Source organism: Callospermophilus lateralis, chromosome 6, assembly GCF_048772815.1.
Source record: "Callospermophilus lateralis isolate mCalLat2 chromosome 6, mCalLat2.hap1, whole genome shotgun sequence".
NCBI classification, from domain to species: domain Eukaryota; kingdom Metazoa; phylum Chordata; class Mammalia; order Rodentia; family Sciuridae; genus Callospermophilus; species Callospermophilus lateralis.
The window spans coordinates 7,843,884-8,071,500 of record NC_135310.1 but is presented as its reverse complement, the minus strand read 5'-3'; the positions used below and the strand labels follow the sequence as shown (position 1 = coordinate 8,071,500).

Sequence of the window (227,617 nt, the reverse complement as noted above, 5' to 3'; positions counted from 1 at the left end):
CGGGGGACTCTGCTGTCTTCAGGAGGGTCCCTCGCCCCTTACCCGGCACTTCCTGTACCCCTCGTCTAGTCCTTCACCTCCCTTCCCTTACAGAACACAAGACCATGAGGACAGACGGGCCAGCTTGGTCTGTGCCCTCATGTGACAGCCCTGCAGAGGGGTCTGTCCTACGTGTCCAACATTCAGCTGACAGGTAAACGTGGGCCTCTTCCCACGCCTGTCACCCTCAGGGGAATCTGTGAGCTTGGACCTCAGGCTCAGTGGCCGCAGAGGCCGATGTGGCAGGGCTCATGCGGGGGAGTCTCTTAAGTGCTCAGAAGTAGAGACTCCAGGGGTCGGAGGCCAATCCACATGGGAGTGTCCCTTGGCCATGGCCCCGTCCTGTTGTTCATGATGCCGACTGACACACAGCTCAGAGCCTCCAGGCTGCTCTGTCCCCTCCAGGTCTTCATCCAGGAACTGTGCACACGGCCTCCCGTGCCACCCTGGGCTGGGAACAAGGACAGCAGGGAGGGGAAGGCTGGTGGCAGCCCGGCCTCTCTCTGGGCCTCCACCGCCCACCTCACCACATGCTGAGCTAGGTGGATGCCCAGGAGGACTCTGGCACTTTCTGCAGGACTTCAGCGTGACTCCAGGGGGCTCTCCCACCATGACCTGGACCTGGACCAGAAGGGCCGGAGCTGGGCGTGGATCTCCCCCCATTCCCAGGAGGGAACCACAGTTGGCAAGGACCCGTAGTTGGAGGAGGTCAGGCCCTGGCCAGCTGCTCTCCACTTCTGGAATCTGGCACTGGACATACATCATGCCCGTCCTGTCCAGGCTGGACACAGAATTCGTGGGGGAGCCCCAGTGTTAGAGAGTGATGGGTGTGGATACGTGAGAGGGAGAGGCGGGTAAAGGGCTGTCCTGCCAGGGCCACAGCCGCTTCCCAGGGCACAGGTGCTCAGAGGGCAGGCGAGGGCTCCTGCCCAGGCCTGGGAAGTGGGGGAAGGGTCGTGACAAGAAGCCAGCTCAGGGAGGGGCTGGGTGGTGCCCACAGGTGGCTGGCATTCTGGTGGGTACAGGCCTCGTCCCCTGTCAGCAGGAGCTTCAGAGTGGCCTGCTTCCCTGACCCTCACAAGCCTCAGCTGCAGGGCAGCCATCAGGGCACCACAGCCCCAAGGTGGGGAGGAGGCCGGGGGTGCGGTGCCCAGAGGGCCTGCCAGGTGCTAGGGGCTGTGGCCGACCTTCCTCCTGACCCGGAGCTCTTTCATGGTGTCTCTGTTAAGTGTCTCCTCGTTACTGTGATGAGTCTGTTTAAAGTGCATCTTACGTCTACAAGTTTTGTGCGCTCAGGGAAGACAGTCCGTGTCCTTCCTCCCGCGTCCACTCCTGACTCTGGCGGGGCATGGATCCGCCTTCAGAGTGCCCTTGTCCACCCTTGCTTTCAACAGGCTGCTTCGCAATCCTTGTTTCCATGGATGGGCAGCTGATCACCGTTGCCATCCCGTCGGTGGCCAGCGCAGCTCTGTTCTGACGTTGAAAGCTCCCGGGAAAGTCAGGAAGCACCAGGACACCGTGGAAATGCAGCTGAGATGCCCTTTCTCGCCGGATTCTGAGCACAGGGATGCTCTTCGGGAGGTTGCTCCACACCACCAGGAGCCACGGCTCATTTCAGGGCATGTTCTCTGGCTGGTGGGTTGGGTTTGGGTGCTGTTGACCCTTCCCTTCCAGGTAGGACCACAGCAAAGAACACCCAGAAATGCTCTGAGAGGGAAGGGATCCTGTCAGCCGGCTTCACGTCACCAAGTAATGAGCACCCCCGGGGGGCGTGTCCGGTTGGCCTGACACTGCAGACACCCCTCTCCGCGTCTGTGCGAGTCCAACCCAGGCTCACGCGTTGCTCATTACTGGTGAAAAGAAGAAGAGAGAAAACATGAGTCTGGGAGTGGACGAAGGCTGCTGCTACTGGAGAAACCGGGAACTCTGGCGCTTACCTTCCGGGTGTTCTCTGGGCACCATGAGAGTTGGTGGAAGGTCCGCTCCCAGCAGCCACCTCCAGGTGCACAGCCGAGTTGCGGCACCCCACCAGGCAGGTGGGGCTCTTGGGGGCTCTGGAGTTTTTAATCTATTGTCCACAGAGACCAGCAGCACACCCCTGGGAAAGGGCTGGGGTGGAGCGTCCCTGAATGTCCCAAATGGGGGCGACTTACCCAGACCCCGGCTACACTTGAACCACCACTGAGCTGTGGGGTTAGGACCTGGAGGGCCCAGGCCCGGGAGCCACGGTTTGTGGTTTGTGTACCTGGTCTTCCCACAAAGAAAAAAATGCCCCCTTTCTCTGGCGATGAGGCGTGGTCAGCAGGGAGAAACCAAACTCGGGAAAGCAATTTCCACGTCTTCATCTTGTAAAACGTCTTCTGAGACAGCTTAAAAAAGAAGTGAGCTTCAGAGTTGCTGCACACAACCCCCCTGAGGGTTGAGGAATTTCACCAAATGCAACCGAGGGACCTGGACTCTGTGCTGGAGGACGTCTCCGCTGGGCGGCCCTGGACTGTGCTGCCCCAGTGAGGCACAATCTGGCAAAGAGCACTGAGCTCCTGGGACCCCAGACAGCCACGCCGTCCCCACCCAATCCCACACCCTGCCCCAGGCCCCCGAACGCTTTGCCGTTGCCTGAGGCTGCTGGCCTCAGAGACCCGAAGGCTTTATTTGGATGGGGTTTTGGTTGGCGACCTCAGGAATCCTCATCTCACCTGTAGCTTGAAGGACCATGTACGCAGGGATGTGTGCAGGAGCTGATGCCTGGTGCCCAGGGAGCCACACGCACAGGCACCCTGTGACTCACTGTGTGTCCCGAGGGCAGGTAAAGGCCCCTGCACTGAGGCTGCAGACCCTTCTGCTTGCTGGTCAGCTCGCGCACCTGCACAGGACGAGTGGTCAGCATCTGCAGCAGGCCAGTCCCTGCTCAGGGCACCCTGCACACTTACTGCTTCAGTGTGAGCTACGGTGCCCAGCCCCTGCACGGGGACAGAGAACCCCCAGGACAGAAAACATGGAGTGTTCCAGGTGGGGCCTTTGGAAACCAGCAAATGTCCTGCTTCCCGAACCCGGGCACCATCGTGTGAGTGCAAAGGAGGGTGCTCAGGGGCAGGTGGACGGCTCCAGTGCTCCTTCTACAGGGAAGGAAGGGCCTCAGGATGGGCCCTGCCCTCATGACCTCACCTGCCCCACGTTACCTCCCAAAGGCCCAGGGCCATGATGCTGGGGGTCAGGGCTTTGACAGAAATTGGAACCCAGCTTTTTCACTTCACCCCAAGGGCAGCAAGCCCCCAGCTGCCCGCCAGAGCAGCCCATTCAGGGTGGAAGGGCTTCGTGGGGCATGCCGCTTATACCATTTTTATGAAAGAGAACACAAAACCATAAATGCAGACTTAGGTACATAGATGGATATTTATTTAGAATAAGAAAAAATTATAATAAACATGTAAGCATCATGTAATTATAATAAACACTAATAGCATCTTCTCATCAGTTCATGTGCCTCTGAGATGCCTTTCCCTTTAATTCTCGTCTGCACGTCCCTTGGTCGGCTGGCCCCGTGGAAGACCTGTAGAAAGGCTAGGAAGGGAATCTTGTTTCGCCTGAGGTATGCGATCAAAGTTGATTTTTGTTATACAGATTAGAAAAATCTTACATGCACAACCTTATGCACATTTTTATGGCTGTTCTTTTTTTTTAATATTTATTTTTAGTTGTAGGTGGACACAACACCTTTATTTTATTCATTTATTTTTATGTGGTGCTGAGGATCAACCTACTTCCTCACACCGGCTAGGTGAGCACTCCACCGCTGAGCCCCAGCCCCAGCCCTGCAGCTGCTCTTTAATCAGGGAAAAGCCCTGTGAAGTCGCTCTCATATACAGCGGTATTTCAGGGTGTTGGGAGCTCCCCTGGCTCTGACCACACAGACCCTTTGAGTAGACCGCTCTCGTCAGCCGGGGCCCTCCTCGTCCTCATCTTGACGAGGTGTTGAATTCGATGTCAACGTGCTGATTGAATCAGTAAGAAATGTACTGTCCGGCCTGTCCTGTGAGCAGATGACCCGAGAGCCCAAGTGTCCATGTGCTGCTTCTGCAGGACGCTTCTCGTCCCCCTGCAAGTCTGTGGCGCAGGATCTGTGTGTGGTCACAGGCCTTCCTGGTGTGGACCAGCTGCTGCTGCGCTCCTGAGACGCCATCTGATTTACCTGGGCCCAAAACACAAGTGTCACTCTCACATGTTCTGTGTGTGACAGTTGTGACTCTGCTCTGTTCAACTCCCCGTGGCGTGGCTCACGTCACGGGGGGAGAGTGTGCTGGCTTGTTGATGAGTGCTCCTGGAAGGCCGTCCTGCCGTGGGAGGCTCAGCCTCAGGGACCCCGGGAGCACGAGGCAGGCAGTTACATTGCAACGACAGAACTTGGTGAGGGGGCGGTGGCAGATTCTGGGGGTACTGAAAAGGGGAGAGAAGGGACTTAGCCACAGGAGCCATGGAAATTCGTAGGTTGGGGTCTAGGTTCCGATGCTAATAACCAGAATCCATACACAGAGGGGAGTGTTTTTCCAAGGCATGCAACAGCTTGCAGGTGCAGTGGAGGTGGGAGAAACAGCTCCCCAAGCCACAGTCCAGAATTACGCCTCCTGGGCTGCCACCTCCTCTCCCCGTGGGACCCTAGTGGGCAGGAGGCTGTCAGCGCTTCCAAATCCATGTCACACAGCTCCCTCCACTGGCACCAACACAGGGCTCTTGGCCCCTCCCACCCCGGGTTCTGTAGCCCCCAGAGATTTCCACAGCCTGGCCCACCCCACCTCAGCTCCTGTGGAGGTGCGTCTGGCAGGAAGGACCCAGGGGACAGTGGAGCCTTAGCCTGGCCCACCTTACCTCACAGCTCCTGTGGAGGTGCGTCCTGTGGGAAGAAGCCGAGTCCTATCTGTACTCTCAGCTGCAGAGACAGATGGGAAAGGCAGTTTTTAACTCTCAGTCTCTGCTGAAGAGGAAGTAACTCTAAAAATGGGAATGTCTAGGTACGACCATTGTGGGGGACGATCAGGGATGGGGGGCTGGTAAGAGGAGCAGAAATAGCCGGGAGGCTGGCAGAACAGTCCTCTGGAGAGAGAATTTTGTACCTTTGTTCTGACTCGGTGTGATGAGTCCTGCAACCTGAATCAAAGTTCTCCCATAAATAGCACCTTCTGCAAGTGACGACTGAGAACATTGGGGAACTTTCCCCACCGCGGAGACTCAATTTAGATTAGTTCAAGTGAAGCACAAATCCCCTGGATCACAGAACTCAATTCCGGGAGAGTCTGACTTCAGGCATGGTTCGACAAAGGTGCTCCGCCAGGACTTAGGCCACCTTTGCCTCTCGGTTTGGCTCTGCAGACTGGCTTAGTTCTCTGCAGGCTTTTGCTGTGTCCCACCCCAGCTCCAGGGTCATGGCTGTGTGACTGATCAGCTCAGAATCAGAGGGACACTATTTGTTCTAGTGTTTGTGTCAGTTGCAGCGAAAAGAAATCCTGCTGCTCGGGATGTGCACTCAGGCGCATGGGCACTCTGAATGGCCAGTCTGGTGAGGAGCTCAGAGTCAGTGGGTTTGAGTGGCAGTGCCCTAGAATCACATGGAGTGGAGTGGTCCTTTTCAAAAAGGCTCTGATTCTGGAAAACAGACACACCTAGGTGGTGCCCTTGGGGTGTAGAGAATATCTGAGAACAAAGGTGGAACAGGGTGTGTGGACAGCAGCTCAGCACAAGGCGATGTCTCTGGCTCGATGTGGCTCTCTTCTCCCCAGGAACTTGCAGAGGTCTGGGCAGGATACTGCATCAGTCAGGAACAATGGTCTGATTCAACTGGCTTGGAGTGCCCAGTGGACAGCAAGGTCACTCAGCACAGGGCAGGCATGGCCTCCACCTCACCTGTCACTCCACATCCCCGGCCGTCCCTCTCACGTGTACCACACCAACCTCCTGCCCAGCCTCACGGTCCTGGGTCCTAGCAAGGGACATTTGGAGTTACATTTCCAGCATCCTGTTCTTGTTTGAAAATAGATCCATCCCCTTCAGCTGGTTCACGAGAACACCTTCGTAGATGCTGTCTTCATCAAGAATATGATTTAAAGAGGGTGAAGCGGTCATGTTTGAATTGGCCTAAGCTGGACAGTGAGCATGGCTGTCCAGCCCTGCAGCTCCTGAGTGTGGAAGACCAGGCTGGCTCCGGGGTGACCGCAGGACCACTTCCCCTGCACGGGGGCCCTGGGATTTTGAGCTGATAACTGAGAGGGACCAACACTCCTCTGGTCTGCCTTCCCAGGCCCACTGCCCGGGAGGGACAGGGTGTGCGGTGTGAACCCCGATGCTGCTGTGTGTGGCCACGCACCTGTGTGTGCCTTGGTGCTTGTGAGTGCTTGAACTCAGCGTCCAGGAGCAGCCGGAGGGCAGCGTGAAGAAGAGGTACAGATCTACTCCTTATATACTTTATGAATAAAAAGACACATGCCCCAAATTTTATTTTATAAAACAATTCCTTACATCAGTGTTATCAATCATTAGTAAATCACTCAAAATCTACAGGTGCACAGCCTTTAAAAGGGAAGTTTATGGCTTGGGAAATATTTGCCTGTAAAGGAAAGAAAAAGACATAACGTTTGCATCAGCTCCTAAGCCTCGCAGTGACGGCTGTGACCCCCAGAGGGTGTGGATCATGACGGAAGAGTCACTGCTTCTCACAATTTGCAAAAGAGAAATCTTTCTGTGCCCTCCTTTTTGAAACGAGGGATGTGTTCATCATTACCATAGCAACGCACAACCCTGCAGTAAACATCCCACGGAGCTTCTCCTGCAGAGGGTGCCGGTCACTCACGCTGGCTGGAGAGCCAGGCCTGCCCTCCCGCTGCCGCATTGTCTGCTGGCGGGTGGCTCTGCCCCAGACCCCTGGGCACCTCCTGCAAAGTGGCCAGGAACAGTGGCACGCTGTCCGTGCTGCTGCCCAGCCGCCCCCTTCGGCCCTCCCGGCAGCCCTGCACAACCTGTCCCCTCCACCTCCTCCCTCTCTTCTCACTCCGCCTCTCCTTTTTCTTCTTCTCCTCCTTCTTTTTCAAAATAGTTTTGGCCCAATGTGTTTTTTCCATCATGTTTTGACATATATTTGAATTACAAATTCAAAAGTTTTCAACTCCTTCAGATACAGCGATAAAACAAAGTGCTCTTCTGTTACTCTCAAGTCCATCACATAGGACCCCACACACACCCACACACACTCAGACACACACACACTCACACTCACACACACTCACACTCTCACACACTCACACTCACACTCACACACTCTCACAAACTCACACTCACACACACTCAGACACACACTCACACTCTCACACACTCACACTCACACCCACACACTCAGACACACATTCACACTCACACACACACTCACACACTCACACACACTCTCACACACACAGGCAACAGGGCCTCAGGTCGCCTGAGCCCACGCTGACCTGGGCAGGAACTAGCCAATGCCCCAGGGTTCCCATCCCCTGGCTCTTGCTGTGGTGGGACAGGGATTTCAATCTCGCAGGACAATGACCTCAAAGCCTTTCTTCCTCCTCCACACCCCAGTGGTGAAAGCTAGTCACAGACAGCGACACAAGAAATGGGGGGCGTCTGGAGGAGAAGGGAGATGGAGGGGTGCAGGATGCGCCTCGGGGAAGTCCCTCCCGCCTACACAGCTGGGTCCAGCCCTGGTGAGGTGCAGGCCACAGTCACGTCCTGCTTGGCTGTGCTGTGTCCCAGCGCGACACTGGCCAGAGGAGAGTGACACATGGCCCCATGCACTGTGGTGGGAGGGAAGAGCACCGGGGAGACCTGAGCCAAGACGGCTCCTCCAGGTTTAGACCAAACCCAGCTCAGGACGTCCTGACACCCTGCTTCCAGAAGATGAGTTCCTGGTTACCTGACCCACTTGCTGCGCGTCTGCCTGCCAAACCCTCTGCTATGCACGGGGTCCTATCTCCTGGGTTCAGACAGACAATTTAACAGATTTTAGTAGACAAGATACCAGACAGATAATTTAATAGGCTTTAGTAGACCAGATACCATAAGTAACTCAGGGTTCACCCAGCATCTTTGAAAGAAATGCAAGACAGAGCCTCAGGATTCCACACCTCAGTACACATCCTCTGGGAAGAGATTGAGAGAGTCAGCCTCCCTCCCAGCAGGACACTGCCCCCTGCCCCCTGCAGTGTGTCTCCTGCTGGGCTTTTGTCCCAAAGACACTGACTGCAAACACTTAGTTTTTAAAGAGCTCCATATGACCCCCCAGTTCCCAAAGCCCTTCTGTTTTTCTGCATTTATTTCTATATTTGCATTTTTATTAATTTATTCATGGGAAAACTTCAAGCCTACAAATGTTTAAACTGCAGCTGAAGCCTCGCAGGCTTGCACCGAAACACCAAGAGCCAGAGAGCACACTTCTGGGTACCATGCCAAGTCAGTTCAGCCAGGTGCCAGGAGTCACAGGGAGTCAGAAGTGACCAAGGGACGTAGATCCAGGAGGGACACCAAGGCTGCTCACCAGGCTCCACTGCTTCCATGGTGCTCTTGACCTGTTGATCGATGCCTAGAAAAGTACGGAGAGCCATGTTCCCTGTGAGAGCTGCACTGTTCACTGTCCCTGCAGACCTCACTGTGCCTCCAGGGCAGCAGCCTTGCATCCCAGCTCAAGCCGGTGCCACAGCCCTGAGCTGGGCAGGCCCCTCAGGGCTCACCTGGTACCCCCCATGCGTGCAGAAGGCATCTGGCCCCCAGGGTGGGAAGCCCTGACCCAGGTGAAACAAGATGACTGGCTAAGACAGAGCACAGAATTGCACTAGCAGCGACCTCAAAGTAGGTTTCAGTGCCCCTTGATAGGCCGAGACATTACTGCAGACACCAAAGAACATTTGCTCATGTGAATCATATCAGTAATAATTGCTCTACTAGAAACTGGAGCAGAGAGGATCTAAAAACATTTTTTAAATCCATTTAAAGATAGCAATAATAAATCCACCATTTGTTAAACCAAATGACATATTTTTATTGCAAGGAAGAGTATTTTCCAAAAACATAAGGAAATTGGTGTAGCGTGTTATCAACATTTTCCTAAATTCCTTAACATTTGACTCAGTGGCAGACAGCCGATTCTCCTCTGGCTCCTGTCAGTGAGCAGCCACGCTCTTTCATGTGGAAGACAGGAGGAAAATCCAGTCATTCTCACACATGCATTCAGGCACACACATTAGAACACACTTTTATACACACCCACAACATGCATATGCATGCACATAAATGCACACACATATGCAGACACATGCAGACATAACATTCACAAACATGTACACACGCACGCACATATTTATATGCAAGTGCACATGAATGCACATGCACTCACATAAACACACATGTACACATGTACATATTCACACAAGCATGTGTACACATGTGCATAAAAGCATGAACACACAAGCACACACACATGCTCCCATGCACACAAATATACATACACCTATAGTGACAAGCATACACATGTACACACATGTAAACACACTCAAATATTCACACATACATCAGACAGACCAGCACACACACGCACAAAGGCACATAATCACACACATACACAAGTGCTCCTTTGCGCTTATGTACATACATGCACAACAGTGCACACTCTGGCACACACATATGCACACAGATACCTACATGCACACACAAATACAAGCATACACACAAACTTATGCACACAAAGGCACACACACATATATCCGGACACATACTCAAGCACACATGGGCACATGCCTGCACTTGTGTGCACACACCACACATACACAGACATGTGCCCCCACCTACATACACTCACAATTACACACATGCTAACATATAAAATGCACACACACATGCATACGCTAACATAATGCACACACATACACACATGCACACACATGCACACAGACACACGCTTGTGTTGTAGAAAGGTGAAATGCTTTAAGAACCTCCTGTCTTTATCATGGACATTCTTTCTTGATCTATTCAAAAGCTTGACGGGGCTCCTTTCATGAAAATCAATGTGCCCTGTGCCCTGAGACCCCGTCCCTGCTCGTCCTCTTACTGAAGTTCCTTGCCTGCCTTGTGAGTCTGATTTGAACCTGTGTACTGGCCACTGGGGACCGCTCCAGGGTCCCCCGTCAGATGGAGGGGGCTGGACTCTGACCCTGCCAAGCCCCAGCAGCCAGCCTGCCACCCGCTAGTCAGCGTGGTAGGAGCTCCACTGCTGGACCGTCACCCCGGGACTACTGCAGGCAGTCAAGTGACAATGGCAATCCCTGGATCAACCAACTCCAAATGGCCCAGGCTAACTGATGCTTCTTCAGTGTTGTTCCTGTTTCCTCTTCAGGACCAACAAGAGAAAGCCGAACACGCCCCCACCCACCCCCAGGAGGCCCTGCACCTCTCTGCCTCCAGCCGCCCCACCGAAGCTCCCATCGGGCTCACCCAGAGCTTCCCTTCTTCTTGTCAGGCTCCTCTGTCTCCGAGCGTGTCAGCCAGGCACAGTGGCAGCGTCTGAGCCCTTCACAGGAGCTCTGCTGGTCCTCATGGTGTTGGCCTCCATTTACTCCCACATCTTATCGGACCCCTAAACCCACGACTGTTAATACTGCATGCATCTCCCCAGAAAAGTCTGTAGATCATGTAAAACATGAAGCTGGAAGTGGGTGAAAGTGTCTCCAAGTCCATCAGTTCTTTCCATCCAGGTAGGAGGCTGCCTGCTACCCAAGTTTGAAGACCGTAGTTTCTTACCAGTTTTCCTTACAAGTTATCATTGCATCTGCCTGAAGAAAGCCAAAAGAAAGGGCTAGCCAGGGCAGAGCCTGTGGCAGGTGCTTCTCCGACAGGACCCTGCCCCAGACCAGCACTGCTCACAGACCACCCACCTCATCCCCTGGAAGATGGGCCGCCAGGCTCCCTGGAGTGGAGGTGGAGTAAGGACATATGGGCGGCTCGGCGCTGGGTGTCCTCAAGTGGACGGTTTCCACTTCCCTGCGAGTGGGAGCTGGGGGACCCGGTGCCGGTGTGGTGCACTTCCTGGGCTTGGGCCGAGGGGCCCAGAGTCCGAGTTTTCTCCCTGCATTGCACTCACTGTTCACACCACGGAAAGCGCTTCCGCGTCAGAACAAAGACATTGTGGCCCTTGTGGACCCCTTGAGGGGGTCTCGGGACCCTGGCAGCCTGCAGAACAGACTGGAGGGTTGGCAGGCACGTGTGTGTCTGGACCCTCCGTTGTCGCCTGTGTTCCATGACCATGTCCCAAAGGCCCTAGTGCAGCCTCAGGCTTTAAAGACTTCAATTTTTAGTTTGCCTTCAATTTTTGGTTTCTGATATGTAAGAAAAAATGACTGAAATACATAAGAGACACCTGAGCACTGTGACAAGCGCCGAGAAGGGGAGAGAGGGGCGTCAGTTGAGGACAGCAGGTGACTATGGCCCGGCACAAGCCCCCAGGAACAGCCCCTGGCCACACAGCAGGTCCTGGGGCTGCCCCGCCCTGCCCACCATCACCGCCCCAGGCCCCTCCACCTGCTCAGGAGGAGTTCCTATGTCTGAGAAGCCACACCCGAGCTGACTCCTCACAGGTACCCCAGATTTCGCAGAGGGCAGGAGTTGTCTCTTAGCTGACTGAGTTAGAAGAGGGACTCTGAGCACTCTGGTGGACGAGACCTCGGAATAGTAGATCAGGCCTTGCTACCGAAGTAGGTTTTAGCCTGGAGCTCAAAACCCTGCCCCAAAAGCACCCAGGGAGAGCCCTGAGCGGGTGCAGTGAGGAGACCGTCTCCACCCCTGGGGACATCAGATCTGGCTCTGGCTCGCTCTTCTGTGGACAGCCCCCCCCAGCCCAGAACCAGCCCATCAAAGGCAAGCCAGGGTCTCCTGCCCACCCGCCCTCCTTTAATCGTTCAATTTTAAAAGGCGGTGGGCAGTGAAGGCTTGCCCAGGTGGCCTGCCAGCCAGAGATGGGGCAGGAACCCGCAGGTCGGACCGCTGCACCTGAGCCGGTCTCTCTCCATCCTGTCCACTCTCAGAACACCTCAGTGTGGTGGTCTTCAGCTGGACTTTGAGATGGCCACTGCACACTTCAGAAGGCGATCGCGGCCACCCACACACAAATGCGATCTCCACTACCCCTCTGAATTCCTCACAGCGTAATTGCCTGCAGCAAGCGCGACCTCTTCACTGGAAACGCACATTTTTAAAGGCTCTGTTCTGTGAGACACTGAGGTAAGCTGATAAGCAACTGCTCTTCCAGATGTGGAGTCCAGCCGGAAGCCCTTTGAAAAACACACCCTACTTCTGGTACCCATGGGTGTGAGCTCCCAGGCCCTCGACCAACAACACCTGCTACTCAGAGGAAAGCAACTGCCCATCGGCACAGGCGCAGCCCAAGCCAGGGGAGCGACCAACTCACTCGGTTCCCACTGGAGGACCTTTCTCAGCCAGCCGTCTCCCGCGGAGGCAGCCACCTCAGAGCAATTGCTTTCTGGATGGGGCCAGACCTAGGGCCCAGGGGGCTGCCTGGTGGGACAGAGAGCAGGACGTCTCAGGTCAGCTGCCTTCGGCCTCCTGGAAGGAAGGGAGCCCCTGCTGTGAACCACAGGGCTGGCCCCTGCAGGGCCTAGGCCCAGCACGACCTTCCAGGGTGGTGACAGGGAGGAGAGGGCAACGACCCAGAAACCAGAGACTTTACAAACAGCATCTGGCGAATCCCTTGATCTTTCCAAATTCCCACTTCCTTGCTCTCAGATCCACATGGTTTTCTAGTATCAGGAGAGTCAAGAACTAAGTGAGTTTAAATAGCAAATTATCGTCCTAGGAGAAGCTAAATCTCATTTTCTGTTTTAGTTTTCCTCTTCTCTTGACCTGAGGGTCAGACCTATGTTGTCATCTCTGCAAGAACCATCAATTCTATAGGAACGTAATTTGACTAAAATCCATCAAAGTTGAATCTTTGAAATGCTGAGCATATTAACCAGAGCAAATCAAAGCCCCACCTCCCGGGACTCAGATAGACACATCTGACCTGCTCAGATTGGCCACCTCCACGCAGCAGCTCCGCCTGCCGCTGGGTGGGCCTTTCCAGGGTGCAGGAAATTCTTCCAATGCAGAGCTAGGGTGTGCTTGAGAAGAGGAGTCACACGGACAGCACTGTCTTCATGAAGTCCTTAGGCTGAGTTAGACGTTAAAACCTCCACAGCGAAGACGGACTCTGCACTGCCAGTATGCGAATGGTGTTTAGAGGAAATTGCGTCTTATTTCAAAGCTAATAACGGATTTCAATTTGCTAGTTTGCCTTCCTGCCCGCACCATTTTTTTTTTTTTTTGGTCAGCAAGTGAGAGCTGTCTGTACACAACTTCCCTCCCCCCGCCCATTGGCCTATAAGTCACTAAATTTGCAACCTGGGTTTTAAACCTCATCTCTTCGTGTTTTAAAATTCGGCATAGGCCTTAAATGTACATACTATTAGTTGAATTTCTCATATGTGCAAAGCACAGGAGAATGTAACAATAGTAACAGAAAACCTTCTTGAAGTTTTGATACGGAGCCCTCAGATGTCAGATTCATGGAGATAAACAGCTTGATATGTCTGTCACCGTAAGAGATGACATCATGCAGAAGCAGGTGTTCTTAATCTGCTCCAAGGTCCAGGTGCATCCAGATGTGTCGGGGCCAGGCCTCTCAAAGCCGTAGAGGCTGCTGCTCTATGCATCCTATGGTGGAATTGTTCTTCAGGAAAACAGGGATCATAAACCACTCCCCAGTTTACTGACTTGGCACCTGGGGTCTGGAGAATTCCTAACCTACGCACCCCACTTAAAATGCACAGGAGGAAACTGGGAGCATTCTCATGGGATTTGGAGACTAGGGCTTAGAATTTTAACACCTTTTCCACGGAGACTCCTTTTCTTAGTTCAATGCTGAAAGGCCTTCTGAAGACACAGCGTACTCCTGGGCCACCTACCTGGAAAGGGTGCCAGGTCAGGAGAGAAGCCCTTGAGAAGTGACTTGTCACCACCCTGCACAGATTGCATGGAGGGAGTGTCCATCAGAGGGTGTGAGAAGACGGTCAAGGGAAGCATCTGGCAATGGCCCCACGGCCATCCTGTGATTTCCTGCAGGCTCTTCTCTCTGCCCACCTTTTCCCCTCACATTCCAACTCTGTTCCCCTACAGCCCAGTGCAGGACGCATTGGGTGCCCCTCCCCACTCCCCTGACCTCCCAGCACACACTGAAAGTCTCACTGACCTCAGTAGCATAAGCAGAGGGAAGAAAGAACCCTCCAGTCTCAGGAGAGTGGGAAATAAGGAGCCAGGAAAGACCACCTGCAATACAACCTGAAGGAACCTTCTCCAAGTTCTGTTCCTGATTCTTTTGTAGGACATTTAATAAGATTTGGAGAAAATTAGAATCCTGGAGCATGATGTCCAGTGTGCTCTTGCATTGTACCCAAGCTCTGCTACATAGACTGTTGTCCCCAAAGCTACGACCGGCAGCCCCTGCCGTCCCCACAGCCCAGTGGCCCCAGCAGATGCTTGTGACCCTCCGCAGGTTGTGCCTGCGGTCTCCGGTCCTGACTTCTCTGTTCCTTTCCTCTCCTGGTTCATCTCTCTGTGTACCCCTCTCTCTCTGCACTCTGGTTTCCCCCAAGGATGTTACCCACTTTCCAGAAACTCTGAAATGTCAGCGTAGTTCCTAGAGCAGAACAGCACTCTACAGCTTGCAGTTAACTCAAGCAGGCCTTTGGGTACATTTGGGTTGTGCTTTTCTCTGGGGCATTGATGTTGTGTCTAATTGTGATAAAACTCTCTTCCATATAAAGAAAGTTTGGCTGCTGTGTCAAAATAAGAGGGAGACAAGTCAGGGTGAGGGTCCCTTCTGAGGCTCAGTGACCACCTTCTCTGCCTATTTCAAGAGTGGGCTTCTGGGTCCCCAGTGGGTAATGCACAGATGTCTTCCTTTGTCCTGGTCACAGGGTCCTCTTTGTCTCCACCTTGTGTGAGGAGGCTAATATTTTTTGAGAAATATTAATAAGCATTTTGTATTCTGACCTTCTACTTCATAACAAGAGCCTGAGGGGATAAAGACCATCATCAATGAGCACAAAGGGAAAGAATGAGGCTGTGACATGCAGAGGACCCTGAGCCAGGAGTCCCGAGCAGCAGGCTCAGAACTTCCTGACTCTGGTAGCCGTGCTGGGCTGGATTGGCAAGCTGGAGTCCATGTTACTTGGGGTGCTGCAGCAAGATGGGCCTGGCCAAGCAGCCACCTCCTGGGCTCAGGGGCAGAGACGGCAGAGGGAGCGGGTGGCACCATGGGTGGGTTGGGGCAGCCCTTCTCAGCTTGGGGAGGAGCTGAGGTCAGGACCTCTGGTGCATACGGATGGGGAGAGCAAGATGTTCTACCCTGGCCTCGTGGCAGGTGGCAGAAGGCCCTGGCTGGGGTGCCTGAGGCAGGTGCTGACGAGCTGGGGGCAGGGCTTCAGAGGGTCGGTGGTTAACAGAGGGACCTGTGACCACAGGTGCCAAGAGAGCAGCCAAGAACCCAGACTACAGGTGACACCAGGGAAATGAAACTTGGCACAGGCCAATCCGGCCATGTGGTGAGACAGGCCGCGCCATCGCGCGGGTGGGCCCAGCAGGATTTAGAGGGCAGGGCAGGGCCTGGCAGCTTCCAACTCCCTGAGGTCCCAGGAAGCCCTGTTCCTCTGCCCCGACCAAGTCAGGGGAACGATGCACAAGGAGGCCACACCAGGGAGGTGGATCCCCACAGACCCACACTTGGCTCCACTCAGAGCTCAGAAAGCCAGCTCTTCCGGAGCTGGTGAGTAAGAGTGTCACTTCTAAGTTTCCCAAGTCCAGAAGGGAGTGCAGAGCTGGGTGCTGGTGTACTGGGTGTGCTGGTGAACTGGGTGTGCTGGTATACTGGGTGTGCTGGTGTACTGGGGGTGCTGGTGTACTGGGGGTGCTGGGGTACTGGGGGTGCTGGGGTACTGGGGGTGCTGGTGTACTGGGTGTGCTGGTGAACTGGGTGTGCTGGTGTACTGGGTGTGCTGGTGTACTGGGGGTGCTGGTGTACTGGGGGTGCTGGTGAACTGGGTGTGCTGGTGACTGGGTGTGCTGGCGTACCTGGGGTGCTGGCGTACTGGGTGTGCTGGTGAACTGGGCAGAGGGCGGCAGCTGTCTGGCTGTCCTCCTACCAGGAGGTGGTCTCTCCAGGAGCCTCACACCCCCCTGGGACCTTTTGAGCATGTCCCCCAATCCATTGCCACTAGTGGAAAAGAAAGAACACTATTGACCCCTAACCAGGTCTTTGGGGTGCATGTGTGGAAATACACAATGTGATTGCTTTAATTCAAAATGTGGATAACATGGCAGCCACCCGTGTGTCGGGCTGGTGACCCAGGGCAAGCTCAGCCTCAGGTGTGCACTCGAGTGGCCGCCAGCTGGGGGCTGCCTCCACAGGCACCTGTGGACAAGGCCTTTCCTTCCATCCAGAGGACATGGGCATCTCAGCTCCACCTGTTTGGAAGCTTTCTAAGCTCTGTCAGCTGCTCGGCCAAAGGGCAACCCGGCAGTGGTCCTAAGGAAGCTCAGCAAGCCACAGAGGAATGGGACAGGAGCCACGGAGTCAGGAGGAGCGCGCTGTATGGGGGGACATCAAGTACAGAGGTCCTTAAAGACACCGCGGCAGCAAAGCCCCAGAACCCGGGGCCTCGAGCTGCCGTAAGGAAAGGAGGCATGGACCACAGACCAGATCCAGGAGAAGCCCTTCCTCAGCCGGGAGATGGGTCTTTGGAGGTAACTCAGGGGGAAAGGGAAACGACTGAAAAGAGTGAAGAAATCCTCGGGATCTACGCAACACCCTTGGGTGAGCATTCGCCCAGGGGAAGTTCCAGGTGCAGATGGGGACGGGCAGAGCAAGGCCTCCCCTCCCGGCTCCTGGCCTCCTGGCCTGGGCAGCTTTCCTCCGCCACGCCCTTCTGCCACCATGTTGGCCCCGTGCAATGGAGTCGGCCAGCCGGGCACTGAGCCTCAGAAGCTGTGAGCCTCCAGTTGTTCCTGTCAGGTATCTTGGTCACAGCTATGAAAAGCTGAGCTAGGCAGACTGGGTCCCCACGGGGCTTGTCATATGAGCAGATCTGACGATGAGACTTGTTCCAGCAGGGGGCAGCGGGGGTGGGTGCGTCGTGGAGCTTCGTGCCCCCCACAGTGCTGCACCCTTTCCAGCGCCCCCTGCCTAAGGAGGCTTCATGGTGCCTTAGTCCAGGGTCTACACTGAGAGAAGCGGTTGGCTCTGAAGGCCCAACCAGGCTGCGGGTCAGTGGCTGTTGTCACGCTCCTCAGAGCAGAGGATCCTGTCACGAAAGAACTGATCTCAGAGCAGAGGCTTCCTCTCTCCTTCATAAAAGAACTGAGGACGTGTCCACCAAAGGGTCATCTGCTGTGTGAAAGGTAGCCCCAGGCCCAGCGTGACATCCAGCAGGACTTCCCTATGTCCCGCAGGGACATATCCAAGCGTAGCTCAAGTGCAAACACAGGGATGCCTGCCACCACGTCATCGCCTGCCTGTCCGCAAGGCTCACCTGCGGGCACTTGGGGGTCCTGTGCCAAGCACTGAGCGGGACTGGGATGAGTACGTCTGGGACCCCCAGGGCACAGGCAGAGGACCGGCCTCTCCAGGGGCCTGCTTGTTGGGGAGGCACAGGCAGAGGACCCGCCTCTCCAGCTGGGCTGGGGGTGGGGAGTGCAGACCCCACAGGCATGCCTCTGGCCAGTCGGGGGGCCTGGGGAGGAAATGGCATTTCAGCTGACGGCCCAGGGGAGGAGCCGGCTGAGTAAAGAGGGCAACACAGGAGAACTGGGAGGTGTGAGTGGGTGAGGCCAGCCCAGGTCACAGTGGTCACCGGAGCTGATGGTGAACTTGGCCAGTCGGAGCACCAGATCAAGGACACCTGTGAGACCAGGATCTGGACCTTATCGCGGACCGTGAGAAGGGTAGATGAGTTTCAAGTAGGGGTGGCCGTCACTTCCACACAGGCTGGCTCAGAACCTGCAGGGCTGATGGTCTGCGGTAAGTGGGAAGAGGGAGGAGAGGGGGAGGGGGCAGGGAGCGGAAGGTGAGGTCACCAGGCATGGAGGGGTCGGCCTCTGATTCAGAGAGTGCGGCAGGCAGGCTTGTCTTAAGCTGGAAGTGGGGACAGAACTTGGGGCAACGCCAGTCAATGATCAAGTCCTCCTTGGGGCCCATGGGCCGCTGCTGTGGGTGGCCTAGGTGTCTGTTTCCAAATATGGTGTAGCCATGCCCATCTGTGTCTCCCTCTCAGGACACGGTGTGGTGGTGGAGAGTCTTGAAGGCGTGCATGCTGACACCCCTGCTCTCACTTCTAAGAACTTCCAAGGACCCCCCGCCAAATGTCCACCCTCAGGCCCCTGCTAGGAGCGGGTGCACACCAGCAGGCGTGTGGGCCTGGACTGCCTCACCAGGGAGAGGCTGGCATGGAGCTGGCAGGAATGCCCAGACCTGGGAGCTGCAGCTTGGTCTGGAGGAGGGTAGGACCTGGGTGGTCAGTCCCCAGGCCTCAGATGCCCAGGCCCGGGAGGGAGAGTAGCGCAAGTGAGGACGCGGCCCATCCCCAGTCCTCCAGGTGATGGAGTGACCCCAGTAGTCACGGAGGTTCCTGGTCCCTAACTTGTCACCCACTCAGTCTGTAGCTCACCTGAGCACGGGTGGTGTCTTCACTCGGCCAGGGCCACCACGGAGCCTCCTTGAGCGTGGGCCTCGTGTTCAAAGCCTGACTCCGTGACGATCGGTGCTTGCTTTTGAGGCAGCTCTGAAGGCCTCTCAGGCTTTGTGGAGACAGAGATCATCAAACACCTGCGGCTGTGGTCGTCTGTGGGGCAGTCCTCCATCTCTGATTCCATGCTATTAAATAAGCAGGTCCCCAAGTTGTCCCCCTGCCTGGCGGAGCTCCGCAGACCGCTCTGGGTTCTCAGGCGGGGTCAGGTTCTGCGTGGATCTCCGTCTCCACTCCCCCTTTCTCTCCCAGACCAGTCTTTCCCCTTTGGCTGTCATTTCATGTAGCTCATGCAAGGGCCTCTCTGTGCCCTGAGACCCCTGTGGACCCTGGAGCAACCGTGGGGCAGGACCCAGGCCTGGGGCAGCTGCTGGCTGTGTGAGGAAGAGGGAGGACTCGAGGTTGTCCTACTCAGTGCTCACTCAGCCAGCAGGGCAGGACACCCAGGGAGCTGGGGACTCCGGTGACATCCCCTGATGAGACCTGTAAGAGCACATCCCCGGCTTCCCTGAGTGGCCTTCCTGGGCTGCCTCCGCTGGGTGGAGAGAGAGAGGCACAGCATTGAACCCACTGACCTATGGCCTGCAGTGCAGAGGCAGGTGACCTGAAGCCCAGAGAGGCTGGGGTTCTGGACTCAGCAGAGGGAGAAGCTGGCCTTGGGGCCTGACCTGGGACCACCAGCCCTGCACTTGGGGTCCGGCACACAGGTGCCTCGGAGTGCTTGCAGCAGGAATCTGTCTTCCCCTTCTCCTCTGCAGACTCTCTCCCTCTGCAACCCACCTTACCCTCCCTCCAAACTGAACAATGAAGCCAAACAGAAAACCCAGCTACACTAACACAAAGAGTGAAAGTTGACAATTTCCAGATAGAACGCAGACTCTCTCCCTGCCAGCCCGGCACACGGTGGACTCCAGGTGAGACATGCTCCAGCTGCAGAGCTCAGCCGTCCATGGCTGAGCTGCAAGTCCAACTGCCTTGTCTCCAAGACAGAGTCACTTTCTGCAGCAGCCCCCACTGACCAGGGACATCTCCTCTCTCACCCTGTGAGTGTGGCCCATGGCCAGGCTCATGCCTTCTCAAGCAGGTCTTCCATTGGGCTGTTTCTGCCTACAGTGACCTTCACTGGGCCAGAAACTCACCTCTTTGGCTCCTGAGGCCGAGGACTCTGTTGACCCCCAGGTTGGGAGACTCTGGTGGGAAAGGAGGTGGGTGGTGGTCTCCCAGGCTCCCTGAGCTTTGGCACTGTCGAAGGTGGCCTGGTGGTTTTCTGCTTTTGCAGAGAGGATCCATTCTCAAAGAAAGAGCCTGCGTCTGTGCCCTGGGCCAGGACCCGGATGCCGTTGCCACACACACCACCCTCAGCGAGGTGACAGGCTGCTCCGCGCCTCCAGTGCCGGCCTCCACGCTGGCTGCTCACAGGCCTGGGAAGCCTGCCTTGGAGGCCCAGCACAGGCCTGGAGACCTGCAGTGCCAGCCTTGCCCTCGTCCAGGAAGGAGGGTAGTGCTAAGCGCCAGGGCCAGGCAGCCCTCGAGGATGGTCATCATTCCCATAGTCCCAGTTGGAAGAACCAAGGGTGCAGTTTCGTCCCCATTGTGCCGTTGTTCCTCGGGCCTCCTCCTGGACAGTTCACAGTTTGCTGAATTCTCGTGTGCTTGGGCCCAAGGACACAGGACCTTCCTCTGGGCCTCTGTGGTGTGACAGCTCACGGACTAAGCTGGTTACACTACTTAAAACATGCAGTCAAGCTTGAAAACAAGAGGCCCATTAGCCCAGGCACGCATGCTCCGGCGGAGGGGCCTCGTGTAGGCCAAACACTGCACCCTCAGAGCCACAGGCTTTGAGCAAAGTGCAGGGCTCAGAAGAGGAAAGAGAGATCTGGTTCACACAGAAGAGCTAAAACCAAAAAGCACCTGGCCTCAGCCCGGCCTGCATCAGAAATTTCTTGACAGAGCAGCTTTCTGTGGATGTTCAACTATACTTTCAGGAACTGTCAATCATCAGAAATAACCCCCAGAGCAGCAGGTGTATCACAATTCAAGAAAAACCCACAGCTGGGAGTAAACTGAGTTTTTACTAGGGCTGAATCTAATCGACACATTGTTCTTCTATTTAAAGCACAAGTGGTATATTTGAGAGGTGGGAGAAGCAGTCAGATGTCATCCAATCATTTGGGCAGCTCGGCATAATTTGCTGCCTTGACCGACTGCTGAGGACTTGCCTGCCACTAGGGCAGGGCAGGACCATTGGGCAGGAAGGTGGGTTTGTTTTGAATTCAAGAAGCTGTGAGCATTGAGGATGTGACCTACAGCCCCCAGATGCACAGGTCCATGGAAACACACCAGGGTATTCATCTTGCACCATGATTGCTTAAAAGCAAACCCACACCAGCCCCGCAGCAGGTCAATGGTTCAGTTATTACCCAAGAGCCCTGCACACCACAGGACCAGTGTGCTGTCTCCCCTGGGCCAGCTTCTACCTAACTCTCCCCCGAAAGCCTAGAGGGGCAGAGAAGGGGCCTACGTCACAGAGAAGACAGAGGCTCCCAGAGTGACAGGAAACCAATTCCACAACTGATGTCTCCAAGTTTTTAATAGACCAAGTCGTTTCTCTGATGCAATGACCTCGGGAGGTGCCAGTGCTCATGTGTGAACACCATCACTCTCCCTGCCACAGCCACCGTATTCATACACGTGTGGGATGCTGAGTGCTGCTCATGTGTGAGCAGGTGGGAGCCCGCGCGCACCAGGTAAGTGGAAAGGCAGTCAGCTCGGATGCCTGCAGTGGTCCCAGGAGCCTGAGCAGAACGCACCTGGTCTTATAAAGATATTTTTGAGTGTCGGTTTCTAGAGAAACATGCCATGCAAAAAGGCCTGTTGGTATATATTAAGCACGTGCTATTCATTGGCATGAAAGAAATGCCACCCGAGAGCCAAGCACTCCATTGATTTTGAAGATCTAGAAATATCACCAGGTTGTAGAACACGGTAGGGGTCGGAGGAGCAAAGCCTGCACTGTATCCCAAATCACATCTATGCTTTTGCTTGTTGAGCAGGTGAAGATAACTGAAACAAGAATGGTCTTTATCACAGTGGTCTGTGTTCTCACTGATTAGAAGCAAAGCCCCCAGGGCCAGAAGCTCTGGGCTGTGTTCTCCCTAGCACCAGGTCATGAGCTGCAGCTCGGGTTTCCTCTGCTCAGGAGTACTCCCTGCACTGCCTACCCGGTGAGTCCTGGGCTCCAGGGCAGGTGTGGGGTGGGGGCAAGGGAGACTAAGTGGTCTGGCAGGTCATTTCTTGGCAAGCTCAGGAAATTAATGCTGAGCCTGCAGATGTTCATAGTTAGGAGAATAAGCGTAACAAAGTTCTTGAGTATCTTTTGCATTAAAAATATAAATTTTGGAAAATGTTACTTGAGAAACAAATCAATAAATTAGCAAATAGAAGTAAAAATAACAATGTATAAACTAGGAATTTCTAATAGTTGTTTGCTAATTAGAACAAGCAAACTCACATACATTGTGGGTTTAGGATGGAAATGACCATTTTATTTTACAAAACAGTCACAAACACAATTAGAAGTACAGCCAGCCCAGTGCTCAAAATGTCCTGAGCCGGACGTGGGCTGACTGGCTGGGGGACATGGGCGTGGGGCCAGGCCCTTGCTACACTGACACTGCCTGTGGGCACCTGTGTTCTTAACAATGTGTGATAATTGGAAGCCCAGGACCCACACTGCAGCACCCTCCAATGGACTTGACCTGGAAACGGCATCTCTTGTAACGGGCAACTCTGCCTGTGGCAACTTTCACAAGGATAGTTATTGACTGTCCGGAGGGTTTCAAGATAATTTTTTTTTCTTTAGACCAAAGTTTCATGCAGAAGAGAACACACAAATACTCGCTAAAGAAAATGAAGCTGATTCATTACCTGCAGGATCTGAACTGCTGGCCGAACTCGTTGCTGAGCTAGTATAAGTGTTTCCACGTTATTTCATCACTGTACCAGCTCTCCTGTCCTGGGGCAGTGGCCACACCTGCTCCACACTGTCCTTTCTAAGAAAGCCCCGGTGCACAAGTCATAGCCCCCGCCCCACCCTGAGGGCTCCTGGGCGGAAGGTCTCCAGGTTGGAGGGTCAGGCCCTGCAGTGAATTACTGAAGGACGGCGTGGGGCGTGGGTGAAGGAGTGTCTGCTGTCCAGGCATACTTGCTGTGGACGGAAGAAACACCCACAAGTAACGAGTCTTGTGCCCCCAGTTGGGGGTCAGGAAGTTGCTCCTGTGAAGGTCCAGGGGAGCTGCTGCTGGGTTGGTGATGGGGACGGTCAGCATGTCTGTGGTGTGGCTTCCTAAAGGTTCACCCCACCTGCCACGTCAGGCAGAGAGGGACAGCTACCGTCTGTCCTCATCTCTCTGTCTCCTGCCCAGGGAGGCCATGGGAAAGTGGGAGTGGACTGCAGGAGCAGGGCCAGTGGGAAGTAAGGGCTGGGGCCACGGCTCCCTGCGTTATCCACAGGTCATCTGAACCTCCCAGGTCATCTGAACCTCCCAGGTCCGTTTCCTCCAGAACCTGCTCCCCAGAAAAGGAGACTGACTGGGCTCCACAGCCCAGGGCTTCCCAGGCAAGCACAAGGCTCCTGGGAGACAGAAAGGGGTAGACAGCAGGGAGGACTGGGGGCTCGGGGTCTGTGGCCGAGGGAGGGAACTAAAAGCAGCGCCAGAGCTGACCGCCCTCGAGGCCTTTCCTAGACTTCAGCTGCATCCTGCAGACCCTTGGTGGCCATGGGCTAGTGCCCAGCAGTGTGCAGGGCCAAGAAGCTGCCCACCAGGCCTGCCCCCAGACTCACCATGGAGGGATGGTCTGTGCAGGACTTGGGGTCTCTGTTGGCGAAGGAATGTAGGAAGGCACAGACCCCTAATCAGAGGGAGTCACACGAGGCTGGAGCCAAGCACCTGGAGCTTCAGGGCCAGAACAGAGGACAGGCCTCTGGGGTCTATGAAGTTACGACAGAAGACAGAGAACAGTCGGTGCTCTCACTGGGCAGCAGGGATGCCTGCAGCCTGGTCGCAGACAGAGCTGACACAGTGGACGACCCCACCGCCTGCTCCCCTGACCCTTGCTGCAGAGTCCAGTCAGTCCTCCTGCCTCTCCATCCTGACGGCCAGCTCCGGCAGGGACACAGGGTCCAGCCTCACCCAGAGAGGAGGCTGCAGGGCTGCACGAGTCTTCTTAGAAAGGCGTTTTAGGTTTCTTTTAGGTTCCCTGGACACCGATTGCTCTCAATCACCATGAAAAAGTTTAATGGCCACCAATGAATACTTTTGCACATGGCTTCCCAGGACGCCGTCCGCTTTTCTGACCTGAAGCCTTCCTCCGCTCTCCCGGCCTCTCTAATTATTACAGCAACATTACTGGGGCATCGGCCATTCTGTGTAAGTCGTCAGATCAAAAGTGAATGCTCTTTGGGAAGAAGTTCTTAATTGCTTTATTAAGTGGAAAACGCACTTCCCAGCCCTTCCTGACGTCCTCTCCTGGGATGTGCAAGCTTCAGGCCCTGAGCCCCTGAGGCCGTACCCCCTGGTTACAGCTTTCTCTCTTGTCTTCCTCCTTTGCTGACCGGTCCCTTCTACACGTTCTTCAATGATCACACGTTATTTTGTAATGATAAAAAAGTGAAGCAGAGAATGCTCACTGCAGTCCAGGGGTAAAAGTGGGTCAAATACCCGGGCCTCTGGGCATGCGTACTTGCTGTCATGGCCCCTGTTGACCATCTTGACGGGGGGTGGTAATAACTGCGGGTTCTTCCATCTCTCCCAGCTTACGAAGCTGGGTCGCACTCCTGGCCTGGAGCATGAGCTGGCCCTCGAGTCCTCTCCTGGTTTCAAGAACAGAACTGAGAGCGTGGGGCTGTGGAGTGTAGGTCAGTGGACGGCCACTCGCTGGCTCTGCCTTCCAATAAGCCCTCACCACCTGCAGTCTGCAGCGCTCCACGTCACCTCCGCCTGTGCTCTGTGACCCCAGGGCACAGTACTTCCAGAGCAGTGAGGTGCGCCTGACTCACAGGGGCTGGTCAGACTGCAGGCTGACCGCAGGCCTGGGTGGGTGGGCACTCTGCCTTGGCTCATGATCCCAGGTCCACCACCCCAGGAGTAGGAGGTGTCCCTTTCTCACTGGGCAGGACCACTGCCCACCTGTGGGTGCCTTTGGCATGGGTGTGGGGGCCAGTTCTGGGATGGGCCATGCCTGGGTCACGGGCCCATTGCTTGCCCACTGCATTTCAGTGGGCTTCCGTGGGACCCAGGGCCTGACTTCACCACCCCCCACACACATGGCATTTGATGGCCAGGCCTCTATTTCTAACAAGTTGGAGAACTGCTCACAAAAGGGACGCCAGATCCTGCCTCAGCCCACCTCTTGGGGCCAGCGTGGCGCCTGTCCACTACCAGGTAGACTGCGGCGTCTCTGGACCACCAGCACTGACCTCCTCCATCTGGAGATGCCACCAGTGGAGTGGGGTGACGGTCCTGCCTGCCTCGTGGTGTGCAGGGCATGACGGCAGGCACGGGCTCCGGCAGTGGCCAGAAGCTCTCCCGGTGCCCTCTCATGGTCCTCCCCGCCTCCTGCTATCGTGGGGAGGGGTGTGGTGTGTGGATGGGCTGCTGGTCCCTCTCGCCGGGAGCACGGAAGTGGACTGCTTGCTGTGTGTCCATCTGCTCCCTTCTTCCTGGATTTAGCCACACTCGGCTTTTGTTCCAGTGCCCATGGCCAACGTCGGTGGCTTCTGCAGGCAGGGTGGCACTGCATCTCCCGGGACCCTTGTGTGCTGTGTGACGTGAGCCGTGTCCTTCATCAGGAGCCATCTTGTGGCTTCTACCGAGTAGAACCACCCGCCCTCCCGCCCCAGATCACTCTGTCAGAAGACTGTTTTATTCCAGTGGGTTTTGAGCCGCACTGGAAAGGAAGGGCCGGTGGTTCTCACCACCAACTCCCCGAGGCTCTGGGGGACAGCAGTTACCAGGGGCTCCTTCAGTCCTGCAGGTCTGGTGTGCCCAGTGGGGAGCATGGACATCTTTTTCCACCCGGTTCTCCTGACGCTTCCCTTGTGGGGACAAGTTCCTGCATGTGGGGACGGCCACCGTTGCCAGTTCAGCAGCTGAGAGCCCACTGGCACAGGTGACAGACGTGGGGATCACGTCCTCATGGGAGGACACCAGGGCACTTGAAGGCCACTGGGGAGGCGGGGTGCCAGGAAGGCCACCATGCTCAAGTTGCTCTGGGTCTGTAGAGGGCATGGGAGCAGATTCACCTGGCACTGGGCATCAAGAATGAGAGGCAGGACAAGTTCATGGAGCCAAGAGCCAGAGTGTCCCTGGGAAGGAGGAGCAGACAGGTGAGGCAAGGCAGTGAGCTCTGAAAACCTCCCGAGACGCTGGTGGTTCTGAAACACAAAGTGCATCAGACAGAAGCTGATTTATTTAATTTAAAAAGGTCAGGCAGACGTTAAGTGAATTTCCCTACGACGAGGGACAGGTCTTGGTCTCAAAGACATGTCAACTTAAAAGAAATCCAGGCCTTCCTTTTAGAACTCTTTCCTGTGTTCCTCTGGAAGTGGCTCGGGAATGCACTCCACTCGGCCCCTGGACTTCGAGCCGTGGATTGCGAGCCTGCACTCACCGCTGCTCTCCAACTGGGGACTTCTGAAAAGGCCCAGGCCCTGGTGAATAAACTGCAGATGAAAAGAACTAATTGGCCCCAAATGGAGGCATGTGGCTTCTTTCAGGATCTTGACTTTTAAAATATTTATTTAAAACAAACATTAGCTGTGCCCCATGAAAATCCTCCCGTCCCTTTTGACCTCCAGTGGCCTCCTCCTGGGGACGGTTAAAGCTGGAAAGCCTTTTGTTTATCCTCCAGGAATCCCAGAGTTCACAGAAGTTTTAAAAATTAACCCGGACTCCAGCAGCCGTGGGGCCCTGCTGGGTCCCAGCGTCCCCACTCACCCCGTTAGAGCCCTGCTCCCGGCTCCCACCTCAGGAAGTGGCTGACCCCATGGCTGACCCCGCGTCTCCACGCCCTGAGCTCTGGAAGCACAAGCTCTCTTCCTGTGAGGAGCTCAGCAAACAGGGTGCCAGGCCTGAGTCTCCTGCCGGACTCGGACTGGTCCTGTTCCACTGAATGGCGGTTGTCACGTGGGCCGGGGTGTGGGGTGTGCCTGGCCAGGTGTGCCACAGCACGTGCTGGCTTCCTCCCTCTGGAGGCTTCCAGTCGGCTCCTGCCTCACGGGAGGAGCATCCGGCACAGGCCCCAGCCCTACAGCCGCCACCAGGGTGGGACTTAGATCCACCCTGGGCTGAGCAGGTGGGGCCTGGCCTCTAGTCCCTGCCTGGTGCTCACTGCCTCGCTGTCTTCCGAAGCCTCCGTGGTGCAGGAGCTACCAGGGAAGTGAGGCCTCAGCAGGCCCAGGTGGGGCAGCCTCCTGGATGAGCCGGGGGCGTCATCAGAGCAGAGACAGTGCTGGGGGGCCATGGCGACTGCCAGAGCTGCCTGGGGTGCAGGTGCCCTGGGGTACAGCTGGTCCACAGGTAGAGTGAGCCCCGGGAACCTACAGATGAGGCTCCGAGTCAGCCAAGCTTTGCGCCATCCTGAGGGATTCGAGGCCCTGGACCCAAGTGAGCAGCGGCCACAGCACCAAGGAAGCCTAATAGATGCTCCTCTGTCTGCCTCTCTCCTCCCAAACCCGAGCTCCTGCTCCCCTGCTCCTCTCCTGGTAGGAGCAGCGTTTCCCAGGGACAGTCTCAGAGAGGAGATTCTCAGCCCTGAGGCAGCAGGTGGCTGCCGGCAGGAGGAGAGCAGTGGTGTGAATGCATGAGCACCTAGATGGCCTCAGGGACTGGCCCGGGTTTCCCCTGCTGCTCCTCACTAAACACACTTGCAGGACCTGTCTCCTCTAGTGCACCTCTGCAGCAGGGACCCCAGCCAACACCCAGGCTCTGCCCCTCCTCCCTGAGCCCTGCCCCTCCTCCCTGAGCCCTGCCCCATCCTCCTCCTCCTCCTCCTCCTCCTCCTCCTCCTCCTCCTCCTCCCTGGGTCCTGCTCCTCCTCCCCAGGAGCTGCTTTGTGCGTGACTCTGCACTCTGATTCATTCTCATAGACTGTGAAGTGCTCCACTGTGTCATCAACTACACCTCTTGTCTGTTTATCTGATACTGCACTTTGAGTATTAGAATAGAAAAGCTGATCTTTCTTGAAAGAAGGGGCAGGTTCCCTCACAAGGCCAACCACAGACAATGAGAAAATCTTAGTAAACATGTGTCCCCAGAAGATCTTAACTTTGATTGGTCACTGAACCCTGGAGGTGTTGTAGGGACAGAGGAGGCAAGGCCCCGAAGACAGCAGGAAACAGTGTCATTTGGCTGCAGCCAGGTTCAGAGGGCACAGCTTTTGCTGTAATCAGTCAATCCCCTGAACCCCGAGTTCAGGGAGTTTCAGAGTTTTATACCCAGCATGTAAGCGGAGGGGCTCAGAAGTTCACAGTCTGCAGAAGTTCACATAAATGCAGCTTTTTCTCTCACTGTTCTGGGCAAGTTAACCCTCCAAGGACAACACCTGAGAAGGGGGAGCTTCTTCTCCCCTCTCTTTCCTCCCCTGCCAGCTGTTACCATGGAGCCCAGTTGTAACTTAAAAATGTAGACATCTCTGTGAAGCCCAGCTCAAGGCAGAGGCCTTGTTTGCACATTTCTTCAAACTACTATACTGGATACGTTTGTGATAACTAGTAAGGGGGTGTCCAGCCAACATTGGTTGGAGTTCTGGTATCTTCTTGGCCAAGGGCCAAGTAAACAGGGTGACATGAAAATAGGAAGTTTATCTACATTATTTGGACTCTTTTGCAGAGACTCTTTTGCTGACAGTCCTAAAATCAGTCTGGGTGAGGATTTCTGGAGAAGCCCAGTTAAGTCTTTCTGTGGAGAAAGGGGGTGCCACTTCAGAGGCTGCAGCTGTTTGGGATTCCCTAAAGCCCTGGCCACCGGTGGGTCCCCAGCTCCTCTTCCTCTCCAGCCTCCAATCTTCTAAGTGAAGACCTTCTATTGCAAGTGACTTGTGCACTCAGAGCTGGGAGAGAAGCAAAGGTCCTTGGGGACCACAGTGAAGGAGGGAGAGGGTCTGTGGACACTGGGTGGGCCTGGTAAGTCCGGAAGCCACACTGGCATCAGCACACACAGGGGCAGGGGCTGCATGAGGCCTGTCCAGCAGGTGCTATGAGTGGGGCACACCCAGGGAGGCCAGGAGAGGAGCCGACCTGCTGGGACTTCTAGGAAGTCCCACTCAAGCAAGTTGGAAGCCACCCTTGAAGAAGTAAGGAGTCAGGTCTGTCTCCGTCCTCCAGCGGCCAGTCCTGGATGCCGGGTCTGCTCATCTGCTCTCAGACGACCCGGCTGGCGTCCAGTGCACTGGAGGCCTTGTCCCTCCGCAGAGCCGGGCATGAGAAGCGGGGTCTTGAGGAGAGTGAATACCAGGACTCACTCTTCCTCTGGACCCGTCGGTGGACACCCAAACCCTTCCTGCAGCTGTGCACCCGGGGTTGTCTGCAGCCTTCCATCTCCTCCTGGGGCGGAGCACCCTGTTCATGGAGACACTGAAGACCCTCCTTCCCCGGGTGCTGCACCCCACCCGCTGCAACAGACACGGGATGAAAACCTCAAGTGGGCCTCACAGGAGGTGGCGCTTCTGTGGCTGTCTCCCACAACCAGGGTGGGTGCTGACCACACGCACTGATCACAGGAGAGATGCCAGGCAATGGCCAGGCCCAGTGCTCTCGGCCTTCCTGGGGCCTTCCCACCTCGCATCGCCCCGGGACCCCTGCATGTGAGGATGGTGCCGAGTGCCTGCTAACCTGCCTGCTGTGTAGCATGGAAGGAGACAAACAGAAGAGCAAGTTGTCTCCAACCCCAAACCCCAAGGACAGAGCCCACGAGGCTGGTGTCCCTGGGTGAGAGTGCTGAGAGCCATTGCCAAGCAGGAATGACGCATGGCAATTTCTTTGTCAGCCGACCCAATGTTGCTTAGAGGGAGGACTCTCCATTGTGGAAATGGGCTTGCCTTGGACCCAGGTCATTTGCAGTGACATTGCATGAATGTTTGAGAAAGGTGACCCTGCTCAAGGACCAGGGTGGATCCGGGTTTAGGGAGGATCCTGCTGGATTAGGGTGGGTCCAGGTTTAGGGTGTATCCTGCTGGGAATAGGGAGTATCCTGCTGTTTCAACTCCTTGAGTTCCCGTTGAGTTCTCCCGGGATTCAGAGAGATTTTTTGGGGGATGCAGAGCCTGGTGGAGGTGTGGATTTTCCCCAGAACGTGCGTGTAGAGTGCCGGTGAGAGGTCGGGAATTAAGACTTGCTGCTTGAATCTACAAGGCTGTGAGTGGCTCGTGATTTTGTGCCCAGCCAGACTGCGGCATGAGAGAGTCCACCACAGAGATGGCCTCCACGCTCTTCCCCTCCTCCATGCCACCTCACCTCCTGGAACAGACTGGTCCTGAGCCTGTCCCCACCCAGGGCTGCCTGTCCCCAGCTGTGGGGAGCAGAAGTCACGTGGTTTTCCTCCTCGGAGGTGGGACTTCTCCCTCCCAGGCCATCTTGCCTTCCAGGTCTCTGCAGACAGAGTAGCCGATTTCAGGAGGAAACAACGGGCTCAAGAGCCGATTCTTGGAGGAGGGTTTTGCTTGTCTGTTTATCAAGGGAATGATGAGCTCGGGGCAGGAACGTAGACGTCTGGGAGAGTAGGGAAGGACAGGGACCAGAGGGACTGGGACCCGACTATGGCCCAGAGGAAGGCCCCTGGAGAAGGGTGTGGGTCCACACCTGCTGTCCGCCTCACCCACAGAGGCAATGGGTGGCAGGTGGGGGTTCTGCAGCATGCCCCTCCCCGTGGGGGGCTAGGCAGCTTGGAGAATCTGGGGTGGTGAGGGATGGTCACCTTGCCCTTTAGTCCTTCCCTAGGAACAAGAGCAAGTGAAAACTGGCCCCAGTGGCCCTGCCAGGCTGACCAGGTCTCCTCGTTTTCTAAGAGCTCAGGGGTGCACTCCTCGCCATCTGTTCTGTGTTTTGGGGGTGAGGGTGGCATATTCGGGGCACAGCAGAGCCGTCCAGACCCTCCTTGGTGGACACTGGCCTGTGGGCCAACAGGAAGGCTGCAGGCGCCCCACGGGGCCAACGCTGGGGAGGCTGGGTGGAGGGGGCAACAGGACTTGGGGGCGGTGGTCACGCTGACTAGGACATGCAGGCTGGCAGGCTCCAAGGGGCCCTGGGGCCCCGGGGCCCCCCGCACTCTGGCCAAGCGTCGTGGCCGGAAGCTTGCAGGACCCGCTCTGGATCCAGCTCCTCAGCACCTCTTCAGGAGCCCAACAATGCCACCGCTCCTCACCAACCTCTCCCGGGCCACACAGGGACTGGGAAGCCCTGCTCTGAAAGGCCCCCTCGGTCCCCGGGACGCGCCCGTTTCCAGTGGGCAGTGCCCTGCCCCGGACTCCCACTTGAGTCCTTGGAATCAAAGATGCAGAACATGGCGGTTTTCATTTCTGAAAGAAGCATGTGGCCATGTGGAACACAGGACCTGGCTCAAGGTCATGCAGGTCATGCAGGTCACACAGGTCACGCAGGTCACACAGGTCATGCAGGTCACACAGGTGCAATTTTGGCAAAGGACACCACAGGTAGGACCCACGATCCCCACTGTGGCCCGTGTTCTGGGGTCTACTGCTGTGCCCGGCCAATCGTAGGAACACGTCCACACTGTGGACACACACACCACATGCACACACACCTGCACACTTACCACTCACCCACACACACTCACGCCTGCACACTTACCACTCACACACCCACACACACTCACGCCTGCACACTTACCACTCACACACCCACAAACACTCACGCCTGCACACTTACCACTCCACACACCCACACTCACGCCTGCACACTTACCACTCCACACCCCCCCACACACTCACACCTGCACACTTACCACTCACACACCCCCACACACTCACACCTGCACACTTACCACTCACACACCCACACACACTCATACCTGCACACTCACCACTCACACACCCACACACACTCACGCCTGCACACTTACCACTCCACACACCCACACTCACACCTGCACACTTACCACTCACACACACTCATGACACACAGGCAGTCCCACAGCCCTGCTGCCGGGGTGACAAGGGGCCTCCTGAGGGTGCTGGACGGGGAGGTGCCCCCCCGAGGCGCTGGCAGTGCCCTGTTGGCTGAACAGAGCCCAGGAGGCTGGTGTCCCTGGGTGAGAGAGTCCACCATGGAGACGGCGCTGCCTGCTCCTCGCTGCCCAGCAGGCCGCCCCCGAGACCAGGCCCTTTGTGGAGCATCACAGGGACACACAGCTCCTGCAGATGGTGGTGACAGTGACCACCCAGGGGTGGGCGCTAGCGGGGGCCTTCTCATCTCAGGGCCCTTGGAACAACTCATGTGTGCCGCTGGTGCAACTGCCAGGGTGCCGAGCCCTGGACCTGCCCGCCCGGGGACGGGGTCTCCTGTTCCCCTGTTCCCCACGCGGGGCATCCCTCACACAGAGAGGCCTCTCTTCTCCCCGGGAGGTGGGCCCGCCTGCTTCTTGGCACAGCCCACCCGGCCCTTGGGCTTCTCCCCAGCAGGCTGAGTGGACCTGGGTCTGGTCCTTTCTGCCAATCAGCTGGACAGGTGTGTGTGATTGTGTCAAGGAGGCAGGCTATGAAAACAGCACTGGGTACAGGCTGCTGGTCCTTGCTGCCCCAGCCACCCCGGCAGCAGCACCCTGTGCAGGCAACTGAGGGGCCAGAGGGGCCCTGGGGACGGGGTTTGCTTACCCAGGGTCTTGGCCCCAACACCAACCCCAGGACTCGAGAGTTCAAGGCAGTCACCCCAAGACGTGGTGGACCACAGTCCAGGTTCACAGTCACGCCACCCACCCACAGGGCCAGTGCAAACCAGAACCTCAGGCCCCACTGCATCTGGACAGGGACAGCACCTCAGCCCCTGTGGGCAGGCACCCTGGTCCACGGCTGGAGACGAAGCCTGGGGAAGACAGTCTTGCCTTTGGGTGGGCGGGGCACAGAGGCTGTGCAGGCCTGGACAGAGGCTCTGGAGGCAAGCAGGCCCCACCTCTCCCCAGGCCCAGGAGGGGAACACTGGCCCCCGCAGTGTGGATTTCCTGGTTTTTAACACACCCTTCTGGGCACTCCTCTCCCCAAGGACCTCAAAACATGCACAGGCAGGCCTGTTGCCAAGACGAAGCCTGGCCACAGGTAAAGCCCAGGGGAGCTCAGTGTGTGACAGAGCCGGGTGCCCGCCACCTGGCTCTTGCCCAGCGGGACCCAACACCTTGCTCTCGATGTTGATTGATATGATTGAGGGACTCTGTGGGGAGCATCTGGGGTTTGTGCCCTGAGCAGCCTACAAAGGCACATTCTGAAAGCCGAGACCGATCCCCTGCCCCCTTTCAGAGGCGGCAAACCCTGTTTCCCGAAGGCATGGCCAGCTGTCTCAGCAGAGGTTCCTCGGCACCCTGGGGAATGTTCAGGTCGTCTCAGTTTAAAAGCCACTGAAACCAGAGTGTCCATGTCCACCTCTCCATTCCCCCTGGCCAGAGCTGATAAGGCCCCACTACAAAGAGCCGCTGGGGGAGAACCAGTCTCTTTCTCATGGAGCAGGTTTCTGAGCGGAGCCACTCCGCGGTCTGGGAGTGGACGGAGCACGGTGAATCCCACTCCCACGTCTCACACTGAAGGTACATGCGTTTTCAAAACGGACGAGGATGTGTGCAGCCCTCCCTTTGCACAAAGCCTGAGGGAAGTTTATCTTAAAATAGGACCATGTGGGAGATTCCAGTGTGGTGAGGAGAAGTCACACGTTGAATCTCCGTCAAGGCTGGGATCCACCGAAGCTCCCGTCAGCCTCTGCGCCCTTCTGTGACCAGCAAGTCTGTGCAGAGCGGGAGAGGGAGGGTGTGTCTGCTGAATCCCTTATTTATATAGCAACAGCCCAGGCATTCCGGAGCCAGCCCTCTCCTCCTGGGACGGACTGCTGCAGGGCTGGCCGGGGCAGTCTGCCACTGTGCTCCCCAGCTCTGTTTCCACCCCACGTCCAGCCGGCACCCTCTCTTCTGGGTCAGCGGAGTCCGTCAGGAACAGCTCCTCCGAGGTCCCTGTGGCCTACCCAGGCCTGGTCTGGGCTGCTGTGGCTGCCTCCAGAGCTCTGGGGCGAACCTGGGCTTCTGGAAGTCCCCACTGCCCCTCCTGGGCTGTGGTCACAGGCCTGCTCAGCCCTCAGGGGGGGATGGAGATGGCTTTGGCTCCTCCCATTCAAGGACCTCAAAGGAGCGTTTTCTCCTCTGATGCGCCTGAGCTCATGTGCCGGGTCCCGCTTGGGCTGGTGACCCTGACCGTGGCCTGGCCTCTGCGGGCCACAGCACTGGGGGCTGACCGGCACTGCTGGGAAGGCCCTGGAGGTCTGGCCCAGCTGCCCTGTCCTGGCCAGCCAAGGCCTCAGGACAGGAGGCTGCCCTGGGAGCTGTGCCACACTGACGGCCTGGGCTCCACCCTGGGTTCTCTGGTCTCCGTCTGTGCTCTTGGGAGATGGTGGCTGCTGGGTTCCCCTTCGCCCCACAGAGAACTTCAACCCCACTCCTGAGCTGCCCTGTCTTCTACAGCTGGGGCCTGGATCTCCTCCAGGACACTCCTGACCGCAGCTTCCCACACCATCGACCGGTCCCACTGCGCGCCAGGAGCCTCCCCTCACGGCTTGTCCAGTGTCACCAGGCCAAGGGAACAATGAAAGCCTTGGGCCACGCTTGCTGGCCCTGGCTCTCCCCAGAGCACCTGGTCGCCCTCCCTAAGCCAGTGTGAGGCACAGCCATCCCTGTCCCTCCTGGAAGGGGCAGCCACCAGGGGCTGGCGTCTCACTGGAAACCCACACCTAGCGGAGCTGCTGGGACAGGTCGCAGCTGGGATCGCGCCTCCACTGCAGGCTGCCCCCCCCCCCCCCCCCCCCCCCGTGGGGTTTAACGTTTAACTTATGTGGAGGGCTAGGCTCTGTCTGGGTAACTGATGTGTAACTTGAGAAGTCTCAATCTCCAGGGGTCTAAACTGCACAGGGCTGCAGGCCGGCAGGCGGGGGCAGGAAGCTGCCTTGGGCTCTACCCTGATGTCCTTTGCCCATGTCACCTGTGTGGTAAGCAGGTTCTGCCTGTGCTCTGTGACGGTCTCTGAAAGACCACTCAAGCCTGGACCTGGGGTGGGCAGGAGAAACAGGTAAAATGCAAGCACATGCCACTTGTCAAAGCCCCAGCTTCCCGGGCCAGGCAGGGGCAAGGGGGTGGGAGCATTGGAGGGGCTGGGGTCCGGAGGACGGGCTCGTGTCCCCCCTGAGGCACACAGGTCAGGGTGCTGCAGGGGACTGGTTCCTCTGTGCATGCAGCCACTCAGACTAAGAGGGTGGCCAAGACCAGGCACAGAGCCAGGTGCTGGTGCTGGGTCCCCAGGCTGCGGCAGCACAAGCTCCTGGATGTCTTTTATTCTCACAGGACCCTGGAGGGGGCCAGAATCCTGAGGAGAGAGAGGCGCTGTCTGCCTGAGACCAGCGGGTGCTGGGCTTAAGCTTGACTCAGACTCCAGCTCAGAGCAGGAGCCTGACCCCATCTTCCTGTCCCTGGTCTGACCCCCTTGGGAGGACCTCCCGGTCTCCCACAGGGGAGGACACGTGTTCACGAGGCTATCACCTTCTCCAGGGAACAGGGTGAGGGCAGGAGTGCTTCAGGCTGGCCGGCAGTCTCCCTCCTGCACCCTGCAAGTCCTGACAGGGACCTGGAAACATGCCTCTGGCCCAATGCACCATCATCCCCACTGTCCTGGGGTCCCCTTCCCAGGTCTCCTAAGGTCCCTGATCCCCCTCCAGCCTGGTCTTTAGAGCCTTGGGGTCCTGTGCACATCGGGGTCCCTCAGGTCCCCATGTTCTTCCCATTCTGGGCTCTGTCTTGCTCACCGGGAGCTGGCCTGAGAGACACGCTGGGAGGGACACTTGACTGGAGAGGCTCCAGGCAGGGGCTAGGCGAGGCCTGAGCACTGGGCCCTGGACAAGGTAGGAGGGCCCAGGCCGCACTGGCTCCCGGGTCCCGCATGCCCGGAGGTGTTTCAAAGCCTTCTTTGCTCACGGAGAGAAGTCCGGACCAGGCTTGTCCACACCTGAGCGACAGCAGTCAGCGGGCAGGTCACTGAGCTGCGTGTGGGACCTGCAGCGGGCTTCCCGCCTGTCCTGCCGTTCCACACAAGAGGCGAACCTCTCCGCTTGTCTCCTTGCTCGGGAGACCCTTTGCCTTCCCCCGAGTTGGCTCCGTCATTTCTAACTGAGTCTGACACCCGAGGCTTGCAGGCTGGGCCTTCCTGGCCCCACTCCCTGTCCCAGTGCTGGAGGGCAAGAGGCTCTAAAGCAAGATCCCCTGTGGGTGCAACTGAAGGCCAGGGACCCCACGTTCCGCTCGGCAGGGTCCCTCAGGAGGCGGGGCAGGGCTGGCCTCTCACAGGCCTGTGGAGGGCAGCTGCTGGAGGGAGGCAGCCCTCCCTGTGCTGGATGATTGCCCAGGCCATGGTGAAGATGGGTGTGCCACTGGGACCCTCCCCACTCAAAAAAAGATATCACTGATGCACAAATAACTAATAAAACTATTTAGAAAAATCCCTAAATTACTCAATGCATTATTTTCTGAATATGTATTTAATGGCTTTTATCATTCCCCCCATATTTCCCTACTAGAAGGGATAATTAGTGGTAAGATGATTTCATAGATGAAATTCCTCAGAATTGTCATTGGATGCAACTTTGAGTTGATTTCCAATAATAGATATTAGTTCCAACCTTCAATTTTGAATAAGTATGTAAGGAATAGCTAACCAGAGATTTGAAGGAAGCCTGTGCCAAGGAACAGTGTGTGCTTCTGTGTGACACTAACTGGCACCTACAGAGAACTAGTCATGTTGACCTCATAGAAATCAATCTATCATCAACGAAAGTGTCTGGCTCAGATAATCTATGAGCTCCTGACACCCCTCCAAAACCCCACACGTTAGCTATATGTATTAGTTCCCAACGGTCATATATTCAGTTACCAAAAACCTCAGTTGACAAACATGAAAATGTTGAGAAAAATCTTCAAAATTCACTTTCAATTCAGAACCTCCTTCTGCTTTGTAAGAAAATGAAAATATTGTTTGCTCTTTTATAATACTGAAAAAGCAGACATTCACATAATATTCAATGATCAGAAACCTCTCAAAGTGAGAAACTACTCCTTTAAAACCTGAACTTTGCTTTACTTGAGAAAAGAGTGTTTGGCATTAAGTTCATCTTCCTCAAAGCCACATTACTGCTGAGTGAAATAACAAAACTAGATTATTTAGCATGACAACCTGCTGGGCACACTTTTCTGAGTGGTTATCACAAACCCTACCTCAGGTGACTATTGCAAGGCCCCCGACCAAAAGCAAAGTGATTTCCAAGTACTGTATAAATCAACCAGAAATCATTTTGCTTGGCTCTCATATTGCTATTATGAAATAGAACGAATAAAAACTAAAAAAAGAAAAATCTGCTACAGGCTGAACACTCCCTTTGCCTTTTCTTCATGTTCATGATAGACTTTGGTTTGTAAAGTACCATGGGATTAAAGACATGTATAAAGTTCTCCAGCTTTATAAGGACATTCTGCAGCTTATATCTGGTTTCTGGTTACTGGCATATACCTGCTTTGGTAGCTCAAAGGACAGACTAATGGGTAGCATACAACTGTATCAAATGTGGAAGTAACTTTTGCTCAACTGGAGTATAGTATATTTCCAAAACATATCGAAAATTAGTTATGTACCAAAAATAATTTGTTGGTAACTTCATGAGCATATATTATGTTCTAGAAACTTGGCAATCATTACTTCATTTTCAGTAGGCCTATTTTAACACAGCTCCATTTTTGAGTTGAGGAAACAGGAGAGATCAATTAATATATTCTTTCACTTAAATATTATCAATATGAACATAGTTTAATTTATTTATGAGTTGCTAAAAAAATCAAGCATACAGTAGATGTTTAAAATATAATTGTTGTTGAATTTATCAATTCCAAAATTGAAGGTACTTTTCTTTGTACTATGCTAATTCTCTAAATAAGAAGGAAAAAAAATGAGAGAAAGTGGGAGGGAAGGAGAGAGAGAGAAAGTATCATCTCTTTAGTAAAAAAAAAAAAAGAGAGAGAGAGGAAAAAAAGAAACTTCCATACTTTTAATTGTTCAGAACATTCAGGCAATTATTTTTCTATCCTTTCCCTGTCCAGCTAATGTAGTTGTAATTACAACGTAGTTACTGAGTACTGTCAAAATCCTTTTTATATATTTTTGGAACTTAAAAAAAAAGTGCTTCAAATTTGTTAATGAAGTACTAGTTGAGGCAAAGTTACATGACTTGCTCAAGATCATCATATAAATAGCAAAGCTGGGGTCATCTAATCGTTCATTTTTTATATGACTATGTACTACACAATGTTCTAAGTGTTGGAGATTTATATGTAAGTGCAGTACAATGCCTGCCTCAAGAAGTTTACAGGTCTGTGAGTAATACTCTAAAGTAACTAAGCAATGAATATAAAATAATTAAAACTCCAAAGAATCAAAAACATAAAAGAATATCTTCATGACCTTGAGATGGGCAAGAAAACTTTAATCCAGACACAAAATCTACTAGTGATGAAGAAATAATCATAAATTAGACTATAACACAGTTAAGAATTTCTGTTCATTAAAGAATAATTAAAAGAGTGATGGTTACTTTTATGTGTCAACTTGACTGAGTTAGCAAAGCATTATTTATGGATGTGTCTGTGAAGGTTTTTCCAAAGGAGATTAGCATTTAGAATCAAAACACTGAATAAAAAAGGAGATTCTTACAAATGTGGGCAGTTATCATTCAATCCACTGAGGCTCTGTACAGGATAAAAAGGCAGCCAGGGGAAAGAGAAGAGTAAATTCACTTTCTCTGTTTGAACTGAAGCATTTGTCTTCTCCTACCTCTGACATTGGTGCTCCTGTTCTCTGACCTTCAGGCTTGGACCAGAACCTAACACCATTAACTCTCCTGGTTCTTAGTCCTTCACACAGGCTTTGGAATTTTGATTGAATTATGGTATCACTTTCCTGGTTCTTCAGCTTACAGCCTACAGCTAGGATTTTGCAGCCTCTATAATGCAAATAACCAGAGTTACAGGAGATATTCACAAGACATTACAAAATGATAGTATTTGGAACATACAAAGAACATAGAAATTAATGTAAAAATTAAGATATTTCAATAGAAAACACTTCACAAAAGAGGATAGCCAAATGCCCAATACACATATGAAAGATGAGACACTACATTGTGTACGACCAGAGAAATGAAAAATTGTGCTACAACTGTGTACAATGAGTCAAAATGCTTCTACTGTCATATATACCTAATTAGAATAAATAAATAAATTAATTTTTGAAAAAATACAAATTGCTGAATCACTTCTTTAAAAACCCCCTGTTCCTGATAATGGGGAGAATCCTATCCTTTAGGACAGGAGTCCTCTGTGTTTCTCCTTTTCTAGCAAAACAATAAACCTCTTTTTTCCTTTTTCTCAAAAAGAAAGAAAGAAAATTGTCTGGGTGATGGTACATGCCATAATCCTAGCAACTTAGGAGCCTGAGACAAGAGGATCACTAGTACAAGGTCAGCCTCAGCAACTACGCAAGGCCCTAAGCAACTTAGTGAGACCCTGTCTCAAAATAAAAGGGCTGGGGATGTGACTCAGTGATAAAGTGCCCTTGGGCTTAATTCCTAGTACCAAAAAAAAAAAGGAAGAAAAAATGAAAACTACAATAAAATATGACTGCATATACACTAGCCTTGATAAAATTAAATAGATAAAATTTAATATGTACAAAATGTACGACAATGATGTAAAACAAAAAATTCATACATTGCTGGTAAGAGTCAAAATTGGTATAAAACCTTATGAAAACCAAACAGCACTGTAATATATAGATATATATATATCTTTATATACTCTGTTATCCAATAATCCAATTACTATTTATATTCCCAAGAGAAATACATTTAAGGAGTGCATGGTGGTATACACCTGTAATCCCAGTGGTTCAGGAGGCTGAGGAAGGGGGATCGCTCAAAACCAGCCTCAACAACTTAGAGAGGCCCTAAGCAACTCAGGGAGATCCCATCTCTTAATAACATCTATAGAAAAAGCTAGGGATGTGGTTCAGTGGTTAAGCATCCCATGTGTTCAAAATCCATGGTACCAAAAAGAGAGAGAGAGAGAGAGAGAAATGAAGAAAGAGAAAAGAAAAGAAAATGTTCACCAGTACACATGTACCTCCTCAGTATTTATCCAAAAAAGTTTAAAAAGTCAGTATACTATAGCAATACATAAATATCCATATTTATAGCGACACAAAAAAGTACTTTCCACATAATTGCAAAATTAAAAAGGAGAAGAACCATAGAAAGAAATGAATCTATGCTAATACTTCCACATTCAACCAAGATATAGTAACAAGGAATTGATTTAAAGTTCTACCTGAAACAACTAAATCATCAGATAAAATATAGGATATAATGATGGATTTTGTAACACTAAGCATGAAGCAATGAAGGAAAGTGATCCTGAGAGATGAAAAACAAATGAGATCAGCTGTACCATTGCCCAACTCTAGCCTGGAGAGAGATTTCTGGCCATGGCCCATGGAAGAAAAATAGAGCCATATTGCAGAAAGACAGATGAATTTCCCAGGAGCCAATGGTGGCTGGAGTTTGCAAAGCAGAGTAGTAGAGAGAATGGAACTTCACACAGAGAGTTCTCCAGAGCTCTGCAGAGTTTTCCTCCACTCTCCAAACAAGTATTCATTACCATATGATATCTAAAGTGCTACCTATGGCTAGAGAAAGAACCATCAGAAAGAAACAGAGGGAACATTATTGGAGTTTACAAAGAAACTGAGACCCTTACCGTTCCCCTACCCAGAGTGTGAAACCTCATGGTTCATGGGTTACTGAGGAGACTACTCAGAAGAGTTCTGCCCAAGTAGTGGGGCAAAATAAGACCTAGGAAAGGCTGTTCTGGTTCTATCTAACAAATTTTACATAGAAGATATAAAGGTATTAATATGTTTCCAAGTAACTTAACAGTTGTCCAGAAGAAAAGTTCAAGAATATTTATAAGAAAAAAAAATGTTCAAAAACCTACAAGGGGGCTGGGGATGTGGCTCAAGCAGTAGTGCACTCGCCTGGCATGCATGCGGCCCGGGTTCGATCCTCAGCACCACATACAAACAAAGATGTTGTGTCCGCCGATAACTAAAAAATAAATATTAAAAAATTCTTTAAAAAAAAAACCTACAAGGTTAAATTCCTGATGTCTGACAATCAACAACAACAAAAAAAAAATCACAAAGCATGCAAAGGAACAATACAAATCAATAGTAAAGAAAATATCAATTTAAACTGTTAGACAGTCATTAGACATGAGCAGTGGATCAGGAGTTTATGAAAATTATACAGAGCAAATCAATTGATCAACAGCTCTGCTTCAATGGCATTGCAAGGTCTAAAAATATAGCTATTTGGGATCTTTGCCTGACCTCAGCCATATAAACTATTCTTCTTACGTCAGGAGGAAAATAGATAAATTCAGGGGAAGACAACGATGTTTGCTCAGGAGAACCTAATTATTAAGACATCTTAAGAAAAGCCCTACACAAACAACACAGACTAGAGATTCTCAGACGTATTAATAAGGGTTCTCTAGAGGAACAGAACCAACGGGGGGATATTTGTGTATATATATACATATATACGTATATAAAATATATATATATATAACATAAGGTGGTTTATTTATTAGATTGGCTTACACAACCAGAAGCTACATAGTTCCATAATGGCCATCTGCAGGCTGGACAGCAGGAAGAACCAGTAGCTGCTCAGGATAAGAAACTGAGCCTCAGAACAAGAGGCATCAATGATGCAGCCCCAGTCCAGAACTGAAGGCCTGGAAACTCCCTGGAGAGTCACTGGTCAAGAGTCTACTTTGGAAGCAAGAAGGATCTGGAGATTGATGATCTCAGGTGATCACAACAGCAATCAAAGAACTCACTCAAGAATTGAATTTTTACTTGCTGCTGCTTCCTTGTTCTTCCAGCTTTCGTTCCATATATGCCCCCAACTTATTGGACTATGCAGCCCACACTCAGTGTGGTCTCTGTGTCAGTTTGCTGCCCCATACGGCAATCTTTCTAGAAACACCCACATTAACACACCCAGAAGCCTCTAAATCTTAGACATCTCTTAATCCAATGAAGTTGACAAATCAGATTGACCATCATGCCTAAGAAAGCATGATGATTAAGACTGGAGATCACTGACCATAAATTCTGAAAAACCAGTTTCAATTAGGACCTGTCAGCAATGAGCCAGAATGCAGCACCATCCACTGCCTTCACTAGAGGCCAAACCAATGGAGGCTAGAAAATCTTGGATTCTAAACATCTAAAATTCTAAGATAACCTTTTTCTCTTTATAAATTAGCAGCTTCTGGCATTTCATTATAGTGATAAAACACTAAATAACACAGTAGATTGCTAAGCAAAGAATATTACCAACAATTCAAAGATTCATTTCACAATGATAAAGGGATAAATTCATTAAGATAATATAATTGTAAGTTTTTTATGTATCTCATACATGAGTATATGAAATTACATAGAGCAAAAACTGAAAGAACTATAAAAGAAATAGAAAAATTCAAAATTATGTTTAGAGATTTCAGCATTGAAATATGTCTTGATAGAATGAGCATACAGAAAATCAGTAAAGAGCCAAGAATGTAATCACCTGTCAATCAGTAGAGTGCCTATAATCCCAGCTCCTCAGAAAACTGCTCCAAGAGAATCACAATTTCAAGGACAGCCTGATAACTTAGTAACACCCTCTATCAAAACAAAAACTTTAAAAAGGGATGAGGATGTAGCAAGGTAGTAGAGTGGCAGGGGGCTTGCCTAGCATTTGTGAGGCCCTGAGTTCAATCCTTAGCACCATATAAAATAAACAAAATAAAGTCATTCTGTCCATCTACAACTATAAAAAAAACTTTAAAAAAAAAGGAATCAATAAACAGGATGGAATAAAACTAAAAAGCTTCTTCACAGCAAAAGAAACAAGCAAGAATGTGAAGAGAGAGTCTACAGAATTGGGAGAAAATCTTTGTCACCTGCACCTCAGATACAGCTTCAATATAAAGAATTCACAAAAACTTAACACCAAAAAAAAAAAATCAATAAATGGGCTAAGATACTTCATAGAAGAAGAAATATGATTGGTCAACAAATATATGAAAAAATGTTCAACATCTCTAGTAATAAGAAAAATGCAAATTAAAACTACACTAAGATTTCATCTCACTCCAGTCAAAATAGCAATTATCAAGAATACAAGCAACAATAAATGTTAGCCAGGATGCGGGGGGGAAAGAGGTGGCTTTTTAATGAAGAGTTTTTGCAAATATAGAACTTATTGCAAAAGTAATTGGGGAACAACTCCTTAGGGTTATTATAGATACATTAAGTTGCTAAAGAAAATAAAAATCTGCATAGCTTGAAGGGCATATAGTGTGCATCATCAAAAGGAATAATTCCAAGAATTATTAGGTGAGTTTCAGAGTGCCCTGGAAGCACACACCAAAGGTGGGGCATATGAAAACAGAGCCAGGAAAAAGCACAAATCTGTGTTAGATGTTGGTCTGATGGAGAATACCTCCTGGGTGGGATTATCAACGAGTTTAACTTGAACAATATTTATATAAGAAGTAGCTATTTTGATGAGTCTAGATGATATCATTATCAGCATCTTCAAAAATCTGAAGGAAAAATCTGGATTATTCAACAAAAATAATCTTGAGGGAAAATTCGATTACATGAAACAGTGTCAGAAATGAAATCAAACAATTTATGATGGAGTTTTAAATTCCACAGGGCCTCTCTGAAGGTGGAATACAAGAAAGGGAAATGAAATTAGAGACAAACACCCTACAGGTGCAGAACAAGATGTGGGAGAAAATATTGTTACTCAAGACCTGGAACATTTGAAAACTGAGCATAGAAATAATTAAAAAAAAAAAAAAAGTATAACGTTTCAATGTGCAGGCCCCTAAGGGGCAGAACTTTCAGAATAATCAAAAGTAATTTCAGTTTTGAAATCTATTAAGAGTCATTCTTAAATAGGTACCAGTAGAAAACTTCCCTCTCAGCAGGTGTCTGGACTCATGCAATTTATATCACATAGAAATGAAAAGATACAAAATGAGAAAATGACTGTTCACAAGATATTGGAACTCTGTATCTGTAGGTACAGTCATCCTCACTAAGGCCTAGGATGCTGGACACACAAGACTCAAAGGGGAAAACAGAAATTTAAAAGGTTTAAATATGCAAAAGGAGAATAAAGCACCTGAAATGAGATCCATGGGCCAAAGTTACCACCATTATAATTTCTGAGCTTGGAAAAATGTACAAAGGACCTGGATCCCTAAATCTGATCATGAGATAATGCCAAAATGAATTCCTTCTAGAAGATATTGCAGTCTTTCAAGTTCATTGTTTAAATTAGTCAGCTTTCTGTTACCATAACAAAATACCTAAGATAACGAACTTAGGAAAGGTTTATTTTGGCTCACAGTTTTGGAGTTTTCAGTTCATACTTAGTTGGCCTTTGTTTTGGGGCCTGGGGTGAGGTAGCACATCATGGTGGAAGCATGTGGTAAAAGAAACTGCCTACCTCACAGCAGTCAGAAAGCAGAGAGACGGGCAGGGGCTGGAATTTCAGTATGAGTACACATATCTAGTGATCTAAGTTCCTCCCACTAGGCCTATTTCTTAAAGATCCTACCATCTCCCACAGGCTGGAAACCAAATCTTTAATACATGGACCTTCAAGAGACATCTCAGATCCAAAGTATAACACTAGTCATGGATTTGAAAGAACTAAAATTATGTATGGGAATCATTTGAGGTGTGAACCTCCCCCCAAAAAAGCTACATCTAACTTTCTTCTCTAAAATTACTATTAAGACCTTAGGAAAGTTAAATTTAAGGATCTGGGAATGCACTTCTTAAGACAACTACTCTAGGAGATAGGAATCGACCCGTTTTTCAAATTGCATGAATGTAGGATTGACGCTCAGATAATATTTTGTTCTACTAACTCGTTCATAAGTGTTTTCATTTAACGCAAGATTTAAGACTTAACTAAAACAACTGAAAGAATCATACATACTATAGTGAAAAACTCTGATCACAGATGTTAGCAGAAAAAAATCAACGATAGACTGGGGTTTTGGCTCCGTGGTACAGCACTTGCCTAGCACATGCGAGGCACTGGATTCAATCCTCAGCACTACATAAAAACAAATAAATAAAAGTATTGTGTCTCTTTACAATTAAGTAAATAATCTGACTCTACCTGAATACCAGAGAGACAATAAAAAATTGGGGAATAATTGGAAATTTTTATCTTAATTTTACTTAAGTGGTATAATTTGACTTGGGACTTAAAATCTGAGGCATCTCCCCCAAATTCAATAATTAGAAAGCACTTATATTCAAATTTGGGACATCTCTGTGTGATAGTTTTCTACCAAAAAGTCTTAATGTATCATTGAATCTCATTGCAAAACTTGGACAAGGAATTTTGGACTATCATCATCCTTAGATGCAAAATGTTAATTTAGACAGTAAACTGATCTGACTTATTTCAGGGCCTTCTGAATACATCTGCATTGTCAACTGATAGTTCCAAAATGTTTAAAAATTGGTAAGAGGAGACTGGCCTCACAAAGAGAGAAACTGTCTCAAAAAGCTCATTTTTCTCCCAAAAGGAAAAGCCACACTTCCCAGTGAGCATAAGCCAAATGATTAAACCCAAAGGGTTAAAAACAATCAAACCATTCTATATACTAAGACTATGGTAGAGTGTTTTGGCCCCTTCAGTCTGCCATAGTACAATGTCATAAACTGGGGAACCAGTAAGCAACAGAAACATGTTTCTTACATTTCTGGAGCCCAGGAAGTCCAAGATCGAGGCACCAGGAGGCTCAGAGTAAGATGGGGGCTTCTTCCTTAACCTTAACCTTAACCCTTAACCTCACATGGCAGAAAGGCAAGAGGCCCTCTGAGGCCTGTTTTAAAAGGACACTGAGCTCACTCATGAGTTTGCTGCTTGTGAGGCAGTCCGCTCCCAACACCCTACCTCCTAACACCATCACCTGGGAGCTGAGGATTTCACATGAATTTGGGGGGAATATAAATATTCAGGCCATGAGACAGAAGTAGAGGGAAACTCAGCACATTATTATATTGATAAATTTGGGAGCAAGCACTGGACAAGCTGAGTTGAGATTCCTCCCGTTCCCTTCTTCCTTTCTTGGGAACAATCCACCTAAGGAGCACACATTATTCTCTATTCTTAACACAACTAAAATTTTACAACTCTGCCTTTTGGGAAGTGGCCTGCTATAGTACAGGCATGTGGGTGGGAAAACTGGCCTGTTTATGGGTTCAAAATTTATAGGGTTTGATATCTTTACCACGCACCCATACAAGTGTCCCAATAGCTCCAGCAGTTAAAAAAAAAAAAAAAAAAACACCTAACATTCAGATCCTCCCCAGCTGGACTTCCTTGTCCATTTCAATTTAATCAGAATTAAGACAAGGAATTCTGAGAGATGTTATGTACTGCTCCTCTTTAAACCCCAGCTCTTAAAGGTTCTTAAAGGTCGACCACATGCTGTTGCCCCACAGCAGATAGCCCTGCTAACCTGCCTAATGGAAGATAACTTCTGAAAGTTGCCCTTGTACCGGAGTAATCACAGTGGGAGTGAAGAAAGGTTTACTAAATAAGCATGGATAGGATTTGGTGATAGATTATTACAGTATTACTGGGTAGTAGATGATGTCAAATGTTTCATTTGGGAGCACAGCAGAGGAATCAGAAAAATGATGGTGCTTCCAATAAGAGAACTAAAAAGAAGAGAAAACAGAGCTCAGCCTGGTATCACTCTTCTTTCAAAAAATTGAATATCTACTTGGTACATGCTGTGTGCTGGCACTGGGTTGTTAGTTAATAGTATACAGACAAAAGGGGATCCAGGGGTGCCTTGCCAATTACCCATTGCTCCTGCTGGGCTGCACCAGCAGCAAGAACAGTGGCAAACAACATACAGTAAAATACAAGCTCTATACAAATTCTTTACTTAACATTCATTCAGTATCATGAAATACCAGGCACAGTGGCACATGCCTGTAATCCCAGCATCTTGGGAGGCTGAGGCAAGAGGATTGCTGGTTCAAAGCCATCCTCCACAACTTAGCAAGGCCCTAAGCAACTCAGCAAGATTCTGTTTCCAAATAAAATATAAAAAAGAACTGTGGATGTTAAGTTCTTTTTTATATTTTATGGTTAAGCTCCCCCTGGGTTCATTTCCCAGTACAAAAAAAAAAAAAAAAACATACAAAGGAGAACCAAATGCATAGCCCACAACATAGCAGAATTCCTTTATATATGATTCTCTTCCTCCCTTCATGTCTCTAAAAACTCTTATTCCCTAAGATCCAATTTCTCAACCCAGAGTTTGTTGTAATTTATTTTAAACACTTCCTCTTCCTCCTGGTTCTTCCTTACTCTTCATTTCTGTCTGTATATGATGCTTCGGAGCTTTCCCATAAATCATAGCTTCCCGAGAGATGCCCCCTTAGCATGCATAGATTTCCCCCTGAGAACCAGCCCACTGGCCTGGTTCTTTCCATATCTGCACTTGTTCTCCTGACTTAAAATGCTTAAAATGCTCTCTGGAAATGTCAGAACCCTTTGTAAGGTGGTAGAGGAATGAAGCCAAGTGAGCAGACCCAGAATCCTTTTCAGGGGAAACTAGAGGGGAGAACTGAAAATGTTTAATCAGTTTTTCCCAATCACAAGTCACTAATAAAAACAATAATTAAGCTGGACCGGTGGAGCATGCCTGTAATCCCAGCGGCTGGGGAGGCTGAGGTGGGACAGGATCGCAAGTTCAAAACCAGTCTCAGCAAAAGTGAGAGGCTAAGCAACTCAATAAGACCCTGTCTCTAAATAAAATGCAAAATAGGGCTGGGGATGTGGCTCAGTGGTCAAATGCCCCTGAATTAAATCCCCTGTACCAAATCATTATCATCATCATTATCATCATCATCATCATCATCATCATCATCTTGAATGCAAGGACTTATGCTCAACATTCTTCCATGGAATTTTCCATTTATTGCCACAATTCTTTGGGATAATTAGTGCTATTTTCACATTGTAGATAGAAAGGAACTGAGATTTATGGGTCAAACATTACCCAAGTCCACAAAACTAAGTGGAAATGAAATTAGAACTAGAACTTGGGTGTACCTGACATAAGAATCCTTAAAATCTTAATGTTGTACATGACAACATATTTACTAAGCACTGTGCTATTACAAATACTATCCAGTTCAGTTCTATGGCAAGAAGGATGACTATAAATAACAATAATGTACTGTGTATTTCTAAAAAGTTAAAAGAAATCATTTGAGTGTTTTCACTAGAAATGATAAATGAAGGAATCTATGTGTCTACTGCAAATATATCAAAACATTTTATTTTAACCAATAAATATTAATGATTCCTATGTGTCAATTAAACAACTACTACCTAAGAAATAATAATATGCCAAGTAAAAAATAAGAAAGGTTGGGAATGTAGCTCAGTGGTAAAGTGCTTGCCTATCATGCACAACATAGCTCCAGATCCCAGATTCAATACTCAGTACTACAAAAAAAAAATAGAAATAAGTAACCAGTGAAACAATTTATGGTGTATACTTCACTTTTGCTTAAAAAGGAGATATGTATAAAATATATACATATATATATGTGTGTATATATATACATATATTAACATACACATATATATAATTGGTCTTCATGTGCTAATATGGAAAGATATTTATGATATAATACTAAGGGCAAAGAACAAATTTCTTCAGCAAAATCAATGAGTTTGCAGGAAAATTATAACAAGATAGAAGAAAAGACAATCTCAAAAAAAATTTCATACTGTATAATTCCACTGATAGAACATTCATAAAATAACAAAATTATAGAAATTAAGAACAAATTTGTGACTGCCAGGGGTGAGGGATTGGGGCTAAAAGGGGTAGCATAAAGGAGCCTTGTGGTCATGATGGCATTCCCTATATTGATTGTGGTAGTAATTACAGGATGCTACATATAAGATAAAGTTCCACTGAAGTATATACATAGACATTAAAAAATGGGTGCATATAAGGGTTGGGGATATAGCTCAGTCAGTAGAGTGCTTCCCTAGTATGCACAAGGCCATGGGTTCAAACCCCAGCACCACCAAAAAAAAAAAAAAAAAAAAAAAGGTACATATAGTTGGTAAAATCTGAATAAACTCAAACTTTGTGAATTTTATCAATGTCAATTTTCTGTACCATATATGGGAGAGAATGGATCAAGGGTGCATGGGACCTCTCTGTACATATCTTTGCCATTTCCTATAAAGATATGATTATTTCAAAATAAAAACACTTTAGAAAAGCCTAGGGAACTCCTCTGTGTTTACAACAAATGCAGTATTAGAGTGAAGTATCTTACTAGAATAGAAGCTGAATATTGATAATACTTGAAGATGGTAGGGGTATTATATAAAGGTTAGAAGTATTAATACATGTTAGCATAATCTTAATAATTCTTCTTGTAAATATGTAAGAATAAAAAGAACAGTTGTAGAATAGATGTATGATTATAACTCATTTTCAATATTTAAACATTTATGTAATGAAAATAGCAGGAATATATGTACCTAATTATTAATAATGTTTTCTTCTAGGAAATATGACAGGGAGAATTGGGAATAAGGAGTAGAAAATTTTATTTTTTATTAATTTAATAAAAAATTTTATGTTTTCTGTAACATTTAACTTTACTTTGTATAGGTGTATATTTATTTAGTAATTTAATATTGGTCAGGAAAATAAGGAGGAAGAAACCAAAAAGGGAAAATAAATGAAAGGAAAAGGAATTCCTCCTCTGAGCCTTTGCCCATCATAATTTTTCAAGACCTGTTTGACAATTTCCTGTGTGAGAGGTCAACAGAACTCTGAACACTAGAGGTATTAGACTTACTGTTCAACACTATATATTTGGGATTTAGGAAAGTGTCCTGCGATTTTATACCTTCAAGTAGTAGGTTCCTAAGAAATGTTCATAATTATAATACTAACACAACATAGCTATGAAAAAGCAGGATAAATTTTTTAAAATGTTAAAATTATCATACTGATACTTAAAAATGAACTCTGTCCAAACATCTAGTCGAATGCTCATTAATCCACTGCTGTATCATTTCCTACAAGAAGCTGCCCTGCACTCTTGTGGTGATTTCTCTCCTTTGCAGCAAACATCCTCAATAGTGTTTATAGTAAAGGGAAGATAACCCTAAATGCATATGCTGATCATTCAGACTTCCTGTACTTATGATCAGGGTTGGGGAAAAGATAAGGATTGTTTAATGTATATGGAAGTAGTAGACCTTTGAAGAACTCAACCGAAGTACTTGCACTCATACACATCTTCCATTTTGCACTGATAGCTGTTTTGTTATGGTGGTCTTGATATTTAGATATTCATCATTCATTTGAAATAACTGAAAGAATGGATCTTATGCATATCAAATTTTTCCTTTTTAAAAATGAAGAATTAGTTTTATAATACCAAGAAAAAGAGTATACTAGCAATTTTCAAAAAAATATAGTATACATTTCAATATCTCAAACATATGATGTAATATCATCTCAATTATTAAATTATAGTAGATAGAAAGGATTTGGTTTTATTCAGATACAGAATAAAATATAGAAAGGTCTTAAGAATGTTCTACTGATTTTCTAGCATAACTATGCCTTGTGCACCACCTACAGGAAATATGTAAGATTTGCACTGAACATAACTGCTTGTGTGGGTTATAGAAACAACTCTAATCTTCATTATGAGATTTGTGAAATACAAACAATTTCATCTACCTAAGATGATTTTCATGTAGTACTGATGGAATATGACTTCCAATATTATATATATGAAGTCAGATATCAATTAGAATCTAGCACAAATATTTGAAATTACTTAAACTTATCACTCAAATATATTTTAAACTCTACTTTCCTTTAATAAATTGGAGACAGCACAACTAGATTTTCCTCTAACATTCAAATCTATTGTTATTAATTAAATATATCATTTGTGCTGTCAATAAATAGTTTACACAAGGGAAAAAAAACCTGTCTTTCCTTTTTTTTTCCTATCTAAACAAGGAAACTGAAACATAGATTAAAAAAACTTCCAAACCTGAACATTTTATTACCAAAAAAATAAAAAATAAAAATCAGAAGATCTGAATTTTTCACCAAATATTTTTAGAAATTATCTTTCTAGGCCTCATAGCATCCCTGTAACAAAGTGAGTTGCTTTAATGGTTAAATCACCTCCTATGAGTAAACATTTTTAATATGAAACTCTGTACTTGTGGTGTTATTATTTTCTAACAATATTTATTATGAACACATTTTTAATGAGGAAGTACCATGTTATGCTATATCAAAAACACCTAATCAGGACTAAATCTATGCCTTCATTTGTTCTCAGTATTTGCCCTCTCCCTAATAAATCTCATTTAAAATTTCAGTTATATTCCAATGACTCCGAATTAATATCTGTAACAAAGATCTCACCTCTGAATATCCAAAGGAAAACTTATAATTTATATGTGTATGTCTGAAAGGCATTTCAACTCAACATGCTCAAAGGTATTATGTTGTGTCTCCCAAACTTCAAGTGCACCTCTTTATTCTGTGGCATTATTGAAGTCATCCTTGGAAAACTCTCTACTTCCTTATTTAATGCATCATCCAGATCGCCAATTTCACTGTAAAGTCACCCCCAATCTGTTCACTCCAGTCCATCTCCACTTCTGCAATTCTAGTGCAAATTATTAACACTCCACACGCGAGCAATTGCCTTAACTACCAAATTCATCTCCCTTCCAGTTCACCACACAGCAGCCATGAACAAGAATGGTAATTTTGTTCTTCATTCTAACGGGAGGAAAAAGATAAAGGACCAAGTTATCTTCTCTCTTTGCCACAAACCAACAAAACTGGTAGTAAAGGTATACACACAATCATACACACACACACACACACACACGCACACACACACAAAATAGGTTAGGCCAGTAATGAGAAAAAGAGGGAGAAAGAGGGCATTTGAGAAATAATTTCAAAAAATACTGGGAAGAATGAAAAACGATAAACCAGTGCCCGATAAATAAGGCAATGGAAAGTGCTATCGAGTGCTCACATAGAAAAGGCAGAAGTAGCAAGATGTTCTGCCCCCACAGAATCCAGGGAACTCTGAGAACTTTGAAGGGTTGATCAACTTGAAGAACAGAACTAAGGCATAGGCTAAAAATGGAGAGATTAATTGAAAGATTTCAAACAAAGCATGTCACCTTCCCCAAAACCCATCTCTTTCACCCATATGCTTTCTTAGATGGTTCAGCTGCTGCCTAAGATTTACCCCATCACAACTAGAGAGAGAGATAGAGAAGAGAAAAGAAGGAAGAGGGAAGGAAGGAGTAAAACCTGCCATTCTTCTCTATAAAATCTAACATGGTTCTTTGGAAGAAGCAGGGCAGCTTGTGTGGGAGTTGGAACTTTGACATTCAGGAGTCTAAAATTATAATATTTAGCTCCCACCCACATATCTTAGAACAAAGCTTACTAGTGCAATAACAGCACCTGACAGAAACTCACCTGGTTTTTCTGTTACTGCTTTCATAGTGCAAACGGACAGCAAGAACCACCAAAAATGTGGAGGGAAAAAGTGCAATATGAGAAAGCTCAAAATAAGCAAAAGTGACTCCAGAAAAAAGAGATAATTCATCAACACAGAAAAAAAGAAGAAAAGGAAGAAGGAAGGAAGGACAGATAGAGAGGTACCTTTCTGATGGTACCATCAAAGATATTTGGGAAGATATCTTTCTTATCTACAAAACAAACAAAAAGTACAAGTACAAGATGTTATTAGAAATAAGAAGGCCAGGCTTAGTGGCACAGGCCTGTCATCACAGTGACTCAGAGGGTTGAGGCAGGAAGATCACAGGTTGAAGGTCAGCCTCACTCAGCAACTTAGCAAGCCTTGTCTCAAAATAAAAAGGGCTCAGGATGTAGCTCAGATGTGAAGCATCCCCGAGTTTAAGCCCCAGTACCCCCACAAAAAAAATCAGTATGTTCTTGCAAATTAAAATATTAATATTAAAAAATCTTCATAATAATAAAATTAAATATGCAATAGAAAATATAAGAGAAAATGAGACATGGTTTACTTGCAGATGTCCAACATTAGAGAGCACAGAATAAACAGGAAAAGGTGATAATAATAAATAAAAATAGAAGAAATCTCCTACTGCTAAAATGCTTCTTACATGGAAATCAGCAAATTGAAAACATCCATGCCGACACAGTGGCACGTCTCTGTAATCCCAGCAGCTCAGGAGGCTGAGACAGGAGGATCACAAGTTCAAAGCCAGCCTCAGCAAAAGCAAGGTGCCAAGCAAATCAGTGAAACACTGTCTCTAAATAAAATACAAAATAGGCCTGATGATGTGGCTCAGTGGTCAAATGCCCATGAGTTCAATCCACGGCACAACAACAACAACAAATTTAAAGCATCCATGATGTATCTGATTCAATAACTAAAAGAAAGACATAGGCTGAGATATATCATTATAAAACTTCAAAACTATAAACATGAAACATATAAATATAATTTATAAATAAGTTGTCCAGTGTGGAGATAAAAACAAATTCCCTAAAAAAAAAAAAAAAAAACAGACTATCATCAGAATTACCAGCAGTACTAGATCAGGGAAAATCATGAAAGGATGTTTTCAAAATTTTGAGGGAAAATAATTTTTCACCCAGAAATCTCTAGTCAGCAAAGTCATTCACCAAATATGAGAGCTGAAAAAAATCAATATCTTCTGACATGTATCTATTATCTTTTCTCATAGGTATCCATTACCTCAGAAAGTTGTCATTTATTGAACATCTATTAAATTCTTTCCAGTTGCAGTAACTATAACAAGGTTCTGTTCCACATAATAGGAAGTGGAGAGTTGGACAATAAATAACACATATATTGCCTGTGTTATATATATATATTGCCTGGGCTAGTGATAGATAATTTAGTGAAAAATTCAGCATAGTAAGGAGGCTAGGTCAGGAAGGGGGTTGATGGTTATTCTTACATAAAATAGAGAAAGCTGTATTAAGAAGGTGATATTTAGCCAGGCATGGTAGCAAATGCCTGTAATCCAGAGGCTCAGGAGGCTGAGGCAACAGGATCGCATACTTTCTTTTAAAAAAAAATTTTTTTCTACTTGTAGATGGACCCAATATCTTTATTTATTTATTTTTATGTGGTTCTGAGGATAGAACCCAGTGCCTCACATGTGCGAGGCCGGCGCTCTACCACTGAGCTGCTGCCCCAGCCCCCTGATTTGCATTTTCCTGATGGCTGATTTTGAATATCTTTCACCTAAGTGTTCACCATTTTTACTTTTTTTTTTTTTTTTTTTTTTTTGAGAAATGTCATTCAGTTCATTTACCCATTTATTAAATGGGATACTTTTGCTGTTGCGGTTTTTTTTAGTTCTTTGTTTTGGATGTTAATGCTCTGTCAAAAGAGTAACTGGCAAAGATTGGCTCCCATTCTGTGGGCTGTTTCCTCACACTGTTAAGTATTTTATTTGTGGTACAGAAGCTTTCACATTTGATGCCATCCCATTTATTAATTCTTGCTATTATCTCCTGAGCTAGAGGAGTCCTATTCAGAAGTCATTGCGCGTACCTGGTACGTTGAAGTCTTCCCCTGATGACCTCTTCTAGCAGTTGCAAAGTTTCTGTCTACTGCCTGATCTTTGATCCTTTTTTGGTTGACTTTTGTACAGGATAAAAGGGAGTCATCTGACTCCATTCTTCTACACGTGGGTATCAGTTTCCCCAGCACCATTTGTTAAAGAGACCGTCTTTTCTCCAACATATCTTTTTGGAACCTTTGTCAAAAACAAGATGACTCTAGTTTTGTGGGTTTGTCTCTGTGTCCTTTATCCTATTTCATTGGTCTGAGTATCTGTTTTTATGCCAGAACCATGATGTTTTTGTTCCTATGGCTTTGTTTTTATAATTTGAAATCAAGTACTATGATGCTTTCAGTTTTGCTGCTTTTACTCAGGATGGTTTTGGATATTTTGAGACTTTTGTTCTTTTCCGTATGAATTTGAGAATTGCTTTTTCTAGTTCTGTGAAGGATATCATTGGTGTTTTGATGGGGATTGCATTGAATTTATAGATTGCGTATGGCCATTTTAACAATATTAATTCTGCCTATCTAGGAACATAGGAGGTCTTTCCATCTTCTAGTATACTCTCCAATTTTTTGAAGAGTTCCATAATTTTCCTTGTAGAGGTCTTTCACTTCTTTGATTAGATGTTTTACATATTTTTTAAACTATTGTGAATGGCTTTTTTAAAAAAAAAAGATGTCATTTTCCTAATTTCTTTCTCAGCAGATTTATTATTAATATATAAACAAGCTATTGATTTCTGTATCCCGCTGCTTTGCTGAATTTGTTTATCAGCTCTAGAAATCTTCTGATGGAACCTTTAGGATATTATAAGTATAGGATCATATCATTTGCAAATAGGGATATTTGATTTCTTTCTTTCCCGTTTGTATCCCTTTGTTTCTTTCTCTTGTTTAACAGCTCCAGCTAAATTTTCAGGCACTACATTGAATAGGAGTCATGAGAGTGGACATCCTGCTTGTTGCTGATTTTAGAGAAAATGCTTTCAGTTATTCCCCATTCAGTATGACACTGGCTGTGGGTTGCCATATACAGTCTTTATTATGTCTGATTCCATTCCAAGTTTCTTCAGATTTGATATCATGGAGGGGTGTTGAATTTGTCAAAGGCTTTTTCTGCATCTATTGAGATGATCGTGTGGTTTTTGCACTTTGCACTGGTTCTATCTGTGTGCTGGATTACATTTATTGATTTGCGTTTGTTGAACCATTCTTGCATTCCTAGAATAAAACCAACTCGATCATGGTGTGTGATCTCTACGATGTGTTCTTGAATTAGGTTGCTAATAGTTCACTAAGGATTTTTGCATCTATGCCCATCAAGGATATTAGTGAATAATTTTCTTTCCTTGAAGTGTTCTTATCCAGTTTTGGTGTCAGGGTGATACTCACTTTGTAGAATGAATTTGGAAACATTCCCTCCCTTTCTGTTTCATGTAACAATTTGAGGAGAATTGGCCTTAGTTCTCCTTTAAAGATCTGGTAGAATTCACCTGTAAATCCATCTGGTCCTGGACTTTTCTTCTTGGGGAAACTTTTTATTACTGCTTCATTTCATTGCTTGTTATTGGTCTATTTAAGTTTTCTATGTCCTTTTGGTTCACTTGAAGGTCATATGTATCTTGAAATTCACCCATTTCTTCTAGATTTTCTAATATATTGGAATGTAAGTTTTAAAACTAGCCCCTAAAGATTCTCTAGATTTTAGTTGCATCTTTATAATATCTCCATTTCCATTTCTGATTTTATTAATTTGGATCTTCTCTCCTTTGGTTACTTTGCTAAGTGTAATCAACCTCATTTATTTTTTCAAAGAATCAATCCTTTGTTTCACTAACCCTTTTATTGTTCTTTTAATTTCTATTTAATTCACTCAGACCTTTATTATTTCTTTCCTTCTACTAGGTTTGGAATTGTTTTGTTTTTCTAGCACCTTGAGATGTATCATTAGGTTGTTTATTTGAGATTTCTCTCTCTCTCTCTCTCTCTCTCTCTCTCTTTCTGTTCTGTAGGCTTCCATAGCCACACACATATTTCTTTTGGAATTGATTTGCTAGCCAGACACCATGATATACACCTGTAAACTCAGCAGCTCAGGTGGCTAAGGCAGGAAGATTGCAAATTCAAGGACAGCCTCAGCAACTTAGCAAGGCCCTAAGTGACTTAGTAAGACTCTTTCTCAAAATAAATAAAAATAAATAAAAATAAAAATTTAAAGGGCTTAGCATGTAGCCTACTGGTAAACTGCCCCTGAGTTCAATCCCCTGTATCAAAATATTTAATTAAAAAAATGTTTCCAGTACCTGCATTTCCAACTTATTCTCAAGGTCAGGAAAATTTTCTGCTTTTACTTCATTGAATGCATTTTATATGCCATTAGTCTGTATCTTTTCTCCTTCACCAAGACCTAAGAGTCTTAAATTTGTCTTTTTTTTTTTTTTTTTTTGGTACTGGGGGTTGATCTCATGGGCACATAATCACTGAACCACATCTCCAACCCTTTTTTGTATTTTATTTAGAGACAGGGTCTCATTCATTTGCTTAAGGCCTCACTAAGTTGCTGAGGCTGGCTTTGAACTTGCGATCTTCCTGCTTCAGCCTCGAAAGCCACTGAGATTACAGGCTTGTGCCGTCACACCTGGAAAATTTTGTCTTTTTAATATTGTTCAAGAGTTCTTACGTAGGGCCTCTCTCTGCTACAGAGAGATGGCCATTATTTGTCAGCTCTAACAAATAATCTCTCCTGTTTTTCTCTGCCTGGTCTCCGTCTTGCAGTCTTTCATTTCTTGTTTACCCATCTCTCTTCCTCACTTTCCCTTCAGCAGTTGTTTAGGTAACTTTCTTTAGAAATTTATGGGCAAAGCAATATTCAACAGGGCCTCTGTTGAACCTGACCGCTGGAGTTAGACTGAAAAACCAGCCTCTACCTCAGAGCAAAGCCTGTCCAAGGAAGGAGCATGACCTTTGCCCTTGGAAAGACCCACAGAGCACTCCTAGGCACATTCCCACCCTGCTATGTTGTTTATCTACAAATAACAGGAGAGATCTGCAGCGCCAGGTGTCCCTGACTCAGTCAGGCTAGGTGGGGACCCATAGCAACCCCCTAGCAGCCACCAATCAGCATGAGACAGGGAAATACCTGGGATGCCAGATGACCCTCCCAGTAGTTTATGGTGGTTGATACCTGTTAGAGTCTGTAAACAAGTCAGGGTGGCGCCTGGCAAAATGCCAGAGGGAGTGGTTTGTGAAGTAACAAAAGCGAGCCATTAAGTGTGGAGATTCCTTATTGGTTGACTGCTATATCTATTTTATGCTAATTAAGATAAGCTTGTGTATAAATACCACTCCAGTCCTACAATAAACGGCTTCTACTCCTGCTGTATCAATCTACACAAGTTGTTCATCACCCCCCCACACCCCTGTTATTTTGCTGCAGCTGGACTGTGGCAGATAACATGTTGGGAAACCGTGTAGTTCAGCAGGAACACCCCCTCTTGGCTTAAACCAATCAGTTCAAATGGATCCCCCTCTTGTAGTAATCAATCACCCCTACCCAACTTGTTCCCGCCAGTGACTGTGCTAATCATGTTTTAGAGTTGTTATTTGATTTTCCCGCGGTGTGTGATGATTTGCTAAGAGATGCTATGATGTATGTGGGGGTCCCTGCCTTCTCCAAAGAATGTATAAAACTACTGCAAACCCTGGGCTGGGGGCCTCTCAGCGTCACCAGTTGCTGTGTGTGTGCGCGGAGGACCGAGCTAGCTCGCAATAAACACCTCTTTGCTGTTTACATCGATCTTGGTCTCTGGTGGTCTTTTGGGGGTCCCGAATTCGAGCATAACACTCCCTAAGTCAATTCCTTAGATATTCTTTTAACTCATTGATCACTTTAACAATCAACCTTTTGAATTCCTTGACCAGAATTTCCTCCATTTTGATTTCTGAGTTCAGTTACTGGAGAATTATGAACTTGTGGAGGCATCTTATTACCTTGTTTTCTGATGTTTCCCGTTTTTTTATGTTGAAATTTGCATGTCTGCCCGAATGGGCATCTCTTCCACTGCTGTGTGAGGATCTTTTTATCAAGCAGTTTTTTCTTTACTATATGCCTTTGGTCAGGGGCATATCTCAGCATCAAAGGGCCACTCAATGTTTTCATAATGCTATAATCAATCTATACATCAGTTTGAGAGGAAATAATAATCACCGGTAACTGCAGCCACTTGAGAGCAACCCATATACTAATAAAACATAAATCTCTTAATCTTTATAAAGGTATATTTATAAGACAATAGTCACTTAACAATGGAGATATTTTTTTAAGAAATGCATATTTAGATGATTGTATCATTGTGTAAATATCATAGGGTAAACTTACCCAAACTAAGATAGGTATAATGTCACTCAGAATATAATCTTTGGGACCACTGTTGAATATGTTATTGACAGATATGTAGTTGTCCATCACATTATTGTATTTAACATTGTTACTGCCTTGTGTTCAGTTTTTTTTACATATAATAACCATATGCTTTCCTTCGTTAGTAAATGTTTTGAAAGTATAGTTCCTTTTTTTGTTTGTTTGGTTTTTTGGTACCAAGGATTGAACTCAGGGGTACTCGACTACTGGGTCACATCCCCAGCCCTTTTTAGAGTCAGGGTCTCACTGAGTTGCTTAGTGCCTCACCATTTCTGAGGCTGACTTTGAATTTGTGATCCTCCTGTCTCAGCTGGGATTACAGGCGTGTGCCACCGTGCCCGGCTGGAAGTGTAATTCTTAATGTCAGCATTAGATTGTGCTCTATGATGGTTTAACAGGGACTAAGAGAGGCTGCCTTTGCTAAAAGCAGTGATTCTTTACTTAGGCCTGACGGGGAACAGAAGCATGATAAAGCTTAGCATCTCTGCCTTTGCTTTCTTTCTTTCTCCTTCATTACCTAAACTTTGTGACCTGCACATGGGCAGGCTAATCATTTATGAAGGTTTCATCTAAAAACTGATAACAAGGTTTAGTAGCTCCCAATTTGCCTAACCTGTCTTTTCCCTTTGAAGACTGAGAGAAGATCTGCGAGGACACGTACAGCATCCTGTTTCAGACCCCTGGAGTGGTGTCTAAGCCTCGAGTCACTATCCTACACCTTCCAGGAACACGGGGCCTTGCAGCACATCACACCGCAAGGAAACGCCCCCCCCCCAAACAGGACCCATCACCTCATGGGAACTGAACTGCCCCCTTCCAGTGTCACAGTCCTGACAGACAGATAAACATCCTGTGCCCTAAAAAGCAGATAAGCGCTCTCCAGATCAGCCTTGCAGAACCAGAAGTGAGATAACCACCCACCAGACCGCAGCTGGACCAAGACTGCTCAATCATGCCCGTCTCTTGCCCCTGTCCAGTTTTCCTCTATTCAAACCCAAAGTTCATGCTGACCCCTGAAGGCAGGGCTAAGGACGTGGGTCTCTTTTCTGTTTGGTTTTCGGGGCAAGTGGCTGGACATGGTTTGTTGGAACCCTCAGCCCGGGCTCTGGCCTGGGACTCCAGGAACAGATGCAGCATCATGCATACCAACTATTGGATATTCAGCCTGGCACCCGACTTGCCATTGATGACCAGTGTCGCAGTGATTGCTGGGGTGCTGACTGCTCCCAGGTGTTGCTCCAGACACGGCTGGGAAGGTCCCTCTCCCCCCGACAGTGTTCAGACTTCTAGCCTTGAAGTGCATGTAGGTGCCTTCCACCTTATTTCTGCATTTCTGATCTTATGCCATTTCATGATGCCCATTCTCCCAAGAGGGGACAGACTCTTCATAATGTTGAAGCAGCCAAAGACCCACCTGGTTGGGAAAGAGAGAGACGAACTGGGCTGGCTGGAAGTCTGTAGGAGTGACAATGGAGGTATCATCTCAGCAGAATGCTAACCCAAAATGTGGTGTGCTCACACTGGATTTACATCAACGCCCAGGTGGGCCCCTTCACACCTATTAGGGTGGCTATTATTTAAAAAAAAAAAAGAAGAAGAAGAAGAAGAAAGGAAGGAAGGAAGGAAGGAAAGCTGGGCATGGTGGTGGCGCACGTCTGAAATCCTTTGGGAGGCTAAGGCAAGATGTGAAGAAACGGGAACTCTGGTGGGAACGTGAAATGCTGCAGGCCCCGAGGAAAACAGTATTGTGAGGAAGTCTTTCCTTTTGAGGAAAAAATCAAACATAGACCGTCCTATTATCCAGCAATTCTCCTACGCATTTACCCAAAGGAATTGAAAGCAGCGACATGAGTAGATATTTAGATATCAAGGTTGATAGAAGAATCATTCACAGTAGTCAAAGGGGAAAGCCAACCCAATGCCTATGTCAGAGGAATAGATAAGCAAAATGAGGCCTCGACATACAATGGAAAATGCCAAGTGTGTTCTATACACACCGAGGGAGCTTTTTGAAAGGATGGAGACTCTGTCCAACACTACAACCCTGGACGGGCCTTAAGGATATGCTAAGTGAAATACGCCAGTCGCCAGTCGCAGCAGGACAGGCGCTGTGTGATCCCGCCCACAGGCATTACCGGGAGGAGACAATTTCATAGGGAGGGAAAGTCGAATGTTGGTTGCCAGGGTCCTGGAGGGGAACAAGGAATGCGGGCTTCATGTCTAATGGGCACAGAGCTTCAGTCTTTCAGGATGAACAAGTGAGTTAGAGATGAGTGGTGGTGACGGTCACACAGCAGCGTCAATGTTCTTTTTTTTTAATATTCATTTTTTTAATTGTAATTGGACACAATACCTTTATTCCCATTCATTTATTTTATGTGGTGCTGAGGATTGAACCCAGCGCCCTGCGCCCTGCCCGTGCTAGGTGAGCTTTCTACCACTGAGCCACAACCCCAGTCCCGTGTCAATGTCCTTAATGCCACTGAATTGTGTACTTAGAAATGATCAGTACAGTAAATTTCCTGTTCTGTGTATTTTGCTAAATAAATACACACAACTCCCCACAGTGGGGTGCCTGCAGCAAGGCTGGGACCAGAACTGGAAGCTGACGGGAGAGTGAAAGACAGGAAGGAGGAGGAAGAGAAAGAGTTAAGGTTGACCAGAAGGCTCCATCGTGTTAGTAGCGAATCCTCCACATCTGGAAGTGCCTGCCTCTAGCAGGGCACGGGGTGTGTTGCACGAACGAGAAGGTGGCACAGACGAGCCCGAGCCCCGGGTCAGGGTGAGCCGTGGCGCTGGCCATCAAGTTGTCTCTCGGGAGCCATGCTCTGTACCCTGTGTGATGCTGCAGCTGGAGTCTGAGCTGGTCTGCCCCGTGGCCAGCTCTCTGGTTCTGCTAACTGGGGCTCAAGAGAGAAAACTTCTTGCTTTCTCTGGACTTCACATCTATTGTGAACCTATGACCCTGCGTTAGTCAGCTTGGCATCGCTGTGACCAAAATGCCTGACAAGAACAATTAGGGGCTGGGGATGTGGCTCAAGCGGTAGTGCGCTCGCCTGGCATGCGAGCCTCATAAAATAAAATAAGATGTTGTGTCCACCAAAAACTAAAAAATAAATATTAAAAAATTCTTTCTCAAAAAAAAAAAGGAACAACTCTGAGGGGGCAAGTTTTTTTGGTTAGTTCTTTGTTTTTGACTCATGGTCACATCTGGCTCTGTTGCTCTGGGCCCGAGGTGAAGTCGAACACCATGGCGGAAGGGCGTGATGAAGAAAAAGATCTCAGCTCAGGGCAGCCAGGAAACAGAGGGAGAAAGGGGTGGGGTAAGAGAGGAGCTGAGGAGAAGATGAACCCTTCAGGGCACACTCCCAGGGGCCTGTTTCCTCTGACTAGGTCCCATCTCCCTGCCGCCCACTCAGATCCCATCATCGCCTAAAAGCTGCACCTCTGAACCTTCCTGCACTGGGAACACTTCCCAGGGACACTCCCTGCAGCGTCTGTCACCCTTGTCCCTCCGTCTCCCTCTACGCAGCCAACAATCGAGGCAGAACGTGGCCAACAATCCAATGGGACACCGGAGGAAACACCAGGGCGACAGTCCTACTGTTATTACCTTAATCTCCTCTTCTTCCGTGTCTTCCATGGTACGTGCCACGTTTCATAAATGAAATACTTTGGGATGGAGCCTCACATTTTTTAGAGGCACGTGAGCAGAAAAGTGTGTGTCCTGCTGCCCTGCGCCGCGAGTCTGGTGGTTTTTCTACCACGTGACCTTTTCGTGTGCCTCCTTTCCCTATCTGGGGTATCTGGTGACCCCCTGGGAGCCGAAGCCATCTCCCTCAGTAGCCTGCTCTCTGGTTCCAGTGCTGTGACTGACTTATGATGCATACTTATTGTTTTCCTTATCATTTAGGTCTGTATATAAACTGTCCTTACTCTGGCACATATTTTAAGCTCATTGAGGGCAGAGAGCAACTTTGGGTGTTTTGGTCTTCCTCTTGCCCTTTCAATGTACTAAACGACTTTATGCATAAATGTATTCCTGGGGCTCAGGCCCTTGAAAGCAGATTCGGGATCCCAGCAGGCGAAAAATGCAAGACGCAGTTGGGATAGTAGACATGCTTTATTTGAAGGCAGCAGCAACCCCCTGAGTTTTTCCAATAGGTCTTTTTTTTTTTTTTTTTTTTTATGTGCAGGCCTAAGAAGACAGTGCCAAGACTTACATAAGGGAGCACATGCTCACAAGCAGATAGTTATGACCTTGAGCACAGATACTGAATCAGAGTGTTTATGACCTTGACTACATACTAAAACATAACTGGTGGCCATTCTCAGTGAGGGAGCCTAACTGTGGCACCTTGGGCCTGCCCCACAACAAATGACATTGCTCAGTTTCAGCCAGTGTCCATGTGCCATTTGTCATCGTTTACCCCTCTCCTAGTTTTGTTGTCTTTTGTAGTTATTGCTGCTGAAGAATTTTGAAATAAATCTTAGATATTGTGTCTCCCATAAATACTTCCAGATGTATCTCTGAAAGTTGTCACTGAGTTAAAAAGGGCTGTTTGGGCTGGGGATGTAGCTCAGTTGTTACAGTGCTTGCCTCAAATGCACAAAGCCCTGGGTTCAATCACCAGCATCACACACAAAAGAAAAGAAAAGAAGGCTGTTCCTTCTCTGAGAAGGTCATGCCCCCCAATCAGGTACGCATCTTTGCAGAGCAAGATATTTCACATGGACGTAGAAGAGAAAGGGACTGAGAGCCAATGCAAATTTTTGGTGGCATGGTGGCTCCTACAGCTGGGTGGCTGGGGCAGCTAAGCTCAGTGTTCAGGAATCTCAGCCTCCAGGTCATTTGATGAGGGCTGGCAGCTCCTTTATTTGCTGGGACATATCACACACATACTTTTCTTGCCATTTCTGACCCATTTCATCAGCCCCAAGCTCAGTGCTGCCCTTGGTGCATTCCTGGTTAAATGACAACAGTAGGGTGGTCAAGTGGGGAGGTCTAGTCCTGAGCCTTATCTCCAGGTTGGAGCACACCGAGTTACCTACTGGTTCTGTTCACCAAACATGGGCTGGCAAGCACCACTGTGAGGAACAAAGGAAATTCCACTTGCAATATGTATCGACCAGCAACCCAGAAGCACACCCATCCTCTCTTAGATTGAAAACCAGGGAGAGATTATGATGAATTTATACAAAATGATAAAAACTGCCAGCATAAGTCTGGCATGGAGGGAGCGCACTGTGGCTCTGTGAAGCCACCCACAGCTTGGCCTGATGCCAAAGAGTGCCAGCCGTAGATGCTGGCAAGGAGACGCACAGTTCCTCACTCCCCGCAGGGTGATCTTTTTCCAACCTTTAGAAAATCTGTGTCACAGATAGGAACTCCAGGGTGATCTCTTTCCTGGTGCAGTTTCCTTTTCTCCTGGAGTTTGCCTGAGTCTCCTGGTAAGCTGCACTCAGTCCTGACTGGCCCTGTTGCAACGTGAGCATGTGCCGGTGCTCTTTGTCGGATCATTCAATATTGATCTCAATGGGCCACCCAAGCGGCTTATTGACAAATGGCTGATGATTGCAACTTTCTTAACTCGCTATCTAGAAGGGCTCTAACCAGGTGCAAGCCCTCTGGGCTGCCCAACAGGGACCAGGGAAAAAGCCACAGGTGCCCAAGAGATATCTACGAGGCAGAGGCTGCAATGGAGGACCCAGGGAGGAGACAGCATCCAGGAATCAGGAGCAAGACAGAGGAGCGCCGACTGGAAGAGTGTTCAGAAGTCCTGGGGCAGCTGGGGAGGAGTGGAAGGGGGGAGCGGGAGGAATCACTCTGGGCCGTGGGTCCCTTGCTTTGTGACCCTACATTTATCTGCAAGGCAGTAGAATGTGATGACAAGGGACGCAGACGCTGGCAGCCCCTGCTGAGCCTCCATCCTCGCCCTTCACTTCACAGAAGCACCCCGATCTCCTTTGCCTCGGTTTCTTTATCTCCACATGGTGCGTGATTCTGATAGTGTTTATTTCACTCGTGGTTGTGAGGACTGAGCTAGTGCACTGCGGAAAGACTTAGAACAGCTGTGGTATACAGCAGGCGCCGCATCAGCATCAGATGTGCTATGAGTGCAGAAGCTGCTGGGGAGGCCCCCTGGCACTCTGCCCAGCGCTGAGGCGGGAGGCCCCAGGGTTGAGCTCACCCTCTCCCTCCCCCCACCTGCAGGCCCCTCAGCTTCCCGAGACTGTGGCCCCCCAGCAGCATGCCTGACCTGAAGTGCGGGGCCAGCGCCAGGCTGTCTCTCGAGGGCCGAGCCCCTGGCTCCCCGATTGGCCACTCTGTGGGCACACGGGCCACGGCGGCCTCCTGAACAGCTGTGTTCAATCCCACAGAGTTCACACCTGGTCCGCCCTCAGAAGCTTCCAGCGAGTCAGGACACAGGTGGGCTGGATCAGAACTGCACGGAGGACGCAGGAATGCAGGGACCTCAGCCAGACCCTCCACCGCACGCCCCCAGGCCCAGCCGGCCCCAGGTCCTGCAGCCACTTGTTTATCCATGTGTCCGGGAGCTGTTCCCGTGTAACTCAGTTCTCTTCCAGCCAGAGGGCCTGCCGTCTGCCTCCTTATGTGACGGAAAGAACTCTCCAGTGGAAGGAGAAAAAAAGAGAGGAGGTGGAGGAATATAAAATCAGAAACTTCTCCCTCCCTCCCTTCCTTTCTTCCTTCCTTCCTTCCTGTGGCCTTTCCTCTCTCCTTTAACGGGGCTGTGTTTTCTGCTCTGCTGTTCTTGGTGGTGGGAGTAATTGCAAACCTCAAGTATGCAAAACCCAGTTGGAAATATTCAAAAGAGGTGGCCAAATAGGTATGTCCCTTCCAAATAACTAGCTGGATTCCACTGTTGGATTTTAAAAACTTTTATCTTCGCTAAATATTTAACTTTGATTTTCATGCTCTTTCACTGTGTAAGTATTCTGAAATAGGCTAAAAGAACAGAGAAATGAACATCGTCCAGAAACATTGATCCTACATTGCACTTAGTGATAAGACTCCTGGGCTGCAGATGAGGGACTTACCTTTGCTTCTTGTCCTGCCAGGATGGAGCTGTGTGACTTAAAAAGCCATTTGCCCTCTCTGGTCTTATTGTTTCATCTTTCAAATTAAATGGCTTGGGAACCCAGGTGGGAAATTATTATTTTATTGCTGTTTGAGTGCTCAGTCTCTCTCCCTGTCCTTCCGGTAGTGAGACCCTCTGCTTCCCTTGGGGGCTCTTCCTCTTCTATGCTCACTTATTTCAGACAGGGCTGTTCCAGGAGCTTGAGATTTGGGATCGCCTTTTTGGAAGCAGGTGTGGGAAAAGAGGCTCCTTATTACATGGAGGGATTACTAGAAAAATGTTGATATTTTAAAGTAAAGGTGACTAGCAGAGCAAACTAGCTATTGCTGCATAACAAATTATTATAGACTTAGTGGCTAAAAACTACACTCCTGTGTTCTCAGGGTCTCTAAGGGCCTGGGGAGTGACATGGCTTGGCTAGGTTCTGAGCATGGCCACCTTCATTCAGCACTGCACTAGGCTGCCGTCAGGTGGGGACCGAGCTTCAGTGCCATCCGAGGCTGACTGGGGAGAGCCCCGCCCTCCACTGGCTCCCTCAGGTTTGGGGAAGGATTTATCTACCTCTAGCTACAGAGTCGGGGCTTCGGTTTCTGCCTGGAAGCTGCTCTCAGCAACCAGTTGGCCCACAGCTCCTTGCACATGGCCTCTCCACCACGGCGATCATGCTGGCATGGTCACCTGTACTGGTGACAGGAGGTCCCTGAGCCCTGTGAGTCGTCTGTGGAGGGATTCTGCCAGCGGGAGTGTGGGAGACAGCAGGGCACAGGCTGCCATCCCAGCCACCTCCCCCATCTCCGCGCAGGGCCTTCCTCCCCTAGCATGGCAGCCTGGGGAGCTGGCCTTTCGTATCCAGGGCTCATGGGTGATGGGAACAGCATGGATTTTCTACTGGACAAACCTGGACTTGGGTCCTGGCTAGTGTTTGCCCAGCAGCCGTGACCTCATGGCCCTGGTGTTCTCAGGGTCGGTGCAGGGAGATCGTCAGCCGTCACCCTGCGGAGAGGGTCCACGTGCTGGTACTAAAGAGCACTTGACTGTGTTTTTTATTCTCCTGGGAATTGGTGTCAGTCCTCCAATCAGATATGCAAGAGGTTGATGTTTTTCTTTACTTTTATGGTATTGGAGTTATTTTCTGCTTTGAGCTCTCAACCCTGGGGAGAATAGAAACAGACTGGCTCAGCGCCTTTCCGCAGTGTAACCTCCAGGTGGAGGAGGGCTTATGTGGGGCCACGGAGGGCTCTAGGGCTCATGCTCCCTGGGGTCTCATCCTCATGGGGTAGGTATTCCCGGTGGCCTTTGGCCGCCCATTCTGTGAGGCTCACAGTCGGGTGAATCCCCCGGGACTTCAAGCCCTCATTAGGTCCAGCTAGGGACTGCTCGGACAGAAACCCTGCCAGTCATTCTCCGACCTTTTTGTCACCTTTGAAGCCAACAGGGATTGAAATAGCTTTACCTAGGGGGCTCCTGTGAAAATTAACTGGGTTATTTCTTAGTGCTGGGAGCACAGTGAGTCTTTATCATGCTGGAGTCGGGGGACACTGTTTGCTCTTCTGCCTGGCTCTTGGTCCCCTAGGCTCTTCCCAGGAAAGGCAGGACTTGGACCCCCTAGTCTTCTCTCCAAGATGAGGGATACAGAGGGCAGGGCCCATGCCCGTCAGAATCTGCGCACTCTTGGCTTCCGTCTTGGGAGAGATCTAGCTCTGGGAATCTGCCTTACTCTGGGAGACTGAGAGGGCAGGAAGCCTGGCTGCTCCCCAGCACGCGTTCTCCCGAAGCAGCATCTCCACCAGGCTCTGGAACTCGAAGCTAAGTACCAGCTCCTTTGAGGCTTTCTGCTCTGCTGTCCCATCAGTGAGCCACAGATCCAGGTGCACAGTGGCAGAAAGCAGGAGACACAGGGGACGGGGAAGTCACGACAAGCCCTTTGTCACTGTTCGTAGAAGTCGATCCCCCTGGTTCTCTGTGATCTGAAAGAAGGTGCCTGTGTTGAGGAGCAGATGCAGGGGACGCCCCGGCACCGTGACCACCCATGGATGTTGGCACTGGGTGGCTTTGTGTCTCTGTTGCCCAGGTTGGTCTCAAATTCCTGGGCTCAAGTGACCCACCCAGAGCTGGCTGCACTCTGCTCCTGCACAGGAGATGCCCAACCTGCTGAACCCGAATCTCGAGGCTTGTCCTCAGCAGATGGCAATGCCGGTCACCTGATGACCTTTGCAAAGATCAGCAGGCCTGGGTGTGGAGGGCCAGGGAGTCAGTCAGCTCCAGCATCCTGAACGTGTCCCTCTGGGGACACAAGATGTGCACCAAGGGCAGCGTGGTGGGTAGACTATGATGTTCCGAAGAGAATTCAAATTGAAAAAGTCACATTGAAGAGCGATGCCATTCTGCCACCTTGTGGTAATTTCCTGTGGATTTTTTTTTTTCCATGCTGTGGCCTGAAACTTAGGGGCTGCCAGGGATCACTGAGTTTCTTGAAAAAGACAAATGGTTAGTCCTGCACAATGTCGGACTGATGACCATTCTAGTTTCTAGAACTACAAATAGGGGGCCGATCATTAAGATCAGTCTTGAAGGCCAGGTCCCATTCTAGCTACTCGGGAGTCTGAGGCAAGAAGGTCTTAAGTTCAAGATTGGCCCGGAGAACTTAGTGAGACCCTGTCTCAAAGTAAGAAACAAAAAGGACTGAATATGTAGCTCAGTGGTAAAGTGTCTTTGGGTTTAATTCCAAGTGCCCCCCACCAAAAAAAGAAGATTAGTCTTGGAGGTATATAATGACTTCAGGTAGTCACTGAATGAACAATTGTTTAATTATTTCTCTGTATCCGTGAAGCAGTGCTAGGTTCTGGGGGAAAACACAAATATGGTCTCTGCCCTCAAGGAGCTTAAAATGTGTGCCAGAGTAAGGACAGTTTATACACAGGCCTAAATGATAAGGAAAACAATAAGTACGCATCATAAGCTCCCTGGGCAAATGGAAGGAAGTCAGTCACAGCACTGGGGGAGATGGCGTTGGCTCCCGGGGGTCACCAGATACCCCAGATGGGGAAAGGAGGCACACAAAAGGTCACATGGTAGAAAAACCAGTGGACTCGCGGCGCAGGGCAGCAGGACACACACTTTTCTGCTCATGTGCCTCTAAAAAATGTGAGCCTCCATCCCGAAGTATTTTGTTTATGAAACGTGGCACGTACCACGGAAGACACGGAAGAAGAGGAGATTAAGGTAATAACAGTAGGACTGTCACCCTGGTGTTTCCTCCGTGTCCCATTGGATTGTCGGCCACGTCCTGCCTTGAGGATGGCTGCGTAGAGGGAGACGGAGGGACAATGGTGCAGACCCTGCAGGCACAGTGCTGCACAGGCCAGCGAAAAGTGGACCCAGGTGAGGTGTGGACGTGAGGAAGGGACAGACCCAGAGCTGGAACTAGAGAATTGCCAGGGGTTTAAAGAGAAAGACCTGTTCAAGGCCATTCTGAGCGCAGACTTTGTTTTAAGATCTTCCTTTTGGGAGACGGTGGAGAATCATCCCCTGAGAGAGAGTCTAGGAGCACCGCAGGTTTCTGGAGAAGGGCATGAGTTCATTTGGCATAAGCTAAGTTCCGAGTCCCCATGGAGTCTGCTGATCTGTCCACAGGAATCTGGAAATTTAAATTCAGAAAAGAAGTTGGGAATAGAGAAGGGTCATGTGGGTCAGAGGTGATGCCAACTGTGGGAGCATGTGAAGAGGTCCGGGAGAGAGCATGAAAGAGGAAAACAGAGCAGGGACAGCCCCCAGGATGCTGACACCCGGGTGATGTGGCCTGAGAAACAGACTTTGAGATGGAGAGTTGCAACAGGAGGCGCGGGGCACGTCAGGGCAGACCACAGCAGGGAGTGAAGGGTGCCGCGGGGTGGAGGGGGAAGTTGAGCTGGGGTGTGGTTCCAATGGAGGCCTCCGCAGATCCCACAGGGAACTCTGAATCCAGGATGGCCTTTGTGGGGAGGCTAAGGGTGCTGGACTGGCTCCCTCGGGCTCCTACCACCGAGGAGGCAGGGGATGAAGGCAGGGGATGAACACCGAGGAGGCAGGGGATGAACACCGAGGAGGCAGGGGATGAACTCCTGGGCCGAGTTCATCCCCTGCCTCCTCACTCAGAGCTGTCTTTTGGATCTTGAAGTAGCACAACGGGCATATTCACACCAGGAAATTGCCCAACATTACAGACCTGGACTTTCTCCCCCAGAAAACTGTCTGTTGAAATATTTACCAGTATACACATTTACATCCCTAATCAGGTAAGAAGACTCGCTGGATGTGGGCTGCCCCTGGGAGGGATGTCGCCTCCGGCAGGGGAGCCCATCGCTGAAGACTGTGCCTGGGGAAGAAAGCCGTCGAGAGTCAGCAGACAGCAGTTCCTGCATCTGGGGCAGTCCGTGCCTTGGCCATGCCAGGGGAACACGGAGAACACCGCTTGGCACCCACCACAGTCCACCTTGTGCCCATCTGCTCCAGACAGTAAGCTCCTCTCTTTTGCTGGGGACCAGGGGAGTAATGTGGATCTTCTCTGCTACAGTCTTGAAGTCACAGCAAGAGATCGCCATGACCTGCAGGAGACACAGTTCCCCCGCCTTGCTGCGCTATCCCAGTGGGGCTTCCCCCAGCAGGTAAGGGCAGGCTCTTTCCCCATCTCCCTCCTTTACTACTTACCCCAGGCCCCTCCCCCTCACCTGCACCTCCTTTGCTCCAGGTAGCTCTCTAGTACCATGACCATGACCCTCATCTCCAGGGCTGGAACATCCTGGTCATCAGGTCCTTCTCAGCCTGCAGCTTCGCCTGTGGTCCAGTTACCACCAGAACCACCCTCACAGGCCTCCAGTGCAGGTCTGCTCGTTTGCACCCCTGCTGTGTGAGGGCAGGCCCTCTTGCTGGCATCAGGAATCCTCTTCTTGCCAGCTGCTCTCTTGGCACAGCAGACCTGGTGGCACTGGTGGCCCCAGTGGCAATGTCCCTTCTCCAGGCAACAGGGCATCTCAGCCTTGAGGTCCAGGATCTTTCTTGTGCCCTCATCCAACCTTTACTGAGTGCACCCCACCCCCGCCCCAAGCAGTGTTCTCCTTGTTGCCCAGTTTCCTTTGGGTGGGACCTGAACCATTAGCTGATGGTTTGAACTCAGAACAGCCCAGCTCTGCTCCCTCTCCAGGGGCCCTGGAGGGCTGCCGTTGACAGCTGGGGACACTCCTCTGACAGTGAGAGGAGCCTGAAGTGAGGTTCCTGCAGCGCCAGCAGAGCCTGGTGGGGCCACCTCTAGAGCTGACACCGATGCCTTGGACAGAGGGGGCTTGTCATCCTGTCCAGGTGGACGCCGGCTTAGTGCGCCACCGCCCAGATAGCATGGAATCGTCCCCTTGGACGCCCCGCCCCCTTCACGCACGCCACCTTGTTTCAGTGTCTAGCCCAGTTTTTAGGGATTGTAAGTGCCACTGTATTGGAGAGTATTTTAGTCAGCTTTTTGTCTCTGGGACCAGAAAACCTGACAAGCAAGATGTGAAGGAGCAAAGCTTATTTTGGCTCACAGTTTCAGAAGTCCGGTCCACAGTTGGCCGACTCCATAGTCTGGGCCCCGGTGATGCAAATATCATGGTGGGAGGATGTGGCAGAGGAAAGCTGCTCAGGACACGGCAACCAGGAAGCAGAGAGTCCCTGCACCAGGGACAAAATACAAGCCCCAAAGGCACATCCCCAGTGACCTACTTCCTCTGTCACACCCCACAGTTACTGCCCACTTCATCCATATCTGTGGGTTAATCCATGCATCAGGTTACACCTCTCATCATCTGATCATTTCACCTCTGAAAATTCTGACATTGTCTCACCTATGATTCCTCATATCTGAACCATAACAGAGGGAAATTAGATGAAGATGAAATTGATTGTTTTGTGTGTGGTGCTGGGGATTGAACCCAGGGCCTTTTGCGTGCAAGGTAGGTGCGCTACCAACTGAGCTATATCCCCAGCCCCTGAGATTAATTTTAGTTCACTTAAATAGTATAATACCCAGTTATTAAGGATAGAGAAGAGGAAAGAAAGATGAAAAATAGAAAGATGTTCTCAATTCCAAAATTTTGGGACTGGCAAGGCAGGCTGCCCGGAGCAACTTTCTGGTTGCAGGGAGAGGCCGGCAACCCTCTGCCACTCGCCCTGGCTTCCCACGGTTCCCCCAGCCGAGGGAGGAAAGCTGGGGCTGGGAGAGGGGGAATGGTGGGTCGAACCACTGGAATCTTGCAGGAGAGGAGTTCACCGAGAAATCCCTGGAATGACTTTTCAACTTCATAAAGAATAGGCTGTGAAATTCTCCTGCAGGGTGGCCCTTGTGCTCAGGAGACTATCCGTGAAATGCTATAAAATTTAGAGAAAAGAGTCCTGAGGTCAGTTACAGCTGGTCTTGCCAAGTCTGAGATGGAACCAGTTTCTCTGCTGGTGTGGGCACAGCATTCCTGGAAGAAAACGTTTCCAGTCATGGGGCCCTGACCTGTAGGGGACTACAACCTGAGCCCCCCATGAGTGGTACCAACTCTGTGCATAACGATGTTTCCCCTATACGTACATACCTATGAGAAAGCTCATTTATGGACACAATAGTAGATGAACAGGAGCTACTCATAAAATAGAACCATCTTAACACCGTACGTGATACACGATGCACAGACTTGCCGTCCTTCTCCCCAAATCTTATTGTATCCCACCACCGTTCCTCTTCCTGGGATGACGTGGAGTGGTACTTGAAGGAGGCACTTGGTGGCTTTTCTTTGGCATACCAACTTGCCGGCACTGCTTTTGTGTTGTCGTGACCAGACGGAACAAATTAGAGGAGGGAAAGTTTATCTGGGCTCAAGATTTCCGAGGTCTCAGTCTGAAGGTGGCTGACTCCGTTGCTCTGGGTTTGTGGAAGAGCCCAGCGGAGGAGAGCTGCTCAGCTCCTGGTGGAGTCAGAGAGGGGAAGGGGCCCCAGAGAAGAGACACCTTCCTGCCTGTTTCCAGGGACCCACCCCCTCCAGTCATGCCAACCAGCCTACCGTTACCACCCAGTCAGTCTGTTCAAACCAGGATGGACTCATCCCCCATAATGCCATCATTTTACCTCTGAATATTCCTGCATTATAGGAGTTTGGGAGGATACCTCATATCTAAACCACAACAACTCCTCTTGTTCTTTAAAGCCATTATTAAGGAAAATGAAGGTTACTTGAACACAAGCACTGGGATCTGATACCATGACAGGCAACTTGAAGTAGCTACTAGATGACTCACAGGGGGGTAGTATATACTGTGTGGATACGCTGGACAAAGGAATAACTCACGTCCTGGGCAGGACATCTTGGAGGAAACATCATGCTGCTCAGAATGGCATGGAATTTAAAATGTACGAAGGTTGGGGATGTAGCTCAGTGGTGGAGCACTTGCCTAGCCTGCACAGACCCTGGGGCGTGTTTGAGGGTGGAGGATGAGGGGCTCATGAATTACTTCTGGAATTTTCCATTTAATATTTTTAGACCTTGGTTGATCATGGGTGACTAAACTCTCAGAAAGCGAAACCACAGATAAGAGGAGACTACTGTACACATAAGCCTTGAGGCAGGAAAGAGCTTGGCAAGTCTGCCCATCCAACGGAGGGACAGAAGCTCAGTGAGACAGGGAGGTGGGGCCAGAGGCTGGTAGGGCCAGAGGCCTGAGGGCTTCCTTCACAAGTGCAATGGGGAATTATTATAATATTTTTAGCAGGAGGTTGTCATGACCTATAAAAGGCATACATTTCTCTATGCACAAACTCATGTGCACAGAAATGTGACTCTAAAATGGAATTTAGGGGGGCTGGGGATGTGGCTCAAGCGATGGCACGCTCGCCTGGCATGCGTGCGGCCCGGGTTCGATCCTCAGCACCACATACAAACGGGGATGTTGTGTCCGCCAAAAACTAAAAAATAAATATTTAAAAAAAAACTCTCTCTCCCTCTCTCTCTCACTCTCTCTTTAAAAAATAAATAAAATAAAATGGAATTTAGCCCCACTGACTTTTCCTGCACAATTCAGCTGCCTCCAGCTCCCAGCAGTCTGTCTTGGGAAAACGCTTGTTAACCAGGGCTTCTCTCCAGTCTCCTGGCCGTCCTTCCTCCCCAGGCGTGCCTGGGTTTACGACGAGGCTTCCACGAGGTCCTGGGGTTGCCTGGGGTTGGACAAGAGGCTTTGTCTGTGCCACACCACTACAGGAATGACTCCTCGTTTCCTCTTCCACACTTGCAGGCAGGGCCCTGCCTTTTGGGTGGGAACTGAGTCTCCGTCTTTCCACGTGTGTCTCACTCTGATGGCAAAGGTGCCCCATTCTGTTTCCCAGGGTCAGCACCTTCCCTGCATGAGGTTAAAAACTGTCTCCATCAAAGCCCTCCTTGGTCAAAGGTGAAACTCTGCGGTCTTCCCACTCAGCATTCACCCCCACAAGCACCTCTGTCCTCTGCTCTGGGGGACTTAGGAGCATCTTGGACTTTTCCGACTTTGGATTGGATAGTCTTGGGGCCCAGACCTTGTGTCAACTCACACCGGATGGGGGTTGGCTTCTGCCCACCTGCTTTCTCCACCCACGTCTCACTCAGGCTGCCTGAACTCAGCTCTGTGCTTTCACAACCTTTTGGGTTCCTCTGCCCCTCCTCTTCCAAGCAAGGCATATTCTATCTCAGCTGTGGAAGCTGCAAATCAGCATCTGGATCTTCACATCGGGCCCTGAGACCAGGGGCTCCTGGACCTAGGAGTCGAATATTTGTAAACTCTCTGATCAGACGCGGGTGCCTGTGCCTGTCTGCCCTTGGGTAGAGGAAGAAAGGCCCCAGGATGACAAGTGAAGGACTTTTGCTGGGGTCGGGGGAGGGGGGTGAGATTGGAGAGAAAAGCAGGAAATTCACAGATGAATGCTTTGGAATCTGATAAGCATTCAGACTTTCTAAAATGTCCCCAGTGGCTGCATGGAACCTAGGGAAACAGGAAGGCCAGTGGCAGGCTAGAACTTAGGTGACTCAGGCGGTAGAGACAGGAAAGCACAGAACTACACTGATTCGTTTTGTATGTGCAAACCTTGGTGCGCTCTGCGTGCCTCTAAATCTGGGACCTCCTTGCTTGTTTCCAGGCCCCTGGGAAACGGATTCTGCATATTTGTGCAATTGATAAATTCCACGTCAACCCATTAATCTTTTTAACCTCTTAGAGTCATCTGCTTATATCTCAGTTTTGCAGAGGATGAGCCATGCTGTGTGAATCCTGGTTACTGGCAAGGATTGGCCAAAGAAAGCAGCTGTCTCCTGTGACACACCCAAGTCTCCTCTCCTGGGAAAGCCCTCGGGAGGAGTCTCCTTTGTCAATAATTAAACAATCCCTGAAGGTTGGCAGACTGGAGGGAATGTGCATTTGCTGTTTGTTCTTAAAACATGTCTGATTTCTGTGTCGTACTTTTATATATAATTATAATGTACTAGTTAAAATAACGATAAGAGAAGAGAGATCAATAGAGTACAGCAAGCAAATGGGAGAGGGAAGGCAAAGGGGGTGAGATTGGCCAAGTCATGATCTCTGCATGTAAAAACATGGCATGATGAAGCTAACGACTATGTATAATTAGAATGCACCAATTAAAAAAAAAAAAAAATGTGTCTGGTTTCTCCCTTTAGGCCAAAGCCAGTGAGTTGCAGGATTGGGAAAACCCGAGTCGGATCAGCCTTGGCCGAGTCCTTGCAAGCTGTCTTCCTCATTCACCAAAAAGGAAAGGTTTGCTGGAGGGTTGCCAAGGTCCATGGGAGACTCGCCCCTGGCACTCATGTGCCTCCTGCCAAGATCTCCTGTCCCTTTGGTGGAAAACCTGCCCCTGCTGTGGCAACGATCACACCGTCTACAAGGAGTCTGGGGGACGGAAAACGTGAAGCAATAATGCATGTAGAGTCCGTTCTGCTACCCCAGCCCTTACCGCTGCAACCACTACCCCTAGCACATGCTCTTGGGAAACAGGAAATCCTCCTAAGAGCTCGGTGATTACACTGGAGCTATGTCGCCAACTCTAGAAGAGAATGTCTTAAGAGCAGAGCACAGCTCTCAAGGTAGAAGAGCAAATGCAGACAGAGCAAAGGGGCATTTGGAAACAGTCGCTTTCAGGGACCGTTTTCTGGAGTAGCAGCCTGTGACCTGAGGTGTCTTTTATTTATCCTTAATAGAAGAGTGATTCTTCTTCCAGAGGGCCTGCAGGTCTGCAGTAGTGGGAAGCAAGCCCTTGCTCTTGCTTATTTAGCAATTAATCTTACCAGGCCGGATGAGCGGGCTGACTTACACAGGCCCATCTGAAAAACGCATTATGAACCCAAGGCCCTCCTCCCCCGCCCTGCTTTCTACCAAAGGTAACAAAGACTGTGAAGTGACTGAGGATTAGGGGAGAGGCCGGGCACACCACATGCCTGGGAACAGCACAGAAGCCTCTAGACCTGCGGTTCCCAAACCTTTCCTTCTCAGGACCTGCTCACCTTCTTAAACGTTTTTGAGCCTCAAAGAGCTTTTATGGTTTTTTTTTTTTTTTTTTTAATGAGTTCTATCCATTGGTATTTACCACACTCAAAATCAAATTGGGAAATACGTGAAAACACAGGACTGTTCAAGCCTGGTGCTCTTAGGGGAAAGATGAACCTGATGCACATCAGCTGCGGCTGGGAAACAGCACTGCAGACTCTGTGAGAGAGGAAGGCAAAGGCTCCTTCAGTAGAAGAACAGCGTTGACCTCAACACCCTGAGCGGTGCCTCTGCAGGGCCCAGGGCCACACCTTGAGAACCGCTAACATGAAGAAATGTACATGGTTCCTGGGTCCTTGCTGGATGCCACTGACAACCGAATTCTCTGCACAGGGGACCCTCGATTATTGCTGTTTAGTTTAAAATCTATAGGCCAAAGAGATGATGACAGCATGCTATGGAAAAGAAGAGGATTTTTATTTTACAGGGATTAAAAATATGTCTCCAGAGCAGGTTCATAGTAAGAAAAAAATCAGCAAAATTAATGCCAACTTTGCTTCCACTGATTCTTAGTCTTTTGGTTAAAGTGCAGTGAACAGATGGTTTGGTCCCTGTGTTATTTAGCTTTCCATTGCTGTGTCAAAATACCTGAGATAAATCGACTTAAAGAAGAAAAATTTGGGGGCTCATGGTTTCAGAGCTTCCCATCCATGGTCAGTCGCTCCACTGGTGTTGGGCCACATGGTGGCCACTCACCTCTGGTGGCCAAGAAGCAAAGAGAAGGCAGGGTCCCATGTCCCCTTCAAGAGCAGGCCCCAACGACCTAGTTTCCTCCTACTAGGTCTTATCTCCCAAACTTTCCACCACTCTCAAACAGGGCCACAGGATGGTGATCAAGGCTTCAGTATTGGGCCTCTGGGGACATTTAAGATCCAAACCATCATGGTCACTGAATTTAAAAAGCAACCATTACCACCACCCCCATATTGTAAGCAGCCCCTCTGGGAGGAGCACATGAAAGCCCTTTACCAAGTGCTCCATGTACCTGCAGAGTGCTGGGCGCTTCACATTCATTAGTTATGACACTCTATGGACAGATTAGGAAATTAAAGATCAGAGAGGTGAAGTAAACCATCCAGGTGGACCAGCTTGGGTGCAGGAAGCAGAGTTTCAAGTTGGGCAAAGCCGTCTTCTTCTTCTTCTTCTTTCTTCTTTCTTCTTTCTTCTTTCTTCTTTCTTCTTTCTTCTTTCTTCTTTCTTCTTTCTTCTTCTTCTTCTTCTTCTTCTTCTTCTTCTTCTTCTTCTTCTTCTTCTTCTTCTTCTTCCTCCTCCTCCTTCCTCCTCCTTCCTCCTCCTTCCTCCTCCTTCCTCCTCCTTCCTCCTCCTTCCTCCTCCTTCCTCCTCCTTCCTCCTCCTTCCTCCTCCTTCTTCTTCCTTCTTCTTCCTTCTTCTTCCTTCTTCTTCTTCTTCCTTTTTTTTTTGTTTAGTGGTGGGGGACTGAACCCAGAGACTGAGCTAAATTCCCATCCAGTTTTAATTTTTGAGACAAGATCTCACTAAGTTGCCCAAGATGGCCTTGAATTTGCCATCTCCTGCCTCAGCCCTCCAAGTCGCTGAGATTACAGGCGTGTGCCACTATGCTTGGCTCCAGGATGTCTTCTGGCAAGCCAGCTGTTTACCCACCAAGCCTGTGTGCCCTCTAACCTATCTGTGCATTCAGGGTTTCTGGATCACCCAGCCTCACCCAGGCTGGCCCTGGGTATGGGTGACCCGTTTCCACGTCAATTCAACACCTGGTGCTTCCCCGAGTGTCGCTACATGCCTGGCCTGGTGCTAGGTCCTGTGGATGAATCATGGAGCATATGTGGGAACAAAAATAATGAACCATGTGACCCCTGCCTTTGAGCTTACTAAAATAAATGCTCAAAAGTGGAAAACACCCAAAGATAAAAGGTGGCACACAATTAGTGCCTCCTGAGAGTCGGAGGTGAGGAGGGTCCTTGGCTTTCGGAGCAGGAGCCCACTGGGGTCCAGGGGTGCCATCAAGGCAGCAGGAAGAAGGAGCCTTTGTGCTGGGCTGTTAGGAGAGCTTGTTTGTTTATGGAAGACGATTAAACTGGAATCAGGAGCCACCTTTGCTGGGGTCCCAGTCTGTCATTCACCGATGTGTGAACTGGGGCTGCTTTCTAGACTCCCTAGGTCCTGCGGCAGCTGTGACATCTGCAGTCATCCCAGCTGAAGTTCTCCATCCCACTGGATGGCTTGTGCCTTCGCTCCCCCATGGCCTAAGGCACACCTCCCCAGGGTCCTCCTCGGCGCCCTGGTGGGGGCAGCCAGCCCCTAGACCAGTGTGGACCGGCTCTGCAGGCAGCAGTGCTGGGTAAACATGAGCTGCTGGCAGGCTCACCCTCTTCATAGTTTCCACTCTGAGCTCTGCTCTCTGAAATGCCTTTGAAGTCCCACAGACCTGGGCCCCAGCTCCAGCCCTTCCACTTCCTCGTTCTATATCCTTAGGCAAGTTGCTTTAACCTCTTACAAACCTCGATTTGTTCACGTGTGAAATGATGGTACTGATCCCCCCAGGACGTTGTGTTCATCACCCAGGCCGGAGTGGTACCTTGCAGGGCCTGGGCAAGGTGGAGCTGTGAGCTGCTGCTCATCTTTGGGGTGCTGTGCATATAACCTAAATGGCAAGCGATTAAAGTTGTGAAATTTTATATTGGATTAATTTATTTCTTTGTTTCAATTTTAAATCATTGTGAAACTGGATCATTGTGGAAATATAAAAAGGAAATTAAAAAAAAAAAAACACTGCTGGTCCTGCTAAATCCCTCCAGAGGGAGTCGAGAGAAGGGAAGAAAAAGTGAATGAGACTGTGTTGTAACGTTTTTTTGTTTTCATTTTTGGTTTTGGTGCTATGGATGGAACTCGGAGCCTCATGCATACCAGTAAGTGCTCTACCACGAGACACAGCCCCAGCCCTATTCAACACTTTGATTTTCAATAAGCAACAACAAATGTCTATTTATTCCTGCTGTGGTTTGGATGTGGTTTGTCCCCCCAAGGTTGCATGAGTTGGGGGCTTGGGCCTCTGTGTGGTGGTGGTCAGAGGTGGGGAGGCCTTTAGGAGGTGAAGCTGAGTGGGAGGTCGACGGGGGTTTAATGTGTTCTCCTGGTGCTCTGGTTGGTTCTTGAGTTCCTGAGAGCGAGGCTGATCCCTCCCGTCTCCTGGGCTTCCTCTCCTGCAATGAGATCTGACATACACTCCTGCCAGATGACACCTGCCATGGTGCAGTGCAGCCAAGGGGGCCTCACAGTAGCTGCTGTTGCTGACAGCTCGGTCCTTGCCCCCGATGTCAATCCAATAACAAGGACATGGTTTTGAGAAAAAGGAAAAAGATGGTTTATTGCTTTGCTAGCAAATGAGAAACATAGGGGACTCCTGTCCCAAAGGCTGTGATTCTGCCCATCTGCAGGAACTGGGGACTTTTAAAGAGGTGATTCAGAGAAAATGAGGTTAGGGAGGAGAGATGGGGAAGGAGAAGGTCAGGGAGGAGAAGGTCAGGGAGGAGAAGGTCAGGGAGGAGAAGGTCAGGGAGGAGAAGGTCAGGGAGGAGAAGGTCAGGGAGAAGAAGGTCAGGGAGGAGAAGGTCAGGGAGGAGAAGGTCAGGGAGGAGAGATGGGGAGGAGAAGGTCAGGGAGGAGAAGGTCAGGGAGGAGAAGGTTGGGGGGAAAATCATGTAAGTTTCAAAGCAACACCAGATATAGTCAAAGCATCAAGTGTGAAGGGAAAGCGAAGGACAAGAGGTGGGTACGGGAGAAATGAAAGACAGAGACCAGGCAGAGACACACATCAGGGTTTATTTGTCAGAGGTGACAAATAAAGGCCATCTCTCTACAGCAGAGAGAGGCAAAACAGGCTAGGGTCCAGGACTTTTATGGGGCAGGCTCAGCAATCATAGCTGGGCAGGTCCTAAAGCAGGCGATTAAGGGTTGGGTTGGCATGAGGGAGGGTGAGCCTTTCTCAGAAACGCCCTTGGGCGGGAAAGTGAAACTTTTTCCTTAAAAAGGTGGCTGTCACTTAAGATGGCCATCCAGATGCTAAGCAAGGACCTTTGACGCTGGCACCATGCTGTTTGAACTGTTGGCCTAGGAAACGGAGCTCAATAAACCTCTTTCTTTGCACATGACCCAGTCTCAGGAAGTTTACTATAGCAACAGAAAACAGACTGATACAACACCTTTTCTACACTAAAGACTATTACAAGGACTAGTGATTGTAAAAGTATAATAATTCCCTCACAAACAGAGGGTGGATAGCCACAGAAAACCTGCTTTTTTTTTTAAGCCCCAGTCCCTAATCCATGAAATTCAGCTCTCCTCATTGCTATTCTTCAGACAAAAAAAAAAAAAAAAAAAAAGGAAGGAAGAAACGTTGAAGAAAAGAGAGAGAAACTTCTTTGAATGGCCTTCATCCACTCCTGTGGTGGTTATTAGCTACTGCTAATAAATCACTGATGCACTGAGAATTTCTATTGTTTTCTTTCCTGTGACTCTTTTTTTTTTATATAAGTTTCAAGCTAGGAGAAAAGATAGCTTGTGAGATATATATATATAGAAACGTGTGTCCACGGCAGGTGGGACTCAGTGGTGATGTTGGGAGGCTTTATTGATTATTGGATATGACTGAGTCATGCCGGAGAGTGTTGGTAAAGATGGCACCCAGAACACTTCTCTTCCGGGAGCTCAGGTCCATGATGCACTGAATGGCGTGCGAACCGTCACCTCCAATCCCTGTGAATGGCGGACCTCCAATCCCTGAAGTGGCGTGAACTCTAGGCCAATGAAGAAGTAACAGCCCACTCACCCTGCTCCTCCTCATCCTGCGTTAAACCCATAAATATCAACCCCCTGTTGGTGCTCCCTCTCTCTCTTACTCTCCCCGTCTCCCCTCTCCCTTCCCCCTGCCCCCATCTCTTCTGTGATGGCCACTAGGGTCCTGCTAATAAAATCTCGGACAGGTAAACGGTTGTTTGGGCTTGTTGGGTTTACGGAGCTTTTCCACCGTTCTTTACAAAGAGCTTTTTAGTCTGCCTGCTCCACTCACACGCGTTTTCCTACTTAGAGCTCATAAGGACCCCTTGCATGAAGTTTCCATTTGGGATGCCTTCAGCGGAAGTGACAGATGACCCAATTCAGAGTTAATAAAAAAAAAGGAGTTGCAAGTTTTTTTTTTCCCCTGGCTCACATTAAAAGAAGACCAGAGCTCTTCTCCACCATCCTCACTGTCATATCTTCTCTAAGACTACTGGTCCAGAGCTCATCAGCTTCCGATCCCTTCCTTGGTAGGGGGAGGGTCAGCTTCCTAAGGCATTTCCTTAAGAGCAAAGATGCTGCTTCCCCGCTAAGCCTCAGTAATCCTCTCCCCGTGTCTCATCCAGGCAGGCTTAATCATGCCTGTTTCTAAATGGATATGGCTGGGGGCAGGCGTCTGATTGACCTAGACTGATCAGCTGGGGTGTGGTCGATGCTAAGCAGTCAACCACTCAACCTCAATGTCCTCTACCTACATCCAATTGGGGTCATATGATCATGGGTTTGCAAGCTCAGCCTTTGGACCAAATCTGACTGCCACTTTTTATAAGTAAAATGCCCTCGGAACACAGCCATGCACAGATGCTTGGGTGTTGTTTATAGCTGCTTTCATGCCACGAGAGCAGAACTGAGTATTTGTGACAGAAAACACACAGTCCACAAAGCCTACAATATGTACAATGTGGCCTTTTACAGAAAGTTTACTGACCCTTGTTCTAGATGGAGAAAGTGGAGTGAAGGTTCAACAAAGTCAAAGAGCTAATAAGAGGCAGAGAACAGATTCCAACGCCCGCTGCTCTCCCTGCCACCAGCGTCTCCTGGGGTCAGGCTTGGCGTTTACACTGGCACAGATCTCCTGAAATGAGCACATCTGCGAGGACTGATGGATTTTTCAGACACAACACTTCCACATGCTTACAGTACTAGAGGGTCAAGGGGGCATGAGGAAATGGAAGAGGAATTCTACAATTTATCATAAAATGTTTGACACCCTATTTTATTTTATTTTACTGTGGTACTGGAATGAAACCCAGGGCCTCTACCACAGAGCCACGTCCCTCAGCCCGACACTATTTTAAAAAGACACAAACACCAACTGGAATTAGAGTAGAAATTTTCAATAATTAGTAGGATAAAATGAAAGAGGCTAAAAAAACGAACGTCATAGAGATGAAATGTGGATCAATGCTTACTTCGACAAGCTCAGTTCACAGGATAATGTCAGTTTTTAAGTGGAGGAGAAACAGCAGCATGAATGAATGAATGAGTGGATATAGTCCTTGCGACAGCTGGACTTAATGGGTTTCCAACTCTATGTTGGTGCAAGAGCTGGAAACAGCACGAGCCATACTTGGGATTTTGGTTTGAGTCCTTCACAGGTTTGTGATGACTTCCTAATGAGGTCACACTCTGAGGTGCTGAGGGTTGGGACATTGACATCTTTTGAGGGGACACGATGGAAGCCTCATGCCTGGTTAGAGCACTGTCATCTGTCCAGCCCCGTCTTGAGTTCAGTCCGGCAGTCCTCCTTCCTGCCTTCCATGTGTCATCAGTGAGAACTGGATGACAGGGAGACCCAGACAAAAGCCTCCCGAATTTACTTCTCTGTAGGAGCCCCCCCAGATCCTAGACGTTGGCATGCACCTCGCTCACCAACCGCCTCCCGCTGCTGCTTTGTTCTGACCTGGGATGTGGCTGCACAGGACCAAGCACGTTGTCTCAGCACCCGTCCACGGCAGACTTCCTCCCACCTTCGTGCTGCGATTTAATCTTTGAACAGAAGGTCCCGGCTTTTCTGAAGATCCCTCTCTTCACGACTGAGCTCAAACCCCCTCCTTTGGGAATCCCTCTCATTCCTCCAGAGAGAGTGAGGAGCAGAGGGGGTTCTCTGTGACCCCGAGTCCCTGTGGGCCCTTACAGACCCGTGTGGCTCACTGAGGTGTGAACTGTCTTTCTGCATAAAACTGTGAGTCCCTCCAGGCAGGAAATGTACCCCTCCCCCCATGCCTCCCTAGTGCCAAGTATAGTATCAATAAAAAGATAAGTACTCAGTTTGTGGTGGTTGGAATGACTTTACTGCCTTTTTTCGGACTGAGGCTTCCTGTGAAGAGAGCAGGGATCAATAAGCCGCCTAGTTCCTGTTTCAACCGTGTCCCAGGAGAAATCCCGCTGGTCCAGGTCTACAGGTGTGTGTTTATCCATGAACATTCCAGGTGAGGAAACAGGCACCTGTTTCTGTCCTGTGTCAGACAAGGGTCTGCTGAGAAGGACACCACATCTGCCCATCGCCTCCCCTACACGAGGCTGTGAGCCCAGGGCCTCGGGACAGCAGGCAGGTGCTGACCCACTGGGCTACGGCACAGCCCTGGGCTCTCTTTTTAAGCCACTAGCCGTTGTTAAAAGGGCTATTTTTGCAGGCGTTGCTCTGGTTCATTTTCACAGGAACTTCTCATAACCGAGCTGCCACAGTCCTCAAGTGGCAATTCATACACACTTTCTCTTCCCTCTCGGCTCCTGGGGGTCCCCCTGGTTCTCTTTCTGCGTGTCTGCTCCTTTGCGGGCTGATTTTCTCTTCCCCATAAATCAACATGCTGCTCTTTGGCTGTGGCAGATTGCATTTTCCAAAGTCAGCGGTGCCTGGACCTTGATTCCTACCCTGTGAGTGGCACTCCCCCGGACAGCTGAGGTCGAGGTTTCCTCTTCTGGGATCTGGACAGGGGCTGGTGAGTCCTTGAACCACAGTGGATGGCAAAACAGTGTCCTGTGATTCTAGGCTGAGTTCTGAGAAGGACGCTGCCCCTCTCTCTTCCTCGTCTTCTCCCTTTCTGCTTGACTTGGAGCACTGCGTTTGAAGGAGTTGGGCCACGGGGAGAGGCTATCTGCAGGCGTCCCAGTTGTCTCTGCTGACAGACAGCAGCAGCCCCAGAGCACAAATGGGAGAGCTGTAGGGGCTGCAGCCCTGGCCTTCACAGTCACCCGGCAGAGGCAAACCATCCTGCCCCCGCCTGTCTGAACTCCTGACCCAGAAACTAGTGAGAATCGGTGGGCAAGGACGACTGCGTCAAGCCACCGAACTGGGGCGTCATTGGTTATGGACTAACAGGGCAAATACACCAAGAATCCCTTTGTTGCTCTCTGTCACTTTCTTCCCATCGTCACCTCTCCTGCCTCTGCAGGGGCCTCCTCCCTTGTCCACATTCAGCAGATCTGCCTCTGGGGCACTTTCTCCCCAACAGCCTCAGTGGGTTCCACAGAAAGACACTTTGTATTTCCCCCACCAGATAGACATCTCTTCTGTTCACTATTTCGGCTCTTGGCAGGACAAACCTTCCAATCCAGAAACCTCATCAATTCCTTCCTTTCTGTCTGTCTTGTCCAACCATCTGTCAAGCATTGACTGGGTCACTTAGTCTGTTTCTGGCTGTGAGAAATACAAAAGCCAGCTCAACGTGGTGTGGTGGTTTGGTTTGGGTCCAGTCAGGAGACAGACACAGAGGACATTTATTTATTTATCTTTAAAATAACTGTTTTTAGTAAAATGTCTAATGAAAATCGCATAGATTTATAAGGTTGAACATGATGTTTTGAAATGTGCAAGAACTCAACTATTGCAGTATAGCCAAACTGAGCAAGTAAATGTGTATTTCTGATATATTGAGGGCAAGGTTAGTGTAAAGAATTATTAACTGAGAACTAAAGAGGTAAGGAAACTCTGTATGGCTCCCTCTGGCTGAGAGTGGACCCAAGGAAGGACCAGCCTGCAAAGATTCGGACCTCATTGGATAAGGTATGGGTCAGGCCAACATATAGCAGGGGAGGCCCCTGGCCCGGCCTGGCTGGAGCTGGTCTGCTGTTAGTTGGGTCGGGTCACTGTCCGTTAATACATTCAGGGAGCAGGTGATCAACCCCTGAGGCATGAAAGTGCTGGAAATGGCAGGAGAACCTCTTCAGCAGTGTTGCTGTGGAGCCCTAGACTCACTGTAAAGGAGAACTGTATGTATAGCAATTCCTTTATTAGCACGGAGCATAGCTACTAGAGCAGTTTTGAGTGACTTATGTGGACATCACTACATCCAGGGGCGTCTCTTTGTATTGGAGAGAACAATATTTTCCAGAAGATCCCAGGATGCTTCCCATCAAGTTCTGGCATCAGGACCTGATCACGTGCCCTTGTTCTGGGTGTGAGCACGGCCGGGAAGCAAGGCTCTTGCACCTTCAGCCTCTTAGTCAGAGTGGGCTTTTCCAGCCAAGAAGGGCATGGGGAGACGCGCAGGAAGGCCGCCGACCTCCCAACCTCAGGCCTCTGTCCCCATACCCCTCCCTATTTCCATGCCACTGCCCAGGCCATTACCTTTGGTGTCACAAGGCCTGAGATCCAGCCCTGCCAAGGATTAGCCAGTGGGGAACTAGGCACTTTTGGAGAAGATCACAAGGCTGTCTGCTGTCTATTTTGTCGCCTTAATTTCATTACTTCAAGTAAAGCAGCTTTCAGTCCAGCCTGCAACCAGATGGATCTTCCTGAAATGTTACCGTGACAATCTCTCACACTGAGTCTCTTATTGAGGATGCAACTCATGAGTCCCAGAGCAGAGTTCACATCCAAGCTTTATCACTATCTAATTGCATGAACTTGGATAGGGTGTTTAATTTCTTTATGCCCGAATTTCTCACCTTTTAAGTGAGGATCATAGCATGACCCAGCTCACCAGATTCCTACAAGTAGATGATACGGGAATGAATCCTCTAGAGTACACCTTAAATATGGATTGTTGTGTCAGCTATTTTTCTATTTTTCTTCTCCATTTTTTTACCAATTGAATCTAAATTTATTAAGTAACCATATAAGAACCTTTAGGAGCTGACCAGAATAAAATGTTTCTAAAATTTTATTAAAATTGATTAATTCCACCAGATGCAGTGCTGTACACCTGTAATCCCAGCTACTCAGGAGGCTGAGGAAGTAGGATCACAGGTTCAAGGCCAGCCTGGGCAACTTGGACTTTGTCTCCAAATAAATTTTTAAAAGGACTGGTGAGATAGCTCAGTGGTAGAGCCCTTTCCTAGGATGCACAAGGCCCTGGGTTCAATTCCTAGAGCTACCAAATGCATACATACTTTGGCTATGAGCTTTTTGAGGAAAGGATTGAGCACAATTTTGGCCAAGAATGTTTTTCTCTATTGCCATGCGATTTCCATTCAAGCCAAAGGTTTTGAACAGAACACGCAGTGTGTTAGATTTTCATTGCTGTGATCAAGATACCCAACAGAAACAATTCAGAGGAGGAACAGTTTATTTTGGCTCACAGTTCCAGAAGTTTAGTCCATGACTGGCGGACTCCATGGCTCTGAGTCCCAGGTGAGGCAGAACACCATGGTGGAGGGGTGTGGTGGAGGAAGCTGCTTCATTCATGGCAGCCTGGAAGCCAAGGGGGAGGGGAGAGAGGAAGGAAGGGGCTGCGGGGAAGAGGAACCCTCCAGGCATGGCCCCAGTGACCCCTTCTCCAGCCACACCCACCTGCCTGCATTTACCAGGGTCAGTCCACCCACACTAGGGACGACTGATTAGGCTACAGCTCTCTAATCTAATCATTTCACCTCTGAACATTCCTGTATTAACATGGGAGCTTTGGAGAGATACCTCCTATCCCAACCACAACAGCTTCGCTATCTCTTCACCAGGCTTTGCACTTGCTGTTTGCCTTGCCTGTAACATCATTTCTCTATTCTACTCTAACTTATTCTCTCAGGATTACCTCCAAAGCAATCTCTTCCATGATGGGATCTCTTTCCCAACTTCTCATTTTTGGGGGGGAAAAAAAGTCAAACCTACAGAAAAGCTGAAAGAGCAATTCAAGAGTACAGAAATAGTTTCACCTACATTTGCAATGGTTAATATTTTTAACATCTTCTATCTACACATATTTTTTTTTTTCGGAATCACTTAAAAATTGCCAACATCATGACACTTATCACTAAGAACCAGGCCACTCTACATAATTGCATTACCATTATCTTACCCAAGATACTTGACATTGGTTCAATATTCACTACATAATTCTTTGGTAACAGTTTATTTCTCATCTTAGAAATCAAGGAGCACCCAAAAGAATGACAATGTGCTTTCAGGGTCTCTTGATAGAGTCAGGCTCTCTTGGGTGTTCTGAAAAGTTTCTGAAATTTTTCTGTAAGCGTCTGCTTGAGTTTCAGAGACAGAGATCTGTTTATCCTCACTCTGACAGCTCCTGGTTTCTGTTTCAAAGGGGAGGTTACTGGCCTTACCTGCTGGTGCTAAGGCGCAAGACACTGAGCAGGGACGTCCTCAGCAGAGGTCTGTTTCTGTCCTTGGCCTATCACTTGAGCTTGTGTTTCTAGAGCCAGGCCAAATGCCAGGTGCAAGGAGATTGAGCCATTGCAATAATATAGTGGTTGGAGCACCTGGATTCCAAGCCTGGACTTGTCCCATTAGTTGAGGGGTGGAGCTGTGTCTGCGAGTTGCCATAACAAAGTGCCACTGGGTGGCTTCAGACAACAGAAATTTAATCTCACAGTTCTGGAAGCTGAGAGTCCAAAATCAAGGTGTAGAGGACTATTGTTCCAGGCTTCTCTCCTATCCCTGGTGCTGCCTTAGGCGCCATTTGGCTCACAGATGCTCCAGTCCCCTGTTCTCATGTCTGGCTCCTCCCACTTCGTGGGAGAACAACAGTCATGCTGTTGAAGAGCCCATCCTACTCCACCACCAGTTCTTCCTACCTAATCCATTAGCAATGGCCCTATTGTCAAATAAGCCCACGTTCTTTTTTTTTTTTTAATTTTTAATATTTATTTTTTAGTTATCGGCAGGCACAACATCTTTGTTGGTATGTGGTGCTGAGGATCGAACCCGGGCCGCACGCATGCCAGGCGAGCGCGCTACCGCTTGAGCCACATCCCCAGCCCCACACATTCTTAATACTAGCAGTTAGCACTATATCTTTTGGGGGACACAGTTCAGAGGGTCTTGGACTAATGTCTCTGAGTCTGATCTCTCAAAGATTTGCTGCAAAATTTAAGTGGAATACAAAAGAATTATTTCTTATACAATGCAGCTTTAGAGTTTCTTACTTCTTTTTTTTTGTACCGGGGATTGAACTCAGAGACACTCGACCACTGAGCCACATCCCAAGCCCTATTTTGTATTTTATTTAGAGACAGGGTCTCACTGAGTTGCTTAACGCCTCATCGTTCCTGAGGCTGGCTTTGAACTCATGATCCTCCTGCCTCAGCCTCCCGAGCCTCTGAGATCACAAGCGTGTGCCACTGCCTCCAGCTGCCTTGGAGTTTCTAATATATGGTTTATATTAAAAATGCTCCTATTGTCTCCAAATATCTCTTAAACCTTTTTTTTTTCTTGGGTTTTTGGCTTCAATTATAGAACATGCGTAGCATTTTATTATCATGCCTCTTTATTAAGAAACTCCAGGAGCCGGATTGATGGCACATGCCTATAATTTCAGCTAATTGGGAGACCAAGACACAAGGTTCACAAGTTTAAGGTCAGACTGGGTAACTTAGTGAGACTATCTCAAAATAAAAAAATCAAAGGACTGGGGATGTAGCTCAGCGGCAGAGCACTTGTGTAGTGTGCACAAGGCCCTGGCTCAATGCCCAATGCCACCAAAAACATAAAACAAAATGCCCCCCTCAAGACTAAAAACAAACAAAACCCCAATTTCCTGGGGTTGAGCCTGTAGCTCAGTGGTAGTGGGTGTACTTATCATATGTGAGACTCTGAGTTCAATCCCCAGCAGCAAAAATAAATAATAGAATAAACAAACAACAAACAAATTCTGGGACTCATCTTCAGGGATTTTAATTCACTACTTTGGGATGGGGCTCATAAATTGGCATTTCTACAACTTGGCAGGTGATGCCAAAGTGGCTATTGTAAGGGCTCACTTTTGAGAACCAGTGAGGTAGACAAGTTTTTCCAGCGGAGAGCCATATAATAAAGCATAAAATACTTCAGACTTTTTCAGGTCTCTGTGGCAACTACTCAACTTTGCCATGGTAGTCAAAAGCAGTCAGACAACACCCGGGGAAATTGGTTGTGTATGAGCTCCAATAAAACTTCATATACAAAAACAACTACCTGGATTGGTGAGACCACTGGCTACAGCTGCCACCTTGACTACGACAGTGCTCCCATTTTTGGGGGAGGAGCAGTGGTGTTTTTCGAACTCTAACATTTTGGAATTGTCCATTTCACTTTTCTTTTAGAATGTTTCCCAGTATGAATTTATTGTTTTATTCCAACTAGATATAAGTTAAACTTCTTGGCAAGAATACTATCTAAGTGATATTGTGTACTGTATGGAAAACTTGTGAAAGACTTTGAAATGGATTAAAAGTATTACTGGTCAATTTCAGCAGAAAGCTAGTGTTGTCTAGTAAACCCGTGTGAGTTTCAATAGTTCCTCCTTATCTGCAGGGGATATGCTCTAAGACCTCTAGTGCTTGCCTGAAATTGGACTGTATGTACTATGTACTATGTTGTTTTTTTCTATCATACATATGAGAAAGTTTATAAATTAGGATCTGTAAAGGATCAACAAATCAGAATAGTTATAGCAATTTTTTAATGAAACTATTTAAAACTTACGAGTGATTTGTTTCTGGAACTATCCACATAATATTTTCCGAGCAAGATGGACTGGAAAACTGAAACCGTGGAAAGGGGGGATACAATAATCTGATTCCATGGGATCATGTACTTTTTATTCTCTTTGAGGTATTTATAACTATGTAAATTGTAAATACTGATGGTGATATATATGATTGATGTCAAAAATACAAGTTGTGTCCACTGGGTATACAGTTGATTTGTGACCAACTTCATTTCAGCATTCCTGACTTTCTACATATGTGCTGGATTTTCTTTGTATTCTCTGCTGAATCAGATATAACATTGCTGATTATCACATTAATGAGTTAAAGAGTATCTTTGACATGTTCATTTCACATCTGCATCTGAGGCATGATTTCACCCTCCTTTAAATATTATCCTTCACAAATTTTCATTGTATCACTTCAAAAAGCAGAAAATGCCAGTTTTTTTTTTTTTAAAAATTGGATACTAATTTTAATTACATGATTAAGGTGATTATGCCAGATCTTTTCATTGTAAAGATCTCCCTTTACCAGGGAAACAGACTTTGGGGTAATATTTGAAGACACAGATAAAATTCTGGTTCACAATAATTCTTCACTTGTTGGTTGTCAGTCAGTGATGACCCTTGCCTTTTCAATTATAACATGCAGTTGCAAAACACCAACCCTGTCTTGATGCCCACAGTTGACATCTGAGCTGCTCCCTGGAAGCCACTCTGGCTATACAGCAGAGCACATGCCACATAGCACATCAGCTATGTCACTGGCACTGTCTGAATTGGGCTCAAACCCTAGCTTTTTCCATTCACTACGTACACCATCACGTAGTTACTTAATTTCTGCATGCCTCAATTTTCTTACCTGTAAAATGGGTAAAATAAAGGCAAGCACTGTACATCTCAGCTATACGCCCAATCCCTGTATCTTTACTTTTCCAAAAGCATGCAAGCTTCCGCTTCTGTCCAGATTTATCTTACTTTCACCGTGCCTAGTTCACAGCCATTCCTTAGTATGGCCTCCAGATGACATCTGAATGTAGGAATTAATAAACCTTTGTCAAGTGGCACTTGCTTGATAGTGTTCCCTTCCATTTATATAGTACTGCTTGTTGCTCTGTGTCGCCTTCCTTGCTGCAGGAAGCCCATGCTTGGGAAAAACATCTTCACTGAAGGTGTGTGAGTCCCTCAAGGGCAAAGACTGGGCACCCCATGCAGGGCTCCAGGAAAATGGTGCGCTTTACGCCTACGGATCCGCAGACACCGCTGTGCTAAGGTGTTTTCTGCAAGGGCACTTCGATTCAAGCTCCCTCATTTTGCCCTCCCAGAGGGTCGAGGCTGGGGACGGTTGTTCTAAGCTGGGAAGCGGCCACGCTTGGATCCAGACGGGCGCGCCGGCAGGGTAAACTGAGGCCGGGCTCGAGACCCCTGACGGCAGCCTGGAAGCGCAGGCCTCTGCGGGCACCTGGCGCGCCCCGCCCGCGCCGCTTCCTGTCCAGCGCGTGCCGCGCTCACGTGACCCGGACCGGGGCGGAGCCCCGAAGACCGCGATCACCTGAACAAGAGAGTCACGTGAGCGGGGGGCGGGGGCGGGGGCGGTGCCGGGCGGCGGTCACGTGACGCGGTTCCGGGCCGCCGCTGAACCCAGCCGAGCCGCGCTCCCCCCGTCTGCAGCTCTCGCTCAAGCTCCAGCTCGCCCTCGGCTCCATCTCCGCCCTGGAGACGCGACCCTGCCCCCGGCGCAGCCCCGAGCGGCCGCCCGCCGCCTGCCCCGCGCCCGCCGCGCAGCCCCGGCCCGGCGCGATGGGGGCCGCCGCCGGCTGCAGCGCCCACCTGGGGCCGGCGCCCGCGGGCCGCCCGCCGCGCGCCCTGCTCCTGCTTCAGCTGCTGCTGCTTGTCGTGGCCCCGGGGACCGCGCAGGCCCAGGCCGCGGAGTTCCCGGAGCTGTGCAGGTAGGTGGCCCGCCGGGGCGCAGGCTTCGCTCGCGGTGCGCTCGGCCGGGGCCGGGGTGGGGGGGCAGGGAGCGCTCGGGGAGGGACTTGGTCTCCAAGTCGCCCGTAGTCCATGCTTGGATCCGCCCCGCCCCCGAGGGAAAGTTGCCTGCGTGGTGGCCGAGAAGAGACCGTAGGGTCCGGTGCGCGCGGGCGGGGGGCGCGGGAGGACGCGCCGTCTTGGCGCTGGCCCGCGGAGCCCTGAGCCTGGCCACTTGTGGCTGTCACTAAGTCAGGGCGGCTTTGTGTGCGACCGCCGGCCGCCCGACCCGACTGGGTGTCACTCTATGGCTCGTCTCGCCCAGCGCCTGCCCTCTCACACCAGTGCGTCTGCGAAGTTGGAGGAGGCAAGAGCTACGGCTTTGCTTTTGACCCACTGCATGTTTCCATTAAAGTTCCACCAGCGAGGCTTTGGCTAGGCCCCCAAGTGTGGAAAGACTCACCAGTGAGTCGGAACCCACGCATATGGCCTTGCAGTTGGGTCGTGTTGGTTTCGTTTGCTGATTGATTTCCTACTTACGGGTTTCCGTTTTTTCTTTAAGTGGGTTTTTGGCAGTATATGACTTTGTTTTGTAATTCTTTTAATTGGGGGTCGGGGATGGTCATCCTATGTTGGCTTTCAAGACTTTACCCCCTCACTTCTCCAAGCCAACTTCCTGTCTGGTTGCTCACATGATGTCATTGTCTCCGGGGTGGATTATTCTCGTGGAGTCTTCTGCTCTGGGAACCGCGATTGTGTAATCACTGGTCCTATCTAGGTTTGTTGGTGTTCCACTAGGACCAGGAGGTGGGCCTGGGGAACTGCCAATTCCAGGAGTTTTCTGACCTTCTCTGGACTGTTTAGATTGATGGAAAAATCCAGCTTTTATTTATTTTTTAAACTTGGGTAAAAAGCAAGGAGGACGAAAATTTTGAACAGTCAACAGTTTCTCTTTTGGCAGATGACTTTTCAGAATAAAGTGGAGTCTACTTTGAGCTGAGCTAGGGTTTTTGGGGTCCTTATTTTACCGCTTATCAGATGTAGTTTTTAAAAGTAGCACTTTGAATTCAGAATTTGCAGAATTATTCTTTTAGGGAGGTTGAAGCGAACCTGAATAGAAACCCATCTGGGTTTATTTATTCTTTATTTGTTTACCTTTTTTAGGGGAGGGGAGGATGGTGGGAAGGGAGAGTTTGCTGTTCTGTAGTTTGTAGGCTCGTGAACTGTGAGAAGATACATTGTTGCTGCAACAAATTCATGATATGGAGGAAGGGAGGCAGTTTAGGCAGGGTCAGGCCCACACACTTATAAAGTAGAAAATTTTGGACTAAAGACTACTTTGAAGCAAGAACATCATCCATCAAGAAATTAGCACAGTTGCAGTGGTGGTCAAGTTGAAGTCTTGGTCTTGTTAGCTAATTGCATATTCGCTTTTTAACAGCTAAAGTTTAACTTGGCCTTGAGGGGAGAATGACATTGCTGTTTCAGGGGCCCTCACTTGTGCATTAGGGTAGTCACCACAGTGTCTAGAACCTGTGTTCACTCACCTTATCTCCAAGTGGAACACGGGCCCACAATCCAGTATGAAGAGCCTTTGTAACTACATACTCCAGCCACAGTTACCTGTGGCATAATGATGGCCAGTGCTAGGGAGGGTTCTTAGGTAGATGAGCATTGTTAGCGTAAGATGTAACCTCTGTGGTCGTGGAATCGCTCGAAAGTTGGTGTTTTTTGTCAGGTTTCTTCAGGACCGCAAACCTGCCAATCACTTCAGAGGTGGGTTTTCACATGACCTTTCCCCAGTCACTGCCTCATAGTTGCACATGGAGACTGCAGAGGCCCTAGCTTCACTCCTGGGGTGGGGTGCAGTTCCTGGCGCAGTTGGTTTTTGGGAGAGGTGAAGGAAACTGGAGGAACCATTTTGGCCGTGGCTTTCAGGACCGCTGTGCAGTGGAGAGGCCTGGTCCTGCACAGCGTGGCAAAGCCCCGCAAGTGTAGCTGGCTCCAAGCAGCACTTTAAATAAGTGTTTGTTTTGTGAAGAGATTCCGAAATACGTTTTGTGAGTGGCAGGAGGAGTGCTGTGCCAGGTGAGCCCTGCGATGTGGGAAAAGTTAGTGATTGTCCTCAGCTGCTTCCTGGGAGCCAATAGAAAGGACTTGTTTCTTGAGGCCAGTGTGACTGGCCTGGGCAGAGCTCCTGGGGTGGGAAGGAATGTCCGAAGGTCAGTGGGGCAGGATCAATGAGAACAAGAGGAGAGGGCAGAGGCCAGGCCATGCAAAACCATCAGAAGTGACCAAAATGCTCTGTCTGTCCCTATATTTACTACCACATGCTTTAAACTTTGTAAGATGCTGTATTATGTATATAAAAGCAAGTTTTTACCCTTTACTTAGATGTTAACATCCTTAATCAGTGAATCTTAAGTGTACTAATAAGAAAAATGCACTGGTGTGGCTCAACTCTAGGTAGTTAGATGCTTTAAAATTCATACAGAACATGTTTTCCCCAAATCTTTTAGGTGTAAGGGTATAAATGCTGGAAAGTTTTTATTTTATTGAGGACAAGAGAATAATGAAGCCAGCTGGGAGTTGAGGTTGGTTAAGTTGCTATCTCTAAGGATTTTTTTCTTTTCTCCTGCAATTTTTCAAAAGGAACAGTGCTTATATGCCTAATCTGGGCCACATGTTAGCTTGGATGACATCCATTTGTGTAAATAAGTTTCTTTTAACCATAAATGTGTGCAGAAGTCTATGACTGATAATTATGGTTACATTAGGCCTCATGCATTAATTCTTAGAACAGCATTGCAACAGATTCCTAGGGAATGAATGTCTAATTGGGCTTCACATCTTTTATCAAAGTTTCATAGAAAGAAAGATTTTTAGAAGACAGGGCTGAGAAAAATAATTTTAGATGTTATCTTCTCTATTTCCAGCGTGGCACATCAACTGCATTGTACTGGGCAGAGAGAATTCAGCAGTTTCAGAACTGGGTCCAGTGGCAGAGTGTATCTCATCACTTTGTGGGTGCTTTTGTGTGTTGTGTTCTTCTTTGGATAGTCCCAGCCATGGAGATTTCTTGGTAATATCCCAGCTGGTCATGGATGGTGTAGGGGAGGTAGAAATAGCTGCTTGAGTTTATGGGAACTGCCAAGCTGTGATCTGAAGTGTTGTCCACTTGGCTTTCCCACCAGCAATGAGTGAGATTCCACTTTTCCACATCCTTGTCAATACTTGGTCTTGCCTCCCCCACCCCCCAGCACGGGGCCGGGGGAGGGGGTTGAACCCCAGGGCCGTGGGTGTGCTAGGCAAGCACTGTACCACTGAGCTCCATCCCCAGCCCTTTTAACGTTTGGCATCAGTCTTGATGTGCTGCCCAGCTGGCCAATGTCCTTCTGCTTGAGCCCTTCCAGAAGCTGGGGTTGCAGATGCGTGCTACCATGCTGGTTTGCCAGTCTGAATTTTAGCCATTCTAGTGTGTTTATCAGGTATCGTAGTGTTTTAATTTCCATATTCCTGCTGCTTATGGTGTTGGACAAGAAAAGAGCGAGCATCTTTTCTTGCATTTTCTGGGATACCTAATGAACTTGAATATCTTCCTGTATTTACGCACCATACAGACTCACCTGGAGTATCTTGTAGAAATAATGTCTTGCCTCCCCACCCCTTAATGTTTTGTTTGGGTCTCCTTATTGGATTTGAGGAATTTCTTAGGGGCTCTGGGCACAGGCCCTTTCTTAGATATGTTACATGTGTCATGCTTTCCTCCAGTCTTAAGTGATGTCCTTTGAAGAGCAGATACTTTTAAAATTTGATGACTCCAACTTACCTATTTTTTTAATGGTTCATAACTTTTTGTAGCCTGAGAAATCTTCATCTGCTGCAGAATTTCACCACCTCAGCACTGTTATTATTGGTGCTAGATAATTCTTTGTTGGAGGGGCTTTCCTTTGCATTTCAAGTGTTAAGCAGCATCCCTGGCCTCTACCCACTAGATGCCAAGATCACTTTCCACCATGCACCCCTCCTCCAACGTAGGCAAAGAGAAACATCGCCATACGTTTTTCTTTTTTCTGGTATTGGGAATGCCCTGGGCATACTTTACCATTGAGCTCCATCCCCAGCCCTTTTAATTAATTAATTTATTTATTTGTGTGTGTGTGTGTGTGTGTGTGTGTGTTGAGACTAGGTCTCATTCTGTTGCTTAGGACCTCACCAAGTTGCTGAGGCTGGCCTTGAACTTGCAATCCTCCTGCCTTAGTCTCCCGATTTACTGGGATTACGGGCATTGCATCTGGCTCCACACATATCACATGACCCTTGGGGGGCAAAATCTTCCCCAACTGAGAAACACTCGTCTACCCCGTGGTCACAAAAGAGCCTCTCCTGTGTTTGATTCTACGTGTTTTAAAGTTTTAACTGTAGTGTTTATCACTATGTCTACTTTTTTTGGTTTAAATTTTTATGTATGATGTCAGGAAAGGGTGAAACTGTATTGTGTTCCATAATATATGTAGTCTTATTTACTAATGTTGTGTGTGGGATGTTGGCAGCTAAGCTTTTAAGTGAGCCTGGCTTATCTTTTGTTGTGATTTACTTGGCTGATGTTGTTATCAGGAATGTTTGCTTTGTGGACAGAGCTGGTTAGCTTTTAGTATTTTTCTATGTAGTGTCACTGTTTTCATACAAGTTGGACATTTTCTGTTCAGTAAATTTTGGTCAAACATAGCAGCACGCTCCTGAGACCTTGGACCCCGGAGAGGTAGAGTGTAAGTGGGGAACAGTCTTTGATTATGATTTCAGTTTTTTTTTTTTTTTTCCTTGTGGTACTGGGGATTGAATTCAGTGTGCTCTATGTCAGCTCTTTTAAAAAATGTCTTAAGACAGGATCTCACCAAATTGGCTGAGACTGGCCTCGAACTTGGGGTCTTCCTGCCTCAGCCTCCAGAATTGCTGGTATTATAGGCGTGCACCATTGTGCCTGGCTATGGGTTCAGTTTTATCTACTCTCACTTGTCTATTCAGATTTTCTTCTTTTTCTTGAGCCAATTTTGATAATCTCTCTTTTCCTAGAAGATTGTCGTTTTAGTTATACATTTATATGTAAATATGTACAATACTATTCTTTCACATTTTCAAAAATACTCTTTATATGTAGGTAAATTTAAAAGTTTCTAATGCTTATTTGTACACTTTTTTCTTAATTATATTTACCAAAGATATATTTACCTTCTTTTAGTCTTTCCAGATTTTGTACACGATCTATCACCATTTTTTGTGTATATCCTCTCTTTCAATTAATTTTTCTGTTTCTAGCTTGAATTGAAAGCAAAGATCTTTTATCTTAAATCCTTTTACATAATTAAGAAATGTTTAGAGCAAATGTTCAAAGCAATGTTTCTGAGCCCCACCGCACTCTTACAGATTTGGACACCGCCCACCCCCATCTCCAGTCCATTAATTCTGTATATTTTCTTCTGGGACCCAAAAGTCTGTCTATTTGGCCTAGAATGCAGTTTAGTGATAGATTTGATCCCCAGCACATACCACCCCCGGCCACATACATACATACTTTTAGTAGTTAAAACTTTCTGGGTCCAATAAATTTTTAGATTTTTTTTTTTCCAGGTGCTGTAGCCTGGATGTGGTTTGAGTGGTCCCTCAGCTTCCTGTGTTGAGTTGAACCCCCACTGTAAGGTGTTAAGAGGGTGGAAACTTAATCTAGCCCTGGTGATTAGGATTAGATAAAGCTGTCAGGGTGGAGGTCCCCCCATTGGATACTGGTGACTGTATAGGAAAAGGGAGCGCCCCCAAAATGCTCCATCACCACTAGGGTCCCCTTGGTCCTGCACCCCAGGACCATGAGTAGAATAAATCTCTTTATAAAGTCACCTGCCTCACGTGCTGAATTGTAGTCATGTAACAGTGTCCACTTTAGGCTTTGAATACAGCCCTTGCTGCCCTGCTACTGCAGTTTATTTTTAGAATAGACTTGTTTCTCTTCCTTTCTCCCTGCTCCTCCCAAACTTCTCCCCCTCCCTACTCTCAGGGGAAACAGGATTACCTTTCTTCCCCATTTTAGGCGGATTTATCTACCCTTGAGTGCACACCCACCACAGGAACCAGTAATCCAGACTTTGGGGATGGCACCCAGAGATCTCAGAAATTAACAAGTGAATCACCACTTCCCCAGAAAACTTGTGGCCTGTAGCCTTCGAATCACCTCTTTAAAAGCCGGTCCCTGGTGATGGGCAGGATCAAGGCCTCTGCGACAGGAGTCCCCTGTGTTTCTCCTTTGTTAGCAAAGCAATAAACCTTCTTTTTCCTTTTTCTCAAAACTGTTCTCATTATTGGGTTGGCATCAGGGACAAGGACTGAGCTTTTGGTAACAGTGATGCAGAATGGACTCCTTCCAGGGTTGTGCAGTAAGTGTGGTGGAGTTTCCCCTGGTCTCACACCTAGGCAAGTTGGGGTGTTGTATGTGTTTGAAGAAACAGTTGGTGTGGGTCAGAGTTCTGGCTGTGCTGTTAAGCTTTTCCCTCCACCGACCTTGTTCCTCTTGACTGGCGGGTTGCTTGGCCCTGGGGTCTGGCTGCCACTTTGGACAGGGTTGAAGACGGCGTCCTTGCTGCACTCCTGCCCTCCTGTTGGCCCAGGGTGATGTGTGCTCATGGCTGCCCCTGTCACCCTCCAGTACACACTGCCAGGTTCTGCCTGGGGGCTGTTTGCTTTCCTTTTCCTTGGGAGTCTGTCACCTCATGGTGTTGTGCCCTCCTGGTGCCGGTGATGCGTGGTGGTGCCCGCTCTGCGCAGCGTCTCCTCAGGGACATTTGTTGCTTCCTTGTGCAGCTGTGCAGGGCTGGGAGCAGTTGTTGGACCATGGCTATACATTCTGTTGGAGGGAGGGGCGCTGGGCGGGCATGCCGGTGGCCGGCCTTGGGTCCTGAGCTCTTGTCATCTTCCCGCTTATCACCCAGTGCTGTTCCTGCTGGGAGCAGCACTGACCCTGCTCATGGCTCTTGGCAGCGTGCGTGTCCTGCCCCTGAGGGTTGAGTTGGCTTTGTCAGATCACTTCTCTCCGGACAGGTGAGAGTCACTTTGGGAAGTCGCTTTTCTGGTTTGTGTCCAGGCTTCTTCCCCAAGCCTTGGGCGAGTTGCAGGACCTCAAGGTCTTGGTTTCCTCCTGAGTCAGATGGGGATGCCACCACGTTTTGAGGCTTGGTGTGGGAGTTAGAGTGTTCCAGATGTGCAGAAGTGGGGTGGTGGCTCTACCCGTTGGGGTCCCTCCCTGGATCAGTGATGCGTGTTTTCCAGCCTGTCACTAGGCATGAGGAGCTCTCTGTTGGTGTCTTGGAGACTCAGCCTCAACTGGCAGCACTGCTGCTTGTCTGTTGACTCTCCATGTGAGCTTCCTGTTGAGGAAGAATGGTTTCTACTGTTTGAAAAAAGTTTTAAAGCCACTAGACTGTGGTTCTCCAGGTCCATTTTTCATCCAGAATTCTGAGATTCTGAGTTATGCAGTCACCAGGGCTCCCTCCCAGCTCAAACTCCCTGGAACAATGAGGAGCTTGATAAGAGGTGTGGGGCTTGGGTGGGTGCCAGGTGCCTGTGTTGGAGAGGCCCCTGCATCCCTTCCTGCTCCACCCGCTCCTGCAGTGAGTGGCCAGGACAGGAGGCGGCGGTGGCCCAGGGGAAGAAGAGAAGACCTCCTTGTCCGTCTGTGGAAGAAGTCAGGAAGTCCCTGTGGCTTCTGCAGGGGGGTCAGCAGTCAGAGGGCTTCTGTCCTCACCTGGACCTACCCAGGCTTCCCTGGGGGCGGGAGTGAGGGCGGTTCCCACGTGTGCTGTGGGTGGGAGGAAGAGCTCCCAGGCTGGCAGGCTGGAGGTTGGTGTGAAAGCACTTCCCTAACCCCACCTGGCTGTGCAGCTGAAGACCAGCTGCTGCTGGCCAGGTTCGGGAGGTGCCTAAGGCCACATCGTGTCTCTGTGTTGGCCAGTGCAGGGGGGCAGGTCTGCATGAATCCTCCAAAGGTGGGGGGGTCCCAGGCCCTCCCGTTCCTGTTAGCATAAGGCTGGCTGGTCAGACCAGCCAGAGTCGTTTGGTGGGATTTTTCTTTTTCCTTTTGTGGGCTTCTAGATCCCCTGGGGCAGCCATTGTTCAGTAAGGCGCTGGGGAGGGCTGGGGAGGGCAGTTCCTCCGGATGGGGGGCAGATTCCTGCCTCTCACAGAGGAGCAGAGCTGCGGAGCAGAGGGTCTAGGAGATGAGAGACAGTGGATTTTAGGATCCAGAAGGACAAAGGGAAAGGTGAGGGAATGTGTCAGCCCTGAGCAGTGGCCTTTGCCACTGGGTTTGCCTGGGGAGCGCCTGGAGAGGAAAGTTGGGGCTTTTGCCTGCATTGTTTACCCAGAGTGTGTCATGGAGCAGAGCCCCAGCAGGAGAGGCCTGACCACAGGGTTTCGATTGTGTGTAAAAGTTAATTTGGTGCCATCTGGGTACTTCAGCTTTCCTCCAGAGTCAGTGATAAATTTTAAAACAGCTGTTTTGTACTTAAAGTGAAAAACTCCCTCCACACACCCTGGCCTGCAAATAGAACACCAAGCCCCCAGAACAGAAGTGCTAGCAAAGCGGGTTTCCTAGAAATGACAGGGAGGCCCCATGAGTCACCCCATCCTTCCCCACCTCCTCCCTCCACCTGTCCCTGAACAAGTGTTACTTTCCACACCCAGAGTGAAGCCACCACTTCTGTCTCCGCCATGGACCTTTGGAGAAGACAGCGTGCTCCTGGGGCGGGGCCCTGGGGCTCTGGGGGCTCTCTACATGTCCCCAGTCCCTTCTGTGAAGTGCCCCCCCTTGCAGGGAGGAGCCTTCCAGGACCTCATTGGGACACACCAGTGTGGCTGAGGCACTGGGGCAGCAGGAGAAAGCAGGGACGGCGGGGACAAAAGAGACCAGGGTCAGCTGGGGCCAGAGGCCACCTGGTGACTTTGAGGCCTTCCGAGATTTTGCTAGATTGATGGAGATGTGCAAGTTCTAACTGCTTGGATTTAGTGCTCAGCTGCTTGTTATCCCCTTAAATTGGCGTGTTTTCCTGGCCATGATGTGGTGGAGATAGCTCGTTCCCCGGGGGCAGGGCAGGCCTCTCACAGGCTTGACCACTTTCTGAATTTGTGACCTTGAGTGGTGGCCTCAGGAGGCTGAGGCGTGGTGTTGCACCTTGAGCAGCAGGAGAGTGGAGGGAGACGTTCAGAAGTCGCTCAGGAATCAGTGCCTAGATTGTTGGTAGGTGACATGGTCGCTCAGGAATCAGTGCCTAGATTGTTGGTAGGTGACATGCGGCAGCCCCTTTCTGTGAGCACAAGGTGAGAACTGATTGTTTTGAACAGGTTTCCCTTTCCACCGCTGGGTGTTGGTTTCTGCTGGGCTCAAGTGCCTGTCCCAAGGTTTGACCCCTGCATCTTCAAAGCAGGGACTTTTGTCCTGTGTCCACTAACTGGCTATTGTGAAGGACCAGCACCTGGTGGCCTCATTAGCACTGTGGACCTAGAAGGCTGACCTTCCTGTGCTTAGGGCTCTACAGGAAGGGCACTGGGTCCAGGAGGGTTTCTGTGTCCTTGGGCGATAGGACAGGGTTGGGACCGCGCTGAGCACGGGCTGGCTAGCTCCAGTCGTCCACGCGTGGGGAGAGGAACAGCAAAGCGCCAGAACCCAGACCCTGACTCTCATCTTAGGAAATCTCACGGAGCAGGTTGGGGTGGAAGCACTGGCCTGTCCAACTGCAGCACAGGGAGTGGCTGTGCCTTTGTGTTGGGAAGGGCACTTGGCAGCTCAGTTCAGCAAAGCCTCTAGAGGAAGTGTGTACTGTGTCTCCCTGCTCCTCTGGGCTCTCTTCTGGCGACAGCAGCTGGTGGCTAGGTGGCATGGGGTTTTGGGGGAGGCCCAGTTGCTGGCCTGACCTGAGCAGAAACCCCAGGAGGCACTTGTGTGTGTGTCTGTGTCACCTCCATGCCCTGGACTTGAGAGGCCAGCTCCACTGGCTCTGTTGATGTGGCCCAGTGTTGAGAGCCAGTTTAGTCAGAATGACGCCTGGCATTTTGCTAGAGGGAATGGTTGAAAGGTGACCCTGCTCAGGGATCAGGGCGGATCCTGCTGCCTCAGGCGCCCACTACTTTGAAGTTCCCCTTGAGTTCTCACGGGTTTCTGGGAGAATTGGTGCTGGGAGCCTGGTGGAGGGAGTGTGTTCCCGGGAAGTGTGTGTAGAGGCCTGTGAGAGTTCGGGAATAAAGAGTTGCTGTTTGAACCTACAAGGCTTTGTGGCGGCTGGGTTATTTGTGCCCAGCCAGACTGCGGCAGCCCAGGACTAAGCACCCTCCCCACCCGCCTCTCTAGTTCCTTCCCAGTGTCATGTGACATCTTTGGGGAGGCCTAAGCTAACTTACCTTTTTGTAAACTCAACTTTTAAGCAGTCTGAATCCTCTTGATCCAGACAAAAGCATGGATCCCAGGTCTCAGAAGCCCTGTGTTCCTGGTCTAGGTTCGTCCTCACAGTAGTGACCTTGCATGTTAGCTGGTTTTATAGACAAGGAAGTTAGGGCTTAGAGACTAGGTGAGTCTCCCCAGCCTGTTGCTCAGTGGAGGGCCAGGGTTCAGGCCCTGGGGCCCTTCCCTCTGTTGGGAGAAGGGGTCCTGGCTGTTTCACTTACACTCAGGATGCTGGCCCCGGTTGGCTGCCCTGTTCCCTTAGGCCTGTTGCTGACTTAGAGGCCGTGGCTGACGTGGAGCTTCCAGCTGGGCCCCCTATCCAGCCAGCTTCCCGCTTCCAGACCCTGTGTGACCGTCTAGGAAAACCAAAGGCTGTAATGCCTGTCACTTTGTGCCTTTAAAAAAAAAAAACCAAAACAGGCCTCCTATCTTTATCCTGCTTTGTGGGTTTGTTAGAGTAGGAAGTGAAGTACTTCCTATATAAGCCTGGGCCGCGCTGTGGCAAACTCCTGTGTTCCCCAGCTTCACACCAGGGTAGGGTCATCCTGCTAGATCAGATTTTTCCCTCATTCGCGTCTGCAGCAGAGCATTGTCTGTAGCAGGGGCCAGGCCCTGTTCTGCGGTGGGCCTGGGGGCCCTCCCTCCTCATATGCTCTCCCCCTTCCCTGCTCTTTGCCTTCTTTCTTAGTTTAGGAGACTGGTCCAGATTTTTGAGGTTCATGGGCTGGCCATGTGAGCTGGGACGCTGAGAATAGCAAGGGTCAGTGAGGAGCGCACAGTGTCCTAAGTGTTCTGCTAGAAAACCTGGATGTGTAGGTTGGAAAGACTTGTCACCCCCCTGTCTCCAAGTGTGGGTTTGTGGTTCATTCACAGCATTCCTCTTGCTGGTGACTACAGCATCTAGCTGGATGGAGTTAGCTGTATGTTGCCAACTGTTGTTCTTTTTTTTTTTTTTTTTAAAGGAATTAAATTACAGATTCACACATGATTATTATGACTGGTTCTGTCATACCCGCCCTATATGCCAGTTATTCTAGGCCACTGGTACAATGTTGAACAACTACACGCCCATCACCAAAACCCCAAGGCTCACAGGGAATGAGGGAACTTGGAGATATTCCAAAAAGTGTGTGTGACAGTAAATGAGGAGGGGACAGAATGTGATGATAGTTCATTGAGTATGTTGGAAGGGAGGAACCCAGTTTTCTGGGTTCTAAGATTTTTCTTCCTTCAAGGGATCGGGCATGTCGTACATTTTGGCCATAGAATTTTACTCACTTTTAGTGTTAGCTGTTTTAAAAATGAAAGAAGTTGACATTGTGTCTTGCAGTTTTTCAAGCACTCAGAGGTGACATGAGAGAGTGGTGTCACAATAGCTTGAAGCCAGTCAGTGGCAGTGGCTGTGTGGCTCTCTTCACTGCCCGTCCAGGTGCAAGGCCAGAGTGCTAGCTGGTTAGATTGGCTGCAGCTCTGCTGCCCCTCGCTTGGTCTGGGCCTGGCCAGTATGGGCTTTAGGGGTGACATTGGCTGTAATGGTGCTGGGAAGGTGGAAGCAGATGCCTCCCCGCCTCTGGGTTGTTGGTAGTCTGCTTTTAGTTGTGTGTGGCCTTCTAGGTGGTGATCTGCCCTCACCTTTCAGGACGTTAGAAATATAAACCAAGTGAGGTTGAAATGGAACCTGCACAGGTGTGGATGGCCACGGCTCTGCAGGGCGGCTGGGCAGGAGCGCAGAGAGCACCTGTGAGAGCGGGCATTGTGGAGCTGTCTGGAAGGGGGAAGGCTCAGACTGGGTGCTTGGCTCCTGCCCAGGTCAAGGGTGTAGCTCAGCAAAATCAGAGCTGCCTTTTGAAGTCATTGGCTGGTGTGACTTCTGCCCCTCCCCCATTTCCTGCTGGACCTGATGGTTTGTAGGACCTTCCTGGGTTGTTGATGACACTTGTCACACTCTACTATTTGGCTTGGTCAGCTTGAAGGAAGGTGTGAATTTGAAGGGAGGAAGACAGTGTAGAGGTTCCTTGGTGGAGTCTGCCACCATCTAGGATGCAGATAGACAGGACTTGCTGTCACTCCTATGGAGGTCTGCATGGTGCCAGGAGAGGTTGCATAGGTGGCTGAGGTAGCACCTCTGGAGTTTGGCAACACAGACTACAGAAGAGAAAGCAGAGTTGGGCAGGGAGCAGGCAGTCTGCCCACGGGCCAGTGCAGGGCATCCAGAGTCCATAGCTTCTCCCTGGAGGCCGCCCTGCAGGGGCCAAGCCTCTGGCCGTCACCTGCTCCATTACCATGGAACGTTACCCTTGAGAAGGGAATTTCCATACGTAGAGATGCGTTTTTCTGTGTAATTATTGTTTTAATGAATCAGATTACACAGTACCGGTTGGTTGCACAGCGTACTAGGAATTTGGAAATCTTCATGCCATACAGGAATCTGTCATCTTAATGGCACTTTGTGACAAAGTCTAAACACTGAATTTTTGTGGCATGTTTTGCTAGTTTCACTGTGGTAATTCAAACTAAATACTTTTTAAAAACCGAAAATAATTCAAAGTTGAAAACAATGAGACTGTTTACCTTGGTGGTTCAGCTCTTGCCCATGGGGCTCAGACCAACCTGGATTTATTTCTGGCTTTGTCACCTCATGACTGACCATTGGGGTCTTTGACTTCAAGCTGAGGAACTTGAGAGATTGAAAATGGTGTCAGGGGGTTGGGGCAGATGCGGCTCAGGGTCAGCGCCGTGGGTGAGCTTTGTCCAGTGCCTCGGTTTCCTTCTCAACCCATGGGTGAATAAAGGTTCTCTTGGGACAGGAATGCAGGTGACCTCCAGAGTGACCTTGGGAACCACAGGTGGGAGTAGGTCACAGAGATTTAAGACAGAAGGAATTGGTTGGTGAGAACAGAGATCTTCCCGCCTCCATCCCAGGGTCTTCTGTTTTTACTTCATGTGAGAAACAAATGTCTGTTTTTTTTGTTTTGTTTTGCTTTTAAAGTGGTTCTGCATTTGCTGGTGGTGGTTTTGGGAGGGTGGTGTTGCTGTCCATGTGGTGGGGTCACAGCCACCTGGAAGGTGCTCCTGGTGTGGGTGAGGTGCCCTCAAGCTGCAGATTCACAGGTTGTGCAGGTCGCCCAGAGGTGTCACATGGCATGCGGTGTCTTTGACCTGGATTGGAGCCCTGAGAGCGCGAGGGCATCAGCTAGCCAGCGGTGTGCTCTGAGATGAGGTGGACCAGGGAGGATCTGGCTAGTTTTCAAAACTGGGGTCTTCACGGGGGCTTTGGTGTTCCCTGGAGGAGGTGCCTTCTTCGAGGATGGTGACTGACTTCTGCAGGGCTGGGACAGTGAGCAGTGATGGCGGCCATGTGTGCAGATGGCCGGCTGCTTCCCCCCCTCCAGCTCTCCTGCCTGCCGCCCCCGTTGATGGGGTGGAACGCAGCTTGGAGCAGGGTCTTAGAAGAGCCACTGGAGGGGAGTGTTAAGTTTCCAGAACATGCCAGGGGGCCTCTTGCTGTCCTGCCAGGGAGGTTGCTGGCCATAGCAGAGACATTTAAGCCACTCTGAGTATGAGCGAGTGAAGACGAAAGGCCACAGAGCTGGCCGGTATTTTATCCAGAGCTTCGTTTTTTGTTAAAATTCAAAGTTTTAATGTTACAGCTTAGTTTTCTCTCTGATCTAATGTGTTCGCTGCGTTTTCCCTGCACCACCCCCAAGCCTGTGTTTCGCAAGCTGAGCTAGCTTAGCCTGGCAGGACTTTCCTGGGGTCCCAGGCGAGCCGCCTTGCTTGCCTGGTTGCTCCTGGAGCTGTGTCCTTTGGATGGAGGTGCTGCTTTTAGCTGTGTGTTCACTTTAAGTAGAGGATTTCTAATAGACTTTGAGACCCAAGGCCATTACTTTTCAAAGGTATCATCATATTCTTGGTCTGATACCTTTATTCTTTGGCTCTCTCATACCATCCTAGTGCTTTTACACTTTAGTATTAATTTTTAAAGAATGATTTGTGCCTAGGCCTTTCTGGTGGCTTGTACTTTAATCTGGCAAGAAATCCAGAATCATCTTGTTTCAGATATGTGGAGAAAAATGCTTAAAAAGTGCTATTAGATATTTTTATTTAAATTTATTAACTTAAAAATTAAAGTTTATTAAATTTATATTTAAATTTACTATGCAGTAGCTTCTAAAACGTCTTTGCTACTTAGGGGAGTGTGTCTGCCTGACAGTCACATCCCCCCAGGGTCTGTACCCGAGAGTGCATAATCGTCTGTGACCTCGAGTTTCCAGTGAGATGATTTCGGCTGAGTGACTGTGCCCGTCTTCGTGATGCCAGACGCCAGGCGTGTTTGTTTTAAAGCAGACACAGCGCCCACTGGCTTTAGAGTATTTCAAGTACTGACAGCCTGCAGATGCCTTGTTAGCCAGCTTAGAAATGTGCTGTGACCATTCCTTCGTTTTTAAGTGATGTGACCCAGGTCTCAGATCCCAGCGCTTCGCTGTGTGCTGTGGTGTGTGAGTCTTGTGGAGGTCGCCAGCCCTGGGAAGAGCCAGGGTGTGGAGGGCTTTAATAACCCGCCCTGCCTGCTCCCAGCACCATGTACGTTTTGATAAGTCTTGAGGAAAAAAAGGAATAAAATGCAAATATGGGGCTAGGGTTGTGTCTCAGTGGTAGAGTGCTTGCCTAGGTGGTAGAGTGCTTGCCTAGGTGTGTGAGGCACTGGGTTCGATCCCCAGCACCACATTAAAAATAAATAGGTAAAAACAAATAAAAGTATTGTGTCCATCTACAACTAAAATATATTAAAAAATGCAAACATAAAAAGAATGGTCTGTAACCAGGAAGCTGCCTAGGAACCCTGATTTCCAGGGTTTACTCCTTTCCATTTCTCTTCTTCCCAAACACATACTTTTTACAGTTACCTTATGTAAACATCACTCTGCAAAAACAGCAGTGTGTTTCTGGTTTTAAAGAAAAGCATAGCATTTTAGGTGCTATGTGGATTTTTTTTTTTCTTTCTTTCTTTCTTCTTTTTTTTTTTTTTCCAGTACTGGGGATTGAATCCAGAGCTCGCACATGCTAGGCAAGCACTTCACCCCAAAGCTCCATCCAGCCCATTTTATTTTATTTTGACATAGGGCTTGCTAAGTTGCCCAGACTGGCCCTGAACTTGCCATCTTCCTGCCTCAGCCTCTGGATTAGCTGGGATCACAGGTGTGCACCACTGTCCCCGGCCTGTGTGAATTTCTTTAGGGTGGATTCCTACTGGTTGACTCATTTAAAATTATGCCTTTAGGTATCTATCATGTGCTTAGGACTGTGAAGTACTTTAAGGAGGTCATGTTGAGGTTTTTAGTCTACTGACTAGTAATTGGAAAAACTTAGTTTTTAACAATAAAAAATTTACTAATACTTCACAAATAAAAACTTGAGCTTAAGCTTTTCAGGAAAAATTCAGTGTTGAGAGGCCTTCCTTTACTTGAGGTATTAAATCAGGCCCCTGCCTGACAGAGTGGGTGGGTCTCCCACCTCCTTGGTCTCACCCATTGCCTGCCGCTGCCCCCTGCCCGCTTGGCTGGGTTCTGTTCTGTGAGTGTGGTCGGTTCCCTGCCTTAGCACCTTGCAGTGGCCGGTCGTCTGCCTGGTGTGCACCTCCTTTCCCTGGGGTCGGTCCTGCTGGTCGGTTCCCTGCCTTAGCACCTTGCAGTGGCCGGTCGTCTGCCTGGTGTGCTCCTCCTTTCCCTGGGGTTGGTCCTGCTGGTCGGGTCCCTGCCGTTTCAGACGACCCCCAAGTCTGCAGTAGCTGGTCACGTGCTCCCACATTCTGGTGGTGTGTTCATCGGCGTCTGCCCGCAGGTGGGATTGTTCTGAGTGTTCTGGAATAGGCAGTCCAGCAGGCCAGGGACCTTTGTCTTTTTGGTTCAAGAAATACTTGGGGGAACCAGCGAGTAAGGGTGGCCCAGGGCAGGGAAGAATCCTGAGTGGGGGTTTTCTCTGTGCTGGGCGATCCCCTCACTCCAGGAGGCAGCTGAGCTCTCACTGATGTAGAAGTCAGTTGAGTAACTGCTGTCAAACCTGTGGTCACCCCCAGGCTGGGCACTCAACAACCTGTTTTTCAGGTTTGTAGCAGTTCCCTGGCCAAAGCCTGCTGGGGACATGGCATGGCTTGTGTGTGCTTGCCTCCCTGGCTGCTGGGAGGTAGATCTGATTGCTCCCCAGACAGAGGTTCACGGGGGTGCCTGGTGCCTTGTTTGCCACTGACCCCAGAAGGCTGTTGTGGTTCCTCTGTTGCTGGACAAGGCTATGTGGGAGACATTCTAGGCTCAGAGGGTGCGTGGGGTGCGGTTTTACGCTGAGTCACTGCTCCAGAGCCCCAGAGACGGGGTGCAGAGCTCTGGAAGTGGCTGCTTGTGTGAGCCAGCTCTTCCTTTCATCAGAGGCACTGCAGCAGGGGTGAGCTGCAGGTGGGGCTAGTGGTCTCACCCACCCTCGCATCTCGGAAGGCCGGGCTGGGCAGTCTCCCTGAACCAAAGGCAATCAGGTGTTCTGCATTCTGCAAGTAAGTGTTTAGTCCCTGTCCTCCCTTTCTCTTTCTGCCTTTGCTGGGGAGTTGGTTGCATTTGACAAAACACACACACCATTCTCCCAGGGAAGAGCAGAGAACAGGATAATTGGACAGAGGCGACAAGCCAGCTGTTTTGTTCCCTGTGCAGGTGCATTGGCCATCAGGTCCTTCTGGAGCAGCTTGCCTGGCTCTGAGGGGACAGGGAGTGCAGACACTCCAGAGAGTGGGCCTCAGCCGACTTCCTCCTACGCGGAGTCGGGTCCTTGCAGCTTATGCTGTCAGTTCAGATCTGCACTGTGACTGTACGAGGTCACATCAGAAGTAGGACTGTCTTCCATGCCAGAACTGGTTTTAACTATTTTTTTTTAAGTAAAGTCTGCAAAAACTAAAAAGTTCGTTAGCCAACATTCACTTGGCTTTTCAGCATTTTGGGCCATTAGAAAAGTTACTCCCTTATAGTTGGTGTGATTCCTCAGCAGTTATCATCTTCATGGTCGATGTTAGTCTTGGTGATTGTTAGGTCCTGTGGTGGCTTCAAGGAGATCTTCCCAGAGAGAGGTAATATTTAATGGTTTCTGCTCTGACTTCTTTTCAACTTACCATACTTGGCTTTAGTATTTTGGTTAAAGAAAGTATCTTCTAGTTTGTGGTTGTTTAAGCAAGTGTGACTTGAAAGTAAAATAAGAGAAGTTAAATTATTGGCAAATCAATGACAAGTTGTTTTTTTCTTCCTTTCTAGTTTTATATGGGAAGCTGTTGATACCAAAAATAACATACTTTATAAAATCAGCATCTGTGGAAATGTGGACATCGGTCAGTGTGGGCCGTCCAGTGCTGTTTGTATGCACGACTTGAAGACCGGCATCTACCGCTCAGTGGGTAAGTATAAGCGACCGCAAGATGCCCTGGTGGCAGGACATCACTTCATAGATGGCTTCATGTTGAGGGCAGTGTGATATAGCTGGGTCCACAGCTGAGTATTTTATAGTACTTTCATTGTATGTTTTATAATAGTTAAAGTGCCAGTTTGAATGTCTCCTATGAGATGATAAGATTAGGTTCCCTCGTCTAGTGGATCCTATGAAAACAACAGTTGGGGAGAATTATGCAGATGTGTATTTAATGCAGAAAGATGCTTCCTTCAGGGCTCTCCCTTCCCACCCGCATTCTTCTTGCGCCATCTCTACTTGCCACCATGCCCCCTCCCCTGCGCCCTTTGTCCTTCTTCTCTGTTGTCTGATTCTTGGGTGGTGCGTCCTCAGGGTCAGAGACTGGTTGCTGGCCTTAGGCTTACATTAAAAATTACATAGTCCTGACGAGTGCCACCTTTCCTTTCTTGGGCTCATGTCATTTCCCCAAATTATTTTTCGGGTCAGGATCCCTTTCCTGTTGAGGGTTGTGGGTCCCCGTGGATCGACAACTCTGCCAGGTCACATGGAGTGGGGTTATGGCAGATGCCCTATGGGGACACAGTGTGGTCTGCGAGGTGACTTTTGACCAAGGCAGTTCAGATGACAGGTGCTGTTCTGTCATGAGGAACAGTGGTGGACTGGAGACTGTGGTGTCTTGAGCAGGGTCCAGCAGTAGTCAGAAGAGGGTGCTGGGCGGTGTTTGGGTCTGGGGCGAGGGCTTACTGTGGCCGTCTGTCATGTTGAATGGAGATTCCTGCACACAGTTAAAAGGGTGTTTTAGAAAGTGGTGTTAAGAGATGCAGATAAAGAGGTGCAGGTCTCCTGGGAGGGCCCACTGTTCCATTTCCCTCAGCTGAGGACTCAGGCGGGAGGCTCTGAGGCCCGGGATGGACAGTGAGCAAGACCTGGTTGTGCTGGATTCCCGGGTCAGACCAGTTGTGTTACTTGGTGATCTATGTAGACAACTTGGGGGAAGATTGTCTGTTTCCTCATTGGGATCTTTTGATGATTCAGAGAGACCACAAGTGAGCCTGTTGGCCAGTGGTGTTTAGGTTTCAGAAAGGGGAAAATGTAGTTTTACTCTTGACTTTGTTTATAATACTAGCTTATAATATTTTTGGCTAATGGAAGTGTGTCTGGCAGTTGGGGGCAGCGAAGTGCAGTGTAATATACCGTGCCTGACACAGGTGCAGAAAGGCTACCAGGAGGATGCTTGTGAGATAGGCGTTGCTGGAAAAGTCAGAGACCAGGTTCTGTAGGCTGTGAAAGGCAGGAAGGAGGTGGTAGTTTCTGGAAGGTGTTGGATCCTTTATAGATTCTTGGTGATAGTGATGGAGAGGTGATTTTACGGGGGGGGGGGGGTAATTTGCTCAAGGGAGAGACCCAGGCAGGTAGATGAGTCAAATCTAAGTTATGGTTTAGGCTCATGATTTGAATCAGCAGTTTCCAGGGTCCTTTTTCATCTGTGGACATATAGGACAGATACCTTTTTCGGAGCCTCAGACTCCCTGAGAGAGTGAGGACGTGTACCTTTAGCCCAGAGGTAATTGCTCCTTTTCTTCAGCTAGGGAAAGCAAATCACATTCATGAATGAGAGTGACGCTGATGTTAGCATAGGGGTAATCTGAATAAATGTAATCTTACCAATTGGAGTGTACAATGAAAACAACATTTGTTTGCATTTAGGTGTCAGGTCTCATGTGTTTAAATAAAACATTTCATTTATTCAACAGCCTTTTGAAGTAAGTGATTTCATATCCCTCATCTTATAAATGAAGATACTGGAGCCTAAAGTAGATAGACAACTTGCCACGTGTTATGCAGTGATGGCTGTGAGTGCTGACAGGCCACCCTGGGGCTGGGGTGCTTACTCAGGGCTGTGTCCCAGAGTTCAGGTTTGCACTAGACAGGTAACAGCTAGAATGGGAATGGGGGGAGGTGTGCACTACCCTGAGGGGCAGCGAGAGACTAACTTATGATTTTGCTAGAAAGCAAAAAAGGTGACCTTTCCAAACAGCCACAAAAGCTGGCTCCACAGTAGGTCAAGAGGAGCTGAAACCCCGTGAGGGAAGGAAGGAAGCCGTGGCAGGAGGATTGCAAGTTCAGAGGCAGCCTCAGCAACTAAGCAAGGCCCTAAACAATTTAGCGAGACCGGTCTCAAAATAAAAAGGGATAGGGATATGGCTCTGTGGTCAAGTGCCTCTGGGTGCAATCTCTTGTATATTAAAAAAAAAAGCTGAGGCCCTAGTATGGAATAACCTGAAGCAACCTGAGGGTGTGGAGGCGCCTGTACATCTGCCCCAGGTCAGCGCCCTTGTCCATCTTCTTTTTAGAGTGCCAGCCTATTCAGATGGGCCTCTGGGAACTCAGCCCAGGCCTGGAGGCCCTGTACGGGACAGGAGGCATTCATGGGCTCCCCAAGGTGGGGCAAGCCCCTGCCTTGCCCTGGAGCTTGACCTTGCACTGCCTCCTAGGCGGCCTGTCCCCAGCCTCAACCCATACTCCAGTGCCTGTTGCTCTGTCCATCTCCATCCTGGCTTCCTAGCCCCGCCCCATATTCCCAGGTCACACCCCTGACCTCGCCCATGTCCTCTACCCTGTCTCCCTCAAGCTTGGCCACAAAATCCTCCGCATCCCCCAAGCTGCTCACCTCCTGTGTTCACCTGGCCCCGCCCACTTCCATGCCCTGTCCCAACCCCTCCCACCACCCTGCCGGCCACCACCCACTGCCTCAGCTCGGGAAGCCTCCACAAGGATGGGCTGTGTGCTCTTTGCATGAGCTGGTCAGGAAAAATATTCTGCAAAAGAAGGACGTCAGGCAGACCTTTGCACTGATGGAGGCACAAGAAAGAACTGCCGTATTGTGAGCCCCTTGCTGTGGGCTTTCCTAAGGTGTTGACCTCTTGCTCACTGGCATCTTATTTCACCCTCTGCCCTCTTTAGCCTCTCCCGTGCTTGCCTCCCCATGGCCTCAGTCAGGTGAATGAGGGGTTAAACCAGCTCTAATCTGAGTTCATGTCATGTTCATTGTTAATCTAGGGAGGAACCTTGACCTTTTCCTTCTTGAAAATCAGGTTGTTTTGTATAATACAGTGAAACCCATCTCTAACAAAAGGAGGATCTTGACAGCAGCCATCATCTGCTCCCCCTGCACACTTCCCTGTTTTCTATTGGGAACAGTCATTAGTTCACATCCTGTATTTAGACGATTTAATTGCTATGTACTGTATCCAAAATTTTTTTACTCTTATTTCTAGAAAAACCAGGTACGTATGTTATTAATGTTATTTAAAACTATACCTTTTGCTATGCATGACTTTTTGGGACTTATGATAATAGTAATAGTGTGTTGCCAAATATCCCTGGTGTTCACTGTGGTCTGCCACTTCTTACTGCTGCAGTGTTTTGTAGTGTGTGTCTACAACAGCGCACTTCCCCACTCTTCTCCTCAGGAGGCTCTGGGTTGTTTCCAGGTTTTGACTATCCTGAAGAGCAGTAGGTAATCTTTCACATTTCCTGTTACAGATAGTTATGTAAGCATGACATTCCTTTGTGTGTATGCATACCCTAGACTGTTATAGCTCAGCCATGGTACAAGAGCATCCAATCTTAGGGCAAATTGTCCTGCTAACTAAATAATGGTCGTACTAATTTACATTTCCACCAGCAACATAGGAGAGCCCTGGATCGTCGTACTTTCAGCTCAGTGTTTAATTTTTGCTAACCAGGTAGCTGTAAACGACATGTCATGTGGCCTGATTTGCAGTTACTTGGTGGCCAGTGGTACAGAACTTCCCTTCCTGTCTATTGATGGATGGTTATTTTATGTCAGAGAGTGTCCTGTCCATTTTACATTCATTGGTTGTTCCCTGGATGTGACCTGTCTTTTCTCTCTGGAAGCTTAGAATTTTCTTTGCCTTTGATGTCAGAACTCACTGTGACTAGACAGTGGCTTTCCCTTTTCTCTCCTCCTTGGTGTGCTTTCAGTTATAGGTAATTCATTGTGTATTTTCTTAAATTATTAAAAAAAGTTGTGTGTGATTGTAGGTGATATTATTTATTTATTTTCGATACCGGGGGTTGAACCCAGGGGTGCTTAACCACTGAGCAACATCCCCAGCCCTTTTTTACCTTTTATTTTGAGATCAGGTCTCATGAAGTTCTTTAGGGCCTTGCTGAATTGCTGAAGATGGCTCTGAACTTGAAGCTCTTTCTCAGCTCCTGAGTCCCTGGGACTACAGACGTGTGCCCAGTGCCTGGATATATCTGGATGTTCTTGATGTTAGTTCTTTGTCAGTTTTGTGGATCTTCTAGTTTATAACTTATTTGGTTCCTTTAGGCTAGTTTATGGTTAGATTTCCTAAGAGTTAATTTTGCCTATTGAACTCTTAAGAAATCTTTGCCCACATTAAGACATGAAAGGTATTTTCTACAGTTTTTAAAGTCTGATTTTTAATGTTCTTCAATCCATTTATAGTTGGTTTTGGTATACATTGGTAAGCAGGGATCCGGTTTTGTCTCCGTCTTGTGGATGACCATTTTGTTTCCAGGGCCATTTATTGAGTAGCCCCCCACTTCCCTCTGCAGGACTTCCTCCTAATAAAAGTTTGATATACAGGTATGTCTCTGTGCTCTTTAGTCTATTGGCCTCTTTTCTAGTCTGTTGGTCAGTTTACCTATTCCTGTACCAACCCTGATTTTATGTCGTTTATTCTGAATTATTACAGCAATGTCCCAGACAAATCCAGACGCAGTCACCCTACTTACAGGCCTTTCTGAAAAATCATCCTTTCTAAAATGCATGTGCATTGAGAAGCATTAAAGGATTTGAGTTATACATTTTGATTTGTGTTTTTGAAGATAACATTGGTCGAAGATGAATGGGGAAGGGTGATGGTGAGGGACAAGATAAGGGTGGAGGCACAGGGACCAATTAGGCTGTGGCACGAGGTGGTAGAGCTGGAGATATGTGGATGGGTTTGAAGTGAGGGACAAGCAGCTGAACTTTCTGATGTCCGAAGGTAGTAGAGGCTGGAAAGACAGGAGTCAGGTTGTGTCTGGGTCTGAACACCTAGCGGGGGTGGGATGCCATTCCTGAGGTGGAGAATTCTGGGCAGGGATGATTTTGCAGGTTTATGAGGTTTCAGATAAATGGTAGTGCCACTTTCAATTTGTTTCTCCTTGGAAATAGCTTTGTGGTTATGTGTGTTTTATAGCCTGCTCATTCTCTTTCCTCTCCAAATAGGCGACTCTCTTTTGAAAAGTGCAACCAGGTCACTTCTGGAATTCAACACGACCCACAGCTGCGATCAGCAAGGCACAGGCCACAGAATCCAGAGCAGCATCACCTTCCTGTGTGGGAAAACCCTGGTGAGTGGGAGGTCAGGCTGAGGGAAACTGCCAAGGCATTTCTGAGTATCATTTTAGGATTTAAAGCTATGACTGGTGCATCCTCAGGCCCATGAGCTCTCACCTGAAGACCTCTGAAAACAGAACCAGTGTTGTTCACTTTGGATCAGCCTATCGGCTGCACTGTTACTCACACTGAGACCTGAAAAGAATCTGTTAGCAGCAGCATGAACTGGGAAGGTTTATGTTACAGAGTAAGCTTCTGCTCTTTAATTTCCCTTAAGAATCCCGTGTTCACGGGGCAGGAATCAGAATTGTGAAGTGCTCTTTGGTTTGCATGTAGGCTGTCAAGGTTAATCTCTCCTGAGTGGCATGACACACGGGTGTCATGGTTGGCCAGTCTGGAGTCAGCGCTGGTCAGTCTGGCAGGAGGAGCTGGTGGGTATTCTGACTGTGTCAGGAGGCTCCTCACAGGAGCCTTTTCCTAGGAAGCATGAGGTCACGCTTTCCGCCTGATTTTGCTGGCATTTGGTTCAGAGCACATTTGGAGTTTGGGAGTAGAAGACCCTGAGGATCACATCCCAGGAGCTTGCTGTGCTTGCGGGGTGGGGCAGTAGAGCAGTTTTGGACTGGTTACACTCAGATTCGAGCAGAATTTCAGGAAGCCTTTGTCTCCAAGTTTCTCCATGTGGGAACTTCTTGATGACCTAGTTTGACTAAAGCTGTTGTGTCCCTGTCTTCTTCTGTATTGCTAGTAGCCTTTACTGTGCTCTCTCTTTAAAAAAGAAACTTTATGTAGTACGGTAACAGTTTTTTTCTTTTTTTAAAATAGGGAACTCCTGAATTTGTGACTGCCACAGAGTGTGTGCATTACTTTGAGTGGAGGACCACTGCAGCCTGTAAGAAAGACATCTTTAAAGCTAATAAAGAGGTAACAGAATTTAAGATCAATGATTGTGAAGTCTCTTCTGGGGACCTTTAGGATTTGAAATACTGATCCCAACCTTTTGGGGTAAAAAATCTTGGTTTTTTTTTTTTTGTTTGTTTTTTGTTTTTTTTTTGTTTTCAAACTGCATTTGAATAGAGATACCATGTGATTTAATTGTAAAGACTTTTCTGAGTGGTTCTTATTTTTAGGATAGAGCATTTAAAATGTCACGGATTGTGATGTTTTGGTCTGGATTGGAACTAGACTGACTCACCCATATAAACTTAGTTCCTAGTTTTTGGAGCTGTGTAATGAAGTAAGCTATGCCAAATGGTTGAGACTGGGTTAAATTATTTACTCTTACCACAGGAGCCTTGCTAACAGCTTGTCCTGTTGAGATAACTGATTCTTCTCATACTTTTCTGTTAGTGCTTTTTTCCTTTTTGGTGCTGGGGATTGAACTCGGGTGCTTTACCACTGAGCTCCGTCAGACCCAGTGTTGTTTTTTATTTTGAGGCAGGGTCTTGATAAGTTGCCCAGGCTGGCCTTCAACTTAGAATCTTTCTGCCTTAGTCTCCTGTCACCAGGATGACAGGCATGCACTGCTGCACCTGGCTAGCTTTTTGTTCTCAAGGATCAGAGACTGTTGAGAGCTGGTCACTTGCAGATGGCTTGATCAATACTTTTTACTGGCAGCCTAATATCACAGAGTTTAAGAAAGGGCAAAAAGAGATGTTTGTTTTTTAAAAATTCAAGTGACAAATAATAGATTATCACAGATTTTTCAGTTAAAACCACCTGTTGAAGAAGCCAGTGACGTGGAGGAGGCAGGGTTGCCTCCAGAAGAGAGCCTAAAGCGTGCTCAGTGAGAAACGTTAAAGTGGATTAAGGGTGATATTTGGGAGATTTAAACTTCATTAAAGTTTTAAAACTTAAGCTGTTGGACAGTACATCGTCAGTGGCAGGGGAAGCATCTCAAAGCTGAAAGCCACTTGGGGGTGGTCATCAGAAAGCATCCAGTTGGCTGGCCCTGTCTGCTCTCCCACGAGGCCCTAGCCCTCTTTTGGCCCCACAGACGTTCTCGACGGCTGGGATGCCCGTGGTGCCCATGGTGGTGTTCTGCTGAGTGCCCCCTTACCCCCTGCCTTGCCAAGCTGACTGTGTGTTTCTTTGCCTGTGAAACAGTTACTTTCCAAACAGCCATGCTCTAGCTCACCGGCCGAGCAAGAATTTTCTTTTACATTTTTTTAGGGTTTTGGAAAAAAAAAAGAATATGTAATGGCGATCTGTGTGACCCACAGAGCCTGAGATATACCCTGTGGCCCTGGGTGGGAAGAGCGTGCTGGTCTCTGTGCTGAGCAGTTTTGCGGGTAGGCTGGGGGTGGTGGTGCAGTCTGTGTTTTTGTCAGTGCCCTTTAATTTCTATCAGTCCACATGAAGACCTGAGAGAAACAATTGCAGTTCTCAGTTATCCGTAGGTGTGGGTGGCCGCTGGGGCCTTCCTCATTTGGCTTTCGTCATTGAGAGCCCGTCGTGGACGGAGCAGTCAGAATTCTGTTATGTTTGCAGGTGGTTCTTGCTTTTAGGGAGCCTGTGAGCTCATGGTGCAGAGACCTGCCCTCCTGGCTCACCTGTTTCTGCTGTAGGGGTGGCTTTATTAGATGCGAAGACTGGAGAGCACAGTGACTGCTGAAAGTGTCCCACTGTCACCCGTAGCAGATCTTAATAAAGCTCGTGCCCTCTGTCCTGACTTCACTGTGACAATGACTACCCCTTTTATGGTGTGATAACCTTAAAAGGCAGAGGTTTATGTGCATGTAAAACATTCACCATCCTTCAAAACATCTCCGTCTGGTTTAGTGTCCCAGCCGCCCATCGTCTGTTGGCGGCTCGCGGTCTTTGTGAGTTTTGCTCTGTCACTTGCAGAGGGAGCTGAGTTTGGGAGTTTGGAGTCCCAAACAGCCCTTTAGAACTGCATGTACTGTAACGATTGCTCAGCGGATCCTGGGAGTGGTTTTTAAGATAATTATTCCCTTAAAACAACTGAATATGTACGTCCCCTACGCTAACACCCTCGGAGGCATAAATTGCAGCACTAGCATCTCAGAGTTCTCGCTAGTTTTATAAGTAAGATCAAGAGGCGTAGAACAGTGCCGGCCACACTGTCACAGTGGGTTTGAAGCTGGCAAACAGCCTCTCCCAGGCTGGGACATTCTGGCCTTGTGAATGTCCCCTTAGCTCTTTACAGTGAGGTAAGAAGTGGGAGCGACCCAGTAGCCTCGGTGTCCGGCTAGTCCCCCAACCTCTGGGAGAGTGAGACCGCCTGAAGTTGCTGGCTGCCCTGAGTGGGGGTCCGCAGGTCTTCCGACTCAGACTCCTCCAAGAGTTGTGGTGATCTAGTCTCAGAACAAGGGATTCTTCCCAGGGTGGCCCCTGTCTTGTGCTCTTGCCACATGCCGTCTTGCTCCCTTGACTCATAGAGGTTTCCGTTCGGCTGCCTGAAGAGTTATTTCTCTTCTCCTGCGCTATCCAGCCAGCCCACTCACTCTCCTTGGCAGTGAATGTTTTTGTATGACCTTGCTGTTGGTTGACAAGCTTTAGATTTGCAGGACTGGGGACATATGTGGTTGCTTTTTCCCGCAACTCAATTGTAATTGGCAGTAGTAACCTTTTCTTTTGCCTTTCTGGGGGATGAGCCGTCGGCTGGGCAGGGCTTGTGTGCCTGCTTACTTCCAGCTGGGGTTGGAGAAGCCTCTTGCCTCCTCCCACCACAGCCTTTATCAACGGAATCCTTCTGTCTGAGGAGCCTGTCAGGTGGGAGATTTTACCCTAGGGATCTGGTTGGCAGGAGTCCCGTGCCCCGAGGCTGTGTGGAGGTGTAAGTTGTTTGATACACTCCCTTAGCTGTCCATAAAATCTCTGGAATCTGGCCTGCCAGGGGAAGGTCAGTGGTCTAAAGCTTTCCTGCAGGTTTGATAGCATCTTTCTAGGAAAACTTGAAAGGTAAATATTAAGCAGTTAGCTTTTGTACTTAGACTTGCTTGTGAATTGCATCAGTCTGAAGATAAGATTTTAGGGAATTTATCCATGGAAAGTTAACAAAGCTAAATACTTTGAGATAATCACAGAGCACTGAGAACATGGATTTTTAGAGTATTCTTTGGGACAATTAAAATGATGCCAGTAGGGCTGGGGATGTGGCTCAAGTGGTAGCGCGCTCGCCTGGCATGCGTGCAGCCCAGGCTTGATCCTCAGCACCACATACAAACAAAGATGTTGTGTCTGCCAAAAACTAAAAAATAAATATGAAAAAAAAACCACACACTCTCTCTCTCTCTTTTTAAAATAAATAAATAAATAAATAAATAAATGATTCCAGTATATTATTTTGAAAATAAAATTTCTGAGAGTATTTCAAAATGAAGTCTTGACAGTGGATGGTGTTCCCTTAGTGACGGGGCCTTTTTAACTCCTGGCTGCGTCTCTGGGCTTGCGTGCTTTGCTTCAGAGTGACAGAACACTTAAAGCATAGGGTCCGCCAACTGTAATGGGTTCCTTGACATTTTAAAAATAAAAAGCCATTAATTCATGGAGATGAGCGTGTGGTAATAAATCTAGAATTGAGTAAGGGTGACTGAAGACTCCCGGGAGGAACTGAGCTCCATATTTGATTGAGCAGACATTGGCACAGCTCCTGCTGCGTTTTTGGCATCGTCCTGAGCTAGGTGAGGGTTACTGCCTGAGACAGAGGCCTGCCTTCAGGGAGCCCACATTCTGTGGGAGGAAGCCGACAGGTCAGCAGATAGCAAGCAGTATCTGGTACTGTGCGCCTCTGCGCCGTGAAGAATGAGCCTGAGTGAAGCAACGGAGGTGGAGATCCATGTTTTAGATAAAAATTTCCGAAAAGGCCTTACTAGGTGGTGACGTTCCTCAAGAGTGAGTGAAGTGAGGGTGAGAGCCGGTTAGCATCTGGCTTCCAGGGCCATCAGGAGGCTTGCGTGGTGTGTGGAGTGAGAGGAGGGCCGTTGAGGAGTTTTGGATTTCATCCTCTGCTACTTGGAGCAAGGAGTGATGTGGCCTGATTTCCCTCTGAAAGATTGATACCGTTAAGGGGACCTGGCCTGGGGCCTGGGGCGCATCAAAGCCAGAAGCTGGGGACCAGTTAAGAGACGCTTGCCGGCAAGAGACCTGGTGTCTGTACAGGATGGTGATGGTGGAGGTGGAGAGAGAGCTAGATCCAGGACTTAGTTTGAAGGTGAAACTGGCAGAACTTGCCAGTGGTTGGATTGAGAATGTGAGAGGAAGCAAGGGGTGGGTGTGGTTCAGTTTTGGCCTGGACAGCTGGCTTAGTGACTGTCCCATTTACTGGGACCGTTGGGGTAAGAGCATGTGTGGGGAGCTATCCAAGCCCCATTTTAAATATGTGGAGTTTCAAACGCATGTGTGCATCCTGGGCCGCCGGGGAGGATGGCGGGTGCAGGCACTTGCTCAGACTCACAGGTACTGCAGCAGCAGCTGCACGTGCAGTGACTCAGCCAGGCCTTGCAGTAGCCCCGTGGACAGTCTCTTGTTCCCATGTGATATGTGGGGAAACCGAGGCACAGAGGTCAGTTCGCACCTGGTCATACTGTCAGCATCAGGTTTGAACCTGAGCGTTCTTGGGTCTGTGCTTAGAAACTCGGCATCTCTTGTGGGCTTCATAAATCAGGACAAGTGGGAGAGGCATAGTCTGGGGTCATCTGCAGGTGTGTAGAGCCATTCAGGGGGACACCAAGAGGGTGAGCATACACAGGGCCGACGAGGTCAGAGACACAGCTGTGGAGCACCTTTGTTTAGACCTGTGTCGGAGGACCCTGAGGAATGTCCCAGGAGGCTGAGAGGTGGGGCAGAAGAAGGCCAGGTGCCTCTTGGTGTCCAGGAAGCGAAAGACAGAAACAGCTTCCAGGGGTGGCCGGGTAGCGCTGCTTGCCGTTGGAGGGGAGTGAGGGGACTCAGAAACAGCGTCAGGTGCGGCAGCAGGGGAGGGGCGTGCCTGAGCAGGCGTGTCGCCATCGCTGCAGGAAGCACCTCCGCTGCGGTGTTCAGGAGAGAGCAGAGGTGCAGGGAGGTGGTGAACAGGGATGTCCAGGAATTCTGCTAAAATTTCAGAAGCAGATGGGAGCTGAGCGGGAAAGAGACAGGGAGGACGCCCATAGTGGGCATCATAGACTGCTGAGCGGTGACCCAGCGGGGAGGGACAGCGGCTGACGCCCTTGAGGAGAGGTGCAGAAGTGCACCTCTGGGTTGGTGGGAAGGATACGGGACAGTAGAGAGGACTGGGCCACCGTCCGCCTTTGCTCTGTCCCCCTTTTCCTCAAGGGTGGTTGTGGCCTGATAGCCTCAGGGATGGAGCCCAGCATTGTGTGACACGATCAGAGGTTTGCCTGACACAGTCCCCAGGCGTGTGATGCCCCCAGTTCCATGCTGACCCCTCTCCTCTCTTCTAGGTGCCGTGCTATGTGTTTGACAAAGAGTTAAAGAAGCATGATTTAAATCCGCTCATCAAGATAAGTGGTGGCTACTTGGTGGACGACTCTGATCCGGACACTTCTCTATTCATCAATGTCTGTAGGGACATAGGTGAGGATCTCAGTGGGCGTGAGGGGCTGGTGGTTGAGATTACCTGAAAGGCTGTACCTCCTTTGTTCCAAGTTGGACATGGTGTCACCAGCTAGGCCCTGCAAGAGAGCTCTCCTCCCATCTGTGTTCTCTTGGCCAGCCCCACCACGTGTCCCCAGAGAGCACTGCCCCCGGGTCCGTCCAGGCTGTTGCTCTGATCTGCTCTTCTTTCTGCCGCACCTTACACCGAGGGTTACCCTGCAGGGTGTGCCCAGGTCCCGTGGCTTTGAGTGGCACGCTTGGTAAGAGGGACCATGGGGTGACAAATACTTGGTCACTTGATCCTGAGGTGTGTTGGGGCTCTGGGTTCTTCGTGTCTCCCTTTGTAGGTGTCAGAAAGAGTGTGAGGAGCGTGGTGTCTTTACCAAGTTACCCGAAGCCTGTGCGTAGATGGCCTGTATCTGACGAGGGCCTGGACTTTGACTGAGCCTGAGAGGCAGCCGTGCACTGCCCGCTCCATGTCCCTCGGGCTGAGTTGAGGTCCGCAGGCCAATGGGGTCTTTCCACAGTGTCACCAGTGATAGTGCTGAGTGAACTTTTCTGGTGATTAAGTAATATAAAGGTTATATGTAGTGTTTTCTTCATGCTTATATTTCTCACATAGTATATAAGACTGTCTCAGAAAAGTTGGGGAAATTGTTTGCTGATAGATGGAAGTTCTGCGTAAGTGCGCTAGTAATTGCAGTTTAGTTATGAAGTTGAAGAGTCTCACTATCATCAACTTCTGAATAATTAATTTGGAAAATTAATAGATAAGTAATTTGGAAAACACTTGAATTTATGGTCTTTTATCCTATAAAGGTTTATCTGAATTCAGTGGATATTTTATTATAAAAGTCATCTTTTTCTGATTTACTGGCAGTTTGGGTTGAACTTCAGCAATTTGGGAACCAAACAGCTTCTCCCCCCCCCCCCATTCTCCTGGGGAAAGTGCCCTGAAGGCTCCAGCTGACTTGGACCAGGACTCTGGCCCTCCTCCCTCCCTCTCGAGTACTCTGAGGTGCTAGGCCCTGTGTATGTGGCCTCTCGTGGTAGGGACACTTGCCTTTCCTCTACCTGGGGACTCCTAGTCTAATGGCGAGGCTCTGGGGCGTCCTGGGCAGCAGGCAGACGCCCGTCAGTGGGCCTCTGAGCTGCCCGTGGGTAGTGGGCTCGAGAGCGGAAGGCTTGCTTCTCTGGTGTCAGCGGCGGCTCCTCGTGGTGGGAGGCAGAGTGGACACGTTAGCCCAGCCGTGCAGGCTGTGGAGCCGTGCAGCTGTGGTGCTGACTGGGCCACGGCCAAGGAAGCCCAGCACATCTGGGAGCATTGACTAGTGTGTGTGGTCATTGGTCCCTCCGGGCCTAGAAGGCCACACACTGGTCACCGGATGGTTCTATAATTAGAATGAAGTCAAAGAAAGTGCGCGCTCTCTAAGACGTGAGCCCAGAGCTGTCTGTAGCTTCTGTCCACCAGCCGAGTGTTTCCGCTCCTCGGTGGGGCTTTTCCTGGTCTCTATCAGGGACAATGCCAAAGGCAGTGGACTGATGGGAGAAGACGGGAGCAGTCCTCGGCTCAGACCATGCAGGGGGCCCTGGAATGTCTGGATGGGCACCTCTCAGGTCCTTTGCAGAGTAGTACTTTGTTTCTTTACCTGAGCTTTGTGCAGAGAGGGGTGGCTTGCAGGCTCTCAGAAGGTTGCTTATGGAGACTCTGCAACGCACTGATTTTCGTTGAAAGTACCCTGGGCCTCAGAGTACATACAAGGACCATTTCTGACTCTTAATTAAATCTTGTTTATTTTAAATTTTTTTTTTTTTTTACTTTTATCTTTTTACATTACTGGGAACTAAACCCAGGGGTGTTCTAGCACTGAGTTACATCCTTTTAAGTTTGTATTTTGAGCCAGGGTCTTGCTGGCCTCCAGCTTGTGATCCTCTTGCCTCAGCCTCCCAAGTAGCTGGGATTACCAGTGTGCGCCACCACACTCAGTGACTTAATCTGTTTTGACGTAGTGTGATGCTTTACAGACTCACTCCGGAACTCGAGTCCACAGTTGCGGGCCTGTCCTGCTGGCACTGCTGCCTGCCTACTGAAAGGGGACCAGGCATTCGACGTTGGCCAGCCCAAGGAGGGACTGAAGCGAGTGAGCGAAGACAGGTGGGTTCATGGCCAGAGGCTGACCTGCGGCTCTGCTTCATCCTCCGCGGGAACCTGACTCTGCGGGTGGTGCTGTGCGTTTCCGGACAGGCCTTCAGAGGCTGCTCCTCGCCTGCTCGTCAGATCGCTGGTCACCGCCGAGCCACACTGGCTGGTCTGCTTGTTGCTCTCTCTGATCACGTGTCGCTTATCACAGCTAAAATACGCGCTGTGGCCCTGCCCGTCGCGCAGACCTCTGTTCGCTTCATGAGCTGATACTCACTGAGGGCGCCTTCTCATTTTTATCTGTGCTGCCTGTGGGGTTGATTTTGCATCCACACTTACCTCCTCTTTAGAGCTGGGAGGCGCAGCTTGCAGGTGCAGAGGTTCCTCCCAGCTGGGTGTGCTGGGTAAGGGGTTCCCAGCAGGGTGGTCTGCCCCTTGCATCGGCTGTGCTGTTCCCACGCTCTCCTGCGGCTCTTGCAGGAGGACGCTTTCTCAGCATGTTGGACATGACCACAGCCTGAACACAGATGAGGGTTTTGACTTTCTCTCATTCCTAGAGGCCTTTGGTAGGTGTGTCTCGCTGGCTGGGTTCTGGAGCCAGTGGGGTGCTGGGGGATCGTAGGAACGTGTCCAGGTGCAGGTTGGGGCTTGCCCACAGTGAGCTGGCCGGGGTGGCAGGCGCTGGGAGTGTGCCACGTGTGCCTGTTTTCATTTGCTCAGGCAGCTGACTGGGGCTTAACAGCAGAGCACTGTCCACGGCCTGGAGGCCGGAGTCTGAAGCAAGGTCCTGGGGTGGGTTTCTCCGAGGTCCCTCCTTGTCTCATCAGATGGCATCTTCTCCATGTCTTCATGTGGTGTCCCTGTGTCCCTACCTAATTGGGACATATTCAGTGTTGGAGCAGGGCCTACACATCTGACCTGATTTTTATTCACTTGCTTCCTCACGGTCCCTGTGCAGTCGCTGCTGAGATGAGTGTGGGGCGTAGGCTTCACCGTGTGAGCTGCAAGGGAGCTGAGTGACAGATGGGTGACCCTGGGTCCTGGCGGGTTGGCGAGAGTTTGGGAAATGTAGGGCACTGTGCAGAAGGAAGCCTTGTCTGGGAGGAGAGACAGGTCATCTATTTTCAGCAGTTCTGTCGCATCTGGCGGCAGGGATGGGCACCTGCCGGCCAGCGCTGGCCGTGTCCTGGGGCTCTGGGTGTTGGAGAGCCCCAGTCTGTGCTGCTGGATTGGTGCTCTGGGTCTCTTCAGGCTTAAAGGCAGATCTCCAGCTTGCACTCAGGAGCTGTTTGAGGGGGAAAGACCGTGTGGCCCCCTGGGCAGAGAGATGCTTGGCCTTCGATTTTTTGGGTTAGGTCATTGAAAAAAAATGTTTCTGTTTTACTCAACCAGCTTCTCTTGGTATTTTCAATTTACATGTTGGTCATCTTGTTAATTTGACTTTCAACAATAGTGCTCATCAAAGTATACTTTCAATTTTTTTTCCAAATGGAGATAAATAAAGTTACTTTGTCCTCTGGCTGCTTCTGTAGTTTGCTCAGGGCAGTGCATTAATTTGATGTCATTTATCCTCATGTAACCCTCTCTCTATGCCGAATGTGCAGGCTTGTCCTGAGTTACGTGAAGGAAGGGCCAGGAAAGCCAGACTTCTGTGACGGTCACAGCCCCGCAGTGACGATTACATTCATGTGCCCTTCGGAGCGGAGAGAGGTGAGTGCCTTATTGCAGGTGACCTGAGAGCAGTTACCCTGAGCCTGGATCCCCAAGTTTGGTTTGGGGTGGCGGATGGTGTGGGGAAAGGCGAGTGTTCCACGGAGCCTGGACTTTGGGCAGCTGAGCGGCCCACTTCTGCTCTCCCACCTAGCCAGAGGGGATCTCCCTGGAGCAAGGTGGGGTGTTTTGTCCTTTGTGAGATGATTTTAAGTGGTTCATGGAGAGATTTTTTTTTGTCTTTGGGTTGATCTTGGCAGTGGTTGAGAAGCCTGTAGGCATCGTCTCAAGCCTGGATTTCCTGCAGGAGAGAGTCACTGCCTCCATCTTCCCTGTTTTGCCTCTAACCTGTCCCCGTTTTGCCCGCTGTTCCCTTTCGTGTATGAACAGATTTATTGTCCCTGTTCTCTTGCTGCTTTTTATGTTTTAGCTTATTTTTGTGGCACTTGGGGCTAGAACCCAGGGCCTGTGCACACAAGGCCAGTGCTCTACCACTGAGCGACACCCCAGTCCCTTCTGGATGCCTTTTCCATCTCTGACGTACTTATTAGCCTCCTTGAGGCTGGTGACTGAGTCTCATTTGCTTTGGGTCCTCCTGGCCTAGTGGCCTGTGTGCAGGCCTGTGTAGGGGTCACTTTGCTGTTTAAAAAGTGCTTAAACAGGGAGCCAGGTGCTAATGGGAAGAAAGGGACAGGAGCTCCCTGTAATTTACTTCTGCCTTTAGAAGTAGAGAGAAGTAAAGGGGCTGAGCTCTTGCCAGAGAACAGCACTCCCCTCCTCCAAACAAATGTGGAGCGGGCTTTGATTTCAAGCTGGCAGCTGGCCTGTTTGGAGTGTGGGATCCGGGCACAGAGGTGAGTGGAGGCTCAGCTCTCCTTTGATGTCCAGGCTTCTGCGTCCCTGTGTTAGCTCTCCAAGGCCTACTGTCCAGCATCAATTCTGAATGTGAATCTGAAGAATACGATACTTTCTGTTGGTACCTCCAGATGTGAATTGAAATCTTCTAAGCTAGTAGTGGTTTTGGATTTTTCATATGTACTGTGTTTGTAAGAATCATTTCACCTTACCACACTTAGGAGGATAGGGAATTTCCCTCCATTTTCCTTCCAGGGGGCCTGAGGCGCTTCTTGGTGCCAGGAGAAGACGCTGACCTGTTGCTGGTGGGGTGGAGGTTTCCTTTCCTGCTGGGCTGTTTGCTGGACAGGTGGGGTTAGTGTGCACTGACTTGGAGGGTCTGTCTAAGCATTTCCAGAGACTCACTGAGTGCTCTTGGCAGTTGGTATTTAGTGAGTCTTCATCTTGCAGACTGGAATCTCAGCTTCCAGTCATTTTAAGCTTTTAAAAAGTCTTATTGAATTCACATAGTTAGATTCACTTGTTGTGAGTATGAATCAGAGGTTCTTACTACGTTCACAGAATTGCACAACCTCCACCATAGTCTTAACTTTAGAACATTTCCACCACCCCAGAGAGAACCTCATGCCCATCAGCGGTCACACCCCAGCCCTGGCAGCCACATGACCATGAGTCCACTTTCTTGGTAGACTTGCCTTTTCTGGATGTTTCACTAAGTAGGAACATAGCACGTGGCTTTGGTGTCAGCCTCCTCTTGCTCAGCACGTAGCTCCATGCTGCTCTGTGGCAGGCTGCACTGAGCCACAGGCTGGGAAGCACTGGTTGTGGGCCGGATGGGAGGGCTGGGCCTGCACTCCGCAGTTGTGTGACCTGTTGTCAGCCTGGCACTTGGTAGTGCGACTGGCCTGCAGCAGGTGCTCAGTAAATACTTAAGGAATGGTCGGCGCCAGCACAGCTATTCCTGGTACTCAGACCAGTGGCGTTTCTTCTAAGGAGGATTAAGAGGAGGGCCTGTCAGCACTCTTCACAGTTCACGCGGGAGCAGCAGTAGGCAGAATCCAGGCTTCTGGTTGGGTGATGGGCTGGCTTACCAGAGCAGACTGGAGTTCAGAGAAACTGGGCACAGACCCCTTTGTCAGCCCCAGGAGAGGCATTGCAGACAGGCCCACTGGGCGTAGGCTCCCAGCACTGGGCTTCGGGAATCAGTACCGTCACGACCCACTGCTGACTGCCCCAGTCATAGTGATTCTTGGGTGGTGCTGAGTTTAGGGTGGACTCGCTGGCCGCAGCCCGAGTGTCACATAATGGTGACCAGAAAGAAAGTAGAGTTAAAGGAAATGGAATTGTTACAAGTCAAATGGAAAACAAAAACAAAAAAACCCCAGTTCAATTAAAAACAAGGCAAAAATAAATGGAGGAGTTATAGGTTATGAAATCGAAATGCATTCTGGGTATTGATTAAAAGAACAGGAACAGAAAATATATAAAACCCAACTCCCCCTCTTTGAGCTTTCCAGTGGCAATCTGTATTTAATCTGCATGTAACATTTTTTATTCTCCTTCTTTCTGATTGTTCCTGACAGGGCACCATTCCTAAACTCACTGCTAAATCCAATTGCCGTTATGAAATCGAGTGGATTACCGAGTACGCCTGCCACAGGGATTACCTGGAGAGCAAAAACTGTTCTCTGAGCAGTGCACAGCATGATATCGCCGTGGACCTCAGACCCCTGGCCCAGCCTAGAGGTGCGTGGCTGCTCTGCTGCTGAGGCCGTGGGGGCTGAGTGCATGTGCACCCCCAGGCCGCGGTCTCTGAGATGGGTCCAGACTTGTCTCTGGGGGTGCTGCACTTTCGGACCTGTGTCTGTGTAAACAAGCCCCTCTTGTGTGTTCTCCTTTCTTAGGGTCCCCCTACGCTTCTGATGGAAACGAGTATACATTTTATGTGAACGTCTGTGGAGAAGCCGAGATTCCGGTCTGCAATAACAAAGGGGCTGCAGTTTGCCAAGTGAAAAAAAAGGATACCACTCAGGTTAAAGCAGCAGGGAGACACCAGAGCCAGACCCTCCGGTGCGTGCATGCAACCCTCCGCTGCCCTCCACCTTCACTCCCCTGAGTACAGGAGAAAGGGAAGCCAGCCTTCCCTCCCGTTGACTTAGGCAGGTTGCCGTGTGTCACCAAGCAGGTGGGCGTTCTCCCTGACTTCACAGTGAGACTGACTGTTCGGAATGTTTGCTTCTGAGCCTGTTTTTTGAAGGTACCATCCTGTGGGACGTTCTTCAGCTTCAGTCATGTGACTTTTGTATTTTAAATGCATGTTTTTGAGGGGTTTTGATAATTCTCTGGAAGTCTGCGGATCCAAAATGTCGTGGGCATGACATAAGAAAGTAGGAGCAGCTCAGCAGATTCGCGTAGTGTGACTCTTATGACCTTAACTCTGTTGCCACCTTTACAAGAGCAGCCTGAAGATGGGTTCTCTGAAGGGAGTTTTGTCTGGGTCCCGTGTACTCAGAGCCGAGCTGGAAAGGCCCCAGTTCTCAGACACTCTTTATTTTGTCCAAAGCCCAAAGATGAGAGAGTAAGATGCTGTGACACCATCCTGCAGTCTGTTGTTACTCTGCAGTGGCAGGGTGATGGGCCCATGCATTTGGAGTGTACTTCCTTTAGGACGTGTCCGCCGCCAGCTGGAGAGTTTGCCTTTTCACGTCAGTTGTGATTTGTTGATGGTGTGCAAAAGGTTTAAAGTAGCCATTTTTAAAAATTCAAGTTTCTTCTTTGGTTTTGCGTGTGTGTTCACAGATACTCCGATGGAGACCTCACACTGATATATTTTGGAGGCGATGAATGTAGCTCTGGTTTTCAGCGGATGAGTGTCATAAACTTTGAGTGCAATGAAACTGCAGGTGAGTGGTTTGGGGTTCAGGTCCCGCTGTTGCAGGAGGGTGTGGGAGCAGTGCATGCACGCGTCTTTCTCAGAAGTGGATTCTGGATGGCGCAGTCAGCCGTCCTCCTTTGGACCTGGCGGTCTCTGCTCCTTGGGCTGGATCCTTGCCCCCTCCCCCACTCCCCAGTGACACACACATCCTGTTTCCATTTTCCTCTGCTCTCCGTGTTTGTCTTGGGAATGGGCCCAGCACCAGGCTTGCTGGGAGTTTCTGCCTTGAAGTCTGGCGCCTGCACTGTGCAGCCAGGACGGGCCCAGCAGAGGTGGGTCTGCTGACCAGCTGTGTGTGCCTCTCTTTCAAGTCACGAGTTTCAGGGAACTCTGGGCAGAGCGGTGGCCTGTGGTGGGGTTCAGATCTAGGGTTTGCTAAATGTCTCCAGGAAGGTTTTTAAGTTGAAGGTGTAACTTCCTCTGGGTGACAAGAAGTGTCCTTGAGTTGCCCAGGTTTCAGACACACTGGGCACCTGTGGAGAGGATTCCATCATCACAAGACCTGTCCTGTCCCTGGGACCCCCATTGCCACTGAGGCCAACCCACCTCTGCTCCAGGCTCTTGTTCTGGAGGCCAGACTTGGTTTCCAGCTCATCTGCAAACACATGTGGCTGCCCCACCCCAGGGGGTCTTTCTGTCTCTTCCTGATGTTTTTTTTTTTTTTTTTTTTTGTGTGTGTGTGTGTGTGTGTGTGTGTGTGCGCATGTATATTTTTTCTGTGGCAGGTCTTGTACTGTTTGGTCATGGGGCCTGTTCCGCCATGATTGACTGGGATCTAGGGCGGGCAGCTATGCATGAAGCTCACATCTGCAGTGGGAAGCTGGGGTGATTTCAGACTGAGTGCTCATGAACTGGCTAGCTGGTAAGCAAGCAGAGAGCAAGCCTGCTGCAGCAAAGCTCTCCATCACCCCCACCAGGCCGGTGCCTTGGCGGAGCTGGGGCCTTGTTTGCAGTGTCTAAGCCCTTTTGCTCAGGCTCTGTTTGCTCCCCTTCCTTATCACTCCAGGACTCGTACATTTTTTAGTGCCTGTTTGCAAAGGCCTGAGGGTGCAGTGGTGGCAGATGGGCCTCCAGGCACAGGACTGGAAGCAGAGGGAGATAGAGCAGGGTGGTGCTGTCAGAACTGAGCTGCTGCCAGGGGCATCACCCTGCCCCTCATAGGTCAGCGTGGGCTAGTTGTGGGTAGCCCGGGTGAGGTCGCTTGCAGGAGTAGAGCTGCTCCAGCTGCTGGACGAGGGGCAGCCGCCAGGTGCCTGGGGGTGGCTGTGGGCAGAGGCTGCAAGGCCTTCAGTGGCGCGAACGTGGGTAGCTGTGCGCAGGACTGTGGCTGGGTGTGCTTGAATGTGAGCCTAGATAGGCAGGGGAGCCTTGTCCAGAGGAGCCGCGTGTCCTGCAGGCCTGGCTTTGTGTCCCGTCCCCGAGGATTCTCAGCAGGGTCACAGTGGACCTCTAACTTGTGAGTGAGAAGACTCACTGTGGCCTCTGGGTACACCCCCATCTGGCTGGAGTGCGCCCTGTCCCTGCAGGGTCGCCGTCCTCCTTTTACCTCCTCTGAGCCCCGCCTTTACAAGACCATCTCAGAATTCTGAATTCCACACCTACTCTGTGTTCCTGGTCGTGGGGCAGCGCAGCCTGCTTCTTCCTCCTTGCCGCAGTGGGCTCCCGGGCTCCCCAGTGGGCCTGCCTTCTGCACTGTCAGGTGGCTTCTGTGGTCTGAGTCCCACCAGCCTGTGTCCCTGTTGTGTTCAGGGCTTTTATTCATGACTGAGCTGAGATCTCTTGAGAGTGGTTATTCTCCTTTGGGGATGCTGGGAAGGTAGAACAACCACCCCCAAAGACCCAAGTGGCCAGGAATTTGGTGGGACAGCAGCCGCAGACTCACAGGAAGGTGTGTGGGGAGAAGGGTGGGCCTTGGGAAGCTGCTGGCGAAGCCCTGGGCTGGGAACCAAACACCAAAGGCACTTTCTTTTCCTTTTTGTGATACACATTTTCAAACAGTAGCGAGGCCATTACCATGGAAATGTACGTGGGCACCACTCTTAACTCTTAATTGCTTCAGAAACACCTTAGTCATTGACCCGGTCATATCACCAGCCCCAACAGAGGACATTCCTTTCCGTGACCTCATATCATTACTACACCTGACCAAGTGAGCGATACCCGTGGTGGAACGGCAGTGTGTGCATGGCTGCCTTCATGGAGATTGTACCGAGGAGCCTGCTAGACGCCAGGGGCTTAGTGGGCGGGTGGGTTTTGAGCCTTCGTTCAGGTGGGAGTTGCAGTATAAAATGTTCTGATCCCTTCTTGCTCTGTGATTCACTCTCCATACTTTTGAACATACTATGTACTATGAAATTACTTCACTGTTGTATTCAGGTTTAAATGTAGAGCTTTTAGATAAAGTCCCATGGTGGAGTCTGTTTTGGGATGTGAGTGGGTGTTCAGTGGTACAAGTTTAATGTGGTTCATAGTTGAAGTTAACTCTCCAGGACCTATTTATGCTTATGAATCTAAGGTTCACGTGTCTCCAAGACACAGGCGCGTCCGTGCTTCTCTTGGCCGCGGTCTTTTTTAACATTGACATCCATGACCCACACCTAGTTTGCTGTAAAGTGATGCCTTGTTATTGGGCATCCTGATAATTTCTTTTTGAAAAATAAAATACACTGTGATAGGTTAAAAAAAAAACTCCCCACAAATGTAAGTGAATCTTGGTACATTAAAGGTTCATTGCCCTTAGTATATTGGGGACAGAGGGCTGGAGGTGGGGGCTGTGCCCCATGTGGTCAGCCATGGACCTATACTCTGGGGTCTCTGCAGAATGGGAGCAGCATCCCTTTGCTCCCTGGGGGACAGAGTGAAGCTTCTGGCCCAGCCCTTCAGACAGTAAGGCTGGGAAGTGGAGCTGTGAGGGAAGGTGAGCCGTTTCCCAGGCAGCACTGTCTTCTCCACCGAGGACGGAGGATGAATGCTGCCGCAGCAGGGGCACAGAGCGCCTTGGTTCTGCTTACAGGGGCAGGCAGCAGGACGGCCCTATTGGTGGAAGGCAGTTATGGTTTACTATTCAGCTAAAATTCTTGGAGAAGTTAAACAAGACAGGTCAGGTGCATTGCAGCAGTACTGCAGACGGAGTCTTCCTGCAGCCCCCTGGTTTCAGGGGCCAACCCTAATTAGTAGGATGGGTTCTAGAACCATTCTGAGTTTCACTTAGTCTGTCGCTGCTTACCGCTGGGTGGTTCCTGCTTGCTGTGCAGATGTCCCGCAGCTCAGGTGACGGGGCTTGGTTCTTCCTCTTCATTGCAGGTAACGACGGGAAGGGAGAGCCTGTGTTCACCGGTGAGGTGGACTGCACCTACTTCTTCACCTGGGACACGAGGTACGCCTGTGTCAAGGAGAAGGAAGACCTGCTCTGCGGGGCCAGCGATGGGAAGAAGCGCTACGACCTTTCTGCGCTGGCCCGCCACTCAGGTAGCACTCCCCCGATGCGGACCCAGCCCTGTGTTCCCAGGACACTACCCCTGAGTACGTGGGGACACTGTGACTGTTTCTAATCACTGACTGCGTCACAACCCCTTTTTCACTTCTTTTGTAGCTGTCTGGATTATAAGGAGCATGGATGTGGGAGGTGGAACCACCCATGTTCAAGGCCAGCACCATCATTTTCTCCTTGGTTTATTTGGGCCCATCTTACCAGAGTTTAATGAGAACGGCCCTGTGCCTATTGTGTTAGGCCACCTTGTACTCTGTGCTTAGAGACATTATTTAAAAAGTGCTTGGTTCTCCCAGCAGCCTTCCACTGGGCAAGGTTTCCGTGGGCTCAGGGGCCGTGGAGGCTGGTGGACCTGGGCCTTGGCTCATGGCTGATGCCCTTTCCTCTGCCTCTTGCTCGTCTCTGACCTGGGGTCACAAGCCCTGCCCCATTCCGCACACAGCTGCATCATTGTGGGTCAGTATGGTGGGCCTTGTCCTGGGGAAGACCGATGGGCTTACAGGGGCAGGCAGCAGGACGGCCCTGGACAGTGCGGCCTCTGCCTTCATGGGGCTTGGCATTTGACAGGAGAGAGGGGGGCGGGGTCATAGGAACAGAAGCTCTGATGGAGGGCCTGACCTCACAGGCGGAGAGGGGCACCTGGGCTTAGCAGCTCTGGTTTGGGTAGGCGGGAGCCCTCGCATCTGTAGGGTGGAGAAGGAGTTCTACAGAGTCACATAACTACCAGATGTGACTGTATTCTGAGACCTTTTTCAGAAGTACCACCAGGAGGGGATTCCTCTTTGTGGGGGCTGGGGAGTTTTCCCTGAATGCAGACACAGGACTCTGCTCTGAGCCCAGTCAGCAAATTGCTCTACAGTACGTGATCCCTGTGCTTGGGCGGTGGAAAGCCCAGAGCCGTGTTCAGTTCCACGCGTGCGCTACCAGAGATAGGTTTTCTGCACAGCAGAGCGTGGTGATCTTGGGGTCAGAGACCGGGCTGAGGACTTGTGTGGCCATGTTGAGGGCGACTGCCTGACGATTCCAGGCTGGAGCTCCTTGCAGTGCGCCCAGCTGGTAGCAGGTGCCGGGAGTGGACGTTTTTGTTCTGTTGCTGTGGACAAGACAAGACAGTGCAGGGGCTGCACGGGATGCACTTGGCGGACTTCCCAGCCCAGCCCTGGTCCTCGAGGAACCTGGAGGGTTTGGTGGCATTTGTGTGTAGCCAGCTGTGAGGTGAGAGCTGAAACCCTGCCTGCTGCCCAGACAGCCCCGTCTGAGACCCCGCAGGCCTCCTGCACTGCAGCCCGGTGCGGCACTTGGGGCCTCGCACTCACTGCTGTCTGCGTGGCTCTTCAGGCCATTGACACCAGAGGACGGGCCTCCCCAGCCGGGCTGCAGGCTCTCCTTCGGCCGCGGGGTGCTCTGCCTGCAGTGCCCGCCCTCTGTGCTGCTGTGTTCTTGGTGACAGCTGAGTCCTGCCACTGTTGGCCGGCAGCAGGCTCGTGCCTTTGGATCTGGTGACCCTACATGTCCTGCTTACTTCCGCGGCACCACTCCTCGGGTTCTGCCCCTCGCCGTTACCCAGAGAGGCTGTAGGTTCCTTCGGCAGCGTTGGCCTCTCCAGGACCGAGGCTGGCTGTGTTACCGGTGGCCGTTGGTTCTTTAGGCCCCAGATCGGCTGGCTTTGGACTTGGTCCTCAGTTTCTGCTTTTGCACTGTGGGGACTGGGAGAACCTTGCTTCTTAATCCCCTGTCCCTGTGAGCCTGTTCTGAGCCGGTGGTGGCCTGGCTCACTTCTGTCACCGTCAGGGAAAGCGGAGTCCCTCAAGGCCCTGTGCTCTGACCTTCCCAGGGCTCAGAGGTGGGCGTGCCTGAGACTCCTGACCAGGAGCTCAGTGAGCTCTGGTCTCTTGACCTGTAGCCCGGTCACCATTTGTGTTGTGACCCGCGGAGAACAAATTCCCTGCCTTGGTTACAGAATCAGAACAGAACTGGGAAGCCGTGGTCGGCAGCCAGACGGAAGCAGAAAAGAAACATTTCTTCATCAATGTGTGTCACAGGGTGCTGCCAAAGGGCAAGGCCACAAGCTGCCCCGAGGACGCTGCTGTGTGTGCCGTGGGTGAGTTGGGTGCCAGGGACCCCTTTCCTGAGGGAGGGTGGGCGGCGGGACCTGGCTGCTTCAGACCCTGCTGAAGTCCGTCTAGCTTGCTCTGTCTGGGTGCCACATAGAGACAGTGAAGAAGCAGCCTCAGTGACACAGACGTGAGTCCCTGCTGGGTGCATTCAAATCCTGAGGCTGGCTGAAGCCACCTGACTTTGGCTAACGCTGTAGGTGGGGACAGAACGGATCACACTGGAAAACGCTTGACCATTTACAACCTGAGGACCGCCCCTGCCTTTGTAAAGCGACACTGGTTGTAACAGCTTTATTGTCCATCTTCCGTGGTGGACGGCAGCCAGAGCCGCGGGAGGCACTTGTGCCCCGGGTTCCTTTGCCCTCTCCAGCCCGTGGCCGTCACACAGAGACGTCTCATCAGGGGCACGGTGTGTCAGTAGCTTGTTGTTGAAGGTACGCTTGAAAAGGCCAGGAGAGGAGGACAGGGACACTCCACTGCGGATGTCGGAAGCTCAGTGGATGTTAGGGATAGCCCCAGGGCACGGGCAGGTGTGACTTCAGGCAGGTGCGTTGCTGTTGGAGTCTCAGCAGGACTTGGAGCAGAGTTATAGTGAACTGTATATGGGATGGACCCCAGAGCCTCCTGCGCTGGGGAGCCACCCCCCCAGCTCCTAGTGACCCTTTGGAACCATGTTTTCCCTTCCTCTTGCTTTCTCTTTTCCAGATAAGACTGGAAGCAAGAATCTGGGGAAATTTGTCTCCTCGCCCACAAAAGAGAAAGGAAACATCCAGCTTTCTTACTCAGATGGTGATGATTGTGGTGGTGACAAGAAAATAGCGACTAACATCACACTCGTGTGCAAGCCAGGTAAAGGTGTTAAGGAAAAAGAAGTGTTTCCGGGCATCGGCCAGAGGGGTGTTATGCTTCCTGTGTCCCTGTCCCCTGCTCCCTGCAGAGGGTCCTGGACTTCAACCCAGAAACGGAGAAACCATGGGGTGTCAGCAGGGAATTGGGACATCGTTTTCCACACGAGTCCTGAGCACAGTGTCCTGTTCCTTTGGACTGAGACAGGGTCAGAGACGGAGTGCTCGACAAATGGGGAGAATCTTCCCTCCAGGGGGAAAGAACGCAATCTCACCATGTGAATGCATCCATCTTAACCTACCTTTATTTAACAGGTGGACGTTGTTCTTACCAAGTCGAGGTCTCCTGTCCTCACATGCCTTAACTTCCTTAGTGATATGTCTTCTGTGTTGCCCGGTTTTCTCTGGTTTTTAGGGATTACCTTGTTGATATGGCATGGTTTCACTGTTTTTAAACATTTCCCGTATGGTTGGATTACTGGCATGTTTCTAGTGCCGAGAACTGATTCTATGCACCCTCCATCGACTTCCCACTGAAATATTTCCTTTGGATAAATTCCTAGCAGTGGGAGAAGATTAAAGGCTATGACTATTTTTTTTCTTGTTTATTTTTTGGTAGTAAAATGTATATTACATGAAACTTACATTTTAATCACTTTTACAAATTCTGATAAAATATGCATAGCCTAAAATTTACCACCTGGCCCATCTTGAAGCGTATGGTTCAGTGCATTAAACACATGACGCTGTTTTGCATCCCTCTGGAGGCCATCTCCAGAACTTTTAGTCTTCCCAGAGTTAAACTGAGTGCCACTGATCAAGGACTTTCCATTCCTTCACCCCAGCTGCCAGTCTAATGTCTGCTCTCTGGGTTTGATTGTTCTGGAAATTTCACAGAAGCCAAATATTGCAGTATTTGTAAGATCAACCCTTTGTCCTTGAATGTGCTGCATCTCATTTCCCGCTGTCCTTCCCTAGTCTGCTGTGTGTATGCGCGTGTGCACATAGCACCAGAGGGTGAGCCCAGGGGTGCTCTACCACTGAGCTACATCTCCAGCCCATTAAAGATTTTTAAAACAGTTCTAAACAGGGTCTCACTGTCTTGTCCAGACTGGCTTTGAACTTGCAGTTCTCCTGCCTCAGCTTCCTGAGTAGCTGGGATTCCAGATTGCTTTTAACAAAGCAAGAGTAAGGAGAGATGTTTCAGAACAAGAAGGTTGATAGGTTTCTTCCCTCGATGCAGGTGATCTGGAGAGTGGCCCGGTGTTGACAGCTTCCAGGGATGATGGTTGCTTCTATGAGTTTGAGTGGCACACGGCAGCTGCCTGCGTGCTGTCGAGGACCGAAGGGGAGAACTGCACCGTCTTTGATTCCCAGGCAGGTGTGTGTCTCAGCAGCACCTCTAAAGATTTTTCCTGAACATTGCTGTGAGTGTTTTAGAGGAAACCTGCTTTAGAGTTTAATAATGCTATTTGCCCAAAACCCTGTGTGTCTGATGTCGGGGTAGACCTGTTGATGGTGCCTTGGGTTCATGGTTGAGTTGGGTTTGCTGCATGCGACACCTTCGGAACACAAGGGATGGCTTAGGTTTGGAAGGCTTTTGTATGAGGCCTAGCCCAGAATCCTACCTGGGAGGTTCTGCAAGAAGGATGTTGGACTGTGGTCATCCTGCTCGGATGTGCTGTGGCGTGGGAGACGGCAATGGTGGACTTTGAGTCGGGCTGTGGGTTATTGAGTCAAGGGGGTGGGTGCTGTCGGCTCCATCTCCAGGGGGAAGCGCTGGTAACCACAGGCTGCTGCTGAAGCTGCCTTTCGGCTTCTTCTGGGGAGTCATCTCCTTTTCGCTGTGGGGTGAGGTTGCCCTGAGGACTCCCTTCTGACTGGCCTCACATGCTTTTTATTGTTTGAACTCTTACTTAGGGTTTTCTTTTAATTTGTCACCGCTCACAAAGAAAAACGGTGCCTATAAAGTTGAGACGGCCGAGTATGACTTCTACATCAACGTCTGTGGGGCAGTGTCCGAGAACGCCTGTCAGCCAGACGCCGGGGCCTGCCAGGTGGCAAAGAGGCAAGTGGCTTCTCCGTCTGCGTTTGTTCTGGGCCTTCTGTGTAAAGGGACATTTATTCAGGAGTAGGCGTGTACCTCCTAAAACCTTGCTCCGCGGCAGGCGTTCAGGGCTGAGAGGACCTCAGTGCGGGACGCCAGGAGCCTTACTTGCTAGAGAGACCGCGTGCCACATCCCAGGGGACGAGGAGGGGCTTACACTTGCCCCACTTCTGTTACTTCGCCCATTATAAACATTGCTCTGTGTATTTCTCTTTTCTGTGTGGTGCTAGTGAAATGCAGCGAGTGGAACCTTGAGCCAGTGGCGCTAAGAGTGGGTTTGGGTCCTGGTGGGGGCAAGGGAGGCCCTCTTTCCCTGCGGTTGGAAGTCGGCCTGTGGGATTCCCGTGGGCTGCAGCCCGAGTCCTGCTCGCGGAGGCTTCCCCACTCTGCCCACCGGCCCTTCCTTCAACTCCACATGGAGCCTGAGAATGCATCTGCTCACCTAGGGCTTTCTCAGAGACATGTCTTGTGTTTATTTCAGTGATAAGAAGTCGTGGAACTTGGGACTGAGTAATGCTAAGCTTTCGTATTACGATGGGATGATCCAGTTGAACTACAGAGACGGCACACCCTACAACAACGAAAAGCGCACTCCGAGGGCAACACTCATCACTTTTCTTTGCGATCGAGAAGCCGGAGTTGGTTTCCCTGAATACCAGGTAGGAGTTGTCCTGTGTAGTTTTCCCTGGGGACATTTGAGCCTGTTGACCCTTTATTTAGAAGCAGAGCTATTAATAGTCTGGTTTTCTGGCCAAATCATCTTAATTATTCCTTTCAGATTTGCCAGGGTGCAGAGGCAGTATTTGTTCATTTGTTAAGCTTGCTTTCAGTGGGCCGGACGTCTCATGATTGTGTACAACCCCGTTGGTTTGGGGCATAAAACTGCAAAAGCATCAAAAGTCGTCCTTATCTCCACTTAACCGAGGCTGAATTTCCATCTTCTTGGGCAGTCTTCACTTTACTGAAATGAAAGGATGTGGATGAAGGAAACTTTCTTTCATAAAGTTTTTATTTAAAACAACACCCTTGTCGTATTTTGAATGCTGTCTTTGCATAACATTTCTTTTTGCCACCTGTGCTGGTCAGCTCTCGTCTATACAGCGAACATGTGAGATGATCAGTCTGCAGAGGGAAAAGGCTCACAGTTTTGGAGGCCTCAGTCTCTATCTGTTTGGCTCATTGATTTGGGCCTCTGGCGAGATGACATATCACGGAGTGTGTGTGGCAGAGTCAGGAAGCAAGAGAGATGGAGGAGGGGCCAGGGTCCCATAGCCCTGTAGTGGGCGCTCCTCCAGTGACCTGAAGCCCATCCACTAGGCCCTGCCTCTTAAAGGTCCACCCCTCCCACTAGTGCAAACTAGGGACTGAGACTGGACACATGGGCCTTTGGGGACATTCAGTATCCTAACTGTAGCACCATGCATTTCTCTTTTGTTTTTCCACTAGGAAGAGGACAGCTCTACCTACAACTTTCGGTGGTACACCAGTTATGCCTGCCCAGAGGAGCCCCTGGAGTGTGTGGTGACTGACCCCTCCACGCTGGAGCAGTACGATCTGTCCAGGTGAGGCCTGGCCCTCTTTGCCGAAGTCCCCAAAATGTTGCTGTTGAGCATGTAACCAGCTTATGTCACGTTGGCTCTGGTAGATTTAGCAGTGCTGTCCACTCTTTGCTACAGCAAGACCTCAGCCTGAAGCTTTGGTGTCTAAATCGGTGGTTGGCGAGGTGTGGGGGCTTATTGAAGCAGACTCGGGGTAGGCTGTGCAGAGCGTGTTGACAGTCGAACGTAAGCCTGTGTCCCTATGCCGCAGTCTGGCTGGGCACAAATCACGAGCCACTCACAGCTTTGTAGATTCAAACAGCAATTCTTTATTCCCGATCTCACACCGGCCTTCTACAAACACATTCTGGGGAAATCCACGTTCTCTGCCCAAATCCACACCACCACTGGGCTTCTGTCTCCCAAAAATACTGTCTGAATCCCTAAGAACTCAAGAGGAACACAGGCAGCAGGATACGCCCTATTCCCGGCAGGAATAATCTTCCTAAACCGGCAACGCCCTAAACTCGGATTATCCTAAACCAGGAACACCCTAAACACGGATCCGCCCTGGTCCTTGAGCAAGGTCACCTTCCACTAAGCAACATGGGGGTACACTGGCAAGGAAATTGGCATACCTACTTGGCTAATGGCTCCCAGCATCCCTAGTCGTCTGTCTTAGCAAAGCGTGATTCACTGATAGGTTCTCTCCTTAGGAATACCTGCATGCAGTGGGTAAACTCTTAAAAGCACAATCTTTCTTGAAATTTCAGTCTAGCAAAGTCTGAAGGTGGTCACGGAGGGAACTGGTATGCCATGGACAACTCAGGGGAGCATGTCACTTGGAGGAAGTACTACATAAACGTGTGCCGGCCCCTGAATCCTGTGCCGGGCTGTGATCGGTACACATCCGCCTGCCAGATGAAGTATGAGAAAGATCAGGTGAGTCTCTCTTCCCTGTGTCTCCTGTCCCCCTTAAGTGCATGGCTTAGTGATTATTTTGGGACCCTAGATCACAGCTAGCCTGGCTGCTCAGGTGCAGCCCTCTGCATGAGACCGGCCTCTGTGGAAACTGACCTGCCTCCTGCACAGAATGAGCCATATTTGAGTCTGTTCAGATTTGAAACTTCAAGAAAATGCCAGTGCATTGTCCACCTTTGAGTAAATAAAGGGCGAGGAAAGCTCTTAATGATTGTGTGGGGCCTGAATTCAAGTGTCTGGTTCAGCTGGCTTATGTAAAAGAGTTTCTGCCTCCAGGGGATTATCAGTTTGGGGAGCTGTGTGGATGTTCTAGATCCAGGCATAGCTCTCACTCCTGCTGCTGAGCTGCCCTTGGTCATCCAGTTGGATTCAGTGAGCTCCAGACCCTCCGCATGTCTCCTTGTGAATGGTGACCCTCATAGCAGGCCAGGAGGGTATTTCCTCAGCACATGTTAATGGCACTCTGGTGGTTAAGAGCTGAGTTCCTGGTGTTTGGGGATAAAGCCCAGTGACAGAGCATTTGTCTAGCTCAGATGAAGTTTGGATTCAGTTCGCAGCATGATAGATGGATAGATCCCCAGCACAACACATAAGTAGCTAGGTCCTCAGCATAGTAGGTAGGTAGGTAGGTAGGTAGGTTGATTGATTGATTTAATCAATCCCCAGCATAACAGATCCACAACATGATACATAGATACAACACGATAGGTAGATGGGTAGATAGATCCACCTCCAGCACGATAGAGAAATAGATCCTCAGCGTGATTGATAGGTAGGTAGGTAGGTAGATAGGCAGGCAGGCAGGCAGGAAAGAATTGTTTTTGTGTACATGCCGTGGTCCTTGTAGGAGCAGTGACCTCAGAGTATGGCCAGTCCTCATTTCTAGTTCCACACTGTGAGTCAGCTTCCTCACTGTCATTTATAACCCCCTGGTCAGATACAGAGTGCTTCCTTGGTGGTTCTCGGACATGCACAGTGGCCCAACGTGCATGTTCCTAGCTGAGGTTGATGAGTAAGGTGATGCTCCATCCTGTCATTCAGCCTCCTGCTGAGATGACCAGAAGGTGGAGTGGGTGGGGGTGCAGTGCAGAAGCCGCGTCTCTGGTGCCAGGTGGACTGGGGTCTGTGTCCTCACCTGCACCCGTTAGTAGGACACCCTTGGGCGAGTCACTTAACATGTCCAAGCCTCAAGCGGACCTGTCAGGATCGGTTGTGCACAGGGTGTAAGACTGTGGCCTAGGTGAGAAGCAGGGTAGGCTGCCCAACTCCCCTGGGAGCAGTACTTCAGTGTCCAGTGATTCACTGGGGCGACTTTGTGGGTGTGTCCACCACAGATGATAGTGGCTTGTGGGGAGACTGGCTGTCCTCAGGGAGCCTGACCCACTGGTGTTGCAGGGCTCCTTCACCGAGGTGGTGTCTGTCAGTAACCTGGGAGTTGCCAAGGCGGGCCCCGTGGTGGAGGAGAGCGGCAGCCTCCTCCTGGAGTACGTGAACGGCTCAGCCTGTACCACCAGTGATGGCCAGCTGACCACCTACAGCACCAGGATTCACCTCATCTGCTCCAGGGGGAGCCTGGTAAGGCGCTGCTGGGTGGGCGAGGGAGAACGCCACAGAAACATGCTTTGGGTCATGATGTACAAACAGTGACGTTTGTTTCTCATCATGGTAAAATGTAAATGACACGATACACACTTTCAGACATTTTGGGTAAGAATGTTAAGGCTGGGCACGGTGGTGTACTCTCTAATCCTAGCCTCTCAAGAGACTGAGATGGGGTCCCACATTCCAGGCCAGCCTCAGCAACTTAAGGGTCTTTTGAGCAAGACCTTGTCTCAAAACATAAAAATAGCTGGGGATGTGTGTAGCTCAGAGGTAGAGTGGCCCTGGGTTAATTCCTAGTTCAAAAAAATTTTTAAAAAGGAAAAAAAACATAAAGTAATTGTGTGGTGCATTTCTTACCAGGACCCGTGTCCAGAACTTTTTTGTATTGTCCCAAACCCAGTTGCTTCCTTTACTGGGAGCTTTATGTATATAGCAGGGCTGTGGGTTTTTGAATACCCGAGTCAGTTGGGTAAACTGAGGATGGCAAGTCACACGTAGATAGTGCCCATGCCACCTGGTGCACAGGGAACACTGGTGCGGTCGACTGGCCTCGGTGGCTCTAGCACTCTGTTGGTTAGATGATCGTTCTCTGCACTCTTATCCTGCACTTGACCTTTCAGAACACCCACCCGATATTTTCTCTCAACTGGGGATGTGTGGTCAGTTTCCTGTGGAATACGGAGGCTGCCTGCCCTGTGCAGACGATGACGGACACTGACCAGGTACGTTGCCTGCCACCTGGCCCCTCGCTGAGCTTCCTGCTTGATGGTCCCCTGGTGTTCAGCTCTGCACCAGCCCACCTTGCATCTGTTTTGATGGATAGCAGGTGTCTGGAGCCCCTCTTGCTGCTATCTCTCCCCACGCCGGAGGCCCAGATCCAGGATGAGAAACAGGAGCCTTGCTTCTGCTTCTCGCTCGCTGTAGCTCCTCTTTTGTGTGGCAGCGACACCCACCTGGTGGGCCCTGAGGCTCTCCATCCCCACAGAGGTCTGGCTGGCTCATGTCACTCCATCTCAGAACATTGCAGAGCCCTGGCTGTGGGCCACTGGCTCTCGTGACCCCTTCCTCTCCCTCCCAGCTCTCTCCTCCTCTGCTGGCAACTGCCATAGTGCCCAGGCTGGTCCTGCTGCTGTGGCCTTGGCCCTGCTCCTCTCAGCTGCATGCTGTCCTGCAAATGTGCAGCAAGCTGCTGCTGTGGGCTCTGCCTGCCCAGGGCAGTGGTCTACACAGAGCTGTTCCTTGTGGTGGGGCTTGTTTCCCTCCCTTCCTGGTAACCTCTCCCCAGACTGTAGAGTTGCTGGCGGCAGAGACCTTGGCTTGTCCCCATGGATGAACCCAGCTCAGTGTCCTGCTCATAGGTGCACCATGAGGGTGGGAACACGGGGTGCCAGGCACCTTACCTGTGGTCGGCGCTTCTGGGGCTGTGATCAGTGCCCCATTCCCTGTGTTTGGGGGACACTGGAAGCCCATGGCCCAGTTACTTACACCTTAAGAGGAGGGAACGTGGTTGAAGTTACCCTATCATGCCATCAGTACCTTTCTTTCCCTGAATAATTCAGAGACAGAAAACAGAACTCAGGATTTCTTCAGATGGTTTTTAAAGGAATTATCATAGTCACCGATGGTTCCCGCTTACCTTTCCCCTTGGGGACTAGCGATACTCCGCTTATTCAGATAATGCAGTGGTTCAGGAGTGTTTGGGCAAGTTGAGCACCTCTGAGTCTGTTGCGCTTGGTGTGGGGAAGGCACGGTACTGGAAGGTGTGGGTGCACTCAGGGCTGCCTTTTTGGTAGGGATTTTTAAAGTTAATTGGAAGCAAGCTCCGCAGAGCTCAGCAGGCAGGTTTCTGAGGGTGCCGTGTTTGTCGTGCCGCTGTGGAGTTGGACTGAATTTCTCCTCCCCCCGTTTTGCCTCCTGTAGGCCTGCTCTATAAGGGACCCCAACACTGGATTTGTGTTTGATCTCAACCCACTCAACAGCTCCCAGGGATACGTGGTCTCAGGCATTGGGAAGACCTTTGTGGTAAGAGTGATATGATGAATTCCTAATTTGTTTGGAATCAAGGAGACAGTACATGAACGTCCCCTGAGAAAGTGACCTGGGTTGGTAGGTGTCCTCCGGACTTCCAGGCACTATGACGGCATCCTCCCCCAGGAGATGAGGAAGTACAGGTTCAAGGGGAAAACGCAGTCACCTCGTCCCCGCTGTCCTGCAGCAGTTCCCATGTGACACGGTGTCCTCTCAACCCAGTGCTGTGTCCAGCAGCAGTCCCCAGAGCTGCTGCGGGGACATCCCTGGGGCCCCACCTGAACCCTGTGAGTCAACTTGGGCTGGGCCCAGCAGTCGGGCTTAACAAGCCCTCAGGCGATTTGATGAGCAGTGAAGTTTGAGACCTTCTAGTCACGAGAAAACAGTGATTTATTGGTCCCGTAAAGGGAAGACAACATAGATGAATGTGTTCTAGGCTCTTCTAAGAGGACTTTCTTCAAAAATAGTTCCTGTGGTTTGCCTGGGTTTCTAAGGAGGACGATCTCCACATTAATGCTGTTCTTTTGTAAATAGCACCACTAGCAGGGGAGAAAACTTTTCAGACATCTTGGTTCTGGTTTAAATTCTTAGATCAGTGTCTACTTTTGTAATATGCTTTGAGAACTGGTCTGTAGTAACTGGATGTGGAGGAGGTCCCTGGGGCTGAACACCACAGGCAAGAGGGCGCACAGCCCAGCCCCCAGCCAGGGAGACTGGCCAGGCCTTGCCCCTGAACAGGCGTTGGCAGTGTCTCCCCACCCCATTTTCCAGCATGTTATCCGGAGCCGTTGCCATTTCATAATACCAAACTACAAATGTTTAATGGCCCCAGTGTTAGTTCTGGTACTGTTTGGTTTATAAAGTAGCTGCTACTGCAGAGTCTGGTTTATACCAGGTGGTATGTGATGGGGGAAGGAAAGGGAGAGGGTGTTTGGTTGCCTGCACTGGTGTGAGGAAGATGAGAACCTCACTGAACTGCAGAGAACATGCTTGGAGAGATGACCAAAAACCCCATAGAGAACATGCTAGAAACAGCCCAGAGAGGTCCTGCCTTGTGCACCTAACCCCAGGGCATTAGGAGGCAGCTTGTGAATATCAGGAACGTCAGAGACTGGCAGTGAGTGGCAGAGGTAGGAGTAGAGGTGACTGGTGGAAGGGGCTCGAGGCTCCAGCATTGTTCCAGGACAGGGAGCCACAGCGTGGACGTCACTGTCCACCAGCCAGTTCTGCATGGCTTCTTGCACCCTGTCCTGCTGGACTCACTTGTCCTGGATGCTCCCTAGCACCTCCTGGGCCCTGAAGCTGCCATGGGAGGCCTCTCGGAGGCCCTGACCCAGCCTCTTTGCACTGGAGGGTGTGCAGGTGTTGGGCAACTGGGCTGGCGGCTGCCCGCAGCTTCTCCCAGCTCTGCTGTCGGCTTGTAGGGGAGATTTAGAAGGAAGAAAGGGGAACTGGCTTCAAATTCGCACCATCACACACCCCTGGATGTGGCCCCAAAAGCTGTTAGAATACTTGGGTGAGGTCTAGCACTTATTTTCTCTCTCAAGTAGGAAACAGCAGTCTTTAGGAAAGACTCTGACTGTGTGTGGTCACGAGCTCTGAATTCTTTGCCTATTAACATAAACAGAGAGAACTTTTCCCTTATGGATCTTCATATCAAAGAACATAGTCAGTTTTGTTTTCATAACTATAATAAATTTAATTTTACTGAAACTGTGTCAACTTAAAGAAATATAGGGGCATCGATTTGTATCCACTTGTAATTAACAAGACTCCAACTATGTGTATAATTAAAAATACTATCAAGTTATGGCTTATCATATTTCCTCCATGATATGTGGAACATTGCTACATGCCGTATATCTTACGCATTTTATAAATACAGGGCAGCATAGATGAATAAAACCGCGTGTACTAACACTTAAAGAACACTTATTGCTCTTTAGACTTTGATGTTTGCCATACTTAATAACTAGGATTTCATTGCCTCCACGTGGCGAGTAGGTAAGTTAATATCCAGTGGGCTCTGAGGTTGCCAGGGCTCCCGCTGTGCCAAGCCCTGTAGTCTAACCGGCCTGCCCGGCTCTTGCCCTCTGGCCTCCAGTTCAACGTGTGCGGCACGATGCCCCTCTGTGGAACCTTCGGTGGGAAACCAGCTTCTGGCTGTGAGGCAGCCACCCAGACAGAAGAGCTGAAGAACCTGAGGCCGGAAAGGCCCGTTGGATTCGAGAAGAGCCTCCAGCTGTCCACTGAGGGCTTCCTGACCCTAACCTATAAAGGGGCTCCTCCTGCTGACAGAGGTGAGCCTGGGCTCTGTTCTTTAGCTGACGGGGTTCCGCGCCTCAGCGGACCTCTCTGAGTCTGTGCTGCAAGCACACCTTTGCTGTTCCCTCGGGGGCCTGCCCCTCTCCTGCCTGGTCTCTTGTACATGCACATGTTCCGCCTCTCACTGTGGGTGCCTTAACTAGCTCCTTTCAGTGTGGTTCTGAGATTCTGGAGAGGTGGCCCTGAGTTCCTGGTCCCCATGATGCTGTCCTTCCTCCCCCTACCCTGGCATCCCTTTCTCCTGCACCCCCAGTTCTCCCAGTGGACTCTCTTACTCGTTATCACATTTCTTTTAGGTACTGAAGAAGAGAGGGGTAGGGATGAAGATCATAAAAGTTACTGTTTTTTTCCTAAGTTAATTTCTTGCTTCTGATTTTTCCATTCGATCTTCATGGTTTCTTAAAATATAATTTTGCTGTGTAAATTTGTTAGCATTTCTGCTGTTTTTTGCACCTGTGTTGGACAGCAGAAACCATTGGCGCTTTTTGGGTCATGAAGTGCAAGATCAAGCCCATGACCCTTATGATGCCAGCAGCTGGCTCAGGACAACAGCAGCTGCTGCATGTAGAGTACTTGCTGTGTGCCAGGCCTGTGTTAAAATGCTGTATGTACGTTGTCTGGTGCGTTCTCATGCCAGCTCTGTGAGTCTTATCCTCCTCGTGTTTATGACCTCTTACTTAACCCTGGCCTCATTTTATACGTGCAGTAATGAAAACTGGAAAGGCCACGTGCTGGGGACACAGGCGATGGCTTTTTGGGTAGCATGAAAGTAAGGATCCACACTTCTGGGATTCTAATGCTGGCTCTGCCAACTAACTCATCCTCTTGCACAGATGAGGAAACAGGTCCTCAGAGGTGTGGAAACTTGCCCAGGGCCACACAGCTAGTGAGCAGCAGAGCTGGATTTTTGAGTCTACATGTCCAGTGTCACAACCTCTGCCGTTGTTAAACCCTTGCCATCATGCCTTGCTAAACTTGGGTAGAGACAGTGGTGTGGTGTGGTTGCTAAGAGTGCTGCTGCCATCCTGGCAGACATCACCAATTTATTGTCTGGAAGGGAGCAGAAGGTTCTGCTATCTTGGATCCATCACCCCTGTGTCTAAAGTCTTCCTTTACTTTAATGCATGGCACCTCGAGCTAACAGAAGTGGAAAATTCGACACTGCTGGGAGAAGAATAGCCAGGGTAGCAAAGGAGTAACTTATGAGGTAGTTTAAGAATTAGGAGTCTTGGAGTGAGGTCAGCAGGATGGTTGACAGGAGGAGCCTGGTGTGCCTGCATCCATAGTAGAGGACCAAAGCGAGGACAAGCAATACCTGATTCACTCGGGTGAGCAAAGCAGGGTGCCAGAGTGTGCTGGGGATGTGGCAGAGACAGTGCAGGGCACAGAGCTACAAGGTGACCTAATACAGGGGGAGATGAGCACACAGCATCTGTAGTCCTGTCCCTCAAAATCAACCCTGAAGGGCTGGGGCTGTGGTTCAGTGGTGTAGAGCACTTGCCTAGCATGTGTGGAGCACTGGGTTAGATCCTCAGCACCATAAAAAAGTAAATTAAATAATGGTATTGTGTTCATCTACGACTAAATACATACATTTAGTGCCATCTGAGATCCCACTCACTTGGGGGTCCTGTGAAGGAGATTCACAGCAGCTCAACTGACTCAGGCCTATGAGCCAGCCAGGAGACCCTGCTCACTCTCCCTCAGCTCTAGGAAGCATCTGGTGGTCCGTCCTGAGCATCTTTAGACTGCAGAGGCCCCCATAAATGGTGCCTCCAACCACTACCCTGGAAACACCCAAGTAGCTCGGCCTTCTCTTTCTTGGGCCTCAGAAAGCAGCTAAACAACCCTGCCCACCTCTACCATGGCCCAAGAAGTAGCTGAGCAGTCTTTACTCAGTCATCTCCCTAAGGTCCTGAGAAGGTGTTCAGGCCCACCACCTGCCCTTGGCCTTGGGAAAGAGCTGAGCAGATCTCCTTGGGTATGTTGGTCCTGAAGGCTCTGCACAGTTACCTGTGCAGCCCTCAGGCAATGACAGATTCTCTGTCTGAGCCCATTAGTGTGGCATGGGTACAACGTGGTCCTTGGACATGGGCAGGCCCCTCATCCTGCTGTCTGGCATGCTGTGCTTCACTCACAGGAGTGGTCCCATCCTCATATGACTCAGAAACCAATGGGTACTCCATACCCACCATTGAGCCCACTGTATCTGTAGCTTTCAGCAAAACCCACCTCCCCTAGGGGAGCTGCATTCCAGCTGGAGGTGCAGTCCCACAACTTCTGCAGCCTGGGTCTCTGGGACACCTGCAGACATCACCAGCTTTGATTACAGCCACAGAAGCTGTGTGTACACTACGCCGAGGTACCCACCTGGAAGGAGAGCCAAGGCAGAGTGCCCCGCCAGCACCTGAGGACAGGCACGGCACCAGCATACTTTTCACTATGAAAGTCACTCTGTAAAGTTGGTAGAGGCAGCTGACCCACCAGAGATGTAAATGACAATGCAGGCGCACAGGGAACATGGAGAAGTACCGTGCTGCCTGCAGAATAACGTAACAACCCACTAGTGACAGATTTAAAAGGAAAGGAAATCATAAACTGCATGTCACAGAATTAAAAATAATGATTATTAGGAAACTTAAAGAGATAAGAGAACACAGAAAATTCTGTGAAACTGGTAAGAAAATACCTGATATGAACAATAAATTCAGCAGAGAGATCATTAAAAAAAAAGAAAAAAAGAACCAATCAGAAATCTTGGAGCTAAAAAACTCAAATGAAATTTTAAGAACAGTTGAGAACCCTAATGGTGGACTTGATAAGAAGGAAGAATTTCTGAGTTAGAAGAAATAAGGATTCTGATTTTGGAGACAGGTCTTTTAAAGCAACCTTGTCGTATTTTGTATTTAATAAAAAAGAAAAAAATATGAAGGAATAAAGAGAGTCATTAGAACGCAGGATATCATTGAGTGAGCAAATATTTGTATTATGTGTATTCCAGAAGGAGAAAAAAGGCATAGACGATGCATTCAATGAAATAACTGCTGGAGACTTAGACATGTTGGTAAGTTGTGTATGTCCACAAAGTCAAAAGAACCCATTAGTAGATTTGACCAGAATAAAAAGGATCCTGAGATACACTGTAGTTAAACTGTTGAAAACCAAAGGCAGAATTCTAGAAATAACAAGAGAAAGCATCATGTCACTTGTAGGGGAAGCCCCAGCAGATGTAACAAGAAACTTCTTTGCAGAAACTACCAACCTGCTGGAAATGTGATGGTACAAAGTCCTGGAAGAAAAAAGTTGCCATCCACAGTTTTTATATCCAGCGAGGCTATAGACTTCAGAAATAAAGTAGAAAGGAAGACTTTCTGAGTGAAGGGCTTCTGGCCCTACAATAAATGCTTAAGGAAGTATTACAGTGGAAGAGAAAGGTTAACAGTGATCATGAGAACAAGCAAGTCAGCAAAGAACAGCAATGAGAGAGAGAGAATCAAACCCTAACAATACAGAAAAGTAGGAAACGGCAAAGATGAATAAGAGAGGAAAAGTGAACAGAGCCTATACAAAGGAACAAGAAAGAAATTGACGAAGACAGAAGTATGCTCCTACTTGTCACTAAAAACCTCCAATGTGGGCTGAGGTCGTGGCTCAGCCGTAGAGCGCTCGCCTAGCAAGTGCAAGGCCCTGAGTTCTATCCTCACACCACGTAAAAATGAATAAATAAATGAATGAATGAATGAATGAAAAAAATAAAGGTAAAAAATTGAAAAAAACCAAAAAACCAAAAACAAAACAACCTCAAATGTAAGTGGACTACATTCCCCAGTGAAAAGATACAGACTTGTTAAATGGACCCCCCCCCCCAAAAAAAAAAAAAAAGTGATAGGCTGACTATAAGAAACTTCCTTCACCAGTGAAGACGGGCACAGACTGAAGAGGTGGAAAAACTACACCAAGCAAACAGACCACAGGAGGTCAATAAATGGACAGCCCTCCAGACCTAGCAACAGAGAAGATCCAAGGTGAACTGTACTGAGGGGACTGCAGACATGTCCAGAACGGTCACCCAGAAGGCAGGAGCACGTTTTCCTCATCCACACACGGAACATGCTAGGCCAAGACACAGGTCTCAACAGAGTAAAGACAACTGAGACCACAGGATTCATCTTGACCTTAGTGGACTAAAATCAGAAATTACCAACCAGGGGAACGTGGAAATTAAACAGTAATGTCTTGAGCAACTCATGGGTTGATGAAAAAACCAAAAGGAAATTAAAAAATCTCTTGAAACAAATGAAAACAAAAGCACAACTTATTAAAACCCATGGGAAACATAGGAATAAATGCCTGCACCGGGGGGGAAAAAGATTTGAAAATAAACTATCAAGATGCAACTCAAGGAACAAGAACAATCGAAACTCATGATTAGAGCAGAAGTCAGGTGTCGTGGTGCACGCCAGTAATCCCAGTGGCTTGGGAGGCTGAGGCAGTAGGATCACGAGTTCAAAGCCAGCCTCAGCAAAAGCAAGGTGCTAAGCAACCCAGTGAGACCCTGTCTCTAAATACAAAATAGGGCTGGGGATGTGGCTCAGTGGTTGTGTGCCCCTGAGTTCAATCCCTGTACCCTCCCCCCCCCAAAAAAAAGATGGAAGCAGAAATAAGTGAAAATAAGTGTAACTAAAAAGTTACAATAAGATCAATGAAGCAAAGAGTTATTTTGAAAAAGAACTTAAATGTTTAGCTAGATTATTCAAGAAAAAATAGAGAAGTCAAGTAAAAACAGGAAGGAGAAAAGAAGACAGTCCAGTGATAACACAGGAATACGAAGGGTCATCAGGAGCCACTGGAGCCACTTTATGCCAGCATATCGGGAAACCTGGACACATGTGGACACACATCCATGAGGACACAGAAAACCTGGCAGACCAATTAGAAAGAACAGTAGTGAATCACTAGTAAAGTTCCCAACCAAGAAAAGCCCACTCTTAGATGGCTTCCCTGCTGAATTTTACCAAATGTTCAAAGAACTCACGCCAGTTCTTCTGAAACTACCACAGACATGGCATGGAAGGAACACTTTTGTAGGAGGCCAGCTTCCTTGGTACAAGAGCCAGGTAGGACAGTGGAAATTCCACTAGAAGAGAAAGCTCCCTCTGGACTCCCTAGGTCAGAGCCCATGAGCACAGGGCAGAGCCGGGTGGTGGTGCTCTACAGATGGGGTCCTGAGACTCGGCCACAGTCCGCCCAGCTATCCACAGAGCAGCACGCCCTCCTCTTGCCTAGCTCTTTTGCTCTCCATTTAGAGCACTGTTTTAAAGAAAATAAGCTCATCATTTATCTGTGATGTCTTTTTCTGGCTCCAGTTTTGAAAAACTCGTGTCTCACAGGGTTACCAGGTTTACAGTGTGGTCACGCAGTTACCAGTGGTGGACATTTCCTGATGGCCGAATCAGTCCAGGCTGGAGTGCTCCATGGGCTCTGCTCACTTATATAACCAGGGCTTTACCCCCCTGCCTCAGTTTCCTTGTATAAGTTGGGGGTGATGATGAACATCATCACCTGTGACATGAACCCCTGATGACATGGGTCACTTGCCAAGTGTGGCCACTCAGATCAGGTCCCCTGGGCACAGACCAGCACGTGCGGTGACTGGTTCCCAGGATGGCGGTTGCGTGGTGCCGGGCAGGGGCTGCGCTGCGCTGAGCTGCTTCTCAACCCTGGCTCCCTGCTCCCCAGGCACTGTGTTTATCATCCGCTTCCTCTGCAACGCTGACGTCTACCCAGGAACCCCCAGATTCCTGCACCAGGACATCGACTCCACACGAGGCATCCGCAGCACCTTCTTTGAGTTTGAGACGGCCTTGGCCTGTGTGCCTTCTCCAGTGGATTGCCAAGTCACCGGTGAGCCGGGGCCTAACAGTGATGGGCTGGGTGAGAGCGGTGTGTGTGTGTGTGATCGTGAGAGCTTGTGTGCGTTCTGAGTCTATATGTGTGTGTGCGCTGAGCGGTGGTCTCTGGGCTGGCCCTGCTGTCTCTTCATGTGGGCAGTTTAGGGACAGTGTGGCTGTCCTCCTGCATGGAAAAGCCTCCTGGTTGTGGTGGCTCTTCTGGGCCTTGGGGTCAGGGGTGTCAGCCACCCTCACTTGGGTGAAAGGTGGCCCTGGAACTGATGAGAAAGGGTGTTTCAGACTCGGCCGGTAACGAGTACGACCTGAGCGCCTTGAGCACTGTCAGGAAGCCGTGGACGGCGGTGGACACCTCCGCGGGTGGGAGGAAGAGGACCTTCTACCTGAGCGTCTGCAACCCCCTGCCTTATGTGCCCGGCTGTCATGGTGAGCTCTGCTGAGCCTGTCCAATCCCTCTGCAGGGCTTCAGGTGGGGGCGGCCTCCTGTCCTCCCCTAGCCCGACACCACCCTGTTCTCTCAGGCAGTGCAGTGGGGTCATGCCTGGTGTCAGAGGACAACAGCTGGAACCTGGGTGTGGTGCAGATTAGCCCCCAGATGGCGGCAAACGGGTCCCTGAGCATCGTGTATGTCAACGGCGATAAATGTGGGACCCAGCGCTTCTCCACCAGGATCACGTTTGAGTGTGCTCAGACCTCGGTGTGTACTCAGGGGCCAGGCGTGCTGTGTGCCCGTCTCCCTTCACTCCCAGTCGACCGTGCCAGGAAGCCTGCCGGTTCCCTCATGGTTTTTGGCCACCACTGGGGTTTGGCTAGAATGCGATGTTCAGCCCCGGGTCTGGCTCCATGCTGGACTCACAGAGGCTTGCATGGGGTGTTAGTTGTGACCATCATTTGATTAATTTTTTAAAAATAAGTAAGTGGAAAACAAAGTGCGCCGTTGGTCTGTTGTTGTAGGGGTCTCCCACGTTCCAGCTGCTGGACGACTGTGAGTACGTGTTTGTGTGGAGGACGGTGGAGGCCTGTCCCGTGGTCAGGGCGGAAGGTGAGCCTGGCCTGTTCTTCACCGTGACGTAGGGTAGCAGCACTGCACGTGCACCTGAGCTGTGAGCCTATGACGGCCACTATGGAGGGGACCGGGAAGCACTTCCAATGGCGGTGGACAATGTCCTGTCCTTGAGTTTTTTCTTTTACTGCAGCTTGTCAGTGACCCTTTCCTACACACCTGCGTTGATGTACTTTTGTCTTCTCATACTTACAAACCCTCGGGTTGGGTTGGGTTGGTTGGATCTGATGAAGTGGGTTTTTATCCTGAGACAGGCTTTTCTCAAAAGGCATTTGAGGGACAATTTGTAGTTTATATGTAAACAAAATAGTGTGGTGTTGGCTTTTAATGCCTGTTTTAAGGCCTGTTGATCTGCCTGGAAGCAGGGCTGTTGTGCCGTGGCATTCGCCTTTGCTTGTGTGTTCCTGCAGGGGACAACTGCCAGGTGAAGGACCCCAGGCACGGCAACCTGTATGACCTGAGGCCTCTGGGCCTCCAGGACACCGTGGTGAGCGCCGGCGAGTACAACTACCACTTCCGCGTCTGTGGGAAGCTGTCCTCAGACGTCTGCCCCACCTCTGACAGGTCCAAGGTGGTCGCGTCGTGTCAGGAAAAGCAGGGGCCAGAGGGATTTCACAAAGTGGCAGGTACCATTCATTTTTCTTTTGTTTGATTTGCAAGTCCAGCAGAGAATAGAACAAAATTAAAATGCAAAGAACAGAGTTAAACTGTCAGGCAGTTCCGCCGGGGACCGCGTTTCTCTAGAGCAGGAAGGAGCGTGTGTTTTGCGGCGGCAGCGTGAGTGATGTTTCTGACCCCAGGTGCTTTCTTGGTCTGAGTTCACACTGAAGCATGTCACTCGCTGACTCCAAGGTCATGTTGCTCTGTAACGCCTGGAGGATACACTGAGCAGCTAGTGGGTGTTTGGAGGTGCTCTTTTCTGGGCTGAGTCACAGGGGACACATTCAGTGTAGGGTTTGGCCGTAACGAGCAGACAGTTACTCCTGGCATCTCAGCCCCCGGGCCAGAGTTAATCAGCTTGGGAGCTCTAAAAGATACGTAGAACAGCTCCGTGGTGAGAACGGGCAGAGACAGCCTCTCAGGACTGGGCTGAGGCGTGCTGGCACATCACCAGACCTGAGGTTATTCTGCTGTGCTGCGTGCTGGGCGGGAAGGGGTCTGGCTTCATGCCTCCTGTGGTGTGATGTGACGGGGGTGGGTGATCCAGTGGCCGTGGTCCAGGGGTGCTTTGCCCCCCAGCTCTTCAGGTTGTGACTCACAGCTTAGGATGGGTGTGGCAGCCTGGGGCTTGTGAACTGAACCTGGCTTGGTCTGCTGCTTCTTGAACAGGTCTCCTTACTCAGAAGCTGACTTACGAAAATGGGTTGTTGAAGATGAACTACACTGGGGGCGACACCTGCCATCAGGTATACCAGCGCTCCACCACCATCTTCTTCTACTGTGACCGGACCACACAGAAGGTGAGCATCCACCCCAGCCCTGCAGAGTCCCCTGCCCTCCCCCAGCTGCCCTTGTCTTAACTGAGTGAGTTGGCTCTTGGGTCTCATAAAATCTCCCGGATAGCTCAGTTAAAAACGTCATTTATAGGAAATGTGTTGAAAGTGCAGTCTGTTCCTCTGGGTTTTACTGAACATAGCTTTTTCTTCTTGTTTTCATCCTGAAACTCGGAGTATAAGCTGTTGAAGGTCTGCATTCCTGTTCTGACCCACGTCCATCTTTACTTTGCAGCCAGTGTTCCTGAGGGAGACTTCGGATTGCTCCTACCTGTTTGAGTGGCGAACACAGCACGCCTGCCCACCCTTCAGTGTGATTGAGTGTTCGTTCAAGTGAGTTGCTGTGTGTCGACCGGCTCCCTGGGTGTGCTTTGCTTTAGCACATAAGGTCAGTTTATCTGGCCTTCTTCCCCAGGCACCTGGCAGAGTCTAGGACTGTCTTGTGTCAGATGCACACGAGGTGGTGACCAGAGCAGAAGCAGAATGTTCGAGCACCTCTCAGGGTTCCCGGGCAGGGGAGGAAAGAGCGGGCCAGGTTCCCTGCTTATGTCAGAGACTCAGCTTTGGGGACAGTGTGGCCCTTTGCCCAAGTCCTTGCAGCATGGAGAGGGTGATGGAGGGACACAGGTGGGCCGGGGTGAGGAGCAGGATGTGACCCCAACATGCTCCTGAGACCCATGTCCAAAGCTGTGGGTTCAATTCATAGTACAACAAAAACAAGTCTCATACAAATTTCTCTTCTGTATTCAGTTTTCTTCCTTGATTTTCTAAGCCATGTTCCAAAGTATTATTTCAGGGCAATCTTCAGTTTTCTGGTATTTATATATGTAACTTTTATTTTCTTTCTTGTCCTAAAAATATGTCTATACAAAGATTTTGAGAGGAATTAAGTCAAAGGAGAATTCCTGATTATTTACAGTGAAAGTTTGTGTGTGTGTCTGTGTAGTAACAGAGTAAAAGCGTATATAAAGTGAAGTAGCGCCTTCCCCATCTTCTCCCTTCAGACTTTTCCACTACTTATATAATTTCTTGTAGTTTTTTTGGCGCCCTCTGTAACTCCAAAGGGCACTGTTTTAGTCGGCTTTTTCACTGCTGTGACCAGGACAGAACGAGTGTGGAGGAGAGTAAGTGTCTTTGAGGGCTCTCAGTTTCAGAGCTCTTGCCCGTAGACAGGAGGATCTATTCCTCAGGGCTCAAGGGGTGGCAGAGGAAAGCAGCTCACATGTTGATCAGGAAGCAGAGAGACTCCACTCTCCAGATACAAAATATACACCCGCAGCTCTGCCCCCCCCCCCCCCCCCAGTGCTGCGCTCCTCCAGCCACCACCCAGCTAATCCCATCAGGGATCACTTCATCTACTAGGTTAAGGCTGTGACCTCCTCATTTCTCCTCTAAACCTTCTTGCATTGCTTTATATATAAGGCTTTGGGGGACACCTCACATCTAAACCATTACAGACACCTATGTCCCTTTTGGTCAGCCTCCAACAGTATCGTTGACTGTTTTCAAGATGAAAATTGTAGTGAGGTACAGTGGCACACACCTGCAGTCCCAGAAACTCAGGAGACCGAGGCAGGAGAATTGCAAGTTTAAGGCCAGCTGGGCAACTTAGCAAGACCTTGATTCAGAATTAAAAATGAAAAGGGCTGGGATGTAGCTTAGTGGTAGAGCCCCCCTGGGTTCAAACCCCAGTAGGCCAAAAAAAAAAAAAAAAAAAAAGTGTAGTCATCCATGGGTGTCCCTGGGGGATTGGTTCTAGGACCCCCCCACACATACTCACACTGTAGTATCAGGGGCACCAGAGCCCCCCAGGTAATATGGCAGAGTCTCTGCATATTCCCCAGGTTCAGCCCCCCACCAGCGCTGTCCTGGCACCCCTGCAGTGTGGGTGCTGTGGGAGGAGCCGGTTGAGGAGAAGCCAGCGTGCTCAGCAGTTTCTTTCTGAGCCCCTTGACCTGTGGTTGGCCGATCTCTGGCCCCTCCCACTCCTGCCCACTGTTGTCGGTGCCATTTTCCTTTCTTCCGGACCCTGAGCTCTCCTCCCTGCTGCACCTCTGGCTGCCTCTCGGCTTCTGCTGACTCCGCCTGGTTCCACTTTCTGCCTCTCCTCTGCCTGCTGCTCTGCAGCGACTGCTGTAGTGGGCTCCCTGCCCCCTGCCTTTGCCGAGTATCCCACTAGTCCAGTTGTGTAGTTGACACATGACCGTGTTAAAGTGTCAGCCAGAATGTGTTGAGACTTCAGTTCCGGGGGGCCCTTGTCATGTGGAAGCTTGAGCTGCAGTTCTTACTGGGATTAGGACCCCATGTGCTGTCACCGTGGTGGGTCTCGGACTCGCCCCTGTTTCACTCCTGACTCTCCCTGTCCCACTGGCATCCTTGCCTTTCTTTGAGTGCACCAGGCTGTGTGCCTCAGGCCCCTGGCTCACGCTGTTCTTCTGATGGTGCTGCTGCTCCTGGGCCTCAGGCTGTTCCGTTTCTTCTGGGGTTTACACAGAGATCCCCTCAGTGAGGCCTTCCCTGGCTGCTCTCTCTACAGTTGCCACTTCCCCAAGCTTCCCCTCCTCCCTGCTGTTTCCCCCTCAGCTCCTGTCACCATCTAGCATGCTCTACACTAAATACCTGGGTTTGTCCATGGTCTTTCTTCACTAACGACTTCTGCTGGCTTCCTTAAGATGGGTGGTTCTACGTGTCCAGGCGACACCCTGGCTTCGCCGGCACTTTCTGGAGGAATGGGCCCTGTTCATTCTCCTGTAAGTGCTGAGCCCGAGGGGTGGGTCTGCAGTTGCTCAGCTGCCGTCCTGCTGGGCCTGGCGCGTGCTGGTGCTCAGTGCTGTGCACACCTGGTGCATGGCAGCGCGTCTTCATCCCGGGCATGAGGTCAGCACAACCCGTTTTTTCTTCTATGCCTGTTTGTGGCCTTGGGTTTGGACAGCAGGTGGCCTGCCAGGCTGCTCCTGGAGTGGCTGGTGTGCCCGGAGTCCTCAGCTGCTGGCTCCTTGGCCAGCGAGCTCCACCTCTCGTGGCCTGTGTGTGCCCAGCACTTGGAGATGATTTTTGGATTGGACTTGGTTTTGTTAATGTGAGTCTTCACAACTCACCTAGGACAACACTGGGACCCTTCTGGATGGGGCACTGAACTGACTGTGGTCTTCTCCTCCCTGCAGGGATGGGGCTGGCAATTCCTATGACCTCTCACCCCTGTCGAGATACAGCGACAACTGGGAGGCGGTGACCAGGACGGGGGCCACTGAGCACTACCTCATCAATGTTTGCAAGTCTCTGGCCCCACAGGCCGGCACTGGTGAGCAGGGCGGTGGCCTGGGGGCACCTGTGGGGCAGGCAGGGTAATTAAGGGTCTCGGTGACGGATCTCTGGTGTGGCCCAGGCTCCCCGCTGCTGAGGGCTTGGGTGGGAAAGTGGTTACTTTGAGTGTGGGGATCGGCAGTAGGTGGAAGGGAAGGAGGGTGGGAGGTGGAGGCTGGAACAGGCACCCTGGAGTGTGCCCTGTGCTCGTCACCATGCAGGGACTCTAGTACTAGGGTGGAGACTCGAGGTCAGGGCCGTGTGTGGGCCCATGAGCACTTCTGAGCTTGGCACCTCAGAAGTCCAGGCGCCAAGCTCAGGGTGCAGCTGCTTTAACTGCGAAAAGGTGTTCTCACGGGTGTGGCAGGGGGCTGTGGCCCACTTCCCCTTGTGTGGGGTGGGCTGTGACCTGAGGTCCTGTACTGTGGTGTGGGCTGCTGCTTAAGCTGGCGCAGGTGGCACAGCGGTTTTGGTGACTGGGAACTGGCAGAGTGTTCTTGGTAAATCTTGAATACAGGGCACACAAGTGCAGACCACTCAGAACATCCTGTTGACTTAATGAGGAGTTGGGGCTTCCCTCTGTGTGGGGCTGGGAAAGGATGCATCTGTTGTGTCTCGGCTGTCCCCACCACACCCCATGGCTGCTCCTGGCCCTTCTGTGGTAAAATAGCACTTCAGGGGGGAGAAAGTGCTGTGTGAAGCAAAGTGGCATTGGGATGGAGGCTGGAGTGGGCGAGGCTGGTGGCCGCTGCTGTCCCTTTGGGTTAAGCTGTGTTTTTTACTTTTTTGGAACTGGGGGTTGAACCCAGGTTCCACTGAGCCTCATCCCCAGTTCTTTTTATTTTGAGTCAGACTCTTCCTAAGTTACTGAGGCTGGTTTCACACTTGGGGTTCTGGTGGGGCCCCTGTGTGACCAATGTGCCTGGTGCCAGCAGAGCCAGACTGAGTCCCTGCAGGTAATGCCTTGTCATGTCTCCTCACGTTGCAGAGCCGTGCCCTCCAGAGGCGGCCGTGTGTCTGCTGGATGGCTCCAAGCCTGTGAACCTTGGCAGGGTAAGGGACGGTCCTCAGTGGAGAGACGGTGTGATTGTCCTAAAGTACACGGATGGCGACTCGTGTCCAGACAAGATTCGGAAAAAGTCAGCCACCATCCGGTTCACCTGCAGCGAGAGCCAAGTGGTGAGTGGCGTGGCTTCCACGACGGTGCAGATCTGTGGGCCAGCGAGATGGGCATCCATGCATCCCTGGGGTGCGGGTCACAGAGCTCCATGACATAGCTGGGCAGGAGCTGGGTCTGCTATCCAGGGGGACAGTCGTGACTCCTCGGGTGCTCAGCCTTGCAGGGCCAGGCTTGTGAGTTGGTGCTCTGTGGAGCCAGACTCGGTCCCAGAGTGTAGAGAAGAGTGGCGACAGCTGCCCGCCTTCTAGGAGGCAACTTGGGAGGAGGCCTGTTTTGGGGGTGCTCTTTCTTCCTAGCTGCGAACCTGGTTTGTGACTTCGTCCCACCCTGGGGCAGCCCTGCCTTGCTGGCTGTCAGGAGGGTGGAGGAGCCTGGGAAGTGGCTGGTGTCAGGCGCAGTGAGTGAGGGCTCTTCTTCCCCTGAGCTCCGTTCTGCCTGGTGCGCGCAGCTGGGCAGGTGTTGGCCACCTGGCCGCCTTCTCCGTCAGGCGTGGTGCGCAGGGTGTGCTGCTGAGTGTGAGGGTGGGAAACCAGGGGCTCCTAGAACCCGGAGCAGCCCTGCCCATGGGAGGATGGCTCGCCCGGTCCTCTGGAGCCAGTGGCAGTGGGGGAGGAGCTGGGTCCCAGGGAGCTCCAGGGGCCAGACTCCTGGGCAGCTGGCCTGCAGCCTTCTCCGTGAGGGGCTGGGCACTCGTGGTCCAGGACCAGAGGCCTCCTGATGTGCAGGAGGGAAGGGAAGGTAGTGAGGGGGCCTCTCTCCCACAACCAGGGTCCTGGACCGCAGGGTACTGCTGGGTACCAGCTCTCTAGAGGACGGGAAGTGTCTGAGATGAACCGTGAGCACACTGCTGCCAGGGGAAGGGCTGGTAGGATTGATGACCAGCCCTCTGGGTCTTTTGTTTGAGCCACAGCAGAGGGCAGCTCGCGCAGTCAGGGTTCCGTCAGTCAGCCTTGCTCCTGTCGCCTTGGCCCCCCCAGAGCCTCTCCTACCTGCTGTGCCACCTTGGTCCTCTCAGCTGGTTTCCCTGACCCACCCGTGGGGCCCATGGGGCGCCTCAGCAACAGGTCCCCACCCTTCACATTTGCTGACCTGCCCTGGTCCCATAGTGACACTGAGCAGGACTTCCACGCGCTCATGGGGTCTTGCAGGGTGAGGGTTGGCACTGCCTGTGTGGCAGCTGTGTGATGCTGGCTGCCGTCCGCCTGTTGCAGAATTCCAGGCCCCTGTTCATCAGCGCCGTGGAGGAGTGCGAGTACACCTTCTCTTGGCCCACAGCCGCCGCCTGCCCCGTGAGGAGTAGTGTGCACGACGACTGCCAGGTCACCAACCCCAGCACAGGTGAGGGCGGGGCTGTGCCAGGCAGCACAGGTGAGGGCGGGGTTGTCACCAACCCCACACAGGTGAGGGCGGGGCTGTGCCAGGCAGCACAGGTGAGGGGGCGGGGCTGTGCCAGGCAGCACAGGTGAGGGGGCGGGGCTGTGCCAGGCAGCACAGGTGAGGGGGTAGGGCTGTGCCAGGCAGCACAGGTGAGGGGGCGGGGCTGTCACCAACCCCACACAGGTGAGGGGCGAGGGAAGGCGGTGGGCAGCCAGGCACCCTGGCAGGAGCATCCTGTGGCTGGGCACATTGGCCCTTCCTCTGGATCGGCCTTTGTGTTCACACTGGTTCTGATTCAGTGTGGGAGAGGCCACCTGGCTCTCAAAGCCATTTTCCGTCCTCCCATGGGGGTGATGAGTTCCTGAATGCTACCTCTGGACTCCAGAGCCTACCTGGAAGACAAGCCGGAGGCTTCTGCCTCCCTCTGTCTGGGTGCCTGAAAGGAGTGGGTGGGGGTCCCCTGGCAGGTGGATGCCATCGGGTTGTCTGAGGCCTTGGGAGACCTTGTGGCTGCGTGGTACTCCAGCAGGAACGGGTGCTGGGAGCCACGATGGCCTCTGGGGAAAGGTGGACCATCCCCTAAAGCTGAGGACGGTGGTCACATGACATGCACTGGCCGGTGGGAGCACTTTAGGGTGGAGATTGGTGGGGAGGGGTCAGGGGGCCTGACACCTGCACTGACGTGATCCGCATGAGCTTGCTGGAGACAGGCTCCCTGAGGCTGAGCTCCTTGGAGTCACTGTGTCCCTCCCCTTCCACTGCAGGACACCTCTTTGACCTGAGCTCTCTGAGTGGCAGAACTGGTTTCACGGCTGCCTACAGCGAGAAGGGGCTTGTCTACATGAGCATCTGTGGGGACAATGAAAACTGCGCTCCTGGTGTGGGTGAGTGCTACGGCCCCTCGAGTGTTGTCTCCCTTGTCTGGTTGTCCCCAGCCCAACTTCTGGCACTGGCAGTCACAAGGAGAGCCAAGACCCACACCGTCATCTCAGCAGTACTCAGGCCCGGGGGGCTGCATTGTGAAGCTCAGCACAGTGATGGCCAAAGACAGACTTAGTGACTTATGACTTTATGGAAAGGTCTCAGAAAACTTGGCCACTGACTCCCTGACTGTGCCTTCCTCCTCCTCCCACATGCAGGGGCTTGCTTCGGACAGACCAGGATCAGCGTGGGCAAGGCCAGCAAGAAGCTGACCTACGTGGACCAGGTGCTGCAGCTGGTGTACGAGGATGGGTCCCCATGTCCCTCCAAGTCTGGCCTGAGCTATAAGAGTGTCATCAGCTTTGTGTGCAGGCCTGAGGCTGGGCCCACAAACAGGCCCATGCTCATTTCCCTGGACAAACAGACGTGCACCCTCTTCTTCTCCTGGCACACTCCCCTGGCCTGCGAGCAAGCGGTGAGTCCAGGACGGGGAGCCCATGTCTGACACCGGCCCCCCCAGCTGCTGCACCTCCCTCGCCCCCCCACCAAGTACTGGTGGCCTTGACCACTCCCACCCGGTGCTACAGAGTGAAGCACCGGGACCCTCTGCCTGCCCTGTGCTCCTGTGGTTCAGCTCTGGAATCCTTACCGTGGGAGCCTTAGGAAATCTTCCCCTGTAGAACCGACGTGCGCTCTTTCCTGTTGAACAGACAGAGTGTTCCGTGAGGAACGGAAGCTCCATTATCGACTTGTCCCCGCTCATCCACCGCACTGGTGGTTACGAGGCCTACGACGAGAGTGAGGATGACACCTCCGACACCAACCCGGACTTCTACATCAACATTTGCCAGCCGCTGAATCCGATGCACGGGGTGCCCTGTCCCGCAGGGTCTGCGGTGTGCAAAGTTCCAGTCAGTGGCCCCCCGATAGTGAGTATGGAGCATTCAGGTGGCGAGGGTCTTTGTGGGACTATTGGCAGAAACCTTTGTGTTGTGCTTCTTGCCTTTGGGGGTGAGTTAGTCAGGCAAAGTGGAGAAATGAGCTGGGCTATGTGTTCTGGGTAAAGTGAAGGGTTTGGGTGTTGAATGATCAGCCTGGAATGGTAGCCAGACAGTCATTAATCTGAGTAAGAAAATGTGAACCTATATGTATAGGTAGACTTTGGTGGTGTTCTAGGAGTCTCAGGGTACCCTGATCAGGTAGGTACCAGGGATTGAACCTAGGGACACTTAACCACTGAGCCACATCCCCAGCCCTTTTTAAATTTTCATTTTGAGTCAGGGTCTCCTTAGGTGCCTAACAGTCTAAGTTGCTGAGGTTGGCTTTGAACTTATGATCCTCCTCTGTCAGCCTCTCAAGTTGCTGGGATTAAAGGTGTGCACCACCTATAATCTTCAGTGGTAAGAAGGAACACTGGCATAGATTGGTTTCTTAGTCTGAAATACCTATGTAATGAAAATGCTTGTGAAATATGGGCACTTTTTTTTTTGTAGCAAGTTTTAAACAAGAGCAAGAGTGCAGTTGCTAACAACAACTCTTCAAAGTGTTGGTTTACACTTGTACCTTTTACTATAGGTTTGGATTTTTAAAAAATTATACGAGTTATATTCATATTTTGTCAAATTCTTGGGGTGATTTTGTGCGGCAAAATAACCTGGCGGGGGGTGACGAGCAACTTGTGTAGATTGATACAGCAGGAGTGGGAGCCGTTTATTGTAGGACAGGAGGGGTATATATACATTCCACATAGCTTATCTTAATTAACATAAACTAGATACAGCAGTCAACCAATAAGGAATCTCCACAGTTAATGGCTCGCTGGAGTTACTTCACAAACCACTCCCTCTGGCAAAATGCCAGGCGCCATCTTGACTTGTTTATAGACCCTAATAATTCCCCCTTTTGTTTAATTTAAATAACGACCATAGTGGTTTTTACATAAGCACCATAAATAATCTGCTACAAGCAGAAGGGGAGGATACAAAATGCCACAATACCAAGCCAATTGATGGCTCCATGCAATGACACCGTTAGCAAAGATACCGAGTTACAATTTGTTGTAGATTACAGTTTGTTGTCTCAGTCCAGGTAAAGCAGTGTCTCAATAGATTAACTCACAGTCCAGGTAAATCACAGTCCAGGTAAGTTCTGCAGGCAGCTAGCTTGATCCGAAGTCTCGTCTGGTTCTCAGCAACACTGGAAATTCTTCCACCCTCGTCCTCACCGGCACTGGGATGAAGGCAGGAACTCCAGCAATGATGTTAAAGAAAATCCTGTAGTATTCCAACAGGCGCTAAGAAAACAACCTTTTGAACAATTTCCTACATTATCTCAAGGTTTTTTACATTTGAAATAAGCCTTAATAGTGCTCATTACTCATTAGCTTCCAGGTGTGGGAGAACCATTGTAGTTAGTGGCCTTGGAAAGGATCAAACTGGGGCTGTCTTCCAACTGCAGCATCCTGGGCAGCCCCAGATGACCCCGGGACTCTCCCGGGACTTAAACTGCTTCTGGGCACAGGGAGAAAGAGCCTGCGAGACTGCCTCTGGGTCAGGTTTGGATTTGGGCGTCCGGCTCCCTGGGCCAGGGGTGGGGAAGAATCCTTGCGGCGCCATGACCAGCTCGTGCACGTGGCAGCCACCATGCCGATTCACGCACCCTCCGGTAACGAAAAGTATTCAGTAATAGCCTTTTTTTTTTTTTAAGTAATTGGTTTTCCATTATTGTGCTTCAGGAACTTTTAGAGAGAGAGAGAGAGAGAATTTTTTTAAATTTATTTTTTAGTTTTCAGCGGACACAACATCTTTTTTTGTATGTGGTGCTGAGGATCGAACCTGGGCCGCATGTGTGCCAGGCGAGCGCGCTACCGCTTGAGCCACATCCGCAGCCCCAAGTGATAGCCTTTTGCTGCAACTTTTTTCCTGATAATCCTTCCTCCTCTGAACTTTCTTCTTTCTGACTAGAGTTCCTGGGCTTCCATCGACACATGCCCTAACTATTCTTGGTTCCACTGGGGTGCCTAATTGTAATTGTTAGGGTCTGTAAACAAGTCAAGATGGCGCCTGGCATTTTGCCAGAGGAGTGGCTTGTGAAGTAACGCCAGTGAGCCATTAAGTGTGGAGATTCCTTATTGGTTGACTGCTGTATCTAGTTTATGTTAATTAAGATATGCTGTGTGGAATGTATATATACCCCTCCTGTCCTACAATAAACCGCTCCCACTCCTGCTGTATCAATCTACACAAGTTGCTCGTCACCCCCCCACCCCCGCAGGTTATTTTGCTGCAACCGGATTGTGGCAATTTTGTACTTGAAATGTATTTCAAAAGTTCTCTGTTTCTGTACTTGTTCTGTGTCTGAGTGCTCCCAAGGGTAAACCCTATGGTAAGATGTCTAGATATGGGTTTTAGAGAGATAGGTAGGATACTGTTTGTACCTTTGATGCAGAGGACGCTGAAGTGGTCTGTGGTACAGGCTACAGCCGTGAGCAACAGGGCAGGTGAGGGAGCTTCAGTTGTGAGTCAATTTTTGAGACATCTGGCCTGCTGAATTCTCCTGCTTGGCCATCCTTCCTCAGATTTCTAAATGTTGTCCTGACTTTCTTTAACTGAAGAAGGTGTTGTGTCAGTCATGTAGTCCAAACATGCTCCATGGTGATGAATGAATAGCAGCCAAAAACCAAATCACAGGGAAGAAACACGTGTGCAGTATATGCGTGTTCCCACACACGCTCATGCATGTTCGCTCATGCACATGTCCACATATTCATGACATGTCCCTTTCCTGGCCATTCACTCTTCTTTCATTCGTTGTTTATTCATTTAGAAATTCTAATTGAGCAGCTATTGTGTGTCTGTGGCTGCACTGAGCAATAAAAATTGGTGAACCAATTTGTCCCCTCTTTTGAGGACCTGCCCAGTGGGTACTGTTGAGCTGAGGGAATGGGTAGGTCCAGGGCAACATGGGGGTGGTGGGGTGGGTGTAGCTTGGGCTCCCACCTCCATCATCAGGTAGGGAGGACCTTGAGATGGCCGGAGACAGGAAACCCAGTTACTTAGACTCTGAAAATTGGCTGATAGAAAACACCTCTCGTTCCTGAACAGATGACCTTGTCATACGGGGCTTCCCTGGGTCTCTGTGCAGATTCCCACTTGGCATGGCCTTGACCCAGTGCCTTTAGGTGCTGTTGGTTTTCAGAATCGGTGAAGTGTGAGTTTCACAGTTCTGTATTAGCTCTCATTCCACTAACCTTGGAACAACTAATTTCCTGAAGTACTGTTCATTCTCTCCTTTGTTTAGGATATTGGCCGGGTCACAGGCCCTCCGATCCTCAATCCAGTGGCCAATGAAATTTACCTAAATTTTGAAAGCAGCACTCCATGCCTAGCGGACAGGCATTTCAACTACACTTCGCTCATTGCCTTCCACTGCAAGAGAGGCGTCAGCATGGTAGGTGGCCGCCAGTCAGTCTAGATGCTTAAGTTTGGTTGGCGAGCCAGGCTAGATAACTGTGAAGCACGTTTCAGGTCAAAGGGTACGAAACACCTGCCTTGGGTAACGAGCTCAGTGTGCATCTGGGTCTGAAGAATGAGTGCCTTCATCCTGCATGAAGGCCTGTTGAGATTCAAAAACTTGTGACCTTTGAGTGTAGAAATGGCACCCAGCATTGGCTACATGTATTTAAGGTTTTTTAAACTGACTTCCTTCTTATAGGGAGGTCAGACTTTTGGGCATCATTTGGAACTTAGTCTAAATTCAAAGGTCAGCAAAGAACAAAAGCACAGCTTTGGTGAAGTAGTGCGTTTGACTTTAGGAAGTTATTGACCTTTCTGGTGCTTTTTAAGAATGAGACCAACTTCCATTACAATGAGAACTGTTCTGTGATGAAGAATTTGTGTCTGCTGGTTGGTTCTCTTGAGTCCTCCACCCCAGTGTGAAAGGAGTCAAAACGGGAGGGTCCAGCTCCTGTGTCTCAGTGACTAGAGTGGCTCTGTGGAGGCAGAGCAGGTCCAGCTACTGCTCCTACGGGCAGCTCTTCCTGGGTAGCACAGCCTCAGCCCTGGTCTGTGCTTCTGAGGTCCTTGAAGCTCTGAAAACTTGTCACCCCTTTGGTAATGAGTACTGAAGCTTCTTATGATCTTTTTTTGTCCCATCTATTGTGAAAATTCACACGTCCTGCTACAGAAATATCGATGAGCTTAATCACAGGGTTTGGGGGTTGTGCTATGTGATGGAAATAACAAATCCTGCATTGCTTCTGAGAATCCTAAACGCCATGGGTCCCCAGGCTCATCTCACCCTGAGGGGTGCAGGTGATGAATTATGGTCTCAATAAAGGTGATCCTGGCATCTTAGCTAGAGCAGGTTTGATGGGAAGGTCACTGTGCTGGATATGGATGTGCTGACAGTGGCAGGAAGTGACCTGGTGGCCCCCGGCACGAGGAAAGTACAGTTGTTGGGGGAAACTCCCATTGCTGCCCCTGACTGCTCTGTGCAGAGGCCCAGGGAACCTCCCAGCTCTCAGCTGTCCCTGTGCATGAGTCCCGAGGGTGTGACACGGTGCTGAGTTACCAAGAAGCAGGGAGCTGCCCCCTCGTGAGCATATCTGCATGCTTGTGGGTGTCTGCACTGCTTCAAACACTCAGCATATGGCAGGTGGACAGAGCCTCTGTCACTCGGCCCTTATTCCCTCCTTGGTCACAGACCCTCTCTTCAGGGGAGTCAGATTGCCGCAGTCTGGCTGGGCACAATTCAGGAGCCACTTGTCAAAAGAAACGAACTTTATTTTTAGAACCACACATGCCAAACAAAACAGCTCCTCAGGAAAAACCCTCGGAGCCCAACTGCCACCACCGGCTTCCCACAAGCCTCTCTCACAACCATAAGCCTCTCCACCTCCCACAATCCTCCTGCTCTTGAGGCCGATTGGCTGGGTCACATGGGCGGAGCCAAAAAAGTCCCCCAATGAGCAGCTCCATGGTCTGAAAGGGCAGGCAAACAGCCCAATGAGCATCACTGCAGAGGAGCCAATCAGCTAGATGTTGCTGGGACCGCTGTGAGCCAATCATCAGCTTGCAGTCTGAAAGGGCGGGGAAACTGCCCAGTGAGCATCACCGCAGAGGAGCCAATCAGCTAGAAAGAAGTTGCTGGGGCTGCTGTGAGCCAATCATCAGCTGGCAGCTGGAAGTTTGCTGGGGCCCCTTTGGCTGTGGCTCTCAACATCCAGAGCCTCTGTCACTCAGCCCTTATTCCCTCCTTGGTCACAGACCCCCTCTTCAGGGGAGTCAGATTATCTCACACAAGCAGATAAGCCGGAACTGTCCTTGGCTTTAAGCCGGCATCAGGTGGAATTTGGTGGAATTAGGGGATGTGATTTAGGAATTCCCAGAGCCTCTGCCCTGTGAGAGTGGACATGTTCACTTGATTTTAGAAATGGCATCTCATGCTGAGTGTGTCCAGTTTTGGAAGGATTCTGAGTAGACTTTCTTCCCTGTAGTTTCTATCTTTAGTGGAAGTACTTTTCCATTTGAATCGTAGGAAAAGAGGTTTTCTGTGGCAGTGGCTGGTGGAGCTCCCAGCTACGTCATCTGTTTCTGCTGCTCTAAGGGAAGAATAAACGGGCAGGTTCAAAGTACTTGGCCTGTGGGATGTCTGGCCGCATGGTGCCTTGCCCCTCCCTGGTCACATGCATCCCCAGCGTCTGGACACTCGCCCCTCCTCAGCAGTGGTGATGTCACCCTCACAGACTTGTCTCTGGATGTTGAAAGACACCCTTTCTCCTATGAACCATGGTGCGGCACGTCCCCCACTCTCCTCTGTCTCTAAGCAGGGAGTGACAACCTGCAGCTAGCAAGGGTGTTATAGGGCTGTGTGAGCAGTCAGAGGTGCCAGCCTGCACCCCAGGACTGTGTTGGTCCTGCTTGGTGTTCCCTGGGGAGCTGCCCCTATGGGTCACAGGTCCCCATTGATCCCTGCAATTGTGGCTGCAGCCCTGCCCTCCTGGGCACCTGGTAGGGGTTCAGGGAGTGCAGCGTGTGGCTGCCATGCTTGGGCCCTGTGGTCTTTAAGACCTGTGCTTTTCCTGACCACAGGGAACTCCTAAGCTGATAAGGACCAGCGAGTGTGACTTTGTGTTTGAGTGGGAGACCCCGATCGTCTGTCCGGACGAGGTGAAGACAGAGGGCTGCGCCCTGACGGACGAGCAGTTGCTCTACAGCTTCAACCTTTCCAGCCTCTCCAGGAGCACCTTCAAGGTAAACAGCTCTTCCACAGCCTGGCCGCCTCTCGTCCCGCCTGGTGGCTCCACCCTGACAGTGCCTGGCGTGTGCAGCTCCGTGTGGGGCGTCCAGGCTCAGCGCGGCAGGAAGGCGGCCGGAGTGTTGGCTAACGGGCACGGCCGGCGCTGGGTTGCAGCTTGTAGGTTGGAGGGTTTCTGAGCTTCACGAGGATCAAATGACTCTGTGAGGCAGGCGATGAGACCCTGTCACAGATGGAGAACAGATGAGGCATCTTGGGACATGCAGGGGACCACACGTCCATGGGGCAGGGTCAGATCTAGCTTGGCTGGCAGAAATCCAGAAGGAATTGCTCTTCGTCAGCCTGGCTTTTCGTCACAGAGGCAGCTGTCTTCCGGCCAATGGTGTGACGTCAGGAAGAATCTGGCAGCTGCCCCCGTGTGAGAAGAACTTGGTGTGCAGCTCCCTGTGCTGGAGCCCCCGTCCTGTGTGTCTGCACATCGGCCATCAGTGAGGCCTCTGTCACTGCCAGCATAGCTGCTAGACCTCTTAGCTGAGTCCGTCTAGGGTGTGGGCTAGGCTACAGGGCCGCTCCTGCCTCAGCCTGGCAGCCAGAGAGTGGCTAGCCCTTGTGTCCCTGCTGGAACCAGTACCCTGGTTCCTGGGGCACAGCCTCGGGTGTGTGGCAGGGGGATCCTGGGAGGACAGAGTGGGCGAGGAGAGCAAGTGGACGTTTTCATGTGGAGCATCTGCTGGGCTCCTTGACTCAGTGTCCCAAGTGAGGGGTGCCTGCTTCAGAAAGCAGGACGAGCCTGGGGTCTCATAGCGGGCCCCTCTCTTCTGGGCCCAGTTGAGGACAGGTTAGCAGCCACATTGGGCCCCCACAGTCCCGGGGAGAAGCAAGAGAAAGGAAGACGGCCTGGGCTGGAGGGGCGGTACCTTGTGGTGGCCACTCGGAGGTGCCTGGAGAACCCCAGGACATTCCTGGTTGCCCTGCGGGTGGCCCAGGGCCTGGAGAGAAGGCGAATGCACGGTGGCCCTGAGGCACCTGGAGGTAGCTTGTGGCCACCACTGCCCAAGCTGTAGTGATGCTTCTAACTTGGAGTCCCAGGTGCTGCCTGCAGTCACAGCCACGTGTGCCGTCTGTCCTTGCAGGTGACGCGAGGGTCGCGCACGTATAGCGTGGGGGTGTGCACCGCGGCAGCCGGCCCGGAACAGGGTGGCTGCAAGGACGGTGGCGTCTGCCTGCTGTCCGGGAGCAAGGGGGCGTCCTTTGGTCGGCTGGCATCAATGCAGCTGGATTACAGGCACCAGGACGAAGCGGTCATTCTAAGTTACGTGAATGGCGACACTTGTCCTCCAGGTAAATTTTAAATCCCTAGTAAGTGTGAAAGTAGGCTTAGCAGCGGGAACAACCCGAGGAGTGAGCTTTAAGCCCTGTGAGTGCTAGAATCTTGGGCTTGAACTGGACGGGTCACGTGGCTTCCTTGGGCGTAAAGGCTCCTGCCACGATGCGCTCATCCCGTCAGGTGCCCTTCGGGTCCTAGGTGGCTTGGGCGGATGCTCCCTTAGGTCTTTTTCCGGGGTATCCTTGGGTGGCTGCCGTCACTGAGCCTGGGTCTTTTGGATGTTCTTCTTCATTCCAGAAACTGAGGCGGGCGACCCCTGCGTCTTCCCCTTCAAGTTCAACGGGAAGAGCTACGAGGAGTGTGTACTGGAGGGTCGGGCGAGGCTTTGGTGCAGCACCACCGCCGACTATGACCGGGACCACGAGTGGGGCTTCTGCAGGCAGAGTGAGTGGCGGCGCGGCCTTGGTCCTGTCGGGCTCTGTTCAGCCCAAGCTTGGTGGGCGTGCGGGTGGCCGGGGCATCGTCCTGCCGTATGCATCTCTTTCCCTTCTTAGGACTGTTGCCCACAGGAAACTCTGTAGTTGCTCTGGGTTGAGATGAGCTGGGCCCTCCCTGGCCTGGGGACTCATGTCCACTGCAGTGCTCAGCCCTGGAGGTTGAGAGTCATCCCCAGCAGAATCACTGCCTGTCACGGGTCAGGGTGGCTGGCGAATTCAGGAGAAGCAAGGGGCTCATGGTGGTCTTTTGTCTGTGTGGCACACACGGGGTTCAGTGGCTGGGAGGGGCCGGGGCCTCGGGGCAGTATTTAGGGCCCTTGCTCCTGTGAAGCCTGGTGCCCCCTGTTGTGATGGGAGTGTCCAGGAAGAGCGAGAGGAGGTCACTGTGTGAAGATCTGTCGTTCTGGTAAATGATCAGGACATGTTAGGAGCTTAGGTGTGAGTTCACGAGGGACACTGTGCTTCTGCTGCTGGTTTTGATGGAACACCAGTTACTCCTGGTCCCTGATGACCCTGAACTTTTAGGAGTGGCGGGTATTTTTTATTGCCTGGATATTTTGTGTTCATCGCTGTGGAATCAGGTGCTGAAGCTCAGTGAGGACCTGGGTTAGTGCCGTGGGGCCTGCGGGGCCAGGTCTGCCCGGACTGGGATCTGCACGAGAGAAACAGACAAGGAGTGCCTTAGCTACATCTCGGGGACAGCCCGGTGACAGGAGTTGGGAGGAGCTAGGCGAGGGTGAGCTGTGGGTGAGGGACCGCCCGGTGACAGGAGAGTCAGGAGGAGCCTGGCGAGGGCAGGGCTGCATCTGGGGGACAGCCCCGTGACAGGAGAGTTGGGAGGAGCCTGGCGAGGGGGCGTTGGGCGCCCGGGGACAGCCAGACGGGAGAGTCGGGACACGCCTACTGCTCCCTAGCCAACAGCCACCGGACATCTGCGATCATATTTAAGTGTGACGAAGACGAGGACATCGGGAGGCCACAGGTCTTCAGTGAAGCCCGTGGGTGTGAGGTGACGTTTGAGTGGAAGACGAAGGTCGTGTGCCCGCCCCGGAAGATGGAGTGCAAGTTCATTCAGAAGCACAAGACCTATGACCTACGGCTGCTCTCCTCCCTCACTGGGTCCTGGTTCTTCGTCCACGAAGGAACCTCGTGAGTACCCTCCGCACACAGGTGGGAGCTTAGGGTCCCTCCGTGGTTGCTGGCTCATCGTGGTTCACCCCAGACTGCAAAGTCACGTACGCGTGGTGCTGATGGTGCCTGTCACTATGATTGTGCTCCTGGAGGCAGCCCAGAATGTCACCTGTGCCTACCGAGTGGCTGTGCAGTCAGAGGAGCGGAGGTGGGTGAGCAGAGATGACCCCTCAGACCCAAAAGCTGGGCTGGCTGAACAGGTCGGCTTGCCCCTTGCTGGACGGGCCACCTGCTGCTGAGTGTGGGCGGGGGGTGGACTTTCTCAGTTCTCTGGCAAGAGCTCCCTAGGCTTTGCCTCTGCCGGCTTGGTTCATTGTCCTGACCGTGCCCTGTGGGGCTGCCCTCTGCTCTCCAGGGCCTCACCGCAGGGCAGGCCGTGAGCTGGAGGAGGAAGTAGCATGAAGGATGGTGGGCGACTTGCCAGGATTGGAGCACTGCCCGTGCCCCGCAGGCTCCTCGCTGTGCCCCGTGTTGGTCTGCAGCAGGTGTGGCGTGGGCCACTCCCTTCCTCAGCCCTCCTCGCTCTGTGGCTCGTGGGCCTGGAAGAGCTGTGTCCGATTCTCCTCCAGCAAGGAGGTGGAGCCAGGGTGGAGACCTCCCTGCTCACCCCTCCTTTGTCTTGCTGTAGGTACTTCATAAATCTGTGCCAGAGAGTATACAAGGGGCCACTGGACTGCTCGGAAAGAGCCAGCATCTGCAAGAAGAGTGCGTCTGGTCAAGTGCAGGTCTTGGGACTCGTCCACACGCAAAGGCTGGATGTCATAGGTGAGGCTCCGAGTCCCCGTCTTGCTTGGTTCCAGGGCCTGGACTGGATGACGGAGCTATCCTGTGGTGGGGAGGGTACAGGACCGTGGCGGGAGCGTCCTGTGGTGATTTCCGTCTCTGAAATTTTGGCAGTTCCTGGAACGTGGAGGTCTGTGCAGTTTGTATTCCCTGAGACTGCAGGTCCAGACTGAGGGTCCAGTTCCTCTCAAGGTTGTGTTCCACTCATGGTTCTGTTTCGGAGGGCAGATAGTGGCATGAGGACTTAGTGGAGATAGTTCAGGGTACATTTTCTTGATGATTTGGAAAATAGATGGTTTTAATGGCTTCGACAGACAGTTCATTGTGCAGTTGGTTGCTCAGTTGGTGGTTCTTCCCTGATGGAAGGAGGTGACTGGGTTTGCTAGAGGCACCACCTGTGCCTGTGAGGCTCCAGTGGGGTTCTGGGGCTCGTGTTGATTAAGCTACAGGATGACTAAGTGAGCTTGAGATGTGGAAATGGAGAAAGAGAATTCTGAGGAAATAACTAACCTTTGGTAAAAATCAAACCGAGGCTCTGCAGGTTGCAGCCGAGGGAGAAGCCAAACCCCCCGAAATCACCCTCCACTGTTGCTGCACTGCTCCAGAAGGGGCTGTGAGCCAGAGTTTCCAACACAGACTTTGGGGAACGCATTCAGACCATAGGGTTCTGCCCCCAGCTTCATGTCCCCTCGCGTGAAGTACATTTGTTCCAGCCCAGTGTTGCAATGGGCAAAGGTGTGACTTACGCAGGCCAGTGGGAGAAACAAAGAATGTCCACGTGCTTCTGCCCTAGTGAATGCTTTATTCACTCAAATCACGTAATACAACTTAACTGTATAGGTTCTTAATCAAGAAAATGATAATCCTTAATGCTAGGCACTGCAGGACACATGATCAATTCACAGAAACAATTCCAGATTAATGAATTCACAGCAAACAGTTCTGGATTAATTAATTCTAAGCACTGCAAACACACTTAATCATGCCAGGCTCATGACAGACAGTCCCTCTGCATGCTGAGTTCAAATGTCAGATCAAAAGTCTCAAGGGTTAGGCTTGAAGTCCAGCAGGTGTGCACTCACTCAGACCATGGCAGGCTTCTCCAGAGGTGGAGCTGACGGCCGGCTGAGGAGAGGGTCAGTTGAGGAGAGGGTTGTAGGGAGACTCACCAGGGACAAGATGTGGCTGTAGAGTTTTGAGAGCGGTGAGGAAGATGCAGAGGATCAGCAAACGATGACAAGTGTTGGGATGTCGGTCCAGGTCCTTATCAGGCTCTCAGCGGGAGGGCGTCAGTATCCACTGGCTGAATGTCTGTTCATTTGCTCCATTATTTATACCAAATTTGGGGGCTTTTAACGTCCTCCCCGCTTCAGTCCTTATCAGCTGCCACCAGATCTCCCAGTGACATCATTTTCCCTGGGGTTAGGACATCCGGGAGTTTCTTGGGTTCAGGCCTGAGGCCATCCTCATACCCAGTAACCTCAAAAGTTTGTCCTGTCACCAATCTAGAAGTTCAGAGTCCATTTTCATCTAAATTGTACGTGGCCGAGCTCGGGACACAGTCCATCCTGAGGCAAACGACCCTCTGGCTGGAAGCCTGGGGAATCAAAGCCCGTTGTGTGTTTACAGAATCTAGCGCAGAGATGGGCAGAGCATAGACCTTGTATCACCAAAGGGGTAGCAGGCCCCAACCCAGAGCAGGGAACCTCACATCTGAAGGCTCCAGCTTGATCTTCCCTCCCTGTGCCCACTCCTGGGCACCCTGGGACCAAGTGGCTGCCAGGTCCAGGGCCAGCCCCGCCCCTCAGCCTTGCTGGCTGGTTGCAGCCTGGAGCTCTTCCAGGCCTGTGTTGCGTGTCGGGGCTCCGCACTCCTGTGGCCTTGAGGCTGTTCGGTTCACACAGTTCCACTAGGCCTTGTCCTGCTGGGCCCCGTGCGGTGCTCCTGTGTTGGGCGGTGCTCCTGTGTCGGGCGTCTGCCTGGCCCCCAGCTGTCTGGCTCAGCCTTTGGTGTCTAGGTGGAGGCCACTGAGGCCCGTGTACAGCAGGATTCAGCTGGGCTGCACTGGGCTGCCAAGAGTACAGTGGGATGCAGGGGACACCCCAGGGGTACGGGGCCCAGGCAGTGAAGGCTGAGCTCCTGAGGGCGCCTCTGGGACTTGCCTTCAAGGTCTCCTTTGCCTTGAAGTCTCTGAAATGCCTTTGGGTGTCCTTTCGCCTGGGTGCACACGGCACCGCTTCCTCCCATCCACGGGAATCTGCCCGGGGGGACATGTGGCCGGCCTGGTGTACTCTCTGGAACCTGCCTTTCATTCTCTAGCGGGCCAGGGTGGCAGTTTTCAAAGGTTTTCTTTCTGTTTCCCTCTCAACTCTGTCTGCATGTCGTTTCCCACCTCTCCTTGACTGGGAGCAGCGGGGTGGCCCGTGGCACCGCAGCACCTGGCTGCGCTGTGCTCTGTGCCAGGCCGCTGGCTTGCTGCTCTCAAACCCTGCCTTCCTTAAAGCCCTAGGACTCAGCAGTGCTGAGTCAAGGATGTGACAAGGATGGCCTTGCCCCAAGGGTGGCTTCCTGCTGCCGCACCCCTTGGTGCCTGGCACCTGTCCCTCAGTCCCTGGGGACGGGGGCTGTGCTATCCTGCCCCCTGCCTCCCAGTCGCCCACGGTTTCCCAGCCTGCTCCTGCACATTCTCCCAGCCTCCCCGGGTCACGCGGCCCAGGTGCATTATGGCAGCACCCGCTCTCAGGACCAGTGTTCTGCCTGTCCATTTGTGCTGCTATCACAGAACACCTGGATTGAGGTGATTTTTAATAAGCAGGGATTTGTTTTTCACAGTTCTGATAACTGGAAATCCAAGGTCAGGGAGCTGGTATCTGGCGAGGGCCTTCCTGCGACACCATCCCCAGGGAAAAGGGCAGAAAAGGTGGCGGGAAGGGGGAAGGGGCCGAGCTCCTCCTTCCTCGGGACCCCTCTCCCATGACAACGGCCTAGTCGCCTGTTGAACGCTCCACCTCTTGGCACTGCCACACTGGGGCTAAACTTCCAACACATGAGCTTTGGGGTCACGTCCACATAGCAGTTCTCCACCATGTGGGGTGGAGCATAAACCAGGTCACAGGGACGACCTGGGTGAAGGTTGCGTGTGTCACCGGATGCGGCAGTCTGGCTGGGCACAAAATCACGAGCCACTCACAGCTTTGTAGATTCAAACAGCAATTCTTTATTCCCGATCTCACACCGGCCTTCTACAAACACGTTCTGGGGAAATCCACGTTCTCTGCCCAAATCCACACCTCCACTGGGCTTCTGTCTCCCAAAAAATACTGTCTGAATCCCGTGAGAACTCAAGGGGAACTCAGGCAGCAGGATACGCCCTATTCCCAGCAGGAATAACCTTCCTAAACCGGAAAGCCCTAAACCCGGATCCGCCCTGGTCCTTGAGCAAGGTCACCTTACATGCAATGTCACTGCAAAATGTCCTATTTCCACGAGTCCTTCCACTAAGCAACATGGGGTACGCTGGCAAGGAAATTGTCATACCTACTTGGCTAATGGCTCCCAGCAACCGGGTAGCGTGTGGCATCTGAACTGTGTGACTCAAGCCTGTGCTTCTTCTGTTTCTCTCTCAACTCTGTCTTCACATCGTTTCGCTCACTGGAAATAGAGAACACCCATTTCCTGGGAATCCTGAGTTTTTCCTTAGAGCAGTGGAAATTTTCTACCAAAATTTTTTGTTCAGAAACCCAATATTTAAAACAAACTGAACTGGAGCAGCTCTGAATTTGGTGCATGGCTGAGAACTGAGCCATCTCACCTCCCATCCGCAATTCGTCCCTGCTGCCTTGGCCTCTGCCTTTTGGGGGCCAGGTCATTTCGCCCGTGTGCTCCTGTGCGTGTGGGGTCTGTGGCTCTCAGACATGGCCCTCCGTAAGACGTGCTCCTGCCTTGTGGTGTCGTGTGTCTGCTAAGCCAGGCCAGGCCCGGCCCTGGCTGCTTGCAGGACAACAGCAGTGGTACTGCTGCAGTGACCTGGCCACAGCACGTGGGTTGGCACTTGGTTGCCACGCCACCCAGGATCTTTGCCACTTAAGAGTATATGCCCATTTTTCTCTTTGATTCTGGAAGTTACAAGGCTTATTCATTAATTTTCCCTCTAATGCCACGTTCAAAGGTAGAGCTTGACTTAATCCAAAAAACCAGAGTTGCTCTCTGGGTTAGTTTTCTCCCGCTGACCCTTGCTCTGTTGTTGCGAAGAGGCTCAGATGAGGGGCCAGGCAGGAAGGCTCTAGAGTGGCGCTGAACTTGTGTGGGTAGCAATGGTCACTGCTGTTTCCTAAGGTCCTACCTGGGGTTCCCATGGTGGAGCGCTTGCCCTGCACCCAGATTCCTGAATCACATGCGTTGGGAGAGTGTTTCCATTCTGAGGTGTGATGGAGGCCCACAGGTCAGCATTCCAACATGGAGCCTGTGAGTGAAGGATGTGAGTCGGAGGCCAGGTCTGTGGCTGTGGCGATAGTGGTGCAGGCCAGGCGGCCGCCCTGCATGACAGTGCTGAGAGCAGGTGGATAACCCTCTGTGGAGCTGCACACGTGTTTTGTTCTTGCCCCGAAAGTAGGTGTGATCTCTGACATTGAGGCTTTTCCAGTGCACTCAACTAATGTCATTTTCCTGTTTCAGATGACAAAGTTGTTGTCACTTACTCAAAAGGCTATCGCTGTGGTGAAAATAAGACTGCATCCTCTGTGATAGAGCTGACCTGTGCAAAGACAGTGGGCAGGCCTGCATTCAAGAGGTGAGGAGAGGGGGCTCGGTGGGATCGCAGAGAGCTCTCTGGTTTCCATGTGGGGGTTTGGCATACACACTCGGGCCAGAGGATTCAGGTTGTCGGTGTGGGGAGGGGCTGGCTCTTGAGACTTGGGGCCAAGGGACCAGGGCTGCCCTCCATGGGAGGGAGTCCCAGGTGGAATGCTGACACACAGTTACAGACCAGTGCGATTTCTCTGGCCTCACTGTCCTGAGAAAATATGCTCCTGCTCTGGGTTTATTGCTGTGTGAGCCAGCTGAGCAGTAGGTAACTGGCCACTCTCTTTAAATGTCAAAGTAGAACCAACGGGCCTGGATGGTACCACTCAGCTGCTAGAGCAATGGGACCAGCAAACACCTGGGGTGTTCTTAGACCGTCTTAGAATTCCCCAGGAAGCAGTGTGTGGTGCTAAGAGTTTGGCCAACAGGGGGAGCATGTGAGCTGCTGTCTGGGAAGAAGCCTGCAACTTCTGGACTCTGGGCTTGGAAAAGGGGAGTCCCAGACACTGTGGAAGGACTGCTCTTTTTTGGTAGCGGGGACTGCACCCAGGGCTCTTAACTGAGCTACATCCCCAGTCCTTTCATTTCTTATTTTGAGACAAGGTCTTGCTAAGTTGCTGAGGGTCTCGCTAAGTACTAAGGTCCGTCTTGAACTTGTGATCCTCCTGCCTCAGCCTCATGAGTACCTGGGATACAGATATGCACCTCTGAACCCAGCATCAAAGGACTTTTCAATATGTAAATCTGAGAAGTTTGTGAATTAGAAATTCTAAAGTCTACGAGCAGATTTTAAATGTTGAACTCTAAATGTTAAAGCCTTTGTATGGAATGCGTACCCGAGTTTCACATTACTGATATGCTATGCAGTCATCCTCCTTATTATGGTGCTGGGAAAAGGTGAATCAGCAACCTTCCTAGCCCCGTCCTGACCCCAGGATTGCTCAGTGTGGGGCCAGCAGGTGTCCTGGGAGGCCCAGCTGCAGTCAGGGAGCCTCTGGGTCCAGGGCTCCTTCAGGGCCTCAGCAGGTTTCTGGTAGTTGTTTGTGTGTCTGGCCAGAGGGTGACCGGCGTTGATTTTCTCCCTCTAGGTTTGATATCGATAGCTGCACCTACTACTTCCGCTGGGACTCGCGGGCTGCCTGCGCTGTGAGGCCGCAGGAGGTGCAGATGGTGAACGGGACCCTCACCAACCCTGTGAATGGCAAGAGCTTCAGCCTTGGGGATATTTATTTTAAGTAAGTGAAACCGTTCCCTTCTGAGCATTAAAATGTACTCAAGCGTAAGTCAGCAGTTCCCTACCCAACAGGAGCCCTGTAAGATAAATAGGTCTGTGTGTCTCAGTTACGGTTGCTGAAGCGGTCATCATATTTCGCTTAAACCAAAGGAAAGCATTACTCAACTGTTAAGGTTCAGCGCTAAGATGGTGAATTCTCATGAGTGTAAAAATAAGGTCCCCCTCCTTTCTCACTTCCTGGGAAGCCTGGGGTCGAAGCCAAAACCCTCTGGAAGCCTTGGCTGAGCAGGAGTCTTCTGGGCTTACCAGTCTGTGGGGATGGAGGTCTGTTCAGCAGTGTCCCTGGGCTGCCGTGGGGTGCACTGGCCCTGGTGACCCGCCATGCTCACTGGCTGTACAGGGCAGCACTGGAGGTGGCATTGGAGAAGTGGCTCCTGCCAGAGTATGGACCCAGCGGGGCAGGACAATTAGATGGCAGATGGAAGTTGGTGCCCTAGTCGCTGCGGGGTCACGGAATTGCTGCCCTGGTTTGGAACAAGGAGACAGGAGGCATCCTGGATCCTGCAGCTCCTCTAGGGACTGGGGATCATGTGGTCATGTTTAAGTGTCCTCCCTGAGGGATTTCTGAGTCACTGTGTGTCTTCGAAGGTTGTTCAGTGCCTCTGGGGACATGAGAACCAACGGGGACAACTACCTGTATGAGATCCAGCTCTCTTCCATCACCGGCTCCACTAACCCCGCGTGCTCCGGAGCCAACATCTGCCAGGTCAAGCCCAATGATGAGCACTTCAGTAGGAAAGTGGGCACCTCCGACAGAACTAAGTACTACGTGCAAGGTACCACTGAGCTCCTGTTGGGCTCCATGCCGACGCCCGGGAGGGCCCAAACGTTCATCCCGAAACCGCCTCCAGTGGGAGTCTCAGATCAGTTTTAAGATAGAAACCTGGTTGGGTGCTGCATTTTTCAAAACAGATCCCAGGGTCCCCGCAGGACCTGAGCATCCTGGTGTGGGTGAAGCTCAGCTCAGCTAACACAGTGGGAACCAGGGCAGCCGGAGGGGCGGCCAGAGGCAGCAGCATCGCCTTTGACTTGGTTGTAGGCCTGGCACTGCCTTCTTAAGTAATCTGAGGACATTAGAGGGGAGCAGGAGGCCGCACATAGCACCTGAAGCATCCCAGGGAACAGCGGGAGGTGCCGCCAGCCTGAGCGTGAGAATGAGTGTGAGGAGAGGCCTTGTCCTGGTTGATCATGAGAGAGTGTTCTGGAGGGCAGTGTGTGTGATTTTGTTTAAACAATTCATGTTTCGCTCTATACCTTTTATATTTGACTTTTGAACCATCTGGATGTCTAAACTTTCAAAGTATGTTGGAAAGCCCAGCCTGCTCTGGGGTAAGGCTGAGAGAGCCCTGCCAGGGGGAGGCCGCCTGCCAGGTGGGTCCTAGAGGAAGCACCTGTCCAGTGCCCCAGTGCTAAGCATGTCGCTGGTGCAGTGCATAACCCGGGCGCCCTAGATGGCCGGGCGATACTGGCACTGGTTCCAGAGTGTGACAGGCCTTGGGCATCAGGAGCCATGCCGTGTGTCTGCTCGCAGCAGCTGCGGTCCCTGGGGAAAGGGAGGGGTGCACATGCTGCTGTGTGGGCTGGTGCTCAGCCAGCTCTGTCCCTCCCTCATCATCCTACAGTATAGAGTGAACGCCTCCCTTCTCCTTTCTTACACTTCCTTGACTCCTCCAGTACTTTGGGGTCAAATGTGAAGGTCACACTGTCTGGGTGTGCCTCTTGCGTCCCACATCCTCCGCGTAGGAAGAGCTGGGTTGATGTTGGTTGCCAGCTGTGGGATTGCATTGCAAGCCTTCGAGGTGCCCCCTTAGGCAGAGGAGGAGAGGCCAAGCCCCCTTCCTGTATGGCTCAAAGGACCTCCATCCTGCAGGCCTCTGGTCCCCCGCTCATGGCTCTGGCCATCTGTCCCCCATGAGCTCCGTGTCCTTCTGAAGCCTGGTGGCTTGATCTGTGCAGCTCCTTTGTTACTCCTCTGCCAGAGCCACCTCCATGCCTCCTCCTCAGGAAGCCGCCCTTCACGAGCCAGGGTTCCCGCCTCCTGGTGGGTCTGGGGGAGTGCTGTGCTGGTGAGAGAGCAGTCCCTCGTTCCCCACAGGGTCTGCTCTGGAATCCCAGCCCTCGGGGTTCTGTGTGCCGCGTGCTGTGTGTTGAACAGTCCCTTTCAGACTCCTCAGTGTTCCCCTTTCCTGCACCAGAAAGTGGCGTTGGAGTCCTGGTTCTTGAAGAAATGCATGTGAAATCTGCTCATTCGCTGCAGCAGGAAAGGGAGCCCGCGGAGCCTTGTCCTGTCTGGTTGAACAGGCAGGACCATCTGTTCAGTTCCTGCTTCAGCCCCCCTGCGTGGGGACACGGCCATTGGCAAGCTCAGGGGCTCCCAGACCTGCCCTCCCATTTTGTGATTTGACACAAGAGCTCACAGCACTCACTGGGCACGTTGGCCTCGTGCTCACGGCGTTTCAGCAGAGCCACAAGGGTGGCAAGCCACCGTGAGAAGACCCCACAGGCAGCATCCAGTCCACGGGGGTCAGAGGCCTGGGCCTTTGCTGCGATCCCCACACTAATGCGTGGCACCCTGGTATCCAGAACCTCTGTGGGGCTCCTGGGGGTAGGCATGGTTGCTAGGTTGGTCTCAGTCACCAGGTGGACAGGTGGGGCCTGACCAGTCCCACTCCAGACCCTGCCATTAGCCAAGGCTGGAGGCCAGACCTCTTCAGGGGGAGGTCAAGTCTTTAGTGCATGCTTATTGTTTAGGACAGGAGCTCTGTGAATCTGCAGCAGGTAACTTTTTTGTTGTTTGTTTTTTAAGCTCTGAAGGCAGAGTGCTTGTGGGTGGGACATTTGATGACATATCTTGACCTGTGATTATGAGTCTGTGTCAGCTTCTGTGTCCCTTACTGAGAGGCCGATGTGACAGTGCCCTTCCCCCTTGACAGATGGTGATCTGGATGTGGTGTTTGCCTCTTCCTCCAAGTGTGGGAAGGATAAGACGAAGTCCGTCTCTTCCACCATCTTCTTCCACTGCGACCCTCTGGTGAAGGATGGGATCCCAGAGTTCAGTCACGAGACCGCCGACTGCCAGTACCTCTTCTCCTGGTACACCTCGGCCGTGTGTCCTTTGGGGTAAGTGGCGTCCTGGGTGCTCGACAGGCATACCCCTCTCTGCTAAAGGTGCAGCTCCGGGGTGAGTCTGAGCATGTTCCCCCGTGCAGACTACTCAGACACGCACACAAAGTGGAAGAGGACAGACCTCCTGCAGCCAGCGCCCTGCTTCAGCGGTCAGGAGCGGGGATGCGCCTCTGCGCGTCCTTCTCATGACCCACAGCTCTGGCACCTCTGCCGAGGACCTCCTGTAATGGATGGTCTCTTCCTGGTTCAATCTCTTCCTCCCTTCCCCGCCACCATCCCATAAGCCTTCTTTCCTCTCTCCTGTGACCTTGAGATCAGGAGGAAGATGGACCCTCAGCATGTCATTACCTAAGAAGGGTGCCACAGCCATCAGGCAGCAGTGGCAGGGGTGACGGGGGACTTCTGGTCCCGCTTCTTGGCTCCTGTCGTTTCATTTTCACTTCCCTTGGGGGACTAGCTCAGCAGAAGATGGCTTTTTCCTAATTTGTCCCAGGCTCATGGACACAAGGACTCTGGCCTGCAGCATCACAGAGGGGTCCTGGGGCTGAGGTCTCACTCATGACACTTTAGCTTGTGAACATGTGTGGTGTCTGGGCGAGGTCATTGCAAAATACAAGGGTTAAAACTAGAAGTTCTTTGTGAAAGAAGCAAAACACGAACCAAGAAAAACATTAAAATTTAAAAATGAGCTTCTGGCACTGTTGGTGGAGGCAGAGATGCGGTAAACTGTTTTGCCCCGCCCTCTGCATGGAGGAGACCAGCCCAGGCCCGAGCCTCAGTCATGCCTGATGTGACTGGCAAATGGGGGCACGCCTTGAGAGCACAGTCCACAGGGCTTCAGGGATCCATGTCAGAGCCAGAGAGGAGCTTCCACGGGAGGCCCGCTTTTCACGATGTCAGAATGTCGGGCCCTGGAGTTTGCTTAAGCCCCTTAGCAGGTTGGTAACGCAGTGAACGCTGGGGAGGGAAAGCAGGAAGTACCCACAGCAGGCACACTGCCCACTGGAGGCCGCTGTCCTGGCTCCGGCTGGGATGGATGACAGGGTGTGGTGGCTGTGACCGCCACGTGGTGGTCAGGCAGAGCAGTGTCTGCGTGGCTCCCCCGCAGTCTCTCCTCACATTTTATCCAAGTATAGTTGTACCTTTTTTTTAAAAAAAAAAAAATAAATATTTTTAGCTCTAGATGGATACAATATCTTTATTTTATGTGGTGCTGAGAATCGAACCCAGTGCCTCACACATGCTAGGCAAGCACTCTGCCACTGAGCCACAACCCCAGCCGGATTATACTTGCACCTTTTAAAATCAGATATAAATGTGGAAGACGGTAGCAGTTGTCCTAACCGAGGGCCCTTAGTTCTCTCAGCCGCTTCCTGTGCACTCACCTCCGTGTTCCTAAGGAGTGTGTTTAGGCTTCGTTGACCTCCTGCAAGGCCAGGTGGAATCCGCTTTCTCACAGCTTTCTCTCACTGTCCCCTACCTTCCCAAAACGGCTGCTCACAGTTTTGCAGTAATCAGTGCAGATGTATTTATGCTTTTACAGCATAAAAAAAGAGAACTTCCATAAAGTTAAAAACCTAAATCTGCAGATGGAGGGGCCCACCACTTGCCCCCACAGGTGCAGCAGCCACAGAGAGGCCCACGGTTGGGAAGTGCCACACCAGTGGGTGTGGGGAAGACTGGAAGCTGTAGGGGAGCTCATTTACTGAATTCAAGAACAGTTTTTTTTAAAATATTTAATTTTTGGTTACAGTTGGACCCAGTACCTTTATTTTATTTATTTTTATGTGGTGCTGAGGATCGAACCCAGGGCCTTGCTTAGTAAGTGCCAAGCAAGTGCTCTACTGCTGAGTCCCAGCCCAGCCTGGATTAAAAAACAATTTAAGAAGGATTATGATATTGGACAACAATATCAGTAAGCTGTATGTAAGCAATAGAGTTTCTTGTTAGTTGGGAGGACCAGTTTTAGACTTTTTATCCTGGTATGCATGCCAGTACTTCAGAAATAACCAACACAGTAATAATAATAAGCACATAACCTCAAACAGTAGAGAAGAAAAGGGGCAATAAAGAAACTAAAGTCTCTGCAGGAAGACAAAAACAGGAGCAAAACAGAAAATCAGAGACAAGTAGAAATGACCTAAGGTGGTGGGAATAGTTGTCAGTGTCAGGGTGGTGATGTCCACAGGCTGACCTTCTCTTACAAGACACGTGGGGTGGGGGTGGGGGTGGTTCTTAAGAGCAGCTGAACTTGCAGCAAGTGCAGGAGGCCTGAAAAGACCAGAGGTCAAAGGCCAGGAAAACAGGCCAGGCAGACCACAGTAGGAAGGAAGGCCAGACCAGGGGTCGGACACTGTGAAATAGTGCAGGAGAGTCTCTCGGGAGAGGGAGGACTGCTGATTTTGCAAGGGCCAGCTCCCTGCAGATACAGGAGAGCTGAACTCAGCCCACCTGGGCCAGGAAAGCAGAAACCCACAGAACCACACTTGGGCTGAGGCCTCTATTGCTGGTGTTTGCTGGGTCAAGTTCACAAAAAGTAACACCATGAAAAGACGAGTTGAGCAGGCAGACAGAGAACCCCGTTCCCAGCCGCCGGGAGGGACATTCTCCAGCTCAGCCTCACTTAGCAAACTGTCACAGATCAACCACGGAAGGGCGGGTCCCTGAGTGGCTGCATAGGGACTCTGTTCAGACTCAATACCTGACCCAGCTAAGTCGGGAGCCAAGGCAGCCGATAACCAGGAAGTAAGCACAGCTGGGAACAGACCCCCTCCGCCCAGCGTGAGGAAGACCTTGACACAGCCTAGGACCCTGGGTGATGGACCTGGGCCGTCCCGGGCTCCTGAGCGGCTGCACTGGTTTGGCTGGTCTGCTTCCGGCTTTGAGGGGAGAGGCCTTTGGGACTGAGACCACTATCCACGCAGCACATTCCCCCTGAGCAGAGGCCAGTGGGTAAGGCCCAGGGGCCTAGTCACTCAGAATGCCAGTCCCTCCTGCTCTTCCTTGCCTTTGTGGTGCTGTACAAGGCCGCTCGGGGAGGCTTGTCTTCTGAGCCTGGTGGCTCAGCCATCGCTTAGTTGCTCTGACTCAGTTATTTTGGAGCCAAACTTGTGACGGTTAAGTCAGTTTCTGAAGGAGCAGCCATACTGTGGGCAGCTGTTCCTGCGGTGTGTGGTGCATGAGGCTGTGTCTCATCCCGAGCGGCCAGGTACCTCCATCACTGGGGAGGACCAAGACCCTGTTCTGCCATTCTGTGTCTGCATGTGGTGACCCTGAGTGATGGGAAGTCGGCAGATGAGCAGCCTAAAAGCCTAACCCCGCCGTCCCAGAGCAGAAGGGGAGTTAGCCAGGCGTCCCCCACCCCACGCTGCTTCCTTCGTTTCCCTCCCTTGAACTCTTCATGTCATGAAAGTGCGCTGATGTCCCTGCAGTTCTGAATGTCGGAGCGCGGGGTTGGCGGAAGGCCTGGGGTGCTTCACCCGCGCTCCTCCAGGTGGGCGGGGCTTGAGAGGCCACTGCCTGGCGTCCGTGCCCAGGCCAGCTTCTTCCAGGTTCTCCCCACCCAGTTTTTGTTGGTGTTTTTCGTGTCCACTGGATCCACTTTCACTGGCCGGGTGGAGACTGGCTGGAGTCTGTCCAGCCAGGGCTGGCCCCTTCCTGGGAACCCTTAAGTGCGGCTGTGGCGGGTGCACCAGCGAGTGACTTTGTGGCTTCCTAACTTGTGACATCCTCCAGGGTGGGCTTCGACGGCGAGAGTGCTGGACCAGACGGGCAGGGGCACAAGGGGCTCTCGGAGCGGAGCCAGGCCGTCGGGGCGGTCCTCAGTCTGCTCCTGGTGGCGCTCATCGGCTGCCTGCTGGCCCTGCTGCTTCACAAGAAGGAGAGGCGGTGAGGAGCGCGTCCTGACGGGGCGGCGGGGGCCGGGGGCGGTTCAGAGTCAGGGTTCCGGAGTCCCACTGCAACAGCGCCTCCACGTCCTTGGTTCGGAGCTCCATGGAACTCTGCACAGGCTCCACAGTGGTGCTAAAGGTCTGCGCACCGCGACGCGGGCGTGTGGTCACCCAGCGCTGTGGCACCATCCTCGGGCATGGTTCACCTGTGTCGTACACCTTGGCTCCCGGCCCGGCCCATGCAGAGCCAGGACACTGAGCTCCTCATGTGCCCGTCCCCTCCCAACAAAGGGAGAAGTGGTTGGGGTGGGTCTCAAGTTCAGGAGCCGGGCTCCGAGGTGCGACAGTGTGAGCCGGCCTCTGGGTACTCCCAGCACCTACCTCTCATCCTGCAGCCCTGGGGCACAGCAAAGTGGTCTGGTGTAGTCACACATGAAAAATTAGAAACCAAATGTGAGTGACACGTTGTAGAACTGACCACTGGAGAGGTGAAGCAGGATCTGAGCCAAGCTCGGTCTCCTTCCCAAGCCTGTGTTCTTCCCACAAACCATGAACAGCGTCCATTTACAGGCTGGCTGTCATCATTGGTGGTCACTCAGAATGCCGTGCCCTGGAGGGTGATGCGTGCTGGGCATGTAGCCTTGTGACCCAGTCCTCAGCAGCTGCAGATGCTGGGCAGGCGGGCTGTGGTGGGTGTGGAGGGGGCTTGTTCTACCCTGGACCAATGATGGTCTCCATTTTCAACAGGGAAACCGTGATTAACAAGCTAAGCAATTGCTGTCGAAGAAGCTCAAATGTGTCCTACAAATACTCAAAGGTACTCATCAGCTAAGCCTCTGGGGCCTGTTTGCCCGCTCATCAGTCAGTGCCCGTGGTCAGCACCAGGGCGTGTGCTGCTCGGAAGACCACACGGTGGGGGAGGAGGCTTGTCCTTCACTCAGCTCTCACCCAGCACCGTTGCTGGCTGTCCCCTCAAGTCTGTCCCGCTGGGGGGCAGCTGGTTTTCTTAGGAGTGCTCGGTGCTTGGGCTGTCTGTGTTGGGGCTGTTCTTAAGACGCTGTGGTGGGGAAATGGTAACTCCCAGAAGAGGCCCCACCTAGGGTAGTACTACGTCCGGCTCCCCCTGCGCTGTGCATTGCCAGATCGCCTCTAAAACCAGACTCTGGCAGAGTCCTCCCTGTGGCTCTCCACACACCACGTGTCCCCACCCCTGCCACTATCAGCCCCTTGCCATCCGTGGGTCTCCTGCAAGAGGCCTCCTGCCCAGCACTGCTGAGGGGCGTGGGTCCGCACAGTGCTTCTAATGCTCCTGCAGCCCTCCGGCATGGCCTGCTCTTACAGTGAGCGGGCAGTTGTCACCAGCCCTGCTGGGGCCTGGGACCTGGAGGCCCAGGTGGGGACAGGGACAGTGATGGGCAGGTGTTCACTGTCTCCCTAGCTCCTGCAGCAGGGTGGCCCCTGATGTGGGGAGGACGTGCAAGCAGCACAGCAGAGGGTAGAAGGGTGTCTGCTGGGGCTCACGTGCCCTCTGCTCTTGCTTCCTGGCAGGTGAACAAAGAGGAGGAGACAGACGAGAACGAGACGGAGTGGCTGATGGAAGAGATCCAGCTGCCGGCCCCAAGGCTGGGCAGAGAGGGGCAGGAAAACGGCCACATCACCACCAAGTCCGTGAAGGCGGAGGCCCTCACTTCCCTGCACGGGGATGACCAGGACAGCGAGGACGAGGTCCTGACCATCCCAGAGGTGAAAGTTCACTCAGGCAGAGGAGCCGGGGCCGAGAGCTCACAGCCCGTGAGGAACGCACAGCGGAGGGCCCTTCGGGAGAGGGAGGACGATCGGGTGGGGCTGGTCCAAGGCGAGAAGGCCAGAAAAGGGAAGCCCAGGCCCGGACAGCAGAAGACGGGGACCTCAGCCACTCTGGCGTCCTTCCACGACGACAGTGACGAGGACCTTTTACACATCTAACTCCGTGGTGCCTACAGGAGCGCGTGGAGCCGTGGGACAGCCAAGCACCTCCAACCAAATAAGACTTCTACTCGATGCTTCTATAGTTTGCCTTTAACAAAAACTGCTCCAAAGGGAAGAGTTTTTGTGACGGGGGGAGGGTGAAGGAGGCCGCACCACTCCTTCCTGCTGGTTTACAGGCCTCAGGACAGGCCTGCTCGAGTGGCCGGCGGGCGGTACCTCGTCCTTCCCACGCTCCGCCGCTCAGCGCTGCGCCAGTGCCGGGCCAGGCATCCGGAGCAGCGGCCGCGTCGAGGGAGACCCTTGCTGCTTCAGACCTGTAGGGTATCTGACCATTACTTAGCATCTTAATTCTCTCCCCCTATTTATTGACTTTGACAATTACTCAGGTTTGCAAAAAAAGTGAAAACAGCTCCAGTTTCTTCCTGCCGGCAGGGTGGGGTCCGCGGCGAGAGGGCAGCTGTGCGGGCAGACTTGGGGGGCTCGAGCTGGCGAGCGAGCGCCATTCTATCTCTTCCTTTCTGCTTCCGTTTCTCAAGGGCACATAGGGTGCACAGGGTCCCCGAGTGCCTGGGTTTGGGGGTTCGCCTGTTCTATGCCTGTGGCTCTCTGCAGGACACCTTCAACCCCAGGTGGCCGCAACCCATTCGTCAGTATTGCTTCCGCTGGATGGCGAGCTCCACAGCCCACCCAAAGATTGGCTTTGTTCTTTTGTCTTTCTGTGCCTGTGAGTGGAGTGGAGGTCTCAGAGGAAGGAACCTCTCTCCAGGTTTGGGCTGTAGGTCTCATCTCTTCAGAGTCTCATAATACGCCACCTTTACTGTGCTTATTTTTTTAAGAAAAAAAAAAGCAGTTATCAACCATTCGACCTATAAGAAGCCTTAATATGCACAGTGTGTGACTTACAGAAATCGTGTGAGACTGTGGGCCAGCATCTCGCCCCGTGCTGTGCTTGGATCCGGCTCCTGGAGCCGAAGCCGGGGCACCCAGGGCTGCAGGATGGAAGGGCGGCCGGTGTTTCTTCTCTGCTGTGGACTCCTTTCTCAAAGTGTTCAATGAATGACTTTTCTCGCATTGTAGAATTGTACATAGACTCTGGTATTCATATACTGAAAAGCAAACCACCCTACAGAATTTCTTGGTTTGTGCCCAGTTTGGCTGGCTTGTTGGATTTCAACATGAGTGTATTTTTTAAAATTGATTTTTTTTCTCCTTTTTTTTTTTTCCCAATCAACTTTACTGTAAAATACAGTATTCAGCGATTTCAATAAAAAATAAATTATTAATTGGGTGTTCTCGCTTTTTTCCTCCTTAATAGTGAAGAACTTGCTGAGCTAGTGGCCGGTCTGGCCTTCTGTTGTTCAGAACATGTTTGCATTTGGGTGTTGACTTCAGTGTCCTGTTGAGCAGCGCTGAAGTTTCCCTCCCTGTGTTCCCCGTTGCTTGGTCCTTTGGCTCCCGTGTGCCTTCTCTCAGCTTTATCCAGATCTGATGTCCCCATTCTTTCTAGTGGAACTTAGTCTCTTGTTGACCAAAACAAGGACTACGGTCATTTTACACTTCTACAATAAAGCCTCTTTGTATGCGACCCTACCTACCGTGGGAGTGTTCCTCCTGAATAAATTCACTGGTCTCCTCTTACTGATTAATTATTGAGAGTTTACCTCCATGTTGACATAAAACAGGAAATTACTATAGTATCTCCTGTTTTCCAGCTTCTCTGAGGTTTCAGGTACCCTTGGTCAGCTGTCATAGAAAAATATTAAAGGAAAGATTTCAGAAATAAACAATTCATAAGTTTCAGGTTGTGCACTCTAATGAATAGAGGGAATTTTGTGTTTTCCCACTCTGCCTACATGTGCGTCATCTCTTGGTGCAGTGTATCCACTTCACATATACTGTCCACCTGTTAGTCACTAACTAGGTATCATCGTGGATATGGCCATGTTTGGTTGTGTGTGTGTGTGTGTGTGTGTGTGTGTGTGTGTGTTGGGCGTAACTGGAGGTTAAACCCAGCTTCACACATGCAGGCAGGTCCTCTACCACTGAGCTATATTCTCAATCCTTTTTACTTCTCATTTTTGAGAGAGGGTCTCTCCAAGTTGCCCAGACTAGGCTTGAAGTTGTGATCGCCCTGCCTCAGCCTCTTCGTAGCTGGGATGACAGGTGTGTGCTGACATGCTCAGCTTCTCCATCTCATCGCTAAATCACACATTGGTCTTACCTTTTGTGTGTACGTGTGATTTTACAACGTTTCTCCTGAGACGGGTTCCGCAGGGTCTTACGAAGGTTTACGTCATGACCCAGGTCACTGCTGCTGGGGCATCATGTCCCGGAGCTCTTCTCCAAGCCATTCCCACTTCTCGCTGGACCATGAAAGTCCTGGTGGTAAAGGGAGGGGGTTTGCAGGGACCTGCCGTCCCTGGGCAGGCTTGGTGGCCGGCCCAGGTGGGGTCCTGCTGCAGGGCAGCACTTCCTAGGCCCCTCGGAGATGAGGGAGTGCGTGTTCACATGGACCTCCTTCCTCGCCAGCTGCTCCTACAGTTGCTTTGGGGAAACCTGCCTTGACAGCAAATAGGAATTCAAATGTTTCAGAGAAATGATTATTCGCTTTTCTTCTAATGAGATTTTTTGTGCCCCAACTTCAAGCCTGACCACTGAAGGGCAGGGCCACAGGATGCTTGGGTGGCCTGTGGATGCTCAAGCAACCCATGAGAAGGAAGTCTGCAATGAAGAGGAAATGTGACTGAAGAGCTCACAAACGTGTGAAACCCGAACTTCACCAGCCACTGAGACATCCTTACACAAGATGGGTCCTTTAGGAAGGGTGCCTGTCAGTGTCCCTGGTCATCTGGGTGTCTGGGGGTAGTCTGATGCTTTGTCCCTGATGGGCCCACAAGTGCCCCACTCTTCTTGGGAACCAGCCCACCATGGGCCGGTGTGTGCAGGGGAGATGACGGGGACACAGTAGATTTCTGGAATCCCCTTTGTCTGCTCCTGAAGGATACCTGGGCTCCGTGGGTGCAGCCTGTGGGGTCTGGTATTTCTCTGAGTCCTGTGCCATTGGCTCCTCCTGCCCTGGTGCCAGGCTTGCTGTGTGCCTGGACTCTGTTCGCTAGGATCAGTACATGCACAGCTACGGCCAGCAAGAGGGAGCCATCTGCTGTGAGGTCAGCAGGGGCGGAACAGGGCCAGGCAGGGACAGCTGGCCCAACAGAGGCCCAGGGGCACGATGGCCACGTTGAGTTTGGGGACATGACTGAGGGGCAGCAGAGGTAAAGCTGAAGCCAGCCCAGAACTTGGAGCCTTATAGAGTCACAGGGAGGCGTTTGGACCTGTCCTGGGTGTGGCCAAGCTGCAGAGAGGCAGGGTTTGCTTTGGACAAAGTGGAGAAGAGGAAAGCAGGGGAATGGAGACCCTTGGCCTCTGGCTGGCAGGGCCGGGCAGGGAGGCCCTGCCTGTGCCGACGCTGAGATGAAGGCTCAGGCTTGGGCTGGAAGGAGGTCCAGGGAGAGCACGTTCTCCTTAGATGGAGGAGAAGCCCAGGCTAGGCTTTTGGGGTCGGTGTTTGTCTCTCATTTTCACCGTGCACCAGCCAGATTCAGAAGAAAATGTTACCAAACTACTTTGACGGTTCTGGTGTCAGAAGGAATAGGATCGTCTGGTTTCACTGGTGGTTATCCCGGGTGGGCAAGGATGGAATCTGGGCCTGCCCAGCTTGTCGCGTCCAGCCAGAGATGGCCCTGGGAACCCCCAGATGCTCTGAACCAAGGAAAGGAAGGGGGTGCAGGAGGCAGCGCTGCTCTGTGCCCAGGAGCGGGGGCTGTTTCAGGTGGGGCCTGGGACATTTTCCTGGGCTCCAGGTTTCTTTCCTGTTTTCCAATTTGGAGGCAGAGCGCGTCGGCAGTTCCGATGCACAGAGCACCTATGCCCGACTCACCCTGGTGGTGCCCTCGCCAGACACTTGAGCATGGCGCCTGACAACCCGGGCCTCTCCACATGGCCACGGGGCCAGCACCAAAGCCGAGACACGAGCATGGCTGCACCATTACTTGTAAGCTTCAGGTCCCACTCAGGTGACACTTGCTGTCACAGTGCCTGTCTCAGAAAAGGGTCTGAGAGAGCTGCTGGGTCCAGTCAGTGTGGCCCTCTAGTTTCCTTCAGTCTAGAAAGTGTCTCTCTTAATTTCTGTGACCTTGACCTGTAAGGTCATTTTCCCCTCCCACTCAGGCTCTAGTGACCCCAATATGCACCCTCCTCACTGCCCCCCCCCCACCACTGGGAGGAAGCCTGTCTTGCTCCACCCCACCTGGTGGCCTTGGGACTTGGTTGGTCAGGAGGGGTCAGGGAGAGGACCCCTGGGTAACTGCAGAATCGTACTTGAATAGGAAGTCTTGTGGGCGGAAGGTGTGCGCTCGCGTAGCAGCATCTCCCAAAGGGTGCCCCCTACACACCTCTTGATCTGTATGATTTTAACAGATGTGGTACAAAAAGCAAACAACAACAAAACGGAAAGGACCTGGGCTCAAATGAGTTTGGAAAATGCTCAATGGAAGTGAAAGCCTTTCTTGCTATGAGATCTTTCAAGAGCTTTTAAGAAGAAGCGCCTGCTGAGTACACATGAAACTTCAATAGAAATATGTCCAGGGAGCCTCCCAGGAGGATGTAGATATGTGCAGTGCTGGGAAATGCTCCCCTGGGCAGGGTTGGCTGTCACCCAGAGGGCCGAAGGGACTCCGCGGGTCCGTGGCTGTCCGCAGGAGAGCACGCTGTGGGTTCACAAATAAGGGCGAACAGGTCTACGGAGAAGCACTCAACCTCACCGACCAGGAAGGAAGTGCAGATCAGAACCACAATGAGCTACTTCCTCAGCCCTGTGGACTGGAGAGAAAGAAAGGAAGTGAAGTCAGTATCTCAGGAGAGACCTGCAGGCCAGGTTCACTGCAGCACTATCCGCACAGCCTGGGCGTGGAACCAGTATCCATCGACAAAGGAATGGGTTAAAAAAAAAAACGTGGGCGCACCTACAGCAGGTGCTATGCAGCCTTTAGAGAGGAGGTTCTGCCATCTGCAGCAATGAACGAATCTAGAGGACACTATATTAGGTAAAACAAGCCAGACTCAAGACCCTGCACACCATCTCACTGTACGCAGAATATCAAGAACTCACAGAGGCAGAGAGCAGGGTGGAGGAAACGGGAGATGTGGTCAGAGGCCACGAGGGTCCCCTGTTACGATGAGTGCAGGTTGTGGCAGCCACCCTAAGGGTGGCAGCGGTAGTCACTAATACTTGTTTGAAGTTCGCCAGGGGGTGGACCCTGCGTCCTCCCCACACACGAGGAGGTGATTAGGTCCCCGGTGTGTTAACTGGCTCCTCTGAGGACTCGTCTCACGGGGACGCACATATGAGCCATCACACTGGACGCCGTAAATGTGTCTGATTTTTATCTGTCTGGATGCCTCAGTAAAGCTGGAGAAGCAAGAGACATTGAGGCCTGAGAGAAGATCAGTGCCTGCTGCCTCAGAGCCCCCTTTCCCCAGAAGCCTCCCCTCTGCCCCAAGCCCCCCCTGGGGAGTTCTGTCCCCTGGGTCAAGCTATCCAAGGGTCGACCTTGGCAGCTGCGCTGAAGTCCAGCTGGTGCTTCTGACCCCTCCTTCATGTTCCCCTACATTTGAGAGCCGGGTACAGAGATTGCTACGGGTCAATTGTGTTTCTCTAGTTACCTACTGAAGTCCCAACCTCTAGGACCTCAGCGCGTGACCGTATTTGGAATCAGGGTCTGGACGGAGATGATCGAGTTGAAGTGAGGACGTTAGGCCACTGTGACTGCTGTCCTTGTGGAAAGAGGAGATTTACACAGGGACAGGTGTAGAGGGAAGGTAATGTGAAGGGCGCAGGAAGAAGACAGGCACCCACAGGCCAGGCAGAGAGGCCCCGAGCAGGTCCTGCCTCACAGCCCCCAAAGATACCAGTCCTGCCGACACCTCCATTTTGGCCTTCCAGCCCCCAGAGCTGGGAGACGGCTCGTTCCTGTTGTTGAACCCCAGTGGGTGGCACTGCATTGTGGCAGCCTGGGGAAGCAGGTTCCGAGATGCAGGCTCCCCAGAGCTCAGCCTGCCTCACACACCGTGGCCCCTGGGTGAGGAGCCTGGGGCAGTGGCCCTTGGTCCAGGCTGCCCCTGCATGCCCACTCACTGCTTCTCTGTCCCTCGTGGCCTGTTACAGCCCATTTCATTAAGATTCAGTGAAAATGAGATAAAGAAAATCATTTCCTTCTCCATTCCAAAAGATGGCCCCAAATGTCTTTCATCTACCAGGTTGCATGCTAGACTTGTGACAGGAAGAGAAATTGCGACCCTCCCTTCCCACCTGAAGCTCTGGGAGGTGAAAGATCTCGTTCCTTCTACCCTCAGTTCTCTGCTGCAGCCCCCATAGCAGGACCACAGATTAGTGAGAGAAACCAGTTTAGGACACACGCACCTTGCACACACATGGGAGAAACTCAGGGGCAGAGTGACAGAGGTGGCTTGGAGCTCTGTAGAGAAATGACAGGATGAAGGAATGCAGTTTGGGGCTTCTCGGGGTGGAAAACTGTAGGAAGTACCTGTGTCCAGCAATACCTCTTATTTGTGGTTTTGCTTTCTGATCTCAGTTACCTGAGGTTAACTGAGGGATAAAAATACTAAACGGGAATTCAATATTTTTTTTTTCCAGAAATAATTCTTAAGTTTAAAAAAGTTTATAACAGCGTATTTCCATATTTTTTCTATTTTATCATTGATTTTCTTTTATAATTCAAAACTTTGTTATAGGTATATGCAGGAAAAAACAGAGTCCCTAAAGAGTTTGGTACTATTTGTGCTTTCAGGCATCCCAGAACATCTTGGAAGGTGTCCTCCATCGATAACGGGGACAACGGTATGGAAACTCATGGCAGAAGAAGGCTAGTTAGTCACGTGTGCTGTGTAGACACCTCTGGTGCCCTCTCCAAGATGACGAGGGTGGCCACTAGTGGTCAACCTTTGTCCATCTCAGGGAAGAGAGGAAGAAGGACAACTTTGAAAATGTATGACCTACTTGAAGGCCAACGAGGAAGAGGAGGCCAGGGAGCGCTCCTTACATCTACTTCTTAATGGCTTTCAGGTCAAAATAATCCTTAGGCCCAAGTGACGTGTCTTAGGGTGGCATACTCAGCAGGAGCTGACAGGATCATGATACAGGGTCACATGTGCTCTCCGGGGGCTGAGGCCGTGGGTGCCATGTAACTCCTTGTGACTGGCGTTTGGATCCCCTATTGTGCCCGTGTTAGTCTGCCTGGGCTGCAGTGGCTCAAGGCCATCGGCTGGGTGGCTTTCCCCACAGACATTTACTCTCTTGGTTCTGGAACTATTCTCTGGGACCCCCACCCAGCAATGGACAATGTGAATACGCAGCCTCAGCGTGTTGGAGATGTGGCCAGAGGGCCTCGGAGAGGGGAGCGGGGATTTAACGTGTGGCTCTGGGTCACCTGTGTGCTCAGCACGTGGGGACAAGGGTGTCCTGGGAGCGCAGGACAGACTCAGGCCTGCCGATCTAGAGAGGCAAGGGACGCAGAGGTCGCCAGTGGTCTTAACTTGCGACTGCAGTCTGGCAGGAGTGGCCCGCAGGACAAGGAGGCCTGGGCCACTGTCAGGATTGGAGTGGGGAAACTGAGGCCTCAGACAGGAGCGGCTGGGAGCGGACAGGTGTGCTGGGGAAGGCAGTGCCTTTGAGGCCCTGGCTGAGACCCCTGCTCCCCAGCTTCTCAGCAGCGTGTAACAACGGTCCCCTGATGAGCTGGAGGTGAAGATGCTGTGTTAGAAGGTGCTGGGGTTAAGGATGTGCCCACCATGGCGGTCCCCTGGCAGCTGCCCCCTCACCCTCAGGATTGCTGGGTGGGCAGCGGGCCCAATGCCCGGGACCAAGTTGCTGAGTCATGGCTGACTTCCCAGCTTGTCTGTTTCCTGGCACCCGGCAATAGTCCTTCAGGCAGAGACTGGTCAGCCCCATTGTGCGGATGGCCACTTCACCGGAAGGCCCCCCGGATTCCAGGCAACACCTAGAGTGGCCTAGGAGGCCCATGCCTCCCCGCCACCCCCCACAGATCTGGGCTTGCCCTTGGACCTGGCTTCCTCCTCTCTTTCCAAGTGACCCGGCTTTGAGTGAATTGATTACTGAGACTTGGCCTGAGCCTGCCACATGACATAGGGCAGGTGACCTGCTGTCTTGGTCTGTTCTGGGTTGTTACAACAAAATATCTGAGATTGGGTAATTTATAAAGAAAAGAGGTTTATTTTGGCTCATGGTTCTGAAGGCTGGGGAGCCTAAGAGCATGGTGCTGGTGATGGCCTGGTGGTATCTCGGGTCAGACATCAAAAGTATAATTGGGGACATGTGGAGAAGAGAGGGGACAAAGTGGGCTGGACACTACCTAACAACATGCTCTTGCAGTAACTCACCTGTTCTCCAGGCACCTACGTTAATCCCTTCGTGAGGGTGGAACCCCATGACCCAAGTACCTCTTAACGTCCCCGTCACCTCTCCATACTGTTGTTCTAGCATGGGATTTCAGCATGTGTCTTGGCAGGGGCCACCCACGGCCAAAGCACAGCACCTGCCCTCCTGGCCATGGCTTCTCGTGTAGCACAGCGGCCCTTGGTCCAGGCTGCCCCTGCCATGCCCACTCACTGCTTCTCTGTCCCTCGTGGGGCAGCATGCTCACAGGAATGGTAGTTCTCGGGTGGCCACAGCCCCCGCCACTTATCTCCCTTGAAGTGTCACTTGCCAGGGGTGCCTGGCCCTCCTTCTGTGGACCTGAACAGGAGAAGGGAGAACCCTGCAGGGACCAGCAAAAGCCAAGGGTCTGAGCCCACTGAGCTGGCGGCACGAGCAGCTCCTTCCACAGAAGGAAAAGAGAGGAGAGCGTGAGCCCTGCCTGTGGGCCACGAGGAAGAGGAGGCCAGGGAGCGTTCCTGACATCACTTCTTAATGGCCTTCAGGTCAAAGTAATCCCAAAGTAGGCCCAAGTGGCGTGTCCGGGGCGGCATATTCAGCAGGAGCTGACAGAACCGTGCCACAGGCCCCGGAGCTGGGCCGCGGCTTCCCCAGGGAGTGAGGGAGCAGTGGCGTCAGGCCTGGCCCGTGGGGCGGGGGCCGGGGCGGCCGGGTTCCTCCCCCGTAGGTTGAAAGTGGGCCCTGCAGCCTGGCTGCTTCCCACGCACACACCGGCACCCTTCCAAGGGGAGTGGGCACTTCGGGGCTTGGCAGAGGGGGCGAGCCTCCAGCTCTGTGTGCATTCCCGGCCTGTCTCTGTGGAGGGCTTTGCCTGTGCCTCCTCCCTCCCCGCAGCAGCCCACAGGCTGACACTTCCAAGGAAGAGGACTCCCAGGGAGGGGGGTTTCAGAGCTGCCGCCCGCGCCATGCTTCTGACCAAGCCAGAGTGGATCCCTGGGCTTGAGACGCCCACGGAGCAGAGACAAGAGAAAGGCACTCCCAGTGGCTGAGTGCCAGCTTCTGTTGCTCCTGGGTCACGTGAGGGACCTGGACCCTGGCCCATGGCCGGTGCCTCTAGGACGGAAGGGGAGGGCGTGTTCTCTGCCTGGTGGTGCAGATCACTTCTCACCAGCAAGTGCAGGCCAAAGCCCAGTGCAGAGCTGGCCCTAACCCCGTTCCCTCTGGGAACCCAGGCTGTTTCACAAACTGGACTCCCAGGAGCCTGCTCTGGGGAGGCAGCGGTACCTGCGGAGGCCCCACGCGGGCTCCAGAAGGCATAGGTCTGGTGGAGACCGCCAGGTTTCTCTGTGTGGAGTGTGGAGGGGCCTCAGGACCCAGTCGGCCCCCCACATCCAAGGCAGGGAGCACTGATGAGCTGGGATGGGGGGATTCCAAGATGGAGGCCAGAGGACTCGACCGCCTGGTTCTGTTCTGTCCCGCGGTCAACAGACGCATGCTCTGCATTTCCCTGGAGCAGAGCAGGCGGCCAGGGCTGGAACCCTGGTTGGAGGTGGCCAGCCGGTGAGGCTGCCTGTATACCCCCAGCAGGCCAAAGAGCAGAGGGTCGGTTGGCCCATGCCAGCCTCCAGCCCTGCCCTGCTGTGGAGGCCCTGGCCTTGGAAACAAGCCTAGGCACGTGGAGCATAAGTACACAGAGTGGACTCTGCAGACAGGGCGGTGGCAGCAGCACAGCTGGAGCCCCAGCCAAGCCCACCCCTCCAGGCTGCACCTGTGCTCTGATGCCCAGGACCCAGGGTCTGCTGGTCTGTCACTGTGTAACCACCTGCTCTCGGTGCCAGCCACGGGCCAGCTTCTGTGGGTGGAGAGCATGGCCACCGGGCAGCTGCACCCTGCAGCCAGGGTCCAGCCAAGGCTGTGGCCTCATCACAAAGGCTTGCCTGGAGAAGGCGCACTGCCCAGCCTACGTGGTTGTCACAGGACTCGGGTCTTGGTTTCTCGCTGGTTATCAGCCCGGGTGCCTCAGGTCCTTCCAGGGCCACTTGCTTCCTCAAGCCAAGGGGAGAGAGGCTGCAGAAGATGCAGTTGCAACCTGTGTGTGTGTGTGTGTGTGTGTGTCTCTGTGTGTGCGTTACTGGGGATTGACCCAGGGGTGCTCCACCACTAAGCCACACCCCTCCTTGGTTTTTATTTGAGGTTAGGTTTCCATATCTTGCCCAGGCTGGACTCAAACTTTTGATCCTCCTGTCTCAGCCTCCTGAATATCTGGGATTACAGGCGTGCATGTGCCACCGGGGATGGCTGGATGCTGCAACCTTATGTGACACGATCACAGAGGTGTCGCCATGACATTTGCTGTTTTCATCTGGTGGAAAATGTTCTGCACACTCAAAGTGTGAGCACTGGGAGGCGGGGTCTGGGGCCACCTGGCAGGGGCCTGGCACACCCTGCTTGACTCCCTTCTTCCCTTGCTCAGTCTGCTTACCTGGTTAGGTCCATGTGGGCAAAGAGGCAGTGTTAGGGGGCTCCCTGGCCCTGCTGGCTGCGGTCACTGCTCTAGTGATTGCTCCTTTACAGGTCTGTCTCCCCGACAGATTGTGAGCTGCTTAGAGTTGGGGACTGTCCCAGCTCCGTGGTCCATGGCCTATCATAGCATTGGACATGCTATGATGTTAGGGGTAGGGGTAGGGCTAGGGTTAGGGTTAGGGTTGTGGAATGAACCCAGGACCCAACAAATAGCTGGTGACAGGACCTCAGGGCAGCGCTGGACTGTAAAGCCCGGATCTCCATTGAGAACTCTGACAGCGCTCTTGAGTCCCCCTGCCTTGCTCTCCAGGTGAGGGGAGGGCCCCGCAATGGCCGACCCCAAGGCTGTCACGAGAAGGAGTGTATCGGCACTCGTCTTGGCCTGAGGCTGGTGTTTCTGACCTGGATGGTCACCGAGTGGCCTGTGGTTCTTCATTACCCCCTTTTCCCTGAGTTTCTGGTCCTAAATCCCCTGAGCCCAACAGAGCAGAGGCCTGAGGGCCTGCACCTGTGTGCGGGGCAGGCTCCACGGAGGCGGCTGGGAAGGAGGCTGTGCAGGCCTGTGGCTGCCCCGTTAGGCTGCAGGCTGAGATAAAAGGGCAGTCAGCTCGTCACCAGGGGCTTATCTGGGTTATAGGAATTTCTTTAATAGATAATCTCATTGGAGGGGCCTGGGGGAGGAGGGCTCCTGGCCTGGGGCCTGCGCCTCTTCCTGCTCTGGGTGGACTCCGGTGCCCTCGGGGCCTGTGCTGAGCTGAGTGATTTCCCAGCAGAGCAAACAGTGGCCATTGCGTGCTTTCTACCCTTGCCCTCATACCAGCCCGGGGGTAAAAGGTTGTTGCTAGTTGGTGGCTTTCCAGATGTATCATGCCTGGGCAGAAACTGGATTTCAGACCTCTCATTTCAAAGAACTTTAAGAGACACTGAACGCGGCCACTGCAGACCGGAGCAGGTCTGGCCAAATTGGCGAGTGTGCTGACCAGCCATGCCCACCGTGGACGATGTCTTAGAGCAGGTTGGGGAGTTTGGCTGGTACCAGAAGCGAGTCTTCCTCACACTATGCCTCACCTCGGCGGCCTTAGCCCCCATCTACCTGGGCATCGTCTTCTTGGGCTTCAGCCCCCCTCACCACTGCCGGAGCCCCGGGGTGTCTGAGCTGAGCCAGCGATGCGGCTGGAGCCCAGCGGAGGAGCTAAACTATACCGTGCCAGGTCTGGGGGCTGCGGATGAGGCCTTCCTCCGCCAGTGCATGCAGTATGAGGTGGACTGGAACCAGAGCACCCTCGGCTGCGTGGACCCTCTGGCCAGCCTGGCTGTCAACAGGAGCCACCTGCCACTTGTCCCCTGTCAGCATGGCTGGGTGTACGACACTCCTGGCTCCTCCATCGTCACTGAGGTAGGCAGAGGTTCTGTATTCAGGGTAAGGTGGAGACTTCAGGGACAGGCAGGAGATGCACAGCAAGCCTGTCTGGCTCAGGTTCTCAACAGAAAGGGCAGGGTCCTGGTTCGTGTGCAGGTCGAGGTGTCGGGCTGTGTCCTGGCCTTCTGCATTCTTTGTCACCAACTCTGGGTGTAGGAGGAGGCTGGGCCTCTGGGAGGACAGCACGCAGATGCGCTGCATTGTTGGGATTTACAGGGAGTCTGAGGGCTTCTCTACTCCCGCCCCACGTCTGTGCTTCCCCAGGGTTGGTATTATGAAACTACCCCCCCCTCAAGTGGTGACAGGTGACCTAAATGATGGCCACTGAGGTGGTGTGGAGTCGCCTGGACTTTGGTTGATCTCAGACATGCTCCTTACTAGCAGAGCGTCACTGGGTAAGTTACTCAGCCTCTCTGAGTCTTCATCATTGAACTGGGATCATAAGACCTTGCCACACAGTGTTCTGGGATTCAGCTGACAACCGTGATTAAGGCATTATGCTGTGTGGTCCTGCTTGTGTCCTGTGGGGCAGGGCAGTGGTGTCCAAGGAGCCTTGCTTGGATGGTTTAATTGGTTCTTTGAGCATTTTGCTTTGAGAACTTTTTAGTAAAAAGTGACACAATATTTTCTCCCTTTATGGACCTTCTGTGGGCACTTGGTCAACTGGAGAAGCCATAGGCCTAGACCCATTCAGAGGCTGCTAGCCATGGCTTGGCTTTGGTGAGGACACCCTCCCACGCCCGCCCCCCACTGTCCATCGCCCCTCCGGCCTGCTCAGGGCTTCTCAGTCTCCTTCCTCTCACCCCTTTCCTTGGTGGCTTCAGTGCCAACATGTTTAGGGCTCTTCCTGGTGGAAAGGCCAGTGTCCCCTCCCCTGACCTGATCAACACTCAGCCTGCCCACCTGGGGAGAGCGGGTGCTGGGGCAACTGGTTACATGCTGTTGAGTGGACACCGTCCCCAAGGCACCCTCCAGTGGTGGCTAAGTTGCCTGGGTCACCTGCCAGGGGTGCTCCACCCTGTGGGACCCAAGCCGGGACCTGCTGTTCTCTGGGCCAAGACACACTGTGCAGGAAAGGACTCCGTGCAGACACTGCCCAGGCAATTGTCCGTCCGTCCATCTCCAATGAACATGTTCTGAGCTCTCCCTCTGTCCTAGCACTGGTGGTGACCCTGCAAGGGGACAGAGGAGTTGTTGTGAAGTTCCCTCATAGAGTCTGCAGTCTCCGGGAGGGTGTGGAGGAGTGAGACAGTGTCCACCAGCGACAGCCTCAGTGAGGCCTGGGAGGTGCTGTGTGCAGGGCAGAGGGGCCGGGGCTCTGAGGAGGAGAGCGCTCAGCTGGCTGCTCAAAGCCGCTCATCTGAGCTGAGCCTCAGGGTGATTTGGCCAGCAAGGGGAGGCGGTGGGTGGGGGGAGGCGGTGGTGGGGGGGCGGGGTAGGCAAGGGCAGTTAGTAAATCCCAGGCCCAGGGAATAGCGTGAGTCAAGTTCAAGAGTCAGCAAACTTGTGCCACCTCGGGGAGTTATGGAGTCCTCAGGGTTACCAGATAACATATAGGGTACCCTGCTAAATTTGAATTTCAAATAATTGAATTTTTAAAAAAATTTTGAGTTGGGTTCTTGCTATGCTGCCCAACCTGGTCTCAAAGTCCTGGATTCAAGTGATCCTCCTGCCTCAGGCTACTGAGGAGCTGGGACTGCAGGCACATGACACTGGACCTGGCTAGATAATGTCATTTTGTTTTTTAGGATAATTATATTTTGGATATTGCACAATATTTTATATTGATAACTGGGGTTGGGAATACAGATGTTGCATGGAATATATTTATGCTAAAAAGATTATTGCTTATCTGAAATTCAGATTTAACAGGGCACTCTGTATTTTTATTCGCTACATCTGGCAAACCTACCTTAAGGCTAAATGAAGGGGTTTGGTCTTATTTAGGCAAAGGAGCAAGACAATCCTAACTAGACCCAGTGAATGGGCTGGAAGCAGGTTGGTGGTGGGATCGGAGTCTTCTGAGATAGGGAGATGCAGGAAGAGGCCAAGAAAAGAGCCCAGATGAGAAATGTCAATCCACATGGTTGTCATGGAGATGAAATGCCACTGTGCTATAAGGGTATGGAAGTTGCTGCGGGTCAGGGAGAAGGAGGGGGCTGCGGGTTCTGGCCTGAGGGGAGCAGGCAAAGGGAGCCACTGAGCCCTGGGCTGAAGACCAGGAGCAGCAGCAGCTCGACCGACCGGGTGAAGAGGCGGTGAGCAGGCTGCAGAAACGGGGAGGAGGGGACAGAGACAGGTGTGTAGTGAAGAGGGGCTCCAAATGAGCCCCAAAGCGAGAGCTCTGGTGAGGACTTTGAGAGTCCTGGGACTGTGACCAGCAGGGACAGTAAGGGCGAGCTGCTTTCAGGAGGAGTGTCCACGGTGCTGGACTGAGTCTGTGGGTGCTGCAGAAGGAAGAGCCGCGTGGGGCACGTCAGGCAGGAGGCAGAGAAACCAGCCCCGGACGGCCGTAGCTCCATTTTAATTCTCCCCTCAGCGGCTCTCAGGCTGCCCTCCCCTCCCTCCCTATCCTGAACTGGAGACTGTTCTTGAGGATTGACTGTAGTGATCCGTTTCTGTAGAACTAATTTTTAACCGAGGGTTGCCTTGGACATTGGAACTGCTGGAGGAGGAAGATGAACGACCTTGTTTGAACACCAGGTTCAACTCCCTCTCCAAGGCTTGGGGACTAGGCTCCTGGGGAAGGGATGTGATGTCCCTGGCTCTTGACTCCCCATCAGGAGGGTCTGCTCTGCCGGCCCTGGCTTCAGCCATAGCCCCACACCAGCCCAGGCTGCCACTGCTTCCTCTAGGCCTGAACACAGAGTGAGAGGGGCCATTCCCTGGGCAGAGGTGGGGGGAGGTGGTCAGGCCACTGCATCCCAAGCCTGCCTAGTCCTGCGTGGCCACCTGCATTCCCACTTGTGACCACGGAGAATAGGGATTTTAACGGGGATCCTGGGTGGTTCTTGTGGTGAGGCAGTGGAGAACAATCCCTGTTGTTTACTGTGCTGGAAAAGTCCCAGTGTATGGGCCTAGGACACCTCCTCTGGCCCTCTTTTGTGCCAACCGGCCTCTCTGTGGGCCAGGCCTGTGTCCCCAGGGTGCACACATGAGCCTGTGTGTGGTGGCTCTAGGAAATGATCCCCACAGCTTGTCAGTGTCCACCCTTGCGGGCAGTGGGGTTGGAAGTGAGGCTGAAAGAGACCGGCTTCCTCCAGCCCCAGGGAAGGTCTGGCTGTGCATGAAGCCCGGGCAAGGCGGCCACCAGAGCCTGTCAGGAGGGGGACAGGGCAACTGACAGAGGCACAGACTTGCAAAGATGGAATGAAACCAGAAAGCGGCCAGGAAGGGATGAGTGAGGCCAGGGGTCACAGTCCCACGTCCCTTTTCACCCCGTGACTTCAGTGCTGTCCCTCTTGATATGGGGGACGTTCAAGCAGAATCTGGCAGTTGGAGACACACCCTGGGACAGCCAGATAACCCCAGGATGAGCTCTCCTCCTGTGTCCCAACGCCCGAGCCCAGGGCGCAGGAAAACCTGTGGGTCCACGTCTGCAGAATGGCAGCCTGGGAGGGCCACCTGGGAGAGGCTCCACCGGAAGGTGTGCTTCCAGTCACATTTCAAAGGAAATGAACCTTGGGATTGGTGGAGAGAATGAGTGACACTGAGCTTGTCACTCCATGGGACAGGACGCTGATGGCAAGGCTTATGTTTGTTCCTGAAAGTCCACATAATGCAGAGTCTTCACTCCATTGCAGAAAACACGTCGCTCACGCCGAGGAACGCATCCGCCCAGGACATGGGGCCGCTGAGTTCAGCCTGAGACTCTGAATGTCTGACCCCGGGGCAACTTTGGACATGTGGGGAGGGATAATAAGACACTTTTAAAAATCAAACAAAGCCCTTGAGCTCACAGGGTGAGGCAGGACAGGTCCACATGCCTGTTTCAGTTGGGGACTGGGGCTCCAAGTCGCCAGGTGACTTACTGCCATCACACTCCGCAGTGCTGCTTGTTTGATGGAGCCATGAATCGGAAGCAAGGAGAGAGAGGGACAGGAGGGACAGGGGGGCAGGAAGCCCAGCTCCTGCCTCCCCGCCTCTGGTCTCCCTGGCGTCCACTCTTCTATGGCTCGTGTCTCGAGGGGCCCTCTGAGTCTCCTCCTACCTGTCAGATGTCACCCCATGAGACTACAGTGCTGGCCGCCTCTAGACGCCAGAATGTCTCACCCCTGCCTCTGCCCCCCTCAGGTACCACTCAACTGTGACAGAATGTCCACTGTCACTGGTGGAATTCATCCAATTAAACACATGGAGGATCCTCAACTAACTCTAGAAAACATCTAATGATTCTTCTGCTACATTTATTTTGGGGAAAGCACAAGGCTCTATTTTTTTCTAGAGAACTGACCTGGCAGCCACGTCTCCTCTAAGGTCTACCTGTTCTTGCTCCTTTTCCAAAGTCATTTTGTCCTTTGACAGTCGACTATGAAGGACAAAGCACAGGACCACAGCTGCTTTAGCGAATGTCACTTGGAGGGTGTTAGAGGAGTGTGTTGATGCTCATTGTCTTGTGTCTTAGGAGACCGTGCAAGGGACAACCTGAAGCTCTCCGAGGGGCCTGGCCTTGTCTGGAGGGAGGGTGGAAGGTGTGGTTCTGGCTCACGTGCCCTTCTGTTCTGGGTCCCTGGTGGCAGTTTAACCTGGTGTGTGCCAACGCCTGGAAGGTGGACCTCTTTCAGTCCTGCGTGAACCTGGGCTTCTTCCTTGGGTCCCTGGGCATCGGCTATATCGCAGACAGGTGAGTGAAGGCTGGTCCTGTCAACCTCCCCACCGCGCCAAGAGGGGGTTGGGGCAGGGGTGGAGGACATGGCCAGTTGGAGCCCTTTGCAGAAGGTGGCAGAGATGGGACGTGGTGGCAGTTTCCAGCTGCTGTGAGCTGCCAGGGGGAGGGGGGGGAAGGTGGAGCCATGTACAGATCAGAGGTGGGGCAGGGGCCCAGGGAAAGGGGAGTGAGTCAAGGAGTGTCACAGCCCATGGGTGGACGGGTCATCTTGAGAAGAGGGATGCTGGCGAGGCACACTCCTGAGGCAGGGCCCGTGGCGAGGCAGGAGTTCCACCTGAGGTGCAGAACTGGGAGCTGTGTGGGCGCGACCTGCCAGGCCCAGGAGGGGTGTCCGTGGGCAGGTGGGGTGACTCTGGCCCAGGTCCTCAGCCTCCTCCGCCTCTTGTCTCTTCAGGTTTGGCCGTAAGCTGTGTCTCCTGGCGACCTCGCTGGTCATGGCCCTGTCCGGTGTGCTGACAGCCGTGTCCCCAGACTACACGTCCATGCTGCTCTTCCGCCTGCTGCAGGGGACGGTCAGCAAGGGCACCTGGATGTCTGGCTACACCCTGAGTAATCACCCAGGGCTGAGGTGTCCCTGGGCCCAGGGAGGGGGCGTTGGGTGGAAGGGGGCGGGGTGGGGGGCGGTGCTGCGCTCAGAGGGAAGGGGAGTCTTCAGGGTAGAGAATCGTGGTAGTTAATTGTGTGTCCTGTGCAGGCGTGGGTAGGTGTGGCCTCCTTTTCTCCTCTGGGGGGGAGAGTGTTTTAAGTATGAAAGAGCCAGCAACTCCTTAAAAGAAGTAGAACTCAGATGGCTTAGATGACAGTCCAGAGCTAGGAGGACAGGACAGAGGAGACAGACACCATGAGTTTTCAAAAACCCAGGGGTCAACCAGCGCGAGCAGTCTGCACAGGAGCTTTCCTCTATTCTACGAAGGGTCAGAACAGAAAACAGGAACTCCCTCCTTGGAGGAAAGCAAATAAAAGAGTCACCTGAACTCTCCTGAGCCCAGGGATGGGGCCCAGCGGCCCAGGGAAGCTAAGCCACATTTCTGCTCTTTTAAGAAAAAAACAAATAGCCAGACTTTTCCTCTAAAACTGGTGTCCTATGGCTGGGCTTTCCGAGGGCAGTTCACGAGGGCCCTGAGAAACCGTGTTCCTGCCTCGAGAACCACGAGCACTTGGTTACGTTTGGTTGGTTCAGCTGACGTCCCATGTGCTCCGCAGGCGCTGCTCGGTGCATGGACAGAGGAGCAGCTGGGGTGAATCCAAGCTCCAGCACTGAGCAGCTGTGTGATCTGGGGCAAGGGCCATGATCTCTCTGTGCCTCAGAAAATTCAAAATGGGAATATGACAGTGCCCTCTTTCCTGGGGTTGCTGTAAGGAGCCCGGTGCTTTGCCCTGGGTGTAGGGTAGGCTCAGACCAAGGCCCGCTATGCCGTCGCCTCTCTAATTGTCACTGGTGCTGCTTGGCAGGCAATGGTAGGGGCTGGGGTGCTGAGATAGATAAGGTGTCCTCCTCCTTTGGGAGCGCATGGGAAGGCCAGGGGCAGGTGCCAAAATGGGCATTTAGCGAAGAGCCTTCGGAGACTTCTGTCCCTCAATGGGCTTCTCCAGTTGCTCAGGACACATGCTACCTGGCTCTCCTCTTGCTTACTAGTGGCTCCTTCTCATCTCTTCTCTTGGCTCCTGATTAACATGGCAGGACCCCAAGGCAGCAGGCTGTAGTCCTCCTCCATCCCAGACCCCCAGCTGTGCCCAGTGCCCTCCTGCTAGTGGCTCAGGCCGAACACCTCGCAGTCAGCACCACATCCCCCCTTTCTGCTCCCACTCCTCCAGTCCACCAGTGAACCTCGTATTGGCTTTATTTCCAAAATGCACACAGAACCCTGCCCACGTTGAGACCTCTGCTGGTCCACGCCACCACCGTTGCCCCATCTCCCAACAGGCCTCCCGGCTGCACCACGGCCAGCTGTGAGCAGGGCTGCAAGGTGAGCCTTTGGAGACAGGCCGTGGCTTGTGGCTCTCCTCTTCCACGGCGACTTTCTGTTCCACTCAGTAAGAGGCAACGTTCCTGCGATGTCCCGCAGGCCCCCCAGACTCGCCTCCCCCCAGGTTCAGCCCCCATTTGCCTGTTTTCCTGATTTACCCCTGCAGCCCTAGGGTCTCCTTACAGTTCCCCTCCAGACCGTGGGCATCCTGCCACTGGACTGAGCCTCCCTGTCATCTGTGTGGCTGCCTCTCCCACCTCGTCTGTGTCTCGGCTCCAATTCTGTCCATCTGTCCCACAGCCCTGTGTAAAACGGCCTCCCTCCCGCCACGTTCCTGATCTGCCTTCTTCTTGCTGTTTGTTCCCCCCACGGTGCAGACACATTCCAACCTAGTATTTAATATAAATATACACCACGTGGGTTGCCTGCCACCAGAACAGGAGACCTCTTGTGCCCTCGAGCATCCTAACCCCCGTAGACACTCAGCTGTGCAAAGCTGATGGTCCCCGAGAATGTCCAGCTCAGCCTAGAGCTTCTAGGGGAAGATGTGGGAAGAGAGGCTGAGCCGAAGCCCAGGAGAGAAACATGGAAGGAGGAGCCCGAGAAAGGGTGGTTGGAGGGCACAGGGCAACCCGGCCCCTGGGAGTCTGGGCTGGGCCAGTTGGTGGAGGTAGGCGGAGAAGCTGGGCAAGCAGGTGGGGTTTGGGGGCCAAATGGAGGCCACACAGAGAGGAGCTGGGAGCAGGCTGGGCCAGGCTGGGGCTTGGGAGAAGAGGCCAGTGGGAGCGGGCCTCTCAGACCTGCCTCCCCCGGGGTCCAGCGGTGACTTTCTTTGTTTCAGTCACAGAGTGCGTCGGCTCAGGCTACAGAAGGACAGTGGCGATCCTGTACCAGGTGGCCTTCACCGTGGGGCTGTTGGGGCTCTCTTGGCTGGCCTATGCCCTTCCGCACTGGCGCTGGCTCCAGCTGGCCGTGTCCCTGCCCACCTTCTTCTTCCTGCTCTACTACTGGTAATGTGTCCCCCGCAAGTCTGCACAGCTTCCTGCTCTAAGTCCGGTCGCTCTAGGGGCCAGGCTCGGTGGGACGGAGGGCCCCTCTGTCACACGGGCCACCTTCCAAGGGGCCGTGGTGTCCATATGCGTGAGGCGGAGCTGCTCCTGGGGACTGTGCCCTGGGCCATTTCTGCCCTCAGGCTGTCCTGATGTTGCCAGATGACCCTGATGGCATTGGGAGCTGTCCTCCGACAGAGCCGTTCCAAATCCACACCCCCCAGATAGACGGGAGCGATGCCACAGTCAGACTAAAGTCCAGGAGCACAGCGCTGCCTGCCCAGCCCGAGGCTTTCAATGAGCACCTTCCAGAAACACGAAGCCCAGCTGCCCGCACTGAGATGCCCTCAGTGGTCTCTTCTCATGGCTGGGTGAGGGGGCAGGTTTCCAGGTGTCACTCTGCAGCCCGGAGGAATCTTGGAGATGATCTGCCTTCGGTGTCTAGTACAAGGAACAGGCTCATTTTACCACCAGGGCTCTGCCTCCTGCAGCCCTGCTGGCACTAATACATAAGGCATAAACCCCGTGGAGCCCCCCCCCGACCCCCCGTCTATAAGTGATACTGGCATTGACAAGGCTCTGACACCCCTCTAACCCAGCCACAGAGTAGGTATTTGATCTTGGTTGAATCAATTTATGAACAAATGAATGTATGAATGATTGAAAGGCTGCTCAGGGCAGGGTGTCCCTGGGAAACGTGCGCACTGCGTCACTGTGAAACAGAACTAGTCCAAATGAGGTGCTGTCCTTCAGAGCTGTGAGCACCTTGTAGGGTCTGGCAGGAAAACCAGCTCCACAGATAAGCGTCATCGTGGAGGGAAGAGGAAACAGCAGAGGGAAATATCTGTGCACCTTGTGCCACGGTTCTGCTGAGGGTGGACCTGGAGTAGACCCATCCTCTCCGGGTGAAAGCTGGCCCCCTAGCATTGCTTGGTGATGGATGGAGGGGGCCGCTCCTGGAGACATGGGGCCCTGCTCCACAGAAAGAAGACTAATGGGGGGCTCTGGTCCCTTCTCTCTGTGAATCTTAGCAGGTGACCTGGGTCTGAGTGACCCTCAGAGCTCATGCCAGGGCCACACCGGCCAGCACACAGCATCCACAAGCAGTTTGAGGAATCACAGTTCCAACCTGGGGAGCGGGTGGCTCGGACAACTGCACCCTCTCCTCAGCATCTAGTCAGGTGAGTTCTGGGGAATGCCACCTGGTGATGCACTGTGTCCCTAGGTGTGTGCCGGAGTCGCCCCGATGGCTGCTGTCACAGAAGAGAAACACTCAAGCAATAAAGATAATGAACCACATCGCCCGGAAGAATGGGAAATCGCCTCCTGCTGGCCTCCAGGTGGACCAGGAAGGGCTCTCACTTCCCGGACTTGGGGCCTCTGGGGCTGCCCGGGGAGGTGGTGGAGCTGCGCTCAGGTCAGGGTGGGGTAGCCATCAGTGGCAGTGGCCCCCCGGGGACCACCCCACTCACAGCTTGGGTGGGTGACGACCTCCTCCCTCCTAGTTCCTCTCTCTGGAAGAGGACGACACCGAAAAGCGGAGCCCTTCCTTTACAGACCTGTTCCGCACGCCCAACCTGAGGAAGCACACCTGCATCCTGATGTACATATGGTGAGCCTTCGCCCCGCTGCCCGCAGGCCGCCCGCAGTGCCGCCCCAACGCGGGGTGCGAAAGAGAGTCCCCAGCGTGGTTCAGGTGAAGAGAGAGCAGGGCGAGTCAGCCGTCAGAGAGCTCCGGGGGGCCTTATCTCCCTGGGGGCTGGGTCATGGGGAAGGCCCGTTTGGACAGGAAGGACAGTTACTGGGACCGTGGAGTGGCAGAGAGGAGCCGCAGCTGCCTCAACGCTACGAAGCCTCCTCTGTGGGGAGCAGCGGGTCTTGACGTCGTGTCGGAAGGTGGAGGGGTTGATGACATCAATCAGGAAAGCTGAGCCCTTCAAAGGGGAGACCCCTTTCTCACATCTAAAAACTGAAGGACCCTCTTGAGGGTCTCTCTGGGCCTTCATTAGCCATTGGGTAGAACTCCCGTGCACTCCCGGCATACCCCTTGCCCACGCAGGGGTCTGCTCCTCTCTCAGGGGCTAGCATGGGAAGGGACCCAGCCTGTTGGACTGGCTCCTCCACATGGGCGTCCCTCAGAACAAAGTGATTCTTAAGTTGCTCTCTGACACAGGGTCCTCAGCGGCCAGACCCTGGGGGAAGTTCCTCTTCCCGGTAGCAGCTGCCAGCACTAACACATAAGGCTTTATTTGAAGAAGGAGTCGACCTAGTAGGGCAGTGCCTGGCGCATAGTAGACCCTCAGTAAATATTTGCTGGAAGTTGAATGAGTGACTGCTGTTCCACGGAATCCACCCAGGGTGTTAGATACTGGGCTCGCCCTGCCCTGCCCCTGTCTCGCACTCACCAGCCCTGTCCCTGAGTTTGCCCTGGGGTCCTGCACCCAACCGCAGAGTGAGCCCTTGCAGAGCCCCATGTAGCTGGTGGGTTTCCGTGGTGCCTGATTCTGCAGCCCCTCTGTGGGCAGCCTGCAGACAGGAGTGTTTGCTCACTCACCTGGACTGCTCAGCTTCCCCTCCACCCCAAGCACACACCTCTCAAGGTGGCATTTGACGCCTCTGTTATGGCCACCCCCAATCCAGGCAAATCTCGATACTGGCTGCCGGCACGCTCTGCAGACATCCTGATCCACTGAGAATAGAGCCAGGTTTCTTTTTCCGACCCGCAAGTAAGGCTTTATGTGATCTGGCCCCTGACACCTTCTCCCACTGTCCCTCCTATGGCCCACCTGCTTCTCTTCATTCTACAGACTGGGAATCTGCCCACCACTTCCTGGCTGTGTTTCCTTTAGAAAGAGCCTCAGTCTCTCTGTGACTAAGTGTCCTCATCAGCAGTGGAAGCAATAACAGTATCTAGCTCATAGGGGAATTAAAGAGATGATCTGTGTAGAGTGCTTGGAACAGTGTGGGGTACAGATACAGCAAATGCTCAGTGAGCACAGGTGCTTTGTTGTTGTTGTTGTTGTGATTTTAATATGTACATGCAATTCATGGGTTCTGCCTGAAGGTGGCAGCCCTGCTCATTTATCACCTGGGGTGTGGACAGGCAAATTCAAGTTGTAGATTCTTTTCTCTTGAGCCAGTCTCTGTATTAGCAGTGTGTGAGAGTTTCCACTTCACTGGCCAAATGGTGCCGGGGGGTGGCTCCGGTACCCTAAACTCACTAAGCTACAGGTGTGTGCATTCTTTTTGTATGTTTGTTTTCCTTTTGACCCTTTTGTCCAATCAGCAATGATTTGGGACAAGAAACAAAAGCCCCACAAGTATCCTCTGGCTGAGGCTTTTATAAAACAAGGGGGCACATTAAATAGGAACATCAGTTGCCATCTCAACTTCGGGGCACACAGGCAATTTTCATGCTGGGACAAGACCAGGATTTCTTATTGACCAAAGTCTCGTTGAACAATGTAGACACAGATATCATCTAAGATGCTCTAGTTTCCAAAATGATATCTCCCCAGTGACACACAACACCCTCCAACTGGACTGGAGAGCGGGCAGTTTAGGAAGGCCCCTCCATCTGTGTCTGTGTCCTGTGACCTACAGATAGAGGGCCCTGCAGGGGCATGGGAGCAACCAACAGTGCCCGTTAAAGATGGTGCTGTGAGGTTCAGGGAGCGTCCTGTGCAGGCAGAGGCTCTGCCTGCACCTCCGCTCTGTTGTGCCCAGGATCCTTGACCTTGTTACCATGGTGATGACGATGGTAACAGCGAAAGTTCATAAGCATAAGGCATCCTCTTACATCATTAAAGGAATTTGTCTTCAAGGGCCCTTCTATAGCCCTGTTTTTGCATTGCTCTAGAACATTCTATGCCAGTGACACATTCTCTCCAGTGGGTGGTGGCTCCCTCCCTGAGCTGCTCGTCCCCTGCAGAGCTTGCCTTTGACTCGGGCTCTCCTCTCTCCCAGGTTCTCCTGCGCTGTGGTCTACCAGGGCCTGGTCATGCACATGGGGGCCACCAGCAGGAACCTCTACCTAGACTTCTTTTTCTCTGCGCTGGTTGAACTCCCTGCAGCTTTCATCATCCTCGTCACCATTGAGCGTGCTGGCCGCATCTACCCGTTAGCCTTGTCCAGTCTGGTGGCCGGGGCAGCCTGCTTGGTCATGCTGTTTATCTCACAAGGTGAGTGGCCTGTGTTCGTTGTCTTCCAGGGAACTGAACTTTGATAAGCCCCTGGAACAAGAACAAAGGGTGTCACCTTCATTCACCATCTTTCTTTAACAATTTAAATGGGGGTCTAACTAATATATAATGAGCACTTTATAACTGTGTGGTTTGGTGAACCTGGACTTGTGGACACTCAGGCGGCATGGGCTGAGTGCCCTCCCCCAGCACCTCAGCTGTCCTTCCGGCTCTGTCACACCAGATCCGTGCAGCCCTGCCCGCCCGCCTGCCGCCCTGGCCTCTGTGGACACAGATCAGTCCTCCTGTTCCTGAGCGGCCCAGCCATGTTGCAGGAAGCTGCCTTTCCTGTCTGCCCTGCGGCCCCTCCATGCACACTGAGAGGAGACAAATGTAGACACACGAGGAGAGAGATTCAGGCAGGGAGCAGCAGGAAAGGGGACGGGAGGAGAGGGCTCAGCCTGGAGCTCGGCTGGACTGGCATTGGGTGGCAAGCATCAGATGAGGTCCCCTGTGAGCCAGGAGGCAGCAACCGTGGACGGTACCCCAAGCACAGCCGGAAAGCACTGGTGGCTTTGGGTGGGAGTCGCTCAGTCTGACCTCAATGTAAACGTATCCCTCTGGCCCCAGCCAGCAGGGCAGAGTGGACACAGCTGTTCTGAGGGCAGCGATGCTGTGTATGCCCTGGCCCCGACCCCCCGGGACCATCTCCTTCCTCTCTTGTTTTGTAGAAGCTGGGTCGGGTGTGGACTTTCCCAAGGCTCAGCCTGGCTTCTCGGGGGCAGAGAGCAGCAGAGGCCCGAGAGTGCCCCTGAGCTGTGTGTGCCGTGAGCAGCCTCCGCGCTCCTTGGGAAGCTCACGCCAACCGAGTGAAACACCGAGCCTTCCCTACGTCACCAGTGTCTGGGGCCAGGGGCCAGGGTGGTGCAATATCTGTGACCTCAGGGGCCTTGTAATGAGCCAGTATCGCTCAGGGCCACTTGTACTCTGGTGTGGGGGGCAATGCTGGTGACAATGTCAGTGGTGATTAGGGATCTGTGTTCCTTCCTGGGACGCCCATTACTGTGGTCACCCCAGTGGGAATGGGGATTCCAGCAGCTGTCCGGGCCTCACCCGCTAATCACCCTCCCTGTGACTGGCAGGAAGCTGTTTAGGTCCAAAGCAACACTAGATAGAGGACTCCATCAGGGCTGAGCCTGGCGGGAGCTAACTTACCCGCTGGGCTGTTTCAGGATGGCTAGCAGCAGCGCTCTTCTAGGATCGACAAAGCTCAGCCCTTAAATTCCGCAGTCGCAGTGGGAATTTGATGCGTTACCTGTAAGACTCATAACCACCCGTGAGCTGTGCGGCTTGGCATCCACCCCAAGGACGCCAACAGCTTGTCTAGGTCGGCCTGCTGACGGGAGGCCAGCGGAGCCCCCAAACTCATTCCTGTCTCTGGGGACGAATGGAGTCTTCCCAGAGGTGTCACCGTCAAGTCCTGAAGTCTCCCGAGCTCAGCGCACTTGTCTGAAAACGAAAGGGTCAGAGAGGGTGCCCTCGTAGTCCAGGCCTTCCCTCTGTGGCAGGAGAGTGCCACCCTGGTGTCCCTCTGTTCTCTGCAGACCAGCACTGGCTGAACATCGCGGTGGCTTGCCTGGGCCGAATGGGGATCACCATTGTGCTGCAGATGATCTGTCTGGTCAACGCAGAGCTGTACCCCACCTTCATCCGGTGAGTGCGTAACAGCCAGGCTCACGAGGACCAGCGTTTCCAGGGCGTCTCCCCGAGCGCCCCCAAGCGTCGGTCAAGTTGAACATTGGGTATTGCTAAGAATGGGTGCTCAGAGAGGTAGGGTTGGGCGTCAAAGAGAAGGTTCCGGGTTATGGGAGAGAATGTGAAATGCGGGCACTCGAGTCAACTAAGGGCAGGGGGCACGCCAGGCCCTGTAAACAGGCGGCACAAGAACAGAGGCTTCTGGGTTGGAGGAGGGAGCGCTGGGCAAGCCGCGGGGCTGCTGAGCTTAAGTATCCCGTTAGCACTAGGCGGTGGTGTGGATGTCAGCTGCTCTGTTACACACTGGACCAGCAGTGACAAGCCTTTCCACACCTATGACCCAGGCTACCTTTACGGTTGTTATTGAACATCCTCCTCCTCAGTTTTACACAAGAAGCTGAGGCTTAAACAGGGAGAGGGACTTCCAGGGTCACACACAGCTAGAGAGTGCAGGGCCACGCCTTTCTGACCTGGACACGTGTGCCTTCTCCACTCAGACATGTGACGGCTCTATAAACGAGGAACGTCCGAGAAATGTAGTGAAATATGAAATTGACCATGGTAAACCTTTTAAAGTATTCAGGCGGGTGCCGTCGGGGGCACTCACATTGTGTGGTCAATCTCCAGAGCTCTTTCCACCTTGCCAAACGGTGACTCTGCACCATTAAACAGCACCCCATTCCTCCCTCCCAGCCCCTGGCAGCCACCATTCTTCTTTCTTTTGCTACGATTTTGAGTACTCTAAGAACTTCATCTAAGTGGAATCGTACAATATTTTTATGACTGGCTTATTTTACTTAGCATAATGTCTTTGAGACTCATCCATGTTGTAGCACATGCTCAAATTCTCTCCTTTTTAAGGCTGAGTAATATTCCATTGTGTTCAGAACATATTAGTTCACCCATTCATCTGACCGTGGAAGCTTGGGTTGCTCTCACATTTTGGTGTGAACATCAGTGCACAGATATCTCTTGGAGACTCTACTCTCAAATCTTTTTTTTTTTTTTTTTTAAAGGAGAGAGAGAGAGAGAGAGAGAGAGAGAGAGAGAGAGAGAGAGAGAATGAATCTTTTTTTTGTAGATGGACACAACACAACGCCTTTATTTTTATGTGGGGCTGAGAATCGAATCAGGGCCCGCCCGTGCTAGGCGAGCGCTCTACCGCTGAGCCACAGTCCCAGCCCTCTACTTTCAATTCTTTTGGATGCCTATCTAGATGCGAAATTACTGGTATTATGGTATAGCTATGATGTCCCCCAGACACTCCTGTGTTCATGAAGGTCTGAAATATCAGATTACAAGAGCTGTAACCCAAGTGGTGGGTTAATCCAGTTGGTGAATGATTAAAAACTTGAAGGGATGACTGTACGGGGGGTAACTGTGGGCAGCGGGGCCTGGTGGAGGAAGCAGGTCACGCGGGCATGCCTTGGAGGGGTGAGTTTTGTTCTGGCTCCTCCCTCTCGGCCTCCTTCCTGCCTGCCCGAGCTCAGCAGCTTTCCTCCGCCACCCCCTTGTACCAGGGGATGCTACCTCCCCCGGCCCAGAGCCATGGAATCAGCCAGCCACCGACTGAAGCTCTGAAACTGTGGGCCCAGTAACCTTTCCCTCCTCTAAGTTGACCTTGTCAGGTGTCTTGATGAAAAGCCGGCTGCGGATCCATGGTGATCCTATTTTTTAGTTTTCGGGTGACCTCCATCCTTTCTTCACAACTCGCCCGTTTTACGTCCCACCGTCGGGGCCCAGGGCTGCAGTGTCTCCCCGGTCCCACCAATGCTTATTTTCTTTTTCTTTATAGCGGCCACCCTGATGGGCTGAGCGGGTGTCTCACCATGCGTTCCATTTCTTCAGTGATCAGTGGTGTGGGACATCTCTTCACCCACTTGTGGCCCGTTTGTGTGTCTTCTCTGGAGAAAAGTCTGATGCAGTGATTTCCCCTTATCAGACTGGGCCCCGGGGGCCATCTTGCTGTTGTTGTTGATTGTGGCTCTTTATATATTCTGGACCTTGGGCCTTATCCGATGTATGATTTCCAAACATTTTCTTTCATTCTCTAGGTCACTTTTTATTAACTGTGTCCTTTGATGAACAGAAGTTCTGGATCAGATAAGCTCCAGTTTCTCTCTTTTTAGTTTGTTGCCTATGCTTTTGGTGCCGAAGAATTTTTTTTTTTTTTTAAAGTCGGGCCTACATAGACTCAAATTTATGTTTTCTGAAAGCAAGTTTTGATGGCATAGATAATTGATCTTTTAAACACTGCCACGAAATACAGACTATTTCCAGCATCCCCCGAGTTTCTTCACACCCCTCTGCAGTCAGTTCCCTTCTCGCTCCACCTCCAGCTCCTGGCAGCTGCTAATCTGTTTTCTGTCCCTTTAGTGTCACCTTTTCCAGACTGTTCTGCCTTGTGGCTTTTTTATTGCCGCGTAGCTTACCAGTGCCTGGACCCGCTACTCTTCATTCACTGGTCATGGTTGGACTTGGACTCCTTCCTGTTTGGGGTGATCATGATACAGCTGCTCTGAACATCGGTGCACAGCTGTTTGGATGGACATGTTTTCACTTCTGTGGGGTGAAACTTAGGAGTGTGATGCTGGGTCGTGTGCTCTGTGGGGGTGCCCCAGCTTGGACTCCCGCAGGCCGCGTGTGAGAGGTCCAGTCGCTCTGCGTCCTCACGGGTGTTTGGAAAGTCGGTGTTAAGCCATTCTGGGAGGTGGCATGCTATTGTGGCCCTCCTTTTTCCTACTCCCTAGTAACGCCAAGCACCTTTGCATGGAATTATTGCCGTCTGTATCTTACAGGACTTGGTTTTAAATGAAGATCATTTTAATTGAAAAAGTAGCCATTTTATTTGATGTTTTAAAAACTGCCATTATCTTAACCTGACTTGTGTTAGAATACAGTTTATTACCTTAAGCTTTTTTTCCTTTGCATAAATTACCCCTTTCCTGTTGTGAACATATCAGTGGCTTCTAAGAAAATTCCAGATCCCAACCTCATCTTACACCTTCACAGTTCTTTGAGTCCTTGAGTCATGACTCTGAGTTAGTCATTCTTTTTTCTGCCTGTTCCTGTATCAAAAGGCCATGTCTCAGACTCTCATTTGTATAGTGTTGCTTGGACTGAGGACAGAGATGAAGACAAACTAAACAGAAAACCTACACTGGCAGTTCTGAGTACAGAGTCTAAAAACTTTGGGACAAATAATTCCATTGTTATGGCCACCGGTCCCAGAGGATTGAGTCAGAATATAATCTGTCAAAAATGCTGTATTAGTCAGCTTTGTTTACTGTAATAAAATACCTGAGATAATCAACTTAATAAGAGAAAAGGTTTATTTGGCTCACAATTTCAGAGGTTTCAGATACAAGCCTGATCAAAAAGAAAATCCCTCCTATCCCAGAGTGTGGCCAAAAGAATATTGTCACAAAGCAGATGAAAATTGTAAACAGATATGCTACCATAAAATGCAAAATATTAATGAGTCAGTCATCTCTATAAAGTAAGAGCTTAGAGCAAATGTATACATTCCTGGGAGATTAGATGGCAAGATAATAGAAGACACTGAAGCCACTCAGAAAGGAAAAAAATGAAAAAATTAAAGGATTTAATAAATGAGAGGCAGCTTGAGAGCAGCACACAGGAGAATAGATACAGGAGGACAAAACGCACGCAGAGTTACAAAATAAAATGAAAACATGCAGAATTTAGAAGGCCTAGTGCTTCTATAAGTTAATGGTTTTGATATGAACACATGTTAATATGTGTACACACACACACACACACACCCCTAACCAATGTGCTCCACTCCCAGGGCACCAGGGCTGACATGAGCCTAAATCTTTTAGACCTAGTCACCCAAGTGACAACAGGTATTGGTCCTGGACAGGAGGGTGTAGACCTGGGGGTCCGAGCAGGGAACACATGGGTTTGTGACCTTCATCAGGCTTCGGTCCATCTTCACGGGTGACGCGCCTGAGAGCTGGTGTCTGGTGTGGAACTGAGAAGAGGCCGCTGGCAGGGCGTGGCCCTTCCGCTTTCCACCCTGGTCTGACACCCCCTCTCAGTCTGCTGTGGTGGTCCACAGGCTCCTCCTGGTCCTCGCAGCCGCCCCGAGGTGTGCTGAGCGCCGTCCGGGCGGCCACAGGAGTCGGCCCTTCCGTTGGGTCTAGGATAAGAAAGACGGGATCTTGGAAAACCCAATCGCAGGATGTGATCTCTGGGCTCTCTGTTTCCTCAGGAACCTTGGGGTGATGGTGTGCTCCGCCCTGTGTGACGTGGGTGGGATCTTCACCCCCTTCATGGTCTTCAGGCTGATGGAGATTTGGCAAGCCCTGCCCCTTGTTCTGTTTGGTAAGACCTCATGAGCCTGCGCCCCCTCCTTTGCAGTCTGCGGACCAAAGTGTCCACTGCTCCCCGACCCTGTGAGGAGGGAGGGCCCTCTTCAGCTGTCTCTGGGGAAAGAGAAGATACACTTTCTAGGAAAAGGCCAGAGATTTATATCCCGTGGCTCCCAAATCCAGTCATTCATTCCAGGGCACAGATTCAACGGGCCTTTGAACAGCCTCCTGCTCCCTGTGCATTCAGCGGCTAACTGCCTGCATTTACCTGTGAGCGCGGGAGGTCTGAAGGTGCTGAACTCACCCCTTCTGCTTCTGGAGCTTAGAAATGGAGACAGGACGTGAGACAAGTGGGAATCAAAGTGCCGTATGGGCTTTACTGCTGATAAAGTTGGATAGTGAAAGAGGAGGGAGCTACTCCTTCTTCCCCCAGCCTTGAGCTCGGGCCCTCCAAGACCTGCTTACCCGGTTGGTAGACAGCAAAACGGCTGTTCTTGGGCAGGGACCTGCCATGCACAGGTGACAGCAAGGGGGAGAGGAGGGGTGGGAGGAGGAGAGGGGGAGGGAGGACAGAAGGGAGAGGAAGGGGGAGAGAAGGACAGAGGAACAGGGAGAGAGGAGGGGAGGGAGGAGAGAGTAATTATACCTATATGTGTTATGCTCCATGTCCATACCTACCTATCTATAGGTCTGTCTATCTATCTCTCTCTCTGTCTATAGATCTATCTATCTCTCTATAGGTCTATCTATCTGTCTATCTCTGCCTATAGATCTATCCATCTCTCTATCTATAGATCTGTCTATAGGTCTATCTCTCTCTGTGTCTATAGATCTATCTCTCTATCTATAGATCTATCTATCTATCTATCTATAGATCTGTCTATAGGTCTATCTATCTGTCTATAGGTCTATCTATCTGTCTATAGATCTATCTCTCTATCTATAGATCTATCTCTCTATCTATAGATCTATCTATCTATCTATAGATCTGTCTATAGGTCTATCTATCTGTCTATAGATCTATCTATCTATCTATAGATCTGTCTATAGGTCTATCTCTCTATCTATAGAGCTATCTATCTATCTTCTATCACAACTATTCAACACTGAGTCTCACATTCTTCTTGAGGCACGCGGCTCGACATTCCCCGCTAACCCTTGACATCAGTTACTATGGAGCTCTCCTCTTTTGTGGAGGTACAAAGGCACCTTTCCTTTCCTTCCTCTGGCCTTCCCCCGGCTACCTCATCGTTTTCTTTCCTAAATGTCCCTGACAAGGTTTTGACAGTAAGCCGGGTGTCTCCCCCCCTCTCCCCGTTGCCTAGACGTCCCCCCATCCCAGTTGCCTAGTCGTCCCCCCCTCCCCGTTGCCTAGTCGTCCCCCCTCCCCGTTGCCTAGTCGTCCCCCCCTCCCCGTTGCCTAGTCGTCCCCCCCTCCCCGTTGCCTAGACGTCCCCCCCTCTCCCCGTTGCCTAGACGTCCCCCCTCTCCCCGTTGCCTAGACGTCCCCCCATCCCCGTTGCCTAGTCGTCCCCCCCTCCCCGTTGCCTAGTCGTCCCCCCCTCCCCGTTGCCTAGACGTCCCCCCCTCTCCCCGTTGCCTAGACGTCCCCCCTCTCCCCGTTGCCTAGACGTCCCCCCATCCCCGTTGCCTAGTCGTCCCCCCCTCCCCGTTGCCTAGTCGTCCCCCCTCCCCGTTGCCTAGACGTCCCCCCCTGTCCCCGTTGCGTAGTCGTCCCCTCCTGTCCCCGTTGCCTAGTCGTCCCCCCCTCCCCGTTGCCTAGACGTCCCCCCCTCTCCCCGTTGCCTAGTCGTCCCCCCCTCCCCATTGCCTAGATGTCCCCCCCTCTCCCCGTTGCCTAGACGTCCCCCCCGTCCCCGTTGCCTAGTCGTCCCCTCCTGTCCCCGTTGCCTAGTCGTTCCCCCCTCCCCGTTGCCTAGACGTCCCCCCCTCTCCCCGTTGCCTAGACGTCCCCCCTCTCCCCGTTGCCTAGACGTCCCCCCCTCTCCCCGTTGCCTAGACGTCCCCCCCGTCCCCGTTGCCTAGTCGTCCCCTCCTGTCCCCGTTGCCTAGTCGTTCCCCCCTCCCCGTTGCCTAGACGTCCCCCCCCTCTCCCCGTTGCCTAGACGTCCCCCCCCGTCCCCGTTGCCTAGACGTCCCCCCCTCTCCCCGTTGCCTAGACGTCCCCCCCTCTCCCGTTGCCTAGACGTCCCCCCTCTCCCCGTTGCCTAGACGTCCCCCCCTCTCCCCGTTGCCTAGACGTCCCCCCCTCTCCCCGTTGCCTAGACGTCCCCCCTCTCCCCGTTGCCTAGTCGTCCCCCCGTCCCCGTTGCCTAGATGTCCCCCCATCCCCGTTGCCTAGACGTCCCCCCTCTCCCCTTTGCCTAGTCGTCCCCCCTCCCCGTTGCCCTAGACGTCCCCCCGTCCCCGTTGCCTAGTCGTCCCCCCCCTCCCCGTTGCCTAGACGTCCCCTCCTCTCCCCGTTGCCTAGTCTTCCCCCCCCTCCCCGTTGCCTAGTCGTCCCCCCATCCCCGTTGCCTAGACGTCCCCTCCTGTCCCCGTTGCCTAGATGTGCCCTCCTGTCCCCGTTGCCTAGACGTCTCTTTGGTGGCTGTGAACCTTTCTGGAGGTGGAGCTGTCTGTGGTCTAACGCTCGCTCTTGCGATCTGTCTCATTGAAGGGGTGTTGGGCCTGACGGCCGGAGGCGTGACACTGCTTCTTCCCGAGACCAAGGGCGTGGCTTTGCCTGAGACCATCCAAGATGCCGAGAACCTCCAGAGGTGAAGTCGGGGGTGCTGGGGTGGGGAGATGTTAGCCCTGCCCTCTAGAAGGGTCACGGTATCACTCCACACACTCTCTTTCTTCCATCTTTTGTTTAAAATTTATTTTTTATTGCTCTAATCAGTTATACATGACAGCAGAAAGCTTTTTGATTTGCTGTGCACAAACGGAGCACAACTAACTGTTCATTTCTCTGGTTGTACACCATGTAGAGTCGCAGCACGTGTGCAGTCAGAGATGGACCTAGGGTGATGATGTCTGTCTCATTCCACCGTCTTTCCTATCTCCATGCCTTCTCCCCTTCCCGCCCTCCCTTGGCCAGATCAAATTCCTCCATTCTCCCCACCCCCACCCCCATGATGGATCAGCATCCACTTGTCAGAGAGAACATTCAGCTTTTGGATTTGGGGATTAGCTTAATACACTTAGCATGATATTCATCCATTTACTGCAAATGCCATGATTTTATTCTCTTTTAATGCCGAGCAATATTCCATTCTGAAAATACACCACAGTTTCTTTATCCATTCATCTATTGAAGGGTATCTAGGTTGCTTCCACAGTTTAGCTACTATGAATTGAGCTGCTATGAAATTGAGGTGGCTTCATTACTATACTATGCTGTTTTTAAGTCCTTTGGATACAGACAGAGGAGTGAGATAGCTGGGTCAAATGGTGGTTCCATTCCTAGTTTTCTTTCTTTTTTTAAATTTTTTTTAGTTGTAGATGGACACAATGCCTTTATTTAATTTATTTATTTTCATGGGGTGCTGAGGGTCAAACCCAGGGCCTCACATGTGCTAGGCAAGTGCTCTACCCCTGAGCCACAGCCCCAGCACCTAGTTCAGACTCTTTAGTGATTCTTCTTAACAAAAAATGGCTTGAAGTCTTGATTCTCGTAGTGGAGTGTGCTTTCGTAGAGTTTCAGTTTCCATTCTTAAAGCTCTTTAAAAAGAGAAAGGAAGGAGAGAAGGAAAAGGAAACAAAAGTCCCCAGTGAAGCAGTCAATCTCTCGGGCCCATTTCCAGGCTCAGTTCCAAGGATTTTGTAGCCAGACACGGGTCCCTGTGCAGTAGAGAGTGGGCCCTGGAGTCATAAGGACCTGGGCCTAAATCCAGACATGGTCGAGACTCTGGGAATGTCACGGAGCCCTTCAGAGCCTGAGTTTCCTTCCCTGTAATATACCACTTGGTCCGCCCCTGACTTCGAGGGCTGCTGCGGAAATTCAGCAGCTGAGGTCAGTGACTGTGATTGGTCTATTGCCTTATCCTGGTGGATGTTCCATACATCTCAGGTGCGATTTCTTCAGTGATTCTCAGAACTTTGGGTGTGGGGGAATCACAAGGTCTTGACTTAGGTGGTGACCCTGGGGCCCTGGCAGCTGTTTGAATAAGCCCTGCCCGCGATGCCCGCGCAGACAGGTGCTCTCTGAACCGACACACGCTTCCTCCAGTGGCCGATGATGTCCTTCTCTGGGGCCCAGGTGGCAGGAATGTTGCATTGTCGGGCTTACTGTATTGCTTTCGATCTTGTTGACAGGCCCCTGGTCCTCTCCTAGGGAGCTGTGTTCAACGCTCACTCCATGGCCATGGCCACACCTGCCCTCCAGACCCCTACCCACTCCTCCTCTGCTCTCCACAGTGCTCTTCCCGTTTCATGACATCCCATTTCAGTGTTTGTCTTCTCCTCTATACAACTCCACACGCAGTTCCAGTCCACTGACAGACTGATCAGTTCCGTGACTCCTATGTCCCTGCTTTGGGGAGACATCAGGGATGAGTGCAGGGGTGGCCCTAACTGACCTTTGTGGAGTGCTACTGCCTGCCCAGCTCAGTGGAAGCACTTGGTGCGTCCCCCTCATCCTCCCAAGCCCTGCTCAGCACCTGCTGTTTTTGCCAGACTCCTTCTACAGATGAAGGATCAATGACAGCCCCCACCCCCCAACCCACAAGCCTCCAGATCCAAGATGGAGTGTTGACTATCAGGTGCCTGTGGTAGGCAGCAGCTCCATGGGCGTCCACCCCAGGGGGCTGCCAAACTCCCCTGAACGGGCCAGGTGAATCCTGCAGGCCTGGGCATCCGTTGCTGTGACTCAGTTCTGCCCCCATAGCAGAAAGCACCCTAGACAACACCTACCTAAGTGGGTGAGTCTGGCTTCTCATACAGGTTTATCTGTGGACGTGGAAATTTGAATTTCATTTACAAGTGCCACAAAATATTTTCATTTTGATTTTTTTTCACCAATTTAAACATAATAATAAGAAGAAACCTCCACTCACAAACCTGACACAAGTAGGCCACAAGCCAGACCTGGCCCTGGCTCCTTTGTCAACCCATTTTCCTCGTTGTTTGCCCTCCTGGGTCTCTCTGTATATTTGAGATACTCTGCACACAGCTTTGCAACCCTAATGGAGATGTTGACTGCTTCTTAATTTTGACTTTTAATTTTCATTTCTGGTCGCCACAGGAAAGCGAAGCCCAAAGAAAACACAATTTACCTTCAGGTCCAAACGTCGGAACTCAAGGGCACCTGAGAGGGAGCTGGCTCTGAGAAGAAAAGGCAGATGTGTCTCAAAGGTCTTGACTTCTCTGTATTTTCCCCTCAGACTTTCTGCCCCCAAATTAATATCAATCCTATAGAATGGTCTGAGTGGGCTCTGCCATACTTTTTATTGCTTTTTAAACCCCTGTGAAGCCCTGGTTATCTTTTACCTATTTATCCATTTCTAGTGAGAACTGCTGGTTCGGTGGGTATCAAGCACTTAATCACCTAAAGTATTTGAAGATCCAAGAGAATTTAAATATTGCTATTAAAAGACCTCTGTAGCATTTTTTTTTCTTGAATAACTATTGCTTTATTCACACTCTGGAAGAAAATGCCTTGGCATTTGTGGGTTTGCATGTGGGCAAGAGCATTTCAGTGTAGATTATTTGGCTGGAACTGGTTTTTAAACATGGCGGCTCTTCCAGCAAATTGTATCCCAGTTATGCTTAAATATGTGTGATGGAGGAAAACATGATCGCTTGTGGAGTCCAGAAGCACTATGACACATTAGGAAGACGTTTCTGTCTCCTGTATTCCAGGAACACGTGACTCGAAGATACTCTAGGTTTGGGTTCTTGTTGGTGATTCTTGAAGGTGAACCACATTGCCTCTGTGAGATAGCTTAGTGAACCCACCCAAAAGAGCTCACCTTACCACAGGTTTTGTGCTCCTTGATGCTGTGCAGTGAGTGATCCTGGACTGGAGGGCACAAAAACTTCCATTTAAAATTTATTTACCTGTGAGACAAACCAAAAGACAACTTATAAGCCAGTCCCCAGGAAAGTTCCCCCTGGGACCTGGAGGTCTGAAGAAATGCAGGTGGTTGTATTAAAAACATTCACAGCCTGATCCAGCTGAGATAAGCAATGGCCACAGGCTGCAGGCCGAGAGACCAGGGGAACTGGACCAAGCGTCAGCACGCTGGCTGGCTGTTGAAGATGGATAGGGCTGAGGCATAGCTCAGTGTTTGGGCACTTGCCTGGTGTGGGTGAGCCCTGGGTCTTGCCCTCGGTGCAGGGGAAAAAGTATGTGAGATAGAGGGGAGAATGGACGTTGCCACTTGGAAATCTACAGCTTTGCCCTTGGCCAAAAAAGGCCCGTCTTCCTGGTTTGGGGTGAAGAGAACCTACAGAACACAGCGCTTCATCCCAGTCTCCCTCCAGCAAGGCCCCGCTGTGTCAGCACTTTCCGACCCTCATGATGCTGGGCTTCACTGGTAACCAGTGTGTAAATTGTAGGCTTCTCATCATATTTTTCAAATGTGTATTAAAAGCATCCGTCTAATGTGTCTTGGAATCCTCTTGGCAACACCTCGAGGAAGGCTTTACACACAGAAGTGTCATCATTAAAAACGCCCCCAGCCTGACTTCCTGCGGCCCTCCAGACCTGTGGGACTGTCTAGGGCGTGGGCTGTTCTTGTAGATGAGGCCCAGCAGAGCCGACTTAGAGGGCAGGCAGCTGGGGCACGGCAAGGTTTGTCGGAAGAGTGAAGTGTGTCTGCGGAGGTGACTTCCTCTCGGTGTCTCTGTCCATGCTCTCTGGGGTAGCCGGGGGGGGGGGGGGGGGATAGAGGGTCATTCCAGGGACCCACTTGTGCACAGAGGGGGCACTGGGGACCCGAGTCTCCTCACCTTCTCACGTCACTGCCCTCCAGCCAAAGTCAACCTAGATAAAGGTGGGTGGAAGAGGGGTCATCTGGAGGCCCAGAGTGTTGGTCAGGGGGACGGATGGCGTGGAACCCTCGGAGAGCCTGGCCCTGTGACTCAGGCATCAGGAAACATCAAAAGCTCCTGGTAAGTGTGTTACCCAACACGCCTGGGTTCCTCACCCGGTCTCCAAGAAGCCCATCTACAGCAAGCGCGGCAACATCAAGAACCCCTCCTTGGAATCCCATCGACAGAGAAGAGTGACTGGAATCACAGGAAAGGAGACTTGAGCTCAGCCCCTCCCTCCCTCTCTGACGGTGCCCCAGGGGACTGTCGCCCTGACAAGACAGCCTTTGTTCCATGTCCAGTCATTTCCCCCAGAAACCCAACCCCGATTCTGTCCCTTTGCTCAGGGCACTGTAAAACTCACACCATCTGGCTCTTCTTCAAGTCCTCCTTGTGAGGCTCCCGTGAGTGTGCGTGTGGTGACGTCGTAGCCTTTCCGCCGGTTAATCTGTCCACTGCCAGTTAATTCCAGAGACTCACATTATCAGATCTCTGGAAAGAGAAAGATATGACTCCCTACACTGTTGATGCAGGTATTGAATTAACCCCACACTCCTCCTGAGAGGGCAAAGCCTGCTTTCTCGACTCACCTCACAGTTTAATTAAAATAAATCTGAGACTCTGGTTGCCGAGGAGTGGAGAAATGGCAAGATAGCAACTAAAAACCATAACCGTGCAGATTCACCTTATTCCACCCCTTATTCCACCCCCCTGGTGATGTTGGTAACATTACCTAATTGGAGAGAAAAGGCACCTGAGGTGCAGAGGCCACGTGGCTCACCCTGTGTCACCAGGTAGTAAGCAGGAGACCTGTGTGCCCTCCAAATCCATTTTTAGCCAAGAAACTGTGCTTCCTCCTGAGGTCCAAGCAAGCAGCCTTATGAGCAATAGCCAAAAAACAAGTCCAAACCAAAGCCCTCTTCTCCCGAGAACCCAGAAAGCCCTCTCCGGGCTGGCCCGAGCGGGAGGTTCTCAGGTGGCTGCTGCTGGGTGACCTTGAGAGGCCTGTTCTCTTCAGAGCCGTGGTCATCAGGCGGCTCTCTGAAACTGGGGCTGTGCAGAGTTCTCCACGATTATTCTTAAATGGCAGTTTTTTGATTCCTACTTCTTTTTAAAAAGTTAAAAATTCCAAGAAACATACAAAAAAAGTAAAAGTCATTTCAAATCTCAGCACCTAGGAAAGTCCTATAGGAGAATGAGAGTCGCCGCACTGTCCACAGCCTGGCCCCCAGGGAGTCGCATGGACAGTGCGGGAGCTGCCCCTTCCTCTGTCCAGGTGGAGCACGTGCAT

The 227,617-nt window shown here is 51.1% G+C and overlaps 2 protein-coding genes across 2 annotated transcripts; both read left to right on the top strand.

The window, feature by feature from the left end:
• Window positions 1–92,439: 92,439 nt before the first annotated feature.
• Window positions 92,440–189,981, top strand: Igf2r (insulin like growth factor 2 receptor). The gene is made up of 48 exons (XM_076858065.2): window positions 92,440–92,769; window positions 110,558–110,697; window positions 115,975–116,099; window positions 116,911–117,009; window positions 122,493–122,625; window positions 124,672–124,801; window positions 126,391–126,496; window positions 128,935–129,097; window positions 129,256–129,421; window positions 130,151–130,254; window positions 133,590–133,754; window positions 135,737–135,877; window positions 136,599–136,742; window positions 137,982–138,119; window positions 138,659–138,806; window positions 139,327–139,504; window positions 140,292–140,407; window positions 141,157–141,325; window positions 142,760–142,939; window positions 143,587–143,688; window positions 144,887–144,988; window positions 147,099–147,294; window positions 153,059–153,223; window positions 153,511–153,654; window positions 153,750–153,925; window positions 154,183–154,270; window positions 154,702–154,917; window positions 155,621–155,751; window positions 156,020–156,117; window positions 158,949–159,085; window positions 160,076–160,266; window positions 161,479–161,605; window positions 162,409–162,528; window positions 162,784–163,040; window positions 163,276–163,494; window positions 166,865–167,014; window positions 169,657–169,818; window positions 170,956–171,163; window positions 171,447–171,593; window positions 172,561–172,795; window positions 173,466–173,602; window positions 178,295–178,409; window positions 179,509–179,655; window positions 180,303–180,490; window positions 182,648–182,834; window positions 186,576–186,728; window positions 187,478–187,547; window positions 188,279–189,981. The coding sequence occupies exons 1-48, from the start codon at window positions 92,621–92,623 to the stop codon at window positions 188,693–188,695; spliced, it is 7,479 nt and encodes a 2,492-aa protein (XP_076714180.2). The 5' UTR covers window positions 92,440–92,620; the 3' UTR covers window positions 188,696–189,981.
• A 10,634-nt stretch (window positions 189,982–200,615) lies between these two features.
• Window positions 200,616–224,716, top strand: LOC143401763 (solute carrier family 22 member 1-like). The gene is made up of 11 exons (XM_077109542.1): window positions 200,616–201,087; window positions 205,851–205,954; window positions 206,394–206,548; window positions 208,808–208,976; window positions 210,241–210,355; window positions 210,521–210,627; window positions 212,982–213,196; window positions 214,801–214,909; window positions 219,189–219,301; window positions 221,969–222,068; window positions 224,537–224,716. The coding sequence occupies exons 1-11, from the start codon at window positions 200,677–200,679 to the stop codon at window positions 224,601–224,603; spliced, it is 1,665 nt and encodes a 554-aa protein (XP_076965657.1). The 5' UTR covers window positions 200,616–200,676; the 3' UTR covers window positions 224,604–224,716.
• Window positions 224,717–227,617: the final 2,901 nt, after the last annotated feature.

Coding starts and splice junctions, on each gene's coding strand:
- Igf2r (XM_076858065.2), top strand. CDS start 92,621: ATGGGGGCCGCCGCCGGCTGCAGCGCCCACCTGGGGCCGGCGCCCGCG. Junction 129,098..129,255: donor ACCCCTGGCCCAGCCTAGAG/GTGCGTGGCTGC, acceptor CTCCTTTCTTAG/GGTCCCCCTACGCTTCTGAT. Junction 154,918..155,620: donor GGGATTTCACAAAGTGGCAG/GTACCATTCATT, acceptor CTTCTTGAACAG/GTCTCCTTACTCAGAAGCTG.
- LOC143401763 (XM_077109542.1), top strand. CDS start 200,677: ATGCCCACCGTGGACGATGTCTTAGAGCAGGTTGGGGAGTTTGGCTGG. Junction 210,628..212,981: donor TGCATCCTGATGTACATATG/GTGAGCCTTCGC, acceptor CCTCTCTCCCAG/GTTCTCCTGCGCTGTGGTCT. Junction 219,302..221,968: donor CCTGCCCCTTGTTCTGTTTG/GTAAGACCTCAT, acceptor GTCTCATTGAAG/GGGTGTTGGGCCTGACGGCC.